The sequence below is a fragment of the Pseudopodoces humilis genome, chromosome 27 (assembly GCF_049639895.1).
Source record: "Pseudopodoces humilis isolate 2021_Gansu_Grassland_sample_001 chromosome 27, ASM4963989v1, whole genome shotgun sequence".
In the NCBI taxonomy this organism is placed as follows: domain Eukaryota; kingdom Metazoa; phylum Chordata; class Aves; order Passeriformes; family Paridae; genus Pseudopodoces; species Pseudopodoces humilis.
The window spans coordinates 81,681-361,832 of NC_142226.1; the positions used below are offsets into that span (position 1 = coordinate 81,681).

The 280,152-nt window shown below is 51.1% G+C and overlaps 7 protein-coding genes across 55 annotated transcripts; 3 read left to right on the forward strand and 4 right to left on the reverse strand.

Moving 5' to 3' along the window:
* Window positions 1-15,811: 15,811 nt before the first annotated feature.
* On the forward strand, window positions 15,812-25,540 carry LOC102113954 (CCN family member 2-like). The gene is made up of 5 exons (XM_014258596.2): window positions 15,812-15,935; window positions 21,604-21,817; window positions 21,957-22,208; window positions 23,187-23,395; window positions 23,587-25,540. The coding sequence occupies exons 1-5, from the start codon at window positions 15,873-15,875 to the stop codon at window positions 23,896-23,898; spliced, it is 1,050 nt and encodes a 349-aa protein (XP_014114071.2). The 5' UTR covers window positions 15,812-15,872; the 3' UTR covers window positions 23,899-25,540.
* Window positions 25,541-26,855: 1,315 nt separating this feature from the next.
* Window positions 26,856-117,726, forward strand: EPB41 (erythrocyte membrane protein band 4.1). 43 transcript variants are annotated; one of them, XM_014258623.2, is made up of 26 exons: window positions 26,856-26,901; window positions 68,139-68,566; window positions 71,167-71,385; window positions 73,729-73,833; window positions 77,076-77,118; window positions 79,023-79,098; window positions 79,550-79,768; window positions 80,968-81,055; window positions 81,597-81,749; window positions 82,512-82,609; window positions 82,937-83,109; window positions 84,693-84,809; window positions 86,074-86,199; window positions 87,415-87,525; window positions 88,999-89,204; window positions 90,955-91,011; window positions 91,129-91,173; window positions 91,898-91,960; window positions 94,872-95,063; window positions 96,958-96,993; window positions 107,382-107,843; window positions 109,025-109,153; window positions 111,178-111,279; window positions 111,725-111,805; window positions 113,266-113,373; window positions 114,264-117,726. In XM_014258623.2, exons 3-25 carry the CDS (start codon window positions 71,332-71,334, stop codon window positions 113,362-113,364), a joined length of 2,835 nt encoding a protein of 944 aa, XP_014114098.1. In that variant the 5' UTR covers window positions 26,856-26,901; window positions 68,139-68,566; window positions 71,167-71,331; the 3' UTR covers window positions 113,365-113,373; window positions 114,264-117,726. The 43 variants fall into 43 exon arrangements, with proteins under 43 accessions (XP_014114098.1, XP_087923686.1, XP_014114076.1 ...); XM_088067560.1 differs by having other exon boundaries at window positions 26,866-26,901; window positions 68,122-68,566; XM_014258601.2 differs by lacking the exon at window positions 26,856-26,901 and adding an exon at window positions 35,647-35,810 and having other exon boundaries at window positions 68,122-68,566.
* Window positions 117,727-117,857: 131 nt separating this feature from the next.
* TMEM200B (transmembrane protein 200B) lies at window positions 117,858-123,762 on the reverse strand. The gene is made up of 2 exons (XM_005529853.3): window positions 123,681-123,762; window positions 117,858-120,348 (listed from the first exon to the last, which is right to left on the reverse strand). Exon 2 carries the CDS (start codon window positions 120,323-120,325, stop codon window positions 119,036-119,038), a length of 1,290 nt encoding a protein of 429 aa, XP_005529910.2. The 5' UTR covers window positions 120,326-120,348; window positions 123,681-123,762; the 3' UTR covers window positions 117,858-119,035.
* A 21,509-nt stretch (window positions 123,763-145,271) lies between these two features.
* Window positions 145,272-178,371, reverse strand: LOC102114137 (lethal(3)malignant brain tumor-like protein 3). Of its 4 annotated transcripts, none has more exons than XM_088067378.1 (20): window positions 178,242-178,371; window positions 174,474-174,582; window positions 174,052-174,157; window positions 172,657-172,714; window positions 171,336-171,424; window positions 170,113-170,217; window positions 169,351-169,486; window positions 168,758-168,849; window positions 167,696-167,847; window positions 166,930-167,006; window positions 165,357-165,442; window positions 163,187-163,297; window positions 161,924-162,038; window positions 161,725-161,824; window positions 160,704-160,880; window positions 159,238-159,369; window positions 158,789-158,850; window positions 156,270-156,436; window positions 151,798-151,860; window positions 145,272-149,182 (listed from the first exon to the last, which is right to left on the reverse strand). In XM_088067378.1, the coding sequence occupies exons 2-20, from the start codon at window positions 174,533-174,535 to the stop codon at window positions 149,054-149,056; spliced, it is 2,019 nt and encodes a 672-aa protein (XP_087923504.1). In that variant the 5' UTR covers window positions 174,536-174,582; window positions 178,242-178,371; the 3' UTR covers window positions 145,272-149,053. The 4 variants fall into 4 exon arrangements, with proteins under 4 accessions (XP_087923504.1, XP_087923503.1, XP_087923505.1 ...); XM_088067377.1 differs by having other exon boundaries at window positions 174,052-174,160; XM_088067379.1 differs by lacking the exon at window positions 174,474-174,582 and having other exon boundaries at window positions 174,052-174,212; window positions 178,242-178,346.
* Window positions 178,372-181,798: 3,427 nt separating this feature from the next.
* On the reverse strand, window positions 181,799-188,895 carry SRSF4 (serine and arginine rich splicing factor 4). The gene is made up of 6 exons (XM_005529854.2): window positions 188,728-188,895; window positions 187,132-187,274; window positions 186,156-186,268; window positions 184,265-184,479; window positions 183,386-183,469; window positions 181,799-183,218 (listed from the first exon to the last, which is right to left on the reverse strand). The coding sequence occupies exons 1-6, from the start codon at window positions 188,832-188,834 to the stop codon at window positions 182,447-182,449; spliced, it is 1,434 nt and encodes a 477-aa protein (XP_005529911.1). The 5' UTR covers window positions 188,835-188,895; the 3' UTR covers window positions 181,799-182,446.
* Window positions 188,896-192,124: 3,229 nt separating this feature from the next.
* On the reverse strand, window positions 192,125-198,308 carry MECR (mitochondrial trans-2-enoyl-CoA reductase). Its single transcript, XM_014258585.2, has 10 exons — window positions 198,014-198,308; window positions 196,695-196,792; window positions 196,390-196,521; window positions 194,822-194,965; window positions 194,638-194,740; window positions 194,324-194,426; window positions 193,820-193,893; window positions 193,380-193,440; window positions 192,868-192,940; window positions 192,125-192,370 (listed from the first exon to the last, which is right to left on the reverse strand). The coding sequence occupies exons 1-10, from the start codon at window positions 198,217-198,219 to the stop codon at window positions 192,207-192,209; spliced, it is 1,158 nt and encodes a 385-aa protein (XP_014114060.1). The 5' UTR covers window positions 198,220-198,308; the 3' UTR covers window positions 192,125-192,206.
* Window positions 198,309-206,296: 7,988 nt separating this feature from the next.
* PTPRU (protein tyrosine phosphatase receptor type U) lies at window positions 206,297-258,125 on the forward strand. 4 transcript variants are annotated; one of them, XM_088067364.1, is made up of 32 exons: window positions 206,297-206,396; window positions 222,034-222,162; window positions 226,860-227,131; window positions 227,203-227,284; window positions 227,884-227,999; window positions 228,149-228,323; window positions 229,247-229,540; window positions 230,082-230,390; window positions 233,870-233,979; window positions 234,270-234,471; window positions 235,270-235,372; window positions 235,484-235,757; window positions 237,297-237,333; window positions 237,843-237,981; window positions 239,376-239,405; window positions 240,351-240,508; window positions 241,811-242,001; window positions 243,128-243,200; window positions 243,340-243,416; window positions 244,137-244,154; window positions 244,531-244,567; window positions 244,866-244,963; window positions 245,047-245,163; window positions 245,718-245,872; window positions 247,134-247,269; window positions 247,355-247,504; window positions 247,608-247,781; window positions 247,943-248,083; window positions 250,400-250,525; window positions 252,730-252,887; window positions 253,973-254,108; window positions 255,452-258,125. In XM_088067364.1, exons 1-32 carry the CDS (start codon window positions 206,324-206,326, stop codon window positions 255,512-255,514), a joined length of 4,353 nt encoding a protein of 1,450 aa, XP_087923490.1. In that variant the 5' UTR covers window positions 206,297-206,323; the 3' UTR covers window positions 255,515-258,125. The 4 variants fall into 4 exon arrangements, with proteins under 4 accessions (XP_087923490.1, XP_087923491.1, XP_014114129.1 ...); XM_088067365.1 differs by lacking the exon at window positions 244,137-244,154; XM_014258654.2 differs by lacking the exon at window positions 239,376-239,405.
* The last annotated feature ends 22,027 nt before the right edge of the window (window positions 258,126-280,152 follow it).

Here is a 280,152-nt window from a genome sequence, read left to right on the forward strand (position 1 = left end):
CGCACGCCATAAATCCAGCTCCTGGGGACAGGGACACCCCAAAGCCTCCGCGGTATTCTCGCCGAGGTGATTCGGGCTCCGGACGAGGCGGGCCCGTCGTATCCCGGGAGAGGGCAGCAAGAGCCCGCCGGTTTCGGGTGGAGGTTTTCCGGTACTGGCACTAGGCAGCTTCGCGTGATGTTGCCAATTCTGGATCTCCTTCCGAAGTGATGTGTCAGCGTCCACTCAAATCTTGCCCCGCAATATCCCTCTTCCATAACTAATGCCTGAAACCCACCGGGAGAAGAACGGAGAATTCTTTGCTCTATTTTTCCCTGCGGACAAAGCAGGGAACGTTTGATCCTTCGTATATTCCTGCAGGATGCTGTGAGAATCCTTCATCCTCATTCTGAGCAGGATCTACATCTCTCATCATGCTGAAGTATAGGCTGCTCTAGAATATCAAATCTTGGAGGATGCAAGACATGAGGTCAACATATTTTATGTGTTTACTGACTTCTGAATCCCTAGAGCACTCTCAGGTCATTTTTGTCCAAGTTCCTCCCTAAAACGTAAAATCTAGCATGAAATCAGAAAGGCAGCAAGACCCACAGCTGATAACTCAGCTGAATGAAGACCTTAGGTTGTCAAGTTGCACTTTTTGTGCCTTGGTTTCACTGGCAATCTCATCTCTTCACCCCCTTTGAAGCCCCCGCTGTGTCTGCCTTTCAGATGTCAGCTTCCAGAATGGTTTTGTTTTCCCAACATGACAATTTATCCACTGGTTAACATGAAGCTCTTCGCAGAGCCCACAAAGCTGTGGCTCATTCTCTTTTTTTTAGGCTAAAAGCTCAGGTTTTCAGAGGCTTGGGCTTTTCAACAGAGGTTTTGTGGGTTTTTGATTTTTAAATTTCAACCTATTTTCCCCTATTTCAGTCTTCTTTGTATTGAAGATATATTGAGGTAATTTCAAATCCTCTGAAGTGGTTTTCCAGGTATTCTTTGGCTTTGATGGAAGAGAGTTAGTGTCCATATCAAAGGCATCCAGAAAAAATAATAATGCTTCTTTTGTGTGGCAGGGAGGTTAACGGGGCCACCAGTGCTGCAGCTGGCCCAGGGTGAAGAACTTTGATCTCCCTGCTTTTGATTGTTTGGAAGCCCCAAAGGTCCTGGATGTTCCATATAGTGGTGTTGCTTTCAGAATTACACCTGCCTGCTCAGCACAGGGATCTGGACATGAGGAAACAACAGAAGAACGCATAAAAGCACCTAGTTTAATGTTCCTGCTTCCCTTGTTGCCTGTTGTACTGAAAAAATTAATTGCGTCCAATCCCGTCTGATGGGATGACGTTCAAGAGGGGAGCAGAGATAAAAGATCCCAGATGGATTCAGTCATTTTAATCCTCAGTTCTCCTGTTTATAATGAGTTACTGGTTCTTGGACAAGGTGGGATTTAATGAGAATCTGGTGTGATTCAGTTCTTCAACAAAAGCATCCTTTCTCCACCAAGTTAGTTACTCATTTGTGCTGATTGAGGAATGAAAAACAGAATTCAAGGATCTAATTAGCATTTGCTTCTCCTTTCAACAGATCAGTCTTTACACTCATAAACTTGCTGATAAAACTATTTTCAGTTGCTTTCTACTTGTCTGAGAATCTTCCAGCCTCCACAGAATCTGAATTTCCAGGTTAGGAAAACAAATATATAAAAAGAAAAGCTAGAAATAATATTCTGCTGCTTTTATAAAAGGACAAATGTAATTTCTCTGTGCATTTGTATTCATTTTTAGCCCAGCAGTGATTACTGTATGTGTTAGAATACAGTAAATAGTAATACATTAAAGCATTAAATACAGTAAAAAGTAATACATTAAAGTTCCTTCACAAATCTTTTGTTCTGACATAGCTTGAGTGGGCACATTTTAAATATATATATATTTTTTATCCTGATTTGGCATATTCCCATACAGAATAGGTAACATTAGATAGCATTATGACAATCTGATTGTGTCTAAGTAAAACAATATTATCTTTACCACCACAGACTGGCATAATTAAAGCAGTGTTGGAAAGCTATAGGTCAATGTTATTGCTGTGGACATAAACCAAGGAATGCTACAATTTTTTAAAAAAAGTTTATTTTCAGAAGTCAGGACTACAGGATTTGATTCAGAGTTCTTAATTCTGGACAGCATTTTGAGGTTTGCTAAAGGTTCCATTTTTAGTCATAAAAATAACAAAATGAAAAATACAGAGGTGTATCTATAGTAAGAATAATGATTTCTATGGTAATGATAGTTGCAGTGCTCCTGCCCTAGGAACCCTATATTGAACAGAGTGATTGAATGTTTGGCTTTTAAAAAAAGAGAAAGAAAAAAAAAATCATAAAACAGATGAATAATGAAAACCAAATCTTTTCTCTGGTGAAAAGCCAAACCTGTGTTTTGAAAATTAAATGTTTTTTTCTGGGTTAAGCGGCCAAAAAATGGACTTGGTCTTTTCAACAGCTTGGATTTATTATTGGAACCAGTTGGCTGTGCCATAGAGGAGAGAAATTTTCTGGTAATTAGAGCAGGAACTGGGAGTCAGAAGCAGAAGGGTCTGTTTCTGGCTTGGGCACTAGCACGCAATGGAGCCTTGGGAAATGCTGCCTCATTTTTACCTTGGTTTTCCCAGACATAAAATGGGGCTAAGAAAAGAATCCCACCTCACAAAGTGCACACACTAATTAAAGAACACTGCCACAGCACCTTGAGTTTGTTACTTCTGGAGGAGGGATTTTCAACAAGGACATACGTGAACTGTTTTTGAAAAACGCTGCACTAAACGTTACCAACCTGATTGCCCAGATTCCTAAATCCACGTGTGGCCATCTAATTGGAAAGGGTCTGATTTCCAGAGGTCCGTCTGCTGGTGAAAAGAGCATGATGGGGAGTGTTTTCTCCCTGGACTATGAAAACAGAAGAATCACAGGACTCCCTCCCACTGGGATCCTGCCATTTGCCTTAGCCCATTCCACAGGATTGCCCCACTTCCAGCAGTGAGGTGTGACCCTTGCAGTCTCCATTGCAGCTCTCCAGGGACACGTGGGGAACGGTCAGCCCAGGTTGTTCATGCAATGAATGGTGGGTGGGTGCAGACAGGTCCTGCTGGAACAGCTCCCTCAGAAAAGGGGCAGAGTTAATCTGCACATCCTCGCTGGAGTTACCCCAGTATCCCTGAGGCCCTGAAACCAACTTGGATTATCTCTCTCTGCCATTCAATTCCTAAGTCACCACCCGTCAGCATTAAAACTGCTCAGCCACCCCTTCCTCCAGCCGATGTCATGGTCGGTGAGTGAAAGGAATGGCCTTGGACACCATCCCTCCCTCCCTGGATCAGAGGAAACATGCGCTGACAAGACAGGAAATTCTCCTGAACCACAAAGACCTGGAGCTCATCTCTCGCCTTCCTGTGGGCCTTACCCAGCTTTCAGCCTGGGTCTTTAAGGGTTATTTATAGCACTGGTTGCATTAACAGGTTTGTGTTTTTCTTCTTCTGTCAACCAAGTTATTCAATTGAGATTTTCAGGTTGTTTTTATTCAAAGTACCAGAGACAGACCCAAGAATGTTGTGGTCCTGCAGGATAACGATCCCTTGTCGCTAATGGGCAGCCAAGAGGGATTTGTCTGTGTGGCAGGCTCAGTCAGTAGTGGACAGGCTCTCAAGTCTCCGGTCAAAAACAAATAGTTCCAAATTTGGGCAGGATTGGGTTTCACAAGTATTTCTTTACAGCAGCAGTGCATTTCCAGAACCCCAGTCATGTTCTCCTTTCTGTGACTGATCCCTTCTGCATCACCACTGTTCCCCTCTCTCATCCTGTGGTACCATTTGCATGGCTATGTGATGGCCTAGCTTTTGGAATGACCCCAATTCCAAAAGAAAACCAGGACAAAATTCCCTTTGTTTTTGTTTTTTTCGTCCGGTTAGGTTATTTTTATTTCAGGTCAGTTCCCTAATCCATATTTCAGCTGCAGAAAAAAGGTTGTGGAGACAGTGAAAAGGTGACAAGGAGTGGAAATACAGGAGTTTCTGTGACTGGAGGCTGAGCCAGACCAAACGGAGCTCCTTTGTGCTCCTCTTTGAGTCATGAGGATCTCAAAGTGAGTCTTGGCTGCAAGGCACATGTGTGTGCTTTGGTGTTTGTGTCAAGGGAAGCAGTTTGTGTCTTTGGTGTTTGGTCACTGAAACCAAAAAGTGCTGGTGTTTGTTTGGTATAAAAGCTCTGCCATGGCCAGCAAGCTCCCAGGCTGGCTCTGGGTTTGCAGGTAAAAAAAAGGTGATGTAGGGATTGGAAAACACTAGGTTCCCTACATTTCAGGAGCATGACTTTCTAAGTCCTGCAAGTTCAAAAATTGGTGTGTGACTTTTCTTTCTTTAAATGGCACCTCTCTGTGTGCTAATTTAGGAAAGGACCTGGTCATTATTCAGGGTGGAATATCAGATATATCTGATGGTCCAACAAGTGACATTTTGGTGGCTACTGGGGACCTTAAAAAGGTGTTCTCGTAAAACCTCTGCAGTACAAGGATTCAGACACAGGGAAGAGAAGTTCTGGTTTTAAAAGTGCTAAGTCCTTCCTGCAAACTATTGATTCCATCTTCTCCTTCTTCCTGCTGGAGTTGCTGGTGCTTGGTGCCTGACAGAAGGGATCTGGAGCTGGCACACAGGCAAGCTGTTTTGCTCCTTTGGAGAAAGGTGTTATTTTGCCTAGCAAAGCAAGGGAGGGAGTGTTGAGAAACATTCATGCAGCCAAGTAACGCGCAGGATGGGGAGCATTCTGTCCTCCAGGATGTCTGCACTGATCTTCACAAGGAGTTAAACAGGGAGGAGTGAATAGATGGTGGGCTGGTTCTCTCTTGAAAAGGTTTCTTTTCACAGGAAGAAGGACTGAGAAGATTAAAAGTTCAACTTTGTTTATCTTAGATTTATTCTGGACTGTAATATGTACTGTAGACAACTTTCTTCATAGAAAAGTATGTGCACAAAGCCCAGTCTGATTTATTTTCTCTGTTGTTCAGATTTAGCCCAAACTGGTATGAGTTTCTAGTTTCCCATAAACATTAATGCTTTAAAAAACAAGCCCAACATGTAATTTCACTTACTGTGGGCTTTGTGTTTGTCATGCAGAACAACAGCCACAGCAGAGCACAAGCTCGGAATGGCCGCTCTGAAAACAAAGTGCTCTGATTTTCACTGCAGAGTCCGGGTATCCCTGAAGGATGTGAACAAACTTGGGGCTGCTCTCTTGGTCTGGAACCCCCAGTGCCCTCGATGGGGTGCCTGAGCTGTGCTCTGGCTTTGCTCACCCTCCCTCTCTTTGTGTGAGATCATAGCACTTGGGAAGGGGACATCAGAGACATTCTTTCCTTGTGATCAGGCTGGATCCCTCTTTTTGCCTGAGAGAGTAAAAATTATTCCACCTCCCTCCTGGGACCAAACTCAACCCCTAACAAGGTTTCCTTTCCCCTGATATTGCTGCTGACATGAGGCTGCCAGAGGTCCAGGAGTGTTTGGACAATGCTCTCAGGCACAGAGTGGGATTGTTGGGGCAGCTGTGCAGGGTCAGGTGTTGGACTCAATGATCCCTGGGGGTCCCTTCCAAGTTGGGACATTCTATGATTCTCTGAAACCCTGCAGCATTTAAACATTTTAGAAACCCACACATGGACCTTTCCTAAACTTTTTCCATAAAAGACTGCACTAGAAACAGTTCATCCTCACTCTCTCTCTGCACAAACTTCCTCCTCATTAAAGAGGAATGGGAACTCTTTTATCTTGCCGTGGCCAGGAAACATCACGGATCTGTCACTGCAAAGAAGTAACTCTTTCTTTACTCTTAGCAAAAGCGAGATTGGCCTACAAAGTCTAGAATACACTTGCTCCTTTGCATTCCTTGCTGTCTTGGTAATCCCAGTAACTGGTTAGAAGCTGTTGCAGTGGGATATCTGGGAGTAGAGTTATCACTCCAGTACAAACTGTGTTTTGGAATCTCTTGTCTCTGGTCTGCCTCTGAAGGTTATAAGCACTGTTCCCAGCACAAATATTCTCCATGTCTGAGAGCTAATGAGCCCAACAGCTGCACTGGGGCTGTCCACCAGGAAACACTAAGCCATGTGAAAAAGATTTTAACATGCCCAAACACTCTGATATAAGAGACTGAATGTGGGTCTAAAATGCAGGGGGTTTCCCACATCTAATCTATACCTTCCAATGAAACAGTCTTTTAATGATCCTCTTTGACACTTGTAATTGTCAGGACAAGACCAGCACGGACCATCATCTCTGTGATATTGGTGCAATTGCAGCTGTTTTCAATAAAATGAGCTATGTTTATGGAATGAAGAGACCATACAGTGTCAAAAACCTCTCTCTGAGGAAAGTATGCATTTTTGTAAGGATCCATCTGAAAAGTACCACATGCAGACAAGTATTCACTGATACATTCTGCCTCTCTGGGCAGCTTCAAGTCCAAAGCACCAGTAAATCCACTTTAACTGGCCAGCTAAACTGGGTTTATGGCTGCTTTGCACTACCAGAAAAAGGAAAGGTGTCCTGGCTCCTGCTGACACATCTGATCTAAAGTACCCAAGAATTTATAAACAGGATCTAAAAAACTATTTGAAGAATCAAATAACTTTGTCTGTAAATTTGGATCAACACAAGGATCTATAATTCACTTCAGAAGTGACATAAACAGAAGACTGAACTGTGTGTCAAACCTAAGTTAGTCATGATAAATGTGGAAGCAATCTTGCAGTTCATGGAATCATAGAACGTCCTGAGTTGGATGGATCTAAGTCCTGGCCCTGCACAGGACAACTGCAACAACACCACCATGTGCCTGAGAGCATTGGGCAACCATTTCTCAATTGTGAGAACCTGGGAGAGTGTGCAAAGACAAGCATTCTTCATGGAAATCTGCTTCTCAGCTCTCCTTTGGGAGGATCACAAGTGTTATAGATGGGTAATGTGATGGTTGGCTCTCACAATTAAGGGATGAATATTATGTGTACGTTAAGAGAAGTTTTATTGATGTATAACTATGTTACTGTGATATGTTCTCCCCACAGTCCTCTTTCCCCTCCTCCTTGTATTGTTGTCACTGGATGGCCTTGATAGGGCATCTGGGGGGAAGGCAGGCCTGTTACTAGGGAGCACAGCATCCAACACCTGACCGCCAACCACATTGCAAGAAAGCAGTCTCCACCGAGGGGTGGTGAAGAAATGACAGACTTTGGGAGGGACTAGGGTTACCTGATGCAACACAGAAGGTATAAAAGGTGGAGCAACCACTTTGTGAGTTAGCACATGGCAGTTTAGTCTCACGCTCCCAGCACTGTAATTTTTCCTTATTCAGTCTTTTGCTGTATTTTGTTAAGGTTTAATAAACCTTTGAAATTTGAAAAGTGAACGTTGTTTCTCACACAAGGCCTTTCCTGCAAGACTTTTTCCCATCGATGCTCATCAGACCCCAAACTCCCACCAGGGTTACAAATGGCCCACTGAAACTGAAGTAAAATGCAGTTGCATCTCACTGTACACAACAACAAAAACTCTCATGTTATCAGGTGGATCTCAAAGCCACACCTGATCCTGGTTTAGAAAAGCCCCTCTGACTCTCCCTACACTTCTGGAACCCCCAAGAGCAGCAGCAGTTGTATTAAAGGACATCCTGAATCCTTAAATTCCTGATCTGGGACTGTGGGAACCATTCTTTTCTCCCGACTCATGTTGACTTAAACCCAAGTGACTTAGTTCAGGCAAAGTCAAACCCAAGTTGTGAAAAGGATCTTTCCATTCATATTCCCAGTAAGGCTGCTTCTTAAAGAGAAAAACAAATAAACTGGGGAAGCTGAACACAGTAAATAATATTTTCTCTTGTTTTGGGCTAAAAACTTCACAGTTGTTTAAGTGAAAATTGCAGTGACTTTGAGAAATGTGTCCCAAGGCCCCTCTATTTTTTGTTTGTCTATCATTAATCACTGGAAGAGTCTTCCCCTAAGAAATGCCATTGGCCAGTTTGCTTTTAGTAGCTCCAGGCTGGATTCTCATCTGGTTCCTCTGCTTGCATCTGGCATGAGTCTGGTGAAGGAAGTGGAGTGACTAGGAATTTATAGTTGTGTGAATGAGAGCAGAGGCAAGCATTTGAAGCCTTCTCAGATCTTTAGCATCTGGAGAACATCATTTACTAAAACACCCAAATATCCAATAATAACTGCTCTGACATCGTGGTCATGACATTCCTTCTAGCAGGGAAACTGGGCAAGGGTGGGAAAAGAACAAAAGCAATGGGGGGAGTAAAAGAAGCAATGATGAATTTCATAGGCTCATTTCATAGGACAAGATACACTCTTCATTCTGGATTTTCCCTACTCCTGGCCTTTGGGATTCAGTGGAATTACTCCAAATTTATACCCATTTGAGTGGAACAGGTTCACTCCCCTTTTCATCAGCAAAACAAACATTTGTTACTTGGAAAGAAAAACATAGGATTCTTAAAATTTGACCCAGAGCTGAGCAGAAATTCTCAGTAATGCAAGAATTTGTGTTTCTTTAGTTTGTAAACAAAGAAGAAACCCTTGGAGGGAGTGTGTGGATTAATACCACAAGAATGGTTGAGGGACAGTTCCTGTTGTGGTGTAACTAAGGATTCATCCTGCCACAGGCACAGCACCTCCATGTGCATCTCATGGGGACATGGATGCTCTAACATGAGAGGGCTGAACTTTGGGAATGCTGGCTCAGAGCCCTCAGGCAGAGCAGGACCTTGATCAAAACAAGCTCAACTGCCAGAAGGAATCTAGATCCAGTGCGGAGCTGGAGGTAGCTGGGGATCTGTAATGCAGACATATGCCAAGAATTATTTCCAAAATCACTCTGAGAGCCAAAAGGGAATCGAGGTCAGATGTTCAACTGCTATAAACTGGTGTGGCCCTCCTGGGTCCTACCTCTGATCCAGGTTTTTTAGCTCTCTCCTGACCTCAGGTTCCTGTAGAGCCCACAAAGAAACTTCAGATGCCCTGATGATGGATGATTTTTTCTTCTCTTCCCCCTGAAACACACCAGGACTGTTTTGAAATGGTGATTTAGCCCCTGGAGAGCCATGGAGCTCCCTGACTCTGGAGAATGCAGAGCATCTTCCCTCTGGGAAGGGAGAGGAAAGGGCACATCCCCATACATGCTGCTCACTGAGCACAGTCTATTAAACTCCGCATGGACTCCAGGCTCAGCCACAATGCAGGGTATTTATGGAGTGAATGTCTTCTTGTAAAGGATGTGGAAGGATGATGCAAACACTGTAGAGCCCTAACCCTCCTTCACATCCATTCGTGTCTCATACACACATTTTTAAGATTATTTCACTTACTTGGGACTGAAATAGCAGGGGCAGATCCTGACTGCCTCTTCGTTCTGCAAGGAAAGGGCAGGAGAAAAGTTTTCACCCTCCCTCCCATGACCAGGGGAAAGCCCAAATCCTGCCAGGACATTACCAGCTTTTCCACTACAGCTTAAACAGTAGCTTTGATGTCCAGGTAGAAATGTTTCAGGGGACACACACAGAGCCCTAGCAATTAATGTCAGAGCCAGGAACATTTCTGTGGGTTCTGAAGGTGCTGAGTACCAAGTGACCAACAGCTGCCCTGGCAGGAAAACCCTTTTTGCCTAATGTCCTTGAAACAGAGCCTGGCCCCACAATTTTCATCTCCCCCATCCCATTTTGTGAGGTTTGGTCATGTCAGGCTCGACTTTGTAAAAATCTGAAAATCCCCCAAAACTTCATTTTTAAACAAAGCATCTTGACCTTGCAGACTTGTCTTTCTCTGCCAAGCAGGTCATCAACTTCCACTCTAATACACCAGAGAGAACATTGTGAAATGACTGTGCATGAAGACACTTTGCAGTAAAGGTGATTTGGAATTATTTGCTTGGCCAAGAAATGGAATGAGCTACAGCTTTTCTTTTACATGACTCACGGCCATATTGCAGGGATTAGGTTGGAAAAAACCCAAGTGACTGTTATTCACCTAAAGTCTGCCTTCAAACTCATCTCTGTTGCAAGATGACATCATGTTTCTGAGGGGGGAAACAATTTAAAATACAGAGATGCAAATTATTGGTTCAAATAACTTCCTTAAAATGGCAAAAATAACAGACTAAAGCTTTGGAAAACTGATTTGAAAATGTCTATTATTTCATATCTGAAGTCAAATGGCCCAAACTGTAAAACAGAGGTTCTGAACTTGAAGTGTTTTAAGCAGGGTTGTAACAGTAACACTGTTTTACATAAAATTATATGAAAAAAATGCAACATTTGTAATAACTTTCCACAATTCCTAATAAAATTGTCATCTCTAAATATATCAAGGGGGTTTCTACCACCACACAAGTTTCTGGGGAAGTGACCCAGGGGAATTGTGTAGGAAGTGTCCTCTCTGGAGGAGAGCCAAACTCAGCTTGTGTGAGTTTGGTCTGTCTGAAGGCAGTGATGGCTCCAGCCACAGATAAGCTCCTTATCAATGTGTGTAAAATTCAATCATTCCTATAACAAGGCTCTTTATGGAGCTTTAGACTTGTCTTTTCTTAAACATGTGTAATTTGAGATTTCAAAATATCTGAATATCTATTAGTAAGGAAACAAATAAAAAAAATAATAAAAAAAGACTAACCTCATAGATGTCTGTAACCACCACAACAAAAAGAATCAAGAACAGGCAAGTGAAAGTCTCACACTTAACATTTCCCAAACAGTTTTTAAGGTTTGTAACTCAGTTTGTACAGTCTTTTGGAGGAAGATGCTGCTCTTTAATCAGCAGTTTTGCAGCTGATTTTGGAGGTGTCTGTTTTACATTCCAAGGTTAACAATCCTTTCAGCTAGGAGAAGTACCTGCCACTCCAAAGGTTCCATTCCTTTGTTTCAGGTGGGCTGGAAGCTAATCAAGGATTCCTGTTCTGAGATTTCTGTGTGCAGGAAGGCTGACAGAGCAGCAGCTGGCTGAGCTGGGGACACCACTGACCTGCTCATCTCTACTGGTCTCAGAAATCTACCCTTATTCTCTGTCCACAGGGCTGGGTTGGGCTGCAGGAGGACCAGATGACCTGAGGGTCCTTCCAACTTACATTATTCACTGATTCCATGTAATGAGCTGGAATCCTTCCAAAACCTGAATGGGAAAGGTGTGGGCAGGCTTCTGTTGGAATCTCAAACCCCTAATGAAAGCTACACAGAAGTCCTGGGAAGCCACCCACCCCTCCAGGTCCTCTTAGACTGCCAGAGCTCAGGGACCTGTTGCTGCCTGTTGAGGCTCCTGAGATGTGCAGATGTGTAAATTATGGAACTATGTTAGAGCTGTTTTGTCTGAAACCTGGATTTTAGGGCTGAGATCTTAGATGAGGCTAGAGGTCCTTGGAGGGATGGGATCCAGAGAATTCCCCTTTGCACCCTTTTGGATTGAGCTGTGTAGACACAGGCACTAGAGGAGGCTCCTGGTCCTTGTGGCAGAGCTGCAGCTTCTTTAGGAGGTGGCAGATCCCAGTGTCCATAAAATGGGATGAGAAAATGCAGCATTTGTAGGCAGAACTAGTAATGTTATTTCATAGCCCATAACTAGAGAGATGTCCCTTTTTTCCTTCTCTTTTCCAAGCCATATTACCTCCAGCACATCCTGCTGTGCCTTGCCTGTGCAGGTGTTGAGGACAAAACCCCCCCCGAGACACAGAGTGGTCACAGACACCAGAGCTGTGCTCCACAGGAGTCCTGTCACTAACAGCCTCCTTAAATAATCCTGTCCAAGTCCACCTTAAATATGCCCTCCCTCCCTGCAGTTTTCCTTCGGGATAATTAAGCACTCAGTAAGTTAAGAAGTGGAAAAACTTGAGGAAGCATATGTTTCACAGGTGGGCACAGTTGTTTCCTCCCAGGGCTTGTTCTGCAGTTCTGTGCAAGCCCGTGCCTTGGCACAAATGCTTCTCCATGATGGTGACTCACACTTGTATCTAAACATCCAAATTTTGCAGTTGTTAAGGGTCTCAGGGGATCACCTGCTCTCACACCGCAGTCTTGTTGCACGGATATCCTTGGAAGTGCTGAGTTTCTCATTGCTCACCTGTTCTGAAACAAGGTTCCCATGCTTTGATAGCTAGGGTTTGGTGTCTTTCCCCTGGATGCTCTGGGCTGTAACTCTGGTACTGCAGACCTGAGATTTGCATCCTGCCAAGATCAGGCTTCAGGGTGGCATTTATTTTTTTCCTAGAAGAGAACACGTGCTTTTGCTGGCCAGCTCTCTCAGAGCACCATTTCTTTCTGAAGTTACCATGTTAAGATTGTTTTTATATATATACATTATATTTACAATGACATCAGCAGCCACCTCACCATCCCAAGTGTCATATCCCTTGATAAACTTCAATGTCACAATAAATCCTCAAATACAACTGTTCCTCCCAGAACTAACATAACTGTGGATTTCACAAGTCAACTCCACAACCACGGACAAAATTTGCCCCCTGTCAGACATCCCCTATGCTGTGGGCACAGCAGTGTGGTCTCATACTGAGTATCTGGCAAGCCAGGCAGAGGGAATCCCAGCTCTGCTGGAGCCAGCACGTGTTTCCCTGCAGTCAGCATCTTATCCCAGGGCTGTGCTGGAGTGAGGAGGGGGTTGTTTTCCTGCCCTTTCCATCCTTAGGGAAGGGAAGCCTTTGCACCCAGTTAGACTCTTGGAGTGAGACCAGGTGAAGCATTGAGCCTTTGCTGAGCTCTGGTGCTGCATTTCTGTGACACATTCTTTTGACAATTTACAGCCACTAACATAGCGCAACAGCTGATGCACTTGGACAACAGAGCCTCAGAAGGCTGTTCAGGAGCTCCAGCTCTTCTCCACTTATTAAAGGGAGCCTAGAGAGATTAGGCTACAAATGGAGATGCCTTAATTAATTGTCTATCAATTAGACAACATGAATCTGACCCTTAAATGTCCCTCTAGACACACTGAATTAGCGCTGAGCTTGAACTCAAACTAAGGTCTGGAAGAGCCCTTCTCGGGTGTTAATTCTCTGAGAACCATGTTGAGCCCCCAAAATATCCAGGGCTGTTTATTTGTCTTACCCCGAGACACATGGACCAGCTGAACTCCTTTCCAGCCTTGCAGCAAACACAGAGCCTTGAGAGACATTGGTGGGTTTTGTTCTGTTATGAGTAATAAGGTTTCTTACGAGTTTCTTACTTATGAGTAGTAAGGTTTCTCCACAGATGGAGAAACCACCGGTGACACTTGAAGCCCTGTACCAGCAGGGGAGAAGTGAAAGGACCCAGCCCACTTAAGAATTGCATTGTATCCTCAGACTGGAACAAAAAGCAGGGAAAGGACTCCTTCACGGCTCTGAATCTGGCATGTGACTAGCCTGAGTGTGGGAGCAGGATGCATCAATCAGGCAGCAGTGGTTGGGTAATGACCAAGGAAATGGAACCCCTGTGTTTCCAACCACCATCTCTGCTGGGCCAAGTTCATGTTTGGTGTCATCAGGTTAAAAGAGTTTGATATCATCAGGTTGAAGGAGTCCCAAATGGGAATGAGGGCCTGTCATCCACTCCAGAGGTAACTTTTGCCAGGACTGCCAAGCTGTGAGAACACAAACCTGCTGCGACACTCCAGAGGCCACCAGCGTGTTCTGGGAGGGACCAAGCAGGTTTGAGACGGGACAATTCTGAAGTCACTGAGGACTGTGTGAGCACAATTCTCTGCACTATGCTGCTTGTAGCAGCTTTTAATTTGGCTTCTACAGGCAGAGGGCCATGGGGAGAGACCCTACTGAGCCAAAAAACTGTGTGTGTGCTTGCCTTCATTTTATTCTTTGGCCTGACGTGATTTTTAGCAATTATTTAAATGTCTGCTTTTCAAATAACTATAAATCCAGAGAAGCTGCTGGTTGGGCATGGTGAAGAATATAACAAGGTGTATTAAACACACACTATGCTTTGCTTGGGGGAGATTTTAAGCAGGGTTGACATCTTTATCCCTTCACTTGAGGAAGCTCAGGTAAAAGGAAGAGATAAAAATTGGTGCTAACTTGGGTGTTTCTTGCCTTTGATCATTCTGAGTCACTCAACAATCATGTTCTTTTATCTCTTGGCATGTCCAATAGGGTTAGCAGCTCAGTTCTAGAATGAGGGGTAGAATGGTTGTCCCAGCGCCCTATGAAAATCTTGGACCACGGATAGAGTGAGCTCCCAAAACCAAGGGATATCCAGCTTCTTCACATCCTGCTCCTATAATCTAAGAGGTGACTTGAAGGATGAATAGGACTCAACTTGGTATGTTTTACTGCCCTGATGTTACGTGTCAGTCGTGGGTGGGGAGACAGAAATCCACGACTCGAGTCCTCTTGCTCATCAGACAAACAACCTCATTTATTGTTCAGAACTCACTTATATAGTCCATTCAAAACTCCTGGGTCTAGAGAATTCATTGGCTGAGGTTTCAGCACTGCCCAGCTCCTTGACCAGTGATATGTCTGCTTTCTAGATTGAACATGACTGGCTGAGGTCCCTGCTTGGGTCTGAATCCAACTCATCCCTGCCCCATACAGAGACTTGTTTTACTCCTAGGCTGGTTGAGTTTGGAAATCTGATATGGCCTGATATCAATTCTGATACTAATTGATTGATTCCCAGCTAAACTTCCCTACCTTGGAGGCAAGAAGGAAGGAGACTGAATTTAAATATCCCACTACACAACTCCTGTGTGTTTTTTCATCTTCTGTCTCGTTTCCCAGCACTCAGCTGGGACGAGGATATGCTGGGGCTGCATTGCCCGGTGCCTGTATTGTATTGCTTTGTATTGGCCCAAAGAAGGTACCATCCCTTGCACCACTTCTCGCCGGGAAAGCTCCCTGACCCTAAGGAACAGCTCGACCTTTCTCAAGTCATTCCGTACAAACAGAAGCTCCTGCCCAGAGCCCAACTGCTCTGTCCCACCCTGGCCAGTGAGGACTGAGTGCCCTCTGCTGCACTCCTCCTCCTTCCATGGCAGCGCTTCACTTGCTCTTCGGGAATAAACAAAACGACTCTTTAACACACAAAACAACTCTTTCATGTTCTAAAGGTCTGCCATGCTGGCTGTGCACAAGCCTGGTGCTGTATTTCAGCAGCAAATGGAAAGGATCATAACCTGAGATAAAGATGTGTGAGATCCTGCATCCATCCGAAAGCACTTGGGGGAACTGATGTCCTTTATGAAAAACCTTCATCCAGGAGCTTTTCATTGCCTTGTAAAATAAGCAGCTCCTTATGCAGGATTTCTAATAATGAAACTTTCATTCCCCAGAGCTGACAGATTATGCACAGCCAGATGTGGTACCTGACAGCACCGAACTATACATCCCTCCCTCCTCCTCAGACTCTGAACACCACAAATCTCTGTTTAATCACTTCTCAGCTCTTGCAGCCAAAAAGGACCTGTTGTAAGTAGGGAAAGGTAGAGAAAGGTCTGTGTCAGGAAAGATGTGCCAGGCTTCATATTTGGAGGTAGAAGGAGGAACATTTAAAAAATAATAATCCTGCTTTTACCGGGGTTTGATTTTTCCCACCTGGAAAGTAACCAAGCTGCAGGCAGCGGTGGCAGCCCCATACCGCCAGAGCCGCAGGAATCCACTCGTGTTCCCTGGAATTTGGGCATTTTTTGTTGCACCCTTTTGGGCTCGGTTCCAGCCTGTCACTCAGCGCGGGGCCCGCCCCTTCCAGAGGATATTTAGAGAGAAGCTGATGCACAACTTGTTCCAAAGAGACGGGAGACTCCGAAGGAGTGGTGGAGAGTCGCTGGCAGCCTGGATCCCCGCTCTTGCCAGTACTCGGGATGCCTGGCGAGTCAGGGACAGTGACCCGGACCCTGTTCCTGCTCCTCCTCGCCCCTGGCTGGGTACGTACGGCCCTGCAGCAGCTCTGCCTGCCGCTGCAGCTTCTTGCTTCGATGCGTGCGAAGGCTTCGGGCTAAGAGACTCTTCCCTGCTGCCTCCTGCTCCCGAGCGTCCGAGGGAGGTTGGGCTGGGAGCAGAGAGATGCGAACGTGCTGGGTAACTAAACCGCGCTGGGGTCTGTAACATGTGTCGTGCTCGGGTCTCAGCTCCTCGCACGTGGGAATGGACTTTGTTTCCTGCCACTCCTGGAAGCCAGAAATCGGCCCTGGTCTAGAGGTGGGAGAAGAGAGCAGAGAGAGGGGAAGTCAGTCATTTATTTATGTCATTATGTCATTGCAAAGAGTAACAGTCTCATATCCCAATTCTTTACCATCACCATCCTTCCCCAGCTGTCACTGAATCCACCCGTGTGCTCCCAAAAGCAGTGATCCTGAGGGGAAAATTAGACTGCAGCCTCTCCAGAGCAGGATTCGTGCCTCTTTTCCTGTTAATACAAGTTCTTGACAGAGCAGCTGATTCTTCTTCGGACATTTGTGTGCTGCTCTTATGCCAGCAGTATCAGGCACATCACTGCCATCATTAAATTGCTGTAAGTGCTTTTTGGCTCAGTGAAATTTGGTTTATGGTGCCCCTTGCAGGGCTTGTTCTGGTGAGGAAGGCAATCAGCTCCTGGTTGGTGAGGTTTGTTGGATTGCTCCTGGCAGTACGTAGTGTGTGCCAGCCCCTTTCATGCCAAGAACATGAACTGGGCTGCAGTCTAAGGGAATCTGCTGCCATTTGGGGTGAGTGTCTTGATTCTTGCTGTGGTTCAGCTTTGGCAGCATCATGTGGCTCATATAAACAATAGCAAGCAATCCCACCACTGCGACCCTTGGTTACCACTCTGAGACCGGTGATTTTCCCTAAACATGCCAAATGCCTTAGAAATGTGACTTTTGACTTTCTTTAAGCATTAGGTTGGATTCAGTGACCTCAGAGGTCTTTTCCAACCTTAATGACTCTGTGATGCTGTCTGGATTGAGGCAGGAATGAGAGCTGTTACTCCTGAATCTCTCCCCTGTGTTGTTCAGAGGTGGGAGTAGCTCCACGATTACTGGGAGTTATGTTCAGGCTCATCCTGGGCAGGTCTCCGTATTCCCATGTTCTGTCTGTGAAGGGGGTCACTGGTTCTTGTCTCTCCAAAGGAGCTGTTGTACAATGTGCTGCAGCAGCTGTAGGAAGGCCCCTTGAGAGCCTGAGATGGAGAGAGAGCAGAGGTTATCCGCAGTCATTTGGAGTTTGAAGGATTAATAGCTGTGTTTTGGCTGCTTAGTCTTGAAGCACTAAAAAAGACCAGCCGGGTGTTTATTATATCACCTCTACCTTGCAGCATTAACCCCTGGGTCCCAAAGCTCTTTGCAAACACCCAGCTCAGCTCAAAACTCATCTTTCCCTGTCCTCTGAGTGCAGTCATGAGCCCAAACGCATTTTAAAGCAGCCTCTTTGGTTTGGCTCCCTTAGCTGGTTCCCTGGGTTCCTGTGGACATTGGTTAGGAATGAGAAATCCAGACAGTGCTACAGACCTGCTGCAGTGGTGGGAGCTCATGTTGCCGTCCTTATACCCTCCTGAGGGTGCAGGGGAAGAGGTTTTCTGTAAATATGAAACAGGAGGAACATTCTCAGTTTTTCTTACTTGCAGGTAACTGGGTTTGGTGCTGGCAGTTGGGAGGGAGCCTGTTCTGGCTTGTCAGCTGAGCAGACGATTTTGGGGAGTCAGAGGCAGAGAACACAATGGAGCAGAGAAAGAGAATCCTCTGGCCTGAGTGTTGGCACTTCTGGGATGACTTGGCCATCACTCAGGGTTCCTGGGAGTCCCACAGCTTCACACACAGTGTTTGTGATGGATGCAAGAGCTGTCAGCAAAGCCAGGAGCAGGGTGAGCCAGCCTTCCAGGCTTTAGAACCTTCTTAAATCCATGGCCTTGATCTCTGACACTGGTTCTGTTCTGCTGCTCTCAGAGTTCACAGAAATGCTCTGCAAACCTCAACAGAAGGCAGGTCAAGGTTGTAGTGAACTTGAAGTCAGAAGCATGCCCAGTGAAGGTAGAAGTCCGTTTTGGGGCAGCCCTTTCTGCAGAGGGAAGAAAATGAAATGTTCTCTGAGTTGAATCCCTCTAGACCCAGGTCAGTGGCACGTTATGTGCAAGTGTTGGGTTTTGTGTACCTTTGAGTCTGCAACCCTGAATTCCAATCCAATCTTGGGAACAGTTTGTGGAGTTCTTTGAGGCAGTTTCAGGACAGTTCTTTGGGCAGAAGAACAAGAAGCAGCCCTTGGAAAGAATGCAGAATGAAAGGTGCAAAGTGGATTATATGCAAAAGCAATGTAACCCACTATTCAGCCTCTCTGAAAGAAAATTCAGTAATGGAGAGCTCAAGGAAGTCAGTTCAAGATTGACTTTTCCCAGCTATTCCCAACCTGAGAGCCTCCCTGGCCAGCCATCTTTTCAGTGCTCTGGCTGTTGGGTGTGTGTGAACCAAACCCTATTCCAGCTCATTCCCTCCTCTACCAGGCCTAGGAGAGCAACAGGAATTATAAATAGCTCGGGCTGACTTTGCTCGGCAGTAAAACCAGCAAACAGGAGCCCCAGCACCGCCTGGGCGATGGAGGGAGACACATCTGAGCTGACTGCTGGGAGCATCTGGGACTATTTAGAAGGGTCCTGAAAATCATGACAAACTGGGCTTTTGAGCTGATGGCTGGGGGAGCTGAGGTACAGCATGGAGGGGTGCAGGGTCACCCAGATCTAACAGATCTGAACCCAGATGCTCTCCTGCTGAAAAGCAGCTGTGATACAATTAGGAAATGAAGCTGCTGTGAACAGAAGGTAAAACCAGGTGGGCTGGTTTATGTGTATGAGTTATTAAGGAAATAAGGAAATAAGTTATTAAGGAAATAACTAGTGCCAGCAATGATTAATGAGGGTGGAAAAGAAATCACACAGAATTGTAGAATCATGGAATGGTTTGGGTTGGAAGGGATCTTGAACACCATCCAATTCCATCCCCCTGTCATGGGCAGGGACACCCTCCACTAGACCAGGTTGCTCCAAGCCCTGTCTGACCTGGTCTTGGACACTGCCAGGGATGAGACAACTCAGTTGGGTTTAAAGCTGTTGCATTCTCTTATCCCAAAAGAGCTTGTTTTGGTTTGGATTTCAGGGAGAGAGCTATTTTGGGAGTGTTTCTTTCTATGGCCTGTGGCTGACACTGCATTGGAAAATGCTTGTTACCATTATTTTTTCTTAAGTGCAAGGATTACATCTTAATATAGATCCCATGTTAGGAATGCTTTGTCTCTTGTGTGATCTCACATACCCCCCTCAACTCATCTGGGACTGAGTAACACATTCCTTGGCAGTTCCAGCAGCTGCCTACATGGAAAAAAGTATGGAAGATTTCTGTATTTTTAGTCCTTTTAATGCACTTCAGCAGTTGGGAATTGATTCCTGGGACATGCCAGGTCCTGGTGAGTGGCTCCAGAACAGTCGGCTGGGAGCAGCTGGGCTGCAGGCTGGAGAGGCTTGTTTCCAAAATACTTTGTGCTAGGAGTTATCCAGGAGAATTATGCTGATTCCTGCTGAGCAGGGAGACTCTGGAAGGACTCACCCCTTGGGATGACCTGAGGCAATGGCTGGAGCTGTTTCAGGAGTGGTTTAGATGGATATTAAGGAAAGGTTCTCTCCCAGAGGGTGCTGGCACTGCCCAGGCTGCCCAGGCAATGGGCACGGCCCCGAGGCTGCCGGAGCTCCAGGAGTGTTTGGACAATGCTCTCAGGCACAGGGTGGGATTGTTGGGGGATCTGTGCAGGGTCGGGGGCTGAACTCCATGATCCTTGTGGATCCCTCCTGACTTGGGATATTCCATGACTTTGAGGAAATGTTTAGCCCAATCCCAGTCCCACAAGCGCTGTGTTGGTGACACAGCGGTACAAAGAAGTCGGCACCTTCTGACCCCACATGACCTAAAATCAGAGCAATCAGTCAGAACAGCTGGAGAAGTTTTCCTACTGTGATTGCTAACAGACACAATATCCAAGGAAGCTGTTTCACAAGTGAGGGCTGGATGGGATCTGACAAGTGCAAACAGAGCCATAACACCATACATTTTTTGACCTGTTCCAGGTGTGTGTCCCCCTCCCTGCTGCCCTCAAGGCTATTTCCAACTCAGCTGCTGCCCTCCTGGGGTGGTAACAGAGCTGTGAGGGGTCTGCCCCATTGGATGCTTCCCTCTCCACCCTGATCATAGCAGTGCAAGATCCCAGAGTGTTTTGGTGGCATCGTCCATGTGCCAGGGTTGTGTCAGCCCTGGGTGGGAGACAAGCCGTGTCCAGAATAGTGGAGTGGTGCATGGAGTGGGGCAAGGGGGAATTTGGAGGGGCAGGATCTGAACAGAGAACTAGGCTGGAGCTGTGACTGATGTTTCTGAGGAGGTTTCAGAGGATCTCTGGAGACCACACATTCTGCACTGTCCTCAGTCAGGGTATTATATCTTGTCCAAATCTGGGCACAGCCAGAGCTGAGCTGGTGCTCCTGCTCTGAGCTGATGCAGGACAGGGATGGCACACACTCAGTGACTGGGATGATGGACACATCTGGGTTTTCCAGAGCAGGTAACCTTGCTTCAGCTGTAGCCTGGTCTCTGTTTATTGTCTGAAGTGTCATGAAGCTAAGGGTGGGTTTCAAGGGCTGTCCAGTCCCAACTTTTACTTCTGTCCTCTTTCCTTATCACCAGATACAGAGTTACTGTCATCCCTGACAGATGTCTTGACCTCAGTGTTCCCTAGCAACTGTCACTTTCCCCGTTTCTAGTTTAACATAGCCACACAAGACTTTATGAACCTCAGGTGCAGCTGCTTATTTCCACTTTGGTTAAAGTGGAAGATGTTCTCCTGCGTAGATTCTCTCTTCTGCAAAATGTTCCTCTTGGTTTGATAATCTTAAATTCTTCCTCCTCACAGCAGCTTCTTGGTCCCCACTTGGCTTTGGGAAGGGAACTAGAAGTACTTCATAGAGGAGAATCTAATGCTGCCAAAGCGGGGCACCTATGCACTCACAAGGTCCCAGGGAAGGTTGGTTATGCTGTGTTCCTTGAGAAATGGAAAGGAGAGGGCACATGTAATAAGGAGGGAAGTGTGAGATGCAGGGGACAAAATGAAACTCAGGAGCTTCTGGGTTGGTTTTCAGCATCCCCACAGTCCCACTGCCTGGCTTTGGGCAAATCCTGTTGCTCTGCACGTTGTTTTTCCGGCTTCCACTGGGTCTGACGCTGGTGCAGAGGCTTTGATATTTGTCCTGTGTAAAAGGTGGAATTTCTCGCTGTTAATGATTACTACTTTGTTGCTTCCAGGGAGGGTCAGCTGTGCTGGGGACTCTGAGCTGGGGACTTGTCCTGTTTGTTTTGGCCCTGTTTCCCAGAGGCATCTTTTTGCTTTTTTCCCCTTGAGCTCCAGATGAAATAGGGATGAGGAAAACATGAGTCCTCTGAGCCCTTGGGAGCTGCACACACCCCTCTGCAGCAGGGCTGTCCCCATTCTCTCTGGGGTGTCTGTGCTTGCAGCAGAGCCGTGTTTTGCCTCTCCCTGCCCAGCTGCCTTGCGGAAGACTCATTCTCTCCATGTTTTTTTGCCTTCCAGGTAGAACCACAGGCCTGCACATTCCCATGCCAGTGTCCCTCCCAGCCTCTGCAGTGCCCTGCGGGTACCAGCCACGTGTGGGATGCCTGTGGCTGCTGCAAGGTGTGTGCCCGGCAGCTGGGCGACCTCTGCTCCTTGCACAGGCCCTGTGACCATCACAAGGGATTCTACTGTGACTTCTCCAAAATCCACAGAGGCAGTGGGATCTGCTTAGGTGAGAGCTGCAGGTTCTGTCCTTGTGTGGTTCATCCATGGTGCCTCCCAGAACACCCATCAGAACCTCCTGAGAGCTTATCCAGTGTCATGCTTCAGACTTCTTCTTACTCCTCCTTCTCCTCCTCTTCCTCCCTCAGCTCATGAGGGTGCAACATGTGACCTGCTGGGCAAGATCTACCTCAACGGGGAGAGCTTCCAGCCCACGTGCAAGCTGCAGTGCATCTGCATGGACGGGGCCATCGGCTGCATCCCGCTCTGCTCCGACGACTTGCGTCTGCCATCCCCAGAGTGCCCCAACCCCCGGAGGGTGAAGTTCCACAACAAGTGCTGTGAGGAGTGGGTGTGTGAGGAGGGCAGTGAGGAGAACCACTTTAGAACAGCCATGGCAGGTCAGTGGGGCACGTGGGATAGGGCTGGGAGCTGTTTACTGGGAAAGAGGGGTGGATTTGGGGCACCAGCTGATTTGGGGCTGGTGGTGGCTTTTTGCATCATCATGGTGGGGGTGGGTACCAAGTGTTGGGTTACAGAGCTAAACACCAGGTCCAGCCCACCCTGCTTCTCTATCACTCCCCTTCTCAGCTGGACAAGGGGGAGAAAATAAATGGAAAGGGACTTGTAGGTTGAGATAAGGCAGTTTACTAAAGCAAAAATGAAAGTTTGCATGTGCACAAGCGAAGAAAAAAAATTGACTTATTCTTTACTCCCCATCATCAAGTGGTGTCCAGCCACTTCTGGGGAAGCAGGGCTTCAGCACATGAAGCAGTTGTGCCAGAAGGCAAACATTGAAAATAGTGAATTCCCCCCTCCTGCCCTTCCTCCTCCTTCCCTTAGCTTTTATATCTGAGCTGACATCATACAGTTTGGAATATCCCTTTGGTGAATTTGGGTCAGCTGTCTTGGCTTTGTCCACTCCCCGAGTCTTGCCCACTCCCAGCCCCTTGATGAGGGGGGAATGTTGGAGAGACATCACTAATGCTGTGCCAGCCCTGCCCAGCAGTAGCCACTGGTGGGTAACACTGGTGTGTTACCAACACCTTTCCAGCTCCCACTGCAGAGGACAGGACTGGAATGGCTGCTCTGGGAACATCAACTCCAGCTCAGGCAGACCCTATACAAAGTGAAACCTCAGTGGTGCTATGGGAAGGCTCCTGTGTCCTGAAGTGTCACAGCAGACCTGGCTGGAGCTGTGTAGGAAATGGCCCCTGCTCACCAGCATCCCCTTCCTGCTGAGAGGCCAATCTCATGGGATGGACCAGACCTTTGCTGCTGTTCCTGAGGTGTTAAACTGAGTTGGTAGCAGCTGTGGAGCTGCTGATTTTTGTGAAAAGCCCCTGAGCCTTGCCTTGTGTGTCTTCCTCATGGCTCAGTTTTCAGGGAGGATCCAGCTCACAAGCCAGAGCTGAACAACCTGCAGGAGAACTGCCTGGTGCAGACCACGGAGTGGAGCACGTGCTCCCGGAGCTGTGGAATGGGTATCTCTGCCCGCGTCACCAATGACAACCCCCAGTGTCGCCTGGAGAAGGAGACCCGGCTCTGCATGGTCCGGCCCTGCAACTTCTCCATGGAGAAAATCAAGGTATGGTGCCGGAGGAGAGGGGACACGGCACCCCAAATGCTGGGGACAGCCTTGGGAATGATCCCGGCTCACAGGATTTGCTCTGTGCTTCCATTTCCTCTGTGTCCCATTGCCCAGCGATGGGGTCAGAGCACAGGCCTCAGTGCACCTTTCCTGTCACGTCCATGTTAATCCACCTGCTCTCTCCCTAGAAGGGGAAGAAGTGTGTGCGGACCCCAAAGCAGCGCCAGAGCTTCCACTTTGAGTTTTCGGGATGCACCAGCACCCGCTCCTACCGGCCCCGGTTCTGCGGCAGCTGCTCGGACGGGCGCTGCTGCACCCCGTTCCTGACCAGCACCAAGGACGTGGAGTTCCGCTGCCCTGAGGGAGACTTCTTCCAGAGGAAGATGATGTTCATCAAGATGTGTTCCTGCCACTACGACTGCCCTCGAGACAATGACATCTTCCTGGCCACGTACCATCGTCGGATGATCGGAGACCACGTCAAGACTGAGCAGCAATAGCCCTGTCTTGCCAGGTCAGAGGTGTGCAGGAGGGCTCTGCAGTGCTTTTGTGGCTGTGTCCCGGGCCAGTGCAGCCTCTCCCCCTGAGCCTTCCACAGCAGCACCATTCCAACACCAGTGGTCCCTGCGGTTTTCCCAACGAGCTGAGGGGGAAGAGCCCCAGCTGCCCCAGCCCCCTGACCCCCACCCACAGTGGTGCGAAGGTCAGCGAAGGAACCAGAAGCAAGCTTGAGCTGCAAACTTGATCTGTGTTCCCCCCTGGCCAGAAGGGAGAGTGGAAAAGTCATGTGGCTCCTGCCTGCCTCCTGCCCACAGCACAATTCCTGATTCTGACCCCAAAAGTTCTTCTAGCATGAACTGGGGGTGGACCAGGCTGCCAGACCAAAATGTGTCCCCTGCACATGCTGCTCTGGGCAGCTTTTAGTGCCTTGATGAGCATTTCATAGAACCGTGGAGTAGTTTTGGTTGAAAGGCACTTTAAAGCTCATCTCATTTCAACCCCCTGCAATGGATGGGGACACCTTCCACTAGCCCAGGCTGCTCCAAGCCCCATCCAACCTGGCCTTGGACACTTCCAGGGATGGGGCAGCCACAGCGTCTGGGCAACTTGTACCAGGGTCTCACCACCCTCACAGGGAGGAATTTCTTCCTAATCTTGTCAGAAATGGCTCTGGGGTGGGAGAGGGCTCACACATGCACAGTGAGGCTGCAGCTGTTTCAGCTCTGGATGTTTGTAAGTAGGAGGAACACTGTTCAGCTCCAGTCTCCCTGGAGAGTTTAAGGTACTGGCAAGAGAAATTCTCATATTTGTAAATGGAGCAGATCCCATCTGGAGTTACTGGGGCAGTGCCACAGGGAGCTGTCGGCACTGGTGTCCCCAGGGGTGGGATTCCCTCCTGGCCACACACCTGGCAGAGTCTCTGTGCCATTAAGGGTCCCATTGCCAGCCCATAGCTCCAGGAAAGGCCATCAGCAGCCAGTGCCAGTGGTATGTCCAGCAGCACCTTGGCAGCTCAGTGGGACTGCTAAGGTCTTGTCTAGTGTGGAAAAATCTTCTGATTTTTAGTAGAAACATCCAGGTACAGGACCTGATCCTGTTCCTTAAATCATCCCTGCCTATCACCACTGGAAATAGTGAAAAATTCCTGTTCCAGACAGGCAGGAGCAACAGCCCCAAGGCTTCACCTCACCACATTTTCCTACCCCAAATTAGAACCTGTTGACAAGGGACAGTCCCAGCTGTCCCCAGCTGCTGCCCTGAACTTCCAGACTGCTGACACACCAGCTCAGGGCCCATGTCCCATGCCAGCATCTGCTCCTTCTCTTAGCCTGCTGCAGCTTCTGAGCCTTCACTCTCCTGTAATCAATTTGAACTGTAAATAATTTATCAGATGTTGTTTCTGGTTTTAAGGCCTTTGTACAGTCCCAGGACCTTGTTGGCACAGCCCTGCTCAGGCTGTTTCCCCTCTCTGAGCTTCTCTCCTGCCATTCATACAGCTGCTGAGCCTCAAACCATGCTGAGGTTGTACTTTACTCAATGCTAATAAATATCTCTTTATTTTTTATATCCCTGAACTCATCCCTTTGTGTGAGGCTCCTGCCTGGTTCCACCTCTGACCTTTCCCCAGTGCTGGGACCCTCTAGAGAGTTGATGGCTGGGTGCTGGAAGTTGGGGGGGTGACAGGGCATTCTTTTCCCATTCCCAATAGCAGCAGGATTGATGTTAGTGTTTCACAGGCACCTCTGCAGCCCACAAAACACAGCTCTTCCCTCCATGGCTTGGAGGGGGAACAAGCAGAGCCCCCCTCTGCCTGCTGAAGGACCCACAAGTCCTTAATACCAGATTAAAAATAGCCCTGGGAGCAGATGTGAGCAGAAGTTGGTGATAACAGGGCCAGAACACGAGGGGCTTTGCAGTGGCTTAACAGCTTACGGATTCATCCCCCTCTCATCACATTAGCCAGGGACTCCCCCCTCTCGCACTCCTGCACCGCGGCACGGCCTAGAGGTTCTTCCTGCTCCCAAAACTTCATCCTCACTGGGGAAGGCTCAGGGCTTCCAGCGAGGGGCGGGTGAGGGGGAACAAACCCCTGTCACACCTGAGCTGCGTGGTGTTGAGGTTCTGAGCTCGGGGCAGGATCTGGGGGCTGCAATGGCCCTGGGAGAGACAGCAGGGGACATACGGTGACGGTCCTCGCCAGTGTCCCCAGGGCGGTGACCATTAGGTGGCACCAGGAGCCTCCCCATGGGGACACCCCAGCCCCAGGGCAGGGTACGGGGGCGTGCGGGGCCCCAGGGGTGCTGTGGGGACCCGGCTCCTGAGCGTGACCCGGGGTAGCACCCGCCTACTGCAGCCCAGAGCCAGCAGCCAGTGCCACCGCGGGGCCACCACCGCCAGGCCAGCGGAGACGAAAGCGAATTCCATCCTGCCGCCAGCTGCATCCCCGTCCTCGCGGGGCCCTATTCCCGCTTATCTCCGCGGCCGCCGCCTGCGCGGCACCGATAACACGGGCGTGGCCCCAGGGATGGGGTCGGGTTTGGGGGCACTTCAGTGACCCTGCCGCCCTTACCGGCCCCGGCCTCCTGCGGTGGGCTCAGGACGGGGACACCCCCAGCTCCTCCAGCCGCCAACAGGGACGGGGTTTTCCCTAAGAAAACTTCGGAAAATAGTGAAAATAAGCAAAAAAAAAAATCTACAAAAGCCCTGATTCTGCCGGTTTCGGGGCTCTGCCTTGGCGCGGGGGGAACCCGTTGGGCACCTTCTCCTTATACGGGCCTATGATGTCACGGGGGCTGGGAGGAATCTCCTGGCTCCGCCCCCGCCCGTCACCTGTGGGCTCCGCCCACTGCAGCGGCGCGCGCTGGCCCCGCCCCCTCCGCGCGCTGGCGGGCGGGGGCGGCAGCCAGTGGGCGCGGCCAAGGGGCGGGGCTCGAGGGGTGACGTCAAAGGGGGCGGGGCCGGCGGTGCAGGTAGAAGCAGAGCGGAGCGGAGTGGCGGCCCCGGTGAGCGGGAGGAGGCCGGGGGTCACGGGGGGAAGTGGGGGTTCCTTGGGTGTCAGGCCTATTTTGGGGCGAGAGAGGGGTTTTTTTTGGGAGGGGGAGGACTGTAGGGGTCAGGCAGGTTATGGGGTGCGGGGGTGCTGTGGAAGTCCTGGGGTACTTTGCAGAGTATAGGGGTCAGGCAACTTCTGGAGGATTTGGGGCTCCTGAGAGGGACCCGTGGTGGGTCAGTCTGGTCATGGGCTGCGGGGGTGTAGGAGGAGTTGTGGTGCTGTGGAGGCACATGGGGGCTCAGGCTGGTTATGGAGTGGAAGCGTTGCCAGAGGACGTGAGGTGCTGTGAAGCAGGGGGGTCTCCGGTGGGGTCAGGCTGCCTGTGACCTGGGGTTGCGAGAACCAGGGGCACCCGTAGAGGTCAAACTGGATGTGAGGTGTTTTAGGGTGCTCAAGGGCTGGAGGGGGTGGGGATGGGCATGTCCGTCTAGGTGTGGGGGACCCACAGTGACTGAGATGTGGAGCAGGGGGGTTACGGAGAAATGGGGGATGTTCAGGGACTGAGCGAGACTAGGGGAGACTGCAGCGCTGTCAGGAAGCCTATGGGGTAGAAGGGAAGTGAGGTGCTCTGGAGTGGGGGGGATCCCCAGTAGGGTCAGGCTGGGTTTGGGGGGAATGGGCTGCACTTAGGGCTGTTCTAGAGACTCTGAGTGGGGCTGCGGGGGAGGATGTGGGGCGGAGGGCCACCCACAGTGGATTCATGCTGAGGAGGTGGATGGGGCACCGCCTCACGGGGAGTACCAACCCTGGGACTCGGATGTTTCCCCCTGTGCTCCTGTTTCCACTGGTGCAGTGGAGGGGCAAAGGCAGGTGCAGCTTCGGGGATTGGGGTCCCCTCCAGTCACGGCAGCGACCCTTCCTAAGAGGTGGCAGCTCCCGCTTTGGCATCCAGCTCTGGTTCTTGGAGCATTCGGTGTTCCTGGGGCTGTGCCCGAGATGCGGCAGCTCAGTCTGTGGCTTCGGGGCGGCCGCGATGTCTCGTCGAGACCCCGTCTGCGCCCGCCGGGACGGTTCTCAAAGCCGGCGGCAGTGGCGGGGCCGCGGGGCCGCTCCTGCCGTCCATCCCTGTCCCGGCGCCGGTCGGGGCTGCGCTGAAACCTCCCATTGACTTCCCTGCGCCGAGGAGGGGGTCGATGTCTTCACGTTCCCTCTTCGATGGGGCCATTTTGCGCTGATGTTGCAAGCAGACTCGTGTGCGGCGTGCCCCGCGGTTCCTGCAATCTCTTCCTCTCCTGAATTTCGCCCTTCTGCGGTCGTGGTTGGACGAGAGGCTGGTGAACCTGCTCGTCAGTCCGTGCCGTTGGCGTCTGCCTTCCCCACTTCCTGGAGGGGTCCGAGCGGCTGGTGGGATGGCAGGGGACAGCGGGGGACAGTGACTATCTTTAGGGCTGTGTTGCAATGGAGGGGTGTGCCTTGGCTCGGCGCTGCCGGGAGCCGCCTCCTCGCCCGAGGATTGCCTTACGCCGAGCCGCCCGCATGGGGAAAACCAACACTTGCTGTGCGGTTTGTGTGAGCAGGAGGGGCTGTGGTGGGGCTGCGAGGCTGAGCCAGGGGTCAGACAGTACGGGGGCTGATGTCGGTCACACGTGCCCTGCGGGAGGTCAGGCTGTGCGAGGTCTGCTGGGCCCAGGTTTGGGGTGCCCCGTCGGCCCCCGGCACTGGCACGTGTCACTCGTGCTCTGCCGCTGCCCGGCAGCGGGAACAGCTGAGCCGGAGCAAACGGCCAGCATGGGAAAGGCTGGTGGTGCAGGGAATCTCTGCTGCCCCGTGGAACAGAAGTTGCCCTGGAGCACGGGAGCAAGTTGGGTTCTTGCAAGGTGCATCCCAGAACGTTCCTGTGCTTCCTTCCTGAAGCTTAGTGGAAGCACAGATTCAGCTGTAGGACAGAGACAGAGTCAGGTCTCTTTTGCATCCTCTTTCTGCCAGAGTAACCTGGCTAGTCCATGGGAGTAGCTTGCACCGGAGCTGGGGTGGAACCAGGGTTCCGTGTTTGGGTTAATGCTTCCTCTGAGCCATTACCCTGCTCATGGCCACTGTGCCGTGGTGGTGCAGCTGCACCATCCCTGTTTCTGAGAGGAGGCAGCTGAAACTTGTGGAACAATTTGCATCCCCCTAGGAGTACAGTTCCTCTCCCAGTTCTGGGGCCTGTGTAGACGTGGGTCTCCTCCAGCTTCTGGTGCTGCCAGCCCCTTAGTTTCTCTGTTAAAATTGGGGCACACACTGCTTCTGCCTGTGATGATGATAATGGTGAGTCAGCAGCAGCAAAAAGTTGATCTGTGCATCAAACTGCTTCCCATGTTCTGTGGATGTGGGGCTCTCCTGTCCCTTCATTTTGCTTTTCCTCGTGCTTAGCAGAAACTTCAGGCCTTCTGAGAAGGTTTGAAACCTGCTGAGGAGAGAAAGTGCCTTCTCATCTGCAGCAGTGCTGCTGGGATGAGGCTCCCTCTTCCTGACGCACAGCCTGGCAGCTGCCGGAATTGCCTGCAGCTGCATCGCTCTGCACCGCGTGTCCCCCCAGGCTGGCATGGTCCTTTTGGAGCCAATGTCAGGGAGAGGATCTCTCAGAGAAAAGGCAAAAGCATAAGCTGTTTTCTGGGGAGGGCACTTTGAAATTATGTCACTGATTTAATATACAGCAAGGTTTTTCTGAGCTCCCTCCCCAGCTATTTCCCAGAATAAAAACCAGAGGGTAAGGCAGGCTGCAGGTGGTCCCTGTCCCAGAGAGCAGGAATTGACCTGTCTCTGCTAAGAAGTTTCACCTGTGTGTTCATAGCTGCAGGAAGAGGCTTGAGGCTGTGGTGGCTGGAAGATTAGGGTCATAACTGGCTCTTGGCCATGCTGGATGCTGTGGTTGGAGGTGTGATTTGGGAAGGGGGTGGACTTGTGCATCATTAGCCTGGAGGTGTCTCTCAGTGAGCTGCCAGAAGGAGAGGGATGTCTTGGTTGTCCTTTTTATGAGTTTTGCTTCATGCAGTGATTTGTGTGAGCCTCTGAGTTGGGATTCACCAGGAGGGGTTGCAGCTGGTTGTCCCTATTTAGCCTGGGACTAGCAGTCTCACACAGCGGTTATTCCAATGAAGCCATGATGGTTTGGGTCCCCCATACCATGACATCGGGACTTTGTCATGCCATCCCCTTCTGAGCTGGTGAGAGCAGCCAGGGTGGGCTGGCTGGGGCTCTGGGGTCTGGCCAAAGCAGCCACCACAGCTGCCCACCTCTCCCCACTAGAGGCTGCTGATGACCAGAGCATTTTCCATCCCTGGCACTGAGAAAGCAGCAGGGTCTGGAATTTGCAGGGCTGAGCATCCCGGCCTGAGCTTTTCCTGCTGATTCACCCTGGAGACAGCAGTGCACTTTCCTTGGCAGTGGCTAGGTTCAGGGGGCACATCTGCTCACCTGCCAGGCCCACAGTAGATCTCCCTACTTCATTAAGTCTTAATTAGGTAAATGCGCTGGGGCCATGTGCGAGGCCATTGCCAGGGACATGGATCATGTGTGGAGCCGGGTACCAGGGATGCCAGCTAGCATTCTGCCTGCTTCAGGGGTTTTTCTAGCTGGGTGCTGAATGTGGAATGAGTGCAGGCTCTCATATTGTTTTCCCAGAGGATGTGTGCACAGTGATAAGCGCTCCAGCCCTCTGGCATCGTCCAACTGGCAGAAAAGCCAAGGATTAGTTAAGCCATGGAAGGGGATCCTTCACATCTGGGCACAGCCATAGTAAAGCCACCCTGTGGACACAAAGGAGACTCTTCATCCAGGCCATCAAACAGCTGGGCAGGATGGGCTGGAAAACCCGGACCCTGGGGAGATGATTAATCACGAAAGAGTGAGGTGTAAAATGAAAGGCAGTGACTGCTGCAGTGGAAGTGCCTGGGAAGGAGTTTGTGGTGTTGCACAAGCCCCACTGCCGTTGCAGGCGGTGCTGGGTGGGGTGTGTGGTGCCAGCTGGCTCCGGCATAGGGCATGGCTTCCCTAACAATGGCAGTGCTTTACATAATCTGGGACTTGCCAAACAAGCTTGAAGGTCTGGAAAATCCTCCCGCTATTGTTCATGCTCAAAGTTTGCTACACTTCTTGGTTTGATCTGCTGGGCTGGATTTTGTTTTGGGACTGCAGTGAGGGGAAAATGCACTTTGCACAGAGGGAAGAAAAGGGTGTTTGTGGTGTTTAATACATGCTCTGTAGATGAAACTATTTTTGTGGATCACAAGAGGTTCTGAGCAGCTGCTTGCAGCTTTGTAGGGCTGCAGGACTCTCTGTCTATCCAATTAGTATGGTTGGTGTCTAGTCCCCTCCTGATGCCCCCTGAGAAAATCCTGGACTGCCAGATGGGGATGGGGCGCTGTGGGCAGGGCTCACACAGCCACTGTCTGGGCTCCTGATTTGGAGTCTGTGTGAGGTCACAAATGGCATGTTGGAACAGCTTTTTGCTGTCTCAACCCCCTCAAGTTGGACCCTGAGGCTCCAGGAAGGCTCCAAAACTGCTGCTCACTGGCAGATTTTAGGAGAAGAGGCTTGATGTGAACTTGGGGTGTCTTACTGTGCTGTGTCAACCCTGGTGGTGACTTCCTGGGGGGTGATTTGGAGCATCTGGGAACCCCCGTGGGAGGATGCTGAGGCTGTGGGAGCCACCCCAGGCCCATCCTGGCCTGTGTAAGGCTGTGGGCTTGACCTGGACATGTTTCATGGCTCCTGACAAGTGTTCTGGGGCATGGGGCCTGCCTTTGCTCCTCCATTTGCTCACCCCAAAGCCCTTTGCCAACACAAATAAAGCCCCCGTGTGCTATTCAATTAAATTAACAAATCCTGTTAAAATGTTCTCTACTCGTTTGTGAATAGGTGACTGAGAAACCTGACTTCTCCTTCCATTCCTGGGAAAGGCAGGTTTTGTAACAAGGACTGAGGTGAAGTTCTTGCTGGTCCACTTCATGTGAGGCAAGTTTTTGAGCCCTGGAAAGCAGCAGAGGAGGAGGAACCCCAGCCTGAATACATTCTCTTATTAGAGGTGGCTTTGAGTGCCTTTCATGTAGATAATTACATCTGGCCACAGTTGACCAGGACTGGATTTAAGGAGGGGATGTGAGGCTTGGCGTGTACTGGGAGCTTTCAGAGTTGACTGCAGTGGCATTACAGCAATCTGGTAGTTGTGAACAAGGCAGTGAAGGGCAGCTATGGGGCAGCTCTGAGCCTTAGGGCCTGGAAAACTCAGTGTTTTCTTAGCTTTGTTGCGGGGAGTGGGGTGGACTGATGCCTCAAAGCATCACCAGGGTGTAAAGGCAGCTGTGTAGTGACCTCCATGACCTGATCCCTCTGGCTGCTGCAGTGATTCAGGTGCTCACTGGATAGTGCCAGCCATCCAGAGGCTTGTATTTCTATATCCACTCTCCAAAACCCCTCGGAGATGGGGTAAGCTTCTTGTGGGCTCTTCAGCACTTGAGGGGAGCTCTTTGTCTGTGCTGAGGGTATGTATTGGACAGGACAGCACAAGTTGCCTCTCTGCCCCCAGGTGAACTCAAACACTGAGTGTGGGAGCAAGGGAGGGCAGATGTTAAGATGACAGCCCGGCACAGAGCCACGTTGAGCTGTAACGTGACTTTGTGCGTCTGTGTTGATGTTGTGCTGGAGGTGCCGTGTCTGACGTGGAGGTGAACCTCTCCCATATGGCCGGGATTGGTCTCTGCCAATCTGTGGCTGCTCAGAGCTCACAGGCTGGCAGACAGGGTCAGCACTGCTTGAGAATTTCCTCGGGTGCAGAGCGGAGGCTTTTAATAGCAAACGCAGTCATCTGCATCATGGCATGGCCTGAAACTTGGCCCTAAGGATCCACTGCCAGCTGGGCACTGGCTGAGCAAGATGTCCATGTCTGTTGGAATTTTTTTAAGTGTTAAAGGAAAGCGAAATGGTTTTGAGGAAAGATGAAATAAGACTTAAACCAATTGCTGGTGGGTTTGAGGTGCAGCTCCTCCCTAGGAGGTATCCTGGAGAAACCCTGCCTTTCTTGGGAAGGTTATGTGGTCCATCTCAGTGTGCTGTGCTGACAGATCCCATGCCTCAGCTGGGTGCCAAGACTTCAGCCTTCTAGGAAAGGCAGCAGGAGCCACTATGGTTTTTCTTCTGCCATCCTGTGGGTGCCTGGTGCTGTGTGAGCAGCATGCAGAGCCACAGATGGCTCATGTTGTAGTTGCAGCACTGCTTGCTCCATCTGAACTACCTTTGAGTGGGAACATACGAGATACCCAAGTGCAGAATTAATCTGTGCTGCTGCTGACCAGGGTTGTTTCTGGCACTGCTGCTTTTTCTTTGGCTGTAACGTGAGGTGAATGTGATTTCGGCAGCTGCCTGGTTCCAGCAGTTTGCATTCTGCCTTCCCTATAAACTGTCTCCATCCTGCTCAGGTTCCTGGCCCCTGTCATGGTCAATACCAGGCTGTTACCAGAGCTCGGCAAGCCATGATGATCACATCCAAGTGCTGGACCTCGAACCACCTGGCAGCGCCGGGTTGAAGCTCATTTGCATAGGGTGGTTAATTCTCTGTACGCGTTAATCTCCGTGACCATCTGTGTTCTTTCCCAGGCTGGGGAGATGGGAGCTCTTCGGATTTTCCCAGGAGGTGAACATAGAGAAGACTGCTTATTCTGTGTACGCTGAAAACTGCCCTGGGTCAGAGCAGGACAGACTCATTAGTTCTGGGAGCAGTTGTTCCTGCATCTTTGGGAAAGGAGGCATTGATGTGTCTCTCTATTCTGAAGGCACATCCTGAGGAGATGCAGGGAGGAGACAGGGGCAAAGACTAAAAATGGAAACCTCTACAAATGCTGTCCAGCATTCAGTCCCAAACATGGAGGGTCTGTGATCAGTTTGGCTGGCATCCTAGAGGGCTGAGATTCCAGGGAAGGCTGTGTTGGTCTGAGGAGAGATAGTACACTAAAGCATCTCCTGGCCATCCCAAAAACCCTGCCCAGGCTGTGGCATCCTCTGGGGTATACCCCACCAGCAACCACTGCTGTCCTGGTGAATTGCTCGATTTGAGCCTCAAAAGCTGCTTTGGAGACTGGGGTGCTCACACACAGCACCAAAATTAGGGGACCAGTGCCTATAGGTGAGCTGGACTAGCATCGCCAGACCTGTGCAGGCTGCTGCTGGCAGAGAAGTTTTTTCTGCAAGCAGCATCTGAATTCTTCCTCATTTTGTTTTCTCACGTTTGGAGCCTGAGGCTCTGCAGACCATTACAGCCCCAGCTGGGATCCCACTCAACATGGGCAGAGGTGACATTAGCTATGGGCACTTTTGAGGGATGCCTGTCCTGTGGGGCAGCGTGGCCCTGCTGATGGTATCCAAACCCAGAGGGAGTGATTCCTGCCCTGTAATTAAGCTCAGCTGTTCCTGTTCACCACACTAATGAGCTGTCTAACAGATGTGCTCCTCACAGCTGCTCTGCATCCTCTGTGTGGCTCTGAAGCTGGAGGTGACTTTCCAAGAAAGCCACCGGCAAAGAGCAAGATCTCGATCCCGTTGGGGTGAGGTATGTGGGCCGGGAACCTTTGACTGTGAAGGCTTTTCTATGACGGCACCCTGTGTGCTGTGAATTCTGCCAAGGTTCACCCTAACTCCTTGGTAAGGAGAGCCCTTCGTGCTGTTCGTACTGGCAGGGCTGGGCAAGGTGGAGGTGTTTTCCCAGCCTTCAGCTGAGGGACTGAGGCTGCTGCTTGAAAGGAGAGCTGGTCTCTACTTGCATCCAGGCTGGATAATAACACTTAAAAAAACCAAATGGTGCTCCAGCTCCTCTCCTGGTTCAGTAGTTTGTGTTTTCAGTCCTGATGGAGATGATGGCACTGGGATTGTCGGCATGAAGGTGCATCCCAAAGGATGGGCATGGGCTTGTGCCCGTCTCTCCTAGTCTAGTGGAAGGTGTCCCTGCCTGTGGCAGTGGGTTGGAATGAGATGGGCTTTAAGGTCCCTTCCAACACAAACCATTCCATGATTCTGTGATTCTCTGGCACGACAGGGTGACGGTTTAGTCTGGCATCACGCCGCACTTGTGCTATGAGTGCTTGACTGGGTGGCGTCAGGCAGGTCCCTGCAGCCTCAGTGGGGCTGTCGTATGGGCTGAATTTGGGGTGCGTGCCCAGCGGAGCACACAGCCAGCCTTGCCGCGGCTGGGAGCACCGTTGCTCTCTTGAATATCTTCATTTAGTTAATGATCCTTTTGTTGAGAGGATTAGGGTTTAGAGGCCTCTGGCCGAGTGTTAATTAAATTAAGGCTCTTGGTGTTTTGTGGAGTTTTTGAAGCCCACTAGAGGGCTCAGTAGGAGCCCTGTAGAGCCGGGCCCGGCGGCGCTGGGCTGTGTCCAGCCCTGCCGAAGTTTGCACGAGAAGTTCTGGAAGTGCGGAGGAGCTGGATGGGCGCAGAGGCGCACGGGGCCAGCGCAGCGGAGCTCGCTGCTCCTGCAGCCCCGGCTGTGCCCTGGCCCCGGAGGCTGGCAGGCATGCGGTGTCTGCCTCACTGCTCACTCTATTATCAGCGTTAGATAATGCCGAGCTGATGTTTTTGGTTGTTTTTTTTCTCCTTCCCCACTTGGTGTTTACATTTCTGAGAAGTGGCTGACCGTGAACGTCCGGTTCCACCTTCGCTTCTGGAGGAGTCAGATACTGGCGTTGGCTCTGTTGCCTTGCTCACTTGGGTACAAGTGTGAGCACTCGGCTTTGGGGCTCGAGGGGTTTTTCTGGTGGGTGCCTGGGTTTTCCGTGTCTAGCTGGAACTGCTTTTTAACCAGTGTCTCTTTTTTCTCTTCTATCTACTGCCCCACGATGGATTTTGATGTCTCACCTGTGTGGTTGGGCTGGCGGTCTCATCTCTGGGTAAGTACCTGCTTTGTTAGATCAGTGGGTGGAAATGGTTGAAACAAGTTGCTTTGACTTAACGATCGGACCTATTTAAATAATGAACTGGCCTGTTTATTCTGTCTTAAATTCTGGAGCATTGGTTGTTGTCAAACAGCATGATTTATTGTCTGTGTGTGTGTGACGATTTTGGATATTGAAAAGCAGTTAGTTGGCCTGGAAATTGCTGTATTTTATAATATGAAGAAGCCCCCAGCAGAAGTTTTTCCTACCAGCCTAGGCTGTGGAGCACTGACCTGGGGATAAAAACACACTCAAGTGCTAGCAAGTGAGCAAATGGAAGGGAAAATATTTTTGTGAATGGAAAACTATTCTTCCTGTTCTCCCCTGGACGTCTCCTGACATCTGTTGGTGGCAAGTCAGTGCTGTGGTTGTGAAAGGGGCTCTCTGATGGCACTGGGCCACCTTGCCCTTTGCAAACCGTGGGTGTTTGGGCTTTGCAGGGCACGGAGAGGAGCCTGAGGCCGTTCTGGCAGGAGAGGAGAGGAAATGCGTGTTGAGCTTGGAGAAGAGCATCAGGCACTGATGTTTTCAATTTGTGTTCATGGAGAGCCTGCTTTGCTTGGGGGAAAAATTGCCCTGATGGGGTGGATTCTGATGTTTCCCTGCAGAGGTTTGGTGTGTGCCATAAGCTTGGCTGTGAGGTGGTGTTTGTATATTAAAGCCTCTGAGGACAAAGTGTGTTCTCAGGGTGGAGGGAAGGAAGGGATCTGCTTGGTGAAGCTGTTTCTCTGGATGCAGTGGAGCCTTTGCATCGAGGTTGTGTTCTCTGGAAACTTCAGTAAGTTTAAATTTACTTTTTTTTCCCTTTTTTTAAATCAAGCTATCCTCCTGCTAAGCTTTCCCTTCTCCTCTCCATCACTCCCCTTCCCTAGTAACACCCTCTCCTCTCCCAGAAAGGGAAAGGGCTGAGCACATTTAAAGCAGCTGTGCTCCACACCTGAGTATTCCATGTGCTGCCAGTCATTGATGAAAGACGTGAAGGGAAAGCAGAGGAAGGTGATGGGAACAGATTGCTTTACTCTTAAACTTGACATAATTATACAATGCCTCATGGCGGGGCAGGAGAGATGAATCAAATCCAAGCATAAACCTGTTGTTCTTACTCAGAAATGAGTACTATATTTGGAAGATGAGCAGCTGCCTCCTGATCTGAATGAGCTTTGCTACCAAATCTCCAAAAGCAGGATCATTAATTAACTAGAAAACCTGCCTTGGTCAGAGGTGCTGAGCTCCAGCCCCACCAAATACCCAGCAGCCATTTGAATGCAGAATAAAACTCCTCCATGTGGAAGGTACAGCAAGAAGCTCCTGTGAGTTTGGATGTGAAGCAGTGTGCAAGTGCTCACTTGCATGATGGTTGGAATGGGTTAGTGAGAGGCAAAGCTGTACCAGCACAGCAGCTGCAGCTGTGCCAGGGTAGCCTGGAGCAGGTCTTTTGCCAGAGAGTCTTCCTGCTCAGTGCTTGAGCAGATCCTCAGGACAGTCACCCATCTGGCTCTTTATGACAAGTCTCTGGTCAAGGGTGAATTTTTCCCTTGGGAAACACTGATAACCTGGACAATCCCTGGTTTGCTCTCCCCAGAGCAGTCTCCATGTTACTTTTTCCTGTTTTCTTCTATGTATTGAACAGAGGGAAGATAACTGTATTTTGGTGGTCCTGCTTGTTACAGGCTTTGGAGGTTTTGATCCTGATATGACATGAAATTTGCTGCTTGCTGAATAATTTGTGTCAGTCTTTGTCAGCAAACAAGAAAGCCATGTGGTACTTTGTTAGGGATAGCAAAGATAAAGGGGGTGTGGTACAATTTCACTGGCTCAGGGACAGCCCTGACCCTCACCCAGCACAGAAAACAGCAGGCTCAGATTGCCTCTCCATCTTTAACCGTAGCTTATCTCCTATGTAAACATAAAATGCATAGGAGTTTTAGTAAGATAATCTCCTCTCCTAACCTGGTAAGTGTTGGGCATCAGTCCTGAAACTAACACACCAGCAGCTTCCATGGAGGGAAGCTGGGAGTAGCTGCGGGGCAGAAACTGTAAGGGAAAAATGCTGAAAATGCAAGAGGAGCCTCTGTTGAGGGTTTTGCTCTTGACCTTCTAGGTGATATTCACATATGTTGCCATTATTTAAAGCCTGTCAAGAAATCCAAGGTGAGGTCATTGCTGAAAAATTGCTTAGGGCTGTGTCTGTGTCGGTAAGTGCGGCGTTCGTGGGCTGCGTTTGGGATCTGTCTTTCCATACGGTGGCACTTGTGATGCTGGAAGCCATGTGCTATTCTCTTTATCAATATATGTTGTTTCTTTCTATCCCAGAATTCACAGGTGACCTGGGGAAGGGCACTGCTTTGCAGAGCTCTTGAACAGCTTGTTGTGTTGTGAATTTTGGTCTCCCCTTAGTCCTTGTTTACACATAACCCAAAGAGGAAGAACAAATGAGGTTTCCAGCACCTTTTAGTGAGATTTTCTTCTTTAACCTCTCCTGTTGGTTGACAGTGCCTGAACATGAGCCCGGGTAGGCAAGAAGGCAAATGACATGTGGCCTGTAACTGCACTAGTGTGGCCAGCAGGACCAGGGCAGTCCCCCTGTATTGGTCAAACCTCAAATCTTGGGATCAGTTTTGGGTCCCTCACAACAAGTAAGACATTGAGAGGCTGGAGCGTGTCCAGGGAAAGGAACAGAGCTGGAGAAGGGGCTGGAGCAGTAGGAGCAACTGGGGGAGCTGGGGCAGCTCACCCTGGAGAAAGGGAGGCTCAGGGGAGACCTTCTGATTCTGCACAACTCCCTGACAGGAGGGGACAGCTGGGGAGGGAGGTCAGGGAACAAGGGGCTGGATGAGAGGAAATGGCCTCAAGCTGTGCCAGGGGAGGTTTAAGTTGGTTAATAGGGAAAAACTTAATGGAAAAGGTCATCAAGCACTGGCACAGGCTGCCCCGGCAGTGATGGAGTCACCGTTTAAAATCCATGTAGATGTGTGACTTAGGGGCATGGGTTAGTGATGGGCTTGACATTGGTGGGTTAATGGTTAGACTCTTTGATCCTGAAGGGCTTTTCCGACCTAAATGATTCCATGATTTCTATGGAAATGTGGCAGCAGGGTATCTCTTTCACTTGTCCCACCCCGTCAGAGGAGACCATCAGTCTCCTACGTGGTGTCAAGTTCTAGGGCCAGCTTAGCTCAGTGTTTTCACTTTGTTGCTTTGTAAAGCAGTGAAAACAGTTCCCATTGTGGCGTTCAGAATAGCAGCGCTGTGCTCTGAATTACCATCTAATTAAATGAAGCAAAAACTCCAAAGCAAGTGAGCTTTCTGTTGCATAAGAAAAGCTGTTTTAGTTGACCTGAAAACCAGCCTAAACAGAGATGCTTTCCCTCCCAACTCCATGGGCTGTGCAGAGCAGTTGCTACTGTTCTTGGAGAGCCATTCATGCCTGGCAGCTGTGAGCCCACTTCAAAACAGTTAGGCCTTTGAGACTTGCTTCCCTTTTGCTTGATGGTTGGAGAAACCCTGCTGTGGAGACAAATAATTAGAAATAAAAGATGGCAGCTTAATGATTATTAGCTTTTCTGACGCAGCCTGCAGTGAGTGCAGGGTGAGATTGGCAAATGCAAGCTGCTGTTGCATCTCCTGCTCCAGAGATTTACTGTGTGCACTGTTACTGTGCGGCCTCAGTGGACCTGCAGAATGTCCTGAACTAACAGAGTTGTTATTTATTTTAGTAACAAACCTTTTCAGACTCTTGGCAATTAACTGTGACAATGACAGTGTACTCCCTGTCTCTCCATCCATGCTTACAGCTTTCCTTGGCAACCTTATCCCCCTCGCCCTCATCAGTTTCTTGGATTCTGTCTATAAATGTGAACCACTTTGGGTTGCCTTAATAAAATAAGCATGAAAAGTTACTACCTTAAAAACGCCTCAAAATACCTTATTTTGAGCTCCAGAAAATCTGGCAGCAGTGGGATACTATCCTTTGGGATCCTGTCGTATGGATATTAACCTTTTTGAAGCTGGTATCCATGGCTGTCAGTTTCAGAGGTTAATATACTGCATTTCAAGCAAGCTGAGGTCTTTTTAATTTGTGATATAGAAATGTGCACCAGTTAATCATTGTGCACCTGCAGAAAGAAATGCCTCTGGGCAGACTTTGGCTATGCTCTCTTAGGTTTTGGGAACATCCGTAGGCAGGACTCAGAGTGGCAGATCTGATCCAGTTATGTAGTTTAGAGCAAACCCTGTGAGGTCCAAGGACGTGTCAGGCAGGGGATGCAGCGCTGAACAAGGTGGTGCAGAGCTTTGGCTCTTATTTGTGAAAAAGTAATGTCTAGCAGTTGTATTTGTTCTCCACAGATAAAGTTTAATTTAAATAAGTGTTAGGTTTTGCCAGGTGTCCCTCACTGATGCAGAGGTCTAGCCCTCAGTCACAAATTGCTGTCTGTTGACTAGTGCTGGGTTGGGTTCATGGCTTGTGTGAATTTGCTGCCTGGCCTTTGGATTACATGAGATATGTTAGTGCAGACTGGAACTCTCTTGGCCAAGTATCTGCCTCAAACTTGCTGCTAGGTACGCACTAGTCCTAAATAAATCCTCATCTTGAAACTGTCCTTCCCCAAGCCAAAGAGCTCTAAGCATTTCGAAGCCAAGGGGTGCTCTTTGCCCAACAAGAGCATAACAGTATGGAGTCAAATCTCTTTCATTGAATTGATGCCTTTCCGGGGAGAAGCTGCAGTCGAAAACACACCTACCTGGTGTTATTTAAAGAAGCCAGAGCCTCTCTTGGCTACAGTTTGACTCCTCATCCATGCAAGGAGTAAATCAGCTCCTGACATCTTTTGTTTGTAGTGCAGCTTGGCTGCCTCCCGGCTGGAGCTCTGGTCTCTAGGTGGCACTCACTGTTATTTTTGGGTGCATTTCAAGAAAGACTGCATAGCTGAGCTTGTCCCCTGCTGAAGGGACAGCTGCTTCTCCTGCCGGGCTGGCTGGTCCTGTTTGGCTTAGGAGGGTGACGTAAGGGCTTGAACTTCTTCCTGCTGCCCAAACACAGGAGTTCCCAGCAGCATTACCTTAAAGAGGGGTAGGGAGTCAAGTGCTGTCTGTGAGCACACTCCTCTGGTTTTAGTTTTTTACTGAGGCTGCTGGGAAATGAAATGCTGGTAAATGCTTGGAAGGAGGGTGAACTCTCAAGGTGGTGGAGGTGAGTGTGCTGTGGGACAGTCTGAAGCTCCTGTGATGGTTCTTTCCATGGTTCGGTCAGTGTCTTGGCTTGTTTCTGGAGACCACACTCGTGCCACACTGACTGCCTTTTCCTGAGTCTGCACTGCTTGTATTCACAGCATCACCTGTAATCTATTGTCCAGGTTTTGTTAAGCTCTTTCTAGATCCTTTCAGTACAGCCACTCATGTGTTTAATACTTCCTACTCATACTTGAGAGGAAAAGTATTCCTCTGTCAATGCAGAACCATTCACACTCGATCTTGCAGGCTGCAAATGAGCTCTAATCTTCAATGGTGCATCTTGGCAGAAATGTACTTTATGCACTGACTCTAAGCCCTAAGTTTAAACAAAGCTGACTCTCCAGGAGCTGTTCTTTCCTGCACTGGCACACATCCTGGAGAGAACTAAAGCTCCTCTTCTGTTTTATTCCTCTTTTTACTTGGAGCTTGTCTACTTTAGCAAAATTGGAGGTGGACTGCCCTGATGCCACATGTGATTCCAATACCTAAATCACTCAGTCTCTTTAGCTATGAGGGTGCTCCTTGGCTCTTTAATAACTATCTCAGCAATGAATCCGTGGTTAGTTTTGGGGAGTGTTATGATGGGCTGGACTAGATTTAATCGCTGGTTAAATAGTTTATACAGAACTAGATGAATGTAGATGTTCCAGGTTGCCTTCACTGTGCACAGCATGAGTTGTAGAAAAGCAGTGCAGAGTGTTCTAGACTTCAGTGAAAATTCATTGAGTTTGCAGTTCAGCCTGTCAGAGGCTTTTTCAGCAGTGAATTCTATGCTGGAGAGAGGGGTGGGCAGGGGAGAAATGCAGTGTTAGTTGAAGCATCCTTTCCTTCCAGGTGAGTCATTTACCTGGAATATATTAATTCTAGATCACCAGTTTACAGGAACACAAAGCTTGAGAAGTCAAAGGGAAGTTTTCTTTCCTCCTCATTCTTGTCTTCTGCTCATGGCCAAATCAGCACTGCTGATGGTGACAGCAAAGCTGGAAGAGAAGCCAAGGGCAGAGGGCCAGGAGCTGGCAAAACTGAGCCACCTGCTCTCCTCCCACCTTGTTTGCTCTTGTGAAATGGCTGCTGCTGCGATGGAGGCTGTCACTTGTTTAGCAAAGTGTGTGAGTGTGGCACAGAAACAGAGTGTGCTGTTGTGTGTTCACATACATGTGCCTAATACAGCTCATTTAGAGCAGGATGGATAAAGGATTCATCTGACCAGCTTAATTTTTTTGTTTTCCCAGAACTTGGTGTAATCCTGAGCATTTCACTTTATATCCTGCTTGCTCTGGGGGAGGGAGCACAGCACCAGTGTGATGCACAATGCTTTGTTTAGATTGGGAATTCCTCACTGGAGAAGCTCCTCAGGGCAAAGAGAAGAGCTCTCTGCCCTTTATTGTTGTGCCAGTCATGCTCTGGGCAGTGTTCCCCAGCACTGGTGTAAACTGGGAGCCCAGTTTTACAACAAATCCTACCAGGAGTGTATCCTGTGGGGCCTGCAGAATGCTGGATCACCTTACAAAGATCTGTTCTGTGAAGAACTTGAGCTGGATTTAATCTGCTGTCTGGATGTTCCTAGGATGCTGCAGTGTGTCCTGCTGAGCTGCCTGCACGTTACCCAGGCAGAGGGCAGGGTTTGGCATTGTCCTCCATGACCCAGTTGGTTTGCACTGACCGAAGCCATGAGGATCTGAGCACTCCCAGTGGCCTTTCACCTTGTGAGGATCAACCATAGAGATCCCAAACACATGCCTAAAGTGAATATAATTCCTGTCCTTATTCCCATATCCAGCAGGCGAATACCGAGAAATCCTGACTTATTAAAATAATTCTTAGTCTCTAAATGACCCCCATAACATGACTTAAACCAGCTGTAACTGGGATTGTTCTTTAAATAGTTGCAATCCAGGCTTGGCACAGGGAAAAGTGTTCTTATAGTGAAGAATTTAAGAAATTTCCATTACTTCCTATGGGATTTCAGAGGTCAGTTCAGGGCTATGTAAAAAGGAAAAAGTTAGAAGCTAAGCCAGTGACTTCCAGCTGAAGTGTGGTGGTGATGGGTGTATTTCCACGTGCACAAGAGTGGTAGTTTTGGGTTTCTTTTTTTTTCTTTTTTCCCACATATTTTCTGCTCCCTGTAAAAAATTGCTTTGGTATAGGCTCAGGTCCCCATGCCCCAGAAGAACATTTTTCAGGTTCTCACAGCATAGACCAAGTGCTTTGTTTTGTATCTGAAAAGTCAACTTTTTAGTTTCTCTTCCTTTAGCCTTGAAGCCGGTCAAGCTCTCAGTCATTTGTTTGGGTTCTGAAGGGGTGACAGCAATCTTTGGCCTCCTGCACAGCATGTCGGCAGCTTGCACTAGTGCTCCCTGTGGCTAAATGCTTCACCTGGGAACACAGAATGCAGGAGCTGCTGCTCTCTGTTCTTAGCTGCTGGCAGATGGAGTTGGGGATCATCTGGTGATCTGAGTGCAGTGGATGATGCGCTGTGTAGTGTTAAATCGCTGCTTTGATGTGTAGTTTTTGTTGCCTGGGTCTCTCTTCCACGTAATCTGCTGTGTGTGGTGTACAATGGAGCAGTGTGGGTTTGTTTGCTTGTTTTTTTTAGTTTCAAGAAGCTGTTGCCAACCAAAAATTGTGGTTTCTTTGCTCCGTGGTTTTTTCCTCAAAGCCTGTTGGACTGGTATTTCTCTTCTGTCAGTGTTTTAAGCCCACCCGTGGGTGAGCAGTAGCAAAGGCAGCAGTTGTGGTGGGTCAGCACCCTCCATGCACTGCCTGGGCTATTAAAATGTATTAAATTATTAATTTAAAATCTGGGGACTGAAGCCAGAGCTACAGGGCATGTTTCAAAGGAGCTACCTGTCCCTAATGTAGAGCCGCCAGACCTTTCCCAGCCTGTCTTTTTTTAATCAGATGTGCTTATCTAAGTCTAAGGAAATCACCAAGTAGTTCAGATTTAAGGCAAAAATATCTGTCTTCCCTCTCATTAACTTTTATGCAAGTGGTCTCAACACTGAGAAAGGGGAGCTGCCCGTTCTTGGCAGAGCTGAGCATCATAGATGCATAAAGGAGAAGGGGTACATAGTTGTGAGAAACAGGTTAATTTTTCTAAAACTCTGGGTATTTTTGGCCCCTATACAGCACAAATGCCCTCAGCAAGGGCCACTCGCATGCTAGGTCAGTACCAGTGAGGGCTCAGCATGGTGATGGGACCCATCCCAGCCAGGGTGTGCATCAGCCTCGGCTGTTACCCGCTGATGAAGAAGCGGGGTGGTTGCTCTTAAACCAAGCAGAATAATGTGCCTGAGACCTCAATTCCCTTTGGGAGACAAACAGAGATGCCTTGGTGTCAGGTGTAGTTTGGAACTTTGCAAATATATAAGGGGGATTTGGTTCCTGAGCTGGGCAGGCTGGCAGCACCCTTGCTGGAGCCTTTGGAAGTGCTCAAGGGGCACTGGGCATTGTGTTTTGCTCTGATGTACGTAGCAGGGAGAGATGGGCAGCTCTGCTTGACAAAAATAACTGATTTGTTATTCTAGTTTGGCTGTAAGCGAGGAAAATCCAGTCCGTGCTGGAGGTGCGGGATTCCAGAGCAGGGGCAGGGTGGGCTCCTGGAGGGGTTTCTTGTTGACCAAACGCTCGCCACCTCAATTATCGCTTCTTTGGCTTGCCACAGACTGAGGCAGTACCAGTTTGATTACGAATGGCCTTATGATTAAAAAGATGAAGAATATAGTAACAGTAAAAAGAAAACCCCAACGCCCCCCCTGCTTTTCTTCATACACTCCTCCTTGCTTCTTCACCCCGTGTTTCCCTTCAGAGCTGAGCCACGACTTTCTCTGGGAGGCAGCGAACGGTATTTAAAATCTAGGTCACGGAGGGAGGGGGAGCGGTGCTGCCGCCCGCGGTACCGGCGGGCAGGACCCTTCCTGCCCCTTCCTACCGCGGCCGTGCGGCGCCAAATTATCGCCCCCCCGCCACCATCACCTTAGCGGGGAGGGGCGCGGTGCTGGCAAGAGCAGGCGGTAATTCCGCTAGTTCAGCCTCTCGCTGCGGGGTGTTGCGGCGGGCTCAGGAAGGCGCTCCGGGCGCTGCCTCCGGGCCGCCCGCGGGAGGGAAACGTGAGGGAACGGCACGGGGGGAGCCAGGAGGGGGCGCCCGCTCCCCCGCCCGCGCCGCCGGCCGCGGGTTCCCCGCAGCCAATGGCGAGGCGGCGCTGGCGTCCCGCCCCTCGCCCTCGGCCAATGACAACTTACTACAGTGTTGTGGGGGGAGGAGGCGGGGTCGGGGGGGCAGAGCGGCGGGCGGCAGCGGCGCGGAGGGGAGAGGAGCGGAGGGCGAGCGGCTGGCTGGGGACGGCGCGGCCCCGGGTGCCGCACCACAGCCGGGGCTCTGCGGGGCCCGCCGTGAGGCCGGCGGGCGCTGCGCGCGGGGGCGGCCGGGTAAGCGCGCGCGGGAGCGTGTGCGCGGCGCGGGGGAGTGCGCGCGGCCTTTGCGCGGCGGGTCCGTGTCCGTGTGGCTGTGTCCGCGGATCGGATCGGATCGGTGCGTGCTCGCGGTCTCTGTGGGTGGGCACGTGTGTGCGCGCGTGTGTGGCTGTGCTCTGTGTGTGAGTGCGTGTGCTCATCTGCGCAAGGTGCAGCTGCACGGCCAGCGTGTGCGGTCGGTGTGCCTGTGCGTGCGCGTCGGGTGCCGGAGTGTGCACGCGTGGTGTGCACGAGCACCCCGCGTGTGTAGTTTGTATCGGGGCTGTGTGGTGTGACTGCTGTGAGTTCTGCGTGTGAGCGCTGCATGCATGCGCAGGGCGTGTGCAAGCCGTGCGTGTGTGTACACAGGGTGTCTGTGCACACGAGGCGAGCGTGCGTGGTGTTTGTGTGTGCACCGTGTGTATGTGTACTGTGCGTGTGTGTGCACAGCGCGTATTTGCACTGACCGGATCCAGTGCAGCTGCGTGTGCACAGTGTGTGTGTGTGTGTGAGCGCTCCGTGGGGCTGTGTGTGACATGGAGTGCTGAAAGTCCAAGGGCCGAGGCTCACCCCGAGACAGATCCTGTAGGAGGTGAGAGGTGGGGATAGCGGGCTGGGGACACGCAGCTCAGAGCTGGCACCCAGGGTCCCCTTTGGCTGGGACGGGCTGCCCTGGGGTCCCCAGCTCTGCCCGGAGCCCTTTGTGCAGGAGGAGGAGCAGGAGAAAGGAGACATGGCGGGGAATGGCTGCTGGGGAAGTGCTCCACAGGCCGATGCCTGCTCACCCACCCGTGGGACCAATGTGGATGTTGTGGTCTGGCATCAGTCAGGCAAGGGCTCTTTCCTGTCCGTGCATCCTGCGTTCCCCTGAATTGTAGCTCAGGAAAACACCTTGGCCCACTGGGAGGTGATGCTCTTACCGGATTTTCCACCGAGGCGTATTTGTTATTTCCTATCTCCAGTGAAGCATCGTTTATAATGAAAATTGTTCCAGAAGGTCTGGAATTAATTAAAATCCACCTTGTCCACCTCTGAGTGCTGCAGCTGCAATTGCCCCAAGTCCTCACTTCCTTGTTTTTTGGGGAAAAGGAACTTGTTCACCCTTTGTGCACTGGTTTGGGGAAGCTGGTTTTGGACAGGGTCTGGCAGCTCTTCCCTCTGTGGCTGTGTAAATGGTAATTCAAGAATTGCATGTTTGGTGGTAAAGAGAAAATTTCTTAGAGATTGTCCAAATTCTGGGGTAGGTGCTATGCTGCTTCAGTTTTAATTCTGTGTGTTAATTTAATGAAGATACTGGAGAAGCAAAGCAAAACAGGTGCCTTCCAATTCAAACTATTCCATGAAAATCTTGATTTTGAACAGTACCATAAATTCCATTTCTGCCTTACCTTGCTCTTTCCACTCCGGATTTGAAGGCTTTTCAAACACACTGGATTTTGCTTGTCTTGGTTTGCTAGATCTGGAGGGAGGGTCTTTGGATTAGTGATTCTTATTCACAGTTGAGATGTGTAAAAATGATCCCTGTAAGGTCTCGTGGGGCAGAGTATGTTGGGTCTGGATGAGGGATGTGGAGCGCCTGCCCTGGCTGCTGGTACTGCTGTGATGCTGTGGAGAGCAATTCCTTTCACAGTTAGCTAACTCTCGTGTCGCTGCCCCAGGATCTGCTTGCTCCCTTTGCTTCAGAGGTTGCTTTGTGGAGATCCAAAGTAGGTTGTTTTTCTTTTTTAATGATTGGTCCAGCCATATTTAATGAATTGAAGGTTTTCCTGTAGCATTGTGTTGCATGTCAGTGATGCTGATACTCTTGATGTTTACATTTTGCATCATCTTGCATCTTCAGTTGCACTTGTGGGGCAATTTTGAATATTGGGAGGGATTTAAAAGGCAGTGGGGTCCTTTGCATATCTCTCCTGTCAAGGCCTTAATAAAGAAGGTGAGGATTTTCCAGGATTCCTATGGACAAACATAATCTGCTGGGGAAGGTAAATATCAGGATAAAGACAGTGTGTGCTCCTTACTTTGAAAACTCAATTAGAACCTTATGAAACGGAGAGAAGGATGATTTTTTTTTTCCTATTATAAACATTCATTATTTCCTGTATCAATTTAGATGACGAGAACAGGAATTGCCTGTGTTTTCATCTGGTCTCACAATTGCAAGTTCAAACAAATAATCTTACCAGAAGCGAAGCTTTTCATGGGAAAGCAGCAATCCTGAGGAATAAGGACTCCTCTCGGCCTGTTTCCAAACATTTTATGTTTCTAAAGCCTACAAGTGCTTCAGGCAATGATGCTCCAAACCTACAGCTCCTGGCTCCAGTATCTCCCTGCCAAGTGCCTGTGCGATCTGCATGAGCATCCATGGTGTTTTTTCATTCGATAGCATTTGATTTTTGGAAATCGGTAAAACAGCATCTTTCCTACTGTCCTGTTTACTGCTTGTTGAGCAGATATTTGAATGGATGGGACATAGGCTGGTGAGGATATGGCTTATCTAGTGAGCAACCACCTCCACAAATTCATTCATTAGAGATTAAAGTGCTGCTCTGCTGGGGTATGCAGCGATGTTGGGATGCTCCATGTGCTTTGATACATTGATAGGTGGATGATGATGATGTTGTGGATATGGCATATAATGTGCTGGGATAAGTTGTGTGTACAGAAGGGTTGCTGATGGAAGGCAGTGACTCTGTACTAGGTTTTTTACCAGCAGTTATTTGGCATCTCAAAGGAATCTTGGATTTTTGGTGTCAGCAGGTGAACCTCAGGCTCTTCATCCTTAGATGTTCAGTGGAAGTGTTGGCTGAGTATCCACAGCATCTGACTAGGAGTTTCTCCTCAAATGTCTTTCCTTGTGTCCCCAAATGAGGGGTTTGTGCTGGGAGCCTCTTCATTTGTGGGAACCGTGACAATACCCGTGTCACTGCCAGCTGGATTTTTCTTCAGCCTCTTACTGCTGTATTTCACCAATTTCTTGGAAGAAGCCCTAGAAATTAGTGGTGCTCAGAGATCTTGTGTCCGTGCTGGGTGGGAAAGCTCTGGGCTCTCCCCAGGCCAGGGGTCCCTGCTCCCACCCCTCTGTGGATGGAGGCTGTTGTGGATGGGGCTGCAGGGGGGAGGTAGAGCTGAGCTGTACTGGTGTGCCACACTGGGTGGGTGTCTGAACTTGCTGGAGCTGCTTTTACATTCCTGGGAATAAACTGATGAATCTAAGGGCTTTATTAGAACAGTGTGAGGGTCCCTGTAGCAGCCCTACGGATGCAAATAATTTCCTATCATAAACCTTATTTTGTACTTTTAAACTTCACTGCAGATCTATTGGCTTCCCTCTAACTTCTGTGCAATTTTCTTAGAGCATTAGGGAGTAGAAGATACTCGGGTTGTTTAGGCTTGGAGCTGTGTTTGTTGCTTCATGTATTTTTCTGGGGAGGTTCAATATAAAGCTTTGCATCAGGAGTAGAAATTGCATTCTGGGCCTGGGGATCTTTTGCAGTGATTATTCTGCTTTCTTGGTACTTGTCCTTTGCTGTAATCTTGTGTAGATTAAGCAGGCAACGATGCATAAAGATTTCCCTTTATATGTCTTATCTACTACTGTTTTGATCAGTACTTAAATTGCAAAGAGCTGTAGGATGCAGTGTAGCAGGGATTTATCTTTGTCCATTGGATGGATTAGGTAGGAATGTTTATGGCTTGTACTTAATCCAGATTAATATTATTAGTTTCTTTACGTTCACTCGGTTGTTTACACTTGTTTTGTTTATGTGAATTTTTGCTTGTGTAATGCCACTCACATCATGTATTAAAAGCCAGTGTTTTTAATTTGTCCATGTAGATTGTGTAGATGGACTAAATCTTTCTCTCTCTCTCTCTCCGTTTTCTTTTTGTTTTTGTTTTTTTTTAAATGAAGCAGTTCCACGGAGAGGGAAATTGTGTGGGCTTGGGGGTTGTGTTCAAGCAATTGTACTCTTCCAGGGCATGCTGCTCTGGACCTTGCTGCATTTCTGATTTGGGATTTTTAAGCAAATTCCCATCCCAGCTTGCTTTTGCTGTTGTGCTTGGAGCAAATGTCGACAGCAGTGCTTTGTAATTTATAATTTATAAAGTCTCACAGCACTCGAACTCTGGTGCTTTTGGAAGGGACTGAGAATTTTGTATCTCCTGATCTCAACTCAGAGCATAAAAGATGTAGGAAGATGAGCGGTTCAGGGGAGCATTTCCTATTGCAGGCAGTGGGAGAGCTCCATGGCTGCCTGGTTGCGTGGCCATGGCCACAGTGTTGGCTGCTTCTGTCCCACATGGGTATTTTTGGGGAGCAGCCCAGTCCATCTGCTCGTGAAGGTGAGTGCCATCGCTTTCAGACAGGGTCACACCATGGAATAACCCTCCGTGGCTGCCTCAGGAAACCTGGAGCCCAGACCTGTGGAGGATCCTTTGCTCTGTCAAAATTGAGTTGTTCTTACAGTGATCAGCTCAGCCCGAGATGTAACCACAGCAAAGCACGCCGTGGCTGGAGCCTGGGGATAGGAGTACACTTTGAAAGCACTGGAAGAAGAATTGGGCTAGTTAGCTATTTCTATGAAAACCACAATTCCTTTGAACCCTCCGGTCACTGGTTGTAGGCTGATTATTCCACTCCTTCCCCGCCCCACAGAATGTGTGTGTGAGAGAGATAATTAAAAGCTTTTAGTTAAATAAATAACTAAGCTGCTCATGCAGCTTTATAGTAGAATTGCAGAGCCAAACCCTTAGAGATGGAAGATGGCGTGTGCTGCTGCTGGTCCCACAGCATCTTCTTCCTGTGCTGGTGTGGCCTTGGAGCATGATTCCATAGGGACTTTTCCCTAGGGTCTGTGTATCACTGAATATGAGAGCAAGCAGGGTGTAAGTGGGGACGGTCCCATCTCTGTGTCCAGGGCTCCAGGCTGTATTTATTCTCTGCTATTCAAACTCTGCTCCAAAGACAGGATTAATAATTCCCACCCGAATTCATCTGCAATGCCTGTGTACAAATGAATCAAAGGCATGAGCTGGTCTTTTCAATTCACTCATGAGATGGTCTGGATGCTCCAGGACAGCTTGAAGGGTGGTTTGGTTTTATCCCATTGACATGGAGCACGATGGAACATTTTATAGTCCAGCCCCCGTTTCTGCCTCTGTGAGCTGCCTGCGGTGCCTTGAGACAGGCACTTGGGAAATGAGAAACGTGCAGTTGGTAACCATTCCTGGGGAGTTTTAAGAGTTGTTTGTCATTGCCCAGGGGCTGGTTCATGGAAGGATAAAAATCTTTCAGGTCCAGCTTCAGCTGCCCTAGGCAGCAAATATTTTTCCTCCTGCAGCCCTGCCTTGCATGCTGCCTTCCAGTTCCTGAACCAGTGGATAAGAGGGTCCTATAACCAGTGTCAAAATCTCCTGAATTTGACAGGACCCACAAGGATCATTGTGTCCAGCTCCTGGCCCTGCACGGGATACCCCAACAATCCTACCCTGTGTGTCCTTGAGAGGGTTGTCCGTTGTCCAAACACTCCTGGAACTCTGGCAGCCTCGGCGCTCTGACCATTCCCAGGGGAGTCTGGTCAGTGCCCCACCACCCTCTGGGTGAAGAAATCTTCTCCTGGTATCTTACCTAAATGTATATCCCTGATTTCCCCTCTTAACATGGGGGCCACAGAAGAGCAGGATGCCCTGGGTCTTTATGGGAAAATGCTAATTTTAGTTGGTGCAGAGGCACCTCAGGGTGACATTTTGCAGACTGACAAAAAACTTCCTTAAATCCCCAAACAAAAACTGCTGGTGTGTCCTTTACTGGATTCTGTGTGTGTAGTGTTACAGTCCTGTTGGCAAAGACACATATCCTGGGCAGTGTCACCTTGACATGTACGTCAGACACAAGCCAATGGGACCCTCCAGGGACACAGCCACTTGGAGAAGAGCAGTGGTGAGCTGTCATCCTCCTGGTGCAAAGCAGTCCTTCTGTCCTTCATGTACTATGAAAACTCAGCTGCTCATTTGTTCTGAAAAATCTTGAAATCCAGCATTAGGCCAAAGTTTTCTGGCCTGAATACCTGGTTTACAACTGTTGGTTGGCAGTGAATTGACAGGCAAGATGGAAATTGTGTGTTTAAGTTGTGGGGGTGGTTGTTGGTCTGAAGTCAAAAGAAATCACTTAATTATCTTCCTGCATGAATGTGTGTAAGTGTATAAAGGCAGTAAAGGCCATTTATCATGTAAACATACCCTTACACAGACAGGAGGCAGACCCCTATAGCTTGTAGGAGGAAGGGGTCCTATTCCATGCAAGAAAACACCCTTTTTAGGAACCTTATAGCATGTATTACAATTTGAGCAGGGAGAAACCAGGTGGATGAGTACCAAGCACTTCCCTGGTGTCCCTCCTCCTGGGAAGCACCAGCACTGCTCACATGAGCCTCCATTCCTCCTGGGATTGGTGCCGGTGGCTGATGCTGATATCGCTGCTTTTTTATCTCCAACTGCCAACTTGAAAGTTGAGTGTGTGTGGTGAGAAGCTCGTGAGAGTCTTGGTGAATGCGCACATGAAGTAGCAACGTGATAAACTCAGTGTGGGCTGCCTGGTCCAGCTGCGGGAATAGCATTCATCGAGGAAAAGCTGGAAGCTTTTGGGGCCTGGAGAAGAGTTCAGGTGCAGAGAAAATGCGAGTTTTTAGCTATTTATATGTATTTTTAGTCAAAAGGGTTTAAGGACCCCCACACTTTCTCGAAGAGGGGCAACAGTTAGTAGAAGAAACTGTTTTGGAAGGGGAAGAATGTAGGGTACATATATATTGCTTTTCCATGGATTTTCATGTGCAGGTGTTGAAGCATGATGGAAAAGGGGTCTTGCAGACATGTGAGTTTGCTGATTCACACAGATGAGCTGGCTTAATTCTTCAGGGCTTTCTGAAAAATTCAAAATTGTCAGGATGGCCCTGGAGAAGGGAGTTTATCTGCAGTGGGAACAACTGCATCAACATGGGAAGGGTATGCTGGTGATAGTGGAGGAAAATGGCCATGTGCTAAATTCCTCTGATACTGCTTCTAGTGAGTGCCATAGTTTCTTCAGACCTCTGGAGGGGATTTTTCTTCTTGTTGTAACTGCTGCTTTTGTTATTTCCAGCAGGTCTACCTAGATGCTGCCTTCAAATAAATGTTTCCTTTGTTTATAGGTGGCAGTGGCAGTTTGTTTGCTCCCACCTGTCTCTACTCTTTCTTTGACTCCTCCAGGAAATGGTGGCATAAAGCTAGGGTTGGTAGATGAGGTCAGAGCAGCTGTTGTTCCCATCCCAGTGCAGGACCCCATTCCTGCCCATCTCTTCAGAGAGGTTTGGGATGCTTCATCCCCTTGATAACGAGAGCCCAAGGGACTCATGGTGTTCAAGCACGTTTGTCTCAAAAAATAACATTTTTTCCTCTGTTTACACACTGAAGCAAGTTTTTTTTTTGTTTTGTTCTGAAGCACAGTGTTTTGAGTGTCTGCCATCCCCTCAGTTTTGGGTACCAATGCAGAAAACATTCCTCTTCTTGGTTCAGGTGGTCTTCCACTGGCAAACACCCATCAGATGCCAGTGGGGAAGCCATCAGTGGCATGAACAGTGTTAGTGGCTTCATGTTTTGCAGCTGTTGCTCTTGGTTTATTTAAAAATTATGATTGACTCTCTTCATCTACCCTGATGATGATGTATGGTGATAGTCCTTTTGCAAAGACGTGGTTTATTAAAAAAAGAGTCAGAGTTGCATGATGAATCAAGTGGGAGTGCTCGAGGAAACTGTATCTGTTAGTGTTACTTGCCTGCCTGCCTCTGGAGGCAGGAATGGGAGTAGATAATGGACATTAGGGATGAATTCACAAAGCAAGGAGGCTTGCAATTACAGAGAAATTTCGTATTTAACTGTGATGATTTTCTTGCAGGTTTATTTCTTTTTATAATTGAGCTGGACTCTCCAGCATGAGGCATTGCTTGATTATTGCACTGGTGGGTTTGATCTGCATGGTGCTAATCACTGCAAAGGCTGGCAATCGGGCAATTATATTATACACAGCATATGCAAATACAGTGGAATTAAACTTTTTTCTCCTTCTTTTGAGATAGATGCACAGCTGCATCTGTGCCAGTGATAAGGTTCTCTGCAGACACAAATGAAGGAGAGGTGCCAGCGCCCCGTGCCCGCAGCTCCGTCACACACAGGTTCAGGAGCGTGGAAGGTGTGCAAGGAGCTCATTGGTGTCTTAGTGAGGTGCTGACCTGGTTGGAGGGTTGGCTGTGTTTTCTGGGCTGATGCTGCTGGGGGAAGCGGTTATACATTAATAGTTTCTCATGATTTCTCAGCATAAACAGTTGTAAATCACATCTGTGGTAGGAGCAGATGCTAAAAGCGCTCAGCCCTGGTTTTGCTGTGCAGAGGTACCACATCCTGCCTGGACTTTGAAAACACAAATGTAATGAAACAAAGAACTCTGCCCTTTTGATGTATTAAGTACAAAGTCAGCTGAAAATTTGCTGATAGATCCTGCTTGTTTTGGAAACGGGTTAACCTTCTGAAACTTCTGACTGTGGCAGAAAACCAAGGAGTGATGAGTTATACTGAAGCTGAGATGTGATTAATTGTAATTTTCATAGCACTTCAGCTTTACTACTAGAAAAATACTATAGGATTGATGAAGAACATTTTGTTTCTTACTAGAACACTTGTTCTAATAAATTTTCTAGACTTGGGGGGAGAGAACATAACGAGCTGCAGCCGTGCACTTCTGAAACAGGTTTGTGAGTGGGAGGTTCCTGTCTACCTCAAGTGTCTGCTTGTGTTTTCCCCAATTCCCTTCAGCAGAAACACTCCCTGAGAAAATATTTTGAGACATTTCTTTAAAACAAAAAACAAGTAGAGAGAGAAAAGCATAAGCCTCTCTGCTGTAAAGCATTGTAAGAGCTTCGCTATTGGAGCAAGAGCATTTGGGATTTAGGAAAACAGGGCAGACGCGCAGCCGGCTGCACCTCATGAGACTGAGCATCATCTCAACATCCCTATGTCAGGCAACCCCAGCAGTTGCTCAGTTCCACATCTCAAGAAGAAACAGTGACTGGGGAACTTGCAGTTTTTCTGTTTTTCTGAGTTAATCTCCTTGCCTGCTTTCCCACCCATGGACTGTAGTTTTGCCAAGTTGCAAGGTGTTTCATGGATACAGTCAGTTCAGGTGCTGCAAGTCAGAGACATCTGGGGATGAGTCTCTAGAGCTCAGGATGGGGCAAGTTTCTCAAAAATAAGAAAACAGGCTTTGTGAAAAATTAATTTTAAGAGTTGATTCCCAGACACAAGATCCAGACTTCTTGGTATTGATGAGCTCTTTGATGGTGCTTTGGGAAACAGGCTTGAAATTTGTTGCTGTGTTTAAAAAAACCAAAAATGTCTTTGCTGAGCCAAGCTGTGAATTATATATTTTTAAAACGCAAATTGGAAAAAAAAATGCAAATTGGAAAAAAATTCAGCTTGGAGCAAGTGCAGATACTTGATTTTTTTAAGCTGATAATTTGTTACACAAGTAATTTGCTTGTGTGGTACCCAGCACAGTCCCTTCTGGCTTTTGCAGTGATCATATATGTGATCTGCACTTACCATGGAGAAAAATGGATGTGGTGCTTGCATTTTAGTTGGAGGACTGGCTTTTTTGGGTTGAAACACTGTAAATGGGGATGTGTGTGTGTTTCATTTGGAATCTGAGACCCACCCAGATGCTACTAATGAAGTGTTTGATATAAGCCACCTGCCGCAGGAGCCTATGCAGCCATTCCCGGTTTCCCAGTGGCATGAGCATGTGTATGCTTGTGTGGCACCTTCTTACTCTAAACCGTGCTGGAAGGTGGTTTTGCTGCTTAAAATGGACTTCTGTAAAGTAGCAGCTCGCTGGATGACCACTAATTGATTTAATTGCTGCTCTTAATATGAAATACGTTGTGTGTTATAGAAGCATGTTCTGCTGCTCCACAGTACTCGACTGACGCTGTCCCACATGTGGGACGTGTTCCCTGTGTCCCCATGCAGGCATGTCCCTGCTATGAGCAGTTCAAGCCACCATAGTGCTCCTTGCTCCAGTGCTACAACATGGATCTTAAAAGCTGTGTTTGGCAAGGTCTGGGAGCAGAAGTGAAGCACAGAGTTATTCACCTTTTTAATCTTACTCTTGTATTTAGAAGTCTAGCACTGCTGCTAGACAGTGCTGCTAGCACTGCTGTTGTCAAGACCGAGTTCTGCAGTGCTGTTGGTAAAACACTTTGAAAGTGCACTGAACTATCCAAGGAGAAGCACATTTTTGAGAAAAAAATTATCTAATGATCAATTAAAAAATAAGTGGATAATCATGAAGTGCTGTTTTCATCTGGCATATCGCTCTTTCATGCAAGTGGCACTGCATCAGTTCATTGTGCAATAGAGATCTATTTGTAGAAAGAAAAAAAAGAGGCCAGAGTTTATGGGATCCTTCTCCAAATCCAGCAGAAGGATATCTTGCAGGGGATTATTCAATCTGAGCAATGTGAGTTGCAAAATAACTTGTTATGCTGCTGTCTGCAGAGGCCACTGTATGAAGGCAAATGGGCGTTCTGTGCCCTTCCCAAACGCTCACACTGTACTCCTGTGTTCCTGGGCTGTGCACACATCTTAACCTCCCAGGTCTGTTGTTAGTGCCTGAACAGCTCAGTTCTTGCTATAAAGAACTGTGCTTGAAGGGCTACGGTATTCAGGCATTTCTTCCATAGAGTTTGGGGTCTCCTGGTTTTGAGTGCTTTGCCAAAGGCACTTAAAACTCATCATTTATACAGCACTGGCTGCTGTTATTGGTGTGTGCCCTTAATCCCGGAGACTTCTGGGTTAACATGCCCAGGCTTGAACTGATTTTGTTGAATCCCGTAGGGGAAAATGGATATTTATTGCTGTGGATACTTGAGGAATCCAAATGGCTGCTGAAGTCTGGGCACTGAGGTTATGATGCTCATCATCTGTTTCACCAAATCTGCCCTTCATGCTCAGGACTGTTAATCCACCACTGAGATGAGGAATCTGTTTCTTCTCCCAGAGGAGAGGTTCTGGATGCTCCAGCTCTGTGCAGTTCAGCCGGCAGCAGCCTCCTTTGCAGGGTACTCTGTAATTAATGTTGGTTCTTGAGCCCCGAGTAATTGGGAGCAGTAATTGGATGGTAGCTTAAGAGTAGGAGCACAGTTTAATAAAACAAACAGGCTTGCAGTCGTAGTGTCAGCAGGTAAAACACCTGGGAAATGGCAAATCCACCTGGCAGTGACGCCAGCGAGGTCCGTGCTCAACGCAGGCGCTTCAAAGCAAAGGCAGCGAACCGAAGCCTGTGGAGCAGGGTGGGGCAGGTCCTCTTCTCCTTCCCTGGGTGCTGAACAGGGGACACAGCCTGGTAAGGCAGATACTTTTTAAACATCTCCCACCTTTAGGAATAAGGGAATTAAATGTTTGTGTTATGAAGTTCTAGATAATTTCTAAAGAGTTTTTGCAGCTTGTTTAGCTGGGGAGCTGGAGTGAGCTCAGGCTGTGCACCAGTGTCCTAACCAGAGACCAGCTCATTACATTTGTTTCTTTCTTGCTTTCGGTTTTTACTCTGAAGCTACACTTCTTGCCACTGCAAGGGCTTCCATTTCTTTACCTTTATTTTCCGTATTGCTCTACTCACAGCTTACACTGGCAAGGAGGTGCCTCCCAGCTAGCTCAGCCTGCTCAGACCTCATTTGTATGTTCATTTTTTTCATCTTAGAGAAGAGCAGGTGACTATTTACCTTCAGATTGTGTGTATAGAAAGAGAACCTGAAGAAAGTGCGAAGGAGGTGGTTTAAGAATATATTTATTTATATATCTGAAATATATGGAGTGGGTTTGGCTGGAGCCACTTGGCTGGGGCACCTGGGTGAGCTCACCAATGCTTTTTGCTCTCTCCGCTCTTTCACCCTGGCCTCGTTTGAAGGGTCTTCTCATGGCAGTTTTAACCCAAACAATGATATCACCAGAGTCTGCAGAAAAGAGGATTTGTGTGGCATTTTATTCCCTTGTGCTGCATGAATGTGGATTTGGGCAATATTGTTTTGTTGCTCCTGCTGTCATCAGCACAGTGAAAAGAGTGGCTCACTTGTCCGGAATTGTGACTGTGAGACTTGCAGCCCTTTAGCAGCATAGTTTTAGCTGGGGCTCTCCATTTAGTCCTCAGTACTGGGAAAGACCAATTGATTTTGGGTCAAAAATACTGAGAATAATACGGTTTATTCTTAATTTGCTGTTGATTTTGATGCTTGATAAATACCGAGCTGTGCTGAGTTTCTGTGAATCTGTGGGGCTTTCAGGTGGATGAAGCACTCTTGGGCTCAGTGTGGCTTCTGCTGTGCATGAAGCAATTGCACAACTAGAATTTAAATATAAAAAAGGGAAAAATCAGGGAAGCTTCTCCCAAAGAACCGTTATATTGTTGGGGGCTTGTGTGTGTACACGCTTTGAATAGAATAAGGATTATTTTGACACCTAACTCATAAAATAAGTATCAGTGGAATGCTAAATTGCGTATATAAGGCCAGTAGCTTATCCAGAAAACATCACTAGCCACATGTACAATTTATTTTAATAGGGAGAAATTTAAACCAGCTATTGTTTTCTGCATGTGCTTTATCCCTACTAAAGAGAATACTTTGTCTTTATTGGCTCTTTATTTATTTAAAAATATTGCAGCGTTAAAACAGTTGGAAGCTGTTTACTGTTGTCTTCTCAGCTGGTTCGTGGCCAGCTGTGCCGTGGCAGGTTGCACTGGTACCAGTGGGAGTGGAGAAAGCTGGTTTTCAACTTCCAAGTGCTGCCCCTGTTTCCCCAGTGCACATGCCCACCTGACTATACCTGCCCAGGTTCCCTTTAATGCCCTCAGGGACATTAAACTTCTCCCAGTGTGGCATGTAATATAGGATAAAATGGAAAGAACTGATGAGAGGGAGAAAAATGTGAGTTGGTGAGCAAGGGGGTCCTGGGCAGCCCCTGGAAGTGGAGAGAAGGTTGGATGGAATCAGGGGATGGTGGAAGAAAGAGGGGTGATGGAAGAAAGGGCAGGTCTGGTGCAGCCAGGCAGGAGGATAGGAGAGATCCTTTCAGTGCATGCTGTCCATGGAGCTCCTGGGTGGAGCAGTGTTTGGATCAGCAGGATTAAGTGTGGCTGGAGGGGAAGGTGCTGCTGTTCTGTTCAGAAACACAAGGGCGGTCTAGGAGCACCAGTGTGATACTCAGCACTAACCCTGCTGTGGTGCGCTGGGTGGCAAAGGTAGCTGTTGAAGAGGTAGAAAATACCTCTTGAGAGCCGGTGGAACATGGCCATGCTGGTGTTTGTTCATTGAAATCACAACCCACACAGCCTCCCACACCGACCCATCCAGCGCAGAAAGGAGGGCGGCAACCAAAAGTTTGAGCAAACAGCCCTTGAATGTGGGTGCAAAGTGTATTTCTGACCACTCCCTGCTGTACTGAGGGTGAACACAACTTCCTTTTCCTTTCTGTATTCTGAAGAAAGCGATGTTTGTGTACGTTTCCTCCATGCAAATAATTGCAGCGACCCTGGTCTGATGCCGGAGCTGAGCAGAGGGTGCTGTGGAAACCAGCATGGATCCTTACTTGGGTCTCCAATGGTGAAAAAACCCTCACAATACCATCTTATCTTCCATCCCTTTCTTTAAATCAGTGCTCTCCCTTCCCCCCATGATGGTGTTTAATATCCTGTTCACTATTTCCTACTGCTTATAGGCCAGGCTGCCGGCTGGAGCTCAGCTGCTGTGCCCTAGTGAGCCATTATTGCATCAGGGTGGGATCTGGGGCAGTAATTCAAAGCAGGAGTGAGCACAGGCTCCCTGTGGGATAATGCTGCCATGGCTCTGTGGGCAGGCAGAAAGTGTCAGCGTCATTATTTTGGTTATGCAGCAGAAGTGGGAGTGATAAAGTGCTCACTGGGTGTTTGCTCTCCCAGAGGATCAAAGGGATTCCTGACAGCTGAGCAGCTGAAATGGAGCATCCCCATTGTCTGCCTTTAACTGAGCTACTGAATGGTGATGGACCAAAATCATCGGGATAGGCACTGAAATGCCATCCCTTCATCCCCTGGGTTAGTATTGAGAGGATTGCCTGGAATGATCACTTTTATGCTGTAAAATTCTGAGAGCTGCGCTCCCATTATGAAGCCTCAGACTGCCAGTGGTTTCTCTGCTCTGGAGTCACCTGAATCCTGCCAAAGGAACAGGTGATTATTTAATGAAAATAGCATTTCCAAGCTGTGTGTCTTGTTAAAGCATCCAGAACGCAATGTTGTGTCTTCTCCCTGTTGGTGACAGTGCACAGCCAGTGTGGGAATTCGACAGCAATTTTGATTCAAAGCCATCTTCAGTGAAAATGGTTGTTTGTAAATGTGTTGCATCAGATGTGTCAATGGATGTAATTAAGGAATGAAGACTGCTGCACACCCCTAATTAAGGGGATTAAAAACTAAAGCTGCCTGATTTCACTGCTGGATGGAAAAAACAGATTGGAGGAAACGGCTGGAGGCCGAGTCTTGTGGGGGCAGGAGGGGTTCTGCTGCAGTCTGTTGACTCACAAAAGGAGCAGCTCTGGGAGGTGACAGGACTTAGCTGCTCTGCTGCATGCCCATAGCTGACTGCGTATGATGGTATTTTAACTGCTGCTTCACATTACCCTTGTTTGGTTCCTGTTCCTGCTGGGGATGGGAGGATTTTCATTCCCGCCAGCTATGCTGGGGTGCAGCCTTGGGAAGGTGAGGGTTGTGTTACCCCATGTTACTTTGGTGTCCTGGTGTCTGCCACCATCTTGGTACCCATCCCCAACTCTGGATGTTCTGGGTGGTGCTGTGGGATTTTCTTGTGTAGAAGCAGAAGCGAGATGTGTGCGAGGACACAGGGCAGAACCTCCAGGCATCCCTGAGGTGCTTTTTGCACGCATGAAGCAGGCCAAATAGCGCAAATAGAGGACAAAGAACATTGTGCAATGGAAATACTGGGAAGCTGTGCTCACTGAGGGCTTCACCCTAGCCTTGCTAAGAGGAGAATGACTTTGTTACGGGATGGGGACTGCCAACGAGGATGTCTCATTAATCCAAACACTGATATCCCGTTGCTTTTTCTTGCTCTGGGTGGGTGTTTCCTGCCCTGTGATGCAGGATCCCATGAGGGATTCAAGAGAGCATCCTCTGCGTGGGAGGTATTGCAAAATCTGCCATGATTTTCCAGGAAACATCTTCTCCTTTGCTACCTGGCTTGTGGAGCCACCCCAGGGTCAAGGATGACTTTGTGGTGACTGAGCATCACGAGCAGGAAAACTGGGAAGAGAACCATCCCTTTGGAGGTGGTATGAGGTGTCCAAGCATGTTCCTGGGACATGCGGTGTTTTTTCTGGTGTTGTGGTCATTGGGGCAGCATTCTTCTGGGGCCCTGGTGGCACTGGGGCTTGTCCCAATCAAACAGATTTGGTGCCTTGAGGCTTTACAAACAGCTTCTGACTCCTGGCTCTGAGTATTTGGGGGAACAGCTGAGTGACTGGTTTTCTGCTTGTTGTCTTTGGACCAGGTCTGTTGGGAACATGCTTACACCCAGGTTTTGGATTTTTGTCTGCTCTCCTTGGGCATAGACAGGAACCTGCAGATGTGCAGTAGGATCGTCCCCATGTTTGTTTTTTTTCTGGAAGTGGTGCAGAGTTTAACCATCATCTGCAGTATTTTTTTAAGGAGGAGGAAAAAAAACAGGGGAGCTTTCTGGAGGAGGTGTCTCCTCGCCTCCCTCCTGTGCACAGTGCCCACAGAAGATGCTTTGCTGTTCCGAGTCTTGAGGCAAGGTCAGCAGCATCCCAGTTTGCATTGCCCAGTGCTACGTGCCTTGGGGGAGCTGCAGCCAGCTTGGAGTGGGCTCTGCTGCTTTTGATGGGGGACCTCAATTAGCTCTTAGTGTGCTCTAAAACCAAGCTGCCTGGTCTTGTGAGTTTTAAGCTGTTGAAGGTTGGGTTCTTTCTGTGATACTGGGAGTTTACAGCTTGAGGTTTGTGGTGGGAATGGATTTCCTCTCTGTGCTGATGCATGGGATGCTGAGCCCTGAACGAAGGGGAGACTTCACAAAGGGGTGGGCCTTGCTGAAATAAAGCCTTCCCCTAGCTCAGGAGCAGCACAGGCTGCTGCATGCTGATACCTGCAGTGCTTGTACCCAGCCAGCAAAACTCAGCTTCACAACCCCCCTGCTCGCTGACTCATTCCTTTGGGCTCCTTGGAACTTTTTCTGTCCGAATTTTGTCTCCAGAGCCAGAATTTGTCTGTGCTGGATCTGGCTTGTTCCATGCTGGTGGATTCTGAGATCTCCAGCTTCTTCATCCCCTGTGTCGCTCTGCAGGTGTAAGTGACTGGGGTTTGGCCAGGAAACCAAGAATTGAGGAATTTAGTAGATAATCTGCAGCTGGCCAGTGCCTTCCTGCACTCCTAGGTAAGAGTCATTAATGTTTAAAAGTGCAATGTTCAGGCTGATAATTACTGTAAAGGTAATTTTAGTTACCTTGAAGCCTTTGTTTCACTGCTCGATGGTGGCAGTGAGCATGTGAGAGCAAACCAGATAAATGAACGCAGTCTAGAAGCTGAGTTCCAATTCTTAAATTCCAATTTCTTAAAGGTCATTAAAACAGCACAAAACCACATTGCTGCACCCCTGGGTAGACATGGGCACCACTGGGTTTTAGGCACTGTGTCCCGGGAGTTTCCCTCACTGCAGGCTCTTGTGGGGGAAAATGTTTCCTCTGGATTAAATATTTTTGGAGTGTTGCTGTCAGGAGAAAAGGTCTTGGAATCAACTTAGGGTAGTGTATTGCTAACTTAAGTGTCCTTGACGCATTGAGGGAGTTGTGGGTGTTCAGCCCTGAGAAGAGAAAGCTCCAGAGAGACCTTAGAGCCCCTTCCAATGCCCAAAGGGGCTTATAAAAAGGAGAGAGAGTGACTTTTTTACCTAGGCAGATAGTGAGAGAATAAAAAGGAATGACCTCAAACTAACAGAGAGGGCAGGATTAGGAGGGAGAGTGGGGAGAAATTCTTCCCTGGGAGGGTGAGGAGGTTCTGGCACAGGGTGCCCAGAGCAGCTGTGGCTGCCCCTGGATCCCTGGCAGTGTCCAGGGTGAGGTTGTACGGGGCTTGGAGCAATCTGGGATAGTGGAAGGTGTCCCTGCCTGTAGCAGGGGGTGTAATGAGAAAAGCTTTCAGGTCCCTTCCCACCCAAACCATTCTGGCATTCTGTGATATCTGATGGCAATTTTGAAGCAGTAAGGCCAGCTGAAAGCCAGTTGAGGATGTTTTCACCCAGCTTTCTCAGCCAGCTTTCTTGAGGGATCGGCAGAGAACAAGCCTAGCGCTTGTTCTCCCAGCCTTTTCTGTAAGTGGTTCCCTCAGACAGTTCAAATACTGTGCATGTCTTGTGTGCTAATAACATCAGAATAACTGCATGATTATGGTTATTTTTAATGAAATTGGGGAGTTGTACCAGGGTGTGGCAGATGTATTTGAGGCACTTGGGTGAATGCAAATTGCATTTCAGCCGTGAAATAACAAATGAAGCACTTAAGTTCGATGTCCCTGGCATGCAGAGGAGGAACAGCCCATGTGTGTGAACTGGGGCAGTCAGTGATGGAGCCTGTTAAGATGTTTCAGCATCAAACATCCTTCTGGCTCTTGGTGTAGCAGTGGTTCATCCTGGCAGGTGCCTCTGTGCAGGGGTGGTATTTATCTAGAAGGCAGCTCTTTATCAAAGGAGCGTGCAGGGCCCTCTGGGCTTCTAATTATACCTTTGGTTTGGAAGCAACCAAAAGGAGAGCAACAAAAGCAAAAAGTGCTTTACTCCTATTCTTGAGAAACTGTAAGGAAAGAATATGAGCCCTGTTATGTTAAACCTTGAGTGTAAATGAAGCACAGTGTAAGTAAACACATCTGTGTTCAGGCAGGGGAAAAAAAAAATCTTATGAATAATTCATGGCAAAATTCCTTCTGTTCAGCTGATGGAGAGCTATTGCTTATTTCTGTTGAACTGTTGCTTTAACAAGTGGAATGCTGCTGCAGGGAGAGCCATCGTCACACGCAGTGGTGGCATTGTCATCTCTGCTGTGCTGTCATCACCACTGCGGGTATTCCTTCGGTGTGGAGTCAGGAGTGGCTGTGATGGAGTGACCTGCTGGGACGGAGTCTGTCCTTGCCATTGCCTCCCTGTGATGGAGTGGCTCGCTCATGGTGCTTTTATAAGCACCGTTCCCACTGCTTTTCTTTGCACAGATTGCTGGTGCCTGCCGGGTGCCCGTGCTCCCTGTTTCCATGGGAGGCTGGTGGAGGGAGCAGCCCCAGGATGTTATCTGCACCACACAGGGGCTGAGCTGCTGGTAGGGTGGGGATGGGCTTGGATGGATCCCTCCCCTCCCTCTGTCAGGTCGGGCAGATACGGCTCTTTTGGCTAAGGAGGGTTATGGAGTGACTGCTGCCTGCCAGGCTGAGCCCCTCTGTCATCCAGGAGGGTTTGGAGGCTTGTTTCTGCAGAAGCAGCCCTGTCAGACCTTGTATGTTTGAGACCAAACATGTTGTTTCTGCTCTGGGCTCTGCTGCAGAGGGGAAGGGAGCCCCAAGAGTTACTGCTTGCTACTGAATAGGAAACAGCACTTGTATTAACCTGATGCTTTTCTTAGTCTTCTTAGCCAACATTTTTCTGACAGTCTGGTGCACGTGCCTTCTCCGTGTCTCTGTTCTGGGTCCAGCTGCTCCAAGTTCAAGTGAGTTTTCCAGACAGGTCCCACACGGGAAGCCTTTCCAAACCCATTGCTGTAGACAAGGCCCCAGTGACAAGTACCTGTTTTCATTTAAATTTCAGCAATTCACCAATGAGCAAAGCCCATGATTTTCCATGCAAGGAATTCTGTAGCATCCAGGAGGATTTTTGAGGATACGGAGGAGGAGCTCTCATCTCCCTTTGGTTGTAATGCACTTACTGCTCCATTTAGTCAGGTCATTTTATAAGCCCAGTCTTCAATTTGACATAAATGATTCGCTTTCAGCAGATGGTGAGCTACTATTTTTGCCCTCATTTAAATAGGAAAGCTGTACGATAGCAGGAGATGGGAGAGGGGCACAGTGCTGCTGACATGCAGTAGATTACCAGGGCTGGTCTGCTGAGAATTAAATCCGGGCAGTTGTAATGTGCCATCTGTGTTGTGTTGGGTGGTTTATTTTTCCTCTGTTCAATGAGGCTCCTGAAGTCTCCTGGTACCCTCCAGGTCAGGCTGAGTGACAGCATCCTTTTTTTTCAGGATCCAAAGTACGAACACAGAAAGATGAGGCATGTTAATTCTAAGAGGGGTTATAAAATGTCAGCACTAATTATTCCTCTAATAAAATGTATTAAGTAAATTCTGAATGGTTCCAAATCTTTAGGGTATTTTAAAGTCTGAATTTCTGTTGAGTGGCTTATTTAATTGCATTTGAATTTCTTACTTTGTTTTAAACCTCCAAGTAAACAGCTCTCTGCTATGGTCATAGAATCCCAGACTGGTTTGGGCTTACAGTCTGTCACATTCCACCTCCTTGCCATGGCCAGGGACACCTTCTGCTAGACGAGGTTGCTTCAAAGCTCTGTCCAGTGTTTTCTTTACTGTAGTAAAAATCACATGTAGGACACGTAGCACACACGTGGAGCGAGTCGTGCCGGTGTCAGCTGCAGTTTCCTCCTCTCCCACCTACAGGTTTGTTGCACGTGCACCAGGTCTTGACGAAACTGAATTTTCAGGCTGTGCTCTCTATTTCAGGCAGTGTTTTGTGTAGTTTCCCTGGTGAATTATGTGCTTTTCACACATATTATGAAATGGGAAGAAATGCATTCTAAAAAAACCCACCACACTGTTGCTGAAACTATTTGATTTTTGCCTATTTTTAGCAGAAATTCTGTCTTATCTTTGTCTCCAGCTCTTGCTGGAGCAGCAGTGTTCAGTGAAGCCACACATTTTTGCGTAGGAAGGTCAAGACAGTTTGTCCCGCCCGTTATCTGGTGTTGGGCATCTCTGTGAGACAGTTTGTGTTTCCAAGAACTCAACCTTGCCCATGGACGGTCCTTTTTCTTACCTCTCTGAAAGACTAAGCCACTGGGAATTAAGTAAGTTATGACATAAGCCATAAATCATTTTTCCAGGCTTGGAAACAGGGATAAGTTTGATTTTTCACAGAATCACAGACTGGTTTGTGTTGGAAGGAACCTTAAAGCCCATGTCATCTCACCCCCTGCCATGAGCAGGGACACTTACCACTCGACCAGGTTGCTCTAAGACCCATCCAGCCTGGCCTTGGATGCTTCCAGGGATCCAGGGGCAGCCACAGCTTCTCTGGGCATCCTGTACCAGGCCTTCACCACCCTCACAGGCAGGAATTTCTTCCCAATTTCTAATTAACCCTTCCTTCCTGCAGCATAGGTTCAGGTTACTATCGCTAAACTTACTGGGTGCCTCAATAAGGAGAGACTGAAGTAGGCTGACAGGTAGGAGAGGGTTACAGACACGTATCTAAACATACCTGTTTCACTGATCCTCTGTAACGCCTCGTGGAACAGCCCAAATGAGCAGCACTGTCATTTCCAGGGAACTCAAATTCCATCTCTTCATGAGAGCCATAAAGAAGGGATTTAGCTTTCTCTTGAGGATTGAAGGCTTCCTCAACAGGGAGCTGTTGAGGTGTGTTGAACTACTCTAAAATATTCTAGATAAATCTCTGTGTCTGTGCAGGCTGGAAAATGAGGATGGTTTGGCTTCAGTTTGGGCTGTCTTCTGATGTCTGCAAGAGCAGAAGCCATGGAGCTGTGTGGGGATAACACTGGGTTTAGGCATCATCTGCTCACCGGTTAATCAGTACAGGGTGGGTGGGGCTGGTCTAGTGGAAGGTGTCCCTGCCAGTGCCAAGGGGTTGGAATGAGATGGGTTTTAGGTCCCTTCAGCCTGAAGCATTCCATGATTTTATGATTGAACCATATGTGTTGGGAAAAGGGTGAGCAAAGAGGACTTGTGCTCCTTTTAGGTCTGTTTTGTTTCAAGGATTTTGATGCAGGAAAGAGGGATGAGTGTGTGCAAATGACACCAAGCCCACAGAGATATTGTGTGTTCTCTACGGCTGTGCTCTTGGCCAGAAAGAAGGATAAGCACTGAGGTTGGGGGGGCTCAGGTACTGGGGAGCTGTAGGGTCTTCCCAGGTACAGCCAGTTTGGGAGGTGCCCCTGCACTGGTTTGCTTTGTGCAGGTTGGAAGCTGCTGTTTCAGTGGCCTCTGCCACGCCACTGGGTTTGGAATACCCAGAGAAGCTCACAGAGGAGAGATGGTGAGTGGAGCGTAATTCTGTCTCCTGCTTCTGCAGGAGATCATGCTAAAATGAGCCCTGCAGCTCATCCCCAAGGCTGGCTTTTGGGACTGAGTCCAAGTGAAAAAGCCCAACAAAAACCCCAAACCCAACCCTGTAACCTCAGGAAATCTGTGTTGCTGCAGAAACAAGTTCAGGGAAGGTCTGTGATGCTGTCCTGATTTAACCATAGTGTTAGAAATAATATGAAATGTTTGCATTAAACTCACGGGGAAAATCCTTTGAAGAGCTAGGAGGGCTTTTCTCCTTCAAGCGCTCTGGTTCTTTTAGCAATCAGGATGAGTTAAATTAAAGTTGATGAATGCAATAATATGTAGGAAGATGACATTTTGGAATGTCTCTTAATTTTAAGTGTGTATTTTGAGCAAATGTTTATATACTGAGGCTTGGGCTGGGGGATTGAGGCATATTGGATTATATGCTATTTGCTCAGTGGCAATTTATTGCTGCAGATACATGTGATGTGGTATGCAAAGATTAGTTCTATCCCCTCTAAAGCATGATTATTTTGGGTCCTCTTTATACCTTAAATAGATATTCTTCTCATGTGATTTCCATCTTTTTGTATCAACAGCCCAGGCTAAAGTTGAAATAAACATTGCATCAGCTTAATAGCACAAGCTCTGAGGAAATCTGCTCTCCATTATGGATGTTGTTTGGAAACCTTTTCATTTGACATTTTTCCAGTGTGCAGTGTAAATATCTTATGAATCCCAAAGCCTGCTGGGCTCCACTGGATTTGTGCGGTGCAGAATGATGTAATTGCTCAACACTGATGGCTCCTGTCCCCAGCAGTGTGGTTTGGTGTGTTTCAGATCATAGAATCCCAGAATGGTTAAGGTTGAAAGGGACCTTAAAGACTGTCATCAAAGCAAACTGTAGCAAAAGTAATGACTTTGCTTTTGCTGACTTTATAGACTGGAGTCAGTCAGGGTTTTATCGCCTTACAGGCTGTTCACTTCAGAGTTGGACTTGATGATCCCTGTGGGTCCCTTCCACTCTTGTTCTGTGACAGGCTGGTGTGGCTGGTGAACATGGTGTGTCTGTGCTCCATGGTTGGTTTGAATATCTCAGTCAGACATGGTTATTGGAAACCTCTTGTCTGAGCCCTTTTGCTTCTCCCGTACAGCATCATCATGACAACAGAAAAGAGCCCGGCAGCCGACGCTGACAGCTCGGAGCAGCAGCAAGCCAAGGAGGAGGAAGGAGCTGCTGAAACACAGAAGCAAGAGGCTTCCCTGGAAGAAGGGGCTCAACCAACACCGGAGGGGGAGCCCCAGAGGCAGAAGGCCTCCAACGGAGACACCCCCACCCACGAGGAGCAGAGCAAGAAGGAACGTCGCACCTCTGAGGGCCGGGGTCTCTCCCGTCTCTTCTCCTCCTTCCTCAGGAGGCCCAAGTCTCAGGTATCCGAAGAGGACAAAGACAGTGATGCTCCTAAAGATGCGGGAGGTGACCAGAAAGATGCAGGATTAGAAGACATCCTAGTGAAAGCCCCGATTGCAGCTCCTGAGCCTGAGCTCAAAACAGACCCATCACTGGATCTCCATTCCTTGAGCAGTGCAGAAACACAGGTAAAACACCCCAGTCCCTGGGACATGCTCGCTGCTGATTTAAAATGTGCTTGTGTAGCCAGAACTAAAACAACTTCGTATCCCAGGCTGGTGAGCTTGATCAGAAAAAGTCACGATATGCCAGAAAGGCTCTTGTCAGCTCCCTGTGTTTCATTGTGTACTTCCTGCTCTTGCATCCCTGCATCAGACCTGCAAAGTACCTGTTCTTGGGAATTAGGGTCACACTCCACAGCATAATTTAAAATGCTCCGTGCTGAATCATGAGTCATTGCTCTGCTGAGGCTTGGGATGTCACATCAGAACACAGAGGGTTCACATTCATTGGGTTCAGGGCCAGAGCTCATCATCAGGATGTCCTTGGTGTGAGCAGGATCAAAGCAGCTCAGTGGCCCAAGGTGGAGATTGCAAGAGCACATGGATTTGGGAATGGGTTTCTTCAACTTCAAGGAGCACAAGCACGGCATTTTAGGACTTGGTCATCTGCTTGTTCCAGGCTGGTGCTGAGCCTGACAAATACAAATATTTTTAGCTTGTGCATCATGTAGACAGGGATTTTTGTATGGCACATGGGCTGAGCTCAGCTCCTGGGACATGTCTGATGTCTGCTTTCCAGCCAGGGTCATTTTTCATGCAAAATTTAAAGTTTAAAAATTTAAAGTAGAAATTGAGGCAGAGACACCCCTAAGGAACCGAGCTGTGGCTGATTATTGATTTGGAGGTGCTGAATGCTGTTACTTGAGCCTGGAGTGGAAAAAGGTGAGTATTCCTTCTCAGCTGGGAATTTCTTACATCCCAACCAACCTGTGTGTATTGCTGGAGCTAGACAGGGTGAAATCTGGATTTCTTACCCACTGCCTTAAGTTCAGAGTGGCTCCAGATACTCACAAATGCTCAATTTTGGAGCAATACTTTACAAATTCAAGCACTGCCAGTAGGCAATAATTGCAAATCCACCTCCTTAAAATTAAAAAGTTGTAGAAAGGACAGTAGGTAAGCTTTTCCTTTCTTTTCCCAAATTTCTGAGTCTGTGAAGACTATGGGATGATCTCTGTTCATGTATTATACCTCTGAGGGTTGGGATTAGCAGGATGTGGAGGATCTCCAGGCAATTTCAGCCCAGAAGTTGTGTTTTCAAGAGGAACTTTTTCTTGGGATTGCTTAATGTTGGATGGATCTTGGAGCAACATGGTCCAGGGGAACCAGGAGATGGGCTTTAAGGTCCCTTCCAACCCAAACCATTCTGTTTATTTTAGTGCATGATTTCTTTCTCTGTTTGTCTCTGATTTGCTGGTCCTGAGTCCATGTGAATTTGCACCCCAGCCTTTCTTCATGGGCCGTTCATTTCAGAGGATGCATTTGTGCCTTTTTTTTTTTAGTTCTTATTTTAGATCACTCAGTGTCTTTCTGAACTGTGTCACTTGGCAGATATTTCTGCTGTGAAAGCATTTGCAAGGTGCTGCAGTTTGATAAATGCTGACTGATGGGCATTAGGAGCTTTGACTGATTCCGTGCTCCCAGTTGTCCCAGTTCTGCTGGAACAGAAGTCAGCAGCTTGTGGACATTATTTAGTTTTTAAATACCTCTGTGCACTTGTGCCTGGGTGTGATTTCATGAGATGTGATTGGCTGAACAGACAAGGCTTTGCCCTTCCTCTGCTCCAGCTCTGTGCTCTTGCTGCACCCAGTCCCTTCTAGCATTGTCACAGCCTGCCATGAACTTGTTTAACCTGCTGAAGTGGCAGAGGGAAGAAAAAAACCCAGCTTCCTTCCTCTTCTCATCCCCAAACTGCACCCTTCTGCTGTTTGAGTGGATTAAACTGGCTTGCAAAGTGCTTCCATAGGCAAAGGCATGGTGGTGTGGAGGCCGCCTTCCCTTTTGGGTGGCAAAGAACTGCTTGGTCAGCTCTGATAGCCACGAAACCTCAGCCCTGACCCTCCTTTTAGTGCTACTGCTACTATAAAATCCCACAGTTGTTTGGGCTGGAAGGGACCTTAAAGCCCATCCCACCCCCTGCCATGGGCAGGGACACTTTTCACTATCCCAGGCTGCTCTAAGCTCCGTCCAGTCTGGTGCTGGACACTCTCAGGGATGGGGCAGCCACAGCTCCTCTGGGCACCCTGTGCCAGGGCCTCCTCACCCTCACAGGCAGGAATTTCTTCCCAATATTCCATCTTGTCTCTGTCAGTTTAAAAACATTCCCTCTTGCCATGCCAAGAGCCAATGCACTGGAGCAACAGCTATGCCAGAGTGGCAGTGGGAGCACTGGGGGTCCTGCCTGAGAGGGGAAAAACCTTCCCAATCCAGAAGATGCTGTCACTAACACCATGAATGCATGATATAATCTGCCCTGATTTCTCTAATCAACACCTACTTCTTTTTTATCACATCCTTTACAAAATGAAAACTTGAAAAGTATTTGGAAGAGTTTTAAAAATTAATACCATTCCCTTGGTCACCCCTGCTGCTGCTCCAGGTCCTGGGTTACGGGTTTAAAGTGGGATAATGAATTCTGAGTGAGATCTCAGCCCTGCAGTGCTTGTTCCATGTGATGCTTTGTTTGTTTGTTTGTTTGCTTGACATCTCTCAATTGGGGGTTTCAGCCTGCTCAGGAGGAGAGGAGGGACGACCAGGAGCCAGAGGGAAGAGACCTCGAGGACAGGGAAGAAGGGGAAGCAAAGGAAGAGGGTGCCAAGCCAGAGTCTCTGGAGACTAAAGCAGACAAGGATTTGAAAGCTGCCCAAAAAGCAGTGAAAAGACACAGAAACATGTACTGCAAAGTCGTCTTGCTGGATGACACCATTTTTGAGTGTTCTGTGGATGTAAGTACTTTGGGGGTTTGGTTCTGCTTCTCCTCTCTTCCCTCTCCTTTCTGTTTCTCTTGAAAAATCACCACAAACACAATTTAATAGGGGCCTAATGTGCTGCCAGGGAATTACATGACAGGTTTTACTGCAGAACAAACCTGCTGTAAGCTATAACAACTTATTTAGTGTGTTGTAAAAGCGTCTGGGTACTAGGAATCTTTATTTTTTATTGTTCTACAATTCCAGGGTGTCTTACTCTATAAAGGTGGGCAGAAGTTAAAAAAAGGAAACAGCCAAATACAAACTTTGTATCATTTGCTGTTCGTGATCTCTCTCATTTGTATCCCAGGCAAGAGTTTAGGTTTTTGGGATAGGTTGCAATTGTCTAAATAACTTTTGCCTCCCTGGCTTTGAATAAAATAGGTGGTATAAAATTGATTTGTGCTTTTCTAGTTCCCCAAGGTACCTTTACCTCTCAGGCTGCTGGTTAACTTAGCTCCTGGTACTTGGATGTAAAGAAAAACACGCTGTGTTTAGCCTGCAGTTGAATATATTTCCAGTAAACAATTTAAAATTATGTTGACTTTGAGCATTGCAACCCCCTTTCATCTGAGAGCTTTTTTCCTCCTTTATTTTGTGCATTCTCTCACAGGGCTGTGGTGCTGTCAGGGTAATAAAAAGCAAGCAGAAATCCCTATTTTAGTATCAAAGTACTTGTGCAGAATATTAATAATCTGGTACTTACCATTGGAGCAGCTTGTTTTCTCTCAGTCCTGCTGGTAAATGGGCCAGGAGAGGGTATCTGGGCACAGGGCTCCTTGTGGGAACAGTCACCTTGGGTGATCCTGGGCAAGTAGGTCAGAGCTGAGTGTTTGTGTAATGATGGTGCTGTTGGTACTGCCTGGGATCAGCTCAGAGCATCACTGCCCCCATCACCTCCCCCTTGGCCAGGGACACTCTGTGCTGCCCCAAGGAACCTCTTCCCCAAATCCCAGTGACAGCTTGCCGTGGCTTTGTGCCTGGGTTTGCTGCAGTGATGCTGTCATGGACGCTGTTGGAGGGAGAGCCATGGGAAGTCCTGACTTGAGCAGGATGTGAGAAATGTCTCTCTGTAGGTCCAGAGTGTCATGGTGGGCACTGCAGAGGATTAGGGGGTCTGCTGTGTCAGTGAGACCCTCTTAACTTGAGAAGTACCCTTGGCTTTAGCACCAGTATAGTTCTGCTCTGGTGTTTTGAGAGTTTATTAAGATTTAATTGGGAAGGAATTGTAAAGGTGTAGGCAAAGAGCGGCACAAATGCCTTTATCCAAGGAGAATTAGTGCTTTCGGGCATCCTTTCCAACTGACAGCCCTGGAAGCTTTTTCGTTCCTATATCAGTGCCAATTCCTTGAGGAATACCCAGGCTAACACATTCATTATGTTACCTACAGAGTCACAATGTGTGCACAAAGGACCTGACAGCTGAAAGGCTGGAATAAAGCCAAGGAGTAAAACAATGCAGGGGTCTTGGAGCAGTTGCCATGCAGAGATGACTGACAGGAGAGCTGCGGGCATTAGTGAAGCTGATTTTGCGTCACTGGAGCTGCACTTTCTTCTAGCAAAGCCTCCAATGGAATGAGCTGCTTCTGGTTGCCATAGTTTTATGCCTCAGGGATGTTTTCCTTCATGCTTTTGGACTAAAAGGGTGTCTGTTCCTTGGGCCAGTTCACTTCTGCAGGATATGGGGGGAAGAAAAAGAGGAAATAGGAATTCTCAAAGTATATTTCTGGAGGCAGGAAGCTGTGTGCTGAGCAGCTTTGGGTGCGTGAAGCAGATGGGAGAAGTTGGTTTTCATCCGGAGAGCAGGGTGATGGAAAGGCCACGGAAATCATGGGCTTTTGTTACGTGCTGCTGTCTTCTTTCTGAACCTAAGAGTCAGGTTGCTCCTAAAATGAATAGGTTGTAGCAGCAGTTTCATCTCTTGCTCCACACCTGATGGTCTGGCAGCCTGACCCTGGGAGATACCAGCACTGTAGGTGTACCTTGGGAGGGAAAAACTTTACAGATCCTTGGTGTCTACTGAGCTGTGTTGGGAAGTCCAGCTTTGGGGGATTTTCAGACATGGAGCTGGTGGGAAGAGGGAGACCCACTGTGGTTCTTGTTGCCTCTCCACGGAATTTTTATGTCTGGTGCCCTTTCCTGTAAGGAGTCCTTGCTCTGAAACAGCCAGGAGATATGATTTGGAGCTACTTGGGACTTCTTTTCCCCTTACTGGTAGTGTACAATGTGGTTTGAACCTGTTCCCTTTGTCCCCTCTCCTGTGAACAAAGACAGGCAAAACCCAGCCCTGTCCTACAGGATTTCTTTGTCTATTTGCAGAAACATGCCAAGGGACAGGATCTTCTTAAAAAAGTCTGTGACCACCTCAATCTGCTGGAAGAAGACTACTTTGGTTTGGCCATATGGGACACACCAACCTCCCGGGTAAGCAGCAGCTGGCCCCGAGGGGATTCAGCTCTTCCTGCATCATCTCCCCAGAAGCTACTCTTCAAACTCATTTTGATGTCCTCCCTAAATATGGATTGCAGGTCATCACATAGGAAGAAATGGTGAATAAATAACTACAGGAGTGTGGATTTTAGTCAAAAAGCTATTTGAATCATAGAACGAATCCTAGTGAACTGGGGTCTTCACCTAGAGAAAAGTCATTATATTAGTTGACTGCAAAATGATGTCATTAAGTTATAAAGCTGAAGCAGTCAGGCTGCCCTGGCACTGGTGTCAACGTTGGGAAGGTTTGGTTGGAGCCATCCAGAGCATTTGGAGTTGAGCCTTTGCCCTGAAGAACAGATGTGACTCTACCAAAGCTCCTACTCATGGTTTCAATTGAAGGTCTTTGTTTGATTTGACTCATCTTATCTTTTGAAACCTTGGTTACCCTTTAACTAAACAATTATTCAAGGTCTGCTTCATAAAGCCAGAAGTGAGATGATTGAAATGAGGGGCCCAATTCTATGTCCATTAGACCAGTTATGTTCGTCCATATTCTGACTCTTCCTCTGCTTCAGTCCCCTGTGGCCAGGTTACTGACTGACAGATGTCTGTCCTTAAATGCTTTATATTGTTTTATACACACACAGGCAAAATAACAACTAAAAACAACAAAAAAACCACTCTTTGAGGCAGGCAGAACTTCTACTTTGTTTTACAGTCTCTGGTGTCTTCCAGTTTTCTTGGGTGTGAAATGTTTCCATGTATATAACCTGGGTATTTTTTATATCAGAGGATTTTTTAATATCAGAGTTTGTTCTTGCAGAGGGAGGGGTAGTGTACTTTTAGATCCAATTAAGAGCAAAAGAGTGTAGCTGGAGCAGCTCAGCTTCTTCTGCATGTGCTGTGGGTAGCTCACTGCTGCTTTTGGATGTTAGGAAAAATTCCTTCCTGGAAGGGGTTGTCAAGCCCTTGGCTGTTGTAGTTTAAGGCCTGGCGATGCGGAAGATTTCGGGATGTAATGGAAAGTTAGCAAAAACCCCTCTCTGCTAGGATAGTAAAACCTTCTGTAATTAGCCAATAGCACCCAAGTGTGACGTGAGCAGATGGGAGTAACACAGTGACCCCAGGCTATAAAATGTTAGGTTTCCCTGCAGTAAATCGCCATATTTGCCATCCATCACATTGATGCTGTGGAGTATGGACGGCGCGGCTGGGATAGCCGCCGTGCTGGAGCGGGTCAGGGTGCTTATCTTGCTTTAAACCCAACACCAAGGAAGTGGTGGAATTACTGTCCCTGGAAGTGATCAAAAAGCATATAGATGTGGCACTTGCAGACACTGCATAGTGCTAGCCTTGGCAGTGCTGGAGTAATGATTGGACTTGATGACCTTAGAGGGCTTTTCCTGAAAGATTTTGTGGTCTCCCAGACCCTTGGACTTGCTCTTCTTGTGTCCAGGCTTTTGGCATTGATTCTTCTGGTACCTTCTCCCTCAAGCCAGCAAGAGCCGAGAGGTTGTGCAGCTTTTTAACTGTAGGGACTGAAAACAGATTGTTTTGTCAGATCTGTGTCCCAGAGCTGCAAGCTGGGGCGGGTGAGGCCACTGACCATGGGTTGTTCAGCTCCAGTGTGGAGCAAGCCTGTTTGGTTTGCTCTGATGAGTGAAAACAGCATTATATTTTTTTAAACCTTTCTGGTTATGTTTCATTGAACTTTGAAATCTGAAGCTTCATCTCTTTCCTGCTGTGACTTCAAACAAGACCTGCCCAGAGTTACTAATTCATAGGTAAAATGGTATTAATGGGATCCGAGAATGAGCTCCTGCACCTCACCTGCAGCTGTGTGGAGAAGGTGGAGAGATACACGTGTGTATTCCTGGATAGGGAAGGGTTGTATGTGACATTTTCCACCTTGATATTTAGGGAATAAACTTTCTGAGGACCAGTAATTACCCACGTGGGCATAGCAGAGGGTGACAGTGGAACTGGGAGGTTGCGACAGTGGCTGGAGCAGCAAGGAGCTCGTTGCCCTGAAAAGGAGGATTGTTTCCCACTGATTCATGACCCAGTGGGATAAAAGTGTCATTAATTGCTGTTGCCATCATTGTCTGCTGGATCAAGCAGGGTGGGATGCATGACTGCACCCTGGACTCATCCCAGTAACGAGCAGTTGTGGCACCAGCTCGGCCATGGAGATGCTTTCTTCCGAGCTATGGCCCTAAAAAGGCAGCAGATCTTCCTTTCAAATGGATTTTGTATCCCCACTTCTATATGTTAGAGGAGCAGGCATATAAAAAGAGGAGATTAAATATAAGTATTGCTGTCTCCCTGCCATGAAGTTACGTGTCCTGGTCAGGAGAGATTAGCTTGGAGGATTCAGTGAGTTAATTCCTTCACCTCAGGAGACCTGGAGGTTGAAATCCTATTCAGAGCTGGTGAAGTGAAGAGGTGGTTAAATGCAACATCTCCAGGGTCTTGCTAGCCCAGTGCCAGTTCCTGCAGCAGGACAAGCAAACCTGACCCCTGCAAAGGGAAAGGCTCAGACTGTGGAAAAAGCAGGAATTACGTTTTGAGGCTTAAATTGCACCACCATTCCACAAAACCCCAAATTACAGAGGAGGGTAAAAAGATATACTTCCAAATTTGTACCAGAGATAATTACTAGAAACTTTAGTCATAGTTAAAAGAAATGAAGTTTGTTATACTCCTGTAAAAAAATTGAAGCTATACTCAGGAATTGGATGTTTTTACTCATATTTCAGCAATTAGGTCATTGAAAACTATAGCTAATAATAGAAACTCTTGGTGATCTTTGATCTGAATAGGGTAAGTAAGAAGACAGGGTGCTTAAAATTGATGTATCCATCCTATTTACCTATTTTTAAAGGTTCTGGAGAATAAAAAAGGTGTTGTACAAGTGCCCCGGTAGCTGGATGTGGTTGTGGCTGTTCCTGTTGCTCTGTTCTTGCAGCCCTTAATAATATGTTGGGTTTTTTTCCCCTACTGCCTCCCTTATGAGTCCCTGGTAGGTGAATGGTTGGAAATACACACACTGTGAGAGCACAGCCTGGAGTAAAAGTAGTGAAAAATGCTCCAGCTCTTCAGTTTCCATGGCTGCCTTTGTGTCAAATATTGACTTTTTTTTTTTCCTTCCCCCTGTATTTTTAGCAATTTTCAGCTTTCTGTGGTGTTTCTGGAATGTCTGGTAAACTGTGAATGTTTTTATCCTTTTACAGACATGGCTGGATCCTGCCAAAGAAATAAAAAAGCAGGTTCATGGTAAGTAGATTGAATTTATCGTGTGTGGGGGGTGTGGTTTCTCCAAATGTGGCTTTGGTGAACCATCCAGGGGGCCCAGGGATGGGGAGAGGTCAAGTGAGGGTGGCTGGCAGGGATCAGCACAAGTTCAAGCAGTCTGTGTATCCTTTCTGTCCTTCTTAAGGAATTAGGGATGCTCTAGATTTAGGAAAAAATGTCATTTCCTTGGTAAAACAGCTTGGGGTGTGTTTGCCTGAAGCAAAGCCACACTGTCAGTGCACTGCTGAAATGGGGATGTGCTCCTTGCTGTAGGATGCAAAATGGGTGTCAGTGGGAACCACTGAAATCCCAAAGGAGATTGGGAGACCCCAAGCAGAATTTTATGGTGGAACAAGATTTTATGGGCTCTGAGGCTGTTTTGGGGTCCAAACAGGGGCACTGGAATCATAAAGGGCTTGAGAAATAGCAGCTCAAATACCAGATGCTCTCCCAAGTTGTGTTTTAAGGTCTGCTAGCACTGAATTAGTTCAAGATGTGGGAAGTGTCAAAATTAAATGTTTTAGAGGCTTTTGTTTTCTCTTTGGAACAAGTCTGACTGCTCTGGAAGTTTTGGGAAGGAAAATACTGTTTTTCAGATGCATTTGGTGGGAGGCCCAGGACAAAGTATGTCATTAAGTTCAGATTAGGGGGAAACACAAGGCTATGGAGTAGGGAAAGCTCCTGCTCTTACCAGCTTATCTTGGAATCAGTAGCAGGGTGTGTGTGCCCTGCTCCATCCATAAAATTCATCTAGTGAATGTAACAAAGAGCAGCCTGCTGTGAAATCTGGTCCCCTGGGGATGGGTTAAATGGCAAATGACTTGATTTTACTTGAAGAGAAGGTATTTTGCATGTACATATGAACATGTGGACACGTGTGTGGCGGTTTAGGTAACCTCTGCTCCCTTCATTGTCACCTTGGACTCACTTGTTTTGAACTGTGTGTGATGAAAACAATGTGCCTTGTGTTTAATCCCAGTTATGGTATTGCATAAGAAGTAAATCCAGGAATGCTCCATTCCCCCTGCTTCCTGTGTGAGATTGGGATAAACCTCTAAGCAAGTTAAGTGCAGGGGTAGATCTTCTCATTCTGAAATAAATCTTACTTTGAACTAGTGTTAAAGGGCACAGCATGCAAATCACTGTCAGGACTATCTTCTACTGAGAAATGGGATTATTTTCTAGGAAAACAGAGAGTTGCCTCTTCAGCTGTGTCATCTGGGCTGTCCATACCACATATGATGCCAATTTTATGTGTGATTATGTGGATTCTGGCTCAGTTAATGTCTGTAATGGTGCTATACAAAGTTTGCAACAAGCTGTATTAAAGCAATTAGGTCTGGACTTGAAAAGCTCTTCCTATCCTGGTGCTTTCTGTCTTCATCCAGAGGTTGATGCTTGTGTTTGGCTAAATTTAAGCTGTGTCTGACCACCTGATCCCAGTGCATTAAGCTGAGGAGGGTCTTAGCACAGCCCTCCTTGAACTTTGAAATTTGAGTTAAGCAGTTAACCAATCCTAATTCATTAATGTATAGTCTATGCCTGACCTGTCTTCATAAATCCCTTTTCAGACAATGAAAAAACATGTCAGTCATTGAGCTCCTTAGCAATGAATTTAATTTTTGCCACAAGATATGGTTAATCCAGGTGATTTTCCCTGCCTTGCTTTTTTTCTCCTGCTTTTCTTACCTTCTGTAAATGAAATCACATCTTACACAAGTGTTGAGCTGCAGCGACCTGTGAGAGTGAGCTGTGTCAAATCAGTGTTGCATCTGCTAAATTCTGAAGATCAGATGGATATTCCCAGCTTATTTTTAAATCAGCTGATCATCACAAAGCTGTCCCAGTGTGTTTATTTTTCTCAAGGTCTCCCTTGTTCATTGCAGGAGGCCCCTGGGATTTTACCTTCAATGTTAAGTTTTATCCACCAGATCCTGCCCAGCTAACAGAGGACATCACAAGGTGAGTTACCTGGGAATCTTACAGCCATGTTCTCCTGAATATGGGATAGAAATATTTCATATTTGGGTGTTTTTCCCTCCTTCAGAAAGGAGATCAGATGCCTTCACTGGAGGGGGTTTGGTTTGCTTTTAGTGGATGTGAGGATGCTCCCACTCTCCACTGGAGTCCATGTGTCAAGCAGTGTCATTTATAGCTCTGCCACGTGCATGTTTGTATAGAAAAGTAAATTCTTACCTAAAGCCAAGATTTTCTGGTCATAGTGTCCTTTACTTCCTTTGCAGAGTGGAGGCAACCTTGAATCCTCCAGTCCTCCACACTGTTTACCTTGGGAATAAGTAAAAATTGGAAATAAGCATTGTCATGTGTTCATCAGTGGCATACAAAAAGATATTCTCAAGTTAATAAATTTCTCTTGGTTCTCTGTGAATAGTATTTTCCATTCTGCCCCCAGGTATTACCTGTGTCTGCAGCTCAGACAGGACATCCTTACAGGGCGGCTGCCCTGCTCCTTTGCCACCTTGGCTTTGCTGGGCTCCTACACGGTCCAGTCAGAGTTGGGAGATTATGATCCTGATCTCCATGGCCCAGATTATATCAGTGAGTTCAAACTGGCCCCAAACCAGACAAAAGAGCTTGAAGAAAAGGTTGTGGAGCTTCATAAAACATATAGGTAAGGTGCAGCGGCTGGAGGACTTGTTTGTGCACAGCAACATGAAATAAGGGAAATAATGGGATTTTCTGGTGTGTTCCCCACCTCTGTGAGATACAGAAAACTTGTGTATGTGGATCCCTGAAAGTGTTCAAGGCCAAGCTGGATGGGGCTTGGAGCAACCTGGGATAGTGGAAGGTGTCCCTGCCCATGGCAGGGGGTGGAACGAGATATCCATATTCTGTGAACATTAAACTTGAGAGAGTTTTCAGTGGGAATCATAGAATCATGGAATTGTCTAGGTTGTAAAAGACTTTGGAGACCATTGAGTCCAGCCATTAACCCAGAACTGCCAAGCCCACCACTGAACTATGTCCCCAATGTAACACCCATGTGTTCTTTGGACATTGCCAGGGAAATCTCTGCTAAACCGTGCTCTGGCTCTTGCCTCTGTAGTTGCAAAGCACAGGGTGCATATCAAGATGGTGACTGCTTCTGGGGCTTTCCTACAAGGTTGTCCTTACACTGGACTTTTCCCTGTCTCCCACCACTCAGACCTCTATTTACATCACACACAAGATGTATGTGAGCGCTCAGTAAGGAAGACATCAAAGGAGGGTAGCAAATGCAATGTATGCAGCTGAATGCTCTCCCAGCAGAGCTGTTAATGTACCTCTTACACCAGACAGTATTAACAGGGACACTTCAATAACGTTGATAATGGTCTCTATTATCAGGATGTCTTTGTTAAATTGTGCCCCTCTTACAGGCAGGGCACCATCTGTTCCCAGAAAACTCCTCATTCGTCTGCTCCCCTGGCTGGAGTCTGTGCTGAGTGCTTTCAGCTGTCTGTGCGTTTGGTTGGAGAACAATAGCAGGGTTTGGGGAGGTCTGGAGGCAGCAGGCTGCTGGGGGACAGGACCTATTCCCTTTTGCTCAGTTGGGTTTCTTCTGCTGAATCAATTTTTGTCCCCTCACTGCTCTTCCTCACTTCCTTCTCTAGTGCCTGTACAGCTTCACAGAAACAAAATGCGGCTGTGTTATTGGGATGTCTCAAAGCACAAATTTGGGCACTCAGAGTGATTTCATAATTCATCACCTGGGCACAGATTTGTTTGTATTGAAAGCAGAAGAAAATATAATCTAATTTTATGAAGTCTGATCTGTCTCCTCTTAAAAGCAGCAGTTTTGAGCATACCAAGCCCTTTCTTTTTCTGCAGATCCATGACTCCAGCCCAAGCAGACCTGGAATTTCTTGAGAATGCAAAAAAACTGTCTATGTATGGAGTCGACCTTCACCAAGCCAAGGTGAGAGCCAGAGTGTGTGCACCTAGTTGTGGATTTTGTAATTTGATTATCCATCCCTTGCAGGAGCAAGTTTACTTGTTTTGGGAAGCTCCTTTGGAAAGAGAGGAAGAAGGGAAAGACAGACATACAACAGGAATGCCTCAAGCATTCCCGCAAAAGAATGCTTTATTTATTGGTTGCTTATTATTTATACGTCACAAGAAACTTTCCAAAGCTCCTCCTATAGACAGGTCCTTGCTCTGAGTAACGTAGAGTACAATATGTATTCCCTGCCTCATGAGGCTCTGTGCTTCAGGAAATGCAGGATGGGCTCTTGATAAGGCCTTTGGGCAACCAGTAGAACAGGAGAGATCAGCAGGAGCGGGGAGTTTGTCAGGAAAAGCGTGAACGGAAAGGAAGGGTGACCATGGAGTTAAGAGTTGGGGAGTCTGCGTGGTGGGGAGATGAATTTATGGGAAGTCCAGACGGATGGTTTGGAAAGCAGATGTTGACATGGAACTCATAAACCTGTCACTGCTTAAATCCTCATCTGAATTCCCAGGACTTGGAAGGAGTGGATATCACTCTGGGAGTCTGTTCCAGTGGCCTTCTTGTTTACAAAGATAAGCTGAGAATCAACCGCTTCCCGTGGCCCAAAGTCCTGAAGATTTCCTACAAACGTAGCAGCTTCTTCATAAAGATTCGGCCAGGGGAGGTAGGATTGGCTTCTGTGGCCTCCTGGCATCCTCTGTTTCCTTGGGATCCTCACTCTGTGTGTGTGTGTGTCCCCCTGGAACAGAGTGGGGTGGGGTCAGGCTCTTTTCTGGGAGTGTTTGACACTGGGGGTGTCAATGTGGCCAGTGTGTCACAGCGTGTCATCCAGCACCACCTCCTGGCATCGCTGGATATTCCCAGCATCCAGGGAAAGGCCTGGGAGGCGGACAGATGAAACTGGGGCAACACTAACTCATCTTTTGGAAATGGGACAAGACAGTGGCTCTTTGTCTTGCTTTCATTCAAAGAAAATAACTAAAAATTAGAATTAGCTTTTCACCTAAGTGCAGCAAGCAGGGAATGGATATACTGGTGCTGCCTCATAAATGGGGAAATCCCTAGAACAGCCTGATTACATCAGGGAGAGAGACTACAGTGGGGATCCACCTCTTTCCTCTTCCTCCTCCTTCTCCTGCTTTCAGACTCAGCCTTGCGGGGAGGTTAGTGTTTGACCTCAGCCCACAGCTAGGCAGCATGACAGGGGGGATAAACCCATGGCATGTTGCTCTGCAAATCCCAGTGCGTCCTGAGGGATGCCTGGGCTCGTGGCCAAGCCCTCTCTTTCCTCTGACCTGAGGTCCTGCTGCACATTGTGGGGCAAGTTCAGCAGTTTGTGCCACAGCAGACCAGGGTGGTGGGCTGGGGACTGGGCTTCTGCCACATTTATTTCCTGCTATACCCAAATAACTTATGTTTTCCACAGCAAGAACATTATGAAAGTACAATTGGGTTCAAGCTACCAAGTTACCGGGCAGCAAAGAAGCTGTGGAAAGTATGTGTTGAACATCACACCTTCTTCAGGTGGGTTTTGTGAACAGTAGCCTCACCCAGAGTAACTTGGTGCTTGAATTTAACTATTGAAAATTGTTCCTTAGCATTTTGGAAAAATGGGAGAGAAGTTGTTTCAGGGACAGTAGATGTTTATTTTGCAGTAAATTTTTAAGCAAGCTCTGTTTTGTAAGACCCATAAGAGATCTTTGGGTCACGGAGATGTGAGATATCATTAGTATGTGCGTTTCCTTGGCCAAGTGGATGCAAGAGACTCCTTTAATTTCTGTTTTAATTCTTCTTCACAAAGCCCTTCCTGGCTCTGAAAGTGTGGTTTTTAAATGTGTGTGTGTCTTTCAGGCTGACTTCCACCGAGGCCATCCCCAAGAGCAGGTTCCTGGCGCTGGGCTCCAAGTTCCGCTACAGCGGCCGGACGCAGGCTCAGACACGGCAGGCGAGCGCCCTGATCGACCGCCCTGCGCCCCAGTTCGAGCGCACGGCCAGCAAGAGAGCGTCCAGGAGCCTCGATGGAGGTGAGTCAGTCCCTGCTGTCTGTTCTCTCTCTGTTCTGGAATCACCAGGGTGCTGAAGTACTCCTTAAGGAACACCTGGATTCCCTGCTGTACAAAAACTCAGGCATAACTGGTCAGTGTAGCACAAGACCTTGTTCCTGCCCCTTAAGTGTTTAGGAATTATGTGCCTGTAGTGAGACCAAATTGGTGCTCAGTTGGTTAGAGCAGGGTGCTGATAGTGCCACAGGCATAGGTTTGTTTCCCATATAGGGCATTCACTTAAGAGTTGGACTCTATGATCCTCATAGATCCCTTCCAACTCAGAGTATTCTGTAATTCTCTGATTTGGACTTGATGATCCTTGCAGGTTCCTTCCAACTGAGAAAATGCTGATTCATCACACAACCTTCATTCACGTGAACAAAACCATCCAGCCAAACCAAAAATTCCCCCTACAAAAACCAAAACAGCATTGTCACAACACAGAACAAAAGTAGACAGTTTACACCTAATCCACCCATTTTTCCTTCACCACAATTACAAGAATTCCTCATGATCATTCTGCTCTCTAACATTGCTCAGTACTTTCGCCTGTTACCTCTCCTGGTTTTTATCATTATCTCAGTATCACAGCACTGTGAGGGCTGTTACAGGTAAATAAACTCAATCTCAGCCAGACCCAATACAAAAATGTAAAACAAGGGTGGTCCCAGCAGAACTAACTGATGAAAAGAATGTAGGTGGGTGCTGAAGGCTTATGGTAAAGTTCTGCTTGGAAAGATATTCTTCATTTGATCTCAAAGCATTTTCCATTGGAAAAACAGGAATTAAGCCATTCTGTTTGTTTTGTTTGATGTAATTTCTTAAATTCCATAGTTTTATGTGAGGGGGAGATTTGTTGCCACAATAGAAACTTTTTCAGGTTCTCTTAAAGTGATGCTCAGATTGAAGTGTGTCAGTCAGATGGGCTCATCCCTGAGATTTTTAAAAGAAATAGCAGCAGAGAAGGTGAGGCATGGAAAAGGGGGTGCCCACGTTTGGTCCACATGATCTGTGTCACAGGGTATTAAGATCCAGGGAAAGAGTATCGTTCCTGTGCACTGTGAGGATGCAGGGAAAGAGGGAAAGAGGTGTCCCTGTGCACCACAGACACCTGATGGAGCAGGGACCATGTTGCTTTGAGCCCTGAGTGTGTGCTGCAGCCTGGGGGAACCAGAGCTGCTCAGCACCTCATAGCCAGCAGCAGCCAGGCTGTCCCTGCTCCTGGGCTCAGTGACATCCCAAGCCTGGCTTTTGTGTCGTGGAGCTGGAGGGAAGGGTTGATTCAAGCTCCATAAGGCAGCAAAGCCAAATTCCAGCTTCTCTGCAGCCTGGGCATGTGAAGTTCCTCAGGCACAGTGCTCGGCAGCTAGGGCTCCCATGCTGCTGGTTGCCCACTGGCCATGCCATTATGACCCCAGATGAGTAGAGAAATGGCAGCTGCAGAGCTACACCTGGATGTCAGAGCTTGGAGAAGAGCAGCCTGGGAATGTGACACTTGTGCCCCCTTGACGTCTGCGCCTTTGCCACGCGGGCGGTCGTTAACGTGTGCCCCGTTTCTTCAGCTAAACGTGCGACTCAAAGGGTTGAGTTCAGAACCGTAGAGGAAGAGAAGCAGAAGGAGGTGGTGGTGGTTGAGGTTCCTGAACCAAAACCTGCGGATCAGATCCGAGAGAAGCCAGGTATAGCTGTGGTGGTGGTGGCTAAAACTCTCTGCAGTGCCTTTCCTATCCTCTACATGCTTGTTCTTGACAATTTCCAATTTTCACCAAATGTGGTGGCTTTCTCTCTTCATTTCTTTGCAAGAAGAGTTTTGCAGTCAGAGGAGACACAACCCAGCTCTGGGAGACTCCTTTAATTTCCACCTTGCACCTCTTTAGACTGCAATTCTTGTGGGAAGGTGGGTCAAAGATTAGGATGTGCTGGCACTTGAGAACGCTCTTGTTAAATGTGGGTAGTTTTGTGTATATGGATTAGAAAACCTTAAAGTTTGATCCTGAAATGTCTTGTGAAGCTTCTAAAATTCTTCATCCTGGGACCTCCTTGCCATTTTGTGTTGGGTTTTTTTTGTGTTTGAGAAATGCTACCTGTTTTGCTCTGTGGAGCTTACATTTCCCTTAGGATAGATACTGTTAATAAATATGAATGTCCTTAAGTTGTGTGTAGGTACAACAGCAGATTTGAATACTAGCAAGTGTATCACAGCAGTAGTATTGCAAATATTTGCAGTCTTCATCACTTGGATAGTGACCACCTGTGTGGGGTAACACACCACACCTGTGGTGTGTTAGGGCTGGAGATAATTCACAGGCAAATGCCTTGGGTACCCTCCTCCCACACAGAGCTTTTTACAGCGTACTTTTGACTGCATTACTGCTTTTCTAGTATGTTGATCAAGTTTTCATGAAGTGTAGCCAACTTCCCCTTCATGGGCATTCCTTGAATCCTCGCTAATCAGGATGTCCTGGTGGGGAAAGCCTGATGCAGTAAAGGGAGAAGGTAAGGAATTTCAGACACTAGGGTAGATTTGATCACTCAAGTACATTTAATTAAAGCTGCTAGATTTTAGATAGTTTTTTTTGTCTGGATGTGTTTTTCCTGCATTTTTCCAGCCAGCACCTGCCTCCCTCCAGACTTTGTAGGCAGAGCCCTTCCTAGTTCCACACTTGAGAGCTGTTCATGTGTCTTACATCTCCTTTCCTGGGCAAGGAGCCCATAAAGCTTCTTTTTGTGTTCTTTCCTCCTCTCATCCACTACACTGTTGGGTCTGACAGCACTAGAAGGACTGACACACAGTTCCATGGTGGAAAATGACTACTGAGCTGCCTGGAAACCTCCTTGTTGTTCCCAGCTTCTGAGAAGGGTCTCCCCAGTCCTTGCTGTGGTGACCATCGTGTGTCTGTGTGGGTCCCCAACCCCCATTAACACCTGCAAACCTCTTTCTAGCCAAACGCGCTCTTGAAACTTCTGAAATGAAACTCATTGCAGAGGAGGAAGAGGAGGAGAAGGTAGAGGTGGTAAAGGTTCCTGTTGCCAAGCCAAAGTCAGCTGAGCTGGTGCAGCTGCGGTCAGGTACAGCTGCAGTGGTTTTTGGTGGCAGTGGCTCCTGTGCTATTGCTGCTGGGGTGAAGTGATGCAGTGCTGTAGGACAGAGGTTACTCTGGTTGTGCTGGTGTTGGCACTAAAATCACCCCTGGCTTTGCTGTGTGCTGCTTTTCAGGTGTGCTGTGGGTGCAGTGAGGGTGTGCCATGCGCTGGCTGCGTGTGGAAATGAGTGTGCAGTGGCCTCCAAAAGCTCCTCCCGTACTATCCCTTGTTGTGAGGTTTGTTCCCCTGAGCTTTATGAGTGTGCAGTGCCTGGAAATCAGGTTATGAGATGTGACTGCTGGAAGGTCCCCTATATTCCACTTTATTTCTTCACTAGGGAGCTGCTACTTGCCTAGTTGGGGGAGGATGTCAGAGCAACGTCACTGCTGCAGACAGATTCATATTAATCATAATTAAAAGTAGAGTTGCTTATTTGTTGCAGGAAGAGGAGGTTGAAGCCATAGAGGGAAGTAAGTGGGAACATTGCATGTTTCCTTGGTTAGCATGAAAACCACTGGAGTCACAGCCCCGAGGCTGCCAGAGCTCCAGGAGCAATTGGACAATGCTTTCAGGCACTGGGTGGGATTGCTGAGATGTCCTGTTTGCACCAGGACATTCCCAGTTCCTGCAGGACCAGGAATTGGACTCAGTGATCCCTGTGGGTCTCTTCCAACTCAGCAGATCCTGTGATTCTGTATTCCACAGGATGTGTGGCAGCAGATCAGACATCAGCTGGTGTCAGACCCAAACGCATCCAGGGCTCTCCTGCTGTAGCTGCCCCTTCTCATCCACCTCCTGCACTTTTCCTCATCCTGGCTTTTCAGCTCCCAGTAGGGACTGTTGGTGAGGTGTGATAGCCATTGTGATCAGTCATAGAATTCTGGAATGGTTTGGGTTGGAAGGGACCTTAAAAATCATCCAGTTCCAACCTATGTTTTATATCTCCATGCTTTTTACTGTGTTTAAATCATGTGTCAAAATAGCCAAAGACAGTTAATCAGGAAAATGTAACTAAAATACAGTTCTGGCAGCCCAGAACTCAGTGTTGGATGGCACAGGAGAAGCTTGGTGTTTTTCCTGCATGTCTTGATGTTCTGGGAGAGCAGCAAGAAAGATGGCCCTGCAGATTTACTGGTGCCACTATTTCCTTTGCTGCATCCTCTTTAAGGTGGCATTTTAACACATCCGTAACTTTTTTAGCCAAACGTGATCTTGGCAGTACTGAGATAAGCCCAATTGAAGAGGAGGAGGAGGAGGAGGAAGAGAAAATGATGGTGGTGAGAGAACTAGAGCCATTGCCGAAGGAGTCAGGTACCACTGCACTGACAGCTTTGCACTGCCAGCATCCTCCTCATCCCGGCATCCCTGCCATCTCGCCTCTGTACAACCTTCCCAGCGGCTGGTGCTGCTTCCATGACATGAACACACTGGGACACAGCACCGACTGTCCTTGGAAGAGGATAACGCAGTGTCTGGGTCACAGAAATTAACTGCTGTGCTAAGGAGCAGGGAGGGAGTGGAGCTGCCAGTCGTGGAGTGGGTTTTAAGGTTGTTTACAACCTTGTTGACCAAGAGTTTGTCTTGAAAGTGTAATTCCAATGTCTGAAAATTCAGAAATTTAAAAAAAATTCTTTGTTTTGCCTCCACCTTGTATGTTTTTGACCACAGGGATACCTTATTCTCTCTATGTTTTATTAAGACACAGATGAGATCTTACCTTTTCAGTAGAACAGGAATTCTTAGTAAGGAGTTGCTTGTAATTGCAATTTGTATTTTAACAGCAGATTTTCTATGAGTGACTGTCTGGACCTCATGTTGGCTGGAATAGGATGCACAGTATGACCCTGCTGCAGAATGTGATTTTGAGAATGTGAGACCACGTCAAAGATACTATTTTATGTGACAGGGTATCTTTTTAGTGAGACATCCCTAAAAACCAGCATCAGGAGAAGTAAATAGCTTATTGTATCCCTAGGTACACACAGGACATTAATTTGGGCTTGCTTTGTCACACAGCTTTGGCTTGAGTATTTCTTTGAGGTCAGGCAACTACCTGACAAATCAGGAATTGAAGGAAAGGAGTAGGCAGTTGATTTTGTGTGGACCTAGTGCTCGTATTTACAACTGTCATCCTCTGAAAAGACGATTTTTGGCAGCATGCTGTTCATTTCTGCACTGTCACTGGCCTGGAGGTGCTGGGTATCTTCCCACTGCGCTGCCTTGAAGATACCCAGCTCAGACAGGTGGCCCCAGCCTGCCTTGAAACCCACCGGGAAGTTGCTGAGAAGTTTTCTAGAGCAATGCTTGATTATTTTTTGGGGGGTGGGAGGGAAAAGCCTGTGTTTCTCTTCCAGAAGCCCTCTGTTTCTGCTTGAGGAGATGCCCATGAGTACAGAACTCCTCACGCTGTGTCTTTTCTAGTTGCACTGGAGTGGAGTCCATGCCAGTTATGTGTGAAGGACCCAGAAATCCATGGCACAATGTCAAAAATTCTGCCTTTCTGGTGTGGCTTCTCTGCAGAGTGCTTTTTGTAAACCATCTGGTGTCGGGTTTTATTTGATTTTATTTTAAACCATAAGGAAAATAATCTCAACTCTCCTGTACTAAATGCACAAGCTGCTTTGCTAAACATCTTTATTTCTTTGCCCTTTTCTTTCATCCTCCTCCTCTTCCTCCTTCTCCCTTTCTTTTTACGTGACAGCACTGTAATTTGGAAAGACTTAGCCTAGTCCTTTGAAAAGTTACCTTCTCTGAACCTTGTCCCTGTCTGTCCCCCATGCTCAGCAGTGGCTGTGATAACCCCAGAGCGGAGTCCCCGGCCCACCTCGGCTCCAGCCATCGCTCAGAGCCACCCTGCAGAGCCAGCCCCAGCTAAGCCTGATCTCAAGGATGTGGCCACATCTAAAGTAGGGAAGGAAACAGCAAAATGTGATGTGAGACGTGAAGAATTTCCTCCAGAGAAACCCAAGGAGCCAGTGGATGCCTCAAGGGTAAGTCAGAGTGGTGTCTCTTGGGAAGAGCCAGGCTAGAGCATCGCTCAAGAAGTCACCCCAAAGCAGCAGCTCTGTCCTGGGAGATGGGGGTTTTATCCCTTTCCCCAGAGTTGGGTGGGAGCAGGCACAGGGGTCTGGGTGCCAGGGAAATCCCAGCTGTAACATTTCAGTTGGAAGAAGGAGCTCCAGGGCAGCTGGGTTTTGGTGGTTGTAGTCAAAGCAAGTGCAGCTTGCTGATCGATGTTAAAAACGCTGCACAGGATCATGGAACTAGAGTACAGAGCTCACCCCTGGCCAGGCTGTGCCCCCTGATTCCTGGAATAACAGCAGGAGGGAACTCCAGTGAAATCAGTGATAATGGATCTGGTCTGCAGCCCAGCACCGGAATGTTTTTTGCCTTGATAGGCTTTTGCTGGGAGAGCTGGTAATACAGTGCTGCAAACTGGACTAAAACTTTAGTTGAAAATGGCACTGGTGAGACCTTGGGGAGTTTATTGTTCAAATTCAGTATTTTTAACCATTATTTGATCTTTCTACAAATGTCTGAGTTTTTTGCTGGGGTTGATACGTGTGTGCTCTTTTAATAAGTCAAAATAATGTGCAAAATTATTGTTGATATTACAATGTCCTTAATATTCAGCAGGTCTTACTGACTTACTGAAACCTTGCTGTGGTGCAGCAGATGTTTGCCTTGAGACACAATTTTCACATTACTACAAAATTTAGCTGTTCTCAGCATTGCTGGAGCCACATAATTCTAAGCATATCATGCAGTGGGTCTTGTGTGAGCATCTCCAGGGAAGATTCCTATTAATTAAGGTTTGGAGAGGGAGGTGAAGAAAGGGCAGTTGCTTCAAAAAATTTCATAGCCTGCGTAATTTTTAAATGAAACTGCTGAAGAGAACTTCAGGCTGGCACTGTGGGGTGGGAATTGGAGCACAGAGATCCTGCCCTGCTGTTCCTGCCCTGCTGCTGCTCCCCCTCCCTCACGTTACACTGAGAATGAGGAAATCTTGCTTATCCCATCTAACTTACTACAGGTCTTTTCCTAAATGCTTAAACACTGGATTTTTTTTTTCCCCTTTAAATATAGATGTGTGAGGAAAATGTGGATTTGAAAGTACCAAATTTACTGTTTCTCCAACGGAGCTGCAGCACTTCTTTTAACACCCACTGATGCTTTTGCCTTCAGAGTACTTGGCAATCCAGTTTCCCTAAAACATTTCCCTTAGAGTGTTAAGACAATCTTGGCTCTCTACTTATGGACAGGAAAGAAACTAATTTGTGATGTTAGGCTTGGTTTTGTAGCTGTGCCTCTTCTTACTGCCTCTGCCAACATAATACCTGTGATATAACCAATAATTTCTTGTTTTGGGAAGGTCTGTGTTAATTTGAGCATGTTGCTTTGTTTGGATTTTCACTGGGAGATCCAGCTGCAAATGCCATTTGAAAACATTGCCTGACCAAGCTAATGCCAATGGGAAGCCCTTCTTCAGAAGCACTGGAGAGCACTGGTTTCAAATAGAAATAATTCTCAAGCTGGAAGAATTATTTACCATGCTGTTGACTAACAGAGTGCTGGGGAGCTGCCGTGTCATTAACCCTGCCCAAGGCTGCATGTTGGTTTTTGCATGTTCCCCCAGCACTTCAAAACCAACTTTATGCAGCTGTGTTTGGAAACTAAATGGTTTCTTGAAACAAATATACTAACAAGAAATGTTTTTACCAATTTATTTCTTAAATGTAGGTGAGGAAAACACACATTGAGGTCACAGTCCCCACCATGAATGGTGCTCAGCCCCAGGTTTGTGCTAATAATTCAGTTTAGGTTGCTCACACTTTTTTTTCCAAGGTTGAACGTAGTTAAATGAACCAACAACTCTTTTTTTTTTTTTTTTTTGTTTTTATCACTGCCCAACAGCAGCAGCCTGCAGAAAAAGAGGAAGAGCTGATAAGAATGAGGAAGGTTAGCCATTTTACCCTTTCACCAGCCAAATTTGCCATATCATTCATGCATCTGTAACCTGTTTAAAAAGACAGTGCTCCAATTTCTTCATGGGCTTTGGGTTGGGGTGTTGGTTTTTTTTTAAACTATTAAATACTTGATTTGGAAATGAATAGCTTTTTTCCCCGTAGACAACCTGATTGCTGAAATTATGCATGTTGAATGTTCAAAAGAAACACACTTGCTTTGATTTATGAAATTTTTTCTCTGTAACAAATCTAGTTAGGAAGTGAATGTAGCCTGCATTGCAGGAAGTGCGAAAGAAAGTTGAGAGAAAGCTTTTTTTGGTATTAAGTAATAGGGAAACATCCAAGATGGAAAAGTGGTTAAGGTGCAGTTGCTGTGCACGTTGGGACCTTGTGAAGGTCCCCCCAGGCAGTGCAGTCTGGAGCTCAGGGGTGGACCTGCATCTCTCAGGAATGTGGTGTGTGAGAGAGTGAGGCTTCCACGGAAAACCAGGAATTGCCAAGGCCCCGGGAGCTGTCTCTTTAAAGGACTCATTGCATCTCCCATTCTCCATGAGCCAGATGCCCATTCCCAGCAGGAATTCCCACCCCACGCTGCAATCCCAACCTTGAGTTAACTTTTTAATTTGCCAATTTATCGATCCCGCAAGACCGATGTTTTAATTTTTTGTGCTTTTTTTTGTTTTGTTTTGTTTCCCCCTTTTCTTTCATTTTCACAGAAGAGATCAAAGAGGCTAGATGGTGAAAACATTTATATCAGGCATAGCAATTTAATGTTGGAGGTTTGTATGAACTTGAAGCTTTTTTTGAGTTGCATTTGCTAAACCTTGTGCATCTGCGCTGAACTTATTCTGCTCCTGCCTTTGTTTTTGCATGCTCTTGCATGAAAGACCATTTGATTTGATTTGATCTTTTAATTATGCTTCTGCATGGTGACAGTAAACATGATGACGTGCAGGCCTTCTTCCTTCCTCTTCTGACTTTCATTCTCTCATACCTCCCCAAAATACATGATTGGCAGTGCTCAGATCTGCTCTGGGATCTGCTGGCTTCTCAGGGGGTCATGGATTGTAAAGGGGGGCTCATTGACCAGTTCTTCACTGCTTGAAACAAATTATTTTCCTGGGGGAAAGCCAGTCTGTGAAAATTCAGGATAAGCTGCTGGTGAAACTGGGGCAGATTGCCCAGAGCAGCTGTAGCTGCCCCATCTCTGGAAGGCCCAAGGTCAGGTTGGACAGGGTTTGAAGCAACCTGGGATAGTGGAAAGTGTCTCTGCCCAGGGCAAGGGGAGAATGGGATGGGCTTTAAGTTCCCTTCCAAGCCAAGCCATTCCAGGATTCTGTGAAATTGTCACCTCTGTGGTGTCCAGGCCACCACAATATCCAGTGTTGCTTCAGGCAGGAGTGATCCTTTTGGATTCTGAAGTGGTGTTTGCAGCTTTTCCATCCTCCTCCCAGCCCTTCCTGGCCTTGCAGCACCTCACCAGCCCTGGGCCCCATCCTGCCTCAGTGCCAGGTCCCTCTGGGTCCGATAGAGAGGCTCAGTGGTCATGGGTCTCTTCTTCAACATTACAGCTCTTCCCTTTGGATTTGGGAGCCCTTTTCACTTGGCTTCACCTAAGCTCAGTCTCAGAACAGACCATGCCAATCATATATTTTATTTTCTTTAATACACTCTGTTATGGGAGATGTTTTGTGGCTTCTGATACCCTGGTCCTGTGTTACATGTTTCTACTCAAACTTGCAGCACCAGCAGCTCATAGGGTTTCCTTGCTGTTATCTATTGAAAGTGGAGTATGCTAACTGTCTTCTCCTCATCAGAATGTTCAAAGTTTTGCAGCTTCTGTGTGGGTTTCTTTGGGTTTTATTTATTTAATTTTTTTTGACTGCTACAGCTTAGAGTCACAATTGAAGGGTCTGCAGACGATAGGCAAAGTTCGGCCGGCTCCGAAGCGCTCTGAAGACTGCAGCTGTTGCTTTTTCACCCAACTCCAATAGCTCCAATACCCCAACCCCAAACACAGCTTTGTCATTGCTTCTAACCTCCTTTTTCCCAATGTGCAATACTTGCCTCCAAGCCCTTTCCCTCCCCACTCCCCACAGTTCTGTTGCAGGTGCTCCAGCCCTCCCCTACGACAGGGCTGACCCAGCAGCTCACCTCCTTTATTCCCTTTATTTTTTTAATCCATGCACTTGGCAGATCAGATATTTTCCTGGCAGACCTCACCCTCCCAAAGCTGCCTGTTGATTTTGTTGAAAGCCTTTTAACACTTCAAGTGTGCTGGGTTCCTGCAGAAAGGGCAAAACAGGAGGAAAAGGGTGATTCTGAGCAAGCTGGTTTCTCAAGGAGCTTCCCAGATCTGGCTTCATGTAGCTCCTTGTGGCTTTGGCTCCTCTGCCAGCCCTCCCAGGCCTTGCTCTGGTGCAGTGCTGGAAAGCCAAGCTGGTCCTTCTGTCTTCTCTGAGCCAGGAGCAGCTGTAGGGTTCTTGGACCAGGCAGGCATTTACCCCAGAATCCACAGCAGATTCATTTCTTCTTTTTTTTCCCTACCTAACAGGCACTTGCCTTATATTTCCATTTAGGATAGAAGCCAAAATTTGTTATTTTCCCCCCAGAACTGTGCCAAAAAGAGTAAATATTGTTAAAGAGGCATTTGGGGCTTAGCCCTGTGGAGGGAGGGTGGCGTGTCCTGGGTGAGCTGCAGGAATGGAGATTTTTGGGAGGGCCCTCCTTTAGGGATGCATTTGCTGTCCCATCTTTTAAAATCAATGGGCTGAGTAACAACTAAAAGCACAAAAATAGTGAAATTTTCTGTTGATGCCTTTGCTGACCTTGACTTCCCCCTTTCTTGCTGCTTTTTGGCCCTGTTCTGAAAAGTAGTTGTTTGGCTTTTGCAAAAGCTTTCTTTTCTACAGCCTCTGGTTTTTGCTTGCAAGGAAGAATTATTTTTAACAAGCTGATTTGCCTTGAAGTCTGTGTGTTTATGCTGTAAACTGGCATCACAGAGTAAAAATCTGACTTTTTCCAGATGAAAAATTTTAGCAGGACTTTCTTGATTGATTCAGCATAAAATAAATTTTCAGTTTGATTTAAAAAAAAAAAATAATCTCATCTTTGTTTCTGAAGTCTAAAACCTCCTATGATAGCTCCTGGAGGGGTGAGATGAGAGGGAGGGGAAAAATGGTAATGGAGATACTCTGGAAGCAAAGATTATTTCTGTTAGGATAAAAGAGAAACAGGTATGAAGAGAGTGAGTAAAATTGGGAAAACATTTTCTTTATCATCAATTGTATTAATACCTGGAAAGACTGAGGCTAGCAGAGGGAAAAGAAAGCAAACCCACAAAATTTAAAGATGTTAAATTAAATAACCCAAAGAAACATAGTCTGGCAACTTTAAAAAATCCACTTTGGGGAAAATCCAGGATATTCCAGCTCAGCTCTCACGTGGTTTGGCACGTAGCTTGAGATGATCCAGCGGCATGTCCTGCTGCTGGAGGACCATTCCAGGGTTGCAGTTTATCCCAGTCAAGCAAAGAGGAGGAGAGAGGATGCTCCGTTTGTGTGTTTGCAGTGTGAGCACAGCTGGGGAAGTTGTCAGCAGCTCTGCTGTGAGTGTAGCTTTGCTAAGCACAGCTTAGGCAGTCCCAGGTCTCTCTGTATCCCTTCACTTACCCTGTCCTTTTGCTGATAGGATCTAGATAAGACCCAGGAAGAAATAAAGAAGCACCATGCCAACATCAGTGAGTTGAAGAAGAACTTCATGGAGTCCATCCCAGATCCCAGGCCGAGTGAGTGGGACAAACGTTTGTCCACCCACTCCCCTTTCCGAAGCCTCAACGTCAACGGGCAGATTCCCACGGGAGCGGATGGAGTGAGTACCTCGGTATGGGGTGTTCCAGGGGGCAGCACTGCAGTGTGGGGTTCAGCTTTTTCACTTTTAATAGTTAGTATTGACTTGGAACATGTAGAATTTTCTCTGAGAGAATTGAGGCTCTAGTCATAGTGTCATAAAAATGTGGGGTTTTTTTGGAAGAGAAGGATGTAAGAATTCCTTTACTGGTGTTGATGCTGCTTTCCCTAGTGCTGCTGCCAGTGTGATGCTAGAAAGCATTTCCCATGGCTGGTTTGGGGACTGACTCATTCCTGGATCTCCCCAAAATGTGGAAAAAAACCCTGACAAACCCAAAATCCAAAGACCTAAATTATTATTTCAGAGAGAACATTGAAGATAACCCGGTGTAAAAGCACTGGGATGGGATGATTCTTCCAAAATCACTTTATTCTCCAGTTAATCTTGTATGTCATTGGGTTCAGACTTGCATTAGGAGCTCCAGGTGCTGATGTGCTGTGGAGGCTTAGAGAAGATTCCTTGGGTGGCCACAGCAGGGCTGTTCAAACACAGTGGGAATCTCTGTCCTTCCAGGAACTGTGTGTAACCACATACACTCACAGTTTCTCTGATATTTTTCTTAAAAGGGTAATTTTTAAAGGAAAAACCAGTCACCAACTGGTTTCTTCTTGACTAACAGACACCTTTGTGTCATACTGGTGGTAACTGGTTCAGATTTGGAGCCTGTGAGTAAAACTGTAGTTGGTGCCTGTGGTAATCAGTCTTTTAAGTAGTAAATGCAATTCTTTATTGCAACAGAAAAATTGCATCCTGACTGCAAGTAGTGCAATTGAAGACACTCCTGGTTGAAAGCCCAGTTCTTCCCCTTCCTTCCCACAGCCCTGCAGATGAACTAGTATTTCATGTTCAGACAAGGCAGATACTTCTTAATCAGGAAATAATCTTGCAGTGGATGGAGGGTTATTGTAACATGTACAAGGGGTTTAACACCAGGTTTACTACAGGCTGCTTAAAGCTTGGAGTAAAGGCAGGACAGCTAAATGGCTTTTTTGCCTGCTAGAAAAATGAGATCCTCAAAATAAACTTAATCAGGATTGGTTGTTACAGAATCTCAGAATAGTTGGGTTGGAAGGGACCTTAAAGCCCATCCAGTGCCACCCCTGCCATGGGCAGGGGCGCCTGCCACTGCCCCAGGTTCCTCCAAGCCCAATGTAGCCTGGCCTTGGACACTTCCAGGGATCCAGGGGCAGCCAGAGCTTTTGTGAGCAGCCTGTCATTGGGATTATCCTGTTTAACACATGGATAGACTTTGCCCTCTGTGGCTGAGCCTCAGTGTAGATTCCTCAGGAATGTGAGCAGTGGAGCTCTGATCACAGTGCCCAGAGGGCTTTGGGGTGTGGGTGGGACAGAGCAGAGGCTCTCAAGCTCCACAACTGCACTTCAGTAACGTTATTCTTGGTTTTTATGACTAATTTCTTGCAAGGTGACCACACTGAGACCTTGGAGGGCTGCTGGTCACCAGAACTGGATGGAGTGGGCTTGTCCCACCTAAGACAGCAGTGGGTCTGCAGCACTGCAGAATTGGTGTCAGCCCTAGATTTGCATTTCTGGAAGTTCCTTCTTAATCTGGTCCTCTTTGAAGTGATCTCACTCTGAGGTGGCCATGTCCTGCTGTGAACTTCTAGAAATGCATCTTCCCCAGACAGTGACCGGGGAGGTTTTCCCTCACCTGCACGTGTTGAAGGATCATAAATCATATGGTAATTAAGGATGGTAAATCGTGGTGCAAAGCCATTGCTCCTGTTCATGATGGTGCCTTCACCCTGCCTTAGTGGCCAAAGGGTTTTTTACCAGGGGCCACTTTTTTGCTATTCCTGTATGTTTTTATTATGAGACAGCTGAACCTTAACACGCTTTGTGTGTCCAGGTCAAGAAAGTCACTGTCCCATCTTCTGAGAGACAGGTTGGTGGGCTTGAGGTAAAGCTTCTGCTCTGATCTGTGCTTCTGAACCAGACTTGCTATTGCAATGGCACCAAGCAAAATCTCAACAGCAGCTGCTGGATAACATTTTTCTTTTGGCTACATGAAGTAGTTTCATAACTCACACCCAGAGGACTTTGGCACTGCTGCAGCTTTTGCAGCTTTCAATTTTTGCTTATTTTGGTGCATGGCTGGTTCGAAAAAGCTGCATGACCGATATAACCGTGTATTTGGAGACAAAAGCAATTCTGAAAATTTAACTGTTCCCTGTTCTTTTTATGTTGTCTTTCTTTCCTTTTTTTTTTTTGTTGTTTTAATGATCATGTTACTCTTGCATTTATATTTTCTTTTGCTGCCCAGTCTCCCAGCTACTTTCTCCCAAATTCTCACCACTTAGGGGTGTGCAAAGAACCAGTCCCAAAATACCACACTGACCAGCGGAGGTTGGCTCAGCTGAGGGAGCTTAGAGCCAAGTTTTTCCTCTCCTAAATACACTTGGGTTTGGCCAGGGCTGGCAAACTAAAGGGATGCAGAATTATTAAACATTCCCACAATCTTTCCTTTCTTCAGCAGAAGTGCTGAAGGCCTTGCATGGTCCTATGTGCTGATTTACTCATTCTGGGTTTTTATCATTTTTAGAATCCAGAAACAAAAATGCTGAAACACAGAGCAAAATTCCAGGAGTTTGCACTGCTCCTACTGCCACCCTGCCTGTTCCATGCGTGGGATTTCTAAGATTTACAGTTTTTCACTTGTTCAGTAGAATTTTAAAACCAATTGAAATTTTGATACTCTGGTCAGAACTTTGGAAAAGCATTTTGTATCTGCTCTGCAGTCTGGCTGTTCCATGGGATTTTCCAAATGCTGGGTTTTAAGGCCACTGTAGATTAGGAAGCTGTCAGAGACCACATTTTGTACTGCACCGTTCCTCTTTCAAATTCCTCAAACCTTTTTTCTCACCATTCCAATTCCAAAATGCTCTGGAAGATTTTGGGCATCCACTTTTCTGTGAGGCACCAGACGCCCGTGATCCTGATGCAGCTGTTGATGAGCTCTGCAGAGAGAGCATGGTTCTGTAGCTCCAGGGCTGGTGTGACCCAGGCCACCAGCAGCTCTGCTCCCCAGGACAGTTTATTTTGTGTTGAGAAGAGCTGCCCTAACGCTTTGCACATCTCCAAGTGTCATTTTGGGCACTTTCCATCTGTCATTTTTGTTCATCTCTCTCTGTCTTTCTTGATCTTCTACCATGAAAGCAGACACGGGAACGGCCTCTGTTAGTACAGGATGAAGACAAACTAAAAAAGCAGGAGATACCTACTGAGACAGCCTTTCCCTGGCCAGCAAGTGAAGCAACTCTTCCAAAGGTTTCTATTGCAATCCCTGAAGAGCAGAAATCACTCAAAAAGTGTCAGCTGTACTCTAGCATTTTTCCTTCTCCACGTATTCCCTTTATGATGTCCTTTCTCCTGGTCATAGCACTGACTGTTTGGTGGCTGCTCTTTCTCTGAGTGGCAACAGGGTAATGTTGAAACCTCAAGACCAAAGCTCCTGAATTTCTTGGCTGTAGTCTCTGCTGCATCTTCCTTGTCCCGGTCTTTGATCTCCGTAGTTCACTGTCCCAGGGAGGGGCACCCGTGACTGTCTTAATGTTGATCCTGCTCTGTGTCCTTGTGTGGCTGCGATGGGACCTGGCAAGAGTGGTCGTGGATTGCCAGGTCCATTCTGAAGTTTCCTGTGGTTCAAAAGCAAATTCTTTCAACTGTGTTCCCAACTGCTGTGGGAGGGCAGATGTGGGGAGGAAATCATGGGAGAAGAGTCTGGTTTCCCAAGCCCCTGAAGACTTCCCATAGGAGTTGCTGGAGAATTGCTTTTAAGCTTGTTTGGAATGTAAGATATTCACAAGCTGAACAATATTTGGCACTGATCTAAAAGGGGCTTTACAGGAATCTGCTGAATCACGGAATACTGGAATGGTTTGAGGTTGGAAGGGCCCATAAAGATCGTCTCGTTTCACCCCCTGCTATGGGCAGGGAACCTTCCCCTGGACCAGATTGTTCCAAGTCCTGTCCAACCTGGCTTTGAACGACTCCAGGCATGGCGAGTCCACAGCCTCTGTGGGCAGCAAGAGGTTGAGTCTCTAGGAAGAATATTGGAATCTAATTCATAACCACTCAATTTCTAGGAAACTCAGATTGGCATTTAAGTAAAAATGCTGGTTCTCACTGCTGCTCTTGGTAATAACTTAGGGACAGGGTCAGCTTCTCATTTCCTAGTGGGAGAAGCCTTTGACAAAGTATCCCAGCTTCCCTCTCCACCCCTGTTCTCACATCCAAGAAAATACATAGTGTTACAGGAGAAAATCCATTGCAAGGAGATATTTATTGTAAACATAGATTGATAATTAATAATCTGATGGTCTTGGTGCACTTGGGATGTGTTTTATTTAATTTGTGTGGAACTAACTGGTGTATGTTTGCTCAGGTCACAGGGATGGAGTCATCTGCTGTTTGAGCATTCCCCCTGTTGGAATGTTGGCTTGGCCACATCAGGACACACTTCTAATGTTAAAGCCCTTGATTGCTTTTGACTTCTTTAACCAAACCATTGCATGCTGGTCGTTGTTTATTGCCTACAATGTAAGTGTCTGGATGATGTTCACATTTATTCAAGTTATCCTGGCTGAGCTGTGCAGGCTCCAGCCCAGCTGGACTGAGCAGAGCTGGTTTGTGAGCTGGAGAGAAGGTATGACTTTGTGTCTGAGGGGTTTCTTTTCTGTAAATAGTAATGACAGGGCTGAGCTGAGCCCCCCATTTCTCCTTTCAGCACTAATCCATGTTCTCCTGTGTCCACTGGAGGATTGGACTGGACACAGTCACTCTGAGGGCACCCCCAGTGTCACCAATGGTGGCAGCTCCTCCAGCAGCATGGAAGAGAAAGGAGCAGGCCTTTATTACATGGACTAAAATGTGTGAATATATATAAATACCTGTATTTATCACCCTTTCTAGATCTGTATCTGTGTGAACAGTGTTATTTAGGAAGCTAGCAGATAAGCTTGAAGGAATAAGGCAAACATGTCATGTGCTATCTGGTCTGTGGGGTATCATGGACCACTTGAGCCACCTCTTGCTCTTTTGATGTACAGGTTGAGGTTCTAAATGCTGTCTCAGAAACTTAGGTTGCTAGTAGAACTCTTTGTTTTATTCCTACAGGAATCTTTCCAATTCCTCTTGTAACTTGCTCCAATTAGTTCACCGGTTTGTGCCTTTAGGACTTAGTTTTGTGAGGATGCTGATTTTTCATTGGAAAATACTCTTCCCTTTTTAATACACTGCCTTTAGTACACAGTCTTCCTCCTTTGGCCCTAGGGAATTGAGGGTTGTTGTCCAGGCATAGTCTGGAGTGAAGGAGGGCTGTATCCCTGAATCCTTGGAGCATCCCTTGGAATGCACTTGGACTCCAGTGGATTTGGTGTGGAGTTTAGGAAGACAGAGGTGGGTCCTGGAGAGGAGAGATGGGGGAGGATGCTGGGGTGCCATGTGCTGTGCAGAAAATACAGGATGGAAGAAGTCAGGGGATACTTGTGGCTGGCATTCCCTGCCTGCATCTCCTTCCCAAAACGTTGGTAACAGTTGTGATGAAGAGCAGGGTTTGTTTGTTTCCCCAACTTGGCATGGAGAGGGAAGAAAGAGGAGCTGTTTGGATCTCTCTGTCCATTTTCTGTCTGTATCTCCTGGAGGTTGAACACACAGGTTGAACTTCCTTCCCAAAGCCGTTGCTCGGGATGCTGTGGTGGGCACTGCTGAATTTCCTGTATTTCTGATCCATTGACAAGAACTTGGAAGCCACACTGGTGGCTTTGGCAAAACCATGGTTTCTGTAGCTCTGTCAGCCATTTCCAAAGGACCTGAAGTCTAAAACCTTCTGCCCAGAGCAACCTTAGACCGGAGTGCTCAGGGTGTCTCATCCCAGCGGGATAAGAGATGGGCTTTGTCACCTCTACTCAATTCTGTAACTCTTCAATTCAAATTGTCTTTTTCTCTTTTTTAATCTTGAGATAAGGTTGCTTGTCATCAGCAAAAAACCTTGGAAACTTTACACTCTTGAGAACACTCAGGAACATTTTTGGGATTTATATACTGATTATCACTGCAGATACAAAGAAATTGAGCAAACACTTTCTATTTCTCTGGCATTTTAGAGGTCAGTTATCCATATTCATCCAGGTAGATATGATCCCTCCTGACAGAGGAAACCTGTAACTTACCAGGAACAGAAACCTAATCTATTGAATGCCCCAGGGATGCCTGCTGGGCAACAGCCCCTTTCCCAGGCACTTCTCTGCTTTTTTCTGTTTGCTTGTGATGCAAAGGGGAGTGATTATCCTTGGCAATCCATGTAAGGTCTCATTCCTGCACATTCTGTATCCTGTTTGTGCACATTCTTAAAAGCTTCTTTGACAGCTTGGTGCTGTGGTTTCCCCCCTTTCCTGTGATGTCAGTACAGGTTGCAGTACCGAGAGGAGGATTTGGTGATTCCTGCTGTCATCTCTGTGCACAGGGAGAGCTGATTGGGCTGAGATCTCAGGGGATCTAAAAAGGAACCAATGTACTTCGCTCCTATTTTCCTCAGGAACAAGTTTGCTGGGAATTCCAGCAGCTCCTGGCTGCCTGCCCTGACACCAGCACCCACTGACACAGGGGTTCACATACCCTGTTCAGCCTGGCTGGTGTAGTGCCAGGCTGTGAGTGATGGAGAGCTGAGTTATCCCTCCTGCAGGGAAGCTGGAAATGTCTGCAGCATGTAACCTCATCCAGGTTGGCATGAGAAATCCTGGTTTTTCGGTGTGACCTGCTGCAGAAAATGGCATGCTGGTGACTGGCATGCTGGTGACATAGGCAGGATGAGTCTGCCAGCAGTTTTGCCCAGTGTTTTGTGGTGTGGTCACTCAGTTCTTCGATGCTCATGTGTAGGATCCCACTGGGAGTTGTTGAGGGTTCAGTGTTCCCCATCACAACATGGACAGTTGGCTCCACACTCACTTCCTGAATCTCCTTATCTGGATTCCAGCTCCTCTGAACACCACCTAAAACACACGGGAGTTTCTTGTGCTTTCCTGCTTTAGGAAAAGGAGAACACAAGTGTTTTCAAGCAGCAGATGTGCCAGAGCCAGTAGCTTGGAACTCAGGTTCAGCTCTGAGGCTGCACTGGGTGTGATGATACTTGAGGTCTTCATTGCTGTAAAACTACATCCCCTTTTCCTTTTTGACTGCTAAAAGGGAGCAGATAAAGGGGGTGTTGGCTGCATCTCCTCCCACGTCGTGCCTCACTCGGGGAGTGATGGAAGGTGAGCTGAGGACTCTCCATAGGCAGCTCAGTCAGGGCAGTGTTCAGCCAGGACTGGCTCCCCTCTCTGGTGGTTTGTCTGGTAACTAGTGCTGACCCTAAAGAGTAGGTATTCCATATCTCCCTCCTATCCTGAAATAATCAGGAGAGGTGGATTTCCTCAGCACCAAGGGAAGTAATTCGTGTTTGGAGGAATGAGGCTTGGCTGTACCACCAGCTCCTGGGAAGGTTATCATAGAATCACGAAATATCCCGAGTTGGAAGGGACCCACAGGGATCATCAAGTCCAGATCCTAATGGTTATGGGCAAAGTCCTTCACATCAATGTCAGTAATTTGTCACTCTGAGAATTGTTTCACTGGTTTATTGGGTTTTCTTTTTACCTTGTTGATGGTGCTTGTTCTGACCTGCAGGATGAGGCAGGAAGCTTTCTGGATAAATCCAGCCCAAAAAAGGGTTATGGATTCATGCAGAAACTCCTTGGTCTGTATTTATTAGTGGATGACACTGGAGAACTTGACAGAGGTGGTTCCTCTTGTATCTCTGTTTGCATCTGTTGTGGTTTGTGGGGCTGGAGGTTTAGGCCCCTTTGGGATCTTTTAGCCATGGTACTCAGTCCTGTTGGATCAGTCTGTGGGGACTAGAAACACTTTCTTTTTTTACCTAAAATACTCTCTTTTGGAACACTTTTTTGGTTTTGTATTTTTTCTCAGATTTTTTCTTTGTAAATATGTACATTTATCCATTAATAAATGTTATTGCAAATCAGATCTTTCTTTCCACTGCTTATTAACCAAAAAAGCTATATATGACCTGTGTTAATGACTTCCTTGGACTAACCCTCAGTTTTCCTTTCTCAAAGCAGGAGCCATCAGTCCCTGAGTCACTGTTGTTGGCATTCGGGGCGTGGGGTCTGCTGGACACTCCTGGGTGTGGGTTGGGTGCTCCTGGGGAGAGGGAGTGCACAAGGCTGCAGCTCTAAGCTCTCAAATTGACCAGAATATTAATTTAGGATTAAATCCAGTTTGGTTTAAAACAGGCTTTGTTTGCAGGAATGCTCTACCAAATGCTTAATGTCACTCTTAACACCTTCTCCCTCTTCACTTTGGAGGAGGAAGGAAAAAATCAGTAGCAGAAAGTTGTTCTGAGAGCAGAAGTGAGGCAGGTCCTCCACATCTCAGCTACAAGAACCTCTGTCCCCCCTAGTGTGGTAATCTGGGGACAGAAATGCTCCTTTGGGGTTGTAAGTATGGAATATTTGGGTTTTGTAAGTGAAGAAACCACATTCCTAATGAAACACTGTTCCTCAGCTCAGTGATAAACACGAGCTTCTGGTGGTTTTTTTTTTCTGGTTGAAGCTCAGGCTGTGTTTTGAGGCTGTGTCAAGAGTCAATTTTAAGTCCCAAATTTTTTGAGATTACAGGAAGGCAGATCTGGCTGCTCATAATGCTGGTTCCTGAGAGGGGCCTGGCACCAAGGCAGAGTTTTAACTTCATTTATGGAATGAGGGAGGTGGAATGAGCAGCACAAAACTGATGACACTTACAAACCCTGATTTTATCCCCTTTTTTCTCCTGCTGCTGCTGCACTAAGGCAGCTCTTGCAATACCACTATTTTGTTCTCTGCAGAGGGGTTTTGGAATGAAAAGCCCTTTATGCGAGAGTACCTGTCCCACAAAAGGAATGGGAAGGAGCTCAGTGTGGGTGGGCAGAGGAATCATATTGCCAACAACCTTACTTTGATAATTTAAGTCTTGATCCTGAGGTTGTTTCATGTTGCCAAGTCATTGATGCAATGATTGGAGGTGGTTGTTACGTGTTGTGTAATATATTGGATTCTTGTTCATGACAGAATTTAGTTTTTTGAAGGTTTGGGCACAGTGTGTGTTTTCTAGCATTACTTTCAATTTTGGTCAAAATCTCTTTTATCCATCTGTTGTCTGAGTAGGCTGGTCAAGATGTTGTGATCAGATCAATGGCAGTGAAAAAATCCATTGAAAACCAGAAATCCATAGGTAATGTCCATCCTTATCAATGCCAGAGTGTTTTGAACAGCTTCTAAATGTTTTTAATTTTTACCTTAAGGCAAAGCAGTTCTATAAGGCAGTGGTGGGTACTGTAAAATAAGGATCTCTTGTTCTCTGCTTTATAATACTTTTTACCCAAGTGCTTTGCCAGCTGTGAGATTGAGCATCAGTTGATCTGGGAGCGCTCTCTGGTGAGTGTGGTTTGCTGCAAAGCAACATCATCTCCTTGTGCATCCCTGGACAGTCACTCCAAGCCTGTGAGCTTGTGTAGATCCTTGTTTGGGGATAACCTAATAACAGTGTCAACAATTCCATGGCCATGCTGGAAGAGAACAGGACTGGGAAGTATTAACCACCTGGGATTCCTAGCATCTGGTGGCTGTAGGGAGTTACTGTGCACTATAACTTCATGGTTTTAGCAATTTTTATTAAATAGTAACTGGCAGTTGACATCATTTTAGCACTCCTTAAGTTTTCTGCAGGATACTAGTCTGATTTGGGGTGGGAATAATGGAATATTCAACAGAGAGAGGCAGCAGCATGAAAAAAATCATCTACTCTTGACACCACAAGGCAGCTGGATCATACAAAGAGATCCTGATCCAAAATAGCAGGGTCATGAAAAAATGCAGGCAAACCAGTTTATATAAAACTACTTGTTGAGAAAAATAAATCCTTTTGGCCACTGGTATCAAAGATGAAATTAAGCCTGTTATTAATTTATCCCCTGTCTGAATTATTGTGTGTCACTTCATTGCAACGCTTCAGCTGTATCTACAGGGGCACAAAGATTCGTATTTCAAGGGTGGTGCTTCAGTTGCATTCATGTCTAGGTCAGTTTGTTTCTTCTGGGGCATTGCATCCTGTCCTGTATTTAATTCACTCTGTGTTTGACTGCTTCGTGCTAGATTTAGGCCCCACTGGATTGGGGCTGTGTCCCTGGAAATGAGTAGTTGGCAATCCAGGCACCTCTCAGGTTTCCTGGGTCTCAAGGTGAGCTTGGAACTCTGCAAATCTGAGCCCTAAACATAGGGATGCTGTGGCATTTGCAATTTAAAACAAATCTTGATAAGATCAAAATTTGTAACAGATGCTGAAATTCCTAGGGGGGCGTTTTACATAGATAACTTTATCTAGAAACAAATACCTTCCCATTAGTTTATCTTCTTACAGTGGAATAGGGAGGCAAGGCAAACCATGCTTCCAATCAGTTGATCTTATCAGGATTTCATTCTTTCCAGCTTAGCTTGCATGTTTGCTGCTGCACTTGGCTCTGCTGGTGACCAGAATTCGCATGGCACAGGCTCCATTCCAGCTCTCCCTTCCTTTCTGCATCTGTCAATACAAGATGCTTCCAAAATGCAAATTATTTTATCTGTCTGTGAAAGGGAACTGGGAGGGTGTTTTGACTGTATACAGATTTTTGCCACTTAAATACATCACTGTTTGTGTAGCTGCTTAATCTTCTTCGTTTTATCTGTGATTCTTTTCTTGGCTGAGTAGTGCCCTTACATAAGGAAATCTCCCTCCTAAGGCATGTTCCATCAAACCCCAGAAGATGAGCTGTGTCTTCTCAAGGTCCCATGAATAACTTGCAAGGTTTAGCATCTATAATTCAGGGAAGGTCAGGATATTGGCAGTATATAAATGCAAGTTTTAAACCATGGCTGTATACAGCTGATAAACCTCATTCATATTCTGTTTTGTGGAATGTTGCAATGTAGAGTCTTGTGTTAGGAAATGAGGGTGGGATCTGGATTGATACCATAGAATATCCTGAGTGGGAAGGGACTCACAGGATCATCCAGCCCATCCCTAACCCTGCCCAGACCCCCCAGCACCCCCAGCCTGGGCATCCCTGCAGCTCCGGCAGCCTCGGGGCCGTGCCCATTCCCTGGGGAGCCTGGGCAGTGCCAGCACCTCTGGGGGAAGAACCTTTCCCTAAATCCAGCCTGAGCCTGCCCTGCCCAGCTCCAGCCGATCCCTGGGTCTGTCCCTGTCCCAGAGCAGAGATCAGAGCTGCCCCTCGGGAGGAAGCTGCAAACTGCCTTGAGGTCTCCCCTTAAATATTCCTTTGGATAACCTTGTGGAAGTAGGTTTGGATCAGAAGTAACCTTTCCCTGTGAGCACAGTCTGACCTGCCCATCTCAGTGCTGCTTGCTTTCCCTCCACTCCTATTAAATGCATTTTGTTAAGTAATATCTCAACAACTTAAGAGAAGCTCAGGAGGCTGGAAATTCTAATAAATAGAAATCTTACAGCTAACCTGTCTGCAATATAAAGAAGCAGAGAACTGAAAAATATCATGAGAAATTGGGGAAGAGTAATTTCTTGAAGTTATACTAAGAAAAGCATCTATTTGTTCCTATATAAAGTGGCTTCTTCTCTTACCCTGCCATTGAGCTGTGCCATGAGAGGAGGTCTGTCAAAATGAAAGCCTGTGGGGTATAAAAAATGAATTGTACCAAATAACCTACAGGCTTCAGGCCTCACGTTTCAGGCACAAATTACAGGGTTTTTTTGCCCACGGGATCTTGTTAGAAAGCGAGGCAACACTTTCAAGGACTTAAAAGCAGAATCAGAGGATGATGTTGGAGTAGTGGGTGAGTTTTGTTGCCCATGGAGGTTTTGGATGTGCACAACTCTCCACTTGATAGACTGAAATTTCTCCAAGCTGAGCAAAAAGCACTTAGTGGTGGCTCTTCCTCTAGGTGCAGGGAGTTGTTTTCATATTAATTCCTTAAAATTTAGAATGGGTTATTAACGTACCGGGAAGGCTGTGTCAGTAAATGCTCTGAGTACAGCACAGAGGTTTTCCAGTGTCCAGCCCCACTGTTACATGTGTTACTGAAGATGTGATAGATGCTAAGAACCTGATGTTTTCCTTGATGCCTTCTGACCTCCTGCTCTCCTTAACTCCCTGCTTTCTCTCTCTCTCTCTCTCTCTTCCTCCCTCCCTCCCTCCCTGGCCTTTTTTGTGTATCCATTTCTTTTTAGAACATGAGTGACTTTGTTTCCCAAGAGGATGTGGCTGCAGTGGCAGAGTGGAGCAGTTTTAACACTGGCTTTGCGTGGGAGGGCTCAAAGCAGTCGGTAGTTTTTAGTGAGACTCCAGTGCCAAAGCCTTCTCCCAGCTGGCACTTTGGTGCTTCCTCCCTAAGCAGCGAGGAGGAGGAGCAGGAGGAGGAGGAGCAGGAGGAGGCAGTTCCCAGCCACTCCACCAGCGAGGAGGACCTGACATATGGACGGGGGGTTTGTGTGGATGTGAAGGACTCGGAGCTGTCTGAGCCAGAGCCCCCCCCCAGCCCTGCCGCACTTCCCCAGCAGCCCTGGGGAGGAGAGGAGGAGGAGGAGGTGGCAGAGGATGGTGAAGACAGTTTTGCCATTAGAAAGCCACGTGGCGAGTGTCCCAACCCAGATGCTCCTAACGGGCTGCCGGAGCTCATTCGCTGCTTCCAGGTAGTGAGCCCAGCTCCTGCACCCCACACCCCTCTGGAGTGGGAACCCAAACACTGCAGCAAGCAGATGCCACAGACCTGCAGAGCACTTTGCTTGGCCTGGACTCATGCTTGGAGCTAATGAGCTGGTGAATCTCCCACAGGCAGTGCAATAAGCCCCTCTCAATTTATCTTTGAATTAAATACGAGCCACTGTCATTTGTCTTTGCATTAAATACGAGTCCCTCTCAATTTATCATTGCATGAAATACAATTGCCATAGCGCAATGCCCTTTACTCTTCTTGGATTGAAGCATTCTGTGGCATTCCCACAAAAAGGCAATATGTGGGCTCAAAACCCGTGTAATTTCAACTCCTTAAGGATTTTGCTGGCTCCTGCTGGACTGGTGGCTGATCCTCAGCACAGCAGAGCAAATTTGAGGCGCTGTCCAGTGTGTCTCTCCCCACTGTTGGAGGGATTTTTGCCTGCTCCAGTGTTGATGTTGCTTTTGGTTCAATAGATGCCTGTTCCCCCATCATGATCATGGTGGCATCTGGCAGGGTTGGGGATGGTGGCAGAAATCGAGCCCTCTGGGAAAGCACTGGCTCTGAACTCACTCTGTCTTCTTCTGGATAATCATCAGGTGGTGGAACAACTGATTTCTCTCCACCCTTACTTTTCTTTCTGTTTTATCTGACATTGATTTAATAAAAGTTAAAGATCCAGTGAGGTTTTTTAATAACACAGTGTTGCTCTTGAGGTCAGGATGAAGCTGCTCAACTGTGATCAAGTCTTTGTGTGCCCAGGGTTGGTGTTAATCCTGACACTGGCATCAGCAGATGAGGGGCATCTTCTGGCAACTGGCAATGAGTTTCTGGTAATCAGAAAGTTAAGAATCAGTGGAGACAGCGTCTGTGGTGTTGTGACACACCCCTTAAACCCTTAATGCCCAGTTTGGGCTGATCAGGGTCCATGGTGAGGGGAAGGGCTGGAGGATTTTGCTGTCTGTCTAATCCTCACACCTGATCTCTGCCCTCGGAGCAGTGTGCCGTCCCAGAGACTTAAACCCAAAGATTTCCAGGCTGACCTTGGTTCCCACAGTGCTTTTATCAGATCAGTGTCAGAGCACTTGCCAGCAGCCCAGTCAGGATGTGGAGATGGGAACTGGGTGTTTACAAGATGTTTTTAACCCTGTCTCACAGCCCCCACTAGTGAAGACACAGACTGTCACCATCTCTGATGTGTCCAGCGCTGTCAAAAGCGAAATTCCCACAAAAGAAGTCCCTATTGTCCACACAGAGACAAAGACCATCACCTACGAGGCTGCACAGGTAAGGTGTTCTGATAAATCTCCTAGGGAATTAATTAAACCCAAGTAAACATTTTGTTTCCAGATCCTCAGGATGAGACAGCAGCACCTGCCTGTCTCTGCACCTCTGAGTGCAGCACAGGCATTAACTGATGCTGTGGACACTATTTCCAGGTGCATGTGGTATTTTTAGAGGAGCAGTGGTTATGCTATCCCTGAAGAGTAATTATTTTTTCAAGATGTGCTTGCAAACAGAATTTATCTTCAGCTTCAGCATGTGGATCTCTGTACAAAGTTAACCTGAGTTGGCCTTTTTTCTGCAGTAGAGGCCTTGTCTTGTTTTCCCAGCTCCCCCAAAGAGGCTGTTTATGCCTCCTCAGAACTTGGTTTATAAATTATTTGGTCATCCTTAGGTTTCAAGACTGAAATGGTTGTTAAACACCAAATGTTTCGTATAAAATGAAAGCTCAGTGGGTATGTGGTGACTGGAAAGTAAAAATCTTAGTGGAGTAATGTTACGAAGCAGAAGATATGCAGGTATAGATTCATTGCTGAGGTTAAAATTAATCCTCAGTCTAAAACAGGTTTTAATCACAGAATCACAGGATGGTTTGGGATGGAAGGAACCTAAGAGTTCACCCAGGTCTAGCCTCCTTCTGTGGGCAGGGACACTTTTAACTATCCCAGGTTACTCCTAGTCGCATTCAACCTTGGACACTTCCAGGGATCCAGGGGCATCCACAGCTTCTCTGGGCACCTGTGCCAGCCCTCCCCACCCTTAGAGGGAACAATTCCTCCCCAGTATCCCATCCAGCCCTGCCCTCTGGCAGCGGGAAGCCATTCCCTGTGTCCTGTCCCTACATCCCTTGTCCCAAGTCCTTCTCCAGCTCCCCTGGAGCCCCTTTAGGCCCTGGAAGGGCCTTTCTGAGGTCTCCCAGAACATTCTCTTCTCCAGGCTGAGCACCCCCATCCCTCCCAGCCTTTCTTTATGTATTTGAGATTTTAGAGCCTGTGTCAGCTAGGTTTTGCTGTCACTGTGGTTGTCAGCAGCAGCCCATGCTCTGCTGTTGCAGTGAAGTGACTGTGGGATGTTGTTACGGATGCAGGAATCTCATGAGTGTATAATTTGGGATTCCTCAGGAATGCTGTGGCTGCTCAGCATCCTCCCATCTGCAGCCTCAGAGAAATCATTCAGACAGTGGTGGTGAGCATTGCCCTGGCTTTCAGCAGGTGTGGAGGTGAATAGAGGAGTTTTGCTCTAACTGGGAAATGGAAAGGAAAAGTGATCGCCAGGGCTGGGATCAGTCGGCCGTGTGTGCACAGGGTGTGATGTGCCATGAGATGTCTTCCAGACTGTGGAAAATGGTCCCACCTTGTGGTAATTCCAGATATTGTCCCAGTGCTGAGCGAGGACGCTGCCCAGTGGGGACATGGACAGCACAGCCAGGGTGAGCTGGCCAGGATAACTTACTTTGGGATTTTTGGCAGACCTCGAGTGGTCGAGTCAGGCAGGATGAGATCCAGTAACCAGCTCTAAAAGTTCTTCCTGTTTCAGCAAATGTCTGGATGTTCTTTGTTTCTGCAGAGCATAAAGTGAGGGATGTGCAAGGTGTTGTCAGGAGGGAGGAAGGGCGATAAGTACCTTCTGAATCAGATTGTGCTCTTGGCTTTGTTGATCCCCATGGATGCAGGCAGGTGGAGTTTGGGATGGGTGTCTGTGTTGGTCTCCTGTCATGGTTCAGGCATGGATGGTATGGCCAGAAGCGTGCTCAGATTTGGGTACATCCCGGCCCTCCCGGTCTGAGGGATGCCACAGGTCCTCCCTGAAGGATCTGTGCTTTTCCAACCTTAAAGCACAAGGACTTTGAGCTTTCAGACACCTGCCCAGCTGTTGTGCACCTAGGCACAGGTTGACTTGTTGTGTCTTGTGGTCCACAGTGGAGCTGCTGTCTTCAGATTGTTCTCTCTGTCTGCCTCTGGTGATGTGGAGCCCCTGCTTCTGTCCCCGCTGCTCAGGGACTGATGGCCTATTCTTGTGTCCCACAGACAGATGGTGGCAATGGGGATTTGGACCCTGGCATCCTGCTGACTGCCCAGACCATTACTTCAGAAACCACCAGCAGCACCACCACCACCCAGATCACCAAGGTAACACCAGGGAGCACCACAAAGCACCAGTTCAAACAACAGCCTGATGGAGAGATGGGCAGGGATGAATGAGAGGGAAAAAAAGTTGTTGGAAGGTCCTTTCAAATGTATTATTAGTACCTGGAGCAAAGCACGAGGGGTTCAGTTTTGCCTGTGTTAAATCTGAATTGTGCATTAATTGCAGCACAGTCTGGACATGGGCTGACTGTAGGACATCAGGAAGAGCTGTACTGTGAGGAAAAGCTCTTCCCTGGCTCAGCTATAAAAAATAACTCTTTGACAGTTTTTCCTTGAGCAGCAGCAGTTTCCCCCGTGACTCTAATGCCGGGTACAACGGCACTATTTGGTGGCACTATTTTTGGATACCATCTCTAGACAGGCAGCCCCAGTGAGCTCAAATTCCTCTGCACTTGTTCACTAACAGCAGCTTTTCCTTCTGTTCTAGACTGTGAAAGGTGGCATTTCAGAGACACGGATTGAGAAGAGGATCGTCATCACAGGAGATGCGGATGTAGATCATGACCAGGTAGGAGTGTGGATATGATCCAAAACGGTTTTCTAGAGCTGGCAAAAATCAGTCAGGTTGCCTGTTCAAAGACAGTGTCACCAAAAAATGACCCAGGGAGATATTACTGGGGTAGAGCTAGAACTTCATACTTTTATAAATTGTCTGCAGCTCCATCCCTGTAATTGTTCAAGGCCAGGCTGGACAGGGCTTAAAGCAACCTGGTCCAGTGGAGAGTGTCCCTGCCCATGGCAGGGGGTGGAATGGGATGAGGTTTTAGGTACATTTCCAACCAAGCCATTCCATGATTATATATCAGTAATAAATTCCCTTTTGGCATTATGCAGCTGAGCCAGGAAAGCTGAATTCTATTCTAAAACTGATGTTGGCAGCAAAGTTTTGATTCCAGAATTGTTTTGGATAGTTGTAGGCTTTTTTAAAAATAAACCCATAAAAATGTGAAATAAAAGTTCTCCTTGACATCTGGCTGATCTGCATTCATTTTCCCAGAACTTTGAAGCGCTGTTGCTACTCTGTAGTGCCAGAAGTCATTTCAGAGCACTCAGCACCTGTGTTACATCTCTTTGGCTTTGTATGAAACCTTTCTGATGACTCAGCCTCATTGGCCTCTTCCATGTGTTGGAAGTGATGATTTTGTCATCAGAGAATTATACTTTGAATTTATATCTAGTCACAAGTATCGTGGGGGTGGAAAATATTCTTTTGACAAGATCTAGTTTATTAACTCCAACAGAAAATGTCTGAGATGTCTGAAATGTGCCTATCACACTTGCTGGAAGAATAAGCAGGTTATGCTTAATTGCTCTCATCCATCTTCTGCCATGGTGCAGTGGAGAGATGGGGGTTATTCTTCAGATAGTGCTTTTACTTTCAGAGATAATGTAATAGCACCAAAAGTCACCAAAGCGTGTGGCTGAAGTCCTGGGGGCAGTGTTGGGCATCATAATTTAAGACCTAAAACAATTGGAGAGATTCCAGAGGAGGCTGTGGAGATGGTGAAGGATCAGCAGGGGCCAGAGGGTGTGGCTGGGGGCACTTGGTGTGTTCAGCCGGAGCAGAGGACACTGAGGGCAGAGCTCAGCAGGGGCTGCAGCTCCTCCCAGGGGCAGCTCCCATCTCTGCTCCCTGTGATAGACGAGGTTTAGGCTGAAGATCAGGGCAAGGTTCTTCCCCCAGAGGTGCTGGCACTGCCCAGGCTCCCCAGGGAATGGGCACGGCCCCGAGGCTGCCGGAGCTGCAGGGATGCCCAGGCTGGGGGTGCTGGGGGTCAGGGCAGGGCCAGGAGCTGGGCTCCATGAGAACCCTGTGTGTCCCTTCCAACTTGGCATCTTCTGTAATTCTATCAAGTGCATCCACTTCTCTTTTTTACCCCCTGGAGTTGGAAGGTTGTGGTGCCCTTGGGGATGGTGGGTGCCGTGCTCTGACACGCTCTAACCGTGCTCTGCCCTGCTGTCCTGCAGGTCCTGGCGCAGGCGATCAAGGCTGCCAAGGAGCAGCACCCAGACATGTCGGTGACCAAAGTGGTTGTGCACCAGGAGACAGAGATTGCAGAGGAGTAGCTGGGCTGTGTGAGTAGAGAGACCACCTCGGGTGGGGGCAGGGGGTGATTGATCTCTGTGCACAGGAGATTTGGGTAAATAGGGCCAGTGGAAGTAAAATGATCATTGTTCTCTGCCGAGTCCTGCTCAGGCTGTTCCTGTTAGATCCATGGAGGCTGATGAGGCAGGCAGTCACACACAGGCTAATCCTGTGGAAATGAGCCCAAATGGGTTAAAAGCTACACAGCTCCTGCCCTGAGGCTACTTTGTCTTCCCAAACATCTGTGATGTGCTGGGAGCACATGGAGCAGCTGTAGGTGCCACATCACCTGCCCACATCAGTGCACAGTAACCCCCGAGCTGGACACCAGACTTGCCTGGAAATCCTGTTTTCTGCATTTTTTGTCAGTTTGGGAAGGAGCTGCTAAAGGAATCCAGGAGCTCTGGCTGTGCCTCAGTGCTTTAAGGCCCATCCTACCCCATGCCACTGATCACAGAATCCTGGAATGGTTTGGGTTGGATGGGACCGTAAAGCTCATCCCATTCCACCCCTGCCATGGCAGGGACACCTCCCACTGTCCCAGGTTGCTCCAAGCCCTGTCCAGCCTGGCCTTGGGCACTGCCAGGGATCCAGGGGCAGCCACAGCTTCTCCGAGCACCCTGTGCCAGGACCTCACCACCCTTACAGGGAACAATTCCTTCCCAATATCCCATCTTAACCCTGCCCTCTGGCATCTTTGTCCCTTTGCTCCAGGCCCTTGTGCAGAGTCCCTCTGGAGCTCCTTCAGACACTTCTCACTTGCCATTGGTGATAACTCACCTGAATTCAGTTCCCATCCACTTCAGGGAGATTGAGGTTCCTGCCTCTTCCAGCATGCTGCTGTTGGTAGCTGTAACTTCTCCTCTTCCTCTCTTGTTAGGAAACATTCCTGCCCACAACAACCCCAGGAAAAAGAAACCCAGCAAAACTACCATGAAACTACCTGGAGCACAAAGACCTCGGATTCCAGACTTGACACTCAGAGACATTCATATCATATATTAAGAGTTGCGCTTTTGACGTTTTACTTGGGATTTTTCCAGACTCCACTGGATCCTATTGGATATAGGGTTTTGTTTTGTTGTTTTGTTTTTTTAAAAATATCTATTGTGACAGAAATATGCCATATTTCTAACTGTACTGAACATTTTTTACAGGTTTTCAGTTTTGCATTCCCTCTCACACAAAGCCTCTTCAGACACAGAATCCCACCTCGCAGAGCTCCAGGGCTCCCTGTTTTAACTTGTACTCCCTCTGCCTCGTCAGGGATACCAGAGCTGTATCCGTGCACATTCCCAGTGCAGGATCCGTATGCGCCTTCACAGAGCCGTGTGTCCTTCTTCCAGGAGAGTCAGTTTAAAGAGTCAGACTTTGTGCAGCATTTCCGATTGCCTCTGGATTATTTTTGTAGCTCTGGGGAGCTCCAGCCCCACTGCAACCCCTGGGCTGCTCTGAGCTCCCTCCCCACTGGTTTCCAGCCCTGATGTGTGATCACAGTAGGGTTTTGTGGTGTAGCCTATGCAAACATCGGAATAGTTGACTAGATTTAAGGAATACTGGAAGTTGCTTCAAGTATCTTATACTGTGAATTTTAGAGCTTTAAGAGGACTGTGATAGCATCTCGCCTTCTTCCCGTGTGTCTCTGCTGAGTGCTCCCCACCTGTTTGTGTTTTCTAGATACCATTAAATTAAAACGCCCTTAGAAGTGTGTGTTTAAGGTGTTTGGACTCTGGATGCTATTAAGGTAGCCTTGTGCAGCATTCACAGGATCTGAGCTTGTCATTGTCGTAGTTTTTCACTTGTTTGTGTTCATGATTTTTAAATTAGGGAGGGTTTTTTTTTGGTAAGTCATGGGTTGGTTTTTTTTCCTCCCCTCACAGTGCTATTTAAAGCTGAACACGTTACCCATTTCCCAGAGCGTGTATCCTACTACCATTTAATTTAAACTCCTTTAGACAATCCTTCCTAGGCCTGCAAGCTGTATTTGGAGAGACTGAACAAGGAATTTCAGGAGGTATCAGGTGTTGCTGGTTGTGATAGAGCCAAACCACGTGGGAAGTGTTGGCATTCTGTCTTCCACGCTGGCCTGAGGGTCTGGGTTTGGCTTCATGACCCCCTTGCTGGAATGAAATATCAGGGTGATTGTCTGAATCTTGAGGCTGATCTTACAGACCCCCAGGGCCATCTCCAGCACAGAGGGGGTGATGTAAAAACATGATTTCAGGGGCTGAGTGTGCTCCCACTGCTGCTCTCTCAGCTTCATGGGAATGTTCTTCCCTGGTTTGTCCTTCCACTATTTAAATTCAGGATTCAAGAAGCAAAAAACCAACCAAGCTCTGTAAAGAGTCTGCCCAGACACTTGTGAACACTTTAGTCCACTAGAGGTTGTGATTTGATTTTTCTCTGTATATATAACTATACACACACACACACACACATATATATATACATATATATATATATATATAGTGTGGTACAGTGGTAGCTGAGGGCAGGGAGTGCTCTGCTCCTCAGGATGGGAAGAAAATGGCAATAAAGAGAAAAGCTCTCCAGTTTTAAATTTGAATAATGTGTTTCAGAAGCTGTGGATTTAGCTCAGGCTGCAAGGACTCCACTGTTTAACTGCAAACAGCTCTGGAGCTACACTGGGGCTGGTGCAGCTTCTCAACTTCAGGTGCAATTTTTAATTAAGCTGTCAGCATTGATTGGAGACTGCTGGAGCTGCTGGGTTTTGGCTCTCTTTGAGCCTTGCTGGCCCTGGGTCCTGCTCAGCTTCCAGCCTTGCCGTGCTGGCAACTCCTCTGGTGCAGGGCCCCCTCCCGGGATGCTCTGCCTTCCTCAGGGCATCGTGCTCTGGGAGTTTAGGGAGTCCTGGGCTGTAGTGCAGAGATTGTCTTCCTATCCATATCTGAAAAGCCCTTTCCTTCCTTATTCTGCCACACGGGCCCTGGAAGGGGTCTGTGTTTCTGCTGTCCTCAACTTAGTCAGGTATTGCTTGCCTTAAACACTCATCATGCTGGGCACCCTCTGGCACTGCCCTTTTTCTGGGAATTGAATTTTTGCCACTCAGTCCTTCCTTCTCACATGCAGCAGCCACCTGAGGAGTGAAGGGGCACGTGGAGCAGTGGCTGAGAGGATTTCTGGGCTTCACCAGGCAGAGCCAATGTGATAAATTAAGTTTGTCTATAGCACTTAAAGGCACTTGGCTGTCAGAGAATTCAGGGGAATGTGGTCCCTGGGTGTTCCCTTGGGCACGATGAGTGGGACAGAATCCCCCAAGCAGGGGATTTCTCACCCCTGGCAGGAGAGGTGGTTCCTTTCCAAAAGGATTTGCTCACTGTGGCTGCAGATGTCCCTTGTTTAAGGGCCCATAGACTAGAATAACCCTATTTTTACTTTTTCCCTGGATTTTGGGTGGCTGATTGTGGCAGGCTGTCCATCTTCACACTTCCCCCTGTTGAGTTCTTGCTTCTCCTGGAGAAATTCAAAGAAGTCATGGCCTCTTGTGCCCTTTGCCATCACCTGCTGTCTGACCTCAGGGGTTCCCAGCCCCGCTCCGGCCAACGCGGTGCCCGAGCCCAGGAGCTGGACAGGAGCCTGGGAAGAAGATACAAGTAAAAAAAGCAGAAGAAGCTTCTCTCACCCTCAGCCAAGGCCATGGTGGGGCTGCCCACTCCCACCTCTGTTGGGATTTAAAATCCTTGGCTCTGAGTGTGCTGTGTCAGCTCTAGGGACAAACCAGCTAAGTAAGGTCTATTTATATGAATGTTCCCAGCTCTTCCCACTCCACAAATTCACCCAGAGACTGTCTTGATTGTATAATATACATTATATGGAAGCTATTTATATATGAATGAATGTTTTTATAGAAAGGAAAGCAAGGAGCTCCTGTTCTCCTCCATTAAACTGGAACAGCAGCTCCAGTTGCCCAATAGCAATCCCTGACCAACAGAGATGTGTTAGCAAAGTACTGACTGATTTCTGGTTTTAATAAACTGTGGTTTGCTGATTTTCCTAATTGTACAATTACCTTAAGAAGTAGTAATGTCCCAGCCTTAGAGATGGAACTTGTAAAAAAATACAAAAAAAAATTAGTTGAGAAAATGAAGGAGCTTTGTAAATTTTTTTAAGGCAATTGTGAATTGTCTAGGTTAGGTATTTACACTCTTTATAAAAATAGGAACTTTTAAAGTTGGCAAAACTTTCTAGATCAACTAGTGATGGGAGCTGTTACTTTGGATTTTCATAGCGAATCAAAGGGAAAGTTGCCATAGCATTTAGGCAGACCTAAGTGTTCAGTATTGCTTCTTGTATTGCATTTTTCAATAAATTTTCGAACAAAACTCTCCCTGGTGCTGAATTCTGTTCCTCCTTCTTACCTTCCTCCAGGTCTCTCTCCTTACCCTGGTGTTGTGATGACTTGGTTTCACCAGCCTAGACCCAAGCCCCCAAATGTGGCTGCCAAAGCTCTCCCAGTCTTGGGCCAGCATTTCTCTGGGCTCTTGGTCCCTTCAGAACTTTTACACAATTCCCATTGTGGTCACATGCGGGACCCCGGCCCCCAAAAGGGCCAGAAGCAATTCCCAGAGTTCAAATTTGCCCCAAAGAAGCATCACTTGATATAAAACCTTCCTTAGAGCTGTGGAATTTGTGGTGAGCCCAGGTGAGCTCTGTGCTCAGCAGCTGCTGCCCAGCCCTAAGTGAGTGTGACTCAACTGGAGTGGGGGGAAATGACAAATCCATCGGTATTTTGGTCCTGTCTCATTTTTTTCTGGCTGCAGCAGCTTCAGGAGGGACAGAAATAAGGCACGAAAAGCTGACAGGGCATCTTGGCTGCAGGCCTGACAGAAACAAGAGCCAGATGACCCTCCAGTAAGGGAGACTGGAAAGTGGCTGGGAAGAGCTTTCCTGGGGGCAGGGGCAGCCCAGGGGCCGGCTGTGGTACCTGCCTGTGCCTCAGTTTCCCTCACAGGCAGAAAGAGAAGGGTGGCACGTGGCATGTTATGCTAAAAGCTCTGAATTAGCATTGCTGCAGACACAGCCATCACCTCTTCTACCCTGACCCTGGACAGTTTGCTTCCAACTACAAAACCTCAGTGTCCTGTAAACCCAAAATTACCAAGGAGCCTCAGAACCTGACGTGAGTGCCACAAGTGCTGCCCCTCCCAAGCATCCCACAGGCATTAGGAGGAGTCAAGGCAGGACCAGATGGCATCCAGATAATATTTAATAGCCCTGTTGGGCCTACGTGCTCTGGCCAAGCAAATTTTCTGGTGGGTTGAGGCTGGACGAGGGGACACCACCCCCCAAAGCATCTCCCCACCCCAACCCTGCTGAAATAAAGTGCTGTGGGGACTGGTGGGGCTTCACCTGCCTGCATGTCCCCATCCCACGATTTGTGTGGGGTCTCAAAGCGAGGACTCCTCTGGAAAAGCCACCAGGAGAAGGGCTTGTAAGGCCAAGGGCGTCCACTGGGAAGGACATCCCACCCCTAGGCGAGTCCTCCCCCGGGAGCGGAGGGTCACGACCTTCCTCTTGGCATTGGCTTAAAAATGGTGCCCCCAAACCCCTCCTGATGTGGGGTTTTGGGGTGGCTGGTGGGCACTGGGGGCCAGGATAACAGGCTGGGACGTTACAGTCCCCAAAGGGACATCAGACCCGTGTGCCATGCTCCATCCCCACCACCCAGGAGCTGGGCTGGGGCTCGCCCCGGCTTGGGGGCTCGCTGGGCTCCAGCAGCCGGTCCGAGGACTCGCCGGTACTTTCCAGTTTGGCGTAGCCCACAAGGCTGACGTGGTCCAGTCGGGGCCAGCTCCGGTTCTTACGATCCTTGATGGGGGCCACCAGAAGCACTCCTGGCTGGCCAAAGTCCAGGGATTTGGAGTGTCCCGGGGTGTGGAGGTGCACGTTGGGGCCGAGCTCCACCAGCGGCTCTGCACCGGGACTGCTGTCATGGTCCATGTTGATAACAACGTGGCCATCAGCACCACCGCCACCCTGGCCACAGGCCGCGCTGCTGGCGCCGATGGAAAGCAGAGCCGGGGAGAGCTGTGGTACTTTGGGGGGATGCTCAGCAAGGCCCCTCTCTGCCCTCCCTCCGGCACCCCGCGTTGCTCCATCCAGCAAGCAGTTGTTGAGCTTGATGATGGGCAGTGCCAAGGCCCCCACGGCCGAGGACAGGAGGGACTCGGCTCCAGCGCGGCACGGGAGGCTCAGGTTGACCTCGGTGGAGCGGAGGCTGTGCAGAGAGGCCGCGGGGGAAGCTGCTGGGTGCTGCAGGAACTCGGCCACGGTCTGCAGCCGGTTAGGGCCGTAGCAGTCAGACCACTTGCTGCCGGGGCCAGGCTGACAGGACAGGTCCACCTGGTAACAGCCCTCCACACACTCAGCGTTGGCCTTGGGGAAGGGCTGGCTGTCCCCATGCTGGCAGTGCCCGTCCTTGGGGCCGGTCCCCTCGGGCAGCCCCACTGCCATGCCGTAGAGCCCCTTCTGGATCAGCCGCCGGGTCTCCATGTCCCTGTTCTCGTACAGCATCGTGTTGGCACAGATGAAGATGAAGAGCCCAATGCCCATGATGACGGGGCCGATCAGCTTCAGCTTCTCGCTGTGGGGCACGTGGCGTCCGGCCGCTACTTCCCTCCTCATGTCCCCCGCCGCACTGGTGTTCCCTGCAGTGGCCCCGGTGCCCCCAGGTCCCCGGTGAGGCCAGTAGCCCACCACGGCAATGGTCATGCCCACCAGGACCACCAAGATGCCCACCATGACGAAGGCTCCCGCTGGCGAGCGCATGCGCAGCTGCCCCTTCAGAGGGGGCTCCGTCGGGGGCTTGCGGCACAGGCGGCGGCCCCGGTGCCGCGGGGGGACGGGGGGCGGCGGCACCTTGGCTCCCCCCTGCTCCAGTTCCCGCATGGGCCCGTTCGATTCCGTGCTCTCCGCAGTCATCGTCTCCGGCTCAGCCGCAATTCCTGCACGAGGGGAGGAGAGGAAGGTGAGCAGGCAGCACTGGGGGTTCCTTGTGCCCAGGATGCTGCAGCACGGGCACCACAGGGACATTGGGAGCACGGGGATGCCAGGAGCACACAGCTTACATCAGGCAGGAACCAGCAGCTTTCCTCTGCCCCATTGCTCCCCTCTTTCTTCAAGTCACTTCTCTCTCCCCACTCAGGAGTGAAGGGCTGAGGAGTCCGTTCCAAGCACACTCCCAAAGCCCCCAGGCTCATCCCACTAAACCCCTGAGCTGTGCAGGAAGCAAGGAGAGCTGGGACCCTGCTGTGCCACAGCCAGCACAGAGCCACCACTGGCATCGGGGCCTAAGGGACCTGTCCTGGGTCACCCCAGTCCTGTGACACCTGCAGAAGGTGCTGTCCCCAGCCTGCCAAACAGCAATGAAGGAAGGGGTGATTTATTCATCTGCTGGGGAAACTGAGGCACCTGGAAACCCAAATGAAATGTCTGACACAGCCGCACCTACCAGAGCCCTGTGAGTGATGATCCAAGCAGGACCTAAAATCCTAAACCAACATCAAGCCACTCTGATATCAGACAGCAGGACCCACTAATCCATGGAGAATTTAAGCTAAAAGAGGTGTTTTTCCCAATTTTCTACTGTCTCCTATTTCCTCTGACCAGCTCAGCGCAACCCTAGGATGCTACCCACACACACACCAACATAAAACTCCACATCTAGGGATTTACAGGGATTTACACTGCATGCTGTGTCATTTTATCCAGAACTTTATTTCCTAGATGAGCAAAAAGGTGTGGAAGCTGCTGCCCAACACAGAGGGTAAGCAGCCTGGCAGGAAGCATCAGCTGGGCTGGCACCATTGTGCCTGGGTAAGTGGAACCCTGGGAAGCTAAAACAGGCCTTGAACAAGTCCCAGACCAAAAACATCTTTAAAAAAATAGAAATAAGCTCATGCTGATAGGAAACCACGTCCTCACAGCGCGGTGCTGCGTGCCCAGCCATGGCTGGCAGTGAGCTTAGGGCAGGACGGGGTGTCTGTGCACTCTCCTGTGTCTCCACACAGAGACACTGTCCTGGCACTGCCAGCACGGGAATTCTGCCCAGGCTGTTCCCAAAGGAACATCCCAAAGGGGATGTGAGCAGGGAGAGCTGCAGGGTGGCCTCCCAGCCAAGGGATGCTGTGGGAGGGGGCTTGTCACCCCCACTGCATCTTAAACTGTCAAGAAAAGCATTTGGACAACACAGAGTCATGGATATTCAGCAAATCAAATCCAGAAACTAAACCCAAGGAGAGCCCTGCAGGAGGAGAGGGGTGACCACTCCAGTTTTACTCCCCAAGATGAATGAAGTGCTCAGAGCCAGTGACCAGCATCCAAACAGCAGAAAAATGCTACATTTTTTTTTCCCCAGTTAATCATCTTAAGGTGTTATTAGTATCAGAGGGAAGGAATTAAATATATGAGTTCCAGGATGACAGCTTGTTCCTGGCACAAGGCTGTCTGGCTATGACAACTCAAGTAAGGGAGATTCAAAGGAAAAAAAAAAATAAAGTCCCAAACAAACCAGACCAAACCCCAGGCCACTGCTGAGTGGGGTGTTAAGGCTTTCTGAAAAATAAGTTGATGATCCCACACGGCAAAGGGGGAAACACAATAAACCCGAAGTAATGTTCATCCTGAAAAATGAGGTTTTGAATATTTTGGAATTAAAGGGAAACAATTGGACACTTGAACACATCCCAAAGACTGTGGGATTTTTGCCTCCAAATGCCCTGATTTGGGTTATGTCTCAGTTTTCTCTAATTGCCATCTTAGCTTCAAACTCTCTTAATTTTTATAGAAAACCCTTTAAATAGCTTGCCAGCTCCTTAGGGATTAAAAAGAGAATGACCCCCTAGATTGCAAGAGAAAGCTTTTGGAGACTGACTGGGGGGTACATGACCTCAGCTCATGACCCTAAACTCACACTGCACACACACCAGCACCCTCTGTTTTGCTCTGGAGCCTCAGCCATGTCTCTTTAACCCCAGTTCCTCTAACCTCTCTGACCCACCCTGTGGAATCAGCGTCCACAGGGACCAGAAGCATCCCTGGTGTCCCACCTGTGGGAACAAAGAGCATTCCATGGGGACAACAAGCTTTGCTGGGATGCTGCCTGTGAGAACCACGAGCACCTTCCAAATCCTGCTTGTGAGGAACACGTGCATCCTCTGGATCCCATCCAGGGCAATGCTTTGCATCCAGGTGATGTTCACCTGGCTGCTCTTGCCACACTTTTGCACTGGATACAGCCTGGGGTTCATCTCAGGCTGCTCGGGAATGGCTGCAGGAGGATGAGAGGCACCCACCCACACCACATCCACAGGGTGCAGACCACGCTGGGGCTGAAACAATCCCCTCCCACCTTCTCTCCTCTTCCCTGGGCACAGGGATGGAGGTGCTGGCAGGAGGGACAGGCAGATGCCACAAACCTGGCTGCAGGCAGGGAATCCTCTCTGTATCCCGGGCTACTATTCCTCCCCACTGCTGTGTTCTGAACTTGGAGCGTTTCCTTGCTCATTGCTGGGGCTGGTTGTTCCCAGAGTTCAAAACCATTATTTTTATTAATAGAATCCCCAAGGTTATATAACCCTTTCAGAAAAAAGAAACTAAAAAAAAAATACAAAACCCAGCGCTTCCATTCCCTCGTTCGCCCCGCAGCCGCCGACACTCCCGCGAGTGGAATAATCCCAGACTGGAGCAGCGGCTTCAGGCACAGCTCGGAGCACAGGAACGGGGCTCCTGGGGGTGCTGCCGGGCCAGCCTTGGCATCCCTGGCCACCTCCGTCCAGCCCGGAGGCATTTGTGGCTCACCAGGAGCAGCCCGGAGGTTGCGATTCCCGATGGGAATGAATGACACTAAGGAATGACAATAGGGAACTGTAAACGTCGTTCTGGAGCGGCATGAGCGCTGCTCTGCTGCCAGGTTAAGCTCCCAATCCCCGCAATAAGCCTGACACTAAAATAAACCCAAATATCTCTCTAATCCCCCCATCACGAAGGCACATTGCTGGCTCCACACTCCCACCTCAATCCTCTCCTGCTGCCTTCGCAGACTGACGCTCTCAAAATCTGACACCAGATCCCAGTGCAGCTGACAGCAGCGGAGCTGGGCAGTGGTAAAGCGGAATTTGGGGAGCGTGCCTCCTGCAGGTGGATCCTTACATCCCCCGGGTGTCCCTGGGATGCTCTGCCCCTGCCATGAGCACACTGTCAGCTTGAATTTGCAGCATCAAAGGCTATCAAAAAGCAGAACTGGCCTCCAAATCTCCCTTGGGATGAGGGGCTGTACCTGTGTCTGGAGGTGCCACTCCAGTCCTGTGCTGCAGGAGGTGCCACCCAGCTCAGTGATGGCTGGAGATGCAGAAGTGCCATATGGAAAGGGCCAAGTGCAGGCAGCTCTGAAGGCCTTCCCCTCGCAGGTTTATCCCTCTTGCCAGTTATCCTTCCAGGAGCTTTTCATTTTCCTTGGCTCACACCTGGAAAGGGCTTCACTGCAGGACAGCGCCCACCAGGCTGAAGGGAATTAAAATCCAGCATCTCCCTAGGAAGAGTGTTCCTGTTGCTGCCATGTCCCATCCCAGGCTGCGCTGCCCAACCACGGAACATGATCCCATTCTGCAGCCAGGATCCCATCCTGTGGGTCCTGTGCAGGGCATCACCCTGGGAGCTGGCACAGGAGCAGCCCCCGCTGCAATGAGCACCCAAGAAATGCCCAACAAACAGAAAACACCTCCGCTTTCCTTTGCCTCAAGTACTGTGACTTTAAAGATGCTCTCCTGATTTTGGAAATAAACTAGTTTTACAATTTGCTGCTGAATCAGCCAGCAAAGACTGCAGTGTGGTTAAAGGCTACAGGGATGGGCAAGACCCCAAACCAGCAAGCACAGCATAGCCCCCTCTGCCTCATCCAAGCCCTGGGGAGCCTGTGACATCCAAGCCCGTGGTAGCTAAGCCCTCCCAAATCCCTCTCCACAAGGAAAGGGGACCCAGGCAGCCAAGACCTTCTGGGTATGAGGCTGTGTCGAGCTGCTGGAGCCCCCCAGCTCTCCCACCCACCAGGAAGGAATGGAGAATGGGAATGACAGTCTGCGCTGAGATGTGATGTTTAAAAATAACTCCTTTTCAGCCCAACCTCCAACACCGCCCCCGGCATGGGGCAGGAGGGGACCACAGGAGCAGTACCCAGGCACCAGCTCCCCCATCCCACCTCCCATCCTGGCTGCAGGAGACTGAAGCCAAGGCCAGCTGGGGAGCAGCAGTGATCCCAGTGCATCCCTCATGCTGGATTCTCAGGGTGGTCTGAGCCCTCATATCCCCATCTGTGCAGTGCCTCCTCCTTTTCCCAGTTTTCACTTCAAGTTCCCCTCCTTAGCTACACGTAAAGGTCTCCAGAGAGAGGAATAGGAGAAAGATCTGCCAGACATTTCCAGGGGTCTCCCAGCTGGAGCAAACCCTGTCACCACTCCAGCACCCACTGGCAGCTCCCAGACCGGAGCCTCCCCTGGGCCCATTCCCAAGGAATAAAACCTCCCTGTATGAACCTGACACAAACATGTTCCAAATGTGGTGACAAAATCTGTGGCTCCAGCTTCAGCTGGGGACACTCATTAATCAACCATAATTAATTAAGTTCCCTCATAGAAACTTCCATATAACCTCAGTAATGCTAATTACCACAGCATGGGAAGGATTATTCCCTTCCCAGCAGGAATCACCTTCTGGTCCTGTACTGGGAGTCTCACTGGGGTTGTGACAGATTTCCACCTTTGCTGCAGCACAGAAGATCTAGGGAGTGACAACCCAAAGGTCAGAAGTGCCCTTGGCCTGAGTTTTCCCAGGTGAAGGATATGAAGGGACGGAGGAGGGGTTAACACAAAACCACCTCCACCAAGCACCTGTCAACAGGGGCACCACCCCCACACCTGGCCCGGGTGTGGGGCAGCATCGTTCCAGCTTCCCATCATCAGATCACAGCTCCCAGACAGCGTCAGGAGCCACCACAGCACTCACCTGGAATATGACCCAGGGAAAGAAAGATGGTGCTGGGGTGATCTAGGGACACACGGGTCTCTCCCTTTGCTTTCTGCCGTTCTTGAACCCAGGCGAGAGGGTCCTGATGGGCAAATGGGACGTGAGGAGTGAGAGCTGCCAGTGCCAGGGTAGCTCCAGCTCCACCTTGACTTCTCCAAACTCCTCCCTGCTCCTAAAATACGGGGCCATGCTCTAAACGCCTCTCTGCCCCTCAGGCAAAAGAAAGTGTGTGGAAACGTCCCACTGATTACTAATTATCAGAGCTTGCCTTACCCAGATTTGCTCTGCTAATTAGACTAATCCCCACGGCTGGGAAAGGAGCCGCAGACAGCCATGGTGAGGGGCTCAGGCAATCTGGATGATGCTTAACTCTGACAGGTCAGAGCCCTGCGATGGGATGGGACCGTCACTCCCAGCTGCTTCTGACAGGCCATTGTTTAAGGAGACAATGAAAATCCGCAAAGTGGTGTTTCTCCCCCAAGCCAACGCCGAAATCAGGACATCTGCATTGCTCAACTTTTTTGGTAGGAATGAGATGCAAATAATTAATAAATCTAAATTCAAGATAATGCAGACATCTAAATTTAAATGGGGAGCGGACTTCTAACGGCGACTCTTGGAGGAGGGGGAGGAGTGAGGGTCCCAGGGGGATTTCCTGGAGGAATTCCTGCCTCTGGGAAGTGGTGTGGGGTGGCGGGGCACCCAAAGGATGCAGTCTGCGGCCAAGCACCTTGCAAATCCTCACGGCCAAGAGAAGAGGAAGGAGAGGCTGGGATTTCCAGGGAATTAGGACCAAACTCTTTCTGAATTTGGCACCTTCCCTGCTGCTCCTTTGAAAAATCCCTGCCAGCACGGAGGCGGGAGGGAGGGAGGGAGGGATGGAGTCCAGGGGCTGCCCAAGTTATCCAGGGGTACAGACACACAGCTCCCATCTCCAGCTCCACAAGCCCACATCCCACTCCACCTGCAAGCAATTAAATTCCCAGCTGTATTCCCAGCTGGCATCACTTTTACCTCCAGCTTTTTAACCCCCATCTCCACTACTCTTTACCCTGCAAAAGACACATCTCGCTGATCTCATGAGTAAGGATCCAAACCCACTTAGAGATGAGGCAGAGTGGTGGGTCTGGCTGCGGTCGCCGACCCCTCCGTGCCACAAAGCCGAGCTCCCGATCCCAAACTCCAGGATCTACCGAGATCAATTCCACTCGCTTCTCTCTCCAGTGTCTACATCAAACCCTGCGTGGGGATCAGCTGCGGGGTTACTCCTCGCCCCAATCCTCTACCAGGAGCCTCAGGAATTCCAAGAAGTGCTGGGATTGGGCAGTTCAGCCCAGCTCCCGGGTTTCGGCCGTGTGAAGATGCGTGTGGGCTTGCACAGGAGTGTGTGTGCCCGGCTGGCTGTGCATGCGAGTGTGTACGTGTGGCGAGTGCCGGGGGGTGCCCGGTGTGCCGGGGGGTGCCCGGTGTGCCCGGGGGTGCCCGGTGTGCCCGGTGTGCCCGGTGTGCCCGGGGTGGATGTGGGTGGGTCCGGGCGCTGCTCGTGTCCGTGCTCCCCCCGCCGCCCCCCGTCCCCGCACTCACCGGCGGCCGCCGAGCCGTGCGCCTCCCGCAGGGGCCGGGGCCGGGGCCGGGGCCCCGGGGGCGGCGGGCTCTGGGCTCCGCCGCCGCGGCCGGGGCCATGGAGCGGCAGGAGGCAGCTCGGAGCCCCGCTCCCCGCTAGCTCGGAGCCCCGCTCGCCGCCGCCGGGACGTCTGGGCGCGGGTTCCGCCCGGCCCCGGGTCCCGCCCCGGCCCCGCGGGGGGCGGAGCGCGGCCGGGCCGGGCCGGGCCGGGCCGGGACCCCCCGAGCCCCTCCCGGGCCGGGCTCCGGCGGGGCCGGCCGCCGCGTCCCGGCCGTGGGAAAGTTGGGATCGCGGTGCGGGATCGATGGGATTTGGGATTTCCTTGGCTCCGAGCGCGGCCGGCAGCGGCGGGGGATGGAAGGGGCCGGGCTGGGATCCTCCCCCCGCCCTGCTCCCGGGTCCCCTCCGCAGGACGAGCCCTGCCGCGCCGGGGGATGCGAGGGATGAAACGGGATGGTCTTTAAGGACCCTTCCCAGCCAAACTCTTCCGTGATTCTCTGATCCTATGAAATACTCAGAGCTCAGAGACCCTTCTTCCAGCCCTCCAGCACGGACCCCCAGCCTGCGGTGCCCCACAAGATCCCAGTTCTCCAAGCCAGGCCAGCCTGCCCTGGGCGTGGGGCTGCAGTGGATCCCCTCTTTCAGCACAGGCACTTCAGCAGCTGGGATGAAGCATTATCCCACGCCAATCCTGGCACTCGGTGGCGTTTGCTGCAGCCCCCCAGACCGTGCTAACGCAGGTTCCAAAGGCGCTTTCTCCTCCAGGCAGATGCAGAGCGAGGACCCTCTGCAAGGAGCTGCTCAGAGTGCAGGGCTTTGTTTCACCTCCTCTGAACTTGTCAAAGACACAACCCATCTGTCTGCTGGCCCCAGGGATTATGGCACAGCACCCCCATTCGTGCATCCTCACTCCTCACCCCCATTTCCCTGTGCCCACATCCCCATCCCCACAGGGCAATGAGCAGAATCCCACAGATGTCATCAGGGGCACATCCCGACACACCGAAACTGCCAATCCAAGCCTTCACCGGCATATTTCCAGCCCAGCACCACACCCCAACACTCCAGAAAGTGCTGTGGGGGCTTCCCTTCATTTCACCCAGAGCCCCAGATGTTCTGCAAGCAGAGGCTGTTTTTCAGCCTTTAATTAAAAGTGTGCCAAGGTCACATTCCCCAGATCCCTGCTCTCCCTAGGAAGCCACAAAACAACTCAGCAATTCCATGTGACTTTGCCACTGACACCCCACAGTCCACAAGCAGATCCAGGATGCAGCTGGATGTCTCTGTGTTGGGGAGCACTTTCTGGGAAAGGTTTTTAGGGCTAAAGCTTAAAAATGAGGTGCAGGACACCAGGTTCCTCACCTGTCTCTGGCAGGGAGCATCGTCCAGAGGGTTGATGATGAGGGAAGTAAATCCCTGGTTCTGGGGGAATTCTCCACAGGATTGGTTCTTTGCCTCACTGCCGGGGTCAATTAAAGTAACCTCTGTGAATCCTTGGAGTTTCTTGAGAGAAGAGATTCTGGCTGTGGGTCCAAGGTGCCAGCTGCATTGCTGGAGCAGAGTGATGCCTCACTTACCCAAACTTTCCAGGCATGGAGCATCACTGCCCAGGGAAGAATGGCATTTGACTTCAGCTTTTCATGTTCGAGCAACACATTCAAGGTCTCCCTTTGCCACCACTGGAACCCATCTGGGCACCCCATGATCCAGAAGAAATTAATGATTTTGAGCAAAATTTGATTTCTGTTCAGAGGCTGTACCTGAATTGGCAGTGCTGCCAAGGAGCCAGAGAGGGAAGCAGTGGGAGCTCGGTGCTGGCAGCTTTTGGAGCAGGGGTTGGTGGTTTGGCAACATGGGCAGGACAGGGCTGGCAGAGGGGTGAAGAGAGTAAAAGAACCCAGTGAGGACAAAAGTGACAGCAGGGAGAGAAGAGGGGGCTCAGGGAGGAGGTTTTGGAGGAGAGCCCATGGCAGGGCAGGAGATGTGCAGGAACAAAAGCTCAGAGCATTTTCCCTATGCCCTGGGAGAGGGTGGCAGTGGTGGCTCCTACAGACACATGTGGGATGGGGAAGAACAGCAAAAAATAATATCAAAAAGAACCAACATGACTATCTCTCTTTAAATAGAGAAAAATTTGGTCTCATGATAACTGGGAACCTCCTCTTGATTTTAGGGGAGGGAGGGAACCTGAATCCTTGTTTGAAGCTCTGGTAATCCTGGAAAAGCCTCCTCTGTTCTCTGCTGCTTCAGCTGGGGGCCGAGTCTGGGCAGGAGGGACCATGTGGATGGAGGAAGGAGGACTAGACAGGGAGTGATCAGAGCCAGGATCTGAGATCAGAGAGAAGGAATGTTGTTATGGAGAGGCTGAAATCTCGGGGTGGGGATGACTCACGCTGGAGAACATACAGCTGTTTGAGCGGGATTTGGCACTGGCTCACAAGGCTGGGGAGCCTCCCCCATCACCAGAGAGAGGAAAGAGGAGCCTCCAGGATGGCTCCAACCTGGCAGAGGCAGCTGTTGACCTGTGCAGGGGACGATGGGCAGAGAATGCTGCCTGCTAAGGCAGGGTCACGGCCTGGAGAAGTATTTTGGGCAGCAGAGAGGGCTCAGTGGTGAGATCCTCTCTGTCTGAGGGATGTGTATCCTGAGTGCCAGGGCTCCTCTGCTCTCCATGGCACAGCCTTGGGGAAGGAGAGTCAGAGCAGTGGGGGTGGGGATGGGATGGATGGGGATGGGATGGGAATGGGGATGGGATGGGAATGGGGATGGGATGGATGGGGATGGGATGGATGGGGATGGGCAGCTCAGCTCTGAGGGACAAGGCATGAAACAGACACTCCCCCCTTACCTGGTGATAGGGGAACCAAGGCATGGAGCAGAGATTTGCTCCCTGTAGGCCCCTTGGCCCGAGGTTGTGCTCTGCTCGTGGAAGGCTGGAAGTGATTTCTGCCGGAGCACTCAAACCACCATCCCTCCTGGGCTGCTGGCAGCTGATGCTTGTAGGGCACCAGAGCTTCCATCCAACTTCCATCCAGCAGAAGATGCTGCAGCAGCTTCCCCAGAATTCACAAAGCTGGCACAGGGATAAGGGGGAAAAACAGTCCCCCACATCCAGTGGAGCCAGGGCAGGCAGGGAAGGAGATTTGGGCAAGGCATTAGGAGCAGAAGAGTGAGCCAGCACCTTCCCAAAGTCACTTTCAGAGAGATGGTTTTTGTATGATGCCTGGAAATAACCACAGCACCACTTCCCCAGTGCTGTGGGCTAAAAGCTCCATAGGCTGCTTTGGAGGTGGCCCCATTAAGGGGTAAGTGAAATGACTGTAAATACAAACAGACTTGTAATTAATCATACTCTGTAATGTGAAGTCAATCTGTATGTCCCTGGAAAAGTAATTATCTCCAGCTTTTCAATAAGAACTTAGAAAAGCCTAAAGAGTCAAGTTCTGGAAATGTCATTCATCTCCATGTAGAAGAAAAACTGAATATTTTCACATACTAATGCAAGTTAATTGAATGTACAAAATGAATGAGTTTTAATACATCTCCAAAGTGATAAGTTAAATGTCTCTTCTCTTTCCAGGGATTTCTGAAAGTGTTTTGCAAACTTTTTCGGTATTGGACACATCCTGTGGTGCTGTGTTTTATTTTCTAGCCAGTGGACACAAGATGGGATCTGATTTACAGATCAGCCCCCACTGCCATGTAAAGGAATCCCTCCTTGCCTGACTGGGCTCACGGGTGCAGAGCTCCATGTAAAGAATTCCTCTTTCCAAACAACCAAACCCAAACATTTTCCACTTGAAGGGAACATCAAGCCAAAGTACAGCTCTGTGAAGTTTTATGCAACTGAAACTCCAAAGAAACACGTCCATGCTCGACCAAAAATATTTGGGAAGATGACATTGCCTGCTTCATTTGCATTCCTGATGCTCCAGCAGCCGCCTGGGGAGAGGAAGAGCAAGAGGAGGAGGAGGAAAAGGAGGAGGAAGACCAGGAAGCAAGAGGCTGCAGACCTCGGGCAGCACTTGCCAGGAGCTGCTGGGCCATTGCATTTCCAGCTAGGACAGTGCAGTGAGTGGGCAGGAGATTTGCACTGAAGTGGGTTTAACGTCACCCCATTCCTGTAACACACTGTGAGCGGGGAGCTGCAGGTGCTCAGTCACATCCACACGTACCCAGCACCCAGAGGGTGGCTCAGGATGGGGTCAGTGCAGCCAGAATGAATTTTAAGCAGACAGAAGCATTCAGAAAAGGGCCTTTTGCTGTGGAGTAGCTGCATCTGGTCATGACTTGTTTGTCTTGGTCACACAAAGGATCAAAATCCAACTCCTGATAGGAAGAGTGGACTGTCTTGAAGGATTATCCCAAAACGCACCAAAAGGCTCATCCTTCTGTCTCTTCACTGGCTTTCAAAGAGTTTCTTGCATCAAAGTGTTTTGGTTTGTCATTTCAGTTATATCCTAAATTACTAAGCATTAATGCTCCCTAATGTTGAAGTAACAGAAATAAAAGCTGAAGTACTTCAGCTGAAGCGGGAATGAGGCATTTTACAGAAATGCAATATTCTGAGATTGCCTTTTCATTTCAAAATAAGCCATAACATTTCCAGCTCCACATGCCTCTTGCTGGGAGGAGGTAATTTGGATTTTCAACCCTTTCTTACTTTGCCAGAGCAGGCAGGGAAAGATTTGAGCCCGGCTGGTCCCTGGCTGGCAGCAGCTGTGTGGATCCCTGTGTGGTTTGACCACCCAGTGCAACATCCACAGCCTTTTCTCCTGCTTTAGAGTTAGCTGCTGAGGGCAGGCAGGAGCAGGAGGAGCCTGTGCAGTGCCTCAGCTGTGACACATTTATCTGCTCCTCAGCCCATCAGCTGCATCTCAGCATCTCTGAAACATTATTGCATTTATCCATGTCCCTGTTTCAAACAACATCCAGGGAGCTGAGACCTCAGGAGCGGGGAGGACTTGAGCAAGATCCCCTAGAAAGGAAGATGAGCTCAATCTCAGCCACAAAGCTTTCTTGTTTGGAATATTCTGTTTCATCCCAGGATACAAACTCATCCTCTGCAGCCCTTTCCTTGACAGATTTGTATCCCCCCACCACATCACCTCACAGACATGGAGCCAGTGCACACAAGAGCGTCCCCCCCTTTCTGGAGCATGGGAGGATGGATAATACCCCCCACACCTCACAGCAGGGCAGCCCCTGAGGCTGCCAGGGGATCTTAGCCCTACAACACCAGAATCCCAGCATGACCCCCACAAATCCTTCCTCCCCTGCTCCCCAGGGCCACCAACCCAGAGGCAGAGCTGGAGCTGCACCCCAGTTGTGTTTAAGGTGGTGTTGGCAAAATTAACCTTTTGGGGGGGTGGTGATGGGCTGTGGGACCCAAAGGGCAGGAACACACAGTCATTAAACAGCAATTTTTAGGGAACTCATTTCCCTCTGGTCAGCTGAGACACTGGGGTTTATCTTGGACAGATGATTTTCTCTCCCCTGGGAAGATCCTGGAAACCCCCTGTCTGCTCAGTGGATCGAGATGTGGTGACCTCATCAAAAGTCATGGGGCTTATATGGGGCTGGGACTCATCCAAAGGACACCTTTCCCCCCAAGGGACACCTTTCCTATCTGAAGGAAGCTGGAGCAGAGCCTGTTTGCCGTATGGTGCAGCCAGGAGTAGCTGGGAGGAAGGCTGTGGAGAGCTTCCACAATTTCAATTTTGCAATTTCTTCTCTAAAGTGAGAAGATCAAGAGAAAGAACAGAGAGGGGACATTTGCAGGCATCCTTCTCCTTCCCTGCTGGAAAGGTCAGATGTTGAGGATTGAAACTCACCACACCAGTTGTTTCCAAGAACTTATTTGGGCTCCAGCACCTCACTGTGCTTGACCTTCCCAGGTCACTGAGAGGCTCCACAGAGTGAGAGAAAGAAGAGCTATTAATGCTAATGGGTGGGAAGTGGCCATGAATAAATCAGCAGCATCTTTCTAGCCATCAAAGCCTGAAACTCTCCCATCTGGAGCAAAGAGCAGATGGGACGCAGGGTGCTGCGTGTTTGGTTTACCACAGGGGTTATCCGATGCTGTTACCTCTCAGCTCACGAGACTTGGCCCTGCAGATCCCCACCCTGCTGCTGTTGGAGATTTTGGACCTCAGCCCCCAGCCCTGAACAGAAATCCCCTCCCAAAGCCACTCCTGAGCATCACGGAGCGAAGCCTTTCCCTTTGGAGCAGCTCTGGGCTGGATCTGCGCAGGGGTTTCACACTTCGCTGTCCTTTTGATGCCACAGATGAGAGACAAGATGTGGAGAAGCACCAGCAGCCCAATACCTCCCTGTAACCAGACACATCCTTCTACCTCCAGCCATCCAGCCTGGCCCCGGTAATCCCAAATCCCAGGCATTAGACATTTAATCTTACATTTTATCATGTCTCCTCTTACCAGAGGGTCTGAAATTAAAAGGGAAGGAGGGAAGAGCTGAGCTCCCGTGAGTTTAATTGGTTCTGGCTGGTGGATAAGAAGGAGGGAAGCACACCAGTCTCTTCTGCTGGCTTTCCCTGGTGTTTCCTGAGCAGCTGTAACTACTCTGGAAGAGGGGAAGAGATGCAGGACAGGGGAGGGAGGGGACAAATGCCCCCTCCCAGAACAGAAGAGGAGCTCGTGTTTGCAATCTCAGCTGGCCCCGGGCACATGGAGCTGAGCCAGCCTCGGCTGCACCCCATGGACATCATTTTCCATGATGCAAACTGGGAGAGGGGGAGAGAGGCTGAGGCAGGGCACCAGAGCATGGATGAGGCAGCGGTTTGGTGCCTTTGTCCTCTCCTGCCATGCAGAAAAGTTGGAGGCATCTCCTCTGCCCTGGGCTGGTGCTGGGGAGGGTCCTACTCAGGCTGTGAGAGGGGCTGGATGCTGAGCACTGGAAGCAGGAGTGGGATGGACTGGGGACAGAGGGGATGGGGAACAATGAGCTGGGGCTGGGGATCCTCATTTCCAAGCACTGGGAGCTGACAGCAGACTGGATCTGGCTGTGGCCCCCAGAGGGTGCACAGTGCAGGTCACTGCTCCTTTTGCTAATGCCCTATGTAATCTGGGCTATAAAAATTCCACTTTCCATTCCCTCCCCTCAGCCTGTAATATATCTTTGGGACATGTCAGTTTTTTATTCCAGAAGTCCCAGAGCAGGATACTGCAACATCTTGCTTGTCATTCTGGAGCCTGCTGATGCTAATCAAAAAGGGTGTGGTCCTGCTTAATAAAAGCACTTATTTAATTATTATTGTCAGAAAAGATAATTTTTAATTGCAAGCCCCATCCCCCAGATGAAATGAGGCACTGTACTTTGATCTCAATTGAAACAACTATAGGTATATGTTATATACATATATATAGATATATTTTATATATATATCAATACATTATTTTCTACATGAAAATAAGCAGATCCACAGCTGACTGGAAATGAGAAAAAAGCCTAAATGGTTAAGCTGTAGCCCCACTTTTCCTTACTTCCCTGGAAAAAGCAGGATGTAGGAGTTCCAGCATCCCACAGCAGTGGCTGTTGGCTGGGGAAGGTCGCTGGGAGCCACAGGTTGGGATGCTGCAGGATTTCCCCACTGCCAGCCTGCAGGAACCACTGGGAGAAGAGGAGTTTTGGAAAAGCCTCACGTCCTTAAAGAGTAATGCAACCTGCCAGGCACTTAATGCAGCCAGATAAATGGAACTGCCAGCTGGAACTCAGCCAGGAGAAACTGCCCGAGGCAGAGGCTCTGGGGACAGGGATGAGCTTGGGGATAAGGCAGGACACTTCTGGAGCTGACACTACGAGGTCTTTCCTTGCGTGGCTGTGCAGAGACTTCAGAAACAAGGCAAGATGGGGAGGTGGGACCTCGCCTTGGTGCTGGGCAGGATCCCCAGCCAGGCTGGAATAGTTGAGGGTGTCCAGCCTGGAGAAGGGAAGAGTCCAGGGAAACTTGAGAGTCCCTTCCAGGGCCTAAAGGGGCTCCAGGAGAGCTGAGGAAGGACTTTGGACAAGGGCCTGGAGGCACAAGACAAGGGAGAATGACTTCCCACTGCCAGAGGGAAGGAACATTGAGTGGAAGGTGGAACACTGGGGAGGATTCCTTCCCTGGGAGGGTACTGAGACCCTGGCACAGGTTGCCCAGAGCTGTGGCTGCCCCATCCCTGGAAGGGTTCAAGGCCAGGCCGGTCTAGTGGAAGCACCCTGCCAGTAGCATAGGGATGGAATGGGATGGGCTTTATGGTCTCTTCCAAGAGAAATCATTCCGGGATTCTGTGATCTGGGGAGATGGCTTCAATTAAGGGAATCACAAAATTGTTCAGGTTGGAAAACTCCTCTGAGATCATAGAGTCCAACCATTCCCCAGCACTGCCAAGGCCACCACTGACCATGTCCCCAAGTGACACATCTGTACATCCTTTAAATCCTTCCAGGATGTGGAATCCACCACTGCCTGGGCAGCCTGTGCCAGGCTGGGTCACCCTTTCCATGAAGAAATATTTCCTAATATCCCCGTGAGCTCCCCTGGCCCAGCCTGAGGCTGTTCCCTCTCCTCCTGTCCCTGTTCCTGGCAGCAGAGCCCGACCCCCCCGGCTGTCCCCTCCTGCCAGGGACTTGTGCAGAGCCAGAAATTCCCCCTGAGCCTCCTTTGCTCCAGCCTGAGCCCCTTCCCAGCTCCCTCAGGAATTCTCCAGCCCCTTCCCAGCTCCCTCAGCAATTCTCCAGCCCCTTCCCAGCTCCCTCAGCAATTCTCCAGCCCCTTCCCAGCTCCCTCAGGAATTCTCCAGCCCCTTCCCAGCTCCCTCAGGAATTCTCCAGCCCCTTCCCAGCTCCCTCAGCAATTCTCCAGCCCCTTCCCAGCTCCCTCAGGAATTCTCCAGCCCCTTCCCAGCTCCCTCAGCCTCATTCAGACTTGTGGCACAAATACCCCACAAGATGCACAAGAGACATCCTGGTGTCCCCAGCACCACCCTGGGCCCTGGGGACAGGGCACAAAACCAGTGGTGTCAGGAGGTTAAATTTCCTGACACTGGCAACATCCCCAGTGTGTGAACATCCCCCAGATAGCTGCTCCGCAGGGAAAAGGGGCTCACAAAGAACATTCTGCGGCTTAAACTGATTGTGAGAACCACACTGTGCCCGCTGTAGGCCAAGCATCCTCCGTGCCACGCTCCGTATGTCAGCTATTAGCACTGGCACGTGGAGGCATTTGCACCGTGAACACACACACACAAACACACAGACACACACACAGACACAAACACACAACTCCCCCCAGAGCCCCCAGCCCCTCCTGGTGTTTAATCAACTCCACATTTTAACGTGCTGTCCGTCTTGGATTTGTGCCCAACCCGCCCAAAGGGGCCTGGAACAGACACAGGATGGCTCAAGCCTTTCCCTGCCCCATCCTGGGCTTTGGCTCTTGGGGGAAACATCCAGGAGCTGCCACTGCAGGCCCAGGGAGCAGGGCCCCGGGAGCAGGGCCCCGGGAGCAGGGAGCAGGGCCCCGGGAGCAGGGCCCCGGGAGCAGGGAGCAAGGCCCCGGGAGCAGGGCCCCGGGAGCAGGGAGCAGGGCCCCGGGAGCAGGGCCCCGGGAGCAGGGCCCCGGGAGCAGGGCCCCGGGAGCAGGGCCCCGGGAGCAGGGCCCCGGGAGCAGGGAGCAGGCCCCGGGAGCAGGGCCCCGGGAGCAGGGCCCCGGGAGCAGGGCCCCGGGAGCAGGGCCCCGGGAGCAGGGCCCCGGGAGCAGGGCCCCGGGAGCAGGGCCCCGGGAGCAGGGCCCCGGGAGCAGGGCCCCGGGAGCAGGGAGCAGGGCCCCGGGAGCAGGGAGCAGGGCCCCGGGAGCAGGGAGCAGGGCCCCGGGCTCCTGCTCACTCGGGACAGCTTTGGAGGGGTGGTTGAGCACACAGGCATTCACGAGAGAAGCCAGTAATGCTGTTTGCAATTAAACAGCCCAGCCCTTTCCAGAGCAAGACTGCTTCTCACCCCTGAACCTCAGCAAGCTTCAAAGCCCTCAGCTGGAGCTGTTGGCACCGAGTGAGTCTTCACCCCTCGTCTCCAAGAGATCTCTGGAAAGGATTTGCTGGCGGCACGGAGCAGAGCTGGGGAGGCTGGGGGCTGGATGGAATTCAGGAGGGGAAATCACACCCGTTACCATGTTGTGCTCACAAGTTTTACCTCAGAAACACCGAGCCTCCTACAGCCCGTCCCAACCCACGCTGCATCCACAGCGGCAGCGAGTGGCTGCAGCCTAGCTCTCCAGCCTGGGACGGCCACAGCCGACCAGCCCCGGCTGCAAAGGCAGCAACTACCAGGAGAAACGCTCCTCAGAATCCCTCCGGGGAGGATTAAGCCATGCTGAATGCAGAAATGAAGACATTTTATGGCCACCTAAGGACTGAGCAAGGGAGGAGACGCTAGCAAAGGGACCCATGAAGGAATGAGTGGAAATAACAAGAAACTGGGGGATTTTGGGGAGCAAAAGGGACCAAAGCATCTAGGGAACCTGACACTTTTTCCCAGTAAGGTTTCAATTACAGACTGGGTAATGGAAAATCCTGTAATAATTATGTCCATGTTGTAATATTATGGAAAAAGCTGTAATGAGATCAGGGCTGTGCTGGGCTCCTCTGGGAAGCAGAGGGGCAACATGCACAGCCTGCCCCCTGTGCCCACTCCCCTCCATCCTCTCCTGGCCCCCACAGAGATTCCAGGCTTTGGGAACCCTCCTGATGTGCAAAGCACCATCATGTGGTGGGGAAACACTAGATTTCTCCCACTGTAAGCACGAGCTGGGGGGAGTCAGTGAAGGTCTCAAGGCACAGTGGCTCTGGCTGAGGCTTTCCAGCCCTCTGATCCTCTTCAGCTTCCTCCTCTCCATCGGTGAGATTTTTCCTGGAGGTATTTCTGGCTCCTTCTGTGTTGCTCTCCATGTCCCACTGAATATTGCATGTGCTATCGCTCCCCAAGGACCGATAGTCTGAAGAAAGCAGATTCTTTTCTAGAGCTGCTAAATGGCACCTCTCCCCTTCCCTGGCGTGATTAGATCTGTGCATTTACCACTGCTTATATTTGCAGGCACTTTTGGGTGTGATTAGCAGCTGAAGGCTGTCAAGGAATCAAGCTCAAGTGTTAGAGCCTCCCCTGGGGGCTGCAGAGGAAATAAAAACAGTGTTTGTCCTTTGCACAGAGGCTCCTGGTGGAATTTGGCACAGATGGGTCGTGGCAGAGCCACCCTGAGAGTCCTGAGGCACCCACCAGGTCCCAGTCACCCATGAGGGTCTGAGCCACCCACCCCATCTATTCCTCTTGCCATGGGGTGTCTGGCTGGAGATCCTGACAAGAGCAAGAACAAAGGAGCTGGAGCTAAAAACTGGGTAAAAAAGGGGAAGAAACAGGGAGAGGAGGAGGCATCCTCTAAGAGGGGGGGAATCTGTGCCTTGGGGCCTTCCAAAGCTCTATTCCTTACTGAAGTGCTTATAGAGATTATTGTGCTTAATTTATGTAGATCTACACTGGCACTAGAAGAACTTGGAAACTAATTAAACAGCAACTGAAGAACAGCCCTGACCTTGGATCTCACCCAGACGGAAGCAATTCCTGAGAATCCTGAACCAAGAGGGAGCTCAGCTGTCAGAATGCTGCTCAGTCTTCCTAGAGATGATAAGAAATTTGGGGTTGTTTTCTGGAGAAAAGGGAAACAAATCAGCTCACAAATCGTGGAGTTCTCCCAAGGCAACAGTGCAAACTCTTTTGGCATCAGTGGCCCAGGGGAAAGGGATCATCTGATGAGTAATGATTTCTGACACTACGCTAAGCAGAGGATCTGGATCCAGTCTCCAAGTGACTGTCTAGATGAAATCCAGGGAAAAAAAGGAGGTGCCATTTGGGACAGCACTTTGCTAACCCCATTAATGGGGACTGGAACAATTACACACATGGCTGTAACAGTCATGAAAATAATTAATACTCTGCCACAGCTCAAGTGATGATTTTATGAGTCCTGATGAAGCTGAGCTCCCATAGGAATATCAGGGTGTGGGGGTTATTTTACTCTTTTGGGACTATTTCATGACCTCACATACAACTACTGAATTTTTCCATCTGTGGATTTAACTGAGTTGCCTGAGCAGCAGTGAATTAAGGGGGGCTCTTGCCCTGTGAGGACAGAGCCCCCCCACACCTCTCCTCTGCACCCCTTCGGCTGGGGATGCTTCCCAGCTTTCCTAAAGTCATCCACCATTTGCTGAACACTGCAAGGAGCTTTTCTAGGTTAATCATGCTCAGAGCCTGGGCAGGCAGGCATGAGGAGAGAGGAGAAAAATCCTGCCTGTTATTCTAATAAAACTCACAATAAATACTACAGAAAGCATTCCACACATCCTGTCTGAAGGAATTCACCACGACTGGCCTCAGCCAGCTGAAAATCTGCAATCCCCTGGGCTCTTCTGAGGGTTAAGGGAGAAAGTCAGCTTTTCCACACATCTAATCCCAAAAGAGCTGTGTAAAGAGAAGGGGATTCCTTCATTTCATCAGATGATGATTCCTCCTGTGCCCAGCGCCAGAGCTGAGGTACCTCAGACCTGAAGATGTTCAGCTTTGTGAGGGCTGATACCACCGGAAATGAATCAGACTTTTGACAGTGCCCAGCATCTCTGGACCACACCAGATCATATCAAAGCTGTCCTATCTCATTCCCAGCTCTCCTTTGCGTGCCAGGGAGAAGGGATGAGAGCCTACAGAGCGCTCAGGCTGGAGCTCCTGTCCTCGTTTGCCCTCGTGCTGAGCAGCTGACACTCCTTGTGGTAGCTACTGCAGTCCCTGGACCCATCTGAGCCGTGCTCCTCTCTCAAACCTCGCAAGGGATGGTCCCTCAGGGTCCAAAACAAAGAGCAGCACAGCAGGAGCAGGGCAAGGGAAGGTGAAAGCACCTGGTGTTCGCAGGGCATCTCTGACAGAGCAAGCCTGACCCCATGGGATCAACAAGAGACTTTGTTTTTTTATCTCTTCCAGCAATTAATCAATTCTCCTGCTAAACAAAGCTGACTCTAAACAAAGCTGACTCTTTGAAGGGGAGGTCTCCTATTTAGAATCTTGTTTCAGGGGAAGTGGTGGATGATCTTGACCAGACACATCTTAAAGGGATGCAGATGCCACTGCTCTGGCTGAGCACCCTGGAAGGTCACGCAATCCCAGAATGTCCTGAGCTGGAAGGGACCCCCAGGGTCATGGATCCAACCCCAGCCCTGCCCAGACCCCCCAGCACCCCCAGCCTGGGCATCCCTGGAGCTCTGGCAGCCTCGGGGCCGTGCCCATTCCCTGGGGAGCCTGGGCAGTGCCAGCACCTCTGGGGGAAGAACCTTTCCCTAAATCCAGCCTGAGCCTGCCCTGCCCAGCTCCAGCCGATCCCTGGGTCTGTCCCTGTCCCAGAGCAGAGATCAGAGCTGCCCCTCGGGAGGAGCTGAAGCCCCCAGGGAGGTCTGGGCTCAGTCTCCTCTGCTCCAGCTGAATGCACCAAGTGCCCTCAGCCACTCCTCGTGTGGCCCCTCCTGAGCCTTCAGCATCCTTGTGGCCTCTTTGGGATGCTTTCTAGGATTTAAGATCAAGCACCACTTGGAGAATTCACTTTAATACATCATATTCCTCTTCAAAGATGAATTGCCTGCTTTCTAACAACCCGAAGGACTTAAAAACGTATTCCCAGCTCTTCCCACCGGCAAAGCTCACGCAGGAAGATCACATCCATCTCACATGGGTGCCAGAATGCTCCTGGGGAGGACCTGGACTGCAGCACTGACAAGGAGCTCCATCACCTCACCACAAAAGACTGAACCCCTGATGTCTTTGGTGCTACTTCAGCACCTCTCAAGTGTGGGTGAGAGCCAAAGCTCATGGTTGAGCCATGGCAAGTCTCCAGCTGGGTTGGATATTGAGTTTTGGGGGACATTAACATCCTATTCTCCTCCTGGTTATCACCACAAGTTCTTACTGGTTCCAAGTGGACAGGAGCTATTTTCTCTGTGCTCGTGTCCAGTCCTTGGCAGTTACAGGGGCAAACCCTGGATTTTTATCCTGCCTGCAGGAAAGTTTCTTGGCTCCATGATCAGAACTCCAAGTTGATAAAGCTTTTCCATTTGTAGTGGATACAGAGTTACTTGCAACATCCATCTGGAAATACAGCACTAACATACAATAGAGTGATCCACAGAATCACTCTTGCTTCTAAATGGAATTAGCTTGTAAACAGACATAAACAAGCACCAGCTTCAAGGCAAGAGAAAAGCTTTGGTGGCTGTGTCCTGGGGAAACCTTGTGCAATAGTAAAAAACCCGCAGTCTGCTTCCTGCCCTGCTTACAGTGAGTCCTCATGCACATTTTGTAAGAGAAACTGCCTGGGTATAAAAAGAAATGACTCACTGAAATTGGTAACACTGAACACAACTTGGTTTTGATCCAAAGCCAAAAATGTTTTATTTATTTGAAATGTAAACGGTTCCTTTATCAACTGCCCATTTCAGGGCAGTTTCCTTCCAAATAGGTTGCTCAGCCCAGAGTTTTGCAAAATCCTGGGAAACAGAAAGCAGCAAGGAAGATGCAGAAACCCTACTGGCTGATTTATGGAGAGTGGGAAAGGGGCCTCCCATCCCTTGTGAAGCAATTCCCAGAGCTGCCTTTGCTGGAGACTTGCTGCTGTAACAAGATGAGCAGCGCAGCACCAACCACAGCTTCGAGGCTTCGTTCTGCTTCCAGCCCGGCCTGGGAGCACCCTGAGGGCAAAGGGATCCAACAGGATCCCGGCTGTTTGCTGGAACCTCTCCTCTCTGGGCACCCTGGGGTTCCTGCTCGCTTTGGGTCAGCCCAGCCTGGCTCTGCTGGGGACACAGCTGCTGCCTCCAGCTGTGGATCCAGCACGGCTTGCTTGGGTTTAGCCCGGGCTCTCTGCCGTGTCCAGGGTCTGCAGCCTGCCTCAGTGGGAGCAGGGGAGGCTGAGATGCTGCTGGAGCTGTGTTGCTGCCACCCAAGAGCATCTTCCTGCTGTTTTGTGACAGGATTTGGAGGACCTGGAGGGAAATCTGGGGGTCTGCCTTTACCCCACCAGGCCCAAGGGACACACAACAGCCCCAGGACAGGTCAGGGGCATTTGGGGAGTGGATGGTGCTGGGAAGGAGGGATGGTGATGAAGAGAAGGGGATGCCTGTGGGCTCACACGTATGTGCAGCATTCATGGAAAGGAAGGGGATTGATGTGGTGTGTGCTGGCAAAGCACAAGGAGGAGGAAATCACCTGTTTGTGGGAAAGAAAACAAAAATCAACATTTTAACAGTTGTGTTTCTTCTGAAACGAAGAGCAAGACCTTCCCCAGCCATCAACCAGCAGCACAGACATGCTTGGGAACAGGGAAATTTATATCCCAGCCTCTTCTCTGGCCTTTTTCAATTCCACCCATGAGAGAGATGAGTTCAAGATGGTGTGAAAACCATCTGGAGGCTCATTGAATAGTTGTGTGGTCCCACTTTGAGCAGCAGAGACATAGCACAGCCTCCCCTGCTCCAGTCCTGCCAGGGATAACAAACCCTGGAGCCACGGGCTCTGGGCACCTGAGCCTGAAGTGGAAAATCCCTCTCGAGGGTGCACAAAGCACATTTTGGCAAGGCTGACCCACAGCACTGCTGGATTCCAGCACAGCCACGACCCCAACCATGGAAACCACCTCCCTTTGGAACAACCTTGGGGAAGCGTTTCTGAACACTCCAGTGCTGAAGGGGACACAGCTCTGGTTTAAAAAGCTCCTTCAACCAGCTTTGCTGCAAAAAGCCACTCTATGGCCCAAAAGGAACCACATGTGAGGGCCCCAGGCTGAATGGTGCTGAAGCCACAACCCTTTTCTCGAGGACAAAGCACACGATTGAAGGCACCAGTGCCCTGGTCCAGGATGGGAGTGGGTGGGAAGGGGTTTCCAGGGAGAAAACCTCGGGGGGCTCTGGCACTGATACCCTTCTACAAAGGCCTTCAGCACATTTCTTGAAGAAACAGCTGGAAATGTTCCAGCAGCAAATGTATCCGACTCCAAAAAATATCTTGCTTACATCCAGACACTTAGAAGTGTCTGGATGGTGAATAATGTAGAGAGGAGAAAGTGTCGTGGGGCAATTAATATGCTGAGGCTGTACGTGGTGGCAAGGAGAAGAAAATAGATGGTCACAGGCAAAGTCCATAAATAACAAGTGTTATTTGGGAAAGGTTGGGCGCTTCTGCAGCTGGCTGGACAGAGCACAGCAGCTCTCTTGAACCCCTCCAAGACTCCTTTTTCCTCTAATGCCACCACTCTCTTTCTCCTGAGGCTGGAATTTGCCTGTCAGCTGCAGAGTGCAGGATGGAGACAGCAGGCTCCCCCTCCATCCATCCCCACGTCCTTCCCACTGGCTTGGGCTGCCAGGAGAGTGCAGTGGTTTGTCTTTACAGTTCCTGCTCCAGAGAAAGTTGTAGGATTTGGGAATTTTAGGTTGTCAGATGAGGTTTGTTGTGGAAACCAGGGTGGTGCAGGATCCAGGCAGTACGAGAGGGTGAGAACAGGGGTGTGTACCCCAGTTCCTCGTACACCCACAGCCACCTGCAGCTTACCTGGTAAAATGAGAGACCCCTCCAGCCCCTCCAATGGCTTTGCAAACCCCACTGAGCATTGTGTGATGGGTCTTGGCACAAGGGACAAACCAGTCCCACAGAGCATGATCACAGCTGAAAGAATAACTTGAGCAGGCAAAAAGATCAGCCACAGGTTTTCCCTGCCCTAGGAGAAATATGACTGGGACAAAAAAATTCCATGTTTGCCTGAGCAGAATAATCTGCAAATGCAATCAGCCATTTGAATGATTGATGCTCCTTGCTCTGCTCAAACTTCTCCATCAAAATTGTGGGGGGGAAAAAAAATCGCTGCTGTGGCTCTCCTCAGATCTCCCTGAGTGCAAGGACACAGCCACACAAGCCAGCACAGCCCCGAGGGAACCACCAAGAGTACAAAGCAGCATTTGATGTTCCCGAGCCTGTTCCAAGCAGCCCCGCTCCCCAGACCGGGAATCCGATCACAGCAACAAAAGCAAACAAGCCACGGTTTAAACAGAAGCAAAAACGTTGGAAGGGAAAAACCAATGAGAGCCAATGTTTACCCCGAAGATGGGAGAGTTTAGAAATTATGGCTGGGAGCCAACTCTCCAATATTTTTAGTTTCAGAAGGTTTGCAAACCTCAGCTGGCAACGTGGCCCTGAGCCCTCAGTCCTTGGACGGGTGACCTGCGGCAGGTGCAGCTCCAAACACCCCTGGGGAGGAGCAAGAGGAAAAGTTCAATGCCTTATTTTGGGGCACATTAGAGAATGGTTTGCAATTTATCAGCTAATTACAATTAGAGCAGAAACAGGTGAGGTGATTAACATGGTTATGACACAGTGAAGAAGCTCAGGGGGGCATTAAGGAAAGGGAAAACGGACCCCAAAATGCAGTTTTAACATGGATTCATACTGAGAACAAGGTCTTGCTAATTTTAGTTAAAAACCCAACTTTGGGAGCTGCTTTAAGAAGATGAAGAGTTCTGGGATTGTTTGTGATAGGAAACCACGAGGGATTAAGGAATTAGAGAGGAAACCATGAGCCTTCCAGTGCCTACAGGGTCTCTGGGAAAGCTGGAGAGGGACTTTAGACAAGGGAGTGGAGGGACAGGACACAGGGAGTGGATTCTGTCCCGGTTTGGAAAACAGGTGACTGCTAGGGAGGGCAGGAGCCTCCCTTGGAATGAAAATGTAGGTCCACTCCCTCCAAATAATTATAATTTTGAAATCAAGGGGCTCTCAGGCAGAGATCTGGAAGCAGGAATAACAGTTTTTTACTTTAAGATCCCTTGAAAGTCCCTTCCATCCCAAATCATCCCAGGATTTTAAGATTAAAACCTGGCAGCAGCAGAGGAAAGTGAGGAACTGGGGATCAGGCACAGCTGCAGCAGTCAGTGCTGTCCTGTGAACACATCAGGGAGAGCTCGAGTACAGAGATAAAACACAGACAAAAAAAGACAAAAACGAAGATGCTGCCTTGTGCTGTGACTGCCAGGTTTAGGTCTAGGGGAAGGACAACATGTGATGACCAAATCCTCCCAGTGCCAGCCCAGCTCTGTGTCCCTGACACTGCTGAGCTCAGCCCCACACACAGAAGAAACAAACCAGGTGTGAATGTATATTAATTTTATTCACATTTCCAGAGGAAAGCATTGGTGGAGTGCAAGGTCATGGCTAGTGTCGAAAAGCTCAAGTATTTGGTTTAAAAAAGCAGAAATTTCTGAGGCTGAGCCGAGCCCCTGCTCCCTTCCCCTGCATGTGCTGCCTCATCACATATTGAGGGGAATGTCAAAAACTTTAAAGGTCTCTGTGGTACAAATCCCTAAGCAGGGCAGAAAGGCAGCAGGCAGGAACTCTTACACAGCTGAGCTGGCTTATCCCTGGGCTGAGTGTTGGGCTTTTCCTTTGACTGCTGAGGTTTGCTCTTGGTGATGCCAAACGCTCCTGTCCAACTTTCCTGAGATTCATCACCCAGAGCTGAAATTTGCTGCTGCTGTATTACGAGGATGATTGTTGGTGATGGCAAAGAAAAAATTTAACAGGACTTCCAGCCGAGGAGAAAAAGAGGAAAAAAAATGGATTGCTTTGAATTTCAAAAACAGCGATAAAGGAACAAAAACACAGCCAGGAGTAACATTTTTGAGAACTGGAAATTCCCAGCTGGACTGCTGGTCCATGGGAACTTGTCACAGCTCTGAATTGCTGCTAAGGAACATATCTGAATTGGTAACTGGGTTCAGCTGGGCCAACAACTGGTTCCTATTGACATCCAGCACACTCCAAATCCTCCCAGTCCCAGCTGGCATTTATCAGCTGCAGTTTTGCTCCCCACAGAGCCACAACTTTTGGATTTTTGCTTCAAAGTGCACATTTCAAATTACAGAAGGCATCAGATAACCAAAGGCCTCTGCAGAGGCCTGGCTGTGCCACAGCAGAGCAGAGTTTGGACAGGCAGCAGGAACAACTCACCAGGACGCTCTGGAAAGCAGCACCCCCTGACACAACTGATGAATTCTGGAGTTATGGGGCTAAAGGATGGGCTGGTTTAGGTTTTTTTCTATCTTGTAAATATCAGGGAGTTTTAAATGTGTCCAGTGAAGACACTGGAACTCTTTTTATCCTGTGAAGTTGCTGGATTTTATTGGAATACAGCTATATTTGGGAAAGGAGTGAGTAATAGATGTGTGCACATTCTTGCTTGCTCTGCAAAGACAATTATCAGATTACAAAAAAGGCACAAGAAGCACATTCCTCCTTCTTCCATCCCTAAAAGGTTCCTCCTTCCCCCCTGCTGAAAGCCTGTGCTGGCTGTCACTGAACAACCTCCAAGCACACATTTTCCTCTTTGATCCAGCTGGCTCGGAAGCCCCAAGGATTAAAGATTTCTCTTCTGTTTGAATAATTTCACTGACTAGAATCTCATTGCTTGTTTAACCAATTCTCTTCATCCTCCATCTATATATAGTAAAAGAAATGGAATTAATATTATATCTTGGTTTATTGCTAGAGGCAATCTGCTGTCCCCCAACTCAGGCTCCCAAATGAAGGAGGTAAAACAGAAAATCTGGCAGGACCTGCTTGCCTGAAACAAGAAAAAGGCAAAATTGCACTTGCCCCACCTGGCTGGGTGGAAACTGGGGCAAGGAAGGGCTCAGGGTTATTTCACAAGTCAGTGGAGAGCCAGGAATAAACAGCCCAGCCCTGGATCCTCTGTTCCAGTTGTCAAGAAACAATTTTGCTTTGCCCAGGAGGCGAGTTCTGTCAGAGGACAGGACATGCCACTTACAATTCAAGTCCTAATGCTGGATGTGCAGAGCAGGATAAAGGAATGTGACTCTTTGGTGAATAGCCTGGTTATCATACTAGAAATGTATTTTAATAAACTAAATTCACCCTTGCCTGGTCCCTAACACTGCAATAAATTTCTCCCCTGCCACTGCCTGGCTGATATTTAATGGTAAATATCCCACCAAACCTGTGTCTTCTCTGTGAAGGCTTAAAATCCTGAAATTCTTATTAAAAAAAAAAGAAAAAAGAAACAAACTGCTCTAAATATTATTCCAGGACTGAATGGCTTCAGTGGTGTGGATTCTATTTACAATTTTAAGGAACCTTCTGCTTCAGACCAGTCACCAGAACCTTGTCAGCAGCAGAAGGATGAGACAAAGGACGTGGGTGATGCAGGAAGGGGGAACAAGTGTGTTCCTTGTGTGAGCACGCAGTCATGGACAGCGTGTTCGCTCTGTTCCTGACAGCTCCTGGGGAGCCACGCTGGTGCAGAGATGCCAAGGCAGTTTGAGGTGCCTGTGGATGGATCACATCACCGTGCAGTGCCCTGAGACACCCACACAGCCGGGCAGAACCTGCCTCTGGCAGCTCCAGCTCACACACCCAGGGCTCCCCAGGGCTCCCCAGGGCTCCACACACAGGATTCAGACTGGCAGCTGCAGATGAGGGGCTGCAAGGGCTGCCTGGGCTGAGGAGGTTCTGGAGCAGCCACCAGAGTGGCCAGGGAGCCACGAGCTGGTGCTGCCAGCAGTAAGTGGGAACACCAAACAGAGCCCGCCCAGCAGGACTCTCTGCATCTGCCAGGGCTTCCAGGAGGAGACAAGAGCTTGGGAAGTACCCATGTGGAAACCCCCAGCCATCCAGCCAGGATGTCCATGGGGATGCTCCTCAAACTGGCTCTGCTGGAGCAGGAACCAGCCGTGCTCCCAGCACAGGCTGCACGTGCAGCAACGCAGCCCCAGGCTCCTTTCTCCACACACAGCAGCTCTCTCTCTTTTGGGAAATAACTGTTCCCCAATTTTGCTGTTTAAATCCTGACTCCTCTCCAACCTCACCCCCCTGTGTGCTATGCCTGCCCCCTCCATCTCAGCAGAGGAGCTGCTGCCTGGCCCTCCATCTCTGGCAGAACACCTCAGGGGGAGAAGGCCAAAGCACTTCACATCCATCAGTTTGGATGGTTCAAGAGAAAAGCCATTTGTTTCTAGGCAATCTGTTTACACACACACTGCTGGCTTTCCAGCTCCTGTTCCTAGGACTTGGCTGACAGTGGAGAGGTCAAGAACAAACACACACCAATCCCCAAGTGCTCCTGGTTGTGCCATTTTGCCAGAAGATGTTCCTGGCCCAGAAGCAGCTGCACAAAAAGCACTGATGGGAGAATTACAGCTAAAATACATCTCTTTGTCTCAGCAGCAGATGCCCTTATGGGATCTTTGCCTGCCCAAAGCCACCTGCACTGCCCCTGCCTCCTGACAGGGAATGACAGGAATGAGGACATTGTGCAAGCCATCCCTGATGGAAACCCTCTGCCCATGCTCCCTTCCTGCCGGGGTGCAAGCAGCCCAGTAGCCAAGGGTACCACAACAGCCAGGATCAGCAGGAAAAAGTGGAATTTCACAATCAGTCCTGAAAAGGTCAGCTCCTGAGTCACAGCAGTGAAGGATATGGGGGAGTTGTTTTGAAGTACATCTTTTTCCTCTCTCTTTTATTACACAGAACACATTAGTCTCGCTCGTGATCAGTCAGTCTTCAGGCACTATCACTAGACACAAAGCCAGTTTTACTCAAAACTTTCTTCTTGCTCCTGCAGCTCCACCACTGCTACCCTGGATTCCCCTTAGAACTGGAGGTTTCTTCTCGATCTCAAAAAGAGATTGATATATCAAAACCAAATTCAATTACAAAATATAATAATATCGTCTTCTTGGAAGTGAAGCTGCCCCATATTCCAGACTGTGGCAGGATTTTTATAACCTTAAACCATTTTTACTAAGTTCTACTTAAAATACATCCGAGTCCCCATCCACCTGTCTGGTGTGTTGCAATGCTCACAGCTGAAGATCCATTCCCGGTTAATTCCTGCTGGCTCTGCCAAAGGCCTCCTCTCAGTTGTCTTCTGCAGACTTGAACATGAGGATGGCGTTGTAGATCTTGAGGGCAGGGCCCAGCTTGATGCTGAGGATTTTAACAATGTCGTTCTGCTTGAGGAGCAGGAAGGCCTCTCCATCAATCTGCTGGAGGTTGGAACACGAACAGGGCAGGGATTAAGCACCAAGAGACAGGCAGCATTCCCACTCCTGGTCATTCTGGGATTCCTGCCTAGTTCTGGCCCCTACACTCCGTGATGTCCCCTTCCCAAGGGACACAGAGCTCGTCTCACAGCGCTTTCCCTAGGAATGGAGAAGCTCCAGGTGTCCTGCCCATGGCAGAGGTAGAATGAGATGAGCTTTAAGGGCCTTTCAACTCAAACCATTCCATGGTTCCAGATGTTAGATAGACTAAGGCATAGTGAAGATGCAATATGGCTGGAAAAACACAGTCTCCTAATCCATCAACAAGGAGATATATTTGATTAGATGCAAATTAAGCAAGTGATGAACATACTACCGTGTGCAAATCCAGAATGCTGTAGGTAGCAGGGAGTGAAATCATGACACCCTCTTTCTGGAAAAGGTTAAAAATTCACTCCAGCAAGAACATCCACAGAGACAACACAGATATAATTATTATAAACCCCAAATGCTGCAGGGATGAAGCCAAAGATTAATGGACAAAGACAAACAATATGTGTCTCCCTAAGTTATTCCATTAAAGTCCATTTACAGAGACTGACAGTGTCTCCTCCTCTTATTTGATGCTCACCAGTGCAGCACACAGCACTGGACACTCAGCCCAACCAGAATAACAATTCTGCTATTTTTGTACTCTTCCCAACTAGAATACATTCAGATGTCAATGCCTGGTGCAAGAGGAAACACTGAGTAAACTCAGAGAACACAGAATTAAAGCCAAGAGCTGGGAGCCAGGAGATTTGGTTTTCCCCCATCTCACCAGACAAGAGACCCTTGGCAAGTTACTCAACCTGCCACTTTAGTAACTGGGAGTAACTGGGAAGTTAATTCCTCCACTGGGAACGACAGCAGTGCTCCAGTTCACATATGGCCACACCATATCCCTGAATCTTATTTTCAAGCTGCCTCAAGTCTACACTGCTGCAATGAATGTATTAAAAATAGCTTGAAACAAATGGGACTGTGCTGTTTAAATTAAATAACAGAGTCAAGAGGAGCAGAAAACTGCTGGAAAACAGTCCTGCATTTCAAAATGGTTTTGTGTCCAGTATTATTTATCCCTCTGCTTCATTTTCACTGCATTGCCTCACGCTTATTTTAAACCGTCCTGCCCTCAACTGGACCTAGAAGCAAGTCTGCGCTTTATTATTAATTTCTTTGTTCCATCTTATTTGGATGGGTTTTAGAATCCTGTGCACAATTTGTTCTCTTTGCTCCTAATGTAAGCAGCAACTTATCCCCCTCCAGCCCCCCACCAAGGGAAGTCTGCAAGAGATTTATTTATCCTGGACAGGGAGCACTTGGAGGCTGATCCTGGACAGTGTGGGGGAGTTCAGCTCTCCTGTCACTCACACCTGTATTCTGGCCAAAGCCAAACTACTAAAAGGGTTTTAATTTCAAACTGACACTGAGGATTGAGCATAAACTGGAAAAACAACACGAGTCCCTCTAAGTGTGGTGCAGGAAATCACACTTTGAGGCTGCAGAAAATAAGGATTAGAACAGACTGTGGCTATGGCACTCTCAGAATAAGAAAGCAGTCGCTGTGTTCAGGACCAGAAGAAATAAAATACATGGAGAATGGTTGGATTTATTAGGAGATTTGCTGATACCTCTCACCTTTGAATACACCTTCCCTAGAATTCCCTTTTACACTCAGCTACAGTGAAAGATGGGTTCATTTGAACAAATTTCACTATTCCCACTATATTCAGTTTGTGAGTGTTCTACTGTATTGTCACATTGTGGACAGCACTTTTTGCAAGCCTCTATTTCTCTTGCTTCCTATTTTGTGTGTGTCTGCAGAGTTTTTACAACAAGGGAAAACAAAACACAGATACATAAACCCATGAAATGCTCTGCAGATTCCCCCTGAAAGGGAGCCAGCTCTGTAGCAGCCAGTGATTACAGACCTGCCCTTTCCACTCACTGCCACAGCGACTGCAGTGACTCCAGCCCTTCCCTGGAGCTCTCACAGCCACACAGGAGAGCTGCAGGGACAGAATCACAGAACCAGTGACTCCAGCCCTTCCCTGGAGCTCTCACAGCCACACAGGAGAGCTGCAGGGACAGAATCACAGAACCATGGGATGGTTTCACTTGGAAGGAATCTTAAAGCTCATCTTGTTCCACCTAACACAGGACACGCTCTGACTTCCCAACCTCTGCTTTTTGAAAAGCAAGGTTCCCCTCCTGCTGTCACCCCAGCCCAAGGGATGATTCCCACTTGATTCCTGGGAAACCCTGTGCCTTCCAGGCTCCCCAAGAGGAGCAGGCACGTGGCCTCGTTAGAGGCAGCAGATGAGATCCTCACTAACCATTCCAACAGGGCAACTTCAGAGCAGTGCCAAGCCCATGGCACAACGGTCCAAGACAGGATGTTAAGCATAAGCTCCGTGATTGGAGCTGCAGGGGAAATTTAAAGCAGCAGGATGCAATTAGCCATGGTGGAACTCAGCTCCATGCTGAGGCTGCCTCCTAAATGCTGTTGTGAGGACATGGCTGAGGAGGTCTGAGCTCTCTGCTGTAATTCCAGGGTCTGGGCACACCCCCCTTACCTCTTCCCTGAACACAGATGCTTGTTCTTTGCAGCCAGGTAAACGCTGGATAAAGCTCACCACCTTCAATTGCATGTAAGAGAAAGAAACACAGACAATTAAAATGAGACACCATCAAGAAAAATCCTCTTACTTCTGTATGAGACTTCTCTATGCAAGAGTTTTTAAAACTTTAATACTCAAAGCTCTCACATTAATGAAGGATATAGATGGAAAGCATTGCTGGGTTGTTGCTGAAACTCCTTTGCCTATTTTGGTTACCACCAATAACTGCCCTTATTGCCATTTGACCATTTCTCTCCCTGTAAGAATCCAGCTTCTCCACCCCTCTAAAAGCTCCTCAGAGCATCAACGTTATTTTTCCAGATTAAAAGCTGCATATGGCTTAGGCTACTTTAAATTCCCTCACAACTTCACTTTCTTTACAGTACTGTTGGAAAGTAAAACAAGAGGAAAGTATTTAGACAATTTCCCAAGATTACATGCCTGTAAGAGACAAGATAAACCAACTGAATGAGCACTGCTGCTTTACCAACATGCAAAGGCAGAAGAGCTGGGAAGGAAAGGAGTTTTGGTTTCATTTAATCTGCACTGGGTGCACAGGATCCATGGAATCAAGAGGATTAAACAAGTAAAAGTTAATTTTACATTTCACATTAGGGAAAACCTTTCTAAGCAAGGAATCTGTTAACATTTGGAATAATCTCCCTGGAGGCATGCAAGCAGCCCTGGGTTGCATTACATAACAGCAAGGAGTGTGAGGAGCAGTCCTGTGTGCAGTCGAGGATGGCTTGATGTGCATTGTCTTCTCCAGCTGCAGCTTCACTGGTTCACAGGAGATTTGTATATTGAGGCACAATCAGATCAAACATCTCCTGTTAATTGGATGCTCCCTTGCAGGAGCAGCTCTGCTTCATGAGGCATAACCATGTGAGTTGTTGCAGATGTGACATTTCTTCCCTGTACACAAACAAGCAGTTGGGAGGGGTCACTGTCAGATCCAGGCTCCTTTCAACTCGGAATTGTCAAACTCTGTCCTAAATCACGTCCCTGTACTTCCAGATTATCCCACCACTAGACCTGGAGTCATTCCCTCCCCCCAGTTCTAGCCAGGCAGGAATGGGGCTCTCAGAGTGCCCTCCAGGTTTGTTCTGCCCTGGCAGGAGCAGCTCTGACTCCTGTGGTTTCTGTTATGTAACCTGAAAGCACAGTCTCCCTCTCCTTCATCCTCCTCTTCTGCTCCATCTTAAAGGGAACTCCTGAAATCCACATCTCTGTTGGGCAGTGACTCCAAATTTTCTTCTGCAGAAGTGTAAACTCCTATTAGTAACCAATAACAAAATACTACTTTCCTTTTGAGTCCCCCCCATCTGCTAATAATTAAAACACAAATGAAAATCCTTCTGCCAGGCCCGGCTCCTTCCAGAATTTAAAAGACAGTTGGACCCCTGGGGCAAGAGCTGAGTGCTCTTTAGTGTCTGTGGCACTGAGGCTGGCAGACACCTCCAGGGAATGACCTGGGCTTGCCCTGCTCCTGTAGCCTTCCCTGCACAACTGCTGCTGGCCACTGTCACCAACACAGAGTGAGAGACCTCTGATCTGCCCCACAGTCCTTTGTAGGAACACAAACAGCAGCCCTGGGGTTTACCAGGAACGGGGAACAGAGAGGGAAGGAAGATGCAAGAGGAGGAAATGGGAGAGAAGGTCCTCAGGACACGAGACAGACCCTGGGTACCACTGACCACAGGGACCTGCCTGGCTGTCACTGCTGGGGAGGAGGGTTCCCAAACCAAGATGGGACAGCTGAGGGATGAGGAAGGCTTGGGAGCACAAGAACAAAACACCACAGGAAACTAACACAACCCCACAGTGGTAGCAGGGAAGCCTTGGGCCCTGGGAAAGGCTGAGACTGGAATGGCTCAAAGTGTGGGTGGGACAGGTGTTGGACAGGCTGGCAATATCTCAGTGGGATCAGAGCTTCTCTATGAGGAGGTAAAAGTCTGCTGGCCCTTCCTGCTGTAACCATCCATGGCTCAGACCCGTCTGCTTACACTCCCAAAGCAGACACTGGTGAAGGGAAAGGGCTTGAAAAGGGGCTTTTCCTGAGAACACCCTGGAAACTGGATGCAACCCCTCTGGAAGGTGCTGCTGTGAGGCAGACACACTGAGATCAGCACAGGACTGATGGCCTGTGGTGACAAAGCAGCCCCACACCACAACCCTTCAACAGCTGCTGCAGGACTGACCCCTCTGGGGCCACAGAGAGGAGCTGGGTTAACTGGGATTTACAAACCCACTCACACTCAGCACAAGGACAGTCCTCTTCCCTCCACCCTGGTATCAGCATTTGAAGCAGGATTAACTAATGAACAGTACATCTGTAATGTTCTTCTATGAGTCAATATGCTCTGAAAACATGACAGGAAGCTTTCAATAAATACCTAAGCTGCATTAAAGTAACTACACTTAGTGACTGCTCAGTGTTACCAGACTCTCTTAGCTTGAGGGCCCCTAAATACTGCTGCTGCTCTGCCATTTCAGCTGTTCTCATCCAGCAGAGAATTACAGCAATGTTTTAGTCCTGAATGTGGGTTTTATAAAATAAAAACCAGCTCTTCAGCCTGAAACCAAAGGAGAATTTTACACTCCCATCACTCCTGTTTCACATCAGCAGAATGGACTCCTTTGTGCAGCAGAGTTCAAAGCACAACCCAAAGGCAAATGGGAAGATGTTTGCCCTGCAGGAGGATGTTGGGAGCCCAAATGCTGACAGGCCAAATACACTTTGGGCTCCCTAAAACACAGCAAGTCCTGCTGCTTTCAGCTCCCAGACCTGAGGCTACATTGCACTGCACACGCTGATCCTCAGAGAGAGCACAAACTGACTCCTCTGGGAATTTGTGATGAACATCATTTGCAAAACTGGATGCACTTTGCTGAAATTCAAGATAAAACCTGTAATGACTTCAGCCAGTCCATTGTTGTGCTGCAACTGAGCTTTTTAATGTGCCATTCACCAGCAGCCAGAAGTTCCCCAGTTGTTTCAGGCTGCAGCAGAGTTCAGTTTATTCTGGGATTGAATCACTATATCCAGTGCCCTGCATCCATGTCTGTGGTCCCTGCTCACACTCATCCGTCATCAAACTAATATCCCAGTTAAATCTATCCAGCACTTGCTTTAAAGGTCAGCTGCAAAGGACAAATTTTATTTGGCTTGGATCCTGACACTGTACTTCCATGAAGCATCCTCCTGTTTTATCCAAAAGAAAGAGATTTTGATTATCATGTCAGAGGATTATCTGCTTCTGACTTTATTGATTTGCTAAAAGACCTTTTGGACTAATCATTGGAAGCTTTCTCAAAAGGACAGGAACAGTAAATCTTTCACATATTTTTTTCCTCCTTGGTATAAATTTAATTCTAACACATTTTTCTGAAAAGGGAAAAAAAAAAACCCCACAACCAAAACCCAACACTACCACCAAACCACGACAACTCAACAAAAAAAAGGACCCAGTTTTAAAACATCACCACTAATTGTTCCATCCCTTTCCCAACAGCTGTGGTTCCCATCTCCCAGATCACTGTAATCCCACCAGACTCTAGCACTCCCACTCCTCCAGCATGAAGAGAACGTCAAGATTGGATTTATCTGATGTTAAGAGGCACTTACGGAAAATGCACTTTCTAAAAGTCTCTGAAGATCCTCTCTGCATCATGAACAGCAGTACTTTTTTCCTGCTTTGCAGATTCCCTGCATCCCTGCAAGCACAACACTACAGCACATTTTTCTGGGATTAAATGCCCTGCAATTAAGCACCAGGATCCAAACTGTCACCACTTCCCAAGTGCAGAGAGAAATATTATTTGTGCCCAAGGCATTGAGGCAAAAACCAACTACTCAGCACACAAAACACTCTGGCTTTTTCACACACCACCTAATTACAGGAGACATCTCAAAAGCTGCAGAGACACATCTCCAGCTGCACAGCTACCTCTGCCAGAAATCAGGTCAGGCTGTGGGCAGTTTTGTTCCCAAGGAATCAGGCAGGGAGAGGCAGCAGGAGTGGGCATGCACAGTGCAGTTTGGAATTCTCTGTACTGTAAAAGTGAATCAGCAGCAAAGTCACAGGAGAGGGGGAGGGAGATCAGAGAAAGGGAATCTGCTGTCAGAATGATGTTTCAGGCCTGTGGACTGAGAGATTGAGGGGAAAATAAACAGAGAGAGGGAGGGAATCCTGTTGAGGGCAATAAGCTGTGGACACCAGAGGGTCAACAGGGGTCCTTCCCCTCCCTGATAAAAGGTCTTGGGTCTAACTTCCAGCTGAGTCAGCTGTGGTGCACGCACAGCAAACACAAGCACTGCCTAGGAGAGGGAAGGAAGAAAAGATGTCTCCCAGTTAGCACTCAGAGGAGGAGTGCTCTGACATCCCTGCAGCCCTGGAGAGCAGAGCAGGGAACAGGTAACTCACCTCCTCCACAGTCCATTTGGCCACTTGTTTGGCTGTCAGGCCCGAGACCTCCGGCAGGAGCCTGCAGTGCTGCTCCCAGAAGAGATGCAGGCGGTGGGTCGGGTTAGAGGCCAGGGAAGGCATGAAGATAGACTGGTGGAGGGCCTGCTGGAGATCCAAATCAGGGTCTGGAAAAGGAAACAAGACAAGACAGAGCCAGGCTTCAAGTAGGAGCAACTACAAGAAAGCAGAAGGAAGGGTCACAGCCTGGAGTTCAGCAAGACAGGGTAAGCAGAGCCAGGCAGAGCTACTGTGTGGCACACGGAGCTCTCAGGGCGTTCTCCCCACCCTCCCGAGCAGGAGAAAGGGAAAAAAAAGATAAGATTGCCAGGCTGGAGGCTTTATCGTTAGCTTCTTCCCTGGAAAATGATGTCATGCTGCTAACAGAGAAGATGTTTGCAGCATTTTATTGACAAGGTGGAGGAGTTCTGGTAACAGCATCCTCGGCTGGGAACTGATGGCACCGTTCCAGCCCCAGCTGTAGCCAGAGCTCTGTGCTGCCAGCACAGCCTGGACTCGCTCCCCAGGAGACTCCCAGGCCAGGAGAGCTCAAGGTACCTCCAGACATCAACTCCCTCCTCATGTGTCAAGTGACGGAAGCTTTGAAAACCGAGGCAAAAAAGGAGGCAGAAATCACCCCTCCCTGATGAGCTCACTGGAGCAGTGCAGAGTCATGGTCCTACAGGGACGTGCTGCTCATACAAGAGGCCAGGCAGAGGATGGGAGCAGGCTGGGGAGCACTCCTCTGGTTTACAGTGCCACGGGGGGCTGCCCCTGAGCCCCGGCCCTGCAGGCTGCCCAGTGCCATTCCCACAGCATTCCCACTTAATCCCAGCCCTTGGGAAAGCTCTGTGTGCCTGGAGCAGCCGCTGCTCTGCTGCTCCTGCTGCTCCTGCTCAGCAGCTCTCAGTGGGCTGGGGTGGAAGATGCAGGGGTGAGCAGTCACCATGTGGAAAGCACAAAGGAAAACGGCCGAAATACAAAGAAAAAACAGATTCCCAGAGTTTGCCAGCTTCCCCCCAGCCAAAGGGGAAGCAGCTCTGGGGGTAAAACCTGACCTAGTGAACAGCCACTCCCCTGGCCCCAGAGCCCCCTCAGCTCAGCTCATCTCATCTCCACATCCCTAAAGCTCATGAAACAGCATCAAATAACATCAAATTTCTAATAATGAAACCAAGGCAGGATAAATAAAGCCTGGGGAGGATAAAAAAAGCCTGAGTAAGAACTGCTCAGTTCAGGAGTTCCTGGTGCTGAGAGGGCACAGGACCTGCTCCTGAGAGGGCAATCATCCCCTCCTTCCCTGCTGCACCGCTGCAGGGGTGAGGACAGACAGCAGCTGGTCTTGTCCCCACCTCCTGCTCCAGGAGGTCCCACTCGTGCCCAAGGTCTCCCCCACTGCCACATCCCTGCTGGCTGGGCACTGCTTCCATCTCAGACCAATTCCTTTTCTCCACTAAGCCCAAATCCCTGCTGGACTAAGCACCCAAAACATGACCTAGACAAGTGACTTTCCCTCTGACGAAGAAGCAGTGATCTCATAGTTTAAACACAGCTGGGAGGAAAGCTCTGGGTAATTGTGAAATTGCAGGTCAGTGGATAATTGCATTTCCCTCCCCTGATTTCCATCACTCATGGAAGGTGAATGTGAAGGGAGAGTGGGCAGCTTTCCCTGCCAGCTGCAACTGCAGCATGGAGCTGGCAGATCCTCAGCTCTGACTGCAGAACTCAGCACTAGGTAAAAATGAGTATTAAAAAAAAATAAAATAAAAATCCAGGCACCTGTCCCAGTTTGTGTCTGCTTAGCTATTTTTGATTGGAGACTTATTACCATGTTAAATCCTCCTAAAAGCCTGGTCAGCTCCGTTCTCTGAAATGGCTTTTTATAGTAAATCTGAAAGTTAAGCATATGGTTTGCTAAAGTGATAGCAGAAAGCTGCTCTGAAAACTTAACCTGTCATGTACCAGGAAAAATCCCCACTGTTCCTCCTTTTCTTTTTCATCCTTAAGAGAGCCTTTAAAAAGTCCTCCAATGATTCAGAATATGTTTCTGAATACCCACGAGGGTCTAAAAAAAGGGGTTGATGGAACCTAAACTATCTGCTAAGTTTTGAGCAAGTGTCCCTTGAGCCCAGTGCTGGCTCTGTCAGAGCCTGACACTGGTCACAGACTGTTTGGGAACCCCCTGCCACCAGACAGGAGTTTGCAGTGGCACAAAAACCAGTGCAAACTTGCCTTCTCACTTAATAAATACAAGACTCCACTCTACAGATTATTAAAACTTTCACTTCTAAGTAATTTCACCCTTTCTTCTCATTTTAAAGGAAGAAAAACTACCACTGCCATCATCTCCAGGATGTGCTTTCTCTTGACAGTGGAATCAAAGACAAAAAAAGCTGTGAAGTTTGGAATGCTCCTCGTGACTGTGGGGATACTGCAGAGATAGGCACACACAGAGAAAGAAAGAATAGAATTTAACCAACCTTTCCCATTGTTTTCCTGTTTCACCAGCTGAAACTTGATATAGGCATGTGAGCACCCAAGCCTGAAAGCAACAATTACAAAACATTTCAGAAGATACAAAAATGGATTTAATTTCTTCTCTATACAAAGATTAATGGGATTTATAGAAATTAAACATTTTTTTCCTCTTAAAATAAGCAATATATGCATCCCTGACCTCTCTCTGAGTTAAGGGCTGTTCTATTAAATGAATGGCCAGAACTCAGATCTGAGTTTACTACAGGAAAGAGAGAGCCCAAAACAACAGGAGGAAGGGAGGAGACTTACCATGCCATGCTAAAACACTCTGCTGCAAAACCCTGATCAAACTGGGCAGTTTTTTTATTTACACCTTTATTTCAGGTACAGCAGCAGCATCAAGAAACACAACTGTTAATGCATGAAAATACATCACAAAACTTTTGTTTACATTTTTGGTGTGGCTTTGATGTCTGCAGAGGAATCCTCCTCTCCCCAGCCTCTCTCCTGACTGTTTTCTGATTGCTCTGATGGAGTGTGGATGCTGCTTTGACACCACTTTTCACTGTCTGGTGCAGATTTTCTGAAAAGACAGATAAATGACAGTAGCTGAGCTGACATCCTCTGTTCCCTTTTCCCACAGGAGAGCAAAGCTGACTGCTCCTGGCAAGTGAGAGCAACAACCACCACCTTGTGGCAGAACTTTCCTCTCCCTTCCATGAGTAGAAAGTGCTTTGTTCCTCCTCTTGTGCAAGGATTGAGAGAGTTTATGTAAAATAAATTTGCCTCTGTGGACTCAGCCTCTGACGCCAGCAGATACAAGAAACCACTGTGTAATGACGAAAGCAAGAGATTTAAGATTTCTGAATCTTGATACCTCTGAATAACATTCAAGAGTTTCCTGACTAAGTTTGATGCATCAGCTGAGTTACAGAGTTGTCCAAGGGAGGACAAACAGCACCAGATTTACAGGCTGAATTCAGACCTCCCACTATCAGGAAATTAAATACTTGGAAGAAAAGAAATATATTACAATTCTAAAATGTCATATATTCTGTGAGAATTCAAAATCTCCCAAGGGAGCTTTATGGCAGCAGTGCCACTGAAATGCAATCAGTTTTGGTGTGGAAATTAGGGAATGAAGATGCCTGCATTGTTGTGGCATGGGAGGAAGCAGTTTGGCCATGAAGGCCAGGGAGGAGAAAGAAGCGTTCATTCATTTTTCCTGGACAAATAGATCTTGAAAATGTTATAAATCTGAACAAACATATGAACTTGAAAATATAGATAAGCCTTCACATATAACAAAAAACTGAAGTATTGCTGGAGTTTGCCCTAGTGAGGCTGGATTTGTGAAGACTAAAAACCATCTTAAAAAAATCCTTCATATCCTGGTCTGTCCCATGACAGGCTTAACCAACTCCTGCACTCCAAGAACTAAGGCACAGTTTCCTTCAATGCTGCTCAGCTGCAAGATTTTCTGGTAAGAAAATGAAGTATCTAAGAGTGCTCAGCTTGCTTGCTGCTAAGTGATACACACAGTGCTCAGCCGACTGGGATGGATCACAGTTACAGTTTAATGGTGCAAAATAACCTTGGCTTGACAGTTTTAGCACAGGAAACGAAGGAAAAGAACATATTTCAAATTGAAACAGCAAGGAAAAATTTATGGAGACAGAATGCAATTTCCTTTGTTGGAATGTGACCAGAGCACCAGGATTAAGGAATCAAGGAACCTATTAAGGCATGTGAGGGTATAAAAGTAGACTGCTCTGTGTAAAGAGTGTCTGGGGCACAGGCCAATATTACAGACAGATGAACTCAATGCTCTGCTGCGTCACTGCCACTTCCGGTGGTTTTCACCCTTGTAAATGGTTTTCCTCCCCAGTACCTGGCCAAGAGTAAAATCCAGCTCACCTGGATTGTGAAGAGCCACTCTGAGAAGACTCCACTGCTCCCAGCAATGGGCCAGGGGTGTCCAGCCTCCTGGCTTTCTGCATGCTGTTCCCAGGGGAAGGTCTCTCCCCACTCAGCCGGTCCTGTAGCAGGTTTTCTCTGCTGAGGTTCACATCAGAGTATGGGCAGCCAACTAAGCTGTGACAGGAACAAAAGAGAGAGAGGGCAATGAAAGCTTTACAGTCATACAGTCTTCCCTACCTCAGGCAGAGAAATCCATCACAAACCCAGAAAAAAAGGGGCCACACACTCTCAGGAGGTGCTGTTACCCAGCTCTAAATGTGAGAAAGCAGAGGACTATATGGCAGGATTAAAAACCAAAGTCATGTTGTTAAAGAGCCACCACAGAGGACAAGAAGGGTTCATCCTCTGTAACCTGCTTATCAGAACAGCATTTCATGAATCAACAGAGTTCTGCAACTTTCAGTCTGAAAAATTCAAAGCACTTTACTACATTATAAACTACCAGGTCTTCTGACCTCCCACCTGAGATTGTTTTCTCGCTCTTAAAATAATTTACTTGAGAAAAAGCTTCCTCTTCCAAGAGCAGGAAATCAAAAGGCAGAGCACAAAACATGAGCAACCTCTCCTCACTGATACTTTAACATCCTATCCATGCCCTCTCCTCTTTAACTGTCTACTTGCATGTTGTTCTTTGGTATATTATTTCACAAACAGAACTCCTTCAGTACTGCTGGAATGTAGAAACAGGAGTGAATGAATCTGTTTGCATTGGAGCCATCATGATTATAGTGGTATAAAAAGAATTTATGATCAAACAGCCTGCTTAGACACAAGAGGGAGCTGCGACTGCAGTTATAGCTGTCTCCAGAATAACCACCCTGAGATCATTTCAGTGCAGTGCAACTGCTTAGTGCATTATTATTATTATTATTATTATTATTATTGTTATTATTGTTGTTGTTGTTGTTGTTGTTGTTGTTGCTGTTGATATTGTTATTAACAGCACTCATCCACATACGTGTAATGTGTTCCATAGCGGGGGCCCCGGACGTGCCCGATCCCCTGGCACCCCGGAGTAGGACACGCCTGTCCCACTGCTCCCTCTGGATCTTCAGCACCTGAGAGCAGTAAAAAATGGAAGATGAACAGATTTGCACGTGAGGAGCAGACTGCACTTAGGAAATTGCCCATGTAACAGCAGCATGTCCTGTATTTACCTAGAGGGACCTGCAGAGCATGTCCAGTTTTGTCACACCAGCCCACAGGATGGATGTCAGGGCTGTCTGCATCCACCCAGAAATCGTAGTGATGGTCCCAGCCATCAAAATGGATCTGAAAGAAGCAGAAGTGTCAGGGAAAGACACAATTCAGGGCATGACTCAGCTTTTACGTTAACTTCCCCCTTTGTTTCACCTTGCTCAGCTTGGGGCTGATTCATTCACTCTTTCAGATCAATCTTTCAGTCAGGCACAATCATCTCTGTGCTCAGTTTAACTCTTTCTTTTCCTGCATCTGTGTTTCACAGAATAACCAGGTTCTGAAGATGCAGTCTGTCACCCCGCAGCCCGTGGGGTGCTCTAACACACAAAGTCCAAAGTTATGCAAATACAAATGCTTATTTGTTTTGTTTTCTGTGGATCCCAAAACACTGTAAAAGCCAACAAGTTTGGTGAGTTTTGCAGTGAACAAGCTGCAGTTTTCTGCTGGATGAAGAGACTGGTGTTAGCTCAGATCAGGTCACGTTAACAGAGACTGAGGAGCACTGGAGTTTAAAGGCTACTGGGTTGTCCACACAGCAAAGTTTCAATGTACAAATTGAGTATCATGCCACTACAGACTGGCAAAGCTTGGCTTTTGTTCACAGCAATGAGACCCAGAATCAGCCAGATAATGGGGAGTGAACTCCACTCCTGCCAATGTAATCATCCTTCGGGAAGGAGACCTGTGGCCACGGAGTCTCCATCAGTGCAGCCTCCACTTTAACTGGCTCATACTTAGTTCCTCAGAAGCCAAAGCACAATAGATTATTTGGACAACGTATTTGCGTGAAAAGACTGGGTTAAAATGCATTTATGTGACGAATTTGTACTGGAGAATGACACTGCTTCCCACATGTATCAGGGTTTAAATTGCTTTGGGTTTTCCTTTCCAGTCAGGCAGCTTCCCCAGCAGAACACTCCTGCTGCCACCAGTCACGGAGATCACACGGAAAATGCCAAGAGATGGGACATCACACTGTCAAGTGTTGGTTTAAAACAGTTACATTAGAACAGTAGCTAACAACACTAACAACTAACAACAACCAGGCCAATTTCAGATTTCAGCAAAACAAAGCAACAGGAACCATTTCCAGCTGGGCAGGCCCGGAGGCCTCAGCAGCTGCTGCTGTTTGCTGCTCCTCGTTCTGAAGGGATGTTCCCCCTGTGCTGCCCATCCCAGGGTCCTCAGCACAGGCTCTGCTCCTGGGACCGAGGTCATACCTTAACACGGTGGTTGTCTTTGTCAACGATTGTTGCCACTCTTATCAAGATGGGATTTCGTCTGTCCACAGCCTCTAACTTCGTATTAACCTGGAATCCATGAGGAGGACGCTGGAAGAGAGGATTGTAAACAGAATGCTAACAAGCCTTGGAGTTCAGAGCTGGCACCTCCTCTGAATGAAATGTGCTCCAGTTTCCATCCACCCCTAGCTGCCTTTGGAGCCTTGAGTTATCCCACACGGCAGACTGTTCAGAGGCTAAAATCAGAGTTCCCAAGAGGTTAAAATGAGAGTTCCCAAGAGGACTGAGCCTCTCTTCCAGCCTGACTATTCAGGTTAATGAAATTATTAAAATCATTCTTCCCTCCCAGTCTTCCTTACCCTTTTTACTGCCAATGGCTGGGGCAGGAAGGAGATGCACTCCTGAGCTAAGGGGTTTAACTCCACACCTGAAGTTCCTCTTTGATCATTTCACAGGGACACAGACATCTATCAGTGGGCTGTCAGACACTGGACACACCACAGAACAGAGAATCTAAACTGCTTTTATTTTCAAGAGTATCTTACTGAACCAGCCAACCTTGTCTGTGCTCCCTGAAGCTTGAGCTGAGTGCTCAAGGTCCAAATCCTGCCCAGAAGAGGAGCCAGGCTCTTTGTTTAAGCCTTTCTGAAGGGTTGCTGCCCTTCTGGCAATAGTTTATGAATGTTTTGGAATTGCAAGCCCAAGAGGATGGACTGAAATAACAATGCTTATATTGGAGCTGTCTCCTGAGTTTTTGGGTGGAGAGGGCAGAAATCCAGACCCAAGATCTGCTACTTGTACTGATGACCTGTGTCTCCAGACTACATAAGACAGCTCTTTAAAATTGTTAAAAGCTAATTCAGTGAGAAATGCCTGTTCTGGCTCTCAACCCGCATTTTTATGTACTGATTTCCTGTAATTGCTAGCTGGAATAATAATAATAATTTTTAAAAAATCAATAGCTTTGCCATTTATTTGCGCTTCAGTCCAACCAAGCCAGAAAAATAAAGAGGTTTGATCTTGAAATAGTTCTATTAACTGCTAATATATCAAATACCTTTTCTTTTCTGTCTCATTTTTGAAACACAGTTTTAGATGCTAATTTGCACTCAGGAGTTTCATGAGAGCCAGATTTGGTCCTTCTACTCTTCTCTCAAAGCCTGATACCTGCAGGAGCAGAACAATGGCTGCAGAAATGCCTGGAAAACAGGAAAGGAGGCAGACAAGGCAGCTGCATCCTCCTTGGGAAGACACTTCACTTTGGAGGAATCCAAAGAAGGGAGTTCTCAGTACTGAACAGGCTGCCTGTCCTGAGCAAAGCCCTCTTATGGTCAGATGATATTTCTCACCACACTTTAGACCCTGAAAATCTACAGGAAGAAGCTACAATGGCAGATCTTACAGAGGACTTGGGCTGGGAGCTTTAAGTTCACATTTTCCAGCTCTATTGGGATTTTAGGAGTGTGGCTGAAAAAAGCTTAGTCCACCCTTCAGGACAATTGCTGTTCACAACAACAGCTCACAATCACAAGGCTGAGAGAAGCACCTTCACACTGAGACTGAAAGATTGTCTTAGAGCACCCAGGGGCTTGGCAGAGATGCTCCTTCATCTGTTAATACATTTATTTCTGTGGAGGGTGCAGCTGGCCCCTCCCCAGGAGGACTAAGATCTCTATCAGCACATGTAAACCCTTGATATTAACTTCCCTACTTTAATTCCAGCCTCACCAGCCAGGGAAGTATGGATTTGCACAACTGCAAGGTGAATTTTAGAAAGGTTTTTAAAACTTCATGTAGAGGGGACACCAGGTAACTGCACTCCTCCTCCTCCTCTCTGTGAGGCTCTTCCCACCTACTCTGGAAGTCAGAGTTACCTGTGTGGACTGAAGGCTCTGCCTTTAAACCTGCTAATGGAGCCACTCAAGATATTTAGTCAAAAATCCTTTCCAAGCCAGCTTTCCATAGTATTGAAAAAATAGATCTTGCATTTTGCAGTGTGTTTTTGTTTTAGCAGTACTGAGACGATCTTAAAGTAAACCACAGTTTCACCCTCCTGGCACAGACAAGGTGAACCATGCTCAAATAAAGTCTCTAGCATAAAAAGGGTGGATAACAGCACCTGAGCAAGAACAATCAGAGATTCACCCACCAGTTTAAATGCTCTTGCTGGGGCTGCTTGGGAATTAGTTTCTTCCAGGTATTTCTCCCATGAGAAGGCTTTGGAATCCCTGTATCCTGGAAAAACAGAGAATTAACATTTCTGAAAGAATAACCCCACATTTACTGTTACAAACAGCAAAAAGGCAGGTCTGTAATTAGCACTTACAATGGATGGTGCTGGAAAGTGACCTGTTTGCTCCTACCTTCCACCTCCAGCACCCAGAGCAGCTCTGCCAGTTCCCCAGTTTTACACTGGGCTTGAACCCTGGAGAGTTAATTTCTGCACAGCTTCATCAATTCTTATCCTCTGGAGAAAACTCCAGTTATGAGATAGTCAGAGGATTCTGTGATGTGCAATGGCATCACTACATTAATTTCCTGTTTTATTAACTGCTCTATGTGTGAGTGCCTGTAAGACTCCTGCTGCCAGCTGAGTAAACCCAGCAGCCTGGAGAGAAAAGAAAAGGCTCCATGGGTGTGCTCCTCAACAACAGTGGGATGTCTCTCCCTGGCAACTACATTTAAGAAACCGCTCTACTTTTTTCCTATTTCAGTAATTTTTACCTTCAGGACGGGTTCCTTTTGGCAGGAGGGTGCAATGACTAAATGCAGAGCACAGTCTGCAAACTGCTGCATTTAACCCCCTCAGCAGGGAGACCAGAACTGGCTGCAGGTTTTGTTGGGGGAACAAGAAATCCTGATAGGAGCAGAGAACTGTAGAGCCCAGCCCTGCTGAACCTTCCAGGAGCAGGGACAGATGTGGTGCTGCTGAGAGGGAATGTTCACAACCCCTTCTCTATCTACAGCAAAGACACTGAGGCCAATTCCACCCGTGCAGAGGGATCAGGCAGTGCTTCCCGCTCCACTGAACCTGGAACACAGCAAATACAGGAACTCTTGCTCCAGGGCTGCCAGTTTGACAAATGTCAGGCTTAATTTTTTTTATGTTTGCTATTTTTAAGGTGAACGAGCACTTCCAAGGCCTGAAAACAACTGTGGTTTTCCCTGTACATTCTGTCCTCTCTTATTTGCCAACATTCTCTTCATTTACCAAATTCCAGTACAGAAGAAAGAGATGTGGATTCAGTTTCTCCTTCATTTCCAGAAATTCCATCTAGGAAATCATTAGAGCGTGGTGCCAACAATGCCAAGGCTGTAGTTCAATCCCCATATGGGCCATCCACTTAAGGGTTGGACTCTTAATGATTCTTGTGGGTCTTTCCAACCCAGAGGATTCTGTGATTTCCAGAAATTACATCTAGGAAATCGTGGTACACAGATCCCTTTTTCTCCCAGCTCACCTTGAAGGAAATGCTGGAAATCCTTCTCACTTTTTCCCTTCTAAAATCGAATTCAATTACAAATTACCAAACCCCATTCCATTTCTTCAAAGAACTGTGAAACAAAATAAATTGCAGTGGCAAAAAGTAGGAACAATAATATTGTTCAGGCAGTGAAGAGTTCTGAAGCGAACCTGGAACTTGTGAATATGTAATTATGTGGAAGATACAGTTTGCAGGTTCTTTGGCTGAGGCAGGAAGCAAGTCTCACTTGTAACCTACCAGGTGGTGTTGTCAGTGGGGTTCCAGTTTCTTGGCAGTAGCCGACAGGACGGATATATGGGCTGCTCGTTTCACACCTGAATCAAAGAGAGAAAGTTGGCACCAGTCAGATGGAAAGCAAAAAGAAAGGCAGGATTTCAAATGCTGTCTGATAGGCCTTTGCTGTGTGAGCAGATGCTTTCAGTGGGTGTGATCATGGTGTAGAAGACAAGCACTGTCTCATTGGAATGTGTAACACTGGGTTTTCAAGGCATTCAAGCTGTCCCAAAAGAAAGGGAAATACAAAGTGAATCTTGCAATGTTTTGGTTGGAAGGGATGTTAAAGCCCATCCAGTTCCACCCCTGCCATGGCAGGGACAGCCAAAGCTGCTCTGGGCACCCTGTGCCAGGGCCTGCCCACCCTCCCAGGGAACAATTCCTTCCCAAGATCCCATCCATCCCTGCCCTCTGGCAGTGGGAAGCCATTCCTCCTGTCCTGTCCCTCTGTCCCTTGTCCAAAAGCCATCTCCAACTCTCCTGGAGCCCTTTCAGGCACCACAAGGAGTTTTCCTACCTCCAGTGCTTCCCAGACAGCTCAGGCCACCTCCACTAGCTCTGCACTGAGCTGCCCAGCACCCAAACAGGAAGGGAACTAGTGGGCAACTGGCTCTTGGTGAAAACCCCAAGTAATTATTTACATGCCTGACACCTGATATAAGATCCCAATTTTAGGACCTGCATTTAAAACAGTCTACCTGCAGACATGTATCAGAAATAAAACCTTTACCAGTAGTCATAGCTCTCATCCCAGTTATCGAAATGGATCAGCAGCCGGTTTTCCACCATGTCCGTGACAGTGGCAACACAGACCAGTGAGGGGTTCTTCTTGTCCACTGCTTCCAGTTTCATCCCCAGACGAAAGCCAGAAGGTGTGACAGGCTGGGGAACAGGACCAGGAAATGGAAATCAGCCACATTCTTGGTCAAGCCCCTGAAATCTCCCTTATAAACTCCTTTGATCCCAAAACTCACGGACCAAAACAGACTGCAGTGACTGCCAAGAGGTTTTCAGACAGGATTTCCATAAGTTCTGGCAATGACTGTTACTATTACTAAAAAAAGAGCTGGTGTGGCTCAAAAAACAGCATTTCCAGGTACACCTACCACTGCAGACTCCCAGGCTGAGACACCCTGCAGTGATGTGCTGAGGATAATGAGCTTTGCACATCCTGTTTTACTGGAGAGTCTTCAAGGAAACCGAGAGTGAGTGGGAATCAGGGCAGAGCTGGGCCCTGATGCCACTGGAGTCACTGACTGTCCATGTGCAGCTTCCAATCCACCAGCCCTTGGGCTTTGTGTCATCCCAGTAACATGAAATGGGAGGATTTCATGGGAACTGAGGTTAACAACCACTGAGAGAGCACCAGTGGGGAAGGATGACAAATGCTCAAGATCCACAGCCCCATAATGAATCCCACGGCACACATGAGCATGCTGCTGGAAACCAGAAATTATTTTGGAAATTATTAAATTAGAGGGAAGTAACACAAATATCTCGACTGCAGGGGCACAGTAAAACAGACAGTTGTAATATATTTAATAAATGGTTCAGTAAATCTTTTCCTCCAGCATTAAGAAGGAAGGGAAATACAAATTCTTTCTCTGGAAAGGAATAAAAATTGTACTAGTTTTCCTTCTCAAAAACAAAATGTAGCAGGAAGTAGTTTGCATCTGATTGTACCCTGGCTGTACCTCTGACATTAGCATATTAAAATCACATAAATATTCTGGTCAAAACTCACTTAGCACCAGACCTATTGAAATCCCTTCTATTCCCTATCACCACTTACACTGCTGAGGGTCTTAAAAAGGCTTTTTGGAGCTGCTTGAGCTTTGCAGTTCTTCAGATAGGAAGTCCAATTAAATTCTCCCTCCTTGAAACCTATGAAGAGAGAAAAAAAGATTGTTTTACGTCTGTTGCCTGGTACATTCTGTTGGGTTTTTCAGAAATGGAAATTGCCTGGAAGGAATATGAACTTTGCATGATAACTGCCCTGCTATGATCTCCAGAGGCTGTGCATTTCAGCTAAATCAGCTCTCTCTTTTTCACCATAATGGCTAATCATTAATCTCAACCTTCAAATGTTTCTAGGAAATTTAATGCAGGAAATAACTGAACCCAGGAAAGAAGCAAGTTCTGAAGCACAGAGAGACATCCAATCCAGAGATTCTAACGTAACTAACAATGTCAGCCTTTGGAAATATCACAGAGAAGATATTCTGCTCTTTTGGGTGTCACAGTGTTAGTTAAACCTCTTCCCTTCAGCCCCTCAGATCGAGCCGCACGATGAAACCACACTAAAAATGAAATATGTAGAGACAGGACATTCAGTTCTTAGTAGAATTTATGGTTTCTTGTACACAGCTCTATTTTCTGTCATACCTTTAGGAGGGAGCAGCTTATGGCTTGTTTTTTCACACCAGCCCACAGGATGGATGTCTGAGGAATCAGCATTAGCCCAGAAGTCGTAGCACTCTGGGTAACCATCGAAGTGCAGTCTCATCCTGTACCCCTGGACCTACAGAGAGAGAAGCTCTGACTATCACCAGTGTCACAAAGGAGAAAGAAAATCACTAATAAAACACTCCCTCGTATTTGTACTTCCAGAGAAAGTAACTTAGAATCTCATTTATTCCTCAAAAACTCCAGTTGTATTTTAACTCCTTTGCTCTCCCACTTTCCACGCTCCTCTTGCCCCACTCCAAAGAGCTGAAAATAGAACTGGGAGTGGAACCTCCCTGAGCTCCTGCTCCATGCCATGCACACATTCCTGGGGTACAAAAGCAGCCCCAGAACTTTTATGCCTACACCGGATCAACCCAGATTTCACATAACTGAAGCTGCATAAAAGCATCCTGATTTGTTTATATTTACTAAGTCTTAAGGCCTCATGGCATTGCTCTTTCTCATACTTGTTCACTACAGGCAATTAATAGGCTTGCTCTTCTTAGTTACAAGTGCAAAAATCTGCCAGTAGGATTTCAGCAAAGATCCTTAATCACATAACACCATTCCTTCAGTGTCACCTTGAACTCCTACCATTAATTAACTAAAGTACTATTACTCCTATGTTTCAACTTTTTATTGAAAAGAATTATATATGTACATGGGACTTTTGGAACCAAAGACAAGGAAAGCAATTACCTCGGCCACTGTGAGGACACAGAATCGAGAGGGGTGTTCAGGATCCACCCCTTCCAATCTCATTCCAACTTTAAATCCATTTCGGCCTTGTGGGAATGACTGATACTGTGAGGGGGGAAGAAACATTTGGTTTTAATTCCTAAAGACAAAATCTATTGCAGAGCAGTCATTAAGCATACTTAAGGCTACAAATTTTTGTATTTCAGGCTTCCAATGTTCAATTCAGAGAAGAAAATCCCACCCCAAGTAATTGTGGCTCCAATGGACAGGTGCAGGCTCAGGGGTCAGTAACAGCACCATCATATTTACTCGTTATTCTAATTAATCTCTCAAAAACGCTGAACTCTTACAATCAGCTACAAACACATCTTTGAGCAGACACAGAAATGAGTCTTCTCAAACACAAAAGCATCCCCTTCTCAGCTCAATGCAGAATCAAAGAGCTGGAGAAGCCACAGTCACTTTGTGTCAGTCCAGACTCCCCAAAGGTAACTTTGTCATCTTCCAATAGTGGAAGGGACAAGGCAGGCTTGATCTGCAGCCCTGTTCCACTGTTACTCCAGAATTTGTGGTTTTCATTTATCTTTATCCAAGTGAACAGTTGAAATACCCTGAAGTGGGACTGCAAATGACCCAGTGCAGGACCAGACCTTCCTTTTGAGCTGCCTCTGGAAGGAGCAAAAGCGCTGGGCTCTGAAGAGCTCCCTGGGAGCTGCATTTAATTGGGTGCAGAGGCAGCGTCAGCAAGGCTGAGCTCAGCCCCTGGCACCTCCAGGTGAGTGACACAACCCCCAGCCTCCCTCCTGAGCTCAGCTGCACTCCCTGAGTGACCCCACAGCATTTCCTGTGCCAGGAAGGGATGGCACAGGCTGGGAGGGCTCTGGACAGCCACACAGCACAGGGGACAGACTGTCTGTCTGTCTGTCTGTCTGTCCCTCTCCAGCCGTCCAACAGCAGATCCAAACCCTTGCTGCTTATTTCTGAGATTCAACCAGCGTTTTTTACACCCTGGTTTGGGATCAGACCCCCAGGGCAAATGCCTGTTTCCCTGGGCAGAAAACAAACATTTACTGCCTGCTTTTACCAAAACAACTCAGAAATACAAGTGCTGGCTTCAGGGTGGTCTCCAGTCCCACCTCCACCGAGCCAGTGATCCTGTGACTGCCAGTAATCCTGGGATGCTGCCCGAGAAAAACAGCAAGAGAGTGAAAAAAGCTGCCAACCTCTCTGAACAGCTTTTGGGGAGCAGCTGGCATCTGTTCCTCTTCCAAGTAGGAAGACCAGTTCCATACCTTCTTCTTTCCAGGAAGCACTAATTAATCAAAACAATGAGAAAATGAACGTTTCTCTCTGACTCCTGCTCTGCTCCTCCTCCCATGCTTGCTGTGGCACCCCAGGAGAGGCAGTGTTACTCAACTTTTGAGGAAAGGTAGGAATTCCAGCAATAGGAAAACCGTGCTCATTCCTCAGGAAATGAACATTTATTGTATCACAGCCCAAATGAACTGTGGCACCTGGACTGCTGCCAAGCTGCCCACGGAAAGGTGCCACGGGAAAGTCTGGACGAGACAGAATAACTTAAAATTGGGGGAATTAATTCTTCCTCCTGACATCTCACAGAGGAGTAAGGGGTTAAATATAAACTAACAGGCAGCACAGAGAGGCATATAATTGCAGCTAAAATAAGCCTAGAATAAAATAAATGAAAAACCAAGTGATTATTTTCCCAGTTCATAATTTTATATATATATATATATACATACACATATATATATACATATACACACATATATTTATAACCTCCTAATAACACAATGCATCTACTAGAGAGGCAGCTCCCAGATGATGAAAACAACTTGGATTCGTTCTGGTAGAACCACAGTCTTACACACAGAAAATTATATAAAAAATATAAATAATTATAATATATAATTATATTAATATATAATATATCACTAATATATAATATCATATATATATTTTACATAGTATAGATATTTTGTATCTATTATATATAACATATATTAATGTATATTAATAGGTAATGATGTAATATATAATAATCACAATAATTATATAAAATATATAATGCACATTAGATATACATCATTATTTAATAATGTATATTAAAACTCCCCCCCCAGTTACACACTGACTGATTTAAGGTATGCAATACATTTAACTCATAGTCTACAATCAATCACGTTGTTTACAATTTATTTTTTACTTAGCACAGTAGGCTGTGGCTGAAGTTCTCCAAAGTCAATGGAAAAAAGATTGTTATTGTCTTCAGTGAGCTGTGGATGAATCTGACTCCTGGCAGATCCTTACCCTGTGCCCATCATGCAGGCAAATCCAGGATATTCCTGCTAATGCACCTCTGAAGCTGACTGTGGTAAGAGGGTTATGTATCTCATAAGCTGTTCTGAATGTGAAATCAGCTCTCCTGTCCTTTCCTCTTCTATTTATTATTATTCACTTTATAATAGCTACTAAAAAAAAATCTATAAACATTAAAGAAAAGAGACTATGAGCTTAGCTCACCTTGTTTTATTGGTTTAGTGTTTCTGCGGCTTTTCATATTATTTGATTTATTCTTCTCCTAGACACAGATACGTTAGAAAGAAGTTTAGCAAGATTGTTTTTCCCTCCCTCTGATCATCTCACAATGCAGGTACAACACGGATGTAACAGGGAACTAAAAGGACTATTAGCCAGCATTGCTGTCTCTTGAACAACCCTGAAAAAACATCAGGAGGGAATGTTACACAGATAGCGCTGATCTTGGTATCCCAAAGTGCTTTACAAGTTATTTAATGTATGCAACTGAAGTTCATTTAAATGTGGCTGCTAAAGAGCAGCACAGGACCAAAATCTGCATTACAATACCGAGGATTTACTTTCTGCAATGCAGGATTTGCTGCTCATGTCAGCAACCTTACTGGAACACTCCTTTTTCCTTTCCCTTTCTTAGTCCATCTGTGCTGGGAAATGGATACAGGGGAACAAAAGGAATTTATGAAGCCCTGAAAGAAGCAGAAGCTTCAAGTCAATCCTGTCAGAGATGAGCACCCCAGACAATGTGGCCTCCCTGTGTCACACTCCAAGCCTGACCATCATTTGTGTTTCTTCTGTGTGTTTGCAAACTCAGGTTTGATTCCTCCCAGGCTGTCATTTCTCAGAGCAAACTGTGCCATACAAAGCTGCCAAACATTCCCCAGAAGGGACAGGGGGCAGTTTCTAATGAGGATGAGGAGAAGGGTGAAGAGAGAGACTGCAAGGGCTTCTGAAAACATCCATCCCCTAAAACATCTCCCCCATACCCCAGAGAAAAGCTGAGCAAGATGATGAGTTAAACTGCTCGTGACAGCAGAGGCTGCAGCTTTATTTCCCACAAACACCTATCCCTGTTCTGCCCCACAGAGCCACTTTTATAATGTGAATAAACATGAAATGGCTCAGAAAGGCCCTGCTGGGCGGGAGCAGAGCAGAGGGGGGCACAAAAGGCGCCAGGAGGGAGTTAGGGGCTGCAGGAAACTGAAGGAAGGATCAGCTCAGGACCGAGGCACTGCTGTTTATGCAGGTTTCTGGTGGTGCACTGAGAGTACCTGCAAGTATGTAATAAAACCCAAACAAACCCCCTGGTTTGACACTGAGCTTCAATAGCACACAACAGTATTTGAGTGTAGCTATTATGGAGACAAGTGATGTTATTACTGCAAACTCCTGACTTTCACTTCACCTGAGCTATTCACTCACCCCTGTGACTCCTCAGGACAGATATTCCCATCACAGATGTAAATCAGGATCAGACCCAGACCATTCCCTGGGTACAGAACAACCCCCCTCAGCCCAATTTGCACTGCACAAGGAACTCTGAGACAAGTGCCCCTGCTCTTCACAGCTCTCTTTAAAGGAAGTACACGCAGCCTCATTTACCTCATCCTCACACGTGTTTTCCTCCTCATCCTCCGAATCCAAAGGCAATCTTCTCTTCCTCCGGAGACGTCTGACAGGTCTGCCAGCCTCAGTCACCTGACAGCCACTGCTGGTAGCAAGACTGCCATTATTCCCTGTTTCTGCAGTCACCTGGAATGTCTCTGATATCATTAAACATCCAGAATTAAAAACAACATCAAATTAAAAGTGCGACATTATTCCTGCACTGTTCCAAGTGTCTCTGAACCTCTTGGAATGAGGAGGCCTGGGCTGAGGACCTGAAGAAATGGAAGGTGTCTGCAAGATTTCCTGGATACAGAACTGTAACACTTGGTCTGACAGGTTCATTCTACTCACAGCAACACCACGTTCCCTTTAAATGCTTTCAAACAAAAAATGGGAAAAATCTGGGATATCTGTACCTCTCCCTGTGCTGCTGGGAGCCTGTCTGAGCACAAAGCTTTCCATTCTCAAAGTAATCCATTTGCTCACAGGTTTGGGAATCGGAGCAGGGCACGGCTTGTCTGGGCACTGCAGAGGTAAAGAAAAATACAACTTCTAAATCAAAATGTTGAAACACCTTTCAGGCAATGTGTTCTGTCAAAGTCCTTTACAAACTTTCATTAACTGACACTCAGTATCCAATTGTGAGGGAAGGAACTATCACCTGTGAGCTGCCACACCACCTCAGTAGAGAAAACCCCCTTTTATTTGTAATATTTTCATTTTGGAGCACTGGTCTCCAGTAGTACTCTCAGGCACACCTTGGTTGACTTGATGATCTTAAAGGTCTTTTCCAACCTTACTGACTCCATGATACAATCTGAGAGGGAGCTCTGCTGAAACAGTAATTTATTGAAAGGAAACTGGTGATTTACAGAGTGAGTGATGCTGAACAGCCTGAAGGGCTGAGCCCAGGGAAGAATGACCCACGGTGCAGCAGTTTGTGGAGAGCTGCTGCCCGTGGGATGGACTCACTTTGAGAAGTTCATGAAAAACTGTCTCCCGGGAGCAGGGAAGGAATGTGACTCTGTGTGACCCTGAGCAGCGACAGGAACAGCCTGTGATGAGCTGAGCATAGCCCCCATTCCCATCTCCCTGTGCCACCAAGGGGAGCAGGGAGGGCTGAGAAGGAGGGAGGGGTTTGGCACCCACCTCTGCTCCAGCACAGCCCTGCACTCACACAGCCTGTCCTGCTAAAGACATCACAGCAAATCCAGATGAAGAACTAGAAAACCCATACAGACACACACAGGGCAGCTCTGGAAAAGGAATGATATGTGGCAGACTCCTGAGATTCATCCTTGAAGCTCGAAACACAGGCCACGCAGGAACACTTTATTGGTCCAGATGAAATTATTAAAGTGTGTTAGTGTCACTGTGCATCTTTTATTACTCCTGACCTGCAAATGCAACCAAGCATCAAAAAAAACCCCAAACCAAACCAACTAAAAACCACTTTTCTGATGAGCAAATAGCTGCAAAGATTACTCACTCCTTGATCTTCTTTGCTGTGTGCATTATGGAGCCACTGAACTCCAGAATGAAAGAGGCAAGTCAAAGGTGGTTGCATTTGCAAGCTCTGCTCTGAAGCCTTTATTCCAAGCACTTCATTAGTCTGAGATCTTTCCTAAGCCATCTGCACTTCACTGAAACATCAGTCTGAAAGCACTTGCTTCGCTGTGAAACAGGGCTCCTTGCTGAATGGAGTTTCTCTGGCTTCTACTCCTGTGTGCTTCCTGGCCTCAGAATCCTGCCTCTAGCGCCCTATCAAAGCTTCATCCCAAATGTTCTTCCCTCTCTTTATCTAAAGCTTGTATTTCTTAAAGCTTCAGAGATGCTGGACTTGCTTCTGAAAGGCTCATGTCCTTTTCTGCAGCCCAAAGGAGACAGAGCATAATTTTCATTTCAACACAAAGAAAAATATCCCGTTCTGAAAAAATGATAATTCTAAGTGGACTCAGCTTCCTTCAGGAAGTTCACTTCTCTCAAACACTGCAGAGCAGCAGCATCCCAGTGCAGAATCCCGGGGCTGAGGCCGGTGGGACAGCTCAGTGCCAGGGCAGAAGGTCAGGGGAAGGAGACCTGCAAGCTCCAGACAGTTCCTGTGCTGGGAAGGGACCCATGGCACTGCAGGAGCAGAGGTCTCTGGGGCAGTGACGCTCCTGCACACGAATAAACAGTTGTGGTTCTGCCCAAACTGCTGCAGACAGAGGCTCTGGCTCCCTCCTGCCATAATCTCACAACGCACCTGCGGCCAGGTGAGCTGGGGATGCCCAAGCCCAACCCCAGAACACATTAATTTGCATTAGAAAAACAACAAGCATCTTTACTAACAGTCCCTGATCTGGGGGTGAGGCCTGGCTGATCACGGGGGCAACCTCCAGTTTCATCCCACAGCTCTATCTCTCATTCCTAAGCTCAGGAAATGCAGAATTTACTATCAGGACTGCATCTTCCTTTACAACAGAGCTCAATAGAGCAGGTTTGGTAATATGAAATCCACACAAACCCTTCAGAAATAATCTGTCCTTCCAGAGATGTTCTTGAATGGTATTACGGAAAAATGTATTTTGTGCGTGCAAGAACTGGAATAGAGCAGGAAGAGAGAGAGGGAAAAGGGATTAAACAGAAATATATATATATATATATATATATATATATATATTTGGCATCTTCAGGACAAAGCAGCTCTCTGGGCAGCCAGTTATCATGTTCCAGCTGAACATTCCAGCCAGACCCACTAACCGAGGGCTCTTACACTTGATCATCTAATATAAAACAACACATTACTATTTGGTATTTTTCAGTCTAATAAATAATGTGGTGCTTTGTGGATTCTCTGCTATTAGGAGGAATCAATAAAAGTGAAGCTGTTTCTGTGAGGGAATGTTACTGCTGGGAAAGGAGCAGAAGTGTAATGGCTGGGATTGAACACAGGGCAAAAGTTACACCACTGCAAAACAGCCCAGAGGAGTCTGTGGACCAGTTCCATGTTTTATGGGAGTGCAGACTGCTCATCTCGGAACACTCCAAGCATGAAGGTTTATCTGCTGGCAGAATTGTTTCCTCACAGCTTAAGGTCCTTCCCAGCCCTTCCCCACTGCTCAAAGGGAGCAGGAGGAAAGGGAAGATCATCGACACTGGTCTAATGCTGGGGGCCTGATTCTGAATGCCTGATGTGGTAACAACAACCTGATTTTCAGAGCTCTCAAGTTCCTTCAGCTCCAATTCAGCTCCAGGAAACTGATCTTTCCCTCCCCAAGACTCAGAACTTGCAGTCTTGAAGGCAATTCTGTGTATTTGTTTTCAGCACAAATGAAAACACAACAGCTGAAGCAAATTGGCAAATGTCAAGAGCCACTCCCCCATCCCTAACACAGAACCCCAGATCTGTCACCATCAGACCTTGGTTCTGATCCACCAGAGCCCTGTTTGCCCCTGAACTCCACTCTTGACCTGAAGCCCTCAACTTTCTACCGGCAGGTTCAGTGTGAGCACAATTCAGCCAAAGGCTGGACCTGGTGCAGGGTACCACGGGCCACTTCAGCACTCCTGCAGCTCCAGTTCCAGCCCCAGCACGGCTCTTAATGATTATTTTAACTGAGCCAAAAGCAGGACAGATGTTTGCAAACAGCAATAGCAAAAACCTCTGGGTAGCACAGGATACTCTCTGTAGGAGCTCCGCAGTTTCCACTGGCTTATCTGGAATGCAGATGTGCAACATCTGGGACACGGAACACATCTCCATCCCCACTGTCCCGATCCTTCTCCTGACACCAAACAGCGCTCAGACTGCCCCACAGAGATCCCCACCTGTACCCGAGCCGTACTGTGAAAGGATTATATTTACCCCTCTCTTTATTCACCACCGACTTCCCCTCCCAAAATCCCCATTCCATTAGTTCTGCACTTTGAATTTGCTGCCAGAAAGTTTCATGGCCGCTTTTCCCGTCACGTAAAATCTCTGTTTTCAAACTTAAGTCTTTCTGCTTTTGGGGGTCTCCAAGAACTGTTTCTATTTCACTGGATTTATATGTTTGTTAGTATTTTAACTTGTCACAGTTCCGAGGAGTTTCACCGCAGCGACGCCCAGGCGGGACAACCCCGATTTTCTGCACCGCTTCTTGCGTCAAAACTGGGCAAAGAGCGGCTCAGAAACTCTGAACACTTTCTGACCGTGCAAATACCTCAAAGCGCCGTTCTGCCGGGGTCCGCGGCCGGCCTGGCGGCGTCTCCTCCCTCTGAGGGCTTCGAACGCACTTTGGGCCCCGCGAGGCCCGGCCGGCCCCGGCCCGGCGGCGCCACCCGCGCTCCGGCAGCCCCCGAATGGCGGCGGCGCCCCCGCCCGGCCCGGCCCGGTTCGGCCCGGCCCGGTTCGGCTCGGTTCGGCTCGGCTCGGTTCGGCTCGGCCCGGCCCCCCCGCCCTCACCGCGGGCCCGGCCGCCGCCGCTCCGGGGCCTCGCGATGGAGCCCGGGCAGCGCCGCGAGCCCCGCGGGCCCCGAGCGCATGCGCGGCCCCGGCCCGGGGGAGGCGCCGCTCCCCGGGGACCGGAGAGGGGACGGGAGAGGGGACGGGAGCAGGACGGGAGAGGGGGGGGGAGGGGGGACGGGAGGGGGGAGGGGAGGGGGGAGGGGAGCGGGGGCGGGAGCGGGGACGGGAGAGGGGACCGGAGAGGGGACGGGAGCAGGACGGGAGAGGGGACGGGAGCGGGGACGGGAGAGGGGACGGGAGCAGGACGGGAGAGGGGACGGGAGAGGGGACGGGAGAGGGGACGGGAGAGGGGACGGGAGAGGGGACGGGAGAGGGTACCGGAGAGGGGACGGGAGCGGGGACGGGAGCGGGGACGGGAGAGGGGACGGGAGCGGGGACGGGACGGAGCGGGACGGGAGCGGGACTGGGGACGGGACCTGGACGGGGACGGGAGCGGTGCCGGGATGTGGGGTACCGGGTACCCCTGTTTGAAATGGCCACACAGCATCGGCTTCCTGTGTCAGCTTCGGCGTGTTTTTATTAGGGACAAAGATGTTCATAAAGGACAATTTCTATTCCCTTTAGTTACTTCTTACTATTGGAAACGTGGGATGGGAATGAACTGGGACGGCACTGGCACTGGGATGGGACTGGCACTGGGATAGGCATGAACCAGGACACAGCTGGCACTGGGAAGGGCAGATCTGGGGGCACTGGGGACACTGGAGGGGGCACTGGGGGCACTGGGGACACTGGAGGGGCACTGGGGGCACTGGGGGCACTGGAGGGAGCACTGGAGGGGCACTGGAGGGGCACTGGGGGCACTGGAGGGGCACTGGGGACACTGGAGGGAGCACTGGGAGCACTGGAGGGGGCACTGGGGGCACTGGGGACACTGGAGGGGCAGTGTGGGGGGCCTGGAGGGGCACTGGGGGCACTGGAGGGGCACTGGAGGGGCAGTGTGGGGGCACTGGAGGGGCACTGGGGGCACTGGAGGGGCACTGGGGGCACTGGAGGGGCACTGGAGGGGCACTGGGGGCACTGGAGGGGCAGTGTGGCTGTCAGGATGTCACAGTGTCACCCCACTGTGCTGCTGCTCCAGGGTGAAGCCTGGGCACGGCCGGGGCACCGGGACACGTTCCCGGCTGAGACGGGGATTTGGGGAGCTGTAAATGCCCATTGCTGACAGCATCCAGCAAACCACGGCCACAGTGCCCTGCTGCCTCCCACGCCCAGCAGTGATGGAGGATATTGCTCCCTCTTCTCTGCATTTGTTAAACTTGTTTGTCTTTTCATCTGGGACTGTTACTTTCCTTTGTATTTGAATTTTGGAACAATAAGAGAGGTGGGTGTAGGATTTTTTAATGACACGTCGGGGGTTTTCCACCACGGTGAGCAAGGAAAGAGCACAAGGAGGCCCCAAGCTGTGACAGCTTAAATGGAATGGGATTTTGGGAAAATAATAAATGAGATTTGCAATGGCTCATTTGAAATACACATCACAATATTCTTCATCCCTTGAGCAAAGCACATAAAATAACCTTTAGAATCTTTAAATTCAGTCAGAAAACAAATACATTTCTCACCTCGTCTGTGCCAGCAAGTTCCAGCTAAAACACAAATCCTGCAGGTGCTTGTAGCCAGTGTTGAAGCATTCAGTGGGTCCAGGTTTACAGGGGTGTTGGAGCAAAAAAAATTTACAAGCAATTGAACCGTCCATATTTATTTAGACTCTTAATTTGATTTTAATTGTTGTAAGTTTTGTTGAGAGATCCCTACTCTGGGGCTTCTTGCCCTTTTATCATGCTGCTCTGCTGTTTGTTTTGCCAGAACCTGCCCCGTGCCCACCACATGCATTCCTGCCTCTCTCCTCAGAGATCACCAGGTACCCCAACCCTAAACCACATTTGGGGCTGGTTTGTTCAGTGCATTCTGGGTAGATACTTCTAGCCTAAAGCTCACTTTGTATTTAATTATTCACACGGAAAAGTTACTTGGGAATATTGCAGAATTATTGCAGACATTTCTCTGATCTTCCTGACCGTGTAATGTAATTATTATCATTAATATTTTATAGTATTACCACTGCCCTGGCTTCACACCTGCTGCCTCCCTCAGGTATTTAAGGAATGGGTGCATCTCCCCAAGGGCTCTCTAAAACCTGGCTTGGTCATTAGGAACAGAGCTGCCAGGCAGCAGAAACTGGAGTCACGTTTTAGTCTTTGCCTAGACTGTAAAATTTGCAGATTTTCTTAAAAGTATTTTTTGGTTAATTATCCCTTATTAGCAAACATCTTGCCTTGGCTGGTTTGCTTCTGTACTAAGATTAAGCAGCAAAAAGGATTAAAAATGTCATTTTGAGAGTATAAGATGTTAAAGCACTAAATATATATAGCTGGAAAAGGCTTTTCCTTCTGAAGAAAAAAAATATCACTTCCAGAGAGATTTCTCATGCTGCCGTGGTAATGACATTTGATAAAGTCTGAGTCGCTCGCCAAGCCCTGACCCCTCTCAAAAGGGGGGGAGATATTTTGTGTTGAAAGCAATTCTGATGATCTATTACCCCTTCATCTTTTTAATATGGCAGGACAAGTCCCAAATGATCAAATTATATGGAATTACTGCACCTATGAAGTGAGTCTCACTGGAGAGCCGCTGCCATCAGTTGAGAACAGTTTGGAATTGGCTAAAGGTCAGTTTTAGGGGAAGCTGTGACCAACCTTTTTATTCCAGAGCAAGAATTCACAAAATACATTTTGCCTTCTATTTTTCAGAATGCTGCTTGCAGGCAGAACAGGTGCTGGGGATGTCACTTCATTCAAAGCCAATTGTGCAGGAGAAGAGCTTGTGGGAAGTTCAGTCTGAGCAATTTGCAAATGGCCCAAGTCTAAATTTGGGATATTATTCAGGAACACCTACACACCTACAAAACTCTTGCTAGAAGCTGCCCTCCCTTCTCCCCAGGTCCCCAGGGATGCTGGGGACATGCCACAGAACAGCCACCACCTTCTGTGCTTCCAAGCCCAGAAGCACATCCTGAGATTTTTCCTTTCTTTTGGGAGAAGGTGTTTTATTAGAAGGAAAAACTCCTGGAAAATATGCTGGAGAAATAAGTTCTTTATCTGGACTGTATTCAAGTGTTGTGCCTACACTGAATGTGAAGTGACTTTCTGATTTAAGAACCTTTTCTCTGTGATTGACTCTACAAATTCAGGCTTACATTGATCAATAGAAAACGCTGACAATCACAACACAGCACCATGTAACCAAATGTCATCAAGCAAAAATAGTCTTTATTCAAATTTCATGGAAATGGGGATCACTGTACTTTGCAAGACAGGGAAAAATAAAATAAAAAAATTTAATATAAAACAAGGATATTGTCACAATACCAGAATATGGAGCTATAGTTCTTTTCCCTATAGATTACTGCAAGTACCTCTATTTTTTTTTTCCTTTTGACTGTGCTATTCACAACTCTGTAAGTCCAAAAAATATGAACAAAAGTAGTATGAAACTTAAGACTTAGCACTTCCACTAAATGGCAGACATCAAAGGGCATCAATCGAGGGCAAAGACTGTTGAATCCATCATACCTACCTATCAGTCATCACTGCAATCCCATAAACCCACCAGGGCAGTGCTCACTCCCTTCAAGACTCTCCCTGGAAAACAGGGCAATGTGGGGGCTCGAGGAAGAGCTGTGTGTAAAGAGAACCTTTCTACTGGATAGAAAATGAGCGGAGCAGCCTCACAGCAGAGAGCACTGCAGGGAGAGAGCGCTGCAGTTAATGACAGACAGACCATCAGCTTGTTAAAAATACATAGCATCAACAGGGTTTCTACTTCAATCACTTGGTTACAGCTACTAAACATGTACAAAAGACTTTTCCAACCATTCCAAGTGGGGTTGCAGCAAGGTTAGGATCTGGAGCGGGACCTTGACCGCGACCGGGAGTGTGACCTAGAGGCAGACCTAGACCTGGACTTGGACTGGGACCGTGGCTTTGAAACAGATTTGGACCTGGAACGAGAATCTGATTTGACATTTTGTTTGGACTTGGAAATGGACCTAGACCTGGAGCGGGACACTGCATCCTCCCCCTCGCCTTTCACCTCCTTCTTGTCTGACTCAGATTTGAGCTGCTCCTTTTCTTTGGAGCCTGACCTGGACCGCTCGTGGCTGTCCTTCCTTCTCTTCCTGCTGCTGCCTTTGCTGTCCCGCTTGCTGCGCCTCTTGCTTTTCTCACTCTTGCTGTGGCTCCGGCTTCTACTTCTGCTGTCATCCCTGCTCCTCTTCCTACTTTTTCTTTTATCCTTGCTGTGGCTCCTGCTCCTACTCTCATCCCTGCTTTTGCTCCTGCTTCTAGCCTTGCTAATGCTCTTCTCCCTGTCTTTGCTTCTACTCTTGTCCTTGCTTCTGCTCCTCATGCTCTCCCTCGCCTCTCCCCTGTCCTTACTCTCACTCCTGCTCCTGCTCTTTTCCTTGCTGCGGCTCCTGCTCTTGGCTTTCTCATCGCTGTTATGGAGAATGCCCTCAGATTTATCCTTGCTTTTGTTTTGGGATTTCTCTGCACTCCTGCTGCGGCTCCTACTTTTATCCTCTTTACTTGGAGTCCTGCTTTTCTCTTTCTGGCCTCTGCTACGGCTCTTGCTTCGACTACGGCTCTTGCTTCTGGAACGGGACACAGACCTGGAAGTGCAAAAGCAACAGACAGCTCTGCTTTAGTGTGGCAAGGGCTTGAGCAGAGCGTGCAGGTAACAGGAGGGAAAAGAAAAACAAAGTGTTCCTGCTGCAAATTTAACATGATGCTTCTCATCGAAGAGGGAGCCCCCAGTTCTCCCAAGACAAAGACATACCTGGATCTGGATCTGCTCTTGGAGCGGCTGCTGCTGGCACTGCGGCTCCTGCTCTTATGGGAGTGTCTGCTTCGAGAGCGAGACCTGCAACACAGGGAACCAGCTTCACGTTAGCACATGTCCATGGGGAGCTTGTGACCCCCGGGGCAGAACCCCACAGGGCTAAAGCACCTTTCAGCAGCCAAATGCTCAGAGTTACACACACAGTTACAAACTCTCCCCACCTCTCCTCCCTGCTGCCACGTCTGGCTGCAAGCAGGGTGCTAATCTGGAAGAAAACATGCCAGTTTATTTAAGGGATAACCACTTTCCCAATCAAATCACAGTTTGAATATGGTGAGACACTGTCATAAAGCTTTGACTTCAGATTTTGATTTCATAAGCAACTTCTAGGAACAGTAAAGATTTCCCTGAGTTTTCTTGCAATGAGTTCTACCCCAGAATGGAAAGGGGAGAACACTTGGTGCTGCTGAAGCAGCTCTTGGTCAGACAAGGAAAGCAACAAATCTCTGAGAAACACGGAACAGGTGGAGGTTTCCAAGCTGAGAAAGAACTGTTAGTCCTGGTGCTTGGAGCAGAATAGAGTGTTCAGAGCTGAAGTGTTAGAAGCACCTTCTGTTTCATTCCATGCACATGGCTCCACCCACAAGGAACAAGGGCTGAGTGTCAGGGGAGAACAGACAGGTGTTCAGGGAGCAGGTCCACACATCCACCAAGGGAGACGCCTCAGAACACATCCCTCATTTGCCCTGGATACTAATACATGCTCAAAAAACTAGACCTGTCGAGAGCTCCAAACATTCCCAAGGTGTTTTGGAACCCAAAAGTCTCAATCTGCTCTATGTTCATTAACATAAATTAATGACATTACAGACATACCTTGAATGGCTTCGGCTTCTGGAGTAAGAGCGGCGCCGTCTCGATCCAGGTCTGTCTTCCACTAATCTAATCTTTCTGCCATTTACTTCTGTCCCGTCCAGCTTTTCAAGGGCTCTTTTCATGTCAGAATAGGATTTGAACTCAATCACACCTTCATTTTTCCTTCCTTTGTGTGCATCTGCATATGTCACTTCCCCTGCCTGACGCATATAATCCTAGGGGAAGAGGACAGAATCACCATCGCCTTGAATCCAGAGCCAGCCAGGCTTCCAGCTGACCCTGCTCAGTTCTGACACGATGCTCCCTGAGCCTCTTCTGTTCACAGGGATGTCAGCCAGGGTTTGGCCCAAACAGTATCTGTAGTGCCAAACAGCACACTATGACTTCAGAGTTGGTCTGATTAGAACCAGGTTGATCATTTTGAGCCAAACCATAATTTACGGTCTCCCACTTCAAGTCTTAGATCAAATATACCTTGGGCTCTTAAGCTTCAAATTACAGAAGTGATTAAAGAAGTAAAATGCTTTCTGTCTAAATCATGTTTCCAAAAATAATTAGGAAAGGTGATAAACGCTGACTATGAAAAGGCAAGAAGCCCACCAAGAAGCAGAGCTCCCTTCATCCTCCACCTCATCAACACAGCTTGTTCTGCTGGAAAAAACCCCAACAGAACTCCAAGCTCAATTCATTTTCCCACTTCATGCTTCCTGGTTTCTCCACTTCCATTCCTTAACCCCTGTGTTTATCAGGGGTCTGTTCTGCCCTGCTTTCAGCAAGCTGCCAGGCCAGGGTATTGTTCAGGCCCTGTGCAATTTGGCTGCAGTGGAAACAGGGCACAGAGCTCTGGTTTGGTTTGTTTTCAACCCAGCTACTCCCATTTTAAGTAAATGAAAGCTATTCCCAAAAATGCAGTAATGCATCCATTGGAGGATTAATCATGCCATGCTCTACTTAGAATTTCAATACCAGAAGCAAAGACAAGCTACTGATGGTATGAAGCATTAACAACAAAGACACTGGAAGCATCTCCATACATACCTGGGCTAGTACAAAATTCAATTACAGACCAGTTTCTACTATGTCAGTTTGTTTAGAACAAATTTTACAGACCCTTAAAAGAGAACCATAAGAGAAAGTGTTCCAGTAAGAACAAGTGGGTTTAACAATTGCTACTCAGTTTGATAAGCACTAATCTTTTTGCATCTACTACTGAAATCCTGCTCCCTGAATCCACAATGTGGATAATCACGAGCCAACATGTCACCTCCAGAGTACTCAGAGTTACTGTGGGCTCCACAGTGTCACTCAACACCTCCACTACCGAGAATCACCTGCCACTCCTTTGGACTTCAAAAGTAAGTTTTTGGCAGAGATTTTGCATGATTACTCATTCTGGAAGCATCCTTTCCCTGAAACTCTTGTTAAAACAGCTTTAGATGGTGTGGAAATTCCTGAGACTGTGCAGGAACAATGCTACTATTTCAAACAGCTGTAGCACCTTACGAGTTGATGGGTTAAACCCAAACTGACAAGGGCAAACTCCTCCATCTGTAGTGAATCCTACCCCTGGTGTGATTTGAGTCTGTTCTAACATAGCTTAAGAGAAGATAAAACACACCTGTACACAATGTTAGCTGGTGCTAAGGATGAAATTATTCTCCCACTGTCCAGTGCTACCAGTTCTGGAGGTGCAATTCCCAGCCTCTCATGAATGGTTTCACATATGCAAACACACTCCTGCATTAAGGTATGAGTTACTTCCAAAATCTACTCCCCGTGGAGTTGCTCAGGAGTTGGAGCAAAGCAGAGCTGCACACCACTTTGCCTTGCTGGAGATCTTTTACCCTTTGTGCTCCGTAACAGAGAGAGGATAAGGAAAGGGGCCCCATACCTTCAGATCCTGCCAACTGCAGCGGCTTGACAAATTTTCCACAATCAATCTGTATTCTGTACGGGTCGGGGGACCGTACTTATCTCTTCCGCTTCTTCTATAACCATATCCACCTTTAGGAGGTGACAAGCAGACAGCAGAGCTTCAGCCAGGGAAATGGAGCCTTGCTCTCCGCCCCGACGGAACTGCTCTGCCCCCGGTGCTCCCAAAGACATCACAGACCCCCCCAGGGCTAAATCCCACCCCCCTTATGGAACCCCTCACAAAGACACAAAGCATTAAAACAGTTTTACTACACGCTCGTAATTAAACAAGGCACACAACTATAATTATGCTAGAATTAACATGCAATTATATTTAATAATTTGAAAAGAAGTTTGAAAGAAGAAACTGAATAAAGCCAGTTGACTAATGTTACTTACATTGTTTAAAAACTTCTGAATATCTGACATGAATAAAGATTTTCAGGCACCTATTCCAGATTAATCTCATCTGTCTCTAACCCTTGGGATCCTCACCACCCAGGACTAATGGGAAAAGCTTGCGGTCGTCACATGGCTTCTTTTTTTTTTGGTCAGCCAAGGGCCACAAAGGTCAAAGAGCCACTCATGGAAAGGTACCCCAAGGTCAGCAAATGGAACGGGCAGTCATCTTAGCCTCAAAGGACTCTTTCAATTAAAACATTGAGGTCTTTGTTAAATCTATGTTAAACATCACATAGCAAATAAACCATTCAAATTAGTTAAACGAAATGATAATAATAAAAATGGTACAAGAAACTGTGTTTATTAATGTATCAATTAAAAGAGTTTAATACAACAAACAAATTAATAAATATTCAGATCAACAATTACATTTATAGTTACAGAACACTAGTCACAACTTTGTATCACTTTCCTTTTAAATTACTTTTATAGAAGAGTAAAACAATGTTTTATTTAAAATAAGCCATGGATACAAATGCACAAGTGCTTACTTCGTCCAGAACCGTAACTGCTGTCCCGGCGTGGGCCACGGGCGTGCTCCACGATCACCCTCTCCCCACACAGATCCTTCCCGTTCAGCTCGTAAACGGCATCGTCGGCGTCTCGCAGATCATCAAACTCCACAAAGCCATACCTAGGGACAGGGAGACAGAAGGGATCACTGGCAAGGAACTGAACCTGAGCTATCTGTGCTCAAAAGCAGCTCGTGGGTTCCTGCAGAGCCCTGTGTGTGCTGTCCTGCAGATGAGCCTCCTGAGCATACCTGAGGGTTCAAGGCCTTGAGCCTTGAAAAAAAACTAAAAACAAATTAAAACCCGTCCAAAAACAGGGAGAGAAATAGGAAGACATGAAAACACACCTTCTGATTTGCTGAATTGAACCTGAAGTAATTCTTCATCAACAAAACGATAAATCACGTGAGAGTGTAATGGCTGAATTCATTTATGTTAGCAAGAGATTACTATTATGGCATAATATTTGATGAAATAAAGGGTGTTATCGATCTTTTTAAAGGTAGAAATTAAAACCCCCAACTTGTCTTGGCCAAGCCCTGGTGGAGCAGGATCCAGCCCTTGGAGCTGCAGTGAGGGCTCAGCTGCTGGAACAACAGGTGAGAACAGAGGTACAGTGGGTTTGGGGTGTTTGGGGAGGGCAGAACACACCTCAGGACAGCCTGGGGGCTCTGGGAGAAGCTCTGCACCCCATACCCAAAAACAATGGGGTTCTTTTTGGGGAGGAGTTATCCATGCTCACCCCTGAGTGCTCGCCCTGGGGGCAGCCCCTCAGTGTGACCCCTCCTCCCTGCAGAAAGCAGGGCAAGGACACAGATCAGCTGGCCCCTAAAAACTGAGGTGGGACCCAGCCGTCCTAACCCCCAGTTGTCAAAGAAAGCCAGGTGTCCTGCATCCACTCCAGAAAAAGGGGAACCAAACCCTCCAGCCAGCCCCACGCAAAACCGCATCTCCCCCAACAGAGCCCCAGCCATCCTGCCTCCCCCAAAAAAGGCCCAGACATCGTGTCCCGCCTTGACAAGAAGGGAAACCCAAGCATCCTTCTCCCCACCCCGAAAAGGAACTCGAGCATCCTGCTTCCCCCAGGAGGGGATCCCGGGCAGCCTGTCCCCCGCCCCAGAAAAGGGGGAACTAACTCATCCTGTCCCCCCTCTAGCAGGGGCCCAGACGTCCTGCCCCCTCCCCTACAAAAAGAGAGGAGAAACCCAGATGTTCTGTCCCCCCCGAGAAAGGAACCGAAGCAGCCTGTCCTTTCCCAACAAAAGCCCAGCCGTGCTCTCCCCCGCAGAAAGGGGGGACCCGGCCGCCCTGTCCCTCCCGCAATGGAAGTTCAAGCACGCCCACTCTCCAAAAGAGAGACCCCAACACTCCGCCCCAGGAGAGGCCCAGGCTTCGCGTCCCCCCAGCGTGGGGGAGCCCGATCTCCCCGCCCCTCTCACCCCCACCCAAAGGAGGGGACCCAGCCGTCCTGCCCCGACCCAGAGCGCCCCGGCGGCCTCTTCCCCACCGGCCCCTCCAAGGCCTTCAGGCGCCCAGGCCCTCCCCTCGCGGTGGCCGGGCCGGGCCCGAGCTCACCCGTTCTTGAGATCCACCTCGAGGATCTTGCCGTAGCCCTTGAAGAAGCGCTCCACGTCGCGCTCCCGGGCCTGGTAGCTGAGGCGGCCGATGTAGACCCGCGGCATCGCGGGGCCGGGGCTGGGCCCGGGGGGCGTCAGGGGCCCGGGGGCCGCGCGGCCGCCTGACGTCACGGCGGCGCGCGGGTAGCGACGCGAGGTAACGTCACAGCGAGCCACGCCCCCCCGCGCGAGCTCGCTCTTAAAGGGGCCACGCCACCGCGTGGGCCCCACCGGCGCCGTCGGGTCCCGTTCCCCACGGGGAGCGTGGATCGATCCCTCGTTCCCAGGTGGGGAGCCCTGATCCCCCTTCCCACGCGGCTGATGTGTGGGGCAGTGTGGGATCCCCTTCCCATGGCTCTGGGCAGTGTGGGATCCCCTTCCCATGGCTCGGGGCACTGTGGGATCCCTGTTCCCATGGCTCAGGGCAGTGTGGGATCCCCTTCCCATGGCTCGGGCAGTGTGGGATCCCCTTCCCATGGCTCAGGGCAGTGTGGGATCCCCTTCCCATGGCTCAGGGCAGTGTGGGATCCCCTTCCCATGGCTCAGGCAGTGTGGGATCCCCTTCCCATGGCTCAGGCAGTGTGGGATCCCTGTTCCCATGGCTCCGGGCAGTGTGGGATCCCTGTTCCCATGGCTCAGGGCAGTGTGGGATCCCCTTCCCATGGCTCGGGCAGTGTGGGATCCCCTTCCCATGGCTCCGGGGGCAGTGTGGGATCCCTGTTCCCATGGCTCAGGGCAGTGTGGGATCCCTGTTCCCATGGCTCAGGGCAGTGTGGGATCCCCTTCCCATGGCTCAGGGCAGTGTGGGATCCCTGTTCCCATGGCTCCGGGCAGTGTGGGATCCCTGTTCCCATGGCTCCGGGCAGTGTGGGATCCCTGTTCCCATGGCTCGGGCAGTGTGGGATCCCTGTTCCCATGGCTCAGGGCAGTGTGGGATCCCTGTTCCCATGGCTCAGGGCAGTGTGGGATCCCTGTTCCCATGGCTCAGGGCAGTGTGGGATCCCTGTTCCCATGGCTCAGGGCAGTGTGGGATCCCTGTTCCATGGCTCAGGCAGTGTGGGATCCCTGTTCCCATGGCTCAGGGCAGTGTGGGATCCCCTTCCCATGGCTCTGGGGCTGGTGGGGTCCCCTGTCCCCATCCTGCGGGCGTTTGGGGCTCTGCCTTCCCTGGGGGTCCCGTTCCCCGTGGAGAGCATGGATCAATATCCCACGTGCAGGGCACTTAGGAGGGTGCCGAGGTGCTCGTGGGCTCCTCTCTTTGGCAGGGTTCTGTGGAGAGCCCCATTCCAAAAACGCTGGATGCTGATGGGACCCCAAAGGCAGGCAGGGATGGGGGTCCCCCATCCCCACCCTCGGAGTCTCCCCATGGCATTTCCCAGCCGTGGCCAGACTCAGCTGTTCTCTTTCCCCTGGTGAGCAACAACATCCCTCTTGCTGAACTCTAAACATCAGTTTTGGGGAATTATTTTTATCCTTTTGGTTGAGATGTCAGTTGCCTAAATCACACCAGATCCCAGCAGAGGATTGGAACATTCCAGCATTAGCAGCCACCCCCCTAAAAAACCCCACAATCGCCTCCAAAACAATGACAATTGTGTAGGTGCAACAGCAGCAGCTGGATTTCCATCCATGATCCTGCTCATTTGACAAAGAGAATTACATTTATTTATTTATTCCTTTGTACCCTGGTGTAGGAGTGAGAGGTTGGAACATTTTGTGAGAGTTCTCTAAAGGATGTCGAGTTTTATTGCTGAGCCAAATAACCCATGGGGGGGATAAAAGCTTTGCACTAATTTTTCTGGTTTATGTCATACTTAATAGTGCTTGCAATGATCTCCAAGTTCTTTTTTTGCTTTTCTTCCCCACTTTACCCATCGATCAGGAAACACTGAGGCACAGGATGGGGATCTGCCTCCAATGCTGGCAGGGGGAAGGAAAATACAAAATATTGGGGGATTTATTCGGGATGGAGAAGCAAAAGGGAGATGCTGGTGCAGAGTCTATCCTGGGGTACACCTGCTCTCTGCTGAGGGAGGTCTCAGTGTGAGGGGTTTTAGGGGGGATGAAATGACATTTAGTTCCCAGCATGGCAGTGGAGTTTAATTTTACAGTTTTGCTCTTCCAAGCGCAGATGCAGTTGTACAATGCTCCCTCCATCCCTGAGTGACATTCCTGCCCTGCCCTGCTCTTCTCCTCACCCCACAGGACCCAGAAAATGCCCAGATGCAGGTACACCTTCCTGGGATGTGGGGGGCTGTCCCCCACATGTGTGCACTCCCTGTGCACGGGGATGACACTGGCAGCTCCCGGTGAGAAGCAGCCTTCCCTGGCCTTTGGTAGATCCAGATCCTGCCATAGCCCCACCAACTCATCCAGGACTCCAGGATGAATCCCAGAAGAGCTTTCAGCGGACACAACCAGTCCCTCACAATTCCTCTGTCCACACAAAACTCCACAGCCATAGTCCTCCCACTTGGATCATGTTGGGCACAAGGTGGGAGAACCCAATGAGGTCCCTGGGTTGGGTTCCAAAGGTTCTGAGGCAAAGAAAGTTCAAAGAACCCAAGGGAGGTTATTTCCATTGCAAGATGTGTTTGGGGGACATTTCCCCTGCAGTTCATCCTATGGAGCAGCATGGAGAGCCTGCTGGGATCCGAGAGCATCACCCAGGAGCAGGGACCACTGGCCCACCTGCACAGGCAGCGCCGCCGGGCCTCGGCCACTGCTGTGCTGGGGAGAGCAGGGACCGCAGGGAGCCTGTGGGGTCACAGAGGTACAAGAGCAGCACAGGAGGAAGCAAGAACACGTTGTTGGTTGTTCTCAATAAATCTTTCCACATTGCTCTGCAGTGTCACAGTCACTGTCCCACACCTGGGCAGGAGGGCCTCAGGGACACTGAGGGTCCGGCTCCAGCCCTGGATGGCCAAAGGCTCTGGCCCTTGAAGTGCCCTTGGCAAAACCCAGCCGGGGTGACCCAGGGCTCCTCCAGGACCTGCAGCAGCACCTAGGGCCGCTCCAGTCATAGCACCCCTCACCATTTGGGGCATTTGTGCCCCCTCCTCCTACTTGGAGCAGGTGTGGAGGCAGCGGGGCTGCAGGGAGATGACTTGGGCTTCCCTGCCCATCCCGCATTCTAACTGGATAACTACAGCCCTGCCCAGCCCAAAAGCACATGTGAGGGGGAACTGCTGCTCTTTCCACATCCTGAGCTAAGCAAGCCATCATTTGGGCTCCCACACTCCCCCCAGCCACAGTAAGATGCAGCCTCCCTCCAGCAGCACTTCCACACAAAGCTGCAGAGGCTTTTAAAGCTCTCAGTGGGCACCCAAAATGTGAAAAACAAAGCAAAAATTAAATTCAATTCATCTCGAGGGTCTTTTTCCCCCTCAAGTCTGTGGACAAGCATGTGGAACAGGACAGGGCTCCAGGAGCTGCAGGTCAGAGGAGGAGGATCTGCTTGGAGGACACAAAGGGCTTCATGGAGGCCTCCAGCGCTGCCCTGTAGTCCTGAAGTGGGACCTCGGTGCAGGCCGGCGCTGTGAGCTGGCCCCTGCGGATGAGCTGGCACAGGGCGTCCATCATCGCAGCCACGCTCTCCTGGTCTGCAAAGGCAGGAGGGAGCTCTCACTGTGCCGTGCAGGGCCACCCACCACCCCTGGGACACCGCCCGAGGCAGGAGGGAGCTCTCACTGTGCCGTGCAGGGCCACCCACCACCCCTGGGACACTGCCCGAGCCCACACGGGATCCCTGGGTGTGATGTGCCCCCAGCTCAGGTACGTGGGATGAGGGAAGAGCCCCCGGCACGGTCCCTGCCTGAGCCCAGCACCAGTGTCTCAGCACCCTGGGACAAGCAGAGATGGCTGTGGGAGCAAGGATGTGCTGGGTGGGGTTTGGCCCTGCTCCCACTCAGGACAGGGCACAGGGACCAGACCCTCAGCCCTGCCAGCCCAGCTCCCTCAGTCCCCCCTGGCTCAGCTCCCCCAGCCCCTCTGGCTCATTTCCCTCAGCTCCCCCAGCCCTGCCAGCTCAGCTCCCCCAGCCCCTCTGGCTCATTTCCCTCAGCCCCCCAGCTCAGCTCCCCCAGCCCCCCTGGCTCACCCTGCGCGTGGTCCTTCCGCCACTGTGTCATCCAGAACCCGCGGAGCCGCACGTCCCGGAAGATGAAGGCGCTCTGTGGAATGTGTGACACCTGTGTGTCCTCCTGGCACCCAGGGACACTCCTGTGTCCCCTTGTGCATGCAGTGACTCCCCTGTCCCCTCACACACGTGTCCCCTCCCAGTGTGACAGTGGTGGCCCCTTGTTAGAGCTCCCGTTTGTGAGCCAGGGATGCGGAGAGGCGACTCCAAGGTGTGGAGTCAGGGCAGGTTTGATGCTCAGCACCTGCAGGGTCATTTCCCCACTGGAATTTTTTGGCAGCCCAAACCCTCCAAAAAGCCAAGAGCCCAGCAGTGGGAAGCAGCTTGTTCTGTGACAGACTCCATCAGGCAAATAAAAACAGCTGGAGGGTCTCAGTCTGCAGAGGGGGAGAGCCAGGTGCCCACAGCACCGAGGGGATGGGGACATGCAGTGGGGGCACAGGGGACTAAGGAGAGGCATCCCAAGTACTCACCACAGGGACCATCACAGGCTGCTTTGCCATCCCCCCATAGGTGACCATCGTCCCCTTGGGCCTGCAGTAGGGAAGGGGTATTTGGTTAGGTGGCCCCAAAAGTGCAGCTCTGATTTGCCACCTCCTCCTCTGCCATCCCCAACCCCCCCGGGGCTGCCTTTGCACTCAGGGCTCCCCAGCTGCCCTTCAGATCCCACTTTCCAAGCTCTCCTCCTGCTTCTGTGCACCATTAGCTGAATTTGCAGCTCAGGACCCAGGGGACCTTCACAACTCGACCCCAGCTGCCCCCAGCCACCAGCAGTGTGAGACTTTAAATTACTGTTGTTATCCAAACCATTTTCCATTCCCTCTCCAAAGTTCAACAGACTCCAGAGCAGAACCCTCTATTGCCAGTTTCTGTCCCCAGGTTTGTGCCCAAGCCACCACCCAGCCAAACTCACTGCAGGTGCCGCAGCATCTCCGTGGTGCTTTTGCCTCCGACGCAGTTCAGGGCGAGCCGGGGCCTCGGGATGCTCTGCAAAGGTTTATGGCAAAGGTTCCCAAATTTTATGTCTCCTTTAGGGGATGGAACTGTGGTTCTTGACAAAGCATCTGCATTAACCTCAACGTTTACCTGAGGGCTACTGAAAGCAGCAGAGCTAAAATCCGTTAGAATCAAGGAATAACTGGGGATGGAAGGGACTCATTCCAACCCCCTGCCATATGCAGGAAGACACCTTCAGCTAGACCGGGCTGCTTCAAGCCCAATCTGATTGGAACCAAAATCTGTGATTCCTCCCTTGTGTCAGCAGCAAAATCCCTCCACTCCTGGTGTTAAATTCTGATCTAGAGAGAAATTTGTCCTTCCCACCATCCCTGCATTTCTCCCCAGTGCTGAGCAGCAGTGACAGCCCTGGACTCTCCAGTGGGATCAGCATTGAGGTAAATATATCTTAAATATATACCTTAAATATATCTTTCATCTCTGGCTTCCTCAGCATCTCCTCCGTGATGATGTGATCAGCGCCCAGGGCCATCAGCCTCTCCAGCAGCTTTGGGAGATCAGGTCTGGGGAGGGAAAAAGGAGATAAAAAAAGAGGACTAGATGAGCCAGGAAGCAGAGTTCCACCTTCTCCTTCCTTCTGCTCTGGCACTGTGTGGGGACAACGAGGAAAAGGCTGGAGGACAACCTGGAGGAGCAAACAGGAGAAAATCCTGGGCAGGATGGGCAGGATGAGCCGATCCAGCTCCCAAAATTTCTTCTCCCCAGGGCACCCACCTGTCCCTCACCACGTTGATGGTCTTGATGCCGGACGCCCTGGCGATCTGGATGACGGCCTGGCCCACGCCGCTGTTGGCAGCATTCTGGATGATGGAGTCACCTGGAGGTGAATAAATGCAGATTCCCACTCAGAGACAGGCAGGAAATCCCTGTGGAATTGCTCCTCATGGCAGGGCCATACCGGGCGCCAGGCTCTCGAAGTCGGCCAGCAGACGGAACGCCGTGCAGGGGTTGACGCTCAGAGTGGCAGCACAGAGCACCGGGATGTCACTGGGCACCTTCAGCAGCATCTCCTCGGGGAACACCCCCCGTGTCCTCCACGTCCCTGGGCACGGCAGCGCCACAGGAACAGCCACAGCATGGGGGGAAAGCAAAGGAAAGCCATCAGCTCCCACGGCAGCCAGCAGCTTCACACGCCAGAAACCAGCTACAGCCCCGAGAGGGAACGACGGATTGGGTTCCCATATGGGTACAGCCAAAATGCTCCAAGAGGCAAGGAATGGATTCCTCACTGCCTGCCAAGATTTATCACCTAGCAGCAAAGCCTAATCATTTCCCAGAGGGATAACGGGGCTGGGGCTCCCTGGGAATGTGTGCAGAGATAATGGAAATACTCTCCATCCTATGGATGAGCCCATATATTCCAAGCCAATTTAGTCAGCTTTACTCCCTCTACGCTCATATCCAATTTAAACCTCTATCATCTATTTACAGCATTTTTATGCTTAAAAATACCCCATTTGGCTCTTAACTCCATCATTTTCCTTCTCTCATTTAGCAAAAAGCCTGTTAAGAAGAAATAGGCAAAGAACAAACTGTGACACTAAACCACAACCAGCAAATACCAGGCCACTGGCATTTTGGAGGAGCATGGGAGACATTTGTTGGGAAATAAATTCCCACACTTTCCCAGCAGACCATTATTAAAGAGAAAACTACAGTGAGAGGCCACCACAACCTTGCTCGTGTGAAATGTTTTATCCCAGGTCTTTAGGGAAGCTCTAAGCTGATGGCACAAAACACAGCTGTTTCCAGAGAAACACAGATTTCTGCAATGCTTTATAGTGGCACAGACATCCCTTAAAGGGTCTATGCTCCAGGAAAGAAGATCATTGCTAAATTTAAGTTTGGCATGAGCAATGGTGTTGCCACTGCTCCTGATCAAGGTGTTCTAGGGTGTGTGGTAAGTCCTGTGCACAGGAGCCCCTTCCCTGGGGACCCCCATCCTTCCCAAGAGCCTTCTTGTGTCTGTGGATGAGCAGCTTCACTTGCTGGGGCTGGGGAGTAGGAACTGAGTTTTCTTTAAAAAAAATTAAATTGATGAAAAATAAAAACAGGTGGTGAAAATAAACCAAGACATAAACAGCTAAGAAATAACTCCACTAATTATCCCAACTGTCTCATTGTGATTGGTCTCACATGGCACTAAATGGGTTCCAACTCCTGCTTCCCTTGCCCAGCATTCCCTAATGGAGCTTTTTTCCCCAATTTGCTCCCCATTTTGGGACCCATCCCATCACGTGTAATTGCTGTAAGTGGAGGGGCCCATGGCTCTATCCACACCCTGCAAAGATGGAGAGCTGTGCTTTTGCTCTCCAACCCCCAAAATCCCCATAGCAGCTCACACAGGAGCACAACCATGGGATTGCTCTCTGGGCAAGCCTGGGCACCCCCCAAGGGGCTCCAGCACCCCAAAAATCCCCTGGGAAGATGCTTTGCAGGTGTGGGGTGTGCCAAAGATGAGCTCACCGAGTCCGGTGTCCGCAGGGATGACCCAGTCCCCCGGTTTCAGAGCCGTCACACGGCGCCCGACCTCCAGCACCTCCCCGACACCTTCGTTCCCTCCCACGGCCGGCAGCGACGACAGGAGGGGATAGGTCCCTGCAGGGAAGCTGGAGGTGAGCCAGAGACCCCTTCATACCCAACATCCCTGCACCAGGAGCCATCTCTGAACCCTCTGAGACAGCAGCTGGCTTTGATGATCCTCGTGGGTCCCTTCCGACTCGGAGCATCCTGCAAGAAATAACGTGCAAAGCATTAATTTAACACCTTACCTTGGATCATGTTGATGTCAGCGGGATTGATGGGGGCTGCCAACATCTTGACGTTGACATCGCCGTCCCCCAGCTTGGGCTCTTCCAGATCCTTCAGTCTGAACAGGGAGACACAAAGGAAAAGGGCATTAACATCTGTTTGGTGACGTGTTCTGTGCTGTGGCTGAAGCTGGAGGTATCACCTACATACCCCACCTAAATTAACAGCACCATATGCACCATCCCATTAAAAAATCAGATTTAGGTTAGACAGAAGGACAGATTTTTGGAGGAGGCTGCTAAAAGCCATCCACTCAAAACAATCCCGTGTCACTAAGCCCAGTGATTCTCACTAAACTTAACAAACTCAGCAGGTTGCACAAAAAAGCTGCGGTTTTGGCTGGGGATTTTATGACTCATCCTGCCCTGCTTGAGCATTATGGGAACCTGGGATAGTTCTGGAAATCTGTGAAAAAGGAGAAGTCACGAAGCACAAAGCAAGACCAGTCTTGCACAAGCAGTGGGGTGATAACAGCAAATCTCAGGCAGTGGTGACAAGCACCATTGCACAACTAAATGATCATTCGGAGAAGCAAAAGTCTTTCTCCAAAAAACCAGTGGGTTGGTGTCTGGATGCACCTTGATAATGTATCAGCATGTACTGAGCTGGTTCAAGAGGGGCAGCAAGACCTCAAAGTCTCCTCCCTTGAAAAAAAACCCTGAAGTCCACTAAACTACAATTTTCTCTTTTCCAGAATTTTTGCTGTCCCAAAAAATGCTTGTGATGCTGCTTTGGTCCCTAACTTGGGATCTCAAAGAGAAGACCCATCAAAGGGATGCAACCCAGGATGAAGTTGGGGTGCAGCGATGCTGGGGTTCAGACCTCCCTGTCGTACCCCAAGTTAGCAAGAATGGGCTTTTTGATAAAATTGTGGGGTTTAAGGCAAATTGAAGGAGCAGCAGCAGGAGGGTGGGGGATATGGAGGCATCAACCCCAGCATCTGCCTGTGAGACAATGGCACCAGGAGAACATTGGGGCATCCCAGGGTCCTCCTGTCCCCCTGCAAGTTCGGGGAGCTGCAGCCCATCCCCACTCTCTACACCTGGGGCGAGCAAGTCCTGACCCCCCTGCACTGCACCCCCGAACCAGCCTGCAGCACCCCAAAACCTCACCCCCAGCCCTCTCCGCAGCCCTGTGCCAGCCCCCACTCCAGATCCCTGCCCCACCGTGCCCCCCCAGCCTTGGCCCTCCACCTGCGCCCCCTCCCTGCAATGCCCCCCCGATTCAGCCGCACCCCATTCCTGCAGCCCCGGCAATGCACCCCCGTGTCCCCCCTTACTGCACGACGGCTGCGGGCTCCCCGTGCCGCTCATACAGCAGCCCGAGCGGAGGGGACCCCGCCGCGGCGGATCGCAGCCGCACCGGGGGGCTCGGGCCCGGGGGGATCCGCGCTTGGGGGGTCCACACTTGAGGTGTTCCCACTTGGGGGGTGCGCGCTTGGGGGGTGCGCGCCCCGCGGAGCGCCCGCGCTGCCGCCCGCTGCATTCGGCCCCGCTCGGCTCCGCTCGGCACTTCCCGGCTCAACTCGGCACTTCCCGGCGCTCCTCGGCTGAGCCCGGCGCTGCCGCCGCTGACGCTCAGGCTGGCCCCGGCCCCGCCCCCGCCCGGCCCCGCCCCCGGCCTTAAGGCGGCCCGGCCACTTCTGCACTGAGTGGGCGGGGACTCAGCGGGGCCGCCCTTCCCTTCCCTTCCCCTTCCCCTTCCCCTTCCCCTTCCCCTTCCCTTCCCCTTCCCCTTCCCCTTCCCCTTCCCCTTCCCTTCCCCTTCCCCTTCCCTTCCCTTCCCTTCCCTTCCCTTCCCTTCCCTTCCTTCCCTTCCCTTCCCTTCCCTTCCCTTCCCTTCCCTTCCCTTCCCTTCCCTTCCCTTCCCTTCCCTTCCCTTCCCTTCCCTTCCCTTCCCTTCCCTTCCCTTCCCTTCCCTTCCCTTCCCTTCCCTTCCCCTTCCCCTTCCCCTTCCCCTTCCCCTTCCCCTTCCCCTTCCCCTCTTCCCGCTGGTTTGTCCCCAGACGCTCTGAAATCATGAACGGTGTCGGTGTGGGCACAGCCAAGCTCTCTGTGCGAGGGGCACGGGTGCAGGGCACAGGAGCATCTTGGTCCACGGTCACTGGATCGTGGAATCATTTAGACATTAGGAAAATACCTCCAGGATCATTGTTCTGAGACTCCCCATCCCTGCAAGTGTCCAAGGCTGTCCCCATGCCCCCGTGTCCTGGTGTCCCCATGTCCCCACATCTGTCACACCCCAGAGAGGACAGGAATGGGAGGGTTTAGTGGAGCAGCAGAATAAGGGGGAACAAGCAGAGTCCTAATAAGTGTTGGGATTTTAAATTCTGCAGTGGAGCTGCTGCCTTGGGCCATTCCTGGCCAGCCTGGGAGCCTGGGAGTTTACATCCCTGTAAGGAAATCCCTGTAAAACCCCACAGGGTAGTTGGTGGCACCGGGAGGTCACTCAGGGCTGGCCAGGGGCTCCCAGCCCAGCTGGCTCCGGAGCATCTCCCACAGGGGCTGGGATGCTGCCGTGGGCCGGGCTGGATGTTCCACCTGCACATCTGGGGACATTGCATGGAGCTCTTGGGAAATGCAGGGACAGCTTGAGACAGCTCCTTCTGAGATGAAAAGCAAAGTTTCTCCTCGGAATTAGTACCAGGGGTGAGAAAACAACAGTTTGCTGGATGCAGGCAGGCCAAGGATTCTGCCACATGAGGGGCATTCGTGAGGTTGTGCCAATGAACACTCAAAAAATGTTGGAGCAGCACCCGGGTGAGGATTTAGCTCTGGCTGTCGGCACTGATCCGTGGACTTCCCAATTCCACATGGAGAAACCCCAGTGCCCTTCGAGCCCAAAGCAAGAGGTGGCTTGGCAAAGGGTTGGGTCTTAAATAACATCTTCTAATACCTTCTAACATCTTCTAACCTTTCCCTGGCTATTTCCCCTGAGATCTCTTGTTCATTCGTAGCACTGAGCAGGAATAGGGAGTTTTATTTGGATGAAGGCACAGAAGTTATTTCATCCTTTCAGGCTGTGATAACTCATCTAATAGCCCTATTACATCCGGCCACGGCACTGTGGCGGGCGTCTGAGCGCTTGGGGCCGGACAGACAGGGAGGAGAACAGCAGGATGAGATAATCTATTTTGTCTGATAAGAGAGAAAAAGGATTTTGGCATTAGCAAAAGGCAGGTGATTTGAGAAAATAGCAGAGAGTCGTTAGAGATGGATGGGGGTGTGATAGGTGTAGGTATTGAAAAAGGGGGATATGGAAGGGAGAGAGACTGGAGTAAAGGGAAAACAAGGAAAAAAAAACCCAGAAGGCAAAAATTTTTGGGGGGTGAAATTGCTTAAAATTCAGTGTAGGGTGTTGTGCCCTGGCAGCTCCGTAAGAGCTGTTTGATGCAGGGCAGGCACTGCTGGGAGCAATGCTGGGGAGGGCGTGGTGGGTTCTGTGTCCTGTGGGTTTAATGGGGAAAAATGAGGAATTACTGTGCTGACAGCAAAAGGCAGTATTCTGAAATAAGACAAAAATTAAAGGGTTTTGGTGTGGTCAATGTGGAAATGCTCGCCCAGTGGTTTGGGGGGAACCAGTGGGTGCTGCAGCTCCATCCCTGGGCTCCAGGACAAGGGCTCAGGGAAGCCTCTCTCCCTCAGCCTGACATTCTACAGAGATATCTGAGAGCAAAAGAATCCTCCTGAAGGTACTGCTGGCTCCTAGGAGATTCAAAGCCCCAAATCCCAGCTCTTGATCCCCAGCCTGGGACAAGCCATGAGATGTGATATGGCCACACTGGCTGAGCTTGAGGCTGCTGTCACTGAGCACCCCGGCGCTGAAAACGTTTCTCCCTCAAGTGGGAGGGATGGTTGCAGTGGAAACCATTTGCAATCACAGCAAGTCCTATATTTTTCCTGCAAACGACTGTACTTGAAGAGTGATTACTTCATTTTAACTCGATTGCTCCTGCAAGACAGCCGGGGGCTGATGGCACGGGGATGCAGGGCAAGGGGCTTTGGGCTCATCCTGCCGGTGCTCAGGCTGGGAGGAGATGCTGGGGAAGGGTTGGGGGAAAGGATCTGCACCCCGGGAACGGGATGGAGCTCGGTCCTCACGGGTTGTCAGTGGCTCCATCCCTGCAGCTGCACGGGGCAGTGCTGTCCTCCCTTCTCCCTGCTCCCCTTTGTCCCTCCTTTCTTCCCTCGGTGCAGGATTCGTCGCAGGCCATGCATGATGGGTGCTGTGGCACCTCCCAACCCATCCCTGTGTCCCCGTCTGCAACCCTGGCCCCGTCAGTGCCAGGCAGGTCCCCCCAGCTCGGGGAAGCCGTGGTGGCTCCTCGGCCAAACTTTTCTCCCTTTCAGCCGTGTTGGACCGGTGGGATTTGAGCTGGATGTGCTGGAGGGGCGATTGTCCGTAACTGTCCTCATGCACAGCCGTGGGGACAATTCCTGCCTGTCCCCAAACACGCTGGCAGCATGAATGGACCCCCTCCACACATTCCTGCACTCATCCCTCCCCCCATCATCCCGGGAGGCTCCTCCAAGCCCCTTCCCCACGGGAGGAAGGAGCCGCCCAGCCCAGCCCAGCCCAGCCCTGCCCTGCCCTGCCCAGCCCAGCCCAGCCCAGCCCAGCCCAGCCCAGCCCTGCCCTGCCCTGCCCAGCCCAGCCCAGCCCAGCCCAGCCCAGCCCAGCCCTGCCCAGCCCAGCCCAGCCCAGCCCAGCCCAGCCCTGCCCAGCCCTGCCCTGCCCAGCCCAGCCCAGCCCAGCCCAGCCCAGCCCTGCCCAGCCCAGCCCAGCCCAGCCCTGCCCAGCCCAGCCCAGCCCAGCCCAGCCCTGCCCTGCCCAGCCCAGCCCAGCCCTGCCCTGCCCAGCCCAGCCCAGCCCGGGGTCAGTGCCAGCCCTTGGTGGGGACAAGGAGCCTTTGTGGAAGGCCCGTGTTTCGCTCATGTGAAATCCGTGTCCCTGGTGCGCAAATGATCCCCTGGAGAAGCCCAGGAGCGGCACCGGGTGAATGCCAGGGCTCTCCCGGGAGTGGCACCGGGTGAATGCCAGGGCTCTCCCGGGAGTGGCACCGGGTGAATGCCAGGGCTCTCCCGGGAGCGGCACCGGGTGAATGCCAGGGCTCTCCCGGGAGCGGCACCGGGTGAATGCCAGGGCTCTCCCGGGGAGGTGACACTGCGGGCTGTGGCTGTTGGAGCAGGACGGTGACACACAGGGAAAGGGGAGCGGTTCTGCTGTGACACGCTGCCTGCAACAAAACCCCCTTCTTATTGTTTGTTGAAGCGATTGGTTTGGAAATGCAGTTCAGGGGTTTAAAAGGTGGTGGAAAGCACAGCACCGTGCTCCGACAGGCTTGTGCAGCTTAAAAACTCCATCATTTGGAGTTGGTTGATTCCCCCAGAGCCCTGGGAATATCCCGCTTCCCTTCCCCTCGGCTGCATTTCCCCCTGAACTGTTCCAGTTCAGCTGCTGGGACAAGATCCCCCAGATTCCGCCCCAGCCTGGGCAGACAATGCCCAGCTCATCCCTCATCCCTGCGTCACCCAGCTCCTCTTCCCAGAAGGATTTGGGGAACTTTTCTCCAAAAAACTCCAGGGGGCCCCGCAGAGTTAGTACGGTGCCAGTCCCCTCCTGCCCTCGCTGCCACACATCCAAGCGGCTTAATCCCCTTATCGAGCATTATTTTAACAGGCTTTTAGTGTTGCTGAGGAGAGGATTTGTCACGATCACTCCATGCTCAGCGTGGGACAAGGTGGTGCAGAGGAGCCTCCATCACCCTCCGCCCCCACCGCAATGCGAGGGGCACGGCACGGGTTTGTCCCCAGATCCACGGGCACCGCCGCATCCCTGCAAGAAGTGTCACCATGGTGCTGATCTGCTTGGGGGCTGCTGCGAGCAACTGGGGGCAACTGCTTTTGTACCCCCATGGCACGGGGAGGGGTGACACCGGGGACACTGCCAGGAAAAGTATTTGGAGCTGGCAGCTCTGAGGCGACCCCAGATGTGCTGAACCCGTCCCAGGGAGGAAGGGGCTGTGCAGTGTCCCCAGGGCTGTGCAGTGTCCCCATGTCAGTGCAGTGTCCCCAGGGCTGTGCAGTGTCCCCAGGGCTGTGCAGTGTCCCCAAGGCTGTGCAGTGTCCCCAAGGCTGTGCAGTGTCCCCAGGGCTGTGCAGTGTCCCCATGTCAGTGCAGTGTCCCCGGGTCAGTGCAGTGTCCCCATGTCAGTGCAGTGTCCCTGGGTCAGTGCAGTGTCCCCAGGGCTGTGCAGTGTCCCTGGGTCAGTGCAGTGTCCCCAAGGCTGTGCAGGGTCCCCAGGGCTGTGCAGTGTCCCCAAGGCTGTGCAGTGTCCCCATGTCAGTGCAGTGTCCCCAGGGCTGTGCAGTGTCCCCATGTCAGTGCAGTGTCCCCAGGGCTGTGCAGTGTCCCTGGGTCAGTGCAGTGTCCCCAAGGCTGTGCAGGGTCCCCAGGGCTGTGCAGTGTCCCCAAGGCTGTGCAGGGTCCCCAGGGCTGTGCAGTGTCCCCAAGGCTGTGCAGTGTCCCTGGGTCAGTGCAGTATCCCCAGGGCTGTGCAGTGTCCCCATGTCAGTGCAGTGTCCCCGGGTCAGTGCAGTGTCCCCGGGTCAGTGCAGTGTCCCCAGGGCTGTGCAGTGTCCCTGGGTCAGTGCAGTATCCCCAGGGCTGTGCAGTGTCCCCAGGGCTGTGCAGTGTCCCCAGGGCTGTGCAGTATCCCCAGGGCTGTGCAGTGTCCCCAAGGCTGTGCAGTGTCCCCAGGGCTGTGCAGTGTCCCTGGGTCAGTGCAGTGTCTCCAGGGCTGTGCAGTGTCCCCAAGGCTGTGCAGTGTCCCCAAGGCTGTGCAGTGTCCCCAGGGCTGTGCAGTGTCCCCAAGGCTGTGCAGGGTCCCCAGGGCTCTGCAGTGTCCCCGGGTCAGTGCAGTGTCCCCAGGGCTGTGCAGTGTCCCCATGTCAGTGCAGTGTCCCCGGGTCAGTGCAGTGTCCCCGGGTCAGTGCAGTGTCCCCAAGGCTGTGCAGTGTCCCCATGTCAGTGCAGTGTCCCCAGGGCTGTGCAGTGTCCCCAAGGCTGTGCAGTGTCCCCAGGGCTGTGCAGTGTCCCCATGTCAGTGCAGTGTCCCCAAGGCTGTGCAGTGTCCCTGGGTCAGTGCAGTGTCCCCATGTCAGTGCAGTGTCCCCAAGGCTGTGCAGGGTCCCCAGATAACGAAGCCAGCCCGACATGGAGAAGCAGCACAGCAGCATCCCTGGGGATGAGCTGAACTTGGATGAAGCTGGTGGGCAGTGCTGTCCTACTTCCAGGGCTGGGAGCTTCCCGGTGGGTTCAGCAACACCCAGGTACCGTCCCCTGTCCCTCTGTCACCCTGCTGGGTGCTGTCTTTCAGGAGAAGGCTGAATCATCGCAGGGTGATGCCAATGTCAGGGACTCTCCCTGTCTGATTTGGGGTAAAAAAATCCCAATGTTTCCAGCACTGTTCCCTCTGCTTTCCAAGTTTTCCTGTGCCCAGGCAGTTTCCCACCCTGGAGTCACAGCCGGGGCTAGGTGATCCAAGCACAGATCATGCCGGAAAGCTGCTGCAAAGTTCCCCTCCTCCTCACCCCAAACCCTTGGGAAAACATTTTCCTCCAGAAATAGGGCTGGAGAGGATGTCAATGAACAAGGGGCCTTTCATCCTCGCTGGCACTGCCGTCAGGGACACCGGGGCTGCCAGCACTCTGTGCCTGATCCTGTGCACTCGGCTCAGAAAGGGACAGAGATCTTCCTCCTTTCACATCCTTCTGGGCTTTTCTCCTTTCTGCTCACTCTGAGTTAGATCCCGCACCTCCCTCTGTCACCCCTTCCCACCCCGGGGAATGGTGGCTTTGCTGGGTGTCACCAGGGTCTCAGGTGCCACGGCCACTCCCACACAGCGTTGTCCAGCTTTCCCTGTCACCATCCTGCAGGGAAAAGCATCCTGCCCCTGTCCCTGAAGGACATCCAGCCTGGGGGGGACGATCAGGGGGTTTCAGGGTCCAAGGACGCTCCGGGATGGGCAGGAGGCTCTGTCACCAGTGTCCAGCCCGAAGATCTGGACATTGGACAGGTCTTGTCTCTGCCCCACGGCCTCGGGCACAGCCCAGGGGTGATGGGGGGCACGCGAGGGGCTGGGGGCACCCACCCCGGAGTGAGTGTTAGCATCACCTCCCTCTGCCTGAGCCTCCTCCCAGCACCTGTCCTGCAGCTGGAAACCCTGCAGGATCCACTCCAATTTGGTGTGGACCCTACAGCTGGGACCTCTGAGACACCGCCTGCATCTGGGGGGTCGTGGGGACCCTTCTGGGGGCAGCCCCCCCCAGCTGGGGACTGTCCCTACATCCTGCACACCCGGAAAACCAGGGCCCCCCCAAAGCCTGGCAGCCTCCCGCACGCAGGGAACCCCCCGCTGCAACCGGAGGCACCGCGATAACGGGGACCCTCCGTGCACCGGGACCCCCGTGCACCGGGAGCTCCGTGCACCGTGAGCTCCGTGCACCGTGAGCTCCGTGCAGCCGGGACCCCCGTGCAGCCGGGAGCTCCGTGCACTGTGAGCTCCGTGCACCGTGAGCTCCGTGCAGCCGGGACCCCCGTGCAGCCGGACCCCCGTGCAGCCGGGACCCCCGTGCAGCCGGGACCCCCGTGCACCGGGAGCTCCGTGCACCGTGAGCTCCGTGCACCGTGAGCCCCGTGCAGCCGGGACCCCCGTGCAGCCGGACCCCCGTGCAGCCGGGACCCCCGTGCACCGGGACCCTCCGTGCACCGGGAGCTCCGTGCACCGGGACCCCCGTGCAGCCGGGAGCTCCGTGCACCGGGACCCTCCGTGCACCGGGACCCCCGTGCAGCCGGGACCCCCGTGCTTTCTCCCGCAGCCTTGCGGGGCTCTCCTCTGCACCACCCTGCAAGCAAGAGGCGCTCCTGGGCATCCAGGCCCCTCTGCCCCGGCACCGGAGACCTCCTCCCGTCCCGTAACCGTGCACCGCGCTCAGTCCCGTAATTCCCGGGACCCCCGCCTCCCCTGGGACCTCCTCCCCCTCTCCCCCGGTACCGGATACCCCCCTCCTCGCGCCCCCCGGTACAGGAGATCCCTCCTCTCCTCCCCACGCACCGCCCCCCCCCCCCCCTTACTCCCGGGACCGCCCCTCTCCCCGGAACCCCCAGGACGGGAGAACCTCCTCCCGTAACCGAACGCCGCCCGCAGCTCCCGGGACCCCTCCCCACCTCTCCTGTCCCCCGGTACCGGAGAACCCCCCCCCAATTCCCCCGTAACTCCCGAGGCCGCTCCCCCCCTCCCCCCCCGTCCCCAAACTTCCCCCGCGGCTCCGCCGCTCGTGTCCGCCCGGGGGGGCCGCCGCCCCGCCCCCGGGTCCCGGGACCGGCGCCCCCCCCCCCCGCCCCCCGCGGGCGGCGGTGACGTCACGGCGGGCGCGAGCCGCCGCCGCCGGTATTTGAGGCGCGGGGCGGGCGCGGGCCCCGCTGCGCCCCCGGTGCGCCCCCCCCGCGCCGGCGGCCCCGGCCCCGCCGCCCCCCGCCCGCTCCTCGGCCCCGCCGCCCGGCCCCGCCGCCCGGCCCCGGCCGCACCATGCGGAGCGTCCGGGCACTGCTGCTCGCCCTGGCCCTGCGGGTCTACGCGCTGGACACCGAGACGCCCGCCGGTAGGAACGGAGCTCGGGAGTGCGCCGGGGAGAGGGGGTCCCGCTTGCTCGCTGCGCTTCCGGGGCTCCGCCGCCCCCGGTGCCCGGCGGGTCCCGCCCGTCCCGCCGCCACCTGTTCCCACCGGAGGGTCTCCGAACCGCCTCGGGACCCGTCCCCAGTGAAAGCACCGGGGTCCCGCCGCCCCCGGGCACCGGCACGGGGGCTCCTCTCGCCTGCTCCCCCTCGCCGCCACCGGGGGAAGTTTTCCCTGTCGGGGGGCGCCGGCCGGGGGCTCTCGGCGGCGCCCCCCACCCCGAGGATGCTTCGCCGAGCTCGGCCCCACGGCTCCCGCTCGCTCCCGGTACCGGGGCCGCTGTCCCACCCCCCCCTCCTGGCGCTCCCCGGGAGGGAAAACTTCCCCCGGTGGCGGCGGGGGGAGCGCGGCTGAGAGGAGCCCCCGTGCCCGGGGGGCGGCGGCGGAGAGCTCGGGACCCTCCGCTAGGAACAGGTGGCGGCTCCGGTCGCAGCCTCCCGGCTCTCGCTGTGCTGCGGGGGTACCGGGGGACTTGTGCTGAAATGGGATTGATCAATTAATTTGATTAATTGACATGTTTTGAATTTTTCCCTGCACCCCTGCGCTGAGCCCTGCGCCCGCCGGGACCCCCAGGCAGGGGCTGGGGAGGAGCTGATGCGGAGTGGGGGGGAGCGAGTCACTCCCGATCCCTTCGGGAAGCTGGAACGGGCTTGGATGCTGCGGGGAACGGCAATTTGGGGTTCCCGAGGTGCAACCGGGGGCTGCGAGTGCTTTTTGGGGAGAACGGGGAATTGGTGCCTCAGTCCGAGGGGTCTCTGGTGCTGTTGCCCCCAGCTCCTGGGTGACGCTGATCTCATTAAAGTGTATTTTTGCCTAGTTCTTTGTTTTTTTACCTTTAAATCCAAGCTGCTCACCTGCACGCAGTCCCTGTGGTTGTGCATTGATTTTGGTTTTTTGGGTAGTGGCATTTCTCCAAAGATTATAAATAGTGACACCCATCAGCAGAAAACAAGCGGCAGCTGACCCGCGCGGTGGGGGATGGATGGCGGCATGGAGAGACGATGGGTGCGGGGATGTGAAGCCGTCGAGGCTCCCCCGGCTCGTGCAGGGTGGGGGAAATTTGGAGGGAATGGATTTGTATTTTAGGGGCAGAGATCGTGTGCTGGGGGAGCGGCTGCTCTGAGCTTCGGGGCTAAGCAGGGGCGATGGGGAAACTGAGGCACGCAGCTGGTGTGGGGCTCAGTGCTCCACTGGAGTGAGGCCTCTGCTCCCCCCGGTTTCAGAGGAGGGGTTTGGGGTTTGCTGCTCCCCAGCCCTGCTGTGTGCTGCTCTGGTGGCTCTCGGGGCTGGAGGGGCCGCACTGGGGGCTGGGTGGGCTTTGTGGGGAGGGTCCCCTGCCAAACAAACCCTTTTCCCTCGCTGGGTTCCCTTCCCTGCAGGACGGCGCTGGCCAAGCTCCGCTCTGCGGTGGGTCCCGCTGGAGCTGCGGGCTCCGCTGCCATCGCTCCACTGCGGGCTCCTCACCCGGACCCGCTGCTTGCTCCTGCCCGTGTGGCTCGCCCGGCTCTGGGGAGCTTGCCCGGCTCATCCCTGGCTCTGCACAGCGGGCTGGGGGAAGAATATTTAAGCCATTTGTGCGTGCTCTGGGCGCTGGGGAGCACCGGCTGCTTGTCTCGGTGGATATTTTCAGAAGATGGGATTTTCTTAGCTGTGCCTTGCTGAAGAAAGGGCACAGCGTGGTCCCTTCCGCAGGTGGGGAAAGTGAGGCACAGGGAGGAATGGGGTGCCCCGGTCACAGCCCCCCACGGCTTTAGAGTGTTCTTTGCTCCTTCCTTCAGCCTTCAAACTTTCTGTAGTTCACGAAGGTCTCGCAGAGGCTGAGCTGCCATTGCCGGCCCGTTGTGTGGAGGGGAGGGGGGCACTGGCTGACCCCCAAACTGAGCCATGCGGGGCTCGTGTGGTGTCAGCAGGCTGGGACTGGGACTGGGACCTGTGCTTGGCACCGGCCGCCTTTGCCAGCCCCATCTCTCTCTGCAGCAGGAGCCTTTCCCCGCTGGCAGCCCGTGGCCAGCAGCCTCAGGGCTTGTGCGGGCTCTGGGGCTTGTGCGGGCTCTGGGGCTTGTGCGGGCTCTGGGGCTTGTGCGGGCTCTGGGGCTTGTGCGGGCTCTGGGGCTTGTGCGGGCTCTGGGGCTTGTGCGGGCTCTGGGGCTTGTGCGGGCTCTGGGGCTTGTGCGGGCTCTGGGGCTTGTGCGGGCTCTGGGGCTTGTGCGGGCTCGGGTGTTTCCTCTGCCTTCCCTGCCACGAAAGGTGGATGTGGCACTCGAGGGCGTGTTGGGGGCATGGCTGCGCTCAGCGATGTTTCCAACCCAAATGATTCCATGGTGAGGTGAACCTCAGCTTGTCTGTGTTGTACCCCAAGACTTCAGCAATGAGCGGCTCAGGGTCCCTGCTCCCCGTGCTCCCGGGCTGCTTTCCAGCCGTGGGGCCGGACAGACAGACAGACACACGGCCGTGGGGACAGACACACGGCCGTGGGGCCGGACAGACAGACAGACACACGGCCGTGGGGACAGACACACGGCCGTGGGGACAGACACACGGCCGTGGGGACGGACAGACAGACAGACACACGGCCGTGGGGACAGACACACGGCCGTGGCGCTGCCTGGCACTTCTGCCGGAATTATGCGTGAGCTGTTTGCGCTCGGCTCCGACTTCGTTAGCAGCAATTAAGCAAATCTAATATTTGGGTTTGCAGCTTCCACTTGGGAGGTTGGGATTGCCGGGGAGCGCTGGGCTGGGGCTGGTGGAGTCCCCGAGGGGCTCAGCCTGCCCGGGGGGGCTGCGGGACCAGCCGGGCTCGGGCGGGGGGGGCCGGGTCCCCAAGGGTCGCTGTCCCCGCGGGTCACGGGTGACCCTGACCCCGAGGCGGCGGTGCTGTCCCGGTCGGTGCACGGAACAGACAGGCAGACGCCGTTCCCGGGACTGGGGAGCGGGGAGCCCCCGCAGTGCTGGGAGCAGGGATCGGCAGGAGATGCTCGGGGGTCAGGAGCAGGGATCGGCAGGAGATGCTCGGGGGTCAGGAGCAGGGATCGGCAGGAGATGCTCGGGGGTCAGGTGCAGGGATCGGCAGGGGATGCTCGGGGGTCAGGAGCAGGGATCGGCAGGAGATGCTCGGGGGGGGTCAGGCGCAGGGGTGTCCCCGGCTGCTGCTGAGGAACAGGCTCAGTGTTTCATGCCCTCCGGCTGCTCAGGTGCCCGCTGCTGCTCTTCCAGCGCTTTTCCCGGTGTTCATTTCCCTCCACCTGGCTGTCCGTGGGCTCTTCCATGCCAAGGCATTTTTATTCTCCCCACCCCGCCTTCACCAAGCACATAAAATGTGCGAGAACGTTACATTTTCCTTGTCAGCTTGTTTTAGGCTGCTTTTTTTTCTTTTTTTTTTTTTTTTTTCCCTCCTCTTGCCTGTTCTGCTGTGCCAGGAAAGCAGCTCTTTCCCTTGTTTGCTTCTACTCGTGTTTTTAATGCCCTGGGAGTGCCGTGCCCTTTCCCGTAGCACCCAGACAGTGCTAACGCCCTTGAGGCTCCTGTGTCGGGATGCTCCGGAAAATCCTGTTGACGTGCCCGAGTGCGCCCAGGGCAGAGGTTTGTGGCTCCTGAGCCCGTGGCTCTGCAGTGTGTGCAGAGGGACACTGGAGTCTGGTGGATTTTCACTATCCGTGAGGGAGAAGCAGAATTTAGGGAGGCTTGGAGTGATGCTGATGCTCCTGGATGGACTTGTCCCTCTGGCTCTGCAGCTCCATGATACAGCTGGGCAATGCCTGTTTCTTTTCTCCCCCATCAAGACTTGCAGTTGCATTTGTTTCATTTTTAGCTTTTTCTTCTTGTTCCAAAACTCCTGTTTCATGTTTTTCCTCTGGGTGCCTGGACCTGCCCTGGCCCCAGGAACAGGGATGCTGGTGAGTCACCTCCTGGCCCGAAATGCACATTTTTCCCTTTGTTATCCAAACTAAGACAAACCGGCCCTATTCCAGCTTCCCTGGGAGCTTTCCCAGAATGAAGCTTATCAGGATCAGGGCCCTGGGGGAGGAGGGACACCCCCGGCAAGACAAGACAGGTGTTTGTTGGTGGCTTTAACCCCTATCCTGGCCGTGACAACCTCCTTGCTGCCTGTTGATGATGGATTTTCCTTGACTGCACCTGGGATGGAGCTTTTCCTTCACTTCATCACCGAATTCGTGCTCTGCAGAGGGGCTGGGAGCTCTGAGCCCCCATAACAATCTCCTGGCTGCAGTCCCTCTGCAGGGATTTGCTGCTTTGCTTTGGGCAGTCGTGCGAGGGTTAAGCACGAGGGGCTGGAGGCAGAGGAAGGCAAGTCCCTGCTGCATCCCTGGGAGGTAGCACAGACTCTGGAGAGCCTTATCGACTTGGCCCTGCCATCTGTCTGCTTAAACCTCCATAAATAAGCTTTTTAATAATCTATTATTAACATGCACTATAATTGTCTTATTAGACTTGTCTGGGAACCTTTATTACTGCATGATTAAATGTTAAGATTCCCAAACCTCTTCTCCCCCATGGCAGCTCGGGATTTGCTGTGCAGCTTTCCTTGGATCCTGCTCACCCGTTCCAGCCTGGAGACCCCGTTGAAACTGAAGCTTTTCCCTCTGGACAAGAAGGATTCCCAACAATTAATCCCCTGGAGCTAGTTGCCTCCTTTTTGGCAGCCTCAAAATAAATAGGTCCTGGAGATGGAGCTTTTCCTCTCTGCTGCAGGTGGCCTGGCAGGAGCTGCTGCTGCTTTTGCTGTGCTGGGATGGAGGTGGGTGGGGAGGGGGTGGCAGCCTGGCTGGAGTGGTCCTGTGGACACGGGATCTGCTCCTCCTCGTCTCTGGGGACCGGCTGTGGAGGTTGCAGGTGCCAGAGGGACTTTGCTGGGTGTTCCTCAGCTGTTGCTTTCCTGGCCCTGGGAGCGGCAGGTTCTGCATCAAAAGCCAAAGTGCAGCTCCTGCAGCTGCTGGAAGGCAAAGGCAGAAGAGCCCTTGCCTGTGGAGCAGCCCTTTCCCCCTCCCTGCTGCCAGCACTGAGGGCTCACATGTCAGCTGCCCTTTGTGGCTGTTATTTTATGTATTATTTGGAAAAGGAGTGTTCCCGCTTGCTGGGTGTTGTTGGCTGCAGCTCTTGTGTGCTCCAGGTCCTGCCTGGGTGAGTCCAGGTCTGCAGCTCCTGCCTGGGCACTGCTGGGGGAACGTGTTTACTGCACGTTTATGGGGCTCAGGCTTTGCACCCCAATTTCTCCCACCTGGAAAGTGAATCCAAGCGTGGATTGAGGTGAGCCAGGCTGTCCCTGGATGCCTCTGCCAGAGCCCAGATCTGGGTGCTGGTGCTCTGCTCGCTGCAGGAGCAGGACAGCAGAGCTCCCCTTATGCCACGGGGTGGACCCCCGCGTGTGCCGGACCCCCGCGTGTGCCGGACCCCCGCGTGTGCCGGACCCCCGCGTGTGCCGGACCCCCGCGTGTGCCGGACCCCCGTGTGCCCCAGCTCGGGGGGTTCTGGGCAGCTCTGTTGGTGAAAGCAGGGGCAGGATGTGTCTGCCATGCCCCAGTTGGTGAAAGCAGGGGCAGGATGTGTCTGCCATGGCCCTGTTGGTGAAAGCAGGGGCAGGATGTGTCTGCCATGGCCCTGTTGGTGAAAGCAGGGGCAGGGATGTGTCTGCCATGGCTCTGTTGGTGAAAGCAGGGGCAGGGATGTGTCTGCCATGGCCCTGTTGGTGAAAGCAGGGGCAGGATGTGTCTGCCATGGCCCTGTTGCCTGGGGACCCCAGCCAGGGTGAAAGCCCCCAGCCCCAGCAGGGATGCAGTGGGAGCAGTGTTGCACTGCAGCTGGGGGGGTGGGAGTATGTTGCAGCTGGAGCAACTTCCTGAGTATTTTTGTCATACACAATTTTTTGATGGCTTTTTTTTTAAATTTGGCTTGAAAAATACTGGCAAATCACCGGTGACAGGGTGGCTGTGCTGGCACAGCTCCCCCAGCTCCCTGCAGCCTTCCTGGCCTGCCAGAGGGTCCATCCTTCCCCATTCCAGGAATCCCATTGATTCCAGGGCTGTGCTGCTGCTGGGGAGCCCTTAATTAACCAATAACTGCTTTGGCTCCCTGCACTCCCCGTGTGGATCCAGCCTTTCCTGACATCGTTAATCGGGATTGTGGCTGCCATGGGGAGGCAGGAGGGATGGGGACAGGGACATGGATGACCTGATGAGTCTTAAAGAGGTCGCTGTCACCGTGGCCCTGCTCAGGGGACAAGCCCTGCTGAGCCCTGGGTGGCTGAGCCCGGTGCTGGAGGCGTTCAGCCTCATGAGCCCGGCCAGCTGAGCCAAGGAGCGCGTGTGGCTCCGGTCTGGAGCTGCTGGACATGCTGGCCGGGGCAGGGTGTCTGTGGGGCAGGGTGTCTGTGGGGCAGGGTGTCTGTGGGGCAGGGTGTCTGTGGGGCAGGGTGTGCGCGGGGCAGGGTGTCGCCGGGGCAGGGTGTGCGTGGGGCAGGGTGTGCGTGGGGCAGGGTGTGCGTGGGGCAGGGTGTCGCCGGGGCAGGGTGTCGCCGGGGCAGGGTGTCGCCAGAGGCGAGGGATGGCCGGTCTAGAAGAGGAGATGAATCACTTGCTGTGGCCCAGCTGCCTCCCCAGAGTGGGGGGCTTGACTGTGGGGAGCTGCCCGAGGGGTTTTCCTGCTGTGTCCTGACAGGAGGTGTGGGAATGGCATTTCTGCAGAGGGGACAGAACATTGCTGCCACTCACAGAGGTGAGAGCGGGTGGAGGGATGGACTACAGCAAACTGCATTCCCTTGCCTGGATGGATTTGGAGGTGTCTGTGGAGCTGCTGTGGTTTTAGGGGTGCTCTGTAGGGCTCCTCAGGGTGCAGCCCCCCTCTGTCCTGAGCAAAGTGACCCTGGAGCCTTGGGCTCCTCCAGAAAGCTGTGATGGGGGAGGGCTCAGCAGCAGCAACTTTCAGGGCTGGTCAGGAAGGTCCTGGCAGATCCACACAAGGTTGGTGTCTCCTCCCAGGTCCTTCCCTGCTGCTGGCAGCCCACCCTTTGGGCTGGGGAGGGGTCACAGCCCCACAGAGCCTCGGCTGCCAGGCCCTCACCCCTTGCTGTTAGCAGGGGTATGCTGACACCCTGCCTAATTAGCTGCATAAATGCTCTTTCCCTAATTACCAGGTGCTTCAATGTGGTTAATTTAATTAGCACAGGTGGGTGATCCTGGGCACCCCCTGGCACCTCCAAGTCCTCACTGGGACATCTGGTTCTGTGGTTCTGGTGCCACTGGGGCACCCTGTGCCCTGTGCTGGTTTGTGCTGGAGCTTTCCGGTGTGTTTTTGGGGAAGGAGCATTTGGGAATGACTTTGGAAGCTCCCCAATGGCAGGGCAGGCTCTCAACTCTCCATGTGGTGCAGGTTCTCAGCTACTGTCCTTCTGGGGCTCTTCCCAAGGACTCTCTTATTTCTGTTATTATTTCTACTTATTTTTGCTGTATTTTCATCTGTCTGCTGAGTGATAATATCCCATTGATTTTCTGCAGCCAGCAACCAGCCCGCTTTCCCTGGATTATAACAATATTAAACCAAAGCAGTGCATCTCCACGTTGGGCTATTTCTCTTTATATCAGCTGAACTTTTTATTTAGTCTCTCACCCAGGCTCCTGTCTGGGGAGCTGCTGGCTCTGAATGACATTTCTGTGTGCAAGAGGCTGTCTCCTGCCTTCCTTCCCGTGGAACGGTGGCTGCAGCTGGCTGGGGATGGGAGCTGGGATCTGTCTGGAGGAAGATGTGTGCAGGGAGGAGGAGAAGGTGCTGGGCATTGGGGTTTCGTGGTTCTCCCATGGGGTTGCAGGGTGTTGTGTGCCCTGCTGGCACTGCAGGGACTCCTCAGTTATTCCTGCACACTGAGTGGAATGCCAGAGTTCTTGCTGGAATGGCTCGAGGGTGCTGCAGGTCAGGGTGGGTGGGTGGGTGCCCAAGCCAGTGCAGACTGTGGTGGCTGAGCCAAATTCACGGACTGGGAAAAACGAACCTGTTTTTGTGATCTGCCATTTCCTTACGTTTGTGTGGCTGAAGGGTCCAGCGTGTTCCCAGAGCTGTGACAGACCCACTGGGCAAAGGGCTCCTTCTCATCCCTCCCATGAGGGCTCCTGCCTTTGACCTCCCATTCCACAGGCTCAGCCGAGCCCTGGCACTGGATGTCACACGCTGTCACCCCCAGCCCAGTGTCAGCTCGCACTGCTGTTCCTGGCTCTGCTGGTGCCATGGAGGGAGGAGCTGGATTTTGCATGGCCCTGAGGATTTATCCTGCCTGAGGCTGCCTGTGGTGCTGGGCACGGTGGGGCTGCTGCAGCCCCGTCACTGGATGGGGGCTCTGGGGCCATAAATGAGGTCAGAGCTGTCCCCAAGGCCCTCCCAGCTGGGCAGTGCTCCATCCCGGGGGGATGAGCCTCCTGGTGCTGCACTCCTGCATCCATCACTGTGGAGGTGTGGGACCTGCAGTGGGAGGGGAGGCTGAGGGTTCCCCCCTTTTCATCCCCTACAAAATGGGGTTGGTTTGGAAAACTTGGTCTTTCCCATGATTTCTGCAGCTGGTGTTGGAGTCCCCCAGGGCTTTGGTGGTGCTGCTGTGTCCTGGGGCAGCTGCTTTTCCTTCCTGAATTTGTGCCAAGGGAGCATCTCTGTCCTCAGGCATTCCCTGAAAGCAGCGTGTCCTCACTGTCCTGGTCTCTCTGGGTCCCTGGGCATGTGGGGAGGATGGTCCTCAGCAGGGACCTGATAATAATGAAGGAGCCAGGGGGAGAAATGAGCTTTATTCCCCCTGCCTTTTCCAGTTTATTTTAATTTGTTGCCATTTTTCTGGCCAAGGTGTCGCGCAGCCCTGCAGCCTTTGAGCTGTAATTGCACAGGGAGCAATCGATAATGGCAGGACGGAGGTTTCCAAAGGTTTCCTGCCTTGTTTTTCTTCCCATGGAGTCCAAGAGGCAGCACTGACAAGGTTAATTAAGTGATGGTTCATTATTAAAGCACTTGTGCTGTGGGTTAGTGGCCTCCTGGCTGTGCAGCTCGAGGGTGTTTTTGTGCTGCAGGACCTGTCTTGAGCAGGCTTCAAGTAACGGAGCGTTGCTGGTCCTTCCTCGGGAGCAGCCCTGGCTGGATCTGGGTGCCCTTGGATGGGATGTTAAACCCCCTCATCCCCCCTGGACATGGAGCTGGAACCTCCTGCCTCGTGTCCCGCAGCATGTCCAGAGCAGGCAGGGAGGTGCGCTGCAGGGGGATGCTCCCGGTGCCTCCTGCAGCACACGAGTGCTGGTCCCCTGCTCAGGGGCTTGTGGTGCTGCAGCTGGGTTTGCCCCAAGGAGGGATTCTGGCAAGATTGATTATTCTCCCTTTGCTTTTAAATAAATGCATTTTCACCACGGTGTGATGTATGGCACACTTGGTCCTTGCCCAAGCACGAGCCATCTCTGTGGCATTGCAAAGTCTTTGGAGTTGTGTGTTCCCACTTGTATTTGCTTCAAAATGCCTGTAATGAATGCAGATTTGCCAACTCTCCCCCATCCCTGGGGTTCCTTGGAGGCTGCTGGGACTGAGAACTTGCTGCATGTGGTTTGACAACTCCTTGGGGACCTGCAGGTAAAAGCCATAAAGAGCCTTTACTAGTCCAAAGGAAAAAAGGAGATTTATGTCTTCTGTAGTTGCTGGCAGATGGATATTGTTCTCTAGTCCTGCGTGTTCCAAACATTGAGGTTATCAGGCATAAGTGACTTATTATGCAAATCCTCTGTCTTAATATCTGGCTGCTCTCTCCCTGGAATTGCATTGGCTAAACCCCGCTCGTTGCTGGAGCTGCTAATGTTTACACATTAGCTTCTCTGGCTAATATACAAGGCTTCAAGTTGCAAATTGATGTTTCTTACAGCTGAGCAAATTATTTTTCTATTAAATACAATATTTAAAATGATTTAGAGAACCAAAACAAACTACTGGTGAGAATTCTAATGGTGCTGCTTTCCGTATTCTTCCAATCAGCTTTTATTGGGGCTGAGGAGTCGGCGATATTTCTCTCAAAAGTTTCTCTTTGGCAGAAGAGGAGCAGGGAAGGGGTTTGTCGTCATCTCCGGGGCGTGATGCACAGAAACACGTTCGGTGTTGTGCCGGTGCCCTCTGCGTGTGCCAGGTGTGGAGGGATTCAGCTCCCCTTTGCCTGGGCTGGAAGAGGTTTTCCCACTGAAATCCTGGGGTGTTTGGGCTGTTGGTGTCCCTGGCCAGGTGAGGGTCCCTGTCAGAGTGAGATGTTGGGGTGCTGGCATACAGGACCCTCTCCCTGCCTGCATTTTCCAGCTGAGCTGGATTCCTCAGTGGCAAACAGCCCCAGCCCCTGTAACATCCCACCCCTGGGAATCTGAGCCCCCTGCAGCTGGGAATGATCCCATAACCCCTCCTGGTTAACTCCTGTGGGGTGCTGAGTACAGGATCTCACTGGCTGACAAGTGCATCTGATTTTAGGTGAGCTGCAGAACCGTGGACACCTGGACACCTGGAGGGAAGCAGCTCCCAGCGTTTCCCTCCCGGGGCACGTTCCCGTAGGAGTGTGTGAAGGAAAGCACCTTCAAACAGCAGCTGGGAGGTGGAAGCCTGGCTCTGCTCCGGGGGTGCTGGGAGGGGATGGCACCTTGCTGGGATATGCTGGAGCTGTGGTTCTGTATCCCAGCAAACCCAGCTCCCTGGGCTTTCTGCCATCCCTGGGGTGATCCTGGGCTGCCGTGTCCTGGGACTTCATCCCCTCTGTGCCTCGGTTTCCCCATTTGCAGCAGCTCATTGACCGATTATCCTGTGTAAAGAGCTTCATCCTTTGGTGCAGGTCAAGAGCATCTTCCTCACGTGCGTTTAGGAGGAGAGATCTTGGGTGTGATAGTTTGGGGGTGTGCAACTGCGAAGCCTCTGATTCTATCCCTTCTTCTGGGAAGCTGTGAAAACTCTGGATTTGATGGCAGGAGAGCTCTGTTCACTTCCTGACACATCTCAGTATGGTCAGATGATGCTTTCACTCTGCAGGGTGTCGTGGCCTGTGGGTACCTGAATCCTCCCCATTTCCTGCTGAGAATTACTTGGGGTGGAGGACTGGAGCTGCTGGAAAAGGCCAGGGATAAAAAATTTCTCTTGACTCTGAAAGATGCCCGGTGTTACCTCCCCTGGCTGGTGCCTGGCTGTGGGGTGCTGTGGCTTGTGCTCTCAAGATGCTGCACCCCAGAGATGACCATGGGGCTGATCCAGTCCTGGCTGAGCCAGGGTAGGAGCAAAATGGGCTTTTCCCTATCAGGACTGGGAGTCCTGGGTGGCTGCATTGTATTTTGTAGCTCTGGGGAAGCAGCAGTTGCTAAAGTTTTGGTATGAGCCCATTTTTCATAAAGGCTGTCCCCATTTTGGGACATTATTGGTGTATTGTTCCCATCAGATGTTACCCCAGAGGTTCTTGGGTGGGGGTTCCAGTCCTGGGTGGTGCTGGGCTGTGAGGAGTCCAGTCCTGGATGATGCTGGGCTGTGAGCAGCACAATCCTGGGTGATGCTGGGCTGTGAGCACAATCCTGGATGATGCTGGGCTGTGAGGAGTCCAGTCCTGGGTGATGCTGGGCTGTGAGCAGCACAATCCTGGGTGGTGCTGGGCTGTGAGGAGTCCAGTCCTGGGTGGTGCTGGGCTGTGAGCAGCACAATCCTGGGTGGTGCTGGGCTGTGAGCAGCACAATCCTGGGTGATGCTGGGCTGTGAGCAGCACAATCCTGGGTGGTGCTGGGCTGTGAGGAGTCCAGTCCTGGGTGGTGCTGGGCTGTGAGCAGCACAATCCTGGGTGATGCTGGGCTGTGAGGAGCACAATCCTGGGTGATGCTGGGCTGTGAGCAGCACAATCCTGGGTGATGCTGGGCTGTGAGGAGCACAATCCTGGGTGATGCTGGGCTGTGAGCAGCACAATCCTGGGTGATGCTGGGCTGTGAGCAGCACAATCCTGGCTGATGCTGGGCTGTGAGCAGCACAATCCTGGCTGATGCTGGGCTGTGAGCAGCACAATCCTGGCTGATGCTGGGCTGTGAGCAGCACAATCCTGGCTGATGCTGGGCTGTGAGCAGCACAATCCTGGGTGGTGCTGGGCTGTGAGCAGCACAATCCTGGGTGATGCTGGGCTGTGAGCACAATCCTGGGTGATGCTGGGCTGTGAGCACAATCCTGGGTGATGCTGGGCTGTGAGCACAATCCTGGGTGATGCTGGGCTGTGAGCACAATCCTGGATGGTGCTGGGCTGCTCTTTGGCACAGGAGCCTTCTCAAGGCTGCTCGATAAAAGGCAGGAGAAGCCATGGATCATGTCCCATGGTGCAGGAGGTTAAACAGGAAAGGTTTAAGTGTGTAATTAACTTTGAAGTGGCGAGGACTCTGTGGATGAAAGAGCGTGGGGTGGGCTGTGGGCGGGCGGCCACGTTCCTCGGTGGCCACGGAGAATTAATTAGATGCTGTCCTTTGTACTTGGCTGTTTGGTCTTTCTTTTCCTCCCTCTTCTTTGTGAATCGCTGGTCCCTCCCCTCCCCAGATTTCCTCCTCTCCATCCCTGTAGAGGGGGATGCTGGGTGCCAGTGGTTCCCAAGTGATGCTGGGTGCCAGTGGTGCCTTCTCCCTGGTGAATCTGTTAAACCACCTCCTTTTCTTTCAAAATAAACTTACCTGGTGTTTAACCCTTGTATCGGTGCCTATCCCTCTGCTCTCTCAGCATACCCTGGTGCTGCAGTGATAGCTGGGGTATGCTGGGCCTGCTACCAGGCTCCCTGACAAATGCCTCAAGCCACCTATTTTTGCTTTCTTTCAAACAGTTTTGCTTCATCTGATGTTTAACCTCTACATTGGTGTCTGTTCCTCTGCTCCTTCTGCCCGGGCACGTGGTGATCCATGGAGGTGGCAGCAGTACCTGGAGGAGGCTGAGCAGCTCTGGTCCCCATCTCCCCAGCAAATCTCTCAAACCACCTCTCTTCTCTTTCTTTTTAAAATCATTCTGGTCCATGTGGTGTTGAAGGCCCGTGTTGGTGTCAGCCCTGGCTCCCCTCTGCCCAGGAGCTGTGGTGCTGCGGGGGTTTTGTGTGGGGTGTTCAACGGGGCTGTGCGTGGGGCAGGCTCTGTGTTTGGGGTGATTTAGGCAGCTTTGGGGTGTCTCGGACACATCCCACCCCGGGGGCAGACCCCCAGCTCCCTGCAGTATTTTTAGCTGCTGCTGGGTTGGGATTGCACCTCCCGCGCTCGCTGCCTTCACCTCCGTGCCCAGAGCTGCTGTCACCCTGGCCTGGAGCCAGCTCAGGGCACCTTGGTTCATTTTTAGGGTGTATCCATCCCAGAACAGTCTCACCCAGCTCCCACAGTCCCTGTCCTGCTGCCCTTGGGGTGGAATAACCCTCCCACTGCTGCAGGCAGATATTTTGGGTTGCAGCCTCCCTGCCCTCCTTGCAAATGTCGAGATGAAATGTTATTTTTTGCAGGTCGCTCTGGGTTTCCCCTCTCTGACTTTCCACAGCTGCTGGAGCACCTCCAGCCACCCTGTGTGGAGCTGGGCTGTTGGCATTTAATAGCTCAGGTGTTAATTTTTATGCCCTTAATCTTGTGATGAGGAGCAGAACCTGCTGGAGGTCGAGCTTCTCCCAGCCCTGTCCTTGGCTGGGGAGCGATGGTGCCAGAAGCATCCTATAACTCATGGAAACCAAGGCTCTGCAAAACCCTTTGGCTTTTCTCCCTGTGTGTACAAATCATGGACAAATTAGTCAGGGAAATGGAGTGGACAGTGGAACTGCCCTCGTTTTGTGCCGTGGATGGGAGGGAAGGCTTGTGCTGGGAAAAGGCACGGCAATAAACCTGTCCGAGGAGGGAGATGGATCAGCTCGGCCAGCACAAAATCTGCTCTATAATTGCATTTTAAACTTCTGGGGCCGGGAATCATCTCGTGGGTGGCCGAGGGTGCAGCTGTGGGGCGGTGGCAGTGACAGTGCTGGGGGTGGCACTGGGGTTTGGGTGGGGGGCTGCAGTCCAGGAGCAGGAGGAGGGAACCTCGTGATGTTTTCAGTGGCTGGGAATGGTTTATTGGGGGTGAAGGAATCACTTTTCCCTGGGAAATGGGGCTCTGCCAGCCTGAAACATTGCTTGTCTCTGCTCTGGTTTCTCAGGCCAAAAAAAAACATCCCCCAAGAACAAATTTCAGCCTCCCAGAATATCCCGCTCAGCAGATCTTGGAAAGAAACACTTGGGCTTCTTTTTTTTTTTTCGTTTAAATCACTTGGCACTTAGTCTCTGACACTGTTTTATTTTGAAATTTATTTTATTTTCCTTCCTTCCTGGAAAATTTTGACAGATTTGTGCTTTTCCTCCCGTTAGCAAGTGCAGCCAAGTTGCAGACTCTAAAATCCGCCACGTCTTGTGGTGAGAGCTGAGGAGCAGGGGCTGCGGTGCGGGGGCACATCCGCACGTGGGCTGGGCAGACGTTCCATTTCGGGAAGGGCTTTAAGAAAGCTGTGATGTCTCAGTGCCTCCAGACATATGAATAGGAGAGAATTTGCTTTCAGTTTTTTAAAAAGAAGTTTCTTACGGCTCTGAGAGGAAAAAACAGTTGGTGACGGAGCTGGAATGTACCCTCGTGCTTTAAAAAATGAGTGCAAAGGGGCGAAAAAAGCCCCAAATGTCTTCTTGTATACGAAAGAGATGAGAATTGAAATTTCCTGGGCATCTCATGGATGTTTTTCCCAGTGTTTGGACTTGCTTGACTGAGTGTTGCATCCGAACATCCCTGAGCACAGGGAAGCACAACCCGCGGCAATTAACTGCCAAATCCCTGGGGGGTGGGGGGAATTACTGATGTAATTTGGGATAAAATGGGAAGAAAACAGCAGAAATAATCCCTTGGCCCAGTTCTGTTTTCCTGGCGGCCCATTAGGGGATATTTGCCTTTGTTCGTTCTGCTTGCTCAGGGCTTCCCAGGGCCCCATTAATTAGCGCTGTGCCCTGGTCCTTGTAATCGTGGGTTTAATGGGACAATGGGGCAGTGTGGAGCAAGCAGCCCCCGGGGGCCCCACGGTAACACCGACCTGAGCTCCAGGGCTGGATGGATGTGGGATGATGGGAGGGCTGGAAAATGGGGGTGGGCTGGAATCACAGAATCACCAGGCTGGAAGAGACCTTCAAGATCATTGAGTCCAGCCCAGCCCTGACACCTCAACCAGACCATGGCACCGAGTCTTTTTTTAAACACATCCAGGGATGGTGACTCCACCACCCCCCCCCCCCAGGAAAACCATCCCAATACTTTGTCACCCTTTCTGTAAAAAACTTTTTCCTAATATCCAACCTGTATTTCCGTGGCCCAGCTTGAGTCTGTGTCGCTGGTGGAGCTGCACAGGAGCCGTGGCAGCAGCCAGGACCAGCCTCCTGCTCACACTGCCCCTGGGCAATGCCTGGAGTGCCCCAGCACCATCCTGCTGGGGCATCCAGGGGCATCGCACCACCCTGGTGGGCTCTGGGGAGGGAGCAGCTACTCTGGGGGCTCAGGGGCTGACGGGTCTGTCACCACAGCTGGCTGCACCTTCGAGGAGGACAGCGACCCCGACCAGTGCGAGTTCAGCCAGGGCGAGGACGATGACTTCGACTGGGAGCTCATCCGCAGTTACCTGATGCCTCACCTGATGCCTGACCTGCCTCACGGTGAGTCCTGGGAGCCTCCGTGTCCTGTACCCCAGGGCTGGACCCTCTGCCTCCTCCTGCTTTCATTCCTGCAGTGTTTTAGGCTTGGCTTCTCCCCAGTTATGTGGGAAACGGGGAAAAACCCCATGTTTCTGGCTTATTCAAGTGTGGGGAAGGGCTTGTGAGTTGGAGGCATCTCCAAAGTCTTGGGATGGTGAGGAAGAAAATGAAAATGGACTTTTTAAAAAAATCTCATTAGTTTTAAAGAGCTGTTTTTTTTCTGGGTCCGTGTCCTCTATGGTGGCTGGGCTGGGGGAGCAGAGCTGTGAGGAGCTCCCCTCTCCATGAGCACCATGTGGGCACCGTAGCTGGGTGCATTTGGGGGCTTTGCTTGCTCCCTGCTCTGACCTCTGGCCTGTTGTGTCCCCCTTGAGTCATCCCTGAACCCATTTGCCCAGTGAGGTTCTCTGGACTGGGGATGCTCCTTGTTTTTGGTTCTGCTGGCTCCTGCCTGATCCTGATGGCCAAGTCCTGTGCTGAGGATGCACAGACAGACAGGAGAGCTGGTTTAGAGCTCAACAGTAAAATAACCTTTTCTGTTTATTAAAATATTACCTGCATTGCAGGAAACTCTTTACTGTTCCATCAACCTGCTTCCAGCTTGTTTATCTTGTGCCTTGTTCATGCCAGGGCTTCATTTGGCTTTTCCCCTCCACTAACTCTCCTCTGCCATTACCTTTCCCCATCACCTTTTCCTTCCATCCTGGCCCTCCTGGCATGTGCTGGGTGAGGGCAAACAGCCCTCAGGGATCTGCTGACAGATCTCTGCTCCTCCCTTGATGGTTTTGCCAAGTAATTGCTTTAAACTGAGCTATCCTAATTGGTGTGTGTCCAGGGGGGTTTCCTGGGGAAAGCAGAGCTGGGGGTTGAGGTGGCTTGTGATGGAAGGTCTGAAACCTGTAATTAGTTGAGTTTTCTGCTCAATATTCAGCTGTAATTAAAATCTGCAGTGAATTGCCTGAGTTTAAAGCCTGGGGGCTTGCAGGGGGCTGGAGGATTGGGTGGAATGGGGCTTCTCGCCCTGCTTGAGGAAAAAAACCGTGGGTCAGCAGGAAACGGGGGCTTAAAGGAACACAAGGAGTTTAAGGAATAAACTCCAGGATTAATGGGGAGGTGGGTGTGACATCTCAAGCTGGATGGTGTGAGCATTGTAGTGTCACCCTGGGAAAAGAGGATTCTCCTTCCTGTAGCTCCCCTGAGGCCAGGTGCTGTTTGCTCATGGTTTTGGGGCACCAAAGGGTGCAGGGGCCATGGTTTTGGGTGGTTTTACCCCATTTCGAGTGGGGAGCTGTGCATGAGGCTCCTGCAGCCCCAGAACCCCCTCAGTCCTTGCAGCAGCTCAGGGGATCAAAGGGATTTCACAGTGCCAGGGCCTCTCCAGGGAGCACTTTCCAAAGGAGTCTTGTGGTCTCAGATTAAAATGAGTTTTTATTGGAGATCAGCCAGTTTCAAGGAGTGTAGGATTTATTGGAGCAGGTGCTGGCTGCTGGCCACCTGCTGCTACCTTTCCATCCTGCTCTCCTCTTGCTTTCTTGTATGGTTTGGGGTTTTTCCCCCCTTCTCTTGACCTGTCTCTCTTTCAGCTAAAGAAGACAGATGGGTCTCTCCCACGTTGCAGTCGTGATTATTTTTATGTTTTTTTCCCATCTCTTTATTGTTCCTTTCTTAAAGGAGCAGCTGCAGGGGTAAGGCAGGTGTGAGGCTGCAACCCCAGAATGGCTTGGGTTGGAAGAGACCTTAAAACTCATCCAGTTCCAATCCCTGACTGGAATCCTGAATTGGAAGTTCCCCGGTTCCCGTGCCGGCTCTGACATGGGCAAGGATCTGGCACACGTCAGCTTTGTCTTCCAGCAGGATTTCCTGGAGACAGATGCTGCAGTGCTCAGACCCGGTCCCCTGGCGCCTCTTGTCTGGCAGTGCCGCCCTCTCCCTGTCATCCCGCCTGCCTTCCCTGCCTTCTAATAGCTCTTGGAAGGTTTTTTATTTATTTTTATCTCTCGGTGATTTTGTAGGAGGAAAAACTCATTGAGACAGGGAAGCAGGGGGAGCAGGCTCTTCCCTCCTCCTCTGGCAGGGCTGTTTGGGTGTTCCCTGGAGGGATGCAGCGGCAGGCAGGACCCTTGGGATGGGCAGCACCATGGGAAGAGCTGCCCCTTCCCTGTGGGCAACCAGGGCTTCAGCTGGCCTTGGGCACTTCTGTGGATGGGGCAGCCAGGGCTGCTCTGGGCACCCTGTGCCAGGGCCTCACACCCTCACAGGGAGCGATCCTGTCCAGTGTCCTGTCTGGTGTCCTGTCCCATCTGATGTCCCGTGTCCTGTATCCCGTGTCCTGTATCCCGTGTCCTGTATCCCGTGTCCTGTATCCCGTGTCCTGTATCCCGTGTCCTGTATCCCATCCGGTGTCCCGTGTCCCATGTCCCGTGTCCCATGTCCCGTGTCCCGTCCCGTGTCCCGTCCCGTGTCCCATCCCATATCCCATCCCATATCCCGTCCAACCCTGCCCTCTGGCAATTTGAAGTACCTCTGCTTCTTTTATATTTATAAAAGAAACCCAACCCACACCCTGGGCTTCAGGCTAATGCCAGATATTTACAGCGGAGGAGGATAAAATTAGCACAAAAGCGAGGGGTTGGAACCTGCTTTTTCCAATGCTGCAACACCAGGAAGAAAACGAAGAGGGGAATACAGTGTGTGTGGGAAGCTCTGCACGATGAGGGATGCTCAGGTACATCCCTGATCCCAGGTGACCTTATGGGCATTCCCTGTCATTTAAAATAACTCCTCAGTGGTTTAATTTTAGTCTTGGCCTCTTTACTTCGGTCCCGTGGCTTTTTGTTTGTAAAGGGAGGGCAAAGGAAGGGCCTGTGTTTGTTAATGAGAACCCACTCGTTAATGAGGTGGCTTTTGGGAGATGTCCCCTGGCATGGGGTGGCTCAATGGTCTCTCTCCACTGCTGTTGCCTGCACCAAATGGGGCTGATATCATTAGAGCAGAAGTAGTTTTGCTGGGGGAAATGACAGGGAAAAAAAAGAGAAGCGTGGACACAGTGCCTTCCCCTTGGTGGGTGAAATGAGCTGTGCTGGACTCCGAGGAAATAAATTGTCATCGTTTTATTTCACCCTGAGTAGCCACCCCAAGGGGCTGGCAGGGCCAGGCAGCCACGCAGGTCAGTGGTGAAAATTTCCCTTTCAGGGATTTCTTTCCCTTGCCCCAGTTCTTGTCCCTGAAGGATGCACTGGGAGATGTCTGGTACTGGCACCATGTCACCCCAGCTGGTGCTGTGACCCCCTGGGGGTTTTGGGGTCCTCCCAAACTCTGGAGCAGTAGATGGGTTCCCCCTGAGATCCCAAGTGTTGTAGGGGGATGGATGGGTGCCCCCTACAATTCCCCTTCACTTTAGGCTTTTCTTGGAGCTGCTCAGTGGGAGTCGATGGCAGGAAAGCACCCGAGTTTGGAATTAATTAATAACGAAGCACTGTCAGGAAAACAATGGTAGGCTTGAATAAACGGCCCAGCTTTGTTACTTACAGCTCTGCTGGTATTAAAATGGAGATTAATAATCCCCTTGCCGTTGGTGAGGGGGAGGATTCGGTGGGGTCCCATCGATCCCGAATGCCAGCTGTGATGGACAGCTCTGGGAGCTCCTGCATCCCCTCCTGCCTCCAGGCTGCCTGGGCTGGAGCTCACAGGACAGGGAATGACGCTCCTTTGGGATCTCCTTCGGGATTGTCATCGTGCCTGCCCTGCAAGAACAGCTTCGAGGCTGTGCTGGGGCTCCCGCTTTTGCTGCTGGGGATGTTGGGTGGTGGGGCAGGTCTGGGGACCCTCGGCATCCCCGGGAGCTGGGATGCTGCTGCTCACTGAGCCAACGAGGATTTTCCCCTGCAAGTGCCTGCTGAGCGCAGTTTAAACGAGGTGACAACTATGCGGTAAATGACATGAGGAGCTGGGAATGGAATTAAACAGCTGGGGCCTGGCTTGGGAGGGGATTGATGCTGCCGACGCTGAGAGTTAAAGGAGGGTGACATCGGAGCCTTTCCTGACCCCTGTGCCCCAAGGAGGCAGCAGCTCTGATCCTCCCCTCCTCATCCAGCAGCGAGGTCCCACCGCGGTCCTGCTGCTGCCCAAAAGGCAACTGCCCCTGGCACCTTCCCAGATCCCTCCTGTCCTGCCCATCCTCACTGTCACGGACCAGTGCCTGGGGTACATGGGCATCTTTGTAATTCCACATCCTCCACTCTCTCTGTCCCTGCTGGCAAAGCTCAGGAGATGTGGAACAGGGGGATTGGAATCATAGAATCAACTTGGGAGGGACCCACAGGATCATGGATCCAACCCTGACCCCCAGCACCCCCAGCCTGGGCATCCCTGCAGCTCCGGCAGCCTCGGGGCCGTGCCCATTCCCTGGGGAGCCTGGGCAGTGCCAGCACCTCTGGGGGAAGAACCTTTCCCTAAATCCAGCCTGAGCCTGCCCTGCCCAGCTCCAGCCGATCCCTGGGTCTGTCCCTGTCCCAGAGCAGAGATCGGAGCTGCAGATCCCTGAGCTCTGCTCCAGCTGGACACTCTGAGTGCCCTCAGCCACCCCCTGCACGGCCCCTCTGGACCCTTCACCGTCCTCAAGGTTACTCCACTCTGTCCCTTCTCCCCCACTGCCGCAGGCTCCTACCTGATGGTGAACTCCTCTCAGCACACCCCGGGCCAGAAAGCTCACCTGCTCTTCCAGGCACTGAGTGAGAATGACACCCATTGCCTCCAGTTCAGCTACTTCATGTTCAGCCGGGACGGGCACAGCCCCGGCACCCTCAGCGCCTACGTGTGGGTGACGGGGGGCCGGGTGGGCAGCGCCGTGTGGAACGCGTCTGGCTCGCACGGCCGCCAGTGGCACCAGGCAGAGCTGGCAGTCAGCCTCTTCTGGCCCAGCGAGTACCAGGTGAGGCCCAGCGTCCCCCCCTGCCCCAGCCCGGACCCCCAGCCACGGGTGACCCCTGTTTGGTGCTGCAGGTGCTCTTCGAGGCGGTGGTTTCCAGCGAGCGCAGGGGGTACCTGGGCCTGGATGACATTCTGCTCCTCAATTATCCGTGCTGTGAGTGCCGTGGGACGGGACCTGAGCGGGGATGGGGCTGGGCTGGGCTGGGCAGCAGGGCTTGGAGCTGGTGTCTGTTGGGATGGTCCTGGGGAGAGAGGAGGGTCTAATGCCAGGGTGAGGCCTGGGTGTCCCGATGTGACTGCGCTGGTGGAGCTCCATCCGCTGGGCACCTCTGAGCCTCCCTTATTGCATCTCTATCTCTATCCACACCAGCTCCACCATTGCTTTAGTTTTTATAAAACCTTGGAAAAGCATAGGCTGGACACAAGGCCTGAGTGAGGCCCCAGGAGGGGCCACCAGGGCTGGTGGGGACACCTGCCCCCTCCATCAGACCCGTACCCTGCATCTGGCAGCAGCACTGTGCTGTGCTGGAGAGAGGCTGGTCCCTCCCTGGGACACTGGCCGCTCCTGTGGGGACAAGAGCACGTGTCTTCCTTGGAGCCAGGCTGGAAGGGTGGCCACCGGGCCTGTCCTGCCTCAGCTCAGCGTGACGTCCTGGGCGGGCTTTTGGGTGTGGGGAGATTTTTGCAGCGGTGCTGTGGTGGGTGTCCTTGGAGCTCGGGTCCTTCCTCACCTCTTGCTTTGTCCCTCGGCAGCGAAAGCGCCTCATTTCTCCCGCCTTGGTGACGTGGAGGTGAACGCAGGACAAAACGCCACCTTCCAGTGCGTGGCCGCTGGCAAGGCCGCCGAGGCTGAGCGCTTCCTCATGCAGGTGAGGCACAGGCAGCCCCACACGGCTTCCCTGCGGGGGCAGACACGGCGGGAGAAGGGCCGTCCCCCTGCTTGTGAGCAGACGTGGTTTGGGGACAGCCCTGGTGGCCCCAGAGGTGCCCCCGTGACACCGTGTGTGTCCCGTGGCAGAGGCAGAGCGGCCAGGTGGTCCCTGCCGCCTCGGTGAAGCACATCAGCCACCGGCGCTTCCTGGCCACGTTCCGGCTGGACGCGGTGTCCAAGGCGGAGCAGGACCTGTACCGCTGCGTCACCCAGTCCGCCCGCGGCGCCGGCGTCTCCAACTTCGCCGAGCTCATTGTCAAAGGTGGGTGAGCTGCTCTCGTCTGCCTGGGCCATGGACAGGCCACTCCCGCTCTGCTGTGTGCACAGCCTGGGATTGCAGTTTCTCACTCTGGGCGAGTTGTTAAACGTGGACTGCGCAGCATAAAGCCAGAAACTCCCTTTTCTGGTGGCCTTAGATAATTTGTTTTTGATTCCACTAGGTGGGAATTAATTAATTATGGTGAAACTGTGAGGCACCATGCTGGGCTGTGTGACATAAAGATAATTAAGGTTTGATCAGATGAAACCCTATTGCAGCTGTTAAAGCCTTCTGAAGGTGATGGGGGGCACAGACACAGACTGAAGTTTGAAGACTGGATGGTGCCTTCCTGTACTTGAGTGACTCCCACATCCTCTGGTTGGGGAATCCGAGTTTGATCTGTGCTCTGCACACGAATCCCAGAATGGTTTGGGTTGAGAGGGACCTTAGAGCTCATCCAGTCCCACCCCCTGCCATGGGCAGGGACATCTTCCACTCCACCAGATTGCTCAGAGCTCTCTCCAGCCTGACCTTGGACACTTATGGGAATGGTGCAGCCACAGCTTCTCTGGGCACCCTGTGCCAGGGCCTCCTCACCCTCACAGGGAAGAATCTTGTCCCAATATCTAATCTAAACCTACTCTCTGTCAGTGTGAAGCCATTCCCCCTTGTCCCCCTTTACATGCTCTTGTAAAAAATCCCTCTCCATCTCTTTTGTAGCCCCTTCAGCTACTGAAGGCCACGGGTAGGTCACCCCAAAGGTTCTCTTCTCCAGCCCGAGCTGGTGGGTTGCTGTGGGAGGAGACACTGGGAATGTGTCGACTGCAGCCTGTAAACAATAAAATGAAACTGTGCTCCCTGTGGTTGTGCCAGCACTGGCCTGGCTCTGGGGACGCTCCAGCTGCCCCTTCTGCGCTCTCTTCCAGAGCCCCCCACCCCCATTGCTCCCCCTCAGCTGCTGCGGGCCGGCTCCACCTACCTCATCATCCAGCTCAACACCAACTCCATCATCGGCGACGGCCCCATCGTGCGCAAGGAGATCGAGTACCGCATGACCTCGGGGCCCTGGTCGGAGGTGCACGCTGTCAACATGCAGACCTACAAGCTCTGGCACCTGGACCCCGACACGGAGTACGAGATCAGCGTCCTGCTCACCCGGCCCGGGGAGGGGGGCACCGGCAAACCGGGGCCGCCCCTCATCAGCCGCACCAAGTGTGCAGGTGGGTCCCGGGGTGTCCCTGGGGACAGACAGCTCTCCTGGCACCCCGAGCCCTCCCTGTGCTGGGGACAGGAGCTACCCCAAGGCACCTGTGTGTGCCTGTGTGCTGTTGGCAGAGGCGTCCCCTCGTTAACTGCTCTGTTCAATTAGAGCTGATTAACCTCCCTCCCACTGATGACACTTGGTCCCTCTCGTCTGGACAGCCTGACTTGGGCTTGACTGAGCACGAGGGCTCCCATGGCAGAGGCACCTTTCTCTGGGTATCTGGGGCTGGTACCCTGCTTCACCTCCACAGGAAAGGATTAACCTGTGGGGGCTGCTGTCCCCGCAGGGTTGGTGGCTGAGAGATGTCCCCAGTGGTGTCCCCAGCCCTGTCTGCAGGGCAGCAGCATCCTGTGCTGGGGCTGCTCCCAGTTTTGCAGTCAGTGCTCTCTGTACTTGTCCCTTTTGTCCCTATGCTGTAAGAGTTTTTCCTGATAAGACACACAAATCTGAGATGTTTGCCTCCTTGCTCACCTTTCCCCATCCCTGTTCTCCCACAGAGCCCATGCGAGCCCCCAAGGGCCTGGCTTTCTCTGAAATCCAGTCCAGACAGCTGACGCTGCAGTGGGAGCCACTGGGCTACAACCTGACCCGCTGCCACACCTACACCGTGTCCCTGTGCTACCGCTACTTCGTGGGCAGCGGCCACAACCAGACCTTCCAGGAGTGTGTGAAGATGGAGCGCAACGCCAACCGCTACACCATCAAAAACCTGCTGCCCTACAAGAACATCCACGTCAAGCTCATCCTCTCCAACCCCGAGGGGCGCAAGGAGGGCAAGGAGGTGATATTCCAGACGGATGAGGATGGTGAGTCTGCTCAGGGAGGTGCATCATCCCCAGAAGTGGAACTCTGTAGCTGGTGAGCTGCTGGGCGGTTTTCTGTGCTACGGTGTGCACCTCTGGATCCTGGCCCGTGGGCATGATGGGGTTATCTCCTGAGCTAAGGGGGAGGTGAAAAGGATCTTGCAGCCCCAGAGCTGTGGGAGAGGGGATGAGAAGATGGTGTTTGGGGAAGGGAGATGCCTGGGGGGCTGGGAGGCTCAGGGACTGGATGGGGATGTCACTGTCCCTCATCCTTGGAGTGGCATTTTACCCATGGCTGGTCCAGGGGAGGGTGTGGGAGTTGGCTCATACCCAGCTTCTCTCAGCACGAGTCGTCCTCACTCACGTGTTACTGGGAACCAAAGCCTGGCAGCCATAATAACAGCAATTAAAACAATTAATGCTTTGCACTCAGGTAACATCTTTTATCTGCTTGTTTGCCGAAGGATTCAGCCCTGCTGCATTTCTGGGAAAGTGCTGTTCACTAGGGCAGCTGCAGCTTTTCTTGGCTTCCCTGGTGAAGTTTGCTCTCGGATGGGTTTGGGTTTGTGCAGAGAGCTCTGTAGTGATAAGGCCCTGGATTTTGGCAGCAGTTTTGCCCTGTTCTGGCTTCCCTGCACCTGAGCAGGACCTGGATGGAAGCTCCAGTATTGCTCCAGGACTTTTGGTTTTGGAATCTCTTGCTCTGGCAAGCCTTTCCCTGAGGATCTGCTCAAGCTGAGGCTGCTGGAGAAGTCTCCTAGGTCCAGGCTCACCTCTGCCTCCCCCTGACTGCAGCTCACCATCAGCAGTGCCCGAGTCACTCTGGAGATCCAGCAGATGTGGCAGGAGCTCCAGGACAGAGCTGGCTCTGTGTGGCCAGTGCCACCCATCAGTGACAGGCCACATCCAGGGCTGGCCTCTTCCACTGCTGGGGGCTGAGTGTGGCTGGAGAGTCCCTGGCCCTCACAGAGTCATCTGTCAAGCAAGAACGGAATTAATCTCCAAAGTACTTTTTAGCATCAGGAATCAGCAATTAAAGTGAAGGAACTGGTAATTGCAAAGGACTGAGCTGGCTCCAGAGCCCTGCAGGACCCCTGAGGAGAAGCCTGCCACAGAATTCCCCTGCACAGGACTTGCTGTTACGTGTGCAATGCTCACTCCTTCTCCAAGGCTGGAAAGCAAAACCTGGAGCGCTGGAGCACAGCTGAAAGTGTCTCCGTGTCCCTTTTCATGTGCAAAGCCTAAATCCAGCACCTTCCTCTGCACTCCAGCACTTTCCATATCCCCTGAGCCTGTCCCAGCAGGGGCACCCAGCTCCACCCTGCCAGTGGTTTATTTTCCAGCTCTAATTGCTCCACTGGGCTGTGACTGCTCCAGCTGTTTGCTTATGGAATATTAATACAGGAGCTCCAGATGTCTTTTTGCTATACAACAATCACTCCAGCTGCTTTTCCCTGTGCCTCAATTAACTGGGGCTAGTGGCTTCCCCCTTGGATTGAACTTGGGGCTGTGTCTACATGTGGTCTCATGGAGATGGATTTGTGGATATCCTCCTATGGATATAAGGCAGATACTCCTCCTCACGTGCCTGGCCCAGCCTGCCTGGGAGGATGATGAGGGTTTCAGCTCCTGGTATTGCAGGGTGAGCGGCTGCCCGTGCAAGTGAACCAAGGTGCTGAAGGCTCATTGATGATGGGACCCTTAATTGGGGTTTATTTTGGCACGAGGCCAGTTTTGGCAGCAGCATCCCCTGGGGCTGCATCTCCCCATCCCAAATGCTAAACCCTGGTTTTGGGCTGGAAAATGCAAGTTACTGGGCCAAACCAGCGCTGTCGTTTCCAGCATCCCTCTTGGACCCTGGGCAAAGCTGTGCTGGGCAGGACACTGAGGGAAGTGTGCTGCATCCATGGGCTGTCCTGTGCTGCATCCATGGGCTGTCCTGTGCTGCATCCATGGGCTGTCCTGTGCTGCATCCATGGGCTGTCCTGTGCTGCATCCATGGGCTGTCCTGTGCTGCATCCATGGGCTGTCCTGTGCTGCATCCGTGGGCTGTCCTGTGCTGCATCCGTGGGCTGTCCTGTGCTGCATCCATGGGCTGTCCTGTGCTGCATCCATGGGCTGTCCTGTGCTGCATCCATGGGCTGTCCTGTGCTGCATCCGTGGGCTGTCCTGCCGCTGTTTCGGTGCCCCCTATGGAGCCAGGTAACCCACAGCTGGAGACTTCATTCTGTGTGCACAAAATGATGAAACTCAACCCCAGGCACCTCTGGAAATGTCCCTGCAGTGTGATGGTGCTGCAGGGAGCCGGTTCTCCCCCGTGCACGCAGAGTGCACGCAATGCAAGCCAGGCTAGACCTATATAATTCCATAAATAAATATTTATGTGTGCAAATATGGATAGCACAGGGGTGTGTGCACACCTGGGAGCTTTTGTGTGCACCTCTCTTAACCTGGGATGGAAGCACGATACCTATACTTATATATGTAAATACATAGGTATTATAATATTAAGATATATATAAATTGTCCTATAGACAATAACAATGATACAACATATAATAATAGAAAATAAGATGTAATTGTCTATATAATGCAGGCTATACATAATAATAGAAAATAACATATAATTGTATATAGTGTAGGTTCTGTATATTAAAAACCAATCTCTGTAGGTACACACTTTCCTGCCCAACAGGTTTCCATGTTTCTTCCCAAATTTAATAAGTGCCTGTACACGTGTAGGACACAGTGCCTCTGATTAAATTAACTTGTAAATCAGGTGGAAACGGTGCGTTTGCACGGTGGGAAGCGTGGGAGGTGATCCCTTTCTCCTGGCCTCGTAATTTCACCTGAACAAAAGCTGTGAAAAAAGCTAATGAAGGAGAAGAGCTGCTGTCCCCTGCAAGGTTTGGGAGTGGGGGATGCTGCCGGTGCCTTCCCGAGCCATCCCTTCCTCGCCGATGGAGAAATCCGTCACAAAGGAGCGGATATTGATCCTGGCACTGCTGATTGCCATCAGTGATCACAGTCATTATTGTGCTGGTGTTAATTAGAGGGGACGCTGGGCCACGTCAAGCCCATCTGCACGTGAGGCTGTTGCTGCTCGCTGGCAGTGTCTCCACAGGATGCTGATGGCTCCAGGGGGGATTAGGTTCTGGGGGAAAAGGGAATTTCTTTCTTTTCCTCTTGCTGGAGAGCTTGGGCACCCTGAGCTGCTGCTGGTGCCTGGGCTGAGGTGCTGGGAGTGGAACCTGCCCCTCCTGTGGCAAAGTGTCACCGTCAGGTCCAGGAGCATCAATGCCTTGGGGACCCACCAGCCCTGTCTGGTGGCACGGGCTGCAGATGGGTCACACGGCACATGGAATGTGGTGGCTTGGTCACAGGGCACAGCTACCACAGCCACCCACAGGGGTTTCCTGCAGGATTTCTCCTTACAGACGGGTTTCCAGCTGCGTCTGAGCACATCTCCTTTCCTTCCCCAGTGCCTGGCGGCATCGCCTCCGAGTCCCTCACCTTCACCCCGCTGGAGGACATGATATTCCTGAAGTGGGAGGAACCGGTGGAGCCCAACGGCCTCATCACGCAGTACGAGGCATGTCCTGGTGGTGTGGCACCTGGGGGACGTGGGGACATGGGAGGGTCCCGTTGGGGGGGTCTGGGGCAGCCTCTGCTGTTGGCCATGGGGATTAGAGGCAGCTGCTGCTACCCCTGAGCCCTTTGGCTTTTTCGGTGAACCTCTTCTTTTGTTTCACCTCCAAAAGTCCCTGGCTGCCCCATGACCACCCCCTCCTCTGGAATCATTGCTTTAATCCCTTCTCCACCCGAACTGGGCTCTGTCCCCTCTGCCAGGGCCACGGCTGATGCTGTGTGCTGTCCCTGCAGATCAGCTACCAGAGCATCGAGTCCTCAGACCCCGCGGTGAACGTGCCGGGCCCGCGGCGCACGGTGTCCAAGCTGCGCAATGAGACCTACCACGTGTTCTCCAACCTCCACCCCGGCACCACCTACCTGTTCTCGGTGCGGGCCCGCACCGGCAAGGGCTTTGGCCAGACAGCGCTCACCGAGATCACCACCAACATCTCCGGTAGGTTCCCCCACTGCCTTCCTGCTGCTGGGCCTGCTCCTCCACACAGGTGTCCTCCTGGTGTGGAGCCTCTGGCTGGCTCCCGTGGTGGTGGCTGGACGCTGCCATAGAGAGATGCTCTTGGTGGTGGCAGCTGGGCTGTGAGACCCTGGCAGCCCCCAGACTGGTGGGTCCCTGTCTGGGGAGTCTGGCCAGCCCAGTGCTGGTGGCTGGTGCTGTCTGAGCTCTCAGGGCATGAGTGAGGGATTAATTTGGCTTCATTAATAAGCTGTGCAGTACCTGGGGCTCTTTGCTCGTGTCCATGGTGTCGCATTAATTGCAGCAAATGGGCTGAGCATCAATGGGGGCACTGGGACAAAGCAGCTCAAGCTGCACCTCAGTGGCTGCCAGTGATGGTTTGAGGACCACAAGGCATGAGGGGGGGGTCCCCCACCTTGGTCTGGGGGTGCTGCTGGGCCGGCTCAGGTGTGCTTCTGCCCTGGGGTGGGGGAAGCTCACACTGTGCCGGTGATCCTGACGGTGCTGTTCCTGGGCACATCTCAGGAATTTGGGTCCTGCCAAGGTTGGATCCCGCTCTTGGTTTCTTCCCCTCTGCCAGACTGGTGTTGGTAATCTCCCTTGTGCACACCCAGGGGTCCTCTCTCAACTCTTGTACAACACCTGGAGAGGTGTTTTACTTTATTTGCAATAATTCATATTATACCACTGGGTGAGGTCTTGCCCTGGGCGAAGCTGCTCATGCCTCAGTTTCCCCCTAAGCCAGGGGAGCCCCAGGACTCACCCCAGCTCCCGTTGCAGCTCCCACCTTTGACTACGGGGACATGCCATCGCCACTGGGCGAGTCAGAGAGCACCATCACGGTGCTGCTGCGGCCGGCGCAAGGCAGAGGGGCTCCCATCAGGTAGGTCGGGGCTGCAGGAGGGCGAGACCCCAAAACGGGGTGGCACAGGGGGGCTCCAAGGAAGGGCAGGACCGTTCTTCCCGAAGCTAACCCGTGCCTGCCCCTCCCTAGCACCTACCAGGTGATCGTGGAGGAGGAGCGGCCCAGGAGGCTGAGGCGGGAGCTGGGGGGACAGGAGTGCTTCCCGGTGCCGCTCACCTTCGACGACGCCGTGTCCCGCGGCTCCGTGCACTACTTCGGGGCAGAGCTGCCTGCCAGCAGCCTCACCGAGGCCAAGCCCTTCACCGTGGGGGACAACCAGACCTACAACGGCTACTGGAACCCGCCCCTGGAGCCCAAGAAGGCCTATCTCATCTACTTCCAGGCCATGAGCAACCTCAAAGGGGTGAGTAGCCCTGGCACCCTGTTCCAGCCAGGGGTTGGATCAGGTACAGGCAGGCTGGGGTCTGAGGGTTGGTAAAATGGGACTGCTTTTAGATCCCCCTCCCTGGGTCACCCTCTGTCTTCGCCCCTGGTGTCCTGCCAGGGGGCAGTTGGTGCTCCAGGCATGTTGAGATGTTGGTGTCCTGCTCCAGCACGCCTGTGTGGTGCCTGTCCTCATCCCCGTGTAGATGCTGGGGGTGGAGTAGCCGTGTTTCCCCCAGCCAGGACACTGACAAGCACCAGTGCAGGGGAGACCCCATTCCTGGGGTTCCTCCTGGCCTGAAGCAGGACTGTTTGGGCAGCCAGAGCTGTGTCACTGCTGGGACCCAGTGCTGCGAGGATGGCCAGTCCCAGCTCCAGAGAACTCCTGAGGCTGTCCTGCCCTCCCTGCTGCTGCTGCCAGTTCCCTCTGCTCCCCCTGCATCCCCCTCGGGGTTCCTCTGACAGGACCACCGGGACCTGTGGGGACCCTTCTCAGCATCGCTGCTCTGGCAGCTCCTGTCCCACCCCGGGGAGCATCACTGTCCTGCACATCTCCATCCTGCTGGAAGGGGCTGCCCACGGAGCCCTCTTTGCTCCGGGGCCGTTCACACCTCGCTGCCTTGTAACTGGAGCCCGGAGGGACAGGGAGGGTCCCCGCTCTGGCTCACTCAGCACCGCTGGATAATAACTGCTGCCTGATGCTGTGTTACATCTGTCCTGCTGGGAGCCAATGGATTTATCCCAGCTGCCCTCAGATGCTGGAAAAAGGCTGGATTGTAGCTGGGTTTTTTCATGGTTTTTGTGCCAGATGAAGCAAGAAGCAGGAGAAGGAAACGCTGGAGATCCCAGGGAGTTCGGTGCTGTAGCCAGCCCTGCCCTGGATATGTGACATGGGCAAGTCTTGGGCTGAGGGTGGATGCAGCAGCATTGGTGCCTGGTGTCCTGAGAGACTGGAGGATGCTTGGAGAAGAAGAATCATACTGCCAAAATGGTGCTTTTTATTTTGCAACAGAAGTTGGATGCATGGAAAAATGGAATCATTTAGCTGAACCCATCCCTAAATTGCCAGTGTTAAAACTGTTGGAGACTTGAGCTGGAACCTCATGGTGATGTTGGCAGCAGGTGCAGAGCACCAGGACTGAGGCTTGAAACTTTGACTGATGGAAGACAAACCCATGGAGCTCCGGATGACAACCTGGGAATGTTTTAGCTGTAGCTGGTGGCACATTGGTGACATGTGGCTTGGCTGCGTCTGCTGGGTCCTCCCACGCTCTTGAGCTTTGCTATTCCCTCTGTGCCAGGAGCAGTGGCTCCAGCTAAACCTGGGAATGCTGGGGACAGATCATTCAGCAGCATCTCTTGGGATGTGGGGCCCCAGGAGCTCTTTCTGTGCTGCAGCACAAATCACCCAAAGCACCAAGGGACCAGCCCTGTTCCCACCCAGCCTTGCTCGGGCAGGAGTGTGGGGCAGAGCTGCTGGGATGCTCATCCAGCACTGACCCACCTTTTACCTCCATAGGAAACTCGGCTGAACTGTGTCCGGATCGCTCGCAAAGGTGAGCTCCTCCTTCCCCTGATCCCAGCCCGGCTGTGGCTCCGGCCGTGGTGGCTCTGGTGGGTGGGGACCAGCACTGGCAGTGCTTGGGCTGCATGTGATGGGTTATTCCAGCCCCACCCCGCGCTCTTTTGTTTCCCACTCTCTTTGGCGTCTGGGGTTTTTCCCTCGGTTGAATTTTCCTTGTTAATGCTGTTACCATGGTGGAGGTGGCAGGCTGGAGTGGTGGCGCAGGGATGGGTGGATGATCCTCTGTGGGGTGTGGTGAAAGGTGAACAAAGGGACTGTGTCACCCCACTGGAACTGAGAGAGGGACTTGTCCACGGTCATAGTGTGGCACTGCAGAGCCCTGTGGAATAATGTGTGTTCATGGAGAAACAAACATCCCATGGAATGAATCCCGGTGTTTCCATGTCTAATGTTGCCAGTCTCCCTGGAGTGGGGAGTGTGGTGGGTGCTCACAGCACCCTTGTCCACCCACCCCTCCTGCCCGTCCTTGTCCCCTGGCAGCTGCCTGCAAAGAGAGCAAGCGTCCCCTGGAGGTGTCACAGCACTCGGAGGAGATGGGTCTGATCCTGGGGATCTGTGCCGGGGGGCTCATCGTCCTGATTATCCTGCTGGGAGCCATCATTGTCGCCATTCGGAAAGGGTAAGGACACCTGGGCTGGTGCTGGTCCTCCCTCCCTCCCTCCCCTGGTGATCCTGCATGGATGGAAACGCTTCTGGCCCGAGCCCTGCAGCGATGCTGAGCACAGCCATCCCCATCCCACCAGCTCTTCCCTGCCAGCAGCAGCCCCACGGGACCCCCGGGCGTGCAGCTCTGTACCCCCAACCCAAAATCACAAAAATCAGCTTCATCCACTCTGAGATGTTGCCTCTGGGCTTCCCTGTTGCCTTGGCCAGACTAGCATGAGCACGTCCAGCATGGATGGGGCTGTGGCTGTGGTGGTGGGCTTGCACTGGGGGGGTGACGGGGTGGGAGGGAGGAGGGCAGGGGCTTCTCGGGACACTCATCCCCAGAAGCGCTGGGGATGCGGCCGTTGCTTTTCACGTGGATGCAATGCCCTGGAAAAGTGGCTTCTTCTGTGCAGGGCTTGAGGCAGTGCTGGGCTGGGGGGGCTCTCAGAGCTGGGATAAAGGGCAGCAATTAAACACAGGGCTTGGGAGGATGGAGCAAAGTACGTGAACAGCCAGAGGGAGAGAAAAACAGCAGGGCAGAGCCTTGGCCCGGTAAATCTGCAAAGCTCTTTATGGCTCCGTGTGCCCTGGAAGGATCCTTGTGGATTTATGCTGCTGGAAGAGTGGGGCTGTCACATCCCTGCACACTTTGAGGTGCGGGGCTGGCTCATGGATCCATTGGGTCCTTCCCTGGTGGAGCAAGTGCCAGCAGTGCTGATGTGTTTTGGGGAGTGATGCTGTGAGTGTGGTTGCTGCATTCCTGTTGCCAGTGCTGTGGGACAGGAGGAGGAGCAGCTCTGCTTCAGCATCCCAGGATGAACCTGTTGAAGGATAAACCAGAGCTACAAATTAGACCTGGTGCTGAGAGCCCTGAATTTGGGGCTGTTGGGAAGGTGGGATGAGCTCATAAATCTTCTCCAGAGTGCTTTGCCATTGGAGAAACACTGATGTGGTGGAACAGAAATGCAGCCTTGGAATACTTTTGTCTCTAGTAAATGGTGCCCTGGGAATGTGACATCCCAACCCCATCTCCCCCTCTGGGTCCCTAACCAGAAGCCTGGGCGAAAATCCCTACATTTGGGACTGCTTTGTTGTTCACTCTTAAAAATGATGGAATATCCCCTTGGACAGGGGTGCTGTGGACACCCACCACAGTGTGGTCACGCTGAGGTCTGGTGCTGGTGCTGTCCTGCTGGGATGTCAGCTCCTGCCCGGAGTAAATAACCTGCGGGTGCCACAGGGGAGCCTGACTCCTTTATGGTGCATTGAATTTTCTGGCAGCTGACTTGCCCTGTAACCTCCCTTCCCAATGCTGGAGAAAAGGTGCTTATGCAATTTCTGCTGTTCTCTTTGCACGCTTGCCAGGAGGAACTACTATTCCTACTCCTATTACCCGTAAGTAATTGTCATTCTCCTGCTTTCCCTCCTCCCGGCCGCCCCCCTCACCCTGCTGCCCCAACAAGTCCTTATCTCTGCCAAGTGCATTTTAAGGGTCTCTTTGGATCAGGGAAAATAATGCTGCCGAGCTTGTTAGAGACAGAAGGCAGCATAAAGGGGAAGGGTCAGCGACTCTGAGTTGAATTCTGGATTTTAGCAGCGCTTTGCAGTGTTCCAGCCCCACCACGATGCCAGCATGGGCTCAGATCTCCTGTTCATCCTTCTGGTTTAATCACTGTCTGCCTTTGGAGCCTGTTGCTGCCTCTCAAAAACAGTCATTCAGGTTTCTTTGCCTAAATGACTTGAATTTGGGGTGTGAGGTTCTGTCCCAATGAGAACTCCTGGGATTTCCCAGCATCTTCATTAGGTGTCTAAAGAGATCCTGCATGGGGGGAAAAGCCTCCACAGTGGGTGCTGAGCACGGGTTTACTCAGGGGGGTCCAGCCCATCCCTTGGGATGGATTTGGCCCCTGACATGGCTTTAAAATCACAGAACGGTTTGGCTTGGAAGGGACCTTAAAGCTGATCTCGCTCCAACCCTTGCCATGGGCAGGGACACCTTCCACTACACCAGGAGGTCAAGTCTGGAGAAATGGGGCTGGGCTGGGGCAGATCCATGCGATGGGAGATGGCTGGAGAGAGCTTTTGGAGCACTCCTGGCTGTCCAAGGGCAGGGGACAGGAGGGGACATTGAGGTTGAGCAGCTGGAGTTGCTGCAGCCAGCGAGAGATGCCGCACATGCGGCTGTGACCAGCTTGGGACAGCAGAGCACCGAAGCGTGATGACCACACTGCTAGAAATAATCCATCCTGCTCCCCGGAATAATCCAAGCCCAGGAGCTTTGAGGGGACCTTAGATCACCTGATGGTAAGCCCTGCTCACTTCTGCTCCTCCCCGCTGCAGGAAGCCCATGAATATGACCAAAGCCACCATAAACTACCGGCACGAGAAGACGCACATGATGAGCGCCATCGACAGGAGCTTCACTGACCAGAGCACCCTGCAGGAGGACGAGCGCCTGGGGCTGTCCTTCATGGACACCCACGGCTACGGAAACAGAGGTGAGGGTGGGAGCCTGGCAGCCCTGTTCTCCTTCCACAACTGTGGGAACAGAGGTGAGGGTGGGAGCCTGGCATCCCCCTGCTCCCATCCCACAGCTGTGGCAACCAAGGTAAGGATGGGGACGCTGGCATCCCCTGCTTCCTTCCAGCCACAGCAAAGGTGCCAAATAACCCCAAAATATCCCAGGAGCAGCCTGCCAGAGCTCAAGGAGTGTTTGGACAGCTCTCGGGCACAGGGTGGGATTGTTGGGGTGTCTGTGCAGGGCCAGGTGTTGGACTCGGTGGTCCCTGTGGGTCCCTTCCAACTCAGGGTATTCTGTGACTCTGTTGAAGGCTTGGTGTTACATCCATGTTAGGCTGATGTGTGTGGGCTCAGGGTCTGGCTGCAGCCCCTCTGGTTCTGGGTCAGTTCCACCTCCTGGTGTACGCTGAGGTTGGAAGCTTTCCCCCAGCCCTCCCCACACAGCCTGGGCTTCGAAGGGTTAAAGAGCCCCTGTGCTCACATCAGAGGGAGACTGATAACTTCACACCCACTGGAGGATGTGTCTCCATGCTGATTTAGTTGTAAAATAACTCTTTGGATGCCCCAGTTTCAGCCATATGCTAATAACATCTGTTACAGTAACTGCAAGATGCCGCCTGCACGCGGCTCTTGCGCACCGGCTGCGGGATTAAAGCGCTTCCCACCATTGTCTCATGGATCATTAACGCCCAGAGGGCAAACTTTTCCTCCTCTTCATACATAGAGCTGGCTTAGGTGTATTTTTGCTTTGGTTGCTGTGCTTGGAACTCTCAAAGGCTGGTGGGGCTGAGCTGGGGAGCTTGGGCTGCCTGCCATGGCTGGGGGAGTTTCCATTGCCTGTGAACATCCTTAATTAACGAAGGGAAATGAATGACTTGGTGACTGCTTGGTGGCTGTTCCCCCCCTCCCCGTGCTTCAGTTTCTGTGCATTTAAAAGAAAGTCACTAATCCTCATGGAAACCCAAGTGGATCCTCAGTGTGTGGCTGTGGCAGCACCTTGCTAATGCCAGCAATTAATTAATTTCTCATTAATCCCAGCAGCTGATGAGCCCATTGGTCAGGTCATGGGGTGTGGAGGCACTCTCCTGTGTTGTCCTGTTGGTTCCCAGAGGGCAGGAATGGATGGGATATTGGGAAGGAATTCTTCCCTGTGAGGGTGGCGATGCCAGAGGTTGCCAAAGAAAACGTTCCCCGCCGCTCTGTGGGTGCGAGGCGGTGATGGGGACGTGGCCCAAGGCTTTGCTGCCCTGCTAGCCCCTGGCTGTCCCTCCCTCGTGCAGGTGAGCAGCGCAGCAGCGTGGTCAATGAGTCCAGCAGCCTCCTGGGGGGCTCCCCACGGCGCCAGTGCGGCCGCAAGGGCTCCCCGTACCACACGGGGCAGCTGCACCCGGCCGTGCGCGTGGCCGACCTCCTGCAGCACATCAACCAGATGAAGACAGCCGAGGGCTACGGCTTCAAACAGGAGTATGAGGTGGGGACAGCGTGTGCCAGCGAGGGGACTCGGGTAGGATCTGTGTGCGAGGAGAGGATGCTCCAGGGCTGGAGCTCTGGATGGGAGCTGGAGCTCACAGCTCTGGGCTGGCGTTGTCAGCATGGGGGGTGTCCCCGAGTCTGGATTCAATGGCTGCTGCTGGAGCTCTGGGTTATTTGTCAGCTTGAGCAGGTCCCTGTCTGCAGTTCATCATCCCAGCTCTCCTGCAAGGGCCAGGGCTGCTCCTTCCTTCCCCTCCCCTGGACATCACCGTGTCACCTTCTGCTCTCCAGCACACTTGGCTGTGAGAAGCGTGGCCGTAGCCTAAGGACAAGCAAATCCTCTGCAGTCTGGCAGCCCCAAGGCCACGATGTCTTGGATCCATGTGCGTCTTCCCTCAAGATCCCGGGGAGAGGATGCTGGGGAGGGATTTCTTTCCCAAGAGTTGTTGGCAGCATCATGTCCATCCCAGCTGGCCAGCTCAGAGCACTTGTAACAGAGCAGGTTATTTCACAAGCCTCTGCCTCAGCACGGCCAGCGGGGTCACTTCCTGACTTCTCGGTGTCCCACAGGTCTGGAGATTGAAACTTCCCAGTGAAATTACTGTTTAATGCTCAGCTGTTTCAGGAGCAGGAGCTCTCCCCCACTTTCATGCATTGGACAAACCAGGGCTTGTGATAATCATTAGTGCTCCTTGAAAAGCTGCTGTATGTTCTTGGAACTAGTCATTTGAAAGCACTCAGATATTATGGGAGGGGAGAAAACATGTAATTTCCTTCCACTTTCCCCCTCTTATGCCAATCTGTGAATGTCACTGTTATTACACACAAACCTGTTCTGTGCTAGGGAGGGAAAGGAGCTGGGGAGGTTTAGCAAAAAAAAAAAACCTACAACCAGCCCTGGAAAAAAAAAATACCAGGCAGTCTGTAATTTGCTGGAAAATGGGCCCATTTTGTGCATGCAACAGGAGAGTGTGGCTGGCAGAGTGGGCTGTGAAGGTGGAGCTGGGGCTGTAGGAACCAGGTGTTGGGGTGGAGGGAGCACCCTGTGTCCCCAGGGAGCTTTTGGGGCTGGGGGGACCCCACAGTCCAGCCCTTGGCTCGAGATGTCCATTCTTTCCTTACAGAGTTTCTTTGAAGGCTGGGACGCTTCGAAGAAGAAAGACAAGACCAAAGGGAGACAGGATCATGTGTCCACATGTGAGTGCCTTTAGCAAAGCCTTAGACACCCCAAACAACTTGAGAATCCTGCATTCTGCAGACTCCTCGGCCAGAGTGAGTGCCTGGGATGCCCTGGAGGGTGTCCAGGCACTGCTGATTCCTCGGCCCCTTTCCCCAGATGATCGTCACCGTGTGAAGCTGCACCCGCTGCTGGGTGACCCCAACTCCGACTACATCAACGCCAACTACATCGATGTAAGTGGGGACAGGGCCTGTGTCCTTGGGCTCTGGGCTGCAACAGGAGCTCCCTGTGGACCCTCTGGGTCTGTCCAGCAGCATTTGGAGCCAGGGTGGGCTGGTCAGTGCATCCCTGGAACCAGGGATTCCCTGGAATCAGGTCAGGAAGGACCTGCCTGATTTGTGTTCATCAGAAGTTTCTGCTCGTTGCATCTCTCCCTGCTCTGCATCTGTCCCTCCTTTCTCATTCCTCCTCTGCCTTTCTGTCCTTTTCCCCCTCACCTGCTCATGTGGCCGTGGATCTCCCTCTCCCTGGGCGGGGGCTGCAGATGGAGGACCAAGAGACCATCTGGGGCTCACACCGGGGAGCCCCTCGATCCTGCTGGTGTGTGTGACCCTGGGCAGAGCCCAGTCCTGGTGTTCTCTGAGAGCAGTGTCCCCAGGAATGATGTCCCCTGTCACCTCCAGAGCAGGTGCAGGAAGGCTCCAGTGTCTCCTGGAAGCAGCAGCAGCAAATCCCACTCTTCCCTCCTGCCCAGAGAGTGTTGTCTTGTCAGTGGTGGCCTGATCCCAGTGCCCAAGCAGTGTCCCTCAGCCAGCCCCTGTCCCCTGGGTCCTTTCTGCCCTGTCTGTCCATGGCCTGCTCCGGGGCAGGTGCTCTAACCCCTCTCTGCTCTGTGCCTCACTAATATCTCTGATCTTTTTCTCTCAAACCTGTGTCCCAATGGGATCCTTAAGATTCGGATTAACCGAGAAGTAAGTAGACTGTTCCCCCTCTCCTTCCTTCTCTGCTCCCAGCTCTTGCCAGGTCTCACCCTGGGCAGTGTGGTCTCAATACCATCAGGGAGAGGCAGGCAGGGAAAACGTGTTCATAAACCTGGGAATGGCCCAGGGAATGGGAAAGCAAGGTCTGTGTGCCACTGGGGCATGGAAAGCAGGGCCCGTGTGCCCAGAGAAGGGTGGAATTTGACCCACAGGGTGTACTGAGTGTGGGATGGCTGCTGAACCTCCTGCAGGGGACTTGCAGCACCTGGCCCAGTGGCTGTGGGGAATTTCTACCAGTTGGGTGACTGGGAAGTGTCTTAAGGATCTGTGCCTCAGCTTAGGACTGATGTCTCTGCTTCCCTTGCAGGGCTACCACAGGTCCAACCACTTCATAGCCACACAGGGTGAGTCATTCCCTGCCCTCTCTGCCCGTGGTTCCTCAGCTCCTGATGCAGCAGCCAGGTTTTGTTCTGGTGGGATTAAACCTGGTAGGAGTAGGAAAGGGAGGGAGGGGGCCAATGTGGAGCAGCTCCCATCCCTCCTGCCTTCCCCTGGCACTGCACAGCCCTGGGGAAAAGGGCTTTGAGGTGCTGTGGAGCTCTCAGAGGCAGGAGGGGGACATGGTGGCATTGGGCCACTGCCAGGGCTGGGTTCTGCTGCTGGTGCCCATCCATCTGTGGGAGCTTTTACCATGTCCCTCAGGGCCCAAGCAGGAGATGGTGTACGACTTCTGGCGCATGGTGTGGCAGGAGCACTGTTCCAGCATCGTCATGATCACCAAGCTGGTGGAGGTGGGGCGGGTAAGGTTCCCATCCCATCCCATCCCATCCCTCTGGGCTCCAGCTGTGCAGGGCCAAACCCCCCTCCTGTGCTCTCCTTGTAGGTGAAGTGCTCCAAGTACTGGCCGGATGACTCCGAGATGTACGGGGACATCAAGATCACACTGGTGGAGTCAGAGACGTTGGCTGAGTACGCCGTGCGCACCTTCGCCCTCGAGAGGGTACGGCCCTGCCCTGCCTCGGGGACAGACCCCTCCTTGGGCATCCTCACAGCTTGGCATTTTCAGAATCCCGTTTATTTAGCCCACTATAACTGGGGCACCAGTCGCTCCTTCCTTTGCCTCTCCCCTGGCTCTGCACCCTGTGCCAGGCGGGTGGCTCAGTCCCACCTTCGTTTGGACAGTGAGCGTTTAATTTTGGTGTGAGTGTGGTGGGGGTGAAGGATGAGCTCCTCTCCTCTGGGCTGGAGGTGATGTAGCCATCACTCTGCAGTGTGGTAACCGGAGATGGAGGCAGTGCAATTTACCCCTTAATCTACGGGAATGTCAAATTACTGTCTGGTTATGGGGCAGGGAGACCCGAGGCTGCTGCCACCTCCTCCTTTTTCTCCTTGTTGGTGGCTTTTAACCCTCCTGCAGCCAAGAGGAGAGAGCTGTGGGGCTGCCCAAGCGTGACTGCTGTGTGCTTCATCTGCCTGGATCTGCCTGGCAAAATCATGGATTCCTGAGAAAATCAAGCGTTTGGGTGACCTTGTCCTCTCACCCTTCCCTTGCAGCGGGGTTACTCGGCCCGGCACGAGGTGAAGCAGTTCCACTTCATGTCGTGGCCCGAGCACGGTGTCCCCTACCACGCCACAGGGCTGCTGGCCTTCATCCGCAGGGTGAAGGCGTCCACGCCGCCCGACGCCGGCCCCATCATCATCCACTGCAGGTGCGGGCAGCGCTCGTGGGCGGGTGGGGATGGGGAGCACCTAAAACTCATCCCCCTGCCACCCCGGGCACTGACACCTTCCCCTAGTCCAGATCCCTCCAAGCCCTGCCCAACCTGGCCCTGATGTCCCTCTGCGATGGCATCAGGGAAATGTCACCGCTGGCTGGTGGCAGCAGGGATGGGGGGCTGGGGCCGCTCCAGGGGGCAGCTCTGTGCTGGGGCTGTCCCAGCCTGTTACTGGTGACAGCTCTGTCCCACTGGGCAAGGGTGAAGCAGCTTGACCAGTGCTGATGGTCAGGACGTGGGGCTGCAGGGGGCAGCAGGACAGCCCCGTTCCCACAGGGAGCCCTGCAGGGCTCAGCAGGATGCTGGAGCTGGGAGGACACGAGTGACACATCTGAGCAGGTTTGGTGGCTCTCTGTGCCACCAAACCTGAGCAGGCATTCCCACACAATGGGCTAATGATTCTTCCTCCACTGGACAAACCAGGAGGAGCTGATGAGTGGGAGAGATTTTTTTATTTTTTATTTGATTTCTCCCTGTCAACTGCCTCATCAGTGTTCATTCAGCAGGCAGTGCGATTAGTGCCCGTAGTCTGTAATCACTGATAATCACGATGAGTGATTCATCAGCCCCAGAAATTAGTATTACACTGGAAAAGACTCTGTAGGAAAGGAGCAGGGGTGTGGTTCTGTTCCTGACACATCATGGTGGGGTTCAGGGCACAGTAGGTCTTTGTGACTCCAGCCATGCCAGGGCTGTCACCACTGCTGGGCTGGCTCTGGGCATCCTGCTGGGCTCAGCCTTACCCTGAGGGTCTCCCCTGGGGCATTCAGACCTGCTCATGGCAGAGGAGCCTCCCTGCTCTGCCAGGGCTCAGAGCAGAGCCCTCCTTGGTGCTTTTGGGCTGAGATCCCAGAGGACTGTTAGCACTCAGATGGTTTAGTTGTCAGTTTTGTTGCAAAAACCACGTGTTCTGCTGTCTTAAATTAAAAATGAGCTTTAGGCATGGGTGCCCACCCACAGTCTGACCATCACACACCCTTGGGGCTGCAGCAGGGGTGTCTGGGCAGGTTTAAGGCTAAACCAGGCTCTGAAGGTGTGTGAGGTCCTGGCAGCCCTGTGAGGTTGCCTGGTACAGGGTCTGTGTGTTGAGCCCACACCCACAGAGACCTTGCTCAGTGCCCAGCAGCGTTTTGAGCTGTGTGTGGGTGCCAGCACAGACTGGGAATGTGTTTGCTGTTTCCCCCTCCATCCCCAGTGCTGGCACGGGGAGGACTGGCTGTTACATCGTCCTGGATGTGATGTTGGACATGGCTGAGTGTGAGGGTGTGGTGGACATCTACAACTGCGTGAAGACCCTCTGCTCTCGGAGGATCAACATGATACAGACGGAGGTGAGCGGGTGTTGGGGACAGCCGGAGGTGCTGCTGTCACCAGCCGGCTCTGGAGGCTCAGCCGTGTCCCCTCTCCTCCCCAAAGGAGCAGTACATCTTCATCCACGATGCCATCCTGGAGGCCTGTCTTTGTGGGGAGACCAGCATCCCCGCCAGCGAGTTCAAGCCCACCTACAAGGAGATGGTGAGGATAGAGCCACAGAGCAACTCCTCGCAGCTGCGGGAGGAGTTCCAGGTGAGCGCCCCAAAACCTCTGCAGCTCCCCCTTGTCCTCCCGCTCCCGGGGCCCGTGCCTGCTGGGACTGGGCAGGGTTTGAGGGGGACCCGTGTGCCTGCAGACCCTGAACTCGGTGACCCCACACCTGGACGTGGAGGAGTGCAGCATCGCGCTCCTGCCCCGCAATCGGGAGCGCAACCGCAGCATGGACGTCCTGCCGCCCGACCGATGCCTTCCCTTCCTCATCTCTGTGGATGGAGACAGCAACAACTACATCAACGCGGCCTTAACTGATGTGAGTGCTCCTGGGGAGGGAAGGAGCTGCTTCCCCTGCCCTCGGCCAACTTTGCACAACAAAACCTTGCTGGGTTTGGATTTATGGCCTGGTGGGTGTGACAGCAGTGACTGCAGTGTCACCACCATGTCCTTACTGGTGCTCGTCTCTCCTCTCTGCAGAGCTACACCAAGAGTTCTGCCTTCATTGTCACCCTGCACCCGCTGCAGAACACCACCACCGACTTCTGGCGGCTGGTGTACGACTACGGCTGCACCTCCATCGTCATGCTCAACCAGCTCAACCAGTCCAACTCTGCCTGGGTGAGTGCTGCTGGCCCCACGGGTGCCTCTGTCCTGCTCCATCCCTGTGAGTGCCTCTGTCCTGCTCTGTCCCCATCGCCCTGCAGCCCCTTGCCTTGCTCACACAGCAATTTCCCCTCTGCAAGGGGACACGGGACTGTCTGCAGCACTCAGGGTTTGTCCCCTGTAAGCACAGGGCTGGCCAGGTGGAGCCAAAGAGGTGTTGAGCAGCAGCCAGTGTGGGTGCATGGTGCTGGTGTTGCACTGACATTGTGCTGGCATTGGTGAGGTGTTGGCATTAAATTGCTGTTGGTGTTGACATTGGTGTTGCCTTGGCTTTGAGTTGCCGTTGGTGTTGGCGTTGGCGTTGCTGTTGGCGTTGCCGTTGGTGTGGCACTGGCAGTGTGCTGGTGTTGCCTTGGCTTTGAGTTGCTGTTGGTGTGACATTGGCGTTGCCATTGGCGTAGCCATTGGCATTGCATTGGCGTTGCATTGGCAGTGTGTTGGTGTTGCATTGGCATTGCATTGGCGTTGCATTGGCAGTGTGTTGGTGTTGCATTGGCATTGCATTGGCGTTGCATTGGCAGTGTGTTGGCGTTGCCATTGGAGTTGCCATTGGCGTTGCGTTGGCGTTGCCATTGGCGTTGCCTTGGCAGTGTGTTGGTGTTGCCATTGGTGTTGCATTGGCGTTGCCATTGGCGTTGCCATTGGTGTTGCATTGGTGTTGCATTGGTGTTGCCTTGGCGTTGCCATTGGCGTTGCCATTGGTGTTGCATTGGTGTTGCCTTGGCGTTGCCTTGGCAGTGTGTTGGTGTTGCCATTGGCGTTGCCATTGGCGTTGCCATTGGCGTTGCCATTGGCGTTGCCATTGGCGTTGCCATTGGCGTTGCCATTGGCGTTGCCATTGGCGTTGCCATTGGCGTTGCCATTGGTGTTGCATTGGCGTTGCCATTGGCGTTGCCATTGGCGTTGCCATTGGCGTTGCCATTGGCGTTGCATTGGCGTTGCCATTGGCGTTGCCATTGGCGTTGCCATTGGTGTTGCATTGGCGTTGCCATTGGCGTTGCCATTGGCGTTGCCATTGGCGTTGCCATTGGCGTTGCATTGGCGTTGCCTTGGCGTTGCATTGGCAGTGTGTTGGTGTTGCCATTGGTGTTGCATTGGCGTTGCCGTTGGCATTGCCATTGGTGTTGCATTGGTGTTGCATTGGTGTTGCATTGGTGTTGACATTGCTCCAACAGGTCCGTGCTCCCCGAGCTGGAGGCAGCTCTGCCGGTGGGGTCTCACCTGAGCAGAATCCCTGACAGGATCCCTTCCCTTCCCTCTGCCATTTCTCCTCATCACTCAGCCCTGCCTGTTCTTCAGGGGTGTCTGGGTTTACAATATTCAGCTGGGTCCTAAATGTTTACTGCTGTAAGACCAACAGGTAATAAATCAACCTTTCCAGCAGGCAGCTCCAAAAGGTGACTTTGAGGGTACAGCCCTCATTTGAACTACACCTTGCCAAGGGAAGCTTTAATATCCAAATTACAGTTCTGAGTCTGGAGGGCTCAGAGATCTCAGAGATTTATAGCCCCTATTAATAACCAATTATTCCTGAGACACGTTTGCCATGCAGTTGGGCCCAGGCCGTGGCTGACCTGCGTTGCTAAATGCCCTGTGAAAGTGTGGTGACAAACATCATATATTTTGTGTCGGTGCTGGTTTCCCAGCTGTCACACTGTGAAAACAATCTCAGCCATGCTCCAGGGACCGAGCCATCCATCAGTGCCATGACAGACACAGGAGGGGGAGTTGCTCCCCAGAGATGCAGGCTGGGGTTGTTTTGGCTTGGTGGGATGTCCCGGGATGGGGAGCGCTGACATCCCATGGTGCTGTCGCTGCTGTATTATTTTTATTTATAATAGTGGCTTCTAAAGCCAACAGGGCTTGAGAGCCAGCTGGGAGCAGGCCAGCCCTGCTGCATCACTGTGCAGGATCAGGTCAGTGCAGGACCTGTGGCACAGCCCATCCCACATCCCCTGGGACTGCAGTGTCTGCTCCCAGCTGTTGTGTCCGTGCAGTGCCAGGGGGCTGTGTGGGCGCTGGGGGTGGGCCTGACCTTTCATCCCTGATCCCTCAATAAACTGGGACATCCTCCAGCCACTGATGTGCTGAATGAGAAATGGCATTGTGGTCCAGCCCCGTCCCTCCCCAGGCCCCCCATCCCTCCCCAGGCCCTCCCCAGGCCAGCAGCCCCCGGGCTCCAGCCCCAGCTGCTCCTTGCACAGGCGTTTCCTGATGCCCTTCCCTGTGTCCCAGCCTGCATTCCCAGTCACGGTGAGCTTCTCCCCACAGCCCTGCCTGCAGTACTGGCCCGAGCCGGGGCTGCAGCACTACGGCCCCATGGAGGTGGAATACATCTCTGGAGTGGCGGATGAGGACATCATTTCCCGGCTCTTCCGAGTCCAGAACATCACACGGGTGAGCTGCTTGTACACACCACAGAATCCCAGCATGGTTTGGGTTGGAGGGGAACTTCAAAACCACGTTGTTCCTACCCTGGACAGGGACACCTTTCATATCCCAGGTTGCTCCAAGCCCAGTCCAGGCCTTGGACAGTTCCAAGGATCCAGGGGCAGCCACAGCTGCCCTGGGCACCCTGTGCCAGGGCTTGACAGCTCTTGTGGTGAAGGAATTTTCCCCTAATACCCTTTCTGAACTTGCCATGATGCAGCTGTTTCCTCTTTTTTACTCACTTGTTACCTGGGAGAAGCGACAGACCCCACCTGGCTTCAACATTTCGGGGAGTTGTTGAGAGCAGTAAGGTCCTTCCTGTCTGCTGGGGTCTCCAGAGCAGCCCCAGCTCTCCTCCTGCCAGAGAGGAACTTGTAGAATTGCCATTGCTCCATCCAGCCTTTCTGGAGCTGCCAGCTCCTTGAGAGGTGTTAGAAACCTGCAGGAAGATTTTCCCTCTGCCTGAAGATCCATCTCTGCCCTGCCACACACATGGCACAGGATGGACACTCCCCACGTGGGCACGGCAGCTCCCCTGGCACCAGCAGAGCCCTTTGCCTGCAGGATGAGAAGATCCACACAGATTTTTAGCCTTTGTCAGTGTTTAGTGGCTGGTTAAGCTTGCCTTGAAAGAAGAGAAATGCAGGGCAGCAGGGCAGGGATGTGGTGATGCGGAGCTGGACGGGGAGAGAAGAAGCTGATTTATCTACAAATGGCAGCTGGGAGGAGGTGACATCCTGAGGTCTCTAAACTCCTGATGGCTGCCAAGGGGCTGAGGCCAGTGCCCCAGTGAAGGTCACTGGGCAGATGGGAATTAGGGAGCTTGGAAGGGAACGTGTGGCTTGGTTGAGAAGGTGCTTTAGCAGGGTGCCCGGGGCCAGAGGAGATAAATCCTGATTATCTGAACTCTTAACACAAAGAGGGTTTTGGTTCACGCTCCCTGAGGGAGCATCTGGCATTTCCTGGGTGTCAGCACAAAATCCTACACCAAATATGCTCAGCTCTCAGGTGGTAGAATATACTCTGGGCTAAATTAAAATGCAGCGTGATGGAAATCTGTGGATTGACGAGGAGATTCCTCCAGGGAGCAGATTGCTGGAGTAGGGCTGGGAAATTCATGGAGCCACTTTGTGCCAAGCCTTGCTGGAATGGAGATGGGCTTTGGGGCTGTCACAAGTGCTCCAGAGCTTTCACCTCATTTCAAAGCAGATCCCAAAACTTTCCTTCCCAGGCTGTCAGAGGAGTTTTCTTCTGGTTTAACTTCATTTATTTGTTTCCTCTTCCTCCTCTGCCTTCCTGGCTTCTAGCTGGAAACAGAAACTGAAGCCTGGGGTGCTCAGCCCATCACAGGCACACCACCAGCTCACATCCAAGCTCCCAAAAAGGTTCAGAAAAGCCCCTGTTTAAAATGTGCAGCTTGGAGTGGGCACCAAATGCCCCCAACTCCCAGTCCCCAGGAATTCCCAATTCCCCCACAGGATCACCTGGTCCTGCTGGGTGGGGAAGGTCTGGTCTCATCCCACTCAGCAGGCACCTGGAGCTGGGTGAGCAGAGCCCTCCACAGCTGAGTGTCCCCCCTTTCTCCTCCACGTGCTCCCACACGAGCTGCGAGCCCCAGGCTGTGTCTGGAGGGGGTGAGCGTGGTCCCATCCCTGGGATCTCCGAGTGCTCCTGAGCAGGAGCCCCACATCTGCCCAGCTAAAGCTTGCTGAGCTCTGTGGAGGTAATCCTCCTCCTGGATCCAGCTAACCAGATTAGCTTCCCAAACTAACCAGATTACCAGGTATTAAGCTCTCGCCTCCGTGGCAGCCTCTCAGCAGCCTCACACTGAGCACGGCAGAACCACGTCCCGTGGATCTGTGGCATGCAGAGAGGAGCCCTGGGGAGGCTCAGGGGCCTGGGAACAGGTTTTGGGGGATACACAGACTGCCTAAAGTCTGTGAGGTTGGAGAAAGCAAGTCAGTGGAGTTCTCCTGGGTGGGATGGGGTGGTGGAACGAGTGTGAGCTGGAGGCCGGGGCTGGACCATCCGTGTTACAGCAGCAGGAAAGGATTTTCCTCTCCACCTCTACTGTCCATGCATGACAAACCCCTCCTTGCCCCTGTCAAACCTCCAGTGGAGGCAACTGAGGGCAGGCCGTGGGTTCCAGCTGAGGAGTTTTGCTTTTCCAGTTGCAGGAGGGGCACCTGATGGTCCGGCACTTCCAATACCTGCGCTGGTCAGCCTACCGAGACACTCCGGACTCCAAGAAGTCCTTCCTGCACCTCCTGGCCCAGGTGGAGAGGTGGCAGAAGGAAAGTGGTGATGGCAGGACTGTGGTGCACTGCTTGTGAGTGTCAGCTGGGGAGGAGCAGGCTGTGCTGGGGGAGAGAAGCCTCCAGAGTCCACAGCTGTGCCTGGAGATCCTCCACAAAGCCCTCACCGGGGGGACCGTGTCCCCAGATGGGGCTGCCTCTGCCACAAGATGAGTTTTGGCTGAGGCACTCTGTGGTCCCCTCCTGAGATGGATGCTCAGCAGGGGGACACCAGCCTGCCCTTTGTGCTGGTCCCCAGCCTTGGCAGAGGTCCCAGCCCTGTCCCCACATCCCGGGTGTGCAACAGGCAGGAGCTGTGCCACCCCCACCACTTGCTGCCCATTTTGGAGGGGGGAACAGAGAATCAGAGTCATTTGGCTGGGAAGGGACCTTAAAGCTTATCTTGTTCCACTGGGAGGGACAGCCCAGGGTGCTCTGAGCCCTGTCCAGCCTGGAGATGGTTTCCACCCCTGTCCTCCCAGTGGGATTGGCTCACAAGCACCGTGTGTGCTCCCCTCGGATGGGACCCAGCACGTTCACAGATGGGGAGAGACAGCAGGCAAGCCCTTAATCAAAAACTAATTACACCCTTGTCCATCTTTGTTAGCTGAAGGATAATTTGAGAAGATGCTTTACAAAGCTCTGGCATCGTGTTCTCTCTTCCTCTCCCCTGTTCCCATTGCTGTCAGGCTTCAGGTGTGGTGGTGTGGGAACAGGGGCTGAGCCCGGGATTTGGGGAGGTTCCCAGTGGAACCGTGTGGAATGTGGGGTGGTTCCTCCAGGCAGCAGCACCAGGTCACCAGCCCAGGGTCACCCTGCACGGGGCAGGAGGGACACAGCAGCTTCCCTGAGGTCACAAGGAGTTGATCCATGGCAGGGCTGGGAACTGAGCCCAAATGAGATCAAGATCCAGCCTTGGTGATCCAGAAAGGTGTTTTTATGCTCTTGTGAGGGTTGGAGGGCAGGATCATTGTCCTGAAACGCCATGGGGCAGGTTCAGGTACAGGCCCTTGCTCTGGGACATCCCCTGGGATGCAGGGTTGGATAGAGAGACTTGGAGGTAGCAGGAAGGTGCTCTGATGCCACCTGCTCAGCCCCTGCTGTGTGTTTGTCCCACCAGGAACGGAGGTGGCCGGAGTGGCACCTTCTGTGCCTCCACCATGATCCTGGAGATGATCAAGTGTCACAACATGGCAGATGTTTTCTTCGCTGCCAAGACCCTCCGCAACTACAAACCAAATATGGTGGAGACCTTGGTAAGCACCAGACCCTCCCTGTCCCCCCTGGCTGCCGGTCCTGGCAGGTGCTGGGGATGCTCACCTCCCAAAACTCTGCCTTTTCCACCCCAAATCCTGATCAGCATCATGGGCATCCTCACAGCAGTGCTGGGCTGGGCTGGGCTGGGCAGTGAGGCAGCTCCTCAAAGCAGCCTGAGCTTTGTCTTCACCCAGCCGTGCCTGCACGGGCTCAGAGTCAGTGCTGGGATTGCTGGAAATCCTCCCCAGGAGCCGTAAGGCACAGTCACAGTAACCCTGGGATGCAGCTGTGGTTCTTTGGAAGGTTTGTGGCGCTGGGAGCATCGCAGCTGGGAGCTGTGGGTGCTGGTGTGGAGTCAGATAAATTATTCCTGTTGGGATATAAAAGGGAATGAGTGCTTGGAGTGAAATGAACGGGTGGGAGCAGCAGTGGAGTGATGTGTCCCGAGGAGGCTGGAGCTGGCAGCAGGTCAGGGCAAAAAGCCCCTGCCCCAATTCAGGCCCCCGATGATGGAACAGGGGAGGGGGCGGGCGCCTGTCCCTCCCTGTGCTGGAGGCATCCAGGTGCCTCACGGTGTTTTTAAAGCAAGTCAGCTGGAAATGTTTACCCTGTTTGCATTATAAAATCCCTGAGCTGCAAAGTGAAATGGTTTTGAGGAGGGGATGTGATTTGCATTAGGAATTAAAAGCGGAGGAGAAGGTGAGGGAGGGGAGAGGGGAGCAGGGGGAGGCATGCAGATAATGGAAAGATGATGTGACAAGCATGAAGCCACCAGGCACGTTGGTCTGAATTGCAAGGGTATTATAAAAAGGCAACATTTCCCATCAGGACATGAGCCTCCTCCCGCCTCAAATGAACCTGAACTGGCTGTTCTGGGAATCTCAATCTCCCAGAGTCACCGGGAGGCCAGATCCATGCCTGGTGCAAGGAGCTCAGCCCAGCAGAGAGCACTTCCCACTGCCTGCGCCTCTTCCCCCTCTGTTTGCCCCAGGGGTTATTTTTATATGATGATAAATGGAAACAATCCTTTTCCTTAATCCAAAAAGCATTATGTGCTTTTAATCTGGGCTGCTGCAGCCTCCTCGCTTTGAAGTCCTTCTCCCCCTCTGCCCGCTCCCACCTGGGATCCCGTGTGGGATAACAGGATTTTGTGCCGGTGCTCAGGCTCCAATCCCCATCCTGTGGCCAGGTTCTCCCTGCTGCTGTCACTCCCAGAGCTGTCACGGGGCCCCAGCAGCCTGACAGGGGCTGTTGAGACGTGTTTTCCCTCAGCTAGGGATAACTTTGGGAAACGGCTCCCTGAGGATTGTAACCCCCTCTCTCCTCTCCTCTCTCCGAACAGGAGCAGTACCATTTCTGCTACGACATAGCCCTGGAATACCTGGAGTCCCTGGAGAGCAGATAGCACCTGGCCACCAGAGGGGCAGCAAGGGCTCGGGCAGGCGCTGTTCCCAGCTGGACACCGTGTCCCTGCTTGGGGTGGGGATGGAAACAGCCAAGGAGCCACCAGGAAACTCTTGGGATCCAGACAGCGAAAGGACGTGGAGATGTGTTGGCCGCTCTCCATCGTCACCCTCCTCTCTCCTTTCCTCCCTGCCCTGGGAGGATCCCAGAGCTCATCCCGTTGCCTGGAATGGCAGCCTGGGGTTGGTGTGTGCGGGATGAGGCCCTGCAGGGACTCTGCAGCTGCTGGAGAGGAGCCCAGGGAGGGAAGGAACACCAGGCCAGAAGGAGCTGGGGCTGTTTCCCAGCAGGGAAGATGGATACTGGGAGATGTTGCTCTTTTTCTGTGGAATTGAAGCTGCTCCTTGAGGAGCCTGGAGGCTGCCAGAGGTGTTCCCTCGGTGGGATTCGCTCTGAGCCGGAGCAAAGACCCCCAGGAGCTGTTGAGTTTCTGCCTGTTGGCCCCATGAGTTGGATCCTGTTGTAGTTCTGTGAGTTCTGAGCCTCTGTGTATCCAGGCCTGGACAGACAGGGGTGAGGGCTGGGGGCACTGACCTGGACCCTGCTGGTGCTTCCACAAAGCTTCTGAGGGGATGGTTCCCCAGCATCTCCACACCTTCCTCTCGATCTGTAGCACTGAACTCCTCCTGATGTCCCCCAGGCACTGGCCCATGGCTCTGTTTTTAACCCTTTCCTTGTGTGTCATTGCATTTGAAGCAAAATCCTCAAAATCTGGGTCCATCCCAAATACTTCCTGGGCAGTTTTCCGTTGATGCTCTTGGCTTTTGCTGGGCCTGGTGAGGTGGGAGGATCGATTTTGGGTGGTGTTGGCTTGGGCTGAGCTGTGCCCAAGGCGTGGCCGTGCTCTGGGGCTGCACAGGGGACGGTGCCCACGCCCCTGTGCCACCAGGGCTGGTGGCTGAAGGTACCTGATGGTTTTTAGCTCCATCCTGCTGCAGGTGGGTGTGAAATGACACTTTTCCCATCTGATGTTGAGGCAATTACAGGGACTCTGCTCTCAGCCTGGTTGTAATAAAGTAAACAGCCTTGGGAAGGTGCAGCCAGAGAGAGCCAGCTCTGGGCTCTGCCCAGGGAGCTGAGGGAGGCTGGCTCTTTCCTGAGGGCCAGGCAGAGCCCTTCACCATCACTTTTGGGAGGGATGGAGCAGAGCAGATGAGAAACTCCAGATGCTGGAGGTTTCATGGGGGCAGCCCTGTCCTTCATCCATCCTTCAGCCATCCTCCAGCCCCACTCCCCCCCTGGGGCTGGAGCTCCCTTTGCCCAGGGAATTCTCCCCAGGGAATCGTGAAGGCTGCACAGCTGAAGTGGCTGTGCTGGAGGAGCAAACCCAGATGTTTCCATCCATCTTCTCCAAGGGTGAAGGAGAGCAGGAAGAGCCTCCCGTGTCTCCCCTTGGACAATGTGCTCCCACTGTGGTGATGGGGATTTCAGCACCAGCCCAGACCCTTGGCTCTCCCTCCTCCTCCCTGAGGAATTCACAGCCTGACAATAACTTATTCCAAGGGCTATACGACCTCATTCCTTCCTTCTTTCCATCCCTGCTGTCTCACCTGCTCTGTGCCCATTCTGTCTTGTCACCACGAGGTGTTTTTACCCCCAAGTGATCCGGCTGCACCAGTACCCACACTGGGATAATGTCCTTTCCCAGTCCCCACCTCTCCACAGAGCTGTCTGTGCTGTCCCAGGGAAGGTGCTGCATGCAGAAATTGTTTGGTTTTGTGTGAGAAGGGCTGGGCTGAGCCTCTGAAATCCCTGGAATGGGATGGTTTGGGAGCTGTCCAGCCCCTGGAGCTGGAGGGATGCTGCTGCCCGTGGCACCCACATTGTCCCCGTGGTCCAGAGGGAGGGAGCGTCCACGGGGCTCTCCAGGTAAAGTATTGCCAGAAAGAGGAAAAGGAGGAGTTGAAACCTGTTGGTCCAACAGAGACTGGAGCAGTTGTATATATGTTTTGAAATCAAGGCTTTTTCCTTTTTATTTTATTTTGATACCTCCTTGCTGGCTGTCTCTGGGTTTTTAGGGCATCTCTGGTGCAGGGCAGGTTTTGAAATCCAAGTGCTATAAAACCCAACCCATCTCCAGCTCCTGCCGAGATGCTCCTCTGACACGAGGCAAGGACATCCTGTACATAGAAATATATATATAGAAATCTATATATAAAAATATAAATACTGTTCTTAAGATGGATGATGTTTATTGGTATTACAGATTGGAGTGGTGCTTTTTTTTTGTTAAATAAAAACAAAACAACAAAAAAAGGAAAAAAAATTGAAACCCAAGAAAAACACCGAATTGGAACAATTTTGTCTATATGCAGTCAAAGTGATCCTGAAAGCTGGCAGCATCCCAGAGCTGGTGGGACTTGGGAGCATGAGGCAGCTCCAGCGTGGAGGAGGATGGAGCAGTGGGACTGAGGGAGGGACATGTCTGGTGTGGATTGTACCACGCACATCCAGCTGTTGTTAACTGGTTTTTTATTATTTTGTTATTATATTATTTTTGGCTTTCTTTCCTTTTAAGAAAATCAGTTGCATAAATAAATGTTCCAAATTTGTGGTGGCCTCTGGAGTTCTTTCTGGCTCTGAGCTGGGAGCTGTGATGTGGGGAGCCCTGAGGTGCAGAAACAGCTCCTCTCTCAGCCCTGCCTTTTCAAGGGTGTTTTTGGGAGGAGATTTGCAGGTCCAGCTTCATGGCACAGAGGAGATGGGGTTGCCTTGTGCTTCCAGAGCTTTGGTGTCCCTGATCTCAGACTGGCCACCCTGGCTGCCCACAGCTCCTGATGGAGCTTCCCTGCTGCTGGAAGAGGTGGTGTGGAGGAAAAAGAGCCCCAGGGCATTTCCCAGCTGGAGAATGAAATCCTGTTGTAAGAGCTTCAGGAAAAGTTGCTGAATTGTCTTTGGTGATTTCTTTATTACAAAGCAGCCTTCAGTTAAATGTGTTGTGCTATGAAGCACTTCCAGTAACACTTGAGTCTTAATTTAATGGAGACCCAGGAAAAAAATCTAATTGACTTGTCAGGATTGTTTTTCATCTTTAATTAAGGCTCATGAAGGAAGCAGTAATTACACTTTACTGATAAATAATAAAAAGGGGATCATGCAAATTAAAATGGAGTCCTGCCCTTGGGAAGGGCTCTGGGTGTGTGGGGTCAGGCCTGGCAGGGCTGTCCCTGGGGCTGAGCTCCGTGTCCCTGGGGCTGAGCTCCGTGTCCCCAGGGCTGAGCTCTGTGTCCCCAGGGCTGAGCTCCGTGTCCCCAGGGCTGTCCTGGAGGGCAGGGTGCGCTCAGGCTGCTCTGAGGAGAGACAGCAGCTGTTCCCACCAGAGCTGAGAATGGTGGCTCATTAAGGTGAAAAAGGGAGCAGTTCTGGGGACGAGGGTGGTGGCCCCTGGGTTTGGTGGTTCTCAGAGGCCCCGGGAGCTCAGGGGCTTGGGTGGCATCAGTGTCCTTCCTCACTTCATTCCTGCGACTCCCGAAGGGGCACGGCCATCCCAGGGAGCCGGGACAGGAGCAGACGTGCAGGTGCTCATCCTGTGGAGATGTCCCTCTGTCCCACCTCGGCGTCCCCAGCGTGTCCTGGTGAGTGACCTGCTGGGGGTGGCTGGGGAGGGGGGGATGAGACCCCTCTGTCCCTGCTGTGCAGAGCCAGGAGAGCTTGGCACGGCCACTGGAGGCCCTCGGGTTCTGCTGCTGCTCTGCCAGGCCTGGGTGGATTAGAGCCTCTCCAGGGGCATTTTGCATGTCAGTAACTAATCCAAATCCATGTCCAGTGCCCTACTCTTGGGAATTGCCTGCCAGCTCCACGCCTCCTTTGTGCTGTTATCTGCAGCACACATGCCCGCTGGAGCTGGTGGTAATTTCCCTAAGCCAATGTCATGGTATTGTTGGAGGTGACCTGGATATTCTTGTTCCATCCACAGGCTCATTCCCTAATCCTGGCTGACAGACAGCCCTGGAAGTGCTGGGGAGTTCAGCCCCAGCCCAGGGGGTGCACAGCATTGATACAGAGGGGGCAGCTGGGGACCCCTGTCCCAGCCCTCTCTGCCTGCCCACAGGGGCTGCTGTTCCTGCTGGATGCTCAGCTTTGTCCTGGCCACGCTGCCCCTGGAGAGCCACAGCCCCAAAACCTCTGCAGGACACCATCTCACCCAGCCAGCTCTCGAGGGCCATGAGCCAGGCTGTCAAAGGAATGGTGGGCAGGGATTCCTCCTCCTCCTCTCCTTCAGTGCTTCAGGAGAAGTGGGGCCCTGCCCAGCGTGGTGGTCCCACCTGGAGCCCCAGCCCCGTCCCTCCCAGCAGCTCGTGGCACTTCAGCTCTCTGAAGTTTGGGCTTGTTCCTCTTGCTGTGGCACTTTGGAAGCTGCCTCGAGCCAAGGGGCAGAGGCAGGCCTGGGGGAGGTGTTCTACCTCCTGATTAACCTTGGCAGATTAATTCATGACAATGAAACCAAATTCAGTTACTTCCAGTGGCCCATTTATCACCTGGCATGTCCCTGCGAGGCCAGGAACTGCCCTGGCTCAGGCTGGGCTCACCCTCTCCACCCCTCTCAGATCCCTGTCCTGCAGAGACCTGAGGAGACTGGAATGGGGACAAACCTGTCCCACTCCTGTCCCTGGGCCAGGGCCACGTGCCCAGACCACCCCTCCATCCTTGCTTGGTTTGTTTTTTGGGCACAAGTGTGGGGAGGGCTGGCTGGGATGACCTTGCTCCCATGGACAGCCCGGGGATGCCCAGGGCTCTTCATCCGTGGTGGGCACAGGGAGCAGAGGCTGCAGAGCCCCAGCCAGGGCTGTGCCCATCTCCCCAAGCCACGATCCGGTGGCACTGACACCTCCAGCGTCACTTCCCACCTCTCCAGCGTACCGAGTACCGGAGAATAATTTATTTGAGCAGCCTTAACTGGGCTGCAATCTCTATGCTGCTCATGTCACCTCTAAATGTTCCATCCAAAGGCTCAATGGGAAGAATTTGTATTTTGAAATAAATATTTCTTCACGGTGTGCAAAATATCTAATCATGTATTTATCCTTAAGTGCTTCCAAAAGTCAACATAATTATTCCAGTCCCATTAAGTTTAATTTGCAGTAAATTATGCATTTAGCTTTAAGTTGAGGTTATTGGTTAGAGTCAAGATAAAGCTCTTGCTATTTATAAAGCAGTATTTCAGCATGGATACAAAACACAAATGCTTGGACAAGAAAATCCTGCTTGGGAAGTTTGGGGAGAATTTCAAATAAGGAGGTTAACAAAAATATCCGTAGAGTGAGTGTTTAATCACAGATGTGTGAGAACACTCAGTCAACTAAAATGAAATCCCAAACAGCTTCTGGAGGCCTGGGCTGCCAAAACAATTTTCCTCTGGCTAAAAAATTTGGTATTTGTTTCAGGACATGGTTTTGAAAAACAAATTAATCATTTAACTTTCCTCTTAGTGTCATGTCTTTGAGGCTCACAGGACAGGGAAGGTGTTCCTGCTGGAAGAGGTGGAACAGCTTTAACCTGTGATTTCTCTGTGGTCTCAGTGTCTCTGCAGATTAACAGCAGCAGGGAACTGATCTCCCCTTCCTGAGCAGCCCTGGGGAATCCACAGGGGATCTGTGACAGGCACGGTGGGGCTCAGCCCTTCCTCATTGATGGCTCTGCATCCGGGTCTGCATGGATGGACCCCATCTCCATGTGCAGCATTTCAGGGTCCAAGGCCAAGTGACAATTCCTTTCCAGTCCCAGGAGGTGAAGAAAGTGATGGGAGGCCCTTCAGTCCCAAAGAAACCGCGTTGGTGGAGCCAGTGGATTGAGAAATGCCCATTTCCTGGTGGGCTGGAGGATGCTCCTTCAGGTAAGGTAAGAGTGGAGCTTGCCAGCGGCTCGTTGTGCTCGGTGTTCAGGAGATCTCTCAGTGCTTCACCCCTCCCTTCCTAAACCCAGCCTGGTTTATCCGAGCTGGAGTCCTCGGGCTGCTCCCATGGGGACTCTGGGGATGTGCAGGAGCGCAGGGCCACGGCCCCTCCCAGGGATGGGGTTTGGTGCTGGATTTGGCAGTGCCAGGTTTATGGTTGGACTCAATGATCTCAGAATCCTAAATCGGGTTGGAAGGACCTGAAAGCCCATCCAGCAGCACCCCCTGCCATGGGCAGGACACCTCCCACTGTCCCAGGCTGCTCCAAGCCCTGTCCAGCCTGGCCTTGGGCACTGCCAGAGATGCAGGGGCAGCCACAGCTGCTCTGGGCACCCTGCTCCCCCTTTCCTTACAGGTCTTTTCCAGCCTGGATGACTCTGTGGTTCCCTGGCTGTGATCCCCACCTCCCCAGGGCTGTTTTGTGGGCACAGCCCAGCCCCAAGGTGCTGCAGGGAACCAGGAGGAGGCTGGGGAAGCGGAGGGGAAACGTTGCATTCAAGGCCATGAAGCACCAGGAGTCCCACACCGAGGGCTTGCAGATGATCTCCAGACCGGGTCAAACTGCTGGGCAAGGCCAAGGTATGAAGTTCCCATCAAATCACATTCCCCATTTTGCTTTGTGTTTCCTGAGAGCTCTCAGAGATCATTAAGGGAAGCAGGAGATGTTTGCAAGGTTAAGAGACTCAGTGTCTCAACTCACCCGAAGGTTTGCAGTAATTTACAGCTGCAGGCCCTTCATGGGGGGAAGGGAAATGCAATTGAAGAGAACACAAATAAATAAGGAGCTGCAGCAGCCAACAGTCTCTGATTTAATCCCAGCACACGAGAAAGATTTGTTCTGCTATGTGACACTTTGATCACTCCAGGAATCCCATAGGTCAACCCATATCTACTGTTATTATCTCTGGGCTGTTTCCACCAAGATGCACAGGGAAGATTTGTTAAAGAAATGAACTGAGGAGGGCGTTGATAGGAGTGTAATGGATGGACCCCCCAGGCACCCTCATCCTGGAGACAGCTCCAGCCATGCTTCTCCATGGCCTGGGTGGGCTGTAGATGGACAGGACCCCCAGGTTCCCTCAGAACTGCAGAGCTGGCCAGCCCAGTGGCTTATCCCAGTCAGGATTACAGAACTGGCCAGCCCAGTGGCTTATCCCAGTCAGGACTCGCCAGCCCAGTGGGTTATCCCAGTCAGAACTGGCCAGCCCAGTGGGTTATCCCAGTCAGGACTGGCCAGCCCAGTGGGTTATCCCAGTCAGAACTGGCCAGCCCAGTGGCTTATCCCAGTCAGGACTGGCCAGCCCAGTGGGTTATCCCAGTCAGAACTGGCCAGCCCAGTGGCTTATCCCAGTCAGGACTGGCCAGCCCAGTGGCTTATCCCAGTCAGGACTGGCCAGCCCAGTGGGTTATCCCAGTCAGGACTGGCCAGCCCAGTGGCTTATCCCAGTCAGGATTACAGAACTGGCCAGCCCAGTGGCTTATCCCAGTCAGGACTGGCCAGCCCAGTGGGTTATCCTGGAGGAGCTGTGTGGAGTTGCTGTGGGAGGAACTGGGGGACCTTTCCTCCAGTGTCCTGGAGCCATGCAGGTGCTTCTCCTGATGCCTCTTGGTTCAGCTGCCAGAAGAGGGTCAGTGGGAACAATCCCTTGGAAACCCCAGGGAATAAAATGCAGGCTGGAAGTTTGTGGGGCAGCTGCACCACAATTCCCACCCTGTGGCTCCCCCTTTCACCCTTCCCAAACCCCGGCCCCCTCTCTTCCAGGTGTCTGGGAGGAGCCACCAAAAACCCCCTCTGGGGCACTTCTTTGCCCATTTGGATTATTTCCTGCAAATTAACCCTTTCTCAGCTCTTCCCCACGTTTTCCCTCACTCTCTAATAATTTCCTGCTGCAGAGTGTGCCTTTTGCTGCCTGGGAATGGCACCAAAAAGCCACGGGAAGCTCTCCCACGCAGTCAGGCACGTAGCCACAGAGACATATGCAGGGGGAAGTGCAGCCTGTTCCAGCAAACAGCCGGAGTGCAGAGACACAAACACACACAAATAAACGGGCTCACACTCCCCAGTGCACCTGAAACGCTTCCACATGGGCAGATGCTTTAGTGGGCCTGGCTGGAGCCACTCTGAGCGACAAAAATGCAGGTGGAAGTACAGAATTGCCCCTTCCCTGCTCCCACAGCGAGAGAAAATGCAAGGCTGGGGCACAAATACCTTGAATTCCCTGCACTGGCTGCCCTGGTGCCAGAGCACTTGGCAAAGGTCCCTCTTGGTTTGAGTTCCTCTGGCTGAAATCAAATCCTGCCGAGCTCCAGAAGCTGAGGTTGTTTGCAAACCTGTCCTCGCCCAATTTCATGCCTTTCACGGGCTTTTTCATTTGGAGAAAGGCTGGCTAAAGGCTGCACAAGGGTGGGCAGGAAACTGCTGGCCCAGGAGAGAGTGTGGGATGGGTAGATGGAAGCCTAATTAGTGGCATTGCTTTAATTGAGCACAGGAAGGGGTTGGAGATTGCGTTTTTCTGTGGGAAAATGTTCTTCTTCTTTTGATCCAAGGTTTTTCCAGCATTAACTAAATATCTGCTGATAGCCTGGCTGGGCTCTGCACACCGTGCCAAGAGGGGAAGGTGTTTGACTGAGCTCCAGGAGGAGAGATTTGGCCTGGAAAAGGCAGCCAGGGTCATTCCCCTGGGATGATGTCCAGGGTGGGAGCAGAGGGGTTTGGACACTGCCCACCTGGGAGCTGGGCTTTGCTTCAGCTGTAGGACCCCAAAGTGCCAGAGTTTCGTAGGGAAAAGAGAAAAGATGCTGAATGTGCCTAGGAAGGAAGGAGCAAAGCTCAGAAAAGATCAGGCTGATGCTTTTAACTTTTATTTTTTCATTCTGTAATTCTAAACGTCTCCCTCTGAGGAGCTCACAGAACTCTGTGTTGACATTGGCTCTTTGGGCAACAGGGAGGTTTGTGTCTGACCACAAAGCATTTTTCAATCAAAATAAAAAGCATCAAAAGGGGAGTAACACAACCCTGTGAGTGTTGAATCCTGATGTTTCCCGGTGCTTTCCCCCGTCCTTCCCCCAGCTCATAATCGCAGACAGGTTTTGCAGAGTCTGGGGCGCATTTCCAGGGGAGCTCTGTGGTTTGTGTGCTGCCCCAGCCCCTGGGCACGGATCCCTCCTGAGCCCAGCATTTCCCAGCCAGGGCTGGGCTCATCCCCCAGCTCTGTGCTGGAGTCTCCGTCCCCAGGAGGAGCCCAGGTGTGGCTGTGGAAACCCGGGCTAAGGTGAGAGGTGGGGCTGGCAGCTCTGGGTGAAAGGCTGGACCTGCTGACATTAAAGATCTTTTCCAGCCTAAATCCTTCTGTGCTCCTCCCTCAAGCCGTGCTGGTTGTGCCTCAGCTCTGCTGCTTTTCACCCTGGCTGTGCCAGCTGCTCTGGCTCTGGCTGAGCTCCCTGGGAGCGCTGCTGGGAGGCCACAAACTGGACTGCAGCTCCTTTTCTCTCCTTTTCTCATCAGGGCAGCCACGCCAGGGCTCTGCAGAGCCCTCAGGGGTGATGCTCACAGGGCAGGAAGGTGCTGGGGTGGTGCTGCCAGGGCCAGGCAGCGCTGGGAGAGGAGCAGGGAGCGAGTGCTGAGCTCAGGGCAGCGGCAGGGACGCTCTGCTTGGGGCTGAGCTGAGCTGCTCCATCTGATTTCCCCTCTCGATGCTTCCCTCCTCGCCTCTCAGGCTCTCTGTGGGGCACCTTGCTGCCTGCAAACTGCACTTAACGCAGTCCTGAGCGCAGCAAAAGGGAAAGATAAAGAAAACACTGCCCAAAGTGCTGAGTAAACATTGGCAGAGTGTTCCAGCTCCTCCAGTGCCTGGGGCTGGCTGGGCTCCCCCCGGCACAGCCCTGCTCGCCCTCCCAGGCTGGATGTGCCAAGGGATGCCACCCCCTGGCACAAAGTTTGGGGGCCCCAAACCCTGGGCAGGTGTTCCCAGACCCTCAGGATGAAGTGCAGGTGCCAGCTCAGGACCAAAATCTGTCTGGAGCTCGGGGCTTTGGTTTGGCTCTTTCCTTGGGGCTGTGTCCCAGCTCCTGAGGCACCACCTGCTGAAGGGACAGTTCTGGAACGTGCCAGCAGCACGGGAGCAGCCCAGGCACTCACCCAGAGCCAGGACTTGGTGTCCAGCACTTAATTAGAGTCCAAGGAATTAAATTCTTTCCAAAAATTGTGTTTGAGGCTTGGGCTGTTCCCACGTGAGAGCGCTCTGCCCGTGCCAAGGAACAGCTTGGCAGGGCCGGAGCCGTGTGCCCTGCCCAGCTCTGTCCTGCTGCACTCGGGGCTGCTCTGGCCAGGAAACGGCCCAAACGCTGTCCTGGGGCTTTTTCAGAGGTGGCTGTGTCTGGAGGATGCCCTGGGCAGTGGGGAAGGCAGTCCCTCTCCCCTGAGCCCGCCATGGGTGCCAGCAGTGCCCAGAGCCGTGTGCCCGGCAGGAGCAGCGTGTGCTGGCACAGGAACCCAGGCACGGGGGACAACAGAAGGCCTTAATGAGGGCTTGAAAGAAACATCTTGTAAACTTTGGAGCAAAGGAGCTGCAGTTTGATTTGAACATGTTTGCTTGGCAGGGGCTGCCCGGGCTCCTGCTGCTGCTTTTCCTGGTGCTAATTAGGAGATTTCCATCCTGCCAGTCACGGGCGAGTGCCAGCGGGGCCAGCATCCCCCTGCCAGTGTCGGAGGGGTCACTGTGTCCCCTGCCAGTCCTGCCCCCAGCACTGCCCCTGTCCCAGTGCCACATGCACACAGCTCCTGATCCCTCCCGGTTCACCACACACCAGTTCTCCCCCAGCTCAGCTCTGTCCCTCACAGACTGTTCTGGCAGCCAGGCCGTGTCCATGGGAGCTGGGGGATGGCCCTGGGGGCTGTCACACCCAGGGACCCCCGGCCAGGGCTCTGCTCCCCTCCCTGGGCAGCTCCTGGAGCTCCTCCTGCTGCTCCGTGGGATGTGGATGGGAATCGTGTGAGGCTGATGGAGCTCCTCGCACGCCTGAGCAGGAACCCCGAGTAAATCAGGAGTTGTTTGCTTTCCCCAGTACTCCAGGGAAGGTGAGTGCTGCAGGAGAGTGACTGCTGGCTTTTGGGGAAAGCTGCTGCTCCTCGGGCTCAGCTCCCACTTGCAGTCCGTGGTTTTCCAGTGCCAACAGGAGCTGCAGTCCCCTCCCGATGCTCAGCTGTCACAGGTGGTGGGGACAGTGGGGCTGGGAGCTCCTCCCTGGGCTGCAGCTCTCCCCTGTTCCTCAGCTTCTCCAGAAACTCCTTTTCTACAGCAGGAAAGACGGCCCAGAGGGGAAAAGCAGAAAGCTTGAGCCTCCAGGGCTGGTTCCTGCGAGGTCTGGGGGAGCCCCGAGCGCGGCTCGGAGCTGTGGCCCCATCCCAGGAACTCTGCTCACCTTCCCCAGGAGAGAACCCAGAGGGCTCCTCTGCCTGTCAGCTCTGCAGCATCCCCCGAGCACCTCACTCCCCACTGACAGCCTTTAATTACCTTTAATTACCCCTGACTTGTCTTTAACTGTTCCCCAATAGCACACCCTGCTTAGGGGAAGGAGGTGTTCTGCTGGGTCGGAACACCCTGAACTTTTCTCCTGCGGTTTCAGTTCTCGCTCTGAATTTTGTTTTGCTCTGTCCTGCCCAGCCCGTGCTCGCTGGGAGCATCTCAGCCTCAGCAGCTTGGGGGCTGAGATTCCAGAGACTGGGAGGAGATGGAGATGGAATATCCAACATTCCACAGCAGGCTGGCACAGCTGTCCTGGCACTGCCCACTCCTCAGCCCCATCCTGCCCAGACCCCTTCTAGATCCTTCTGCCCTCTCTGTCTCCCCTGGGTGTTTTCTCTTTTCTCTCTGTACATTGATATAACGGGGTGAAACTAAACTGCATCAAATTTTAGGTCTCAGGAAGGGAAAAAAAAAGAATTCTAATGGCAAAATCTGTTAGAGCATGGAATAACCTTCCAGGGGAAATGGTGGGAGCTTTGTTCCTTCGGCCCTTTGCAGCTGGGCAGGGCAGAAACCCTGGGGGAGAAAACAGTGGGGCAGTGCTGGATACAGGAGGAGCTGGGGATGAGAGGGATCCTGCACTGGGAGCTGCTCCCTGCCTGTCCTGTTAGGGCTCGGGAAGAGATGGGACAGGGGCAGAACGAGGGGCTGCTCTGTAATTAGGTGTAATTAGGTGTAATTAGGTGACATTTCTCACTCCCTCAGGTAATCCAGTGTTTAAAGCAAGCCCAGTTAGCTGCCTGGGCCTGCCAGCTCGCCTGGGGTACCCGGCTGGGGATCCAGCCTTTATTTTTATGGAAAATCCACAGTTAGGAACTGAAGGCTGATTTTAGCTGCTGACATTTATTGCTGATATAAAATACGGCCTCTCCTGTGTTTGAGCCATGCAAACACAGCTCGGGCAGGGCTCCCAGCGGAGCCCTGGCATGGCAGAGGTGGGTTTGGCACAAGCCTGCAGCTCTGGGCCGTTGTTAGGGGAGATCAGAGATGAATTCCTGCTCCCAGGACCGCCCCAGGAATGAATCCCTGCCAGCCCGGGGGCTGCTCCCTCCTGTGCGTGCTCTGGGCTGTGTGAGGTGGGGATGCACAGGCTCCTGCACACAAACCCTCTGCAGAACCCTCCCCTCCGCTTTGCTGGCTCCAGGCGGGCACAGGATGGGTTCTGAGCCATGAGGAACCTCGTGCTGGACCCCACGGGAAATGGGATTATATTTATTATTTATATATTATATATTTATATTGTTATTTGCTGGGAAGTCTTTCCCAGGAGCTTTGGTGTGATGGCCAAAGGAGGGCAAACAAATCCTCCAGTCTCCTTTTGATTTTTTGGGGTGATTCTCTACAGGGCAGCCCCAAGGAGCCCCATTTCCCCCCAGATTCACCGTGCAGGGACTGGGACTGACTCCTCCCTGCTCCTCCCAGAGTGGCTGGAAAGGCAATTGCTGCTGTTGAGTGGAGGAAACCAGAGAAAATAATTTGAAATATTCCCGTGCCACAAATGTTTTATTTTGAGGAACAGCAATAACCTGGCAGCCCCAAATGAAATATTGAATTGTAAGAGAGATGCAAACACATACAAATGAAAAATGTCTCTGATCATAAAGAAAGCATTTGCTAAAATTAAAATGGAATGCATTACTGTCCAGGCTGGAGACAGAAATGTCAGCAGAGCTGTGGAAGGAGAGGCTGACTCCTCAAGTGACCAGATGCAGCTTTTGTTTTCTTTCCCTTATGCCAAAGGCAGTATTAGAGAGAAACAACAACGACAAAATCCCAGATTGTCTGACAACAGTTTAGAAGTGAATTAAGTCTGGTCCTTGCAGAGGACTCGGCAGGAACGGAGGCTGGAACGCTCTCCCATCCACAGGGACTGGGGTGGGCAAAGGGGAATTAATTCTCCTGAGCAGAAATAACGCAGAGAATGCCACAATAATCACTGAAAGGACAGCTGAGATTGGTGTGGCCTTGGCAGCAATCAATGGGGCCATTATCCAGCTGAACTGGCACTGGATGGGAACAGCTCAGGATTGCACTGGACACATCTGTGTTTCACACCTCCATCCAACGCAGAGCCAGGGCTGCGCTGGCAGCGGGACACTGCCTCTGCAGGGACATGGTGGCACCTTCGTGCTCAGGAAGGTCCTGGATGGAGGGGCTGGTCCTGGTGTGGATGGAGGGGCTGGTCCCAGTTTGGTGAAGGGACTGGTCCCAGTTTGATCGAGGGACTGGTCCCAGTTTGGATGGAGGGGCTGGTCCTGGTGTGGATGGAGGGGCTGGTCCCAGTTTGGTGAAGGGACTGGTCCCAGTTTGATGGAGGAACTGGTCCCAGTTTGGTGAAGGGACTGGTCCCAGTTTGGATGGAGGGGCTGGTCCTGGTGTGGATGGAGGGACTGGTCCCAGTTTGATAGAGGGACTGGTCCCAGTTTGATAGAGGGACTGGTCCCAGTTTGGATGGAGGAACTGGTCCCAGTTTGATGGAGGGACTGGTCCCAGTTTGGTGAAGGGACTGGTCCCAGTTCGATTGAGGGACTGGTCCCAGTTTGGATGGAGCAGCTCAGGGCTGGGGGAGCAGCAGAGATCACAGCAGCTCCTGTTCCCAGGCAGGATGAGGGGCTCAGGAAGGGATTTCCCACATTTCCCACATTTCCCGCATTTCCCACATTTCCCACATTTCCCACATTTCCCGCATTTCCCGGATTTCCCACATTTCCCGCATTTCCCACATTTCCCACATTTCCCACATTTCCCACATTTCCCGCATTTCCCGCATTTCCCACATTTCCCACATTTCCCACATTTCCCACATTTCCCACATTTCCCGCATTTCCCGCATTTCCCACATTTCCCACATTTCCCACATTTCCCACATTTCCCACATTTCCCACATTTCCCACATTTCCCACATTTCCCGGATTTCCCGGATTTCCCACATTTCCCACATTTCCCGCATTTCCCGCATTTCCCACATTTCCCACATTTCCCGGATTTCCCGGATTTCCCACATTTCCCACATTTCCCACATTTCCCACATTTCCCACATTTCCCACATTTCCCACATTTCCCACATTTCCCGGATTTCCCGCATTTCCCACATTTCCCACATTTCCCGCATTTCCCGCATTTCCCGCATTTCCCGGATTTCCCACATTTCCCACATTTCCCACATTTCCCACATTTCCCACATTTCCCACATTTCCCACATTTCCCACATTTCCCGGATTTCCCGCATTTCCCACATTTCCCACATTTCCCACATTTCCCGCATTTCCCGGATTTCCCGCATTTCCCACATTTCCCACATTTCCCGCATTTCCCACATTTCCCACATTTCCCACATTTCCCACATTTCCCGGATTTCCCGGATTTCCCACATTTCCCGCATTTCCCACATTTCCCACATTTCCCGGATTTCCCACATTTCCCACATTTCCCACATTTCCCACATTTCCCACATTTCCCACATTTCCCACATTTCCCACATTTCCCGCATTTCCCGGAGCTGGGTGTGGAATAAAGCCCCGGCCGCTGCCTCCCCCTGGAGCTTTCTGCCGGTCACGAAGGGGTTAACTCCCGTTTATCTCCCAGCAGGAAAGAGCACGGAGGTAAAGGAATCTCAGTGATTTCAGTCGATTAAACCAGGCCTGCTGGGTCTGCTGCTTCTGGATTTATTTATTTTTATTTCGTTATTTATTTCTTTATTTCTTTATTTTACGTTTTTGTAAATGAGCCTTCCAGGGTCCTCGAGTGCTTCCCACGGGGAGTGACAATCACAATCTGCTGCCTCGCCTCTCCACGGGAGCTCCAGAAATCTTAACATCCCATCAAAAGCTAATTACATTCTGACACAGCAACCGGGGCCTCGAGAGCTGAGGAGAGAGCAGCCGACAGAATGGCTCTAAAATTACACGGAACACGCGGAATATTCGGTGCCTTGAAGTGCCAAGAGCAGCAGAGAGAGACGGGAAAAGGGGAATGGGAAGGAGCCAGAATGGGATTTGGACTGGAAACCCCTCCCAGGCCCTGGGTCCAGGACCTGATCCTGCACTTCACTGTTGCTTTCAAACACTGCAGCTCTTCTGAAGGGGAAGAACTTCCCAACCTTCCCTTCCTGGCTCTGGTTCCCCCCCGGGTCCAGGGCACCCCTGGAGCAAAGGGGTGATTGTCTCCTTGGCATTCCCTGGAGCCCCAGTGAACACAGCCCATCCCAGAGATGGGATGGGATCCATGGGATGGGATGGGATGGGATCCATGGGATGGGATGGGATCCATGGGATGGGATGGGATGGGATCCATGGGATGGGATGGGATGGGATCCATGGGATGGGATGGGATGGGATGGGATCCATGGGATGGGATGGGATGGGATGGGGTGGGATGGGATGGGATGGGATGGGATCCATGGGATGGGATGGGATGGGATCCATGGGATGGGACCGGATGGGATGGGATGGGATGGGATGGGATGGGATGGGATCCATGGGATGGGATGGGATGGGATCCATGGGATGGGATGGGATCCATGGGATGGGATCCATGGGATGGGATGGGATGGGATGGGATGGGATGGGATGGGATGGGATCCATGGGATGGGATGGGATGGGATCCATGGGATGGGATGGGATGGGATCCATGGGATTGGATGGGATGTGCCCAGGAGAGGGGAGAGCTGAGGGCAGAGGTAAGAGGAGAAGCCTGGGAGCAGCTGGGTGAAGGATCCAGCCAGGGCTGCTCAGTGCCAAGCTGAAAAGGGGAAGGGGCTGGAGGGACTGGCTGGGAAGAGCTCCCGTGGGTCCCTCCCAGGACATTCCACTGCTCTGCTCCTGGGGCAGGACCCTGCCTGGGGGAGATGGGCACAGCCCAGAGCTGCAGCTGATGGAAACACCTGCAGAAGGATCCAGGCAGACCTCAGACCCCTTCCAGCGTCTATAAAACACTCCAGGAGCTGCAGAGGGATTTTGGAAAAGGGCCTGGAGGGACAGGACAAGGGGGACTGGGCTGGGGGGCTGCAGTGTCGTGTCCCCCCATCCTGAAGGAGCTGCTCTTTCCCAAATCCCACTGACCTGCTGCCTCCATACCAACAAAACTCTTTTTTAAGATTATTGGCTCTGCTCAGGAGCGTGGCAGGAGGGTTGTGGCTGACCAGGCAGCAAATTAACTGGAATTTCATTATGCAATCACTTATAGGATGCCTATGTATTTTAGTGAGACACTTCCCTAACAGGGGATGCTCTCTGTCCACTGACTATTCCCACTGCTGGGCTCCCAGGGGCCTCACAGGACGTTTCCCTTTTTAATGACCTTCACAGAAGAGAAAAGAGCGATCTTCATTTCCCTCGGATTTTATCGTGCATTTTGTTCCCTTCTGCTTTGCAGTGATTTATTCCTCTGGATTTAAAGCACTACAAGCTTAAAATTCCCTGTGTGTATTGGTGCAAGTCAGGATTGGCTCTGCAGGCGTTGCTAAAGCTGCTGGGCAGTCCCAGGGGGGTGCCAGGGTGTCCCCTGGCTTTGGTGGCCCTGGAGTGAGGGGCAGAGCGTGGTGACAGCTCAGTGTCACAGGGGTCAGTCCAGCACTCGTGTCAGTCCCAGCCAGGAATGTCCCAGTCCTCAGAGCCCCTCAGAGACGCTGTCCCCTGTCACAGCCACGGTGGCACTGTCCCTTTGGCCCTGTCCCTCATCCCCTCCTGGAACCAGAGCACAGCTCAGCTGCAGTGGCCTGGCAGAGCGGGCAGGTTCTGCTGAGGACAGAGGGGTCCTGGAGTGACTTGGATGTTGTCCCTGGGTCTCTGAAGCTCTCGGCCAGCCCACTGACCCCTTCTGCAGCTCTCTGTCCTCCTGTGGGGACAGAGACCGTGTCAGAGTGACCTGCTGGCTCCTCAGGATGCTGGAGCCTCTTTGAGGATTTTCTTAGCTGAAGGAAACAAAGATTCATTAAATCCATCCCAGAGCTGTGATGACACGGGAGGTGACATCAGTGATGTGACTCACAGAACAGCAGCGGAACAGCAGCACCCAGGAGGGCGAGCTGGTGCTTTGTGCTGCTGGGAGGGGACACTGAGACCTGTAGGGGTGTCTGGGGCTGGGGGCAGTGCCAGGCTGTGCCCCTCGCCCTGCTGCAGGTGCAGGAGCTGCTGGGGTCACCTGGCACCTCCCAGCCCAGGGCTGGGACACCGTGCTGCTGGCACTGGCACCGCAGCAGCCTCTGTCCATCTCCAGGTGCCCAAATGTCCCCGAGGTGGTGGCACCCGTCCTGCTGAGGGCAGCAGGGACAGCACTGCAGCTCTGCCTGCTGGCACTGCCTCCCTGCCCCGTGGGAGATGGGCTGGGGGGAGCTGCTGGCAAGGGAAATCTGTGCATTTACAGCTCTCCTGGCACGGATCAGCCCTCAGGGCAGGGGGATCCAGGCTCTCTGTGCCCCCCGTGCTGCCTGACCCACAGAGGGTCATTTCTAGGCCAGAGCTGAGCTTCCTGCTGCTTTCCCATCCCATGGACACCGGTTCTGGCAGGGCCTGGCTGGGAGAGTCAGCAGTCACCGAGGGAGGGCAGAAACCTCCATGGGGTGAGAGCAGGGAGGAGCTGCTCCCCCTCCATCCTCCCCCGACGGCTTTGCAGAGCAGCAAGAGTTGAGCATCTCCATTTCCCAGTGCTCGAGGGCTCCCTGGAAGCCTCTCCAGGGAGATGAGGATGCTCCAGAGCACCGTGGATCGGCTGTGCCAGCTGGCACAGGGCACAGCCAGGGCCGGCTGGGAGCAGAGCCTGGCTGAGCCTCCTCTTGTCCCAGAAGGACCCTCCAGCCCCAGGGGCACCATGGCCTCGAGAGATGATTCATCCCAGCCCCTTCCACCACAGGATTCATCTCCCTGCTCCCAGCACTCTCTTCCTCTTAATTAGAGCTGAGAGGAGCGAGGGTGTTGTGAGGGAAGGAGGAGAGCGAGGTTTGACTCATGGTCTGTCTCAGAGGACGGTGTGGGGGAGTCAGGGCTGGGGAGGTTTTTGTCCAGGTCCTGTCTGATCTCGTTTGCTGTTTGAGGCTCTTTGGAGGACACGATGTCCTCCAGAACCCCATCAAGGGATGCTGCAGTGGCAGATGGTGTTTCCTGGGCACTGACTGTGCCAGCACTGCTGCCCCGGGCTCGGGGCAGTGCCCACACTGAGCCCCTGCCCTGTCCCCAGGGGTGCCTGGCACTGCTCCCTGCCTGCTGTGTGCTGAGCCCATAAAATGTAAATTTTATTTACACTCCTGCTTTTGCAGCGCTGTGAACTGCTCCCAGTAAAGGGGGAATGGGGAATTTGGGTTAATTGGGGTAATAATTGGAGTCTGCATTTATTGGTGTCACTGGCTCTGCTCTGCTGCAGCACCTACTGCTTTTAATTACCACAAAAGAACAGGGTTCAGCCAAAGCCAAAATGCAGAAACACATCCCTGGGGTAGCTGGAGAAGCCTTTGATGTCCCTTGTGGACATCTGTCTGTCCTGGTTCCCAGTCTGGGCCACGCTGTCCCCTCCTGTCCCCACCGCTCCCCAGCACACAGTGGGAGCTGCTGGGTAGAACAGTTTGGGCTGGAAGGGACACAAAAGGTTATTTACCCCAGCCCCTGGAGTGAGAAGGGTCATCACGGACCAGAACAGCTCCTTGGTGGCCCATGGTGCAGCCAGACACCTGGATCACTGTGGGGGAGAAGTTTTAACGAGAGGGCTTTGGCAGCGAGGGAAGATCCTGATTTCTGCGGGTTTTTGCAGGAATCAAGTTTATGAAATGTTGTCTCTCGTTGGGAAGTTCTTTTGTCAAACCTGTGAACAGATGGGTGGAAGGTGGTGACAGGAACTCACCTAAACCCAGCTGCAGGGGTGGGATGTGGGGAGAGCAGATGCAAACCAAAGGAGTCAGCATCCTCACAGAGCAGGGCTGCAAACAGGGACACGCTGTTTGCATTTTGGCATTCCAGGGAGGTTCAGACCTCCAGATTGTCAGGGGTTCTGTGGCCACAACAGTCTGGCTGGCCTGATTTCCACTTCATTGATGATTTCCACTAGAAGGTGAAGAGGAGGACTGGAAGCAATTCCGAGCAATTCCCTCCCTCCAGCTTACACGTGGCAAATTAGCGGCAATCAGCGCAGAAAAGTTCTGCAGCAGAACTGACGATGTTGGGAGGCTCTAAACTGGAACCCTACCGGTGATTTGGAGAGAGCTGGAAATTGCTTATGATCTCATGGTATCAGGTGTCTCATTTATAATAAATAAATACAGAAAATGCACCCCAGACAATTGCTGTCAGATACTGGGAGTCATCAGCCAAAGAGCTCCCTCGGAATTTGGTATTTTAGGTCAGCTGGGTTTAACTTATTGAAAACTGCAGGCAGATAAATATCAAGGACTCTCTGAGTCAGAGCTGTGGTATTCTGGAGACGTTCAGTTGTTCATGTGGGGTTTGGGTCAGTGTGTAAATGAATAAATGAAGTGCAGAACCAAGCAAAAGCCACCTGCAAAATTTCCCATGAAATTAAAAAGCAAACCTTGGGTTGTTTTCTTTTCACTTCCCATGAATATCAAAGGCAGGGCTGCACTGGTGAGCTTGGCAGTGCGTTCAGAGAGTTCCTGGGAAGGGCAGGGCTCGTTTGCAACAGATGAAATGGAAATGGAGAAATCCCACTGGTCCTGCAGGGCTGGAGATGAGACACGGTGGCAGAGGTGCTGCTGGAGGTGCTGGTGTGAACCCCAGCCATTTCCCACTGCATCCCAGCAATTCCAGCCGCTGGCCATTTGTAAATGTTTGTAAATTCGTAAATAATCATCTTCATGGTGGAAAACCTGATTTGCAGAACTCTGCTCAGGTGATGGGAGGACAAAGGGAGCAGGGAGCCTCTCTGTGCCCCTCTGGCTGGGATGGTCAAACCTGGAGCCCAAAGCCTGGTGCTGGAAGGTTCAGGGGCTCTGAACCGGGTCCTGCTTCCACTGACGTCAGCACGAGATCCTCACCAGAGAATCTGCTCCCCAGAATTATTCCAGCAATTGTTTAGTGAATAATTCTGAATAATGAAAATGCAGAGGGGAGGAATGGGGAAGTTGTTTGCTGTCGATTCACGAAAGAGGAGAAATGGAGGAATTTATCATGTCAATGATTTGCCTATGAATTATTCATTCAGTTCCCACAACAAAATAAAAATCCCTTTCCCTCCAAGCCCCCTCCCACCCGAGCTGAGGCTCGCTGCCTCTGTTTAATGTGTTTTTGCTGTGTGTGACACCGTCCTGTGCTGGAGGGGACACATCCCCAGGGCAGAGAGGGGCAGGGGAGCAGCAGAGCCCAGGGATGGTGCCAGAGGAGCCCCAAACCCCTGGAGAGGCCAGGACAGTGTCCAGCGTGGTGCTGCTGTCCCAGAACCGGAGGAGACTGCAGCAGAGAGGGGCATTGAGCCGTGTGTCACCATCCCTCACATCCCTCTGGCAGCACGGGGAAATGGAGCTGGAAAAGGCTGGGAGGGAGGCAGGGAGAGGAAAGAGAAGAGATGAGGATGGCAGGAGGTGAAGGAGGGAGGGACAGGGAGGACAGAGCTGGGCTGTGGCTGCTGCTTCCACGGTGTGCTCGTTCAGCCAGGGGACTGCTCCAGCCTGGGACGGGCGAGCTGGAGCTCTGCTCGCTTGGAGAGGAGCTCCAGCCCCAGCCCTGACCCACAGCAGGGCTCAGCCAGCCCTTGGCCACGTCCCTCTGATCCTCCTTGGAGCTGGGAGCCCGGAGCAGCCCGGACTGGGCTGGGGCGCTGACCTGGGAACAGGATAAATGGATAAATGGATAAATGAGGGGCATGAATCTGCATTTCCTCACACCACTTAAACTTCCATCATCCAGCTGAAGGTGCTGTTTAACGCCCCGTGCAGGTGTGTGCTCTCACCAGTGTAAGAAATGTCCACATGGGGACTTTCAGGGTGCTCACTAAATTGGTTTGAAGCCTCAAGTAGGAAGTGGAGCAATTTAGGGGAAAAGGCAAGGTCTTCCTCTCATTTTCATAAAGTAAAATGGAGTTAATGCTCCTAAAGGCTAAAATGGAGCCAATCTCTTCTCAATTTGGGAACAACTGGACAGAGCTGAGCCCCTGCTCTGGAGCCAGGCTGGGAGAGCTGGGGGTGCTCAGCTGGAGAGGAGAAGCTCCAGGGAGAGCTCAGAGCCCCCTCCAGGGCCTGCAGGGGCTCCAGGAGAGCTGGAGAGGGACTGGGGACAAGGCCTGCAGGGACAGGACACAGGGAATGGCTTGAGATTGGAAAAGGGGAGATTTGGGTGGGATCTTGGGCAGGAATTGTTCCCTGGGAGGGTGGGGAGGGGCTGGGCTGGAATTGCCAGAGCAGCTGTGGCTGTCCCTGGATCCCTGGCAGTGCCCAAGGCCAGGCTGGACATTGGGGCTGGAGCAGCCTGGGACAGTGGGGGTGACCCTGGGACAGTGGGGGTGACCCTGGGGACAGTGGAGGTGACCCTGGGACAGTGGAGGTGACCCTGGGGACAGTGGGAGGTGTCCCTGGGACAGTGGAGGTGACCCTGGGGACAGTGGGAGGTGTCCCTGGGACAGTGGAGATGTCCCTGGGACAGTGGGGGTGACCCTGGGGACAGTGGGGGTGTCCCTGCCATGGCTGGGGTGGATTGAGATGCACTTTCAGGTCATTCCAACCCAAAGCAATCCATAATTGCCTGATCTGGAGGATGATTTGGATGGATTGGATCTCCTCGGGGCAGTGTTGTGCCCTAGTGCTGCACAAGGGTTCAGTGGGGAGAGGATCAGGGGTAAGAGTCTGGAGGAAGAGCTGATTTTCCTGGAGCCTCCAGTCTCTCCCAAGCTTTCCACAGCAGTCTGTGCACTCTTTTTATTGGCCCCATTAAAGGCAGTTGTCTGTGCAGGGATTGATTTCAGGGGAGCACGCAGTTAATTCATTCTCCAAATGCGAGTCTCTGTACATAAAACCCAGTCTGTGTCTCTGCACGCCCTGCTCGGCTGAGCCTGCCTCTCCCAGCCCCTCTCCTCACCCCCCTCCTGCACCCAAGGATGAAACGACACCTGTCTTTCATTAAACACCTCTGGAACGAGCTGCTCAGCAGGCAATGTGTATTCAGCCACTATCAATATTTCATAAAGCCCTAATAGATGTTATCACAGATCCTCCGTCCAGTATTTATTGTGCCATAATCAGCGATCGCTCCACCAGGGCTGTCCATCCCTCTGTGCCTGTCCCAGCACTCCCAGGAGCACGGGGCCAGGTGCCACAATAAATCTGAAGGGCTCTGGAGCTGTCTGTGACCTCAGGCACCCTCGGGCCCGTGGGAATGACACAAATCTGCTTGCAAAAGGCGTTTTTTGTTTTTATGGGAGCGTTTGGAGGCGGGCTGGCTCGGTGTAGATCTGGGGCTTGGGGCCATTAGGAAGCTGCAGAGGCTGTAGTTGTGGGGCTGTGTCTCCAAGTCTGGGGGTGTTGGTGTGAAACAGAAAACATTTGCTGATGTACAGGAGCCTGAAATAAGCAGGCAAGCTTGGGGGCTGCTGACACTTGAATAAATCCCAGTGTCCTGGTATTTGGTTAAACTCCAATCTGAATATTTGTGTTTTTTACAACAGTCCTTTGCCTCAGGGAGCAATTTGCAGAGCTGAACAATCCAGGACCTTTTTTTCTTTTTTTTTTTTCTTTTCCAGCCTGGTATTTGCACCCTCCAGGAAATGCAAAGCCTTGAGAAGACTGGATCCTGCAATCCTTCTGCCCTTGCAAAGAGCTCCCAGACGCACAGAGTGTGCCCCAGCTCCTGAAATCCCAACCTGGGAGCCGGGCCATCCATCCCATGGATAAAACCTCCCTCCACAGCGGCCCAAAATATTGCATTTTCCCCAAACATCACCCGCTCAAGGGGGAAGGAACAGCTCCTGCCAGCTGAATTTCAGATTCCTGAGGAAACCTGGCTTCCTGACAACTTGGCTTCAAGCGCTTATTATATGTAACACATAACCTCTTTAATATTACACGTGGTATGTTTAACTGCTTAATTTACTCCGGGAGCTATTGCCAAGTGCAGCTATTCTGTTGACATATCATTTGCATGATAAACTGGTGTATTTCGAGCCACAAATAGGATGTGTCTGTGAACTATCTGTCTGCACTTTTCCAAGCTCCAGCAGCTCCCTGGAGCAGAGTGGAGCCCCACATTGTGCCTGGGGAGGGAATGGATGATCCTTCCTCCCAGAAGAGAGCACAGGAGCCTGGCTGCTGTCCAGCAGGGAGTCAGATTGGGTAGGTCTGCCTAAATCCTCGGGTAGACATTTGCTTTGGACAAAAAGCGGCTTTTCCCCCTTCAGAGCAGCTATTCCAGTTTGGCAAAGATTGGAAATGATCTTTATTCTGCCTAAACAAAGCTGTTCCCCCATGTGTGCCTGATCCCCGGGAAGTCTCCCTGCAAGGACCTGCAGCTGTTGCTGTGACCTGGGCAGACCTGCAGGGACATTGCACAGGCCCAGCCAGGCTCTCCTGGATCCCAGATCCTGAACAGCCTCTCCTGGATCCCAGATCCTGAACAGCCTCTCCTGGATCCCAGATCATGGAAAATCCTCTCCTGGATCCCAGATCCTGAACAGCCTCTCCTGGATCCCAGATCCTGAACAACCTCTCCTGGATCCCAGATCATGGAACAGCCTCTCCTGGATCCCAGATCATGGAACAGCCTCTCCTGGATCCCAGATCCTGAACAGCCTCTCCTGGATCCCAGATCCTGAACAGCCTCTCCTGGATCCCAGATCATGGAACAGCCTCTCCTGGATCCCAGATCCTGAACAGCCTCTCCTGGATCCCAGATCCTGAACAGCCTCTCCTGGATCCCAGATCATGGAAAATCCTCTCCTGGATCCCAGATCATGGAAAATCCTCTCCTGGATCCCAGATCATGGAAAATCCTCTCCTGGATCCCAGATCATGGAAAATCCTCTCCTGGATCCCAGATCCTGAACAGCCTCTCCTGGATCCCAGATCCTGGAATCAGGACGGGTTGTGTTGAGAGAAACCTCAGAGCTCCCATCCCACCCCGGCCATGGCAGGGTCACCTCCCACTGTCCCAGGGTCACCCCCACTGTCCCCAGGGTCACTCCCACTGTCCCAGGGTCACCCCCACTGTCCCAGGGTCACCCCCACTGTCCCCAGG

Coding starts and splice junctions, on each gene's coding strand:
- SRSF4 (XM_005529854.2), bottom strand. CDS start 188,834: ATGCCGCGGGTCTACATCGGCCGCCTCAGCTACCAGGCCCGGGAGCGC. Junction 184,480..186,155: donor GCAGTTGGCAGGATCTGAAG/GTATGGGGCCCC, acceptor CTCTTCCCCTAG/GATTATATGCGTCAGGCAGG. Junction 183,219..183,385: donor AAGAGCAGATCCAGATCCAG/GTATGTCTTTGT, acceptor TTGCACTTCCAG/GTCTGTGTCCCGTTCCAGAA.
- EPB41 (XM_014258601.2), top strand. CDS start 35,770: ATGTCTCACCTGTGTGGTTGGGCTGGCGGTCTCATCTCTGG. Junction 79,769..80,967: donor GAGCTTCATAAAACATATAG/GTAAGGTGCAGC, acceptor CTTTTTCTGCAG/ATCCATGACTCCAGCCCAAG. Junction 91,961..94,871: donor ATAGCAATTTAATGTTGGAG/GTTTGTATGAAC, acceptor TTTTGCTGATAG/GATCTAGATAAGACCCAGGA.
- MECR (XM_014258585.2), bottom strand. CDS start 198,219: ATGCAGCGGGCGGCAGCGCGGGCGCTCCGCGGGGCGCGCACCCCCCAA. Junction 196,793..198,013: donor GAGCCCGCAGCCGTCGTGCA/GTAAGGGGGGAC, acceptor CTCCCTGTTCAG/ACTGAAGGATCTGGAAGAGC. Junction 194,741..194,821: donor CTTCGAGAGCCTGGCGCCCG/GTATGGCCCTGC, acceptor ATTCACCTCCAG/GTGACTCCATCATCCAGAAT.
- TMEM200B (XM_005529853.3), bottom strand. CDS start 120,325: ATGACTGCGGAGAGCACGGAATCGAACGGGCCCATGCGGGAACTGGAG.
- LOC102114137 (XM_088067377.1), bottom strand. CDS start 174,535: ATGGATTACTTTGAGAATGGAAAGCTTTGTGCTCAGACAGGCTCCCAG. Junction 172,715..174,051: donor AAAACACGTGTGAGGATGAG/GTAAATGAGGCT, acceptor ATCTGTGTCTAG/GAGAAGAATAAATCAAATAA. Junction 163,298..165,356: donor CAGCAAGAGCATTTAAACTG/GTGGGTGAATCT, acceptor CCTCTCTTCCAG/CGTCCTCCTCATGGATTCCA.
- PTPRU (XM_088067364.1), top strand. CDS start 206,324: ATGCGGAGCGTCCGGGCACTGCTGCTCGCCCTGGCCCTGCGGGTCTAC. Junction 206,397..222,033: donor GGACACCGAGACGCCCGCCG/GTAGGAACGGAG, acceptor CTGTCACCACAG/CTGGCTGCACCTTCGAGGAG. Junction 248,084..250,399: donor ACCAGTCCAACTCTGCCTGG/GTGAGTGCTGCT, acceptor TTCTCCCCACAG/CCCTGCCTGCAGTACTGGCC.
- LOC102113954 (XM_014258596.2), top strand. CDS start 15,873: ATGCCTGGCGAGTCAGGGACAGTGACCCGGACCCTGTTCCTGCTCCTC. Junction 21,818..21,956: donor AGGCAGTGGGATCTGCTTAG/GTGAGAGCTGCA, acceptor TTCCTCCCTCAG/CTCATGAGGGTGCAACATGT. Junction 22,209..23,186: donor CTTTAGAACAGCCATGGCAG/GTCAGTGGGGCA, acceptor CTCATGGCTCAG/TTTTCAGGGAGGATCCAGCT.